The following is a 283,890-nucleotide window of genomic DNA, read 5'->3' as shown; positions in this document are numbered from 1 at the left end:
GACATTGCCCCTCTTCAGAAAGCACAAACGATTAAACCCACCTCATTAGTTAGTGCTACGTTTGTGCCGTTGAAAATAGCGTTTGTGCTGCTTTCCTTCCCGAGATAGAACGGTGATCACGTGGCCATGCACGGTGACTTTGACCTCCAGTGACCCCCTCTGCCGAGTTCAAGCGCTCTGTTACAGTTTAGCTCGTACACTTCACATTTTAAAGACAATCAATATCCATCAACATATCGTGAATTAGATGTGAATAATACTTAGACATGAGGTATGCCAACAAGTTAACCATCTATGACATAAACCTGTGGTTGTAATATATGTGAAATCACCGTGATTGTAAGATCTGTTTTTTATTATCTAAGGCACGTTTTTATTTTCTTTCCCTACCATGACATCCTGTCAGTGTATGTCCTATCGCAACATATGGACTCCTTGTCCCGACATGGGTGCGGGACATTTTGTCTGTGCATATCATATTGTAACGCTTACGGCCGACAGGTACTGTGTAAGAGCCGGCGTACCAGAGCAGGTGACGTCACCGCCCTTCCCTGTGATAGCAGGACTACAGCTACTGGGCTGTGGAGAGATCTCTCTTTAGCTCACGGGGCTAGGTCGCTGCAGAGAGACGCGGAAGTCCCGGGTTCGAGCCCCGGACAGTGTGGGGCCGACCTGATGCGGCAAGGGCGCCCGCCGGAGCCCCCGTTGCGTTACAATATCATGACATGGGCGTGACAGTTTCTGTCATACTGCGATATAGGGTCTTTCATGTCGCGACATGGGGGCGGGGCACTTTTGCCGGGGTATGTCATATCGCGATATACGGGGTTCATGTCGCGACATGGGCGTGACAGTTTCTGTCATATCGCGATATAGGGTCTTTCATGTCGCGACATGGGGGCGGGGCACTTTTGCCGGGGTATGTCATATCGCGATATACGGGCTTCATGTCGCGACATGGGCGTGACAGTTTCTGTCATATCGCGATATACGGGGTTCATGTCGCGACATGGGGGCAGGAGCGTTTTGTCGGGGTATGTCATATCGCGATATATGTATGGATTTCATGATGCGACAGTGGCGCTATGACAGTGATGCGCCAGTCGCAATGGGTATCGTGATGTGATCGTGATGCACGCACTCCTATCGTGACATGCTATCGGAGTCGTGAACGCGCTGTGGATGCCATGACATTCTTTGTCTTCTATTCAGTTTTGACCTTAGTGCGGCTTCTCTTAGATTGATCAGTAATTGGAAAGCAATGGATGTGTTACTGTTACTGTGTATCCAGCGTGCTCATACAGCACACACGGTTCACACAGAACTTCCGCTGTGGCGCTTTACCCAATCAGAGTGTCGATTCTCACTCTTCACCCAATCAGAGTGTCGATTCTCACTCTTCACCCAATCGCGGCCCGAGCTGTTCGGGGGTTTAGCCAATCACGGCTCTGAGAGCTGTTCAAGCCAGCAGCGCCAGGTGGATCGGCTTGTTCACTGTCAATGAGAATCTATTTCTAAAATGCTTTACTTATTTGCAAAATAACTACTTCGGCTTGTTTTTAACGTCTTTATTGATTCACAATGTCCCGTACTTTTCGAAATAAATATTTTTATTTGCAATATAACTGCTTTCTGTATTGAATACATGGTATTTGAACAATTCTAATCGTATATTTAAGGTAGGGGAACACCTTCTGCTTTGTACTTCGAAAATGAATAGAAATGTAAAGTGTATGACCATTATATTATTATGCTCGTGCTTTCAATTTTGTTTTTATTATTAAACTATATCGATCTTGAAACTAATACCTAAACTGTGAATATGGGCTCTCGTGTTGCACCAGTGGTTATTTGGAAACTGGTGTCTCTTCACCAATGAAAGAAGTACACAAGCAATACATTTTCGAAAACATGGTTAAAAATGAAAAGAAAACACCTAACCCAATGAACTAACATAGTAACTCCTCCCTAAATGTAAGACTGTTTATTCGTGTAAAGGCTGCAAAGTCTGGGGTCAACTTATCAAAAGATCACAACTGTAAGATCTGGTGGTCGTGACTTTGCTGTTTTGTACGTCACAGAGTGACGGCACAGCCAGGAATAAAAGGCGCTATATTGAAATGTATTGAAACATCCACCCCACCCGAGCAGACAGACTCGGAAAACAAATTGCTTCCATTGTTTTAATCACGCGATTAAAATGCGATTACCCGAAAAAGCAAGGCGCTGTATCTCAGAAAAGAAAGCAGCACAAACGCTACTTCCAGCGGTACAAACCGACACAAACGCAGCACTAACGAAAGAGGTGGGTTTCATCGTTTGTGCTGTCTTTAGGGGGGCCGACTTCAAGGAGCTCTGTACTGCCATTTGATTTAAAACTACTGTAACTTGCAGTGGGGTGGTGGTGAGGGAAAATTAAAGCTAAATCAGGAGGTACCAGTGAAGACTGAAGGCCTGAGAATAGATATCCCTAATAGAGGTGTAGGGTAAACCCTACCTAAGAACAAAGCTAGGAACACAGCTTCAACCTCAAAAAGACCAATTTATTAATTGGTATCTTCGTCTAGCATTGATTGTTTTTTTCATTTTGAGGTACAGGAGGTGTAGTCTGAGCATGAGATAGTTATGAGAAATTAGAGCCATCCTTGTCTAAAGGACAAGAGATCATTAGCTACCCAAAGTACCATTACGTCTTGCAGGAACTGTTGTCTTGAAAGCCTGCAGTGCCCTTCATGAAATATGCAACAGGTCACTGACAGGTTCTTCAGCATGGGGATAATCTAGGCAGACAGACTCTAGAGGTCTCTTTTCATTTTTAATGGCTGTGAATTCCCCCAATGCTAGGCAAGCCATATGGCTGCAGAAAATCATTCCACCAAGAGCAGCTTCAAGGGCTTGTTTCCAGTCTTAACCCAAATGAAATGTGCAGCTTTGCCTCACTGAAGACCTCTCTACCACACTGATGTGCAAGACATCAAATTTTGGGAAAAAAGACCTTCACATTTCATTTCTGCTACACAGGCATAGTCTGCTAAACAGAAAGTGTTGATGCTTATGGATAACAAGCTGCCCAGATCATTCCATTATTTCCTGTGGCTGTAAGCAGTCCAAGAATAATAATAGGCATCTTAGCGATTTCATTTATTTTAATTCTGCCAGCCTCTTAAATTGTAATTGACGTGGTTTAATCATTTTCATTTCTCATGTAACAGCAAGTAGTCAAGCTGGCCTGTAACGTGAGCTACTGTACATTGCCTAGAAGACCAACAAAAGACGGAACTAAACTTCCCGCTTCACACAATCCAGACAGGGCTGTTAAACCAATCAGTATAAAATATTCTGTTGAATTTAAGGCAATATTGGCAGTAGTATGAAGGGACAGATATTAAAATGCAGCAAAGGGCACAGGGCATTTAACATACCAGTTCTTTTTGTGCCAATTATTATCCTAAAAAGGAAAAATCGTTATCCTATTACATAATGTCTAAGACAATCATGATATTTATACTATCACTGTTTTGTTTTTTTGTCAGAATGCCTATCAATCACTGGGCACACAGACACAGATACAGACACTCGCACTAGGGCCAATTTTCCCAGAAGTCAATTAGCCTACAAGTATGTCTTTGACCTATGGGAGGAAACCGGAGCACCCAGAAACTCAACACAAAATACTGTAGCACCCAGGCCTTGGATTGAATCTGGGAGCCCAGTGCTGTAAGTCTAACCAGTGGGCCACCATGCCACCCATACATTTGAAATATTCTTCTTTTGAAGGAAAGTTTGCTGGCATTTTCAATAAGCTTTTGATCACTAGGCCTTCTTGATCAACAGTCCCACTTTCTGCAGCTGCTGGCAGATGAACTGATCTATTTTATATCAATGATACACACATTTACAATCCTATTATAGGATTCCACGAGTAGCATCAGAATGAATATGCTATACACTTACAGATATGCTTAATTCTGATTTTTTGCTTTCCTTCCATGATGGTGCTCATAATTTATCTGGTGGTAATGTTGCTTGATGAATTTGATTATTTAAAAAAAAAAATCAGAGGTATAATAGAGGTTTCATTCCCACCCTGCTCATCCTTATTCTAGGCTGTGAGCTTTTCACTAATGTCTTTCAATACCTTCAAAAGATCTCAAAGATTCTTGGAGCCAGTGACTGTAACAAGCACTAGCCATGCATCAGTCAGCGGTCTGACAGCCACAGGGCAGAGACACAGACAGTCTGGAAGCACTGCTCTTTAGTAATTGTCTAAATGTTCACTCTAGATCATTTTCAGTTGGACAAAAAGCAGAATGTGGTTCTCATTTCACAAAGAGTGCATGTTGGCACAACAAATATCTACATCACCTTTGTCTTCTTAACAATTGTGCATGAAGCTTTTGTTTTATACCTTCATACACTTAGACATGGTGCCTTTTATACATCCATATTTATATAACATGCACTGTAACAATGAAAATCGCTATCGCTATCGCAAATGTTGACTAACCTTCATCTGTTCAGTTAAGACAATAAAACTGAAGGCCAGGACATACAGTGAAGATTATTTATACGTGGTGACATGTGTATCATATACATGATGAAAAGATGTACAATACATATTCAAAAATGGAAGTCAATATTGCTATTTTCAGTCACAGAAAGAACAGCCTTTTATAAAAGAAAAAAAGACAAAAGGCTCACAAAGGTGAAGTCACTGAACTACAAGGAATTTAAAAACTGTTTAAATCCAGTTTGTTTGACAATAAATCAGAATTATTGCACATGGATAACTGTTCTAGACATACGTGTCAATTGTTTCTTTCAGGGAAGATTGTCCATGCTTGCATTAATTCTCAGAACTGGAGGTCTGATTGAAGAGTCTAAAATAATTCCACTTTCCCCATAGAGAATCTGAATCCTTGTTGTCTCTCTCTAGACAAAATATATCTTGCCACAGATAAATAAAGACTGAGAACAATATAATCATGATCCCTGACAGCATTATAAAATCAAAAAGGCTGTTTATATGCCAAACCTAAATTTTAGCACCATAAAATGTTCTAATTGCAATTACTTTGACATTTACAGTTCCAGCTGCTTCATTGTGCTGTCCTTTAAGACTTGACCCCACTGTGTCTCATTCAGCAAGGCGTGAAATTGGAAACATTGTACATAATTGTGGACCAGCTCTATACCCTGCAGTAGCCACCAGAAAGGTATGAGAGAGATACACAGTTATTCCACCTAAAGGAGCTTCATCCCATACAAGTTAAGGTGCTGCTATAAACTGAGATACAAGTACAGCCTGTTAAGTTCCACTTCACCTCAGAGCCCAGATACAAGTGTAAATTGAATATGATCATGTGGTAGTTCTGAAAAATCCTAACTAGAAGTCCTGAATACTAGGGGGAAAACGCATGTTTAATCCCATTTTTAACACATTTGGCATGTGGTCAGAATACTCAATATGTAACATGTAAATATCTTATGCACGGTGTGACTATGTATGGCTCATGGCTTGTGGTACAGTTCTGTCGAAAAGTTTTATACTATTCTATGCATTTGGAAAAAAGGCATCAATGGTGACAGCTTTTTGGGACATTGTCCAGGAAGTCATTTAGGTGTCTTTCAAAGTGTTAATGCCAGTTGTTGGTCTGCTTCAGTTGCTTCAGTTTGATTGCATGCTGTAACATATGATTTGTTACATGTTTTGTTAATATGATATTAACAAAACATATGATTTGTTAATATCACGTATTATCTAAATTCATTCCAAGTGCAAATTAGCAGGGCAAAGACAGCAAGGGCATTAAAAGTTGGCTAGGGCTGGTGACCACAACCTGAAATGGAGATTTCATGAGTCTGTGTGTAACTTCTCTACAGGCACATTCACACACACACTCCCTCTCTCTTCTCAGTCTCCCACGGTGCCTCTGTTGTCTTCTAACAGCAAGAACATCTGACTTTAAATAAATGTGCTTGTTCATTCAGTGTCAAAGGTCAGGGCTCTTTCTTTCCTCCTCTCTAGCACTGTTCCCAGTAGAAGGAATCTGGACTAGAACTGCACTAGAAGGGTAATTCAATTAATCGGACAGGGTTTAAGAGGGGTAGCAAGGAAAGATTGATTGGTAACAGTCTATGCACTTCAGTTGTCAGGCCATCCCCACCCTTCGATCAAGTCAACGTGATTATTTTAATTAAATTCAGCCCTGCATGTGCTTGGCACCAAAAATCATGAAACCTGAATGCGTGAAGAATTCCTTTCCCGATGAATCAATTTCTGTCATCACATCCTCCTGTTAAGTATTGGTTAATTGATGCATATTCTCTCTGTTGTTTGCAAATGTAAGGTGAAGTGCGGAAAGAGAAACTTTATGAATATCATAATTATTATTTTGTGCAGTTACCATTGTACTGGTATACATGATGCTACAGATCATATTCGAGCTACTGTTGCTGCCTTTAAATCATAGAAATCAAGTTTAAATAATAATGTCTGTTCTAATGTCCAGACCCAAGACGGACGCCGACGTCAATTCTTGCTGCAGTGCTGCATTCTCACTGCAAATTTGTAGTGGTTTATATTGATCCTGAACATGTAAAAAGAAAAAAAAAATCTGATAAACACACTGAAATGGAATGAAATCTGTCTCTCCCTGACAGGACTGGATTTATTCCACTCATTCTGCAGTCAACTTGCTTTTTATTTTTGTCAAGGAGCAAGATCAATTCAGCTCGCTCCATTGCTCAGGCCATTTGTTCAAACAAGAGCTCTTTTTTTCCATGTTAAAACACACACACATAAAAAACAGCCTTTGTCGCATTGTAGTCATATGTTATAATGCAACTGGACATGTTGTTGACGCCAGTTGTTAGCCTTAATGCCATGGAAATCAAATGAAGATGTGTTCGATGATCCTTTTTATTACTCCATTAGTACTGTCTCTTCTGCCATTAAAGCCTTCTTTAGGGGGAAGAACCACAATTAGATCAGAGAAAAATTGTTTGCTATCACAGCTACAACTACATCCACTCTCAATAGCAATAGTGAATAGTTAAGTTATTCCCATTAACCTTTTTGTGTATATTGTGTTTTTTATGCATTTAACATGGGTTTCTTTTCCATAAAGAGCTAGCTGCCCATTCAGAATATAATAGGTACATCCCATGTGTCCTTAAACATGTAAATCATCTTTCAGTTATCCAGCGTTGGAAAGTGTTTCAACCAGAAAGCATTGTGTTGCAAGAATAATTGACAGAAATGTCTTTTCAAGAGTTCTTCTCTTGGCCACTACATTTGACATAGGATTGTTTAATTGTGTTTGGATTAGGGTTGCAAAGACATCCGCCACTATAAGAAGAATCCTCTTCAGTTACACTAGATGTGCTAGACCCTCCCTCAAACAAACTGTGCAGTATGTCCCTTTCTGCTCACGTAATAGGGTCCCAAGTGCAAAATGAGATTGAATGTGAGGTCTTTACTTCAGACTCCAAACATCAAGTGAGTGTATTTTTTTTACACTGGTTCGACACTTCTCTGGACTGTGCAGGTCAGAAGTGATGTGGATCTCAAATCCGTCGCCCACTCACCTAAGCTGTACAGAGAGGCCTGTTTTAAAGAGGAGGTGTCCCCAGCAGAAGTCCTGGAGAGCCCTAGTCCAACAGATTTTATACTGTAGGTGGTCTTTAGATCATCAATTTTTAAAGGCCTAGGACAATTTTGTTATGATCAATTAAACAAACAGTCGATGTGTTCAATTAAATAATTGAGATCATTCTTCCCCTTGCTTAACACGATTTGCTTAATTGATCAATTACTTAAACAAGTATTCCTAATCTTTAAATAACAGTTGATTTAGGATCAGCATTGGAGGATCCTGCTTTGAAATGCAATTGTTTGCTTAACAAAGAATCTTGTGTTTTTTGCTGAAGACACATCTTAACATTAAGATCATGTGACCTGTTTGTGTTGGCTGAGGAATTTGGAGTTTTCATTTGGAAGTTATGGGAATTTACACTTGTCAGACTCTTTTTAATGGAAGTGCTTTTAAACTGAAACCAGGAAGCACGTCTTTACCCAATGGCTTGTGGGAGCTACCCAGCTACAGTATGTTGTCGAAACCAATATCCTGCCTTTTTTCAGCTTGTATCAGTTAGCTACTGACTACTAAAAAGGACATATATCCTATTTTCCTTCCTACTCTTCTAAATGCAAATACCCTCTTTGATTGAGCTATTTCTATGAGTAGTGGAGATTCAAAGTACTTCATATAGACCAGTAAACAGGATCTGCTGTCGTTTTAATGGCAGTATTGACATTCAGATATCCGCCTGGTCCTTCTCAGCTGTCGTGATCCAGTTATTTTTACCCCTCTCTCGTCCCATCTGCTCCCCAGCACAACTGCAGCACTCCAGACTTGAGTTATATAATAAAACCACTATTGTTACATTAGCAAGCAAGTGTACATTAGCAGGAACACACAGGAGCCAGAAATATATTTATATATTTAAAGAACCAATGTGGGGTTTGACAGATGCCCTGTTTTTCTTTTGCAGTTTGTTTTGCAAGACAAGATGCCTTCTAGTCGAATGGAGAGGACTGTCACCTCCCATACTGCTACATGTTCCTAACCAGCAGTGCCGTGAAAAAAACATTCCAAGCCCTCCACAATTTTCACATTCTGTGGGTTTAAAGCTTGCAGTCATGACACTTCAAATGAGCAATTAATATCTGTTATAATCACAACCTGCTCCACATATATATAGTGCAAGATTAAGACTGGCCTTTTCTCCATCTCCATATTTGACAAACTTTTAAAGTAATGCGTGAATGAGTCCCAGCTCTGTAACTGGTTTGTAAGTTGCCCAGGGAGCCCAGGGAGGCAGTGTGCTTTCTGTGTGTGTCTCAGGATCGACACTTGTTGATGCTGAGACAGCTGTTCCAGCACCTGCTGTCTCTCAAAGCCTGTTATTTTAGAGTACATTAGAACCAGTGGCAGTAATTCAATCCATGGAGGCAGCACTTGGCACAAAAAGGGATTATCATACAATAAATAACAATAACCAGAGGCTGTGTCTTAGCAGGAGGAAGTATGTTTAATCCTTCTACTAACACACAAACATAAAGGACTGTACTGTACATAAATCTCCATACACCCCTTGTATATAAACACATAAGATACAATGTTCTATTACTGTAATGATGTTTAGAATTCATGTGAATTTAAATATCTTAATCCTTACTATACAATTCACTATGTCTAGTGCCAACCTGTTAACTGACTTACTGTATAGCAGCTGTGTCGCTCAGTTTGGCTGTTCATGAGCATTTTTTCATAAGAATAACATATACAGTTAGGGATCAGCACGGGAGCACTCTTCAGTAATAATTCCCTATTTGTAGATGTACCTATATATATACAGATATATATGTTGATTATACTATAGATGTTCATTATACAGTAATTGTTCCAACTACATCTTTTACAGCCATAAATAAACTTTATATATAATGTACATACAATATTCATTGTGTAATCATAGTTTACTTTAAATAACTTTTTGTACGGATTACTAAAATGTAATCTAACTATCATGGCCCATGGCTCTTCCTTGTAGCTATTTAATGTAGTGTACTGTGGTAAAATGGTGCATGCAATCGGGTAAGGAAATGTGAAGTAATGCTAAAAACATGGTAGAGATATAGAGACAGCAAAGATCCATCCATTCTCTAACCACTCCATCTCATTGAGGGTCACAGGGGATCCCAGAGCTTATCCTGACAAGCAGTGGGCACATACTAACATACAAACGCCATGCAGACAGGACCCCAGGTCTGGAATTGAACCCAGGGCCTCAGCACTGCCAGAATGCAATGGTAACTGCTGTGCCACCATGCCATCCTTAGAGTGGAGATTTGTTGTGCTAAACCTTCTCTAGAGGTTGCCAGATGTATGCTGTTGAACAGAGAGAGAGAGCGAGATACCTTTCTAACGTCCAACCCGTGCAGCCATGAGAATACTATTATTAGCTTGGAAAATTCAGGCTTATCCATCACTTATGCTTGTCACAGTGGAATATTAGATACTTTGGCAAATTTCCTGTTTTACATATAGAAAAGGGTAGTCTTATGCACTTCCGCAGACTGGATTAGAAAGAATTATGCTGGAAATATTCAATCAAATAATCCTTCGCTTCTATTATAAACAGCATTTCCAAGTATTATACTTTTGTCATGCTTGAAAAATGAATAAATAAAAATAAATAAACCTGTTAGTGAGCCACCAGTCTCCACAAAATTCCTGGAAAGAGAGTAGCAGTTAATTTTGTTTATGGATTTGAATTTGTGCCCTTTACTGTCTGTTATTAAAATGCATTAAACACGCCACAAATTAAAAAGAGATTTGTCCACCCTGTTTCCTATAATTAGTGGCTTGTCATCATCACATCAACGTGTCCCTGGAATGTCCCTCCTGCCAGAGAGCAACATCTGTCAATACTCCACCCTGACAAGAGACTTTTAAATTAATTTGGATTAATTTGAACATAAAATCATTGCATTCCCTCAAAAAAGCCAAGGACATAAGGGAGGGGAATAAGCTGTTTTTTTAATAGATTTTGAAGTCTCCAATTCTTTTCGATATGCCTGCCCAGTTTAGAGTATATCCACTTGTGTGTCTTTTACAACTACGAAGCCTGTGACCTCACACAGGGTAGTGTACAATGTGTTGTTTAGACAGACTCCTCCAACCCAACAGTTTTGTGCAGCTGTTTTTTTTAACCCATCACAGGCAGCACAGCCCCAAACTGGAGGTTCAGCGCTGATTGGAGGAGAGGAGCATCCCTCAACACCTCAAACGTGTAAGAGCTCCCGGGAGTCTGCAGGAATTGCTGAGGAAGCTCCAGTTGACTAATCCCTTCATACCCTGAGCAGCGCCGAGTGGAGAATCCTGGTCCCAGGAACCAGGTGAACAGCTTCACCGGTTGAAGGTTTGGAGTTACTTTCATTTGGCCAATGTAATGAGCAACATGTGAGACCTCTGGGAATAAGCTGATTGAAAATAAAATTTCTCCCTCCATCTGACAGCAGCCATGACCTTTATCCTCTGTAAACTTGAACTATGAATTATTTTATAAACCCATAAGTTCCAACCAAATCCCAATAATTATGTCTTACAGTATCATATCATTATCCCAATTAAACTTCCTGCAGCAGGCAAACATCTTACTGCTCTTGTTCATTTGTATGGAAGTTCAATAATGTGAAACCACCTCACTTCAACATCACCAACACACAGCTCTTGGCTGTGGTTTCCAAGGGCTGTGTAATTAAAACAGCAGCATTTTGCTTTTGGAAACAAAGATGGTAGCTTTTGGCTGGGACAAAGGCATTAAGGTTAATTCCACAGATAGCCAATTCTAACAGAAACCCCAGATAAATCTGAATGATATCTTTGTCTACAACATAGTTATTTATCTACATTTTTTTGTATTCGATAAAGCAGGGGTGTCCAGTCCTGGTCCAGGAGGGCCACTTTCCTGCAGGTTGTCTCTAAATCAACAGCTAATTTGTTTTTTGCTCCAGCTCTTTTATCCAGTTAAGCCTAATAATAAGTGGAAATGAATGAAAGTGAATGAAAGGAATCCAAATCTATAGTTGCCATGGTCCTCAAAGAGTAGGATTGAGTCAAAGTACATGATCTATAACGTGCTTTCTGCAGTTTTAGGTATCTATCATGACTGCAATTTGTCTTTCTGAATCAAATCTTGTTTCAATTGTAGTGAGAACAGAGGGGGTATAATAAAGACACATTAATGCTGAATTGAAATGAAAGACACCTTTTACTAACAACAACTACCATGTCTGTCAAGGACTGTTAATCTATTACTTATTTACAGAGGTAAACAGTATTCATTCATCATCATATTCTTCTTCTAATAGATGAAGTATTGCTCTCCATAAAATCTAATTCAGTTGCCATGGAGCATGCTGTAGTCTCCATGTTGTTGATTGATTACAGTACATACACAACCAGCATGAGTAACCTGTCTACAGTTCTGCTAGTATCCAAAACCATGAGCTTAGACAGAACAAATAACATGCAAAAGCTAACAGTGTGACACACATTCCAGTTCCCAGGGGATGCAGCTCTTTAAACAAAGCCAGGCTAGTTCCAGGAGAAAACTTACTCCACGATTAATTCCAACAGGATGTAAACTGTGTGGTTGCATGGACTGGTATAGTAAAGCATACCGCAAGTTCTGTAAAACTGCAGGAATATAGTATAAATACAGTAGCAAAGGACACAAAATGAGTGCAGGTTAAAGATTCTCAAATGCTTTTACCACCTTCAGATTTGTGAAGTACAGTCATCAGCTTTTTAGTTTTCCTCCTTTCCTGGAGTGTAAATCACAACCTCCTGAAGCTGAAAGGAAATGATTCAAAAGCAAATATATCGTCTTTGGATCACAGCCTTATTTTCAAAGTAGACAATTTCCTGTATTGACACACCTAACAATAATATGGCCACATTACCCACAATTAATTCTATCTAATTTTATTTATAGTACTCAGTATTAGTCAGTTCTGAAGTGTTTAATTAAGAGTTTGGTTTGGTGTGTGTGGGAGACAATGTTGATTTGAAATAAAAGCAAAAAGCATTGCGAGGAAAAAAAGATTTTGATATTGATGACATAGTGTTCGAACAAAGTATTGTGATGTTGGGTACAATACAAAGACCACAGAGATTTTTTATGAGGCTTCCTCACTCTGTTTTGGCTTGTGTGTTATGAATTAATAGCAACAAATGAATTTTGCTCTGGGCAGCACAGTGGTGCAGGGGAGCCAGACCCTATGCTGGCAAGCAATGGGCAAAAGGTGAGATACTTCCTGGATGCAACACCAGCTCATCGAAGGGCATACACAGTGACAAACACAGACATGCACACACGCCAGGGCCAAATCTACTGAGGTCAATGTACCTACCAGGATGTTTTTAGACTGTGGTAAGAAACCAGAGCACCCAGAGGAAACCCATGTGAACACAGGGGGAACATACAAACTCCACACAGACAGCACTCAAGGACTTGAACCCAGGGCCCCAGCATTGCAAAGAGCAATATTAACCACTGTGCCACCATGCTGCCCTGGTTTTACACACATTTTATTCCTGAGCATGCTTGTGTAAAGTTTGTTGTTATTTATAAGATTCATTTTGCACATTGAGAATATTTGTTCCTCTGTTATAGGCATTGCACACAAATTGCTATTTTTTTTAAAAGGCTTTCTGGGTGCTTTCTTAAAATAACTGATAATAATCATTCATATTTTCATTGTGTCACCAAAACAGGAAGTTCACAGAAACTGCAGCATCCAGCAGGGAAATAAGAGAAATGGCCTTAATCCTGTTTTTCCAAAGATTGTTACTTCTGCTGCTGTTATTCAAAAGGGCACACATCTGCTTTGACCTTTTGGGAGGTAGTTTTTACTGTCATTGTAACAAAAAGTTTATTTAAACAAATACTGCCCGCAAATTGTGAATTTATGCATTAATATACTTATTTTTCATCATTGACCTTCAACTTTCTTACACTGAAGATGTGCTTCTAAGTGTCTTGAGAGTGTCTACCTGCATATCTATTTTTTTGTTTAGAAAAGGCAGGAAACATTCATTATAAAAGTATTAGTGATAAATTTTTTTTTACATATGTAATTATTTTATTACATTCTTACCGCCAAAAAGGCTATACAGTCTTCATAGCTCTTTGTTAAATCTGTCCATCTCTCCATTGCTGTTAATGCTTGGGTGTTTTGTTTTAAACTTAATTTTTTCTATTTTAAATTAACACATTCATACCCATTAACAAAAATATGCTCATTGAAAGAAAAAAAATCATTTTTTTCCTGTTGTTTCCAGGCTTTCCTCCTAGAATAGACATCCTTTTCCAATAACATTCCCAGATTTTAGGAATCCTCTCTGGTATTGCAGATGTTTCAACAGTGCATAGTTCAGCTGGACAGTGGAATTCACACAAACAATCACAGTGCACAAGTGAACACGAGCAATCATCAGGTTATCATTCACACCTCTCCAGGTTCTCTGGGAGTGAAATCTATATTGTCTCTGTCAGTGCATTTTTACCCTGGAATGCAAACCGGGGGCGACTTGAACTATGAGAAAATGCTAATTGAACACAAGGTCTATATGAATCCATGACAATTTTGAGCAAACTTTTTGAGCTGCAGACTTTCCACATGGTGGGTTGGTTCAGTTCAATAAAATCTAGAAGCCTAGTAATGAGGAAACTAGTAAAGGTTATTGTTTCAGTGTATCTCCAGCTGTCCTTCTTTTGCTGTAAAGTCAAACATGTTTATAGTAGGATGCATTGTAATTTATGCTCATGAAAATAATGATTCATTTATTTATATTTTTTATAGGCATGCTTTCAAGAAGTTCAGGTGAGTCAGAGAATCAGTCAGGTCAGAAGGTGATAATCTGTGTGAGTTTCTCAGACGGGTGCTGTTGTTCTATGTATTCAATATGCAAAGCAGTTTTTAATAATTTTGGATGAACACGTGTTAGACGTAAGATATAAGCAAAGTAATGTTATTAGTTATTAAAAAAACTAAATCACAATACTACTGCACCAAAATTTTCTGTAATTTTGCATTCTGTTCCTAACTCATTGTCTTGCCATTTTCTTACTCCACCCTTTTCCCTCTTATGCTTCTACATGGAACCTCGGTCAAAATCTTGTGTTTTTCCTTTTGCTTTTCAGCATGACATTCACCTACTTGTTCCTGACCCTCACAGATGGACTGGCTCAACACTGTGCAGAACTCTTTAACTGTTGATATGAAGGGACTTGTAAAACATGAGGGGCTATGATCTCTAATTACCAGAGTTGGTCACAGCTGTTTAAATCCTTTTAATTACAAGTGGCTTTCTATAATGGCATGAAGGCGCCATTTAAAGTTAGTCTAAAGCTTGCCAACTGAAAAATAAAAAATACTCAGGGGTAAGTGCACAGAATGCCAGGGGGTATGTGTTATCTGCATCTAAACTATTGCAAAACATTTTTAGACACAGGTTATTTAATAATATTGATAACAATTAAGTAGAACCACTAGTAAAAGAGTTACTGGTTTGGATCAGGATTGTTTCTCAGTATCTGCCCATAACATGCAGGTCCATTATGTATTATGTGCTTTCCATGTATTTTATCCTAGAGAGAAACCAAACAAAATAGAAACATATACTGTACCAATAAATCAATTACCAGTAAAGTAAATTAGGCAAATTAAATTACTGTTCCTCCAGGCTGTATCATGAAAGCATTATTCCATGACGCAATTTTGTGGCAAATCGGATCTCGTGAGTGGACTTCTGCTGGCCTTCAAGTTTGAGGTGAAGAGATACAGAAGGGGGCACTCCTGAAGAAGGTGTGCGTTTATTATTCGAGTTCCAAAAAGGCACCCGCTTCAACACTTCACACTGCCGGATTTTTGCTCTGTTTGCCTGAACGGATTCAACACGGAATGGGGAGCACATCCAAGCTCTGTAAAAACCCCAATGTGCAAGTGTGGGAAAATCGAAGCGAGGCTACCCTGCTTTGTTGATATCAGGTTTCCTTTGGTTCAGAGCTCAGAGCCTGCTCGGCTGTGAAGTGCAGACAAACAGTGGCGTGTCTAGCTTTTTTAAAAAAACACGAAAATTAAGGAACAGGAGCTGCTCAAGTGTGTGAACTACAGTATGTGTCCTGGGAAAGCAGCTGTGGCCTGTGGAGCAGCCCAGGGTTATTTTGTTCATTTACACTCCATCACATGCTTCTTCTGCAGGACAAAGGCTTTAGATGTGTTCAGACGGCTACTGGGGCAACTGCAGCATATCAGTGAACTACCATCCTAAGTCATACCTACTGACAGCGTACAGGAAATTCTAACCACAGGACGTGGCACTGTGTCATAAAAATAGTACTTAATCTCCCTATTTAGCGGTAAATGGTTTTGTACCATATTCAGGCCTGCATGCAGCTTTTTTTCAGTGCCTTGAAAAACTGTACAGCCACTGTAAACAATACTGCCATTCTAAGATGCTGAAGGAAAGCTGTCAAATAGTAAATTAAATTAATTACCAAGTTATTCATTCATAGATGCTGCCTTAGGACTTCAGGGAGATAACACCAGCCTTCCACCTTTGTGGAAACACAGTAAGCAAGTCACCGTCAATGAAGATGTCAATGGAAAAACATCTCCATTAACCTACAGTGAGGTGTGACTCCTCAGTCATCCTTGTACTATTACTGGCCTACTTCCTGGAGAGAGCTCGCTGCCAGCTGCGTCTGAGCAGCACAGCCGGTGTGGGAAGCTGCCATTGTGGCGTGTCTGGTGAGAATACTGTTCATCCTTCACGTCTACAGCCATTATTCAGACTTCGCAGATTTCCTGTCCGGCTCGTGTGCCACGGTCTGAAGTCCAGGGCCATGTGTACAGACTCACGTGCGCCTGAAAATTTCCATCTGTGCAGAGGGGGAAGCAGCCGACACTCACACACAGGATAAAGAAAGAAGACGGTTCGTAAACTACTGAAACCGCACGGCCCTTATTTTAAAAGGGTTACTTGTGTTACCATGTGTGTGTATGTGTGTGAGTGTGTGCACAACTTCAATATAAGGCCAGTCCTCAAAGCTACAGTTTCGTAACCTCACCCTGCACAGTCATTAGTCCTGTAAATTATTTTTATAGCGGAATGCTTCAGGAATTTAGATGATCCAAATGAAGGTGACCTCATCAATAGTGCATTTCTTCATAAATCAGCCGTGGTTTGCCTGCTCTTGAACAATGTTTTCACAATGTTTTTTTTAGCACTATTGTCCCTAAAGCTGAGTAATTCTGACCTCCTTTAATATGCTGAAAACCATAGATGGGACATTTATTTTTCTTGTTTTCAACTTTTTTGTTCTACGTACCCAATTGGGAATAGCCAATTGTACGTTTCTCACGTTTCAGCTCACAGCTACCAACCCTGTGACCTCACACAGTGTAGAATTGCAGGCGGACCCACCCATCTTTGGGCTATTTGTCTTTTTAACATGTCACGGGCAGCGTAACACCCTTAAAACTGGGTCCAAAGCAGCAAGCAACAAATATGCAATGATACTTTGCAAAGGTGAACAGCAGATAAATGCCCAGCTAAAGCAGACAGACAAAGCAAAAGTCCACAAAATATTTCAGCACTCTCTCACTCACTTTAATGTCTTGGGATAGGGGTAATTTATCATGACACCACAGTAGAAAGGCTATGCACTCCAGAGTGTTGGAGTTACTGTATGTGTCATTGAGCTAACCATGACAATTTAAACCTTGTCATGGGTCTAATGTGTTGGGAAAACCTCTATTAACCTCCAAATGTTGATTAATGATTCTTGGTTCAGGCCAGCTGTCAGAATGACATTATTGGTTGAGGATCAGAAGTACTGCATAGATGAAATGCATCACTTATAGACTGGAATTCTTTGGAAACAGAACCTAAAAAATATGAAGAGCTAATTGGCTGAAAGATCAATTGTTCTTAAAACAGTCAGTTACTTCCCCTCCAATTGCCTAGTTACCATTCAGCTGCATGCGAGCTTATAGTGGAAATTAAATTTAGAGTCTTAAGATGTGCACAGTATCTGCAAATAGGTGGAAAGGAAAGTCTGTATTTAAGTTGACATCATGTTAGAGTATTGTATGTATTAAATTCTATCACTATCCAGTCTGCAATGAACTATATAATAACAAGGTAATATACCTTCACACTGTGTTGTACATTGTTGGTCAATGGATAATAGGTTTTCTTGCATTAGTGTCCAGCAAGTTTGTTTCAATTCATAAATGTTTAAGGATTAGGTGTATTCCTACTGTATATATAACAAAATCCTTTGTATTTAACTTAAGCACTTCCATGCAGCTAAATACTGTATGAAATGGATTTAAAATCATTCAGGGCAGAAATACATGTTGAACCTTGTTTATGCTAGTTTGTCATTGAGAAACAAGGAAACACATGTCAGATTAACATCACCAAGAGCGTATGTTTGTGGAATACAGTATGTTTCATATCTAAAGAACATTCAGATAATTAACACAACATATAATGTTTTAGTCTAAAGTACGGCCAAAAATTTAAATATTAAAAGTTAATTCTAAGTTGTCATTCTAAACTACAGTTACGTAGCTCTGTCAGTCTTTGGTGTTAAGATGGGCAGTTCTGAAAAACCACATGAGATTACATGAGATAACAAGTCTAGCAGTAGCTTCCTTATGAGGATAGTGCAGTTTAAACAGGAAGTGAATGAAGATTAGCTTCCATTCCTTTGAAAAGAGTTCCTTTACAGGGACACGTGCGGTTGGCTCAAATCATTCAAGCGTCCTGTCCATTTTGAGCTGGAAATGATGCAAAAGCTGCAGCCCTTGCTATTTCAAGATTAAAAAACTATAAGGTTAAAGCAACTTGAAGCAGGACAGAGGCAATTTTTCAGCCAAAGAATGATCTTGTAGTTGGCCAACATTGTCAGAGCTAATACTGTATTTCAGAAACATCAAAGACAAGCTCCTGCCAGTGGACCTTGTGAGTTCTGGTATGTTCAGACATTGAATGGTAGTTCTTTATGGGAAAATGTAAAAAATGTGATTTGCTACAGTAGGCCTAAAAAACTGAAACTAATGTTGCAATCTTCTTTCTTACACTTGGACGGATATTTAATGGTTTAAAATGCACATTCTCCACCGACATTGTATGGACTGTTTTTAACAGCAATATATTGCAAAGCTATATATAATAATATCTAAAGAACTGATACCAAACATCCCCAAAAATATATAGAATGTTGCACATATTCTGCAAAATGTAGAATAAAATGTGGAGAGATTCAGGCTACTAGTCATTATTTTCTAAACTAGACTCTTAACTGCTCCTCACACAATGACAGGAGAGGAAATCATTACAATTAGTAAAACCTGGCTTGCACCATTATAGACATTTCCAATAGTTGATTGGACATTAAACAAGTTCCTTTGAAAGGGCTTCATGCTTACCAGACAGCAAAAAATAATTTTGTTTCACCATTTCCCTAATGGTAATGTACAAATCTCATCTCATTTTCTAACCACTCACTCCTGGTGAGGGTCACAGGGGGAACAGGCTGTGGAGAGCAGACCAGACTTCCCTCTCCCCAGCAGCAATCTCCAGCTCCTCCTGAGGGACGCCCACGCCGGTCCAGAGGTACAATCCCACCAGCGTGTCCTGGGTCTGTCCCAGGGTCTCTACCCTTCCAGTGGGTATGTCTGGCAGACGTCTGGGGGGCATCCTCACCAGATGTCAGAACCACCCGGCTCTTCTGGAGCTGCTCACCCTGTCACAGAGAGGAATCCCAGCAACCCTTCATCACTTTCCCTCTGACCATCTACAGTATAGTGAGTGATTTAAAAATCATTGTATTACAGAGACACTTTCATTCACATTTTCTTATTTTGATTGGCCAAAGCATAGCTCCAGCCCCTTTCTCTTTAATTACAATTTCCAATTTGTGTTATACCAAAATAAAGGAAAACAAGCTGAAGCTTATTTTTTTCATCCTTAAAAGCTTAACTCTTGAAAAAGACATTGAATTAAACTGTATCTAGTTCTGCAGAAGCTTAAGCTTTCACTGTGACTGGTTATCTGTTGCCTTTGCAGACTCTATTAAAAAAGTTTGAATCTGATTGATCATATTATCGGATTATATAGTATATCAAGCGACAGTCTTTTTCCCGATGTATTCAACACCAGGATCTTGCAATCCCTTGTCTTTGCCAGACGATGTGAAAGACCAACTGCTTAATCAAGGAATTTGCAGTTAGTTTGGTTACAATGAAGAAGTAGAAAACTGTTAACAGACAAGATTTGCAGTATCACTAATGAAAAAGTCAGCCTGTCATATTTTTCAAAACATCAACAGGCCATTGAAGAGACCAGTGTCATCACAGCGACACCAAGGCCTAATACTGCTCTTCGTGATGCGCACTTCAGTCTCAGGGGACGGTGGTCATTGGCCTGTTCATTTTTTTTTTTTAGATTCTTTCAGGAGAGTTTTACAATGCGCAGTGAGAGAAGGGGGAGAAAACAAAGCACGCAGATGCGCTGACAACTTCACAATGTCCTGCTGCCTTTGAACGGAGATTTTACAGCCTCCTCCATGCTTGCTGTTTCAACACAGTGCCACACACAAAGACGAGCAGGGACCGGCCAGGCGCTGTCAGAGTGAATGGACTCCATGGATACACTGGAACACGGACAAAAGAAACTGCAGTTGTCCCCCTGGGGCAACATTGAGAGAAATAAAGAACCGGGACACAGTGTCGAGCTGTAAATAAGAATGAAACCTTATCTACCCCTTTAAGGTTGTTATATACTATTGTACAATGTATTCTGAGATACCGTAGAATGGTATTTTCAATATCAGTATTATTATGACATTGCTATTTTTTAATATCAACATTTTAATATAAAACTGAGTGTAAATTTATTATTTGCAGTAATAATATTAATAGCAGCATTATTCTATTTTTAATATTTTATTAAACTGACATCATAATTCAAGGAGACCTGAAAAAATAACCGATAAAGTTGGTGGTATAGTCAAGTACACCCATTTCACATGATACTGTGGCAAAACAAGGTGCAGAAATCACAGTTCTTAGCTCAGAAGTACTGTTTATATACTGTGCATGGTTGTTCCCTGTACTTATACTTAAAGTCAATGTTACATTACACTGGGTAAGAGCATGTGCAAAGCACATAACAACACGAGCAAATAATGTGGACAATAAAATGTACTCTTTTGTACCATGGACACTAGAAAAAAACTTTAAAAACACTGAACACTAAAATGTTTGGAGATTGTATAAGAATAGTTCGCAACATGACCATTGTTCCCATGGGCTAAACCTCCAGAGAGGGTTAATTAAATTTCTCGCACAATAACAAAGCTTTGTCACCAAGTATGGTGGTAGTCAACAACATTGATTTAAAGCCCCCTATTGTGAACTGTGTTTGTGACGACCAGACAAGGAAGGAAGCCCAGCCTGCCACTCCAACATTTTTACAAGAAATTCAGTTGATTTTTTTTTCTTTTCCGATTTCGAGCTGCTGATTGAGAAGAAAGGGGGGAATGTTCGTCACCGTGCAGTTTGGGGGTGAGTTGCCACTCAGATGGATGCAGTGTGTGAGGAAAGCGCAGCGATTGCCACTTTCCACTTTCTCCATTTCAGGAATACGGGTCCCGTCGCGTGTCGTATAACAGAACCGTCCGCTTTTCTGAATGCAAAGCAGGCTCACCCGGTGGGTGGCATCCATATCTTGAACAGAGAGACAGGAGTAAAGTGGCCGAGTGAACGATTCCTTTCTTGGTTAATAAGACAAGCATTTACTTTTTCATCTAGAGCTGGAGTGTATATTGCTGGGGAAAAGAATAGATCATTGCAAACTAAGAAAAATATTGCTGAAAGTAAGCAATCAAGGAAGCAATGTAATCATGCTCTACGGTGTTAAAGTGGTAACAGGAAAGGATTGCTGCCAGGTAAATTGTTTTATTATTCCCTTTTCAATAATATATAAAAGCCATTCTGCTGTGCAGAAATCAAGGTACATTAGCCTTTACGTACAGTAAGTACCATTCTTAGAACTCATTCACTGCAGAAAAGGAGATTTCAAATTAAATGCAACAAATACAATTTTTTTTTTACAGCAGACTGTTAATCATACCCTGTACTCTCGTACAGAATTCTTTCCCATTGATATAGCCAAGACCAAGATGTTCAAGTAATGTCAAAGAAAAACACAGAAATGGTTGTTTTGGAAGATTCGGGTCTCATAGTTCATAGTACAAGGGAGTTGTGTTCTTGTGTTGTTTTATAGAATGAGATGGGATTATGTGGTGGAATAGAAATGGAACAGCACAAAGGAATTCATGGAGGACTTTTCAGTCATTGATATTAAAATATGCAACTTGGGAAATGATGATTATCCATCCATTGTGCCACCATGCCAGTAGAAGTAGTAGCAGTTGTAGTAGTAGCAAGGGGAAGACTTCTGATTGATTGATTGATCGATCGATCTGTAGAGGCACATTATCAATTGCAAACAACATCATTAATCAATTAATCACCTCTGGACCTTCAAAGAGATACGGAAACTTTTGTTGTCGTTTTTTTAACCTAGACAATCAAAAGGAAATGTTAAATCCGAATTGCAGAATCATTAACTTCATTCACTGCCTGAAAGAGAAATGCAGCCTGGAACCAGAAGGTATGTTTCATGCACAGTAACTGCTTTTTGGTGTATTTTACTTAAATATATTATATATTGGTTTATAAATGTAAACATCTAGTAGATAAGCATTAGCCAATGAGCACCACTGGTAATATTGGATGTGACTGATTTGATCTCTAAACTGATCAGGTTCATCACACATTCTAAAAATCACAGTCAGAATTATTTTCATTGACTACTGGAGGTGATGTTTACTGTGTGTAACTTCCACAGTTGGAAATTTGGACACCTATTGCTGCTCATATCAAACAAACAATTGTGGTAACGGGCATGATTTATTTGATCAATTTTAAATTTATTCCATGGATGGCACACTGTGCTGATCTGTGTTTGTGTAGCTCTTCATCACCTCTCCATTTGCCCAGGGGCGTGGCCAGCTCCACACACACCCTGTCCCATCTGCTCCTCTCCCTCATGTGGAGTTCACTCTCTCTGGGCGTCAATTATTCAATCAGTCCTAGGGTGTCTCATTTTAACCGTCTTCTTCCTCCTTCATCGGTGGTGTTCTCTCAAAGCCACCTCTTCCTCCGTCACATGCCTTTAGCTGTGTGAGCACACAAAAAGAGAATAGCAGTTCTCCAAATACCATTTATAACTACAGTTACTGAACATTGCAATGTGTGTGAGCCCCTCTGTTCCCACAGAGTGTGTCGACCTCATAGATGAAGCAGGTGAGCTGATGTATTTCAGCGAGAGGGAGAGCTCCCCGGAATTTGCCAGCAGTTTCCTGAAGGAGAGGCACAACTACATCCTAATTAAAGTCACGAGTGAGTCAGCAACATCATTTCCATTGGCAGCAGAGCTCTGTATGAATTAACCAATTAAACCATTGTACCATCAAGAGGGCAAGCCAATCAGATCCAGTTACTGTATGATTCTGTGGCTTTAAAAATGTTTAATTCTTCCGTCATTGTGCTTTGTCTTGTCTTGGTTTTCTGTCTATGACAAATGATTCCTTGTGTGGAATCATTTTTACATCAATCATAGATTAAATCAAATTAGAAATAATCAATTACAATAGATCAAATTTATAAAATAAGCTTCACAAGTTGCCGGATTTGTTTGGATCATCTAGAGTTCTGCTGTTAAACGATCAGTTGCAATTTTATAGTTTTGGAGTGCCACGGTTATTGCTATTTTTATCTCATATTTAAAAGAAAACCCCTTAAAACAGGATTTACATTACTGTTGTTTTTTTTAATGTTGACAAAAACTGATTCTCCTCAGGAGCAGAAGGCAGTGAAGGGAATAAGTATGAGCCTCTTTTGCAGAACACTGGGAAGAGTTACCCTGATCTAGCAGGTAAAACGCCTCTTTGCAAATGTCACTTTGTGCTTAGGACGTTTTCATAATGATCATTGGAATCCTTAGTTTTCCTCACATTCAAAGAGAAAGTACCTGACAGTGGAGAATAACTCCATCTGTTAAGGAAAAAGCACGTTGTACGGTGCCTGTCCCAAGAGTATCTGTACCCTCCTTGACCTTAACACTTGGGTCCATCTCTTTAACCCTCCATCAAAGGTTGAGACACAGGTAACTTCTATTCTATTCCAAATCCATTGTGAGCATTATTGGAACTGGAACGATAATGGCCATTTTTAGTGTCCTTCTAAACATCAGAGAATTACTTTCCTATCCGTTAGCTTTGAGATGGATGAGAAGATTAGCCTGCATTTGAAGCTGTGGGTGGCCCCCTTCTGGTCATTTACTGGACTTTTATAAAAATGCTTGAGTGGCAGAGCAGAGACTGTAGAAATACCCTCTAGGCTTAGTGCTATATGACCATTGATTTTTCATCTCACAACACAGATTCGGTAATGTGCTTTAATGTACAAATGAGAAATTACAGGGTATTGCATTGTAATGGATGCAGAACCTGAAGACGTACTAAGATTAATTGTAAAGAATGTTGTTTTCTGACGTGTTCCCCTCGTCCACTCCTGGTCCAGTGTGTCTGTGGTGGCTGAGGGTACTGTCCACTGTGACGTGCTGTCTGTGCATGAGCCCTGGAGTGGGATTGTTAGAGCTTTAGCGAACACATGTGTGTGAAGGTGGGATAATTAGGAACAGGATTCCTACCTTCAAAGAATCCAGGAAATTTCTGCTGTTGAGTACAGTGTGCCTGTTTTTTTAGAATTTTAACATCTTCTGCTGCTCTTTTAGAGTTTTCTTTTATGAAAAATGTGGCTCATTAGTGATTACAGGCTTCTTTCATGATTAGATCATATATATAAAATGCTGCATTTATGACCATATTATTGTATATTAAAACAAAAAAACAAAGAGTTCTTCATTGGAAAGTTGGTCACTGTTTGCTAATCTAAAAATGTCTGTTCCAATAACTTAGTGTTGTTTTGTTTGCTTTAAAATTTAACCTGCTTGATACATATAGCATGAGGGAGAAGAGCTGTTTGCGTGTTTCAAGTAGAGTGTTTTAAAATTAGATACAGTATTAATCAAAACCGTGAACACCCCTTTATTAATTTACATTCATTAAGCGAAATTCACTCGCCCCCCAGGAGAATTTGTCAAGTAGGTTCATGGGATTGTCTCACAGTCAGGTTCTACTGTGCAGGCCAGTTACTAAGGCAACCATAATACATACACAGTAAATAATTCAATATTTGCACTGAAAGGGAGTAACCAGATCCTAGCAGATGGAGCACCAGGGTACTCTTTATACAAATTGCATCATTGTGTGTGGGAGCTGCCCTCTCAAAAATATGTCTGACATATTTCATCCTAACCCTCGCTGAGCTTCAAGCTGGCTGTGACGTCCAGAATGCAGGATACGAAAAAGCAAGGCCAGTGACAATATCTATTTGTTCGGGGGGCAAACTCTTCTAACATACTGATCCTCATGTTCTTACAGACCTTCTGAAGAAGCTGTCAAATCCTCTCAAAGACAGGGATAAGAGGAGCTCACTCTCGAAGAAAGCACGTCTGCTCAAAGAGACTCCAGCTACCCCACAGAACAAGAGCAAACCCACCCCCAGTCTGAGAAAGAACTCCAGTATCACTTACCGGAATTGACCAGGCCTCTCCTTGACACCAACCCAACTGCAGAACCCAGCCACGCAGAGGGAACATCGGAACCTTAGAATAAAGGAGTGGAAAGGGGTAGGCAGAAGCTAGAGTGTTTAAAAATAATAAATAAACCAGATTATCTTATCCAGAAAGTCTTAAAGCCCTATTGCAACAGTTATTGATAAACGTAGTGTAAAGTAACTTCCTCAATTTCATTAGAGACACCATTTAAAGGGGCATTGGGTATTAAAAACTAACTTTGTACACAGTAATTACATACAGTTAATGTTTTTTTCTTAAATGTGCCTTCGTGAGGCAACTTAAATTAAACAGTGACCACTCATCATTCAACTTCATGCTAGGTGTTTTTTTTATAGTAATGCTAGCTTACAAAGTGACCAGGGCCCTGTGTACTTTATAGCAATAACCGGGCATTGTACTCTTATGAATAACCGAACACTGGCTGACTCTCTGATTTCATCAATATGCATTGTCTTTCATATACAAATGGCCTCCTGACCCTTTTCAGTCCCTAAAAAACAATGCATGAAGTGGAGAGTTATTGCTCACGCTTGTTAGAATTTCCTGGACAGAAACTACATCATAAACGTTCCGTATGTGCTTTCAGCCTCACCCACTCCACCCACCTGCCATTATTTGCTAACAAGAACTTTTTATAACATATTAACTAGTTTCCATTGTTTTCATATGAAATAAAAGAACCTTACAAAATCTGTGTTTCCTGATGGTTAATGTCATATTTATAATGTGTCTTCTGCGATTACCAATCCCCTGCTCTGGCTGCCTAGTCTGTTCTGTGTCACTCCAGTGAACTCTTTCTGTGAAACAAGCTTCTGAAAAGATTTTTGAAATGTTGAAAACAGGATCACCAAATGGGGAATACATCGGTATTATGCCTTTCTATTTCAACGGCAGTAAAACCTCATTTAAACCTAATTTAGATTCCATTTAGCTTGATAGCTGTTTTGATTAGCAATCTAAAATAAGTAATGAAAGCAGGTTTACATGGAACTCCTGTAAGTGGAAAATACAAATGTAAAGAGAAGAACTGACTGGGTCCTGGGCCCTGACTGGGCTCTCCACTCCTGAGCCAATAGCAACAGGCCCCTTGACAACACCCCCAAACTGGCCACTCAGAACTGGGGGATTGTACAAGCATGTTTAGCCATACTGATGCTAAGAAATGCTAAACAACAGTCTACTGTATCTGTGAAGCTGGATGAGAGCTAAGAAGTGCAAATCAAGAAGAGATGGAAGGTGTCTGGTACAAACTGCCTAGCTTTACAAACGCTTTACAGAGACCCATGACAAGGATTTTACTCAAAACCTTGGTTCTTTGGTGCTCTGTGTGTGTGTGTGTGTGTGTGTGTGTGTGTGTGTGTGTGTGTGTGGGAGGGTGAGTGCGCTAATATATGGGAAGATTGAAGTGGAGGTGTGAGCAGGGGGATGTGCAAATTATTTTGATGATGTCTTCAAAAGCCTTACAGTTCTGGAGACAGAACAGCTTGAAAAACTGCTCATAGAAACAGACGAACAGGATTCTCAGAGGGGATGTTGTGAGGAAAGTATGAATCTGAAAGGCATTCTTAATCTCTTTGTAATTTCTCAAGCCATTTTTGGCTGGTCATACAGTACCTTTAACAGCAGACTGGAATGTTACAGTGTCAGACTTCATTTAATTCACTAGATGTTTGATCTTGGTGAATACAATCAATCTCATTGCGCTTACTGTAAGGGTTGCCAAAGTTTCACCTGTGATGTTGCGTTGCTGTGTTTTAAAGTGGTACTGTGGACCTGGAGCTGGGAAACTCCCTTCAGCTGAGCACTTTTGGTGGCTTGATAAGAAGGCCAGACCACATGTTTTGGCATGCACTCTTCCTCCGCACTGACATTCAGTGTCTAAGGCAATGCAAGTGGAAATAGTTGTGGTTTCAGAAATATTTTTAAAGAATGATTTAGCTATAAATAACTACATAACCTCTCCAAGAACATAAGGGACAAAAATAAAATCACCCAGGCCTGGTTCAAGAGTTCATGCGATAAACAGGAAATTTGAGAGGACTTGGCAATACAATCAGCACAAATGCATGCTAATGTTTATCCCACTCCGATTCTTATCCAAGTTCTTGGAGATGAGTGTATTTTTCCTCCTTTGCATTCACATTGTGCAGTCTGCATAAGGATAACTCCTTTCTTTATACCTTTGATTTTAAAACTCTCACCCTGTTCTAAATCGATAAGGAACACTCCCCTTTCCACAGATCAAAAAATTATCTTTTTCATTTATTCAGTTTTTAAGCTTATATCAAAACTTTGAAGACCTGCAAATAGCTAGTTTCAAAGTGACTGTTGAGGTTTGGGTATTTCTGTGGAGGCATCAAATATATGATAACTTGATTACAAAACAAAGAAAAGTTCACTTAGAAAATGCTGCCATTGTAATCTGAGATTGTATCTGCAGTGTTCTGATCATTTGAGCACACTTACTGTAGGCCATAGGGTCACGTCAGCATGGTTTCCCACAGCTGGGAGCACTCCTCTTATGACATGGTGATTTATATTATGTGCCCTTTCGTGTCTTCTGCTCACTCCTCAAGTGACTGAAATTTTCCTCTAATTTGTTTATTGATGTGGGTGATTTGCTGTTTTTTTACAGGATTTCTGCACAGTTACAGTGACAAAGCTGCATTAACAAAGAGATGCAGAAGAAAATCATTTTAAAAGATTGTGACAGAGGGCTTCATCTTAAGACAACCCTGGCAACCATAATCATTGGTTGAAATGACACTTAACTTTAGAACATACAGGGGTCCTTAATTTAATGAAAAGTACTTTATTAGTTTAGTAGAACTAGCATAAAGTACAAGCATTATCCATTACAATAAAGAGACATCCTGCTTAAAAATCCATTCTTGTTTTTAAATTATGCACTATTTTTACATTTTGTGTGATTTTAAACTCTCACTAGGTCTCAAATTAGCAATAAGATCTTCCTGAAAGGACATTAGATCAATTGTTCTTTTTTCTGCTCTGCTTCTCTAATTTGGTTCACATGCAAATTTACTTGGCCATGGGAAACTGTTATCAAGAATAATCATATTCCAGCAGTCAACCCTGCCAAACAAAGAAACAAGATCTGATAGGACTGGATACAAAAAACAAGTTTTGCTTAAGTCAAAACCTGGCTCTCATGTTATTGTGAGTAATTAGCTCTGATTGTTCTTGGCAGAATAGCACCATGGGAAAATTGATACAGTCACTAAAATTCATTTGATGGATCTCAACGTATACACCTATTGTTGGTAAAACAGTTCACCAGAGTAGGAGGTTGATTGTGAATGACCATGTCAGGCTTCTGCTACCACAAGGCTGTTATTTCAAACCATCTACTTGGGAATAGTATGATTTAAAACAATAATTGAATGGTACTGCACATTTATGACACTATGCACTGCACAAGATACCTTATGAACACAGTTCTATTATTGCATATGTTTTAGGTCACAAAGAAAGAAATCACAACAATTAGCAATCAAAACATTTCGATTGTTTGAGAAATTATGAAAGAGAGGAATGCATTCAATTCACCATGAAGTCCAATCAACTATAATTTCTTTAATTACAAGGCAAAAGTGACTTCAGCATCAGTGTGAATGGAAATGTCCAATACCCACAGATTTAACCGGCTAGCTAGTTTTTGGTGGACACTGTTGTCATCACCCCCGTTATAGCAGTCTCTGAAAATGAAAAGCACCAGCTGCTTCCCAAAAAGGGCAAAGAATTTCCCTTAAGAGTACTTAAAGGGTTAATTATCCCTGATCAATTGCATGTTTAATATTCATTAAACTCTCATTGCCTGCATGTAGAGGGAAAATCAATTGCATGCAGTATGTCTCTGGTACTCTGAATAAGATAAAGATCTCATAGTGGCAGTGGCTCCATTATTTAATTCTTAATGATTTCCTGCTCTTGTGAATGGGAGTACAACAACATCCTGAGGTGATGAAATGGGTTCTGCAGTATTTTCTGCTGTGGTAAAGAGTCCCTTTGCTTTTCGCTTTTGTACCTTCTGTTACATCTTTAATAAATGACTCAGTCCCGTACAGCATATGGGGTGGGCTATGCAAATATACAGCTGCTGAATACTGTACTGTACCTTCTTAAGTGCCGTTGCAATGCAATCATATTTGCTGTTGTAACCGACCATTGAAGCAGACATGTAGATGATGAAACCAATCATACTTGTTTACTTTGTGTACAAAATATCTCATTACACAAATATAAATATATTTTGCGCAATCAAAACATGGACTGCCCGGTGGGTTCCCGTGTTCAGTTCCAAACCTCTCCGTGTGGAGTTTATATGTTCATCTTGTGTTTGCATGGGGTTCCTCTGAAGTGTCTGAAGACATTCTTCTGGGAAAATTGGCCAAGATGTCAGTGTGTTTGTATGCCCTGTGATGGACTGGTGTCCTGTCCAGGGTGTACCCTGCCTCGTGCCTGTTGCTTGCTGGGATAGGCTCCGGAATTGGATGAGGAGGTTAGAAAATGAATGGATGGATAATCAAAACACGAGAAAGGTTACAAATGATAGCAGAGAATTGTGCATTCATCTTGTGCATCTGGATACTAATGTGTCAATATCCAAATCTCATCCTGTCATTTCTTGAAAGATCGCAGCGTGCCGTGTTCCACAGTTCCAGATACCCATTTCTGTTTGTGTAAAGACATACTTCTTATTTTCAGTTCTTAATACATCTTCCTTTGATTTTTTCCAGTGACCCAATATCCTCTTTTCATTCCTGAATTGAAAGTCCTTCAGCACTTTTGAGGAGTTTGAATATGTAAATCTAATTCTTTCCCAATCATCTTTGTTTGAGACTAAAGAAATTCTGATCATTTAAAGTGGTTGATTACAAGCAATCCACTGAGAATAGGAGTTTTCTGGTTGGCTGTCTTTGAATTCTTTCCAGGGAATAAATGTAAGTATTATGAGTAAAACAAAAAAACAATATTATAAATCGAATGCATTTTAATTAACTCTGACCATTAAAATGTGACACATCATTTCACAGCTAGCATTGCACTCTTTTTTTATACAATTTCTCATGAATTAAACTGTTAATTGTTGTTGATTGGAGGTAGTTTCTGCTGAAAAACAGATAAGTCTAAACTAACCTGCTAATGTGGAATAAAGTGCTCATTCATCTAACAGTGCTTGGGGAATATTAGTTTAAAGTGCACAGTATGTATGTGAGAAAGTGATCCATGCTTTAGGATGTTTGCATCATCCAAGCAACACAATTAGTACCAGAGAGTAATGGACAAAGGTTGTGGGTTCAATTCCAGGTGGAACCCTGCAGTTATACCAAGTGCAATACAGTGTATTGCAGTTTGGCTGCTCAAGTAAATTTGCTGCTGTGTAAATTAGTCTCCAGATCATCGCTGCAAATGAGAAATCACTCATGATTGACTGATGTGGTCAATAGGAAAAAATGCAAATACTGAAGCTGCCCACTAGCAGAGAAACCAACATTGGCATTGTCCGCAGACAATTCAATTTACACTGGAGGAAAACTAGGTTACTGAAGGATGTGTAAAAGGAAATTGAATTATCTAAATTTTATAAATAAGACATCAAAAATAAATTCATTACATTCATTTACTGCATGACATTTAGAATTTGAACTTGAATTAACACACATGAATATCGTGTTTTAAAAAAGCCTAGATCTTCCATAAATGTAAATTTGTGTTCATAAACCAGGTACTGCAATGATACTGTTAAACATTGTGTTGTAAAATGTGATAAAAAAACAAGTGGGGACACAGCATCATAAGAAACAAGTACAATAAGGACAAATACATTATACTGAGTAGCTGAAATATTCAGTTACAGTGGAAAGAAAAGGCTGTTTCACATCACAAAATAAAGTGCAAGTATTATTAACTTTTTTACCCCAAATGATACCCCAAAGTATGTAATGTCTAGGGGTTTGTATTGAAAATTGAGAAATATTTTCTGATTGCTCAGAAAATAGCTTTCATGCAAAACAAAACCTGCAGATAAAATGGTTAACCTCTGTCTTCGCCTTGTCTGTCAAGAACCTCAAAAGACAATATTCAGAAAACCATTAGAGCAAAAATTAGGTTTCCCTTAGTATTAGGAAAAGGGAAAAGTGAAAATGGCTGCCCCTCTATAATTTGTCTTTCAAAGGCCAGGGACCCTGGCTCCCTCAGGCTGTGCACTGGCGCATGAAACACTAAACCAAGCTCGATCCGTCACAGGTTTCAAAGTCCACACAACAGTTAAGTAAGTAGAAATATGCGATCAGCCATTTACAGGGTAGGACCCTAGGGCACGTATCTTCTTTTCCAAAAAGGTGCTTTCCTCGGTGCTGACACATGGTCTGTATGGAAAATTCAAATGCAGCTTTAACTTTTATGACATTGCAGGGCTATGATATATGATGTAGTTGCGTGCTATTATAAGACAAATCTATTAAAGCTGAATACAGTGTACACATGTTTTGGCGAGGCTATATTTGACATGGTTTTCTTCTTCAATTTAGTCGACGCAAAATGTTGCATAATGTCAGTTGTTCAAAAAAAGACATTGTATATACAGACCGTACTGTCCAGAATAATACAATGGGCGTCTCTGCGACTGAGCTAGTCTTACGGACTGCGATTCAGCTAGTTTTAAATAACAAGTGAGGTATTAAGATAAACTTTAGCTTGAATCAGATTTTTTTTTCTCCAGTTTCTCGAATTGTATTGCTCTGTGCTTCACGCGTTAGTATAAGCCACCGAAAAGGCAGAGCTGTCGTGCGGGTGTCTTTAACCGTGCGGTGAAAGGGAAGTAGACCGGAATAACACCGGAAAGTTACTGTTCGGTAGAGACTGTATTTATTTGTCTACATTTTCACTCTTCAAGATGTCTGCGGCCCAGTTTGAGTCCCTGGAGAGCATTCTGGAAAACCATATCCCGCCTGAGGAGCTTAAAGAAGTCAGACGAATGCTGTTTGGCAAGGAGTTGAAGTAAGAAACCAACTCCTGTTCATAGCTATTTACTGGTGACGATTTCTATACCAACACTACTACAACTACTACAACAAGGTACATGTAGGTCGTTTTAGGGAGTTATTATCAAGATACCGGTGTACACAGTAAGGAAGTGTAGTTACCGAAACTGAGATTTCCGTCCCAAAACTAAATCTGCAGCGCTGAGAAAACATCTTAAAACAGAAGAGATATCTTGACATGTTTCAAAAAGTTATACATATCTACAGCAGTTGAATGTATCGCTTTTTATGTTTTTTTCCAGCACTGTAATCAAAAATATCCCTGTTTACTGTATATACCCACAACCACCCCCCAAAAACCCAAAACAAACATTGAGCAATTTCAAAATAATAAAGATTGAAAAACGCTTTCTCTATCCTGATCATATCCATTTCTTGTGGTTTTCATACCAGCACAACTGTTAAGTAAAATCTTAATCTTACTGAACATTTCCTTGAAGTAGGAATGGTTAACTTCGGAGTGACCCTGTGTCATTACCAAATGTTTTTGTATGTGTTAACTATGCGTTTTACAGAGAATAATCGGAAAGCAACACTTTAAAAACGAAATTAAAGTACAGATCCATAATTCACGTAAAAGAGAATTAAACGCATAAATAGATCATTTGTGAAGCTACGACATCAGGACAGATAACAGTCAAAATCACGCAATTAAATAATTCATCAATTAAATCAGAGGTGGAACGTGTGGAAAAGCGGGAGACAGAGGTACAGGAGCAGGATTTGGGAAGACTGGAGGGTGAGATCGTTAATAAATGCCCACACTGAGTCAGTCATTTACTGGGGACCTTGACCAGTACCGAGACCTGCAGTAAGGCAGGTAACTGTCAACAAGCTGTGATCTTGCAGCAGTGACGAGTCAAAACTGGACCAATACGCTTTTCATCTCATAGCAGTACTATATGCTTTTTTAACATACTTGGTCAATTTAGATAATTTAGATATTTAATTTTATACACTGCTGCCTATGTCATCACATGCGATACATAATGTGCAAATCAGTTTTTCTCAATCTTTAAATCCGTCTTAAATAGTAGCACCATTATACTGTTATAGCATACAGTACCTTATACTGTATAAGACCCAATTTCAGTCTTGGATTAGCAAAACAACAGAGTGTTCTTGAGCGACAAAAATATTCTTTGATAAATTGGCAATACAACTAAGGCATTTTAGTGGTGTTTGCATTGCAGATGATTATTTTTAAAATAAGTGTGGTGTCGCCAAGGATCATGCTAATAGATTTTAACATGCTTAATTTAAAATGTTAATTATGACTGGCATATTATCACAGATCTGGTGGCATGGTGGCACAGTGGTTGGCATTGCTGCCTCACAGCGCTGGAGTCCTGAATCCCAGACCCAGGGGGCTATCTGCATGGAGTCTGTATGTTCTCCCCGTGATCACATGGGTTTCCTCTGGGTGCTCCAGTTTCCTCCCCCAGTCCAGAGACATACTGGAAGGTTAATTGGCTTCTGGGAACACTGGCCCTGGGTGCGAGTGGGTGCCTTTTTTGTCTGTCTGTGTGTCTTGCCAGAATAGGCTCCAGCCCCACCGCTACCTTGAATTGAAGGAAGTGGATAGGAAATGGGTGGATGGATGTGAGCACTAATCTATTTACATTTCATCATCTCCCGTGTCTTTCCTTAATGGTACCCGTGTCATTCTGTTGCAGGAAACTTGAGTTTCCTTCTGATGCCATTGAAGCTGCCAAAGAAAGGGACTTTGAGCTCCAGGGATATGTGTTTGAAGCTGCCCCGGAGCAGTTAAGGAAACCCTTCATCGTCCGCGTGGGCCTTGTCCAAAATAAAATTGTTCACCCCACGGATGCTCCGGTTATAGACCAGGTGGGTTGGCATCAGGCTGGTTTAATGCCAGTGGCCTCTTGGAAACATGCAAGAAGTCACAGGTGCAGCCAGATCCAGTCAGTCCTGGAGATACACAGTGCTGGAGAGATTCTTATTATCTCTTAACCTGTTGTTGAAGACTGATCAAGCAACTGGTTCAAATCGAGAGGTTGAGAGAACAGACAAGAAATACAGAAGCTCTTGTAGCTTTTCATGGTTAATCATTGCTGATCTATCAAGGTATAAGTTGTCACTATTGCTGGGCCAATATAATCCTTCATAAGGGTCGGGTCCAGTCAGAATGAATTACTGTTTCTCCTTACAAGGGAAGTTTTGTTTTTACTTAAAACCCCTGCTTGCAGCTGCCTTTTTACAGGGGGCATTTTGCAAATAAAAGGTCTGAGGTCTGTTTTTTCACCCCACATTTCAGGCAGCACTCCATACAAGTCTGGGCTGTGTGAAAATTTGATCATTTACGGGCTCAAGGACCTCTCCAGTCCAGAATAAATGGATCATAAACGATCCTGTAATGGTCAAAGCAGTGCTGTTCTCTCTATAGAATTACAGGTACCTCCCAGCTAACATATCTGACAATATGGACAAAGGAAAAAACAGTAGGATCAAGTGTGCTTCTTACCTTCTGGAACAAATTATGTCAGAACAAAAAATGGAGCCTGTTTTTCTTACAGTGCATAATGGTCTAAGCTAGTTATTCAACTTGGTATTGATACATTTTTGTTAAGCGTATTTTAGAGAATGTTTATTTTCATTGTGACATCAATATCATTACATAAAGATTATAAGCAGTCCTTGTTATAAGATAAAAGTTTGTTGTTATGGTTTTTGCGATATGTATGACACCAGCAGAGAAATGGAAATCTACATTGATATCAGCAGATGTTTTGAAAAATTATTTTTCTATTCTTTCGTATGTATCAGCTGTGTTGTTGCATCTTGCGCAATGCTATTGAAAATATTGTGCCACGGACTGCAATGTCTTCATTTTCACAAGAACTGGGGATATTTCATCCCCTAGGGTACTGATGAAAATTAGATCTCGAATAGCAAGTGCTGTTTGCTCCTGGCAAAAACAAATATACAGTATAAAAAAACCTTTTTGCGTTCAAATGTACCCTTTGGAAGACATTTTTCATTCACTAAATCTATATTTATGGATGAGATGCATTAATAGGAGAATGTGAAAATGTTTTAAATGCAGTGTTTCACAGCTCATGACAGCCACAGCTTGTTTTCATTGTTTCCTTAACATTGGACTCGGGTTTCTAAGGGTCTGCTATTTCACAGCCAAAGCCAACCATAAATCTTCTGCCACGAATTGATTGAATATGAAAAATAATGTTGTATTTTATTTCTTTCAACAGCATTCACATTCAATTTCTATTTTTTGCCCTTACGTTTTTTTTTTTCTGATAGAAGTAAAATGAACCATGAAACATTAGAAACCCCAAAGGCTCACAGGACTGTTGGCATTGTGCTCTTGATATTCCCCCCACCTCTGTCTGCTGGTTTTATTCATACATGGGCTATTATTATTAACTGTTACTAATTGATGCCTTTAATTTGCATAATAATCTGAAATCTCTAATAATTATTAGGCTGAAAATAACTATCTTATTCTTTTTAACATCCTATGCATAAGATAAAAGTATTTACTGCCTACATTTGTATGTTGCCCTTTTTTGCTCTATGGTGCTACAGTAGGTAGGAATGACAGAACAGCAGCTATTCCTAAAATAGTGGCTTGATACTACTTTCCATTAATCAACTTTAGAATTTGTGTGTTTGAAAGGAATCGCCCTGTTTGTGCTCATCACACATTTGTTTCTAAAACATTGACTCTGATGAGGGGACCACCAGTGAGGTATGGTTATGTGTGGTGTGTATACAGTATATACAGTACATGCGCAAAGTTGTCATGGATTTATTTACTACTGCATACATCAAATTTAAAATAACAAAATAATTTAATGTTCCATTTTTCATATAGAAGCAATAAGTAATGGCACTATTTTGTGTTCTGGAAAGTCAGATTTTAATACAACCCTCTTGTTAAACAAGCTGCTTTATAGGGATAAATGCAAAGCTGAAAGTTGACACGTTCATCGCGCTTGTCTTCCTCTTACCAAACAAGTGATGAACTGTTGAGTGAATGTTGGAAAACTCTGCCATATGTAGAAATAAATGCTGAAAAACATCAGCAGAGGGGAATTGGTGAATGATTAGATGAACTGAACGTGAGGTTTGCAAAGAATGTTACGAGTTCTTGGTAAGAGTCTTTGTTCTCAGAAAGCAGTGGTCCTTTTCTCTGGAACAGATTTTCCAGTTAACAAATTTGTCACATCTTTAATGGCTTGGTTAGTAAACAGTGCATTAATGCATTAATGGATGACCTCACAGCTGGATCTCTATTTTTGTTTCTGGATCTTCCATTCTCACAGCTCATTTTCTAATGGCTACATTACAGTGACCTGCTTCACAGGTACATCAAAAATGATTGTGTTTTTAAAAATAAAGGTGGCAATCTGATCCCTCAATTATGAATTGTAATATGAACATAAAGCACACTTATTACTATTTTATTAATATTTACAGTATTTGCTTACGTGGCAGTACAGTGTTACATGTTTCCTCTGTACAGATTACTGCCCTGCACAGGCGGATCGGTGAGATTGTCGAGGTGGCATCCATGTGTGGGGTCAATATTGTCTGCTTTCAGGAAGCCTGGAGTAAGTAATTTCAACAGATCTGTGTTCTTGTCGCAGAACAGTGAGCAGACGCACACTTTGAGACAGAGGTGGCCGTGGACATTGTATGATGTGGAATTCATTGTGGCTATTTTTCCTTGAGCCCTTTATTCTAGCACAAATGCTTCAAACTATTGATTTCTTTATTTCAATTAAAATCCTGATAATCAGAAATTCCCACAGAGTAGATACAGGCATATTATTCTCCTTTTGTTCTTTGATTCATCTAAATGTATGGCCGAGGTGTTAAGTATGTGGGTGTAAACGGTTTCTTGGTGTGTGGTAACATACAGTAGTTGTTTTATCGCTTACTGAAAATGAGGCTCACAGACCACGTTTGTTTGTGTGTTTCCTTGGCTCCTAAATGACTTTTCACCCTGTTCTCATGAAAGAACGGTCCTTTGATTCAGCACGCTGGGAGCAGTGGGAGACCTCTGTAATCCCACTGCGCAGCTACAGAGAAACAACCCTTGAGAAAGACATGCAAGTTAAAGGACTTCTGGAATCTGGAGTTTGGTGTTTTGTCCTTAAACTGCTCTTAGCTATCTTGAAATTCTCAGGAGGGAGGCTTTAAAAATGATGCAAGCTTTCTTGTTTTGGCACAGAGTCAGAGATTTTTCAAGTGCTCTTTATTGATTGCATGTGTTGAGTGCTTTCCAGTTCCTGTGTGTGTATTGATTAATTGATTGATAGATTGCTTAGATAGCTGGACACATGGAATAGGTTTGTAGCACAGTATTAAGTTGTTAAGGTATTAAAAATGTGATTCGCTGGCAGTGCTCTGGTGATTAGCTTACACCAGTGGTTCCAACCTTTTCAAGTGTGCAGATTCCAAACATTTAGCAAAGTTATTTCTGAACTTCATTATGTGTACATGTCTTAAACGTTGAGGAATTCTTACCCATGACCTCGGGAAATGTTTTGCAAAGTAGAGCAGCACCTTTATGTGAAGGTGTGTACTTACTGAATGAGATGGCTGGTGCTGTTGGTGGACACCAAAGATAGCATGTCAGGTTACAGCAATGACAGTTTAAATTTGATTCTGCATCACATTTTTCTTTCCACTGTGGAGCAGTGAGTATTTTCTTTGTATTAGCCAGCTTAGGAATTCATGTAAAGAATTAAATTTTAAATTACTCAGATGTGGGAGGTGGCACACTGGGGCCCTGGGTTCAATTCTGAACTTGGGGTGCTGTCTGTGTGGAGTTTGCATGTTCTCCCTGTGTTTACCTGGGTTTCCTCCAGTTTCCTTCCAGACACATACTGGCAGGATAATGGGCTTCTAGGAAACATGGCCCTGCAGAGAGTTTTGTTTGGCTTCTGTCTGCTCTGTGATGAACTGGTGTCCCATCCGAGATGTACTCTACCTTGTACCTCTTGCTTGATGGGTATGCTCCGGCTCCCAGATGTTAGAGATGGGCGGATGGATTACCAAGATGTATCTTGCCATTTATTACTGATTACATTGCTAAATGTCTAGTATTGGAAGAAATCGCCTCAATGAGGATATAATTGCCTTTCCATTGGCCCCTGCCCGTGCACCATTGAAGTGACTGTCACAGTTACTGGATAAAAAACCCTGTTTTTCCTGGAATCATTGGACAGGAAATGAATCAGAAGGAAAGGTATGATAATGAGTTTAGCATAGAACATGTGTTTGGTAATATGCTGTACGACTGCTGATTGGCTGGCCGAACCTGGGCATGATTGAGCTCTTTGCCGAAACAAGAGGAGTTTTCACCTAATACCAAGGACCTCGGTGTGGGAACCTCAGACCTGTATGTATAGATTGGGAGATCAATCTATTTGTCAACAGAAAAATGCAGGGAAAATGTAATTATTTTGGAAATAATAATAAAAGTAGGCAGATTACTGTTCCTTTCCTACATTTACCTTAATAACACTGAAAAATATTTTGTTGTTTGTTGGACATCCTGTCAATGAATATTACTAGAAAAATTCCAAACTGGTTATTCATCACTACCAAATGCAGTAATTTATTACTGATACAAAATATACGCCATGTGTTTTATCTGCAGTCGGGTGTTGTTGGAGATGTTGAGGTGGAACTTTTAGCATTTGCAAAGCAATTAAAATCCTTCTGGTGCAGGACATAGAGGTTTGAGGACCATCCAGCAGGTCTTTCTGTCCTTCACCCCAATACAAGAATAAATCTGTTGATCCTCCTTATTGCAGAAATCTGGTCATTTTATTAGCAGATTTTCTCATTTTGTTTGGAGCTTCTGAAATCCCCTTGCAATGTGGACTTGCAGTGTTTGTTTCTGCTCTTGTGCACAGCGATGCCCTTCGCCTTCTGCACACGAGAGAAGGCACCCTGGACAGAATTCGCTGAGTCTGCAGAAGAGGGACACACTACCCGCTTCTGCCAGGAGGTGAGAAGCTAAAATTCATCCCTGGATAAAAAAAAAGAATGGCTGCAATGCACACATACAGTAGAACGTTGTCTGCATTTCGTCCAAATATCACGGGATTCAGTGGAATTAATTTGTGATTATGAGAAGAGTGTTTCTCTTATAAAACATTTTGATCTGATTCTTTGAATTCTCAAATGTAGCCTTCGCTGCTTAATATATTGTATTGGAATAACACTTTCATAGCATTTTGCTTCCATTGAAGATAAACTTTTTCTTTCATAAAATAGAGCGTGTTTTAAATTCTGTTTTGTTCAAGAAAAAATACTTTTTTGATTTGACATATTTTTATTGCCTCTTATTGATTGGCACCTTTATGCTTTTAGAATTACTCTCAGGGTCAAATTCTGCTCCGGAGCAAAAAGTAGTCTGTTTCTGTTTTACGTAGGAATCATGTAATCACAGTTTTAGTAGCAGTGAAATATGTGATTCTGAAACACACTTAATGCACAGGACAAGCATTGTTGTTTCAGCTGGATCTCCAGAATTAATTCGCTGAAAATTAGCGCACAATACGTCCTTCAGCATTTTGTAGTTTTAAAGCATATTTCTAAAAGTTTTAACTGTAAGATATTGTGTTAATCAGAGTGCAGAATGCACCCAAATAGATTCCGGAGTACATACAGTAACACATGGAGTAAATTTTGCATTTACACATCAAGATCTCATGGTTCAGAAGAGTTTAGGCCACCAACAAGCAACAAGGTATTGTTGCATTACTTAAACATATAACTATGGCGCACCACTTTACAGGCAACTGAGTGACATTGAACCATTGTAACAATTGTTTACCTTTTGTCACTTTAACATTAATCCTGAATAATCTAGTTTATGAAGTCTACCAGAATAGTCTACCAGAGTGAAGATGGTCAACAAGTGTCTGACATCAAGCTGTTGACATTGATGTTATACTGCAAAGTGTATCACAAATGGTCTTGGAATTGTAAAGGTATTATATTTAGAGTCCTGCTATAGTATAGTCAATGGCTTTGCCAAGCCAGTTGTTGGAGGCTGTTTTCTGATTTCTTGCAATGTTTCAATTCCTGAGGTCGCTCCTCACAGCTGCCATATTAATGCCATCCTAGTCATATTGAGCACATAAATTGAGTTTCATTGCATCCCATCAGCCACTGCCTAATGCACATTGGAATGCACAGTAAAGAAATGAATATATAAATCTCTAATACAGGCAGGAGCCATAGGTTTGAGGAGAGTGGATTCATCATCCTCATGATTTAACTACTGTACGTGCAATTGTGTTCTGTAGAATAGGGCCCTTTGTGTAAAAAGCTCCCATAACAAAACAGATCCAAATAAAATAAGAACAATTACCTGCATGCAATAACAGTCATTAAGCATAAAAGTGAGCTTTCCATTTAGAACAGAATTATAAAAATCCTAATAGTATCATTGTCCCCTATGTCCTTTAAGAAAATGCTTCCAAACCTAGGTACAAAACAGGAGAGTATATTTAGTGCCTCATTTATGTTTTCATTTATAAAACTTCAGGCTAGGGACTAAAGACTCTGAGGAGCTGTAGGATCAATGGAGCTCACACATGTCATTTGGAGCTAGATCATTCGGGGTCTTAAATGTTGCCTAAAATGGACTAAACCTAAATTTGACTAAACTCCACTGAGAGAATAGAAAGCAGTCTTATTTTGCTAAAGTTGGCATACTGTTTACATAGGATTTTGTTTTGGTTCAAATTTGGGTTGTTGGATTCTGAATATATTACACTAAGATAAAGTAACAAAAAATAAATCTACAGATAAAAACAAGGATCGGTGATATGTACAATTTAAAAGTGATAAACATCGTAGCCAGCTGTTTATATTGGAATTGATAGTGCTTGTTTCTAAAACTAATTTTGAAATACATGTTGCGATCATTTCTTCATTATTCTCACATGTAACTTGCTTAATAGATTGTTTTGGCTTTAACGCTTTCATAGCATTTTGCCTCCGTTTGATTTCATTTTTTAATCTCTATCTTTTCTTTCTCAAAATACAGCATATTTTAAATTCCCTAATTATGTTTGAGAACAATACTTTGTATTTCTGCAGCTGTATACGTCTCTCTTTGCCTTGTCTACGGTCTTTTTTTATTATGGCAAGACACTAGCAGTCTGTTTAAGCAGCCATGCCTACACAAGTTTCATTGTTCAACTATGTATTTTGTAGCTTTTTTTTATATTGGCTCCCATTTTCCCAAATGGGAACATATGGTGGGATAAACCCCAGCAGAGATTGCTTGCTCTTGTGTTTTTAGCTGGCTAAGAAGTACAACATGGTAGTGGTGTCCCCCATTCTGGAGCGAGATGATATTCATGGGAGAACCCTATGGAATACGGCAGTGGTGGTATCCAACTCTGGGAATGTGCTTGGGAAGTCCCGCAAGAACCATATTCCCAGGGTGGGCGATTTCAATGAGGTGGGTCTATTGATTGTTTAAGTAAAAAAAAAATGGTTTTTTTTTGTCTTGTGCTTCCCAACCCAAGCATTCCGATGCAAATCACTCAGAGGAGGAATCCCATTCCATTCTTCCCTAGAAGGACTGCACCTGACAGCTTTTACTTTGTCAGGAAATAAGCACGTACTGTAAGCTATTGCTGTCGAACAACTGACCTTTCTCTTCCAGTGCTGTCAGTGTGCAGAATACCTGCTTCCTAGGCCTCAACGTGCTAGAGACGTTTATTGCATTTCCAGGTAGCAGAAATGCAAGTCTTTTTCTGGGTTACCATGATACCTGTGCACAAGCCAGAATAAATTATTTTTGCAAGTAACCTGAATTGATTTGAGCTGTCGATTAACTCCCGATACAGGACCTTTCAATAAAGCTCCGCTGTTATCTCCCCAGTTTTTCTGTGCCTTTAACCAGGGCCCACATTGGTAACAATTTTTGTCCATTGCATTTTTAGGCATAGATATCTAAAGTTAACAGAAGTGGGTTTTTCATTTTTCAAAAAAGAACAGTGCTATAAGAAAGGGTAAATTATGGCATTTGACAATGACCAAGAAGTGGTGCAGTGAGTTTATTCTTTTAGTTCAGTTGAAATCAGCCGGCTGACCTTTCCTTTTTAAACTTAAGCGTGCAGCCTTAACATCCTGTTTTGATTTTCAAATTAATAAGGGTTCATGGGACTGAATTCCAAGGCTCCAATTCATAGAAATGTACAGAATGGAAAACTGCTGTCTTAGCTTGTGGTGTAATTCTGTGATTCTCACAAAGAAAAACTATCTTAATAATTAGAAATAGAATGTGTTTTCTGACAGCTTAAGAAAAAAAAGCTGTCAATTGAACCAAACAGCTCAATTAAACAAAAATAAATGGGAGTTTTGTTTTAAAAAATCATTGTGAACTCTCCAATTAGTTTGAAGAGACTTAATCAATTAATATGTAATTAATTTCACATATTTGAATTGACAATAGTAGAATCTAACATCACATGTTACATCTTTTTCTACAGAAGTGATTATGGGGGATATTACAAAAAATCAGACTGCTGTCATTAGTTCAATACCTTGCTTACCTCATGATGACATTGAATTAAAGCTGATTAAAGAAAAGTGTCAACTACAAATTCTAAACCCGTTACAGGACTTGACTGTCTCTTGCCCCTTAAGCCTCTGGAGAAAGGTAACCCCTGTTAAATGAGTTATTTGGAATTTCAGATTGACATGTGGGCTGAAGTGCTGATTTAAGCTGATTGAGCCAAAGTACAGTAACATTCATACTGTCTGAAAAGCTGCCCTGCACAGAAAGCGTTACAAAAGTTTTACATGATGAAATTAATTATTAAACAGGGGCCAGAGGAATGTCATAACACTGCTGTAAAGATTCTAACACTTGAGGGATTCACTGATGTCTCATTAGTTGAAGTTTCCCATACACTAAAAGGGCAAAAACAGTCAATTCATTCAAAGTTGGATTTAGTTTTGGTGGGTTTTTTTTTTTATTGGACAGGTTTGCCACTTTCAGTGACATAATCTGCTTTATTCTTTTTTGTGGAGACCAGGAAATTAGATTAAGTTTGGTAAAGGTTATTTTTTCTAGCAATGATATGAATGAACCATCATGTTGTTGGAATTATCAAATTTGCCTCCGAGAAACATCCCAGATGTCATTATTTCATCTTCATGCAAGAAATGTTTATTAAACAAAGATTTTATCTTGTTACAGCATAAATGCCCTCACATAGAGCATTATTCACTTGCCTCTGTCCAAATGTAATCACCTTGTACATGCAGACTATTGCTGTAATAAATATTTCTTCTCTGATTACATTTGCACAGTTCATTTTGACACACGCCAGCGCACGATTAATGTGCTAGTTGTTCTGATGTCCCGTTTCTCTAACTAGACAAAACAGCTGTAATTAATTTCCACAGTCAGTGCTGTCTTTATAAGATCAAGATCCGCCGTTGCACTTTATCAAAAGTACTAAACAGTACAAAACTTTCAGGTTAATCTTGTCTATATTGTTTATCAGAATTACCTACAGTATTGACCAATATGTCAATTGAATTAAGTGACTCACTATTCTGATGTGCTACAGGATTCAGTCTTACTTGACACTGAAGATCTTGAACCTTTTTTGCAGGAGTACATGTTAATAAAACACATTTTCTCTATTAACCCAAAATAACTATAGATTGTTGAGTTACAAGGCTGTTGTGACAGTCTTCTTGAATCAGACCAAATACGCACTGAATGCCAGTGACAAACCTTTTTCATGAGGTTTCGGTGAAGCATTGCGAAAAACATGCATGAGGCAAAGCAATTTTATCCTTTCCTTTTTTCCAAATGTCACCCCTGACTTCAGTTTTTTGTTTGGGCATTATCTGCACCTCCACTCACAAGCAAAGGGTGCCCATTGTGACTCCTGAAAATTCTTTGAAAACATAAGAACAACCCAAGCTATCCATTGTGAAACCTGTTTAGTGAACAGATCTAAACGAAGAATATTAACAACGTTGTTGTTCTATATTTAGATGTTCTTTAATAGCACATCACTCCTTCATTCCAGGGTGATTTACTAAACCCTTGTTTCAGTCCTGACATGTTCAGATGTGTTTCAGATCAAGCTCGTCTTTTTTTTTTCCTGCATGCAGTCCACATATTACATGGAGGGGAACACTGGGCACCGTGTGTTCCAGACCCAGTATGGGAGAATTGCTGTGAACATCTGCTATGGGAGACACCACCCTCTCAACTGGTTCATGTACAGCATGAATGGGGCGGAAATCATCTTCAACCCCTCTGCCACTGTTGGAGAGCTCAGGTACTACTGGTACCGGTATACGGTCCTGTTAACCAATCCTTATTACCTAGTAGTTGTAAGAACGTAAGGTGCACTAGTTCTAATATATCATAGTGTAGTACAGTATATTAAGAACTATGCTATTTGCATTGGTTGAATTGCATCTTGAAGTGCCACTCTATATACATGGGAGCATTTTCTTCTACATCAGGAGATGAAATGTTTCTCAAAACCTTAGAACTAATTCTGCTGCTACCATAATCAATATCATCAAGATGAGTGAGCCAGTTCCAGGGGCAGCACAGGCAGTGGTAGGACACTACCTACTCCAGGCTTCAGATAAAGTGGTGTGATTTGTAGCATCCTTTCTCTGTCCACAGTTCAACCTTTCCATAGTCTCATCTATCCATAAAACTGTTCCAAAACACTCCTGACTCCTCTTTGTACTTCTGAGCAAATTCCAATCTGGCTTGTCTGTTCTGTCCATGGTGTTAATATGATATCTTGCATGTAGGCTTTCTACTGTTTTGGTCTTCTTGTGTCCTCTGGAGATTGCTGGTAGTTTCACTGGCAGTTATTTTTGGGGTTTGCTTTGGCAGCTATAATAATTTTTATCTGTTGTTACATGTTTTTTGGTTTTCATTTTGACTTTTGACTATGCACTCCAAATATGCACTCCAAGCAAGACAGGATGGCAGAATGTTCACATCTCATTACTCACCAGACAAACGCCTTATCGAAGAGAGACACCTGTCAGCCAATTAACAATTTTGATCTTTTAAAATGAAGAGGTTCAATACAATCAATTTTTGAATTGATCTGAGGGGGTAGCACTGAATTGCTTTCATCATCAATTAAATATTTAGGAGTTGTATCAGTTTTTTTTCCATGGGAAATTATTATTATGATGTTTTCATAGTGGAAATGCTAGATTATACACTAGATTCACTGTTAGAATACTTGAGGAGAGCACTGTAATTAATGTTATTGAGCCGTTGCTGGTTGTTGGCCAGTAAAGGCATTTGATGATCCTTACAGGTCAATACAGCACCAGTCTGAGCTTCAGCTTTGTCTGGGGGCCTGCTTGACCGGCAGTCCTCACATGATGACACCCAGTAGGCTGGCTGTGGGCGGACTTGTGTCCGACTGTGTATTCTTGACTTGCAGCAGACTCCAGGGTCTTTATGGGGCCTTGTTAGCACAGTGGCACTCCAGTTGATGCTAACAGTCACTGCAGTTCACTGGAGGGCTGGCAGCTTGAAAAATTGGCAGATGTCTCTCATGACAAGTGTTACTGTATGTTCCAGAGCAACAAACGTGTCCTCATCTCCCCTGTGTTAGCAGAGTAATGATTTGGTAGCAGCTGACAATTCCAAACTGGAATTTCTAAAAAGAATGATAATCAATGGGTCCAAATGTGTGTCTTTTAAAGAAAAATTGCTCTTCGTGAGTGTTGTGTTCTATTTTCAAAGTAAATTGATTTTTTTAAAATAAAAACATAAGGAAACAACCTACAACCATGGCATGTTGCACTTCCCCCAAAGTGTCACATCACGGGTTGCGTCACCTTTTTGTCCCCCCTTGCCTCGTCACCAGCGAGCCCATGTGGCCTGTTGAAGCCCGGAACGCAGCCATCGCCAACCACTGCTTCACCTGCGCCATCAACCGGGTGGGAACGGTACGTACTCTTCGCCCGCGCGTTTCCAGAGACCGTGACGGCGTCAGTTCCACACGGCTGCTGTCTTCGCTTGATACGACTGGCTTTAGTGCGAGAAGGGGTACAGCGGAGAAACTGAAGGAATCCAGGGTTCTGTTGTTGTACAGCGCTCGGACGTGCACGATTTGGCTGTAGTCTGATTCTTGACAACTACTCCACATTAAAGTTAGCCAGAGTTTCTTCAGACTGTTTGTGAGGGTTTACATTCATTAAAACCATTGAAACCAGCAGCTGTATCACCCTGCAGACTCACAACTAGCAACCCACTGAAGCTAAGCGGGTGTGAGCCTGGCTTGTACTGCACTGTACTTTGTGGGAGCCCTCCTGGGAAAGCTGAGGCTGCTGCTGGGAGAGGTGTTAGTGGGGCCAGTAGGGGGCGCTCACCATACAGTCTGTGTGGGTCTTAATACACAAGTATAGTGACCAGGACACCATAGTGGAAAAAAAAGCACTGTCATTCGAATGAGACGTAAGAGGTCCTGACTCTGTGGTTATTATTGTTGTTGTTGTAAAGAGTCAGTATTGTTTCTTACTAATGCATTACAAATTGTATTTAAAGCTGGTTCTTCATGTGGTATTCATGTGAGATACTACATGGGTTATCTTAAGAATACCCTAAGGATCACAAATATGTTGTAGTTCAGTCTGGGAAAACTATAACATTGTTAGGGTTATTTTACTGTACAGTGTCAATATGCCTGTGAGCAAATTGTAGTTAGCTGTAGCTAGTAGCCTACATTTTTATCTTATTAAAGATAATGTAAGCACTTTTTTTTAGCAGTACTATAGTTTGGTGATATAACTATATTGGTCATGTTCTCGGCTACAGTACCAGAAAAATTCAGTCATTTGTTAACAATTGTCCTACTAGCCACTATTGTATAAAATAGTTTATTATTACAAAGAAAATTATGAATGGAAACAAACATCTTACAGACATTTTGCTCATATACTGTTATTTATATAAGGTATGTGTTATATATGCATTAATATATGTTCATTTGTTTGATCACTATATGCTTTATTTTTGCAATAGCTAAATTATTGCAGTCTGACCACAAAGGGTTTTTTACACACAGTTCTGCTGTGAGCTAGTCTTCACAACACAGCTCAAGATTTCCTCTAAAACTGCTGTTTACTCTACAGTACGTGCCTCTTCAGCAGCTGTTACATATCAGCTCTGCTGTTACTTGACATTTTTATGGTTTAAAAAAAAAACACATTTTTTTAATGGGTTGCAGGCATCCTAATGTATTAATGCATAAACCACTCCTTCTCTGTGAAAATCCTACAAGAATTGGGGATAGTTTTGTTGGATTCATATGGATGTTTTGCTCACTTCCCTGCCTCTTTCCCATTCACCCAACATCACTTTGGGATGAGGTGCTCAATTTCTGTGACTGTGCAGTCCATTCCTGCCAAATAAGGCCCAGCTACTATAGTTAAGGTGACATCTAAATGACGTTCCTAGGTTTACGTCACCCAGAAAAGATGTGTAGCTGCAAGGTATTTATTTCAGCAAACCTCAATGTGGAAGTAGGCAACCCAAAAAAGAATAATGTTACTTGTAATGAACCTCCCCTAAGTCAGAAAGTGGATTGTCCTTAGTGCCCTGAGGGTCCCTGCGTTGTGTTGACGTTTCTTTATAAACAGCAGACCTTTGCCCAGAATGCTGGCTACAAGCAGGAACTGGCTAAGTGATTTCATAAAAGCTTAGTTGTGTCCACTACAGGGAATGACGTTAGGAGAGACAAGAGATATCTCTCTTCTCATTTCTTTATATTGGATAGTGCAGGAAACTAAGCTGAACCCTGGGCCCAGACAGATTGACTGAGTTCAAAAGTACACACGACAGCAAGACACATACTGTATGCAGAGATTGGCACGCACACAGACGGGAAGAAAAAAGATTGTTCAAGGCTGCTGACCTTTCAGAAAACAGAAATACAGTTTTATCCTCTGATGTTTCTGTTTCTGCCTCATTACTTTGCCTTAAAATGCAGTCTGCCTCCAAGAAGAATTAAATAAAACATTTTATCATTGCAGCAGCCCCTAAGGTTAAAGCATCAATGGCCTCTATACAGGAACATGATAAGGAGTTTTGTTTAGAATGCATCTTATTCTTGCACCACAAAGGGAGGATGCTTACCTAGATACCAGTCACAAGACAAATCAATAGGAGTTACATTGGTAAAGAGCATCAGAAGTTTAAAAGCAAAACTGGTTCAGAGGCTTAAGGTATAGATAACCCCCAACAACAATCTCATCATCATAACCAAAGGAAATTGGGTTTTTCAAAACAGTTTGATTGATGGGCAATTATTCGGTCATTTTAGCATTTGTTGCTTTTTTAATTAAGGATTGTCATTGATTTTGTTACTTCTGAATGATCTGGAATTAAGCAACTGTGGCTAATTCTCACAGGGGAGAAAGAGGAAGTGTAGACAAACTCCTCTGCCTTTTTAGACACATGACAGGTAACAGAGCCTGAGTCCGCGACTGGAGGCTCAGTGCCAGCTGAAGGATTGCATGTCTACAAGCGCGCAGGAAGTTGCAGCGTCTGCTGTGTCATTGAGAGAATTCTGACCAGCTAATCACACCCTACCCTCAGCAGTACACAACTAAAGTGCTGAATCTTTCCATCAGCCTCAAGTTTTGGTGGAGAGATTGCACAATCCTCATTTCCTCCCCACAGTCACGAGGACTGAAGTGGTCAATCAATCTGACGACCAATTGCAATTCCAAATTCAGAGGTTATATAAAAAGTGGTCCTGTAGTGACCTACTGTATTCTAATTCTATTCTATGAAGAATCTAACATCTTAACAGGAATCATTTTAAGGTGCAAGCAGCAGCATAGTATGTGAACCAAAAACAGATGTTTCTCTATTCTAAAACCCCCCTTTTGATTTCACTACCAGTTACAATACCTCATAGTTTTACTTTCCCTTACTTTCCTTTAGAGTTTTGTGGTTCAACGCTGCCCTCTAAAGGAAAAAATAAGCTTAAGTCTACAGTATATTAAGCACTGACATTGTACGTTTTTTATCAATGGCACATAACAAGATCCCATTTTTTATATTGAAATTCCAGTGAAGTATTAAATAGTTCATTACAGTATTAATGTACCAAAATTAATTCCAAGACCCTTTATTTCTAACATTCTTTGCTTCATGTTTTCATCCAGGAGCATTTTAAGAATGAGTTTACATCTGGAGATGGAAAGAAAGGTAAATAAAATATCAAGCCCGGATCTTAACAGATGAAATGTTGAAAGTGGGAGTTCAGTCTGTTTATGTGTAACCTGCAGTCTGACCTAAATGTATATACGTGTATTTTCAGCAATACACCGTGGCACAGCGGTCAGCATTGTTGACCTGCAGATCTGGGGTTCTTGCTACAATTCTGGACCCAGGGTGCAATCTGTGTGGAGTTCGTATGCTCTCCCCCTATTCTCAAGGGTTTCCTCCCACAGTCCAAAAACATACTGGAAGGTTAATTGGCTTCTGGGAGCATTGGGTCTGCTGTGAGTGTGTGGCCTGCAAAGGACTGGTATCCCGTCCAGGGTGTACCCTGCCTTGAGCCCACTGCTTGCTGGGATAAGCTCCAGCTTCCCTTGATCCTGAACTGGAAGAAGAAATTGGAAAATATATGGATAATTCACTAATTTGTTGACACTTAAATAGATGTTTGTTAGTGGCTTAGAGACGTGGACTCCGGACCTCTATCATAAGTGCAGGATACCGAAGAGGAAAAGATATTTGTCTGCCGTTTAATTATTATGAATAGGAATTTAGCTGGTGCCTTTATTTCAAGGTGACATTTTCAAAACAGTTAACTAGTAACTAAAAAAAAATAATTAAAGTACTGTAAAGTGGAGCTTGAAGTTAAGATTTAACACTATAATGAATACTTCCCAAAACAAAACACAGCAATAGTTACAATAAAATGAAGAGTGATATTGCAGTAAACCTGAAGAGCAAACAGAATTCTAAATCAAATCGAAATCAAAACTAGCTGTTTGCTGTGATCAGAGCACGGCTGGACAGTAGGTTCTGGACAGCACGGCTGGGATTTGCAGAAGCCGGTCAGACTGATTAATAACTCGCGCCTCAGCTATGGATTTGCAGTGTATGAAATAGAAATGACATCAATTCTCTCTGAGCCTCTGCTTGGCCAGCACTTTTGGTGATGGGGCTCATGTTAAGCCTTGGTTATGGGCTTTTCACAGAACATGACTTTGTTTCCATTACATGAACTGGTTCTGTCCAGTCATGGCCTGGGCAGTTAATGCAATCAGTTTATAAGCAGTACCTTCTGGTAAAGAAAGTAGCTTGTTTTGTGTTGCCCTTTGCACAGGCTGAATCAGCCTGCTGCTACTGTATCTGGTTTTGGTCTTTATGTTCTTGTGTTCCTTCAGCTCACTCCGATTTCGGCTACTTCTACGGCTCCAGCTACGTAGCAGCCCCTGATGGCAGCCGCACCCCGGGCCTGTCCCGCACCCATGACGGGCTGCTGGTCGCTGAGCTGGATCTCAACCTCAACAGGCAGATCAGCGATAAGTGGAGCTTCAAGGTAAGACAGCTGTCACCCACGGTCAGAATGATCTCGGCCCAGCAGCACCTCTGTTGTTGCGCAGACATTTACATTGTGATGCAGCAATTTCTGAGAAGAACAGTGTTCGGTTTTTGAGAATAATTTGTTCAATATGGAACAAACAATTTCCACAGTGGATAATAAGGATCTTAGTGCTCAGACATGTTCTGCTGTAGCAGGGCTTCTAAATAGGGGCTCATACTTCTAGAGTCAATGTTAAATATGTAGAATCACCTGCAACAGAAAGTGAACTTTTCATTGCTGTCCTATTCTTGCATTCTCCAGTGCATTTGACATTAATGTCAGTTTTTTCTATTTTAATATGAACAATTGGTTTCCGTTTTAAACCTGGAAATGCTGATATCTAGCTTCATTGTAACTGGCAGACGATTGGGCCTACAGATTCCTTACTCAGGCAGGTCTGTTTTGCTCAGACAGGATACAGTGCTTTTCCCCTCCTGCCTCCAGCCCGTGAAGTGGTGCCTGACTCTGATGTGTGTGTTTCACAGATGACGGGGAGGTACGACATGTATGCAGAGCTGCTGCACAAGGCCGTTCAGCCGGACTTCAAGCCCGACATCGTCAAGGAGTCATGACCGCTTGCTGGCTCCCAGTGCCCACGGCCTTCCTGGAACGATGGACCAGAAGAGACGGCAAGCACACAACTTGTTCATTCACACTGCTCCTGTGAACGCCCAGCAATGTCAGTCTTCCTCTTCTCAACCCTGTTCAATAGCACGTTTCCCAGACTTGAACCTAAAGCAATGAGAAGCCAGGCTTCCGTTTGGCAAAGCCATAATCCTGCACCTTTAATAGGCCTTTTTGTTCAAATGCCTTGTTAAGCTCTGGAAGAAACATCTGTTGAACTGAGAAATAATTCAAACAAAGTTATACTGTCAGGAGATGAAGATACAAATAACATTACAATATTGCAGCAAAAGGCAGCATTGTAGCGTTTAAAAAAAAACAGAATCAGGAGCAGAGGGGCTGAAAAATAAACTATTCAACAGCAGAATTTGACTGTGAAAAGTGTCTGTTAATATGTATTGCATATGTACACATGCATAAAGCAAAGTTTTTTTGACAACTGATTGTGAGATTACTCAACAAACTACAGAACATGACATTTCTAATACAAATATTGTGGCCAGACTAGACAGGCCACCTTTGGAATAATAAGGTATTCTGCATTGAAAGCTAAGCACTCAGTAGAGTTCAGTAAGCATCACTTGCTAAAAGCTGAAAACGTGAGTGCACTTGAAATCTTTCAGATTTCAGTGTTGGCTGTCAACCTGTAATAATGAAATACAATCAAAGGTCCTACACAAAGACGTTCATGTGCAAGATAAAAGTCCACACATATTAAGTCATAGAAATCTAACTGTTTTTAATAAATGTTTAGAATAAAGTGGAATAAAGAAACTAGAAATATTACAGCAATGCTGCTTGGAAAACGTGAAATCTAGGGGAATGTTTTATTTATCATAACAGATATCTGCATGCAAAGTAGTTTTGTATATGCAAACTTGTGTGCACACTGTATTCCAAGAATATCCGTTTCTGACGTTAGCAGAAAAGAGTCTTTGAAACTGAAGATTCATGACTCGATTGAAAATAACAGGGCTGTACTGAATGCAGATACTTACACGTGGTTTCCTTTTCAGTCATTTCCTTCACTGATACAGTTGCAAGGAGATTTTACTTTTAATTTGCACAGTCACTGGTGTGTAATTACATGGATCAAAATATCTTAAAGGAAACCAGCAAGAACCATTTGCATTTTTATCCCAACCCCAAAGAATAAAATACACAAACCCAGACTAATCAAAGGGATCAAACCTCCCTGCGCATTAGTATTAATGACAACAAAAATCCATGTGATTTTAAATATTCTTAGATCCAATGCATATTCCAGTAATATCTTTCTTAGTTTAACTTCCAAAATGATACAATATATTATACATACAATCATATTGGTGAACCAATATCATTTTCAAACAGACCGCACTACTTATTCTTTTCATTACAACAATGCTGAAGTGGTTTACAAAAAATTACAATACCACAGAAAATACTGTACAATTTCTCTAAAGAATTATCACTTTTTGCAATCATTTCCCTTTGTCAAACAAGTTGAAAACTGAGGATGACAAACATAGAAGAAAAAAAACCCTCTAAAATGGTAAACCTCTACTACGTGAAAACTAAAATGTAGAGGGTCTCTTTCCCTAGCAGTCTGCTGTGTGCAGACTGTGGTCCTGTGAAACAGCTGACAGCACTCTGCAGCACAAAGCAGTCCCCACGGCTGCACCTGAACGTGAGGTTCTTGTGTTTTCCTAATAATGTTTTTGAAACAGGTGTGGTGCTTGTGTGTTTCCTGGTATTTGAAGCTGAAGACAGGTGAGGTGTGTACTGTATGTGTTTCCCGATGTTACAGGTTTTGTTGACCTTGGGATGCTATAAGCTCTTCTTTCATTTCACCAGCTCACGGAGGAAAGGAGATTTCTCCCAAACCTGTTTTTCCAGCCCAGTTCACACTGGTACTGTATATTTTGCATTAACACAAGATAAGAATGCAGATACTATCCAACAACAGAACCTGAAGTATAACAATTTCAGGTTAGATAAAAAGAAGGCAAAAACCATGGGCTTGCTTTTGAAGTGCAGTCTGAACTCAAAAAGATTTTACCTCAAAGATTGACAGAAATTGAAATTTACCAAATTAAATAATTAACTGAAGCAGCATATACATAAACGTTAACCCTTTTTCCCCATATAAACAGTCAAGTATAGTACTCCCACAACTGTAGGATAAGCCCTTCTTATATCTTAACTGAGGTCTGGTAAAGCTTTGAGAGTCTGTATCTCAAATGTATTAAATCAGTACGCTTCTAAAATTACCCACCTCCTCTGAAATAACGCCTGCTCAAGAATCAGGAATTATATCAGCCAGGCCTAATGTGTCAAAACACATCATCAAAAAGATGAAAACATATCAGAAATGCAGTTAACCCTAGCTATAATGATAACATATAGTACCTCTAATTTGGATACAGAGGCCCATGAAGGAACATTACAAAAAACTGACAGAATCTTTCAGGTGTAAAAAAAGTTATCAACACCTGTAAACACCTCCAGCTTGTTCTGCTTAGACAAGGTCTTGGACATCCGTCACCACTGCATTATAAGTAAGGTGCAGACAAACTGTTGTTAAATTTTCAAGCTTGACAACCAGTAATATACAAATACAGGATTGGCTTTTTCATCTCAAGAGGTGGGGAAAACTCCTAATGAGCACATCTCTCGTTTCCACTCTAGAGAAAACCTGGGGGTATTTCAAAATGGTACAGAAAACACAATATAAAGGGATCAAGCTTTCTGACCACTATCATTTGCGATTACCAATCATACTGTTGAGAATATCACTGAACCACTTTTGTTGGAACCGCAATACTATTTTTATATTTTCGTCTTTACATGAACCTCACAGAGAAGGTTTCCTACATCTTAAATTGCACTTTGATTTTAAAAAATGTGCCAGACTCTGCTTTTTGTCAATATGTGGAACTCGCCCATATGCACAGAAGGAAAAATCATAACACTGGACGTGTTCAGTCACATTTTCTACATTCTGTCCACAAAAAAAGAAATTCCCTTACTTTGACACCACCTGAAACACGTGGTTTATGAAGGTAGACAAATGACACAGTGATGTGTTTTTTTTGTGCAATCAGCCATTTTTCCATTGGAACAAACAGCCCCATCTCAAGATACCATTCTGCCCAAACTTAAAGATCAAAGCTGCTAAGTTCTGGTGCAATGTCCTCGGCTGTAAACAAACAGCAAAGCTGTCACGGTGAGAGTGTAGTGCTCGTGTGCAGAAATCAGGCATGTCTCCTGGACATCAGCTCTCCTTGTAGACAAACAGAATGTCTTCGTCTGTCCCATAGCTTTTTCGTGCCTCCTCAAAGTTACCTACGCTGGTATAACACACTCCTGCAAAATACACAAGGAATTTTTTGTCACTGAAAGCAAATTTCCTTGGATGCAGTATGTGTTTCAGAATGCATGGAATACATTCCTGCAGTCCTTCAAAACCATGATCTTGCAGAAAGACATTTCTTTTGCTCTATTGCATATTCCAGTTCTTACCACTAATCAAATCAAATCTTCTTTAAGATCACGGGAAATGAATTTTTAAATTAGTTATCTTCCATAAGTATTCCATTCTGGCATCAAAGCAGAGTATGTGTTCACTCACTCTGAAATTTTACAGAGGATTGGATTTATAAACGTTCTGTACTACTTCTAAGGAACACAAGAAAGACAAAGGTCTTGTCATTCAAAATGGCAATGCAATGAAGACCATGACACATCGGAACAACTTTTTTTCCCCCAGAGTTGTTCCTTACTGTGGCACTCTTTTTCCATCTTCCCAAAGGAATCACTTCAACGGGAACTCACTGTCTGAGTAAGCTGGGTTGTTGTAGAAGACAGAGTTGGTGGCAAGGTTGAAGCCACACACCACCACAAAGTGCCCCTGGTAGTCAGGCTTCCTGCAGAAGCACTTCTGGCCCACAGGAAGGAAGCAGCAATACTTGACAGGGGTGGAGCAGAGGTCACAGACCAGGAGCACAGCATTCACCAGCACTATCGCCACGTGCCCTTGAGCCAAGTGATTCTGAATCTCCTGCATCGTCACAGAGCTGTAGAAGATCAAAATCACTCCTGTTACAGGCTAAATCAACTAAAAAAATAAAGGCATTGATATTTTCTTTAAACTGGACAGATGTACTCTAAATCTTGGGAAGCTCTTCTACATTTCATTCCACATGCTCTCTTAACACCTTTACCTAATCTCTTATGGCTTGAATTAGTCCAAATCTCCGCTGTAGTCAGGCGTTCGCCTTTATTAATCTCAGAGAACCTGCAGGACCAGGGGAACATACAGTTTTCTTGCTTTAATCCCATTTCAGAATAAGGTGAAATGTGAGAAGAACATCAGCATTCACTATTCGGACGTTTAATATGTCTCACATTATCATTAACAGAGTTTACTGTAGAAGTCATTTTCAGGCTTGTAGTTGTATTCATAATACTGTGGTTAAATTTCTCGTAGGGAATGGCCATTAAAAGAAAAAACACAAAAAAAAGTTGGAAGCAGGTGGCACAAGCAGACAGAAGAGTGCATGTTGTAAATGTCATTGTTTCTCTGACATTTGCAGGTGTCTTGGAGATGCTAAGTGGACAAATGAAAATTCTATTTTTCTGCTGAAAGCAAGAACACAGCAGATGTAAAAACAGGAAAGCGAGGAGGACATAAAATGATAAAATACCTACCGTTTCTTCACCACCACCCCATTGCTCTCTGCCTTGTTAAAGAGCTCATTCACTCTGTCCTCTTCGGTGTCAAAATGCTTTTTGTAAAACGACTGGGGAAACAGAGGGAAGCTAGTCAATTACGTTCATGTAAGGTTAAGTATTACATGACTGTTTACTTTTCGCGGGTGTGTCAAGGAAAAGGACCATAAAATTAGAGAACTCATGGAACTTTCCAAAGGAATAGAGGTGGTAATCCATCTGTCCTACCAAATACTACTTTGGGCGTGAATAATCTGGCCGTATAAAACTTCTCTCTTAATTCAACTGGCGAAGAAATGTCACTTCTCGCCTGATCCACCTGGGGCTGCTGGCTTAGAATGGCTGCAGTGTGTCTCTCAGGTGGGGGCTGCACTTCTGTAGCAGAGACAGAAGTCCCCTCCTACATGTAGTAAAGTACTTTGATATCCTTTTGTAATGAAAACGTCTATATAAGTGCATTAAATTCTTATTAAAGCACAATTAACAGTTGTGACAATGCCTAATGGCCCACTGCACAGTAAATGAACCAGTTGAGCTATTTGGCCAGAGTGCCTACAGGAAAACTGGATCCACTACCTAACCGAGTTACCTTAGCACGAAATATCCCAACCTACAGAAGTCTTTAGCCCTATAGTTCACACCAGTTGGACTGTCAGGAAAGTGCAGAGTTGGCCAGTACCTGGTTTCTGTAGCCCTTATCTACCCCAAGGGTCTGGGTGCAGAACTGATGTCTGACTCCCAGGTGGCTCATGAGGTAGGCCAGGTCAATAGTCCATACGCTTTCGGTCAGCTTGAGCTCCCAGCAGGCATTCTGAAACTCCTCCTCGCTCACTGGGTGAAGGTACCTACACAGTAACCGTCAGGGGCAATAAAACACAGCACTGCTGCAACCACTTCCTTATGTTCAAATAGCAGTTTGACCCATTGCAAGCTTTTAAAATTGCGTTGTTAGTACACTCACGGTGATTCTGAAAACCACAGCTGCATGCCACAAATTCTCACCAAGAGCCACGTCTATATCTATGTGATGAGCTAGATTTCCAGTTAGGCAACATAAAAAAAACCCCAGTCATCATCAATTAAGAACAATAATCATTTTCATCACCACATTTTATGCTGTAAATGTTACTAAAGTTCCAGTCCATTCTGAATGTAGTCTTCATAAGGCCTTTTGAATATGTAAGTCAAATAAATATTTTAGTACTTCTTCCAACAACACTACCATGCATACAGATGTGTTACTACAGATAGAGAATGACTGAACAATGGAAGAATAAACAGACATACCCAGTGAATCTAGTAAAAACATAAGCAATATTAAAGTCACAGGACTTTATTTGGCCCTTCTAGCAAGTTTGGTCACTACAGGTTAAGTGATCCAAGCATCTCGAAACGCCAGGGTACCACCTTCATAGTTGTGGCCACCATCAGTCAATGTGTCTGGACCATGTGTCCAGCTAGTTTGTTCCACAACCATCTGGGTAAAGAAGTATCTCCTGTTCTCAGTTTTTAAAAGCACCTTCCTGTGGTTTCCATTGTGCCCTTGGGGTTTGTTTTTCACGTTTGGTTCTGAAGAAGTCAACCGGAATGTTGTTTAAATTTCGAATTTGTATATATCCACTCCCATCTCCGTGACTCATCTCTGTCCAGACTAGACAGAGTCTCAGCCCATCACCACACCCTGAAGCGTGGGGACGCGCCTGCTTTCTCTGCTCTGAACTGACTCCACAGCTCTAATGACTTGTTGTAACATGACAACCAAAATTGATATTCTAAACGAACTGTTGCCTTGAAAACTTTTAAGATGTCTCTATAATTAAGACAGAAGAAGCAGTTTACAAAGTCCCCGATTTGGATGGCCATCAAACAACCTTGAGCATGTTTGATCAATCCGAGGCAGAACACAAGCAACGCATTCGAAAAATGGGTTCTTCTTTTGATTGAAGGACACCTTCATAAAGTCACACTGTAATACAGAAAGACATTGACTCTGTCTTACTTACTTCAACACCATCCTGGAACAAGCCAGCCCACAGTCCCAGTGATAGAGCTGCCGAATGGCAGGTACTTTCAGTTGAACAACACCATCTAAACAAATAGAAGTGCCCTGACGTGAATATACTGAGATATGTGTTACATATAAACATAGCGATAAAATAAAAAGTGAAAACATGCAACCCTGTATTGGACAAAGCAGTAAGAAATTGGATGGAGGAAATGTTAAATGCACCTAGCAACTAAACTGCCAAACAAGCACTATGGTCTAAATGGTACCCTCTCTTTTTACAGACCTCAAAAGAGAAACGGTAGGAATATAATAATATTTTTACAATTGTTTCCTTTTATGCAGTAATACATATATAATTAGGGATCGTCAATGATTTCAAATGAGAAACTGTCTAATCCAGTGATTCCCAACCCTGGTACAGGAGAAACACTGCTTTTTTTTTTTCCTTCCAACTGAGCTCTATATCTCCAGTGCTAATTAATGACTTAACAGATCTGCATGCTTTTTTAGCATTTTATTTATCTTGTTTCTTCGTCTCGAATGCCACACATACCCTACTGTAAGGGTACTGTTTCCAACAACTACAGCACACAAACCTTTATGCAGTCTGTTCTCAAATTGCCGTCTTGCTAATCACTGGTTGATAATGAGCAGACACAGGTGGGAGTGAGAGTTGATCAGACATTCCCCAGAATAGGAAGTTTTTTTTTTCTTCTGCAGGAGGGTCCAGTAAGTACTTTTCAGGCAGCACACACGCACGAAACTCAGAATTCGGTACATGCTTGATACCAATTACGAATCCCATTTGGTCTTTTAAGAGCTGAAAGCACATTTCCAAATGCGCCCCGAACACAGAACTGAAATCAACTACCTGCGATAAAATACACGACTGGAGAAAAAAACACGGATATGAGCTACTCTTATCACTGAACTAAGCTGTAAACACGCTGTACGGAGTTGTGTCAATCGGGCTAGCGGGCTCAGTCACAGATGTTAACTGCATTTACGTGACGGGTGAATAAATGTACCTACCACGCTACTGTACGAGCCAGGGTTTATTTACAGTTACAGTTTACAGTGGTTTGTGTAGTATTTTAACTTGTTTTACACGCAGGACAAGAAGTGCATAGCAGGTTGGAGGACATTTGTGTTCAGCAGCGAAGCGAACTTCTGAAACCAATAACACCACTGCTTCTCTTAATTTATGTTCAGATGCCTGACGAGAAATAGTCGTGCACATTAAACACGAAACACCTGTGGTAACAGGGCCCGCAACACCTCGACAGCACGACAGGATCTTTCTTGGAGCCTCGAAATCGTTGAATATGTTAATTTCCAATAAGGGCTGATTTAAAACAAAAACAAAGCAGGACCATCCCAAATTATCCAGTTCGGCAACATAGAGTACTACGCTAACGCTTCATCTTACCTGTCATTCTGTGCTGCTTGTTTTTTATATAATGCTGTTAAGTCCTTTTCACTTTCTGCGCACGATCTGGCGATTTTCAGAGAGGAAACCGTCTCAGCACCACGGCGCTGGGTCTGTTCGCCGGACATGAACATTAGGAGCCACAGTCACGACCCCGGTCCGGGCCGCCTCTCTCCGGCGCTGCAGTGCTGATCTGCTCGGCACCTCTGCCTGCATCTCCGCCGTACGCAATTTCCTCTTGCAAAACGAGGACTTCCACAGACGCCCATTTGAAAACGGCTGCGCCTACAGCGCCCTCTAAACACAGTCAAGGAAGGACGAGAACTAGAATAAATAGGCTGTTCTTATAATATATTGTACTCCAGTGTACTACTCATGACAGTAGATAGTGAGATATTCGGGCGATCACGAGTTATTGGGGAGCAACTTACAGCTGGCTGTTTCTTTTTTTTTAAGTTTTGTTTTTGGGTAGCTGCTTAGAGCTATTCTTAAACTTCACAAAATCAAGTGCATCTTCAACTTGTTTTTCGTTCCTTTTCAGAAAAAGAAAGGGTTTAGAATACACCCAGCTAGGGATCAAGAAGAAGGATTAATGAAATAATAAGAATTTATAAGTTGATGAGAGTTACTGTATATCTTTACAAATGTTTTTCGTAGCACAGTAAAAAAAAGTTGGAGCAACAGAACATGTTTTCCTCCTTGTGTGGTATTTAGTAAAAAGAAAGCCCGTTATACTTATTTTCATTCTTTGCAAAGGAGAAATTTTAGAAGACTTTATGTTAAACTACAAATCCCAACATTCATCATAACGACGGGAAAACCCAAATCGAACCGGAAGTACTTTGGGACTTCCTTTATCGCGTTGCATTGTGGGGTATTGGAAACGAACAAAATCGTAATCCAAGGCGGTCAGGTTTTAAACACGCTGCCGTTCACAATTAAAACCGGGAAACGGTTAAATAAGAGAAGGAATTCAATATTTACTGCGAACAGGTAAGAATGTTATGTTTCATCACAAGTTGTAAGAAATTACCTTTCTTTTAACGAAGGGAATCAAGATTATGAGTTCGTTGGAGGTAGGAAATGAACTTGATTTGAATGGCATGGAAATACTTTACGTTAGAAAACAAATATACCTTCTCCTGAAGTATTTTCTCCCAGACGCAAAACAGAAACTTTTTTTTGCGATTGAGATGTTTCTTTTACCCATAGCCAAAGCTACCCAAGTCTCTTTGGGTTTTGCCATAACACAAAGGCCGTGTCGAAGTAGAGCCCGTTTATTCTCATTTACTGCTTTAAAGAATGTAATGTTTCGAAACATATGCTTCGAAGATTTTTTTTAGTGAACGTTGCTTAACGCACTGGTCTATTATCTATAAAAAGAGTAGCCTAAATATTTTTTAAATCTTGTGAAGTGAACAATATTACGTGTATTTTGTAAAATATATGCTAACAAACTGTCAAAAAAGTTGAAGTACTAGTGAATTTCGCTCTGAGGTCCATCTTGAGAACCGATAGTATATACCAGCTTAAGTCAGATTGCTCATTAGACTCGAACTAAACATGCGTACCTCTGAGTAAATGCATCCAGTATCCAGGTTTTCATTCCTTTGTGAACAGCTAATGGCCTGCTTGGTCCATACAAACCCTTTACAATTGTCTAAATTCAAAATCTAATACTAGTTACTGAATGCATTTTAATCATGTTACCTAATAGCAGGCAATTACAAAAACGTGTGATGTTTATTCGTTAACTTGTGTACAAACTGAGCTGCAGGACAGACTCTGATTGATCGGGCAGGGGGTAGAGATGCTGGCTTTTTCCAAGGTATCCAGATGCATGTTTTTTGTGTGTTCTAGTCTAATATTGCTCACCTGGAATTATTTGCCTCCCTGTCGTGGTGTTTCTGTGTAGAGGTCCCAGTTAAAATGTCCATCGGAGTGCCTATCAAAGTTCTGCATGAGGCCGAGGGTCACATCGTCACCTGTGAAACCAACACGGGCGAAGTGTACCGAGGAAAGCTTATAGAAGCAGAGGACAACATGAACTGCCAGGTAAGCCTGATAAGTGGTTGAGATGAGAAATGCCAGGGGCATTAAGAACAAGCAAACCTTTTAGGCCGGTGTCCCCATATAATTTCACACATGCCGTGCTTTTAATGCATTCTTTGAATTAATCTCATGCAGAGTTGTGCACATGCAAGTGAATTTAAAGCTGCTTTTTTTTTTCTTCCAGATGTCTAATATCACTGTGACGTACAGAGATGGGCGTGTGGCGCAGTTGGAACAGGTCTATATTCGGGGCAGCAAGATAAGATTTCTGATCCTGCCGGACATGTTGAAAAACGCCCCCATGTTGAAGAGTATGAAGAACAAAAACCAGGGCTCTGGAGCTGGAAGAGGGAAAGCTGCCATTCTCAAAGCTCAAGGTATGTTGTACACCAGAGCCCTGGTTTTTCAATTCATAGGACAGTTCTCCAGGTGGTGTATTTCTGTAGAGGACTTCAGTGTGATCAGCAGAACTGCACAGAAATATTGAAGTTATTGTTTTTTATTAAATTTATTCCTTAGCATCCAGTGTACTGATGACTGTCTTGAAATAAAGTAATGCCAGCTAGAAAGTGCTCTTCGATCAACATCGTTACTTGGTTTTACACTTACGTAATGACCTGGGTTAAACCTCCTTAAGTTTGGGTACATGGGTTAAGGCCTTCATTAGAAGACATTCGTATTGGGTCACGTGCCTGCTGATCAGTTACTGATCTGAGGAGCCTGCCATTTCTTGAATGATGGAACTTATTCCAGAGCAGCAGTATTTTTGGTAATCTGTTGATCAGAATTGCCAGTTAGTGCAGTTTGTTTGCATTTATAGGGTGATGAACACGTACTGTATATTGTGTCCACTTTTTTCTTTTTAAGTGGCTGCGAGAGGAAGAGGCCGCGGTGGAATGGGAAGAGGAAATATTTTCCAGAAGAGACGATAACCCTCAATGTGCATTTCATGGCCTTTTCTTACTGTACAGTTTTTTTAAAAGGTTGGGTGATCATTCAGGATGTTGTCTGTTAAAAGGCAAATCATTTTTGATTTTTTTTCTGGCAAGTTTTTTAGGTGCTCAATAAAAATAGGTATAATGTCCGGTGTTTGTCCTTTACTTCCACATTTTAACAAATCAATATTCAGTTAGTGCTGTCTTTAACATTTGATTTACTGCAGTTGAATTTACATGAAAGGGGCAGCTGTTTATGTAATTCAACATATTGATCCTCATAACAGCCTTTAAGTTTGGTCTAAAGATGATTTTCAACTTCTGTCACTTTTGTACTGACTTATAATGAAGTTTGTATTGTAAGAAATGTGTAGGGTTTCCATTCAGTCTTGTCTCAAAAACATATTTCACCTTATGAGCTTCTCCAGAATTGATGCATTGATAAAATAATGTCTAGTGGACAACATATAGTCTGGTTTTGTTTTAATAGTAATTGATATCTTTGGCCATTAATAAAAAACTTAATTGAACATAAGTGCAGCTGTGCCTTTTTTTTTACTCTTCAGGTTTCATACTTTGTCTGTTCCCAGTGATCTGCTGGTGTTTCAGTTTTGTGTAATCTAAATCTGGCAGCTGACACATCTTCCACTCTAGTGTCTCTGAAGCTCCCTCTTAATTCAGCTGAAGCCATTTCTGACTCCCCCACCTGATCTGCTCTGTAGAGGGGCTGTAGGTGCATATCTACCCCTCCTCTCAGGTGGGTGCTGCTCTTTGGCAGTGGGTGAAGTGCACATTCAAACATGCAGAGTGCTTTGAGGTGAGATGTTATAGAAATCCAATACATTAGAATATAGAGACTGATATAGTTTTACCGATGAGGCCAGTACCAGTCATTCAACTATTCAAAGAGTTTCGAAGTACTTTGTTGAGAGATCAGAAGTAGGGTGGTCTCATCTGGAGATAAATGTCCTGGGTTTTATGTGAAGCGTTTGAACAGTGAATAACACTCACGGCTGGACTGCTATATATATGTAACTTTTTAGAAAAAAATATGGCAGCGTTTTATTGTTTGCATGTACAGTTTAGAAAATACACAAACATCGGCACCCAGAAATGAACATCGGGATAAATTTAGATGAGGACGTTTCTGCCCACGAGAGGGCGCCAGAGAGCCACAATTTCAGTGTATGTAGGTGTAATGCGTCGCTAATGCATATTTCTGTAACTTTGAGAGGTAAGCAATGGGTTGCGAGTGAGTCAGATATGAGCATTTAAGTATGATGCAGCGTTCTCACGATTCAGACACATTTTTAAACAGGGATACAGCTTTCTCCTTCCACTCCATTGCTAGCAGCCCATTTGCTTCCATTCACCATTTCTCGCCGGACACAGAAAACGTTAATTGAATATTTTAGTTTCACCAAAAGCATATCTCGTTAACCGTTCGCTTGCCCGCTGCTAAAACCGTATTATCAACAGTATATCGCGGCATGGTATTCCGAAATCGAAGTACTATTAATCGGTCAAAACTGATCAGACTCGTTGTGGGGGGAAATCCCCATCTGAGAACAGTTCGGTAGGTTTACAGCTTGATCCCGCAAAACACTCAGTTGAAGGAGGAGGATTTTATCTGTTTTGGTCGGGATTGGACTATCCCACTTCCATTCCACCTATCAGCGCCCAGTCGTCCGCTCTCCCTGCCAGACAGCCTTATTTGCAGGGAAATCGTGCGATGGTGCTGGGAAAGTAGCGGAATCTGCAACATTTTCTGACGGGGAACATGGAAAGGTAACGCGTCTCCCTGAAATGTGCACAGCTGGGAATTTGGCCAAGAAACGCGTGCGGTTTCGTGTACTGCGTTTGCGAGCGCGGTCTTCCGCTGAATTTGGACGTTTGTGATTTTAACATCTGTCTTGTTAACTACAGCCAACGGGGCATGCAAACTCTCCCTCTGTTATCAGTCGCAAGAATGTGCGATTGTGTTTGAAAGGCAGGCGTTCGTCTCTCAATTTACTTTTCACTTCCTACTTGCCGAGTGTCCAGCCTAGTTGGCATTATGATAAAAGGCGGAGAGAAACATGAGTGCGCGTTATAACTGAATATATATTTTCACAATTCGCTAGTATTAACCGTGATTCATTAGTTCAGAACGAGGGCTCTGGCCTTTAAGAACACTTCATAGTTGAGAATGCGTCCTCGCAGTAAGAGCAGATGATTGCGGTTCAAGAAAGCGTAATCGGCGATGTTAACTATTGACAAAAAATTGCACTCCTATTGCAAACGTCTCGGGCCGCGATCTCGCACACTATTTATTCTCCTGGGTAAGAGGCCTCTGATTTTGAGAGGGGGGGGCAGTCGGCAGGTTTTGCATGATTAACGAGCCCGGCCCGTGTTGTAAGATGTGTCCATACAGGTAACGCCGGTTTTCGCATGAAAGCGAAGGGAGAAATGAAAAGATCTCGGCGATCTTCACCCCACACGGTTGTTTTGGTTGTACTTCACTGTACTACGGCCGCTGGGTCCTAAGACTACACGCGGCTCTCAGCGTCTTGACTGAATCAGGTCAAGGGAAAGTGTTTCTTTTTTGGACTAGATCATCGTCTATTTAGTGCATCGCGCCTGCCAGTAATTACAGTATGTGTGGTTAGTTGTTTCTAAGCGTTTTGTCTAGGTAGCGTTGCCAAGTCGTATGGTCTTAAATACTATAGGTTTAAAGGAAATCAAATTTAAATAGTCTTGACATTTACTCACGTAAATGCATATCTGTGCAAATACCGCTTGTCCTGGATTTTTGTTTCAAGTTTGGTATTACTTTGTATCTTGTATAGCGCTGCAATGTGATTGATCGTTTCCAGTCCCCGGGGGTCACAGTCTGCGGGGTTTCTTACACCTCTTTAAAAAAGATTATCCTCTTTAGATCTGAAAAAGAGAGATAAACTGCCTCAGTTAAGGGAGTAGTTAGTTCAATTACTTAACAGCTCAGACAAAATCCAATTGCTTTTGAAAGTGGGATTTGAGAAACGCTATTGTGATGGTGTTTGCAAAGTGTTTAATCCAGGCTATGTAGCAGTTACTGATATGTCACCCCCAGCTTTGGGCCTGGTTGAAGAAATCAATAATAGCATGGACTCTCGTGTTCTATAGGTGTAATGGTAATTGAATGTCCCATGCCTGGGTGACTGTGTCACAGTTGTTTTGAAGCAATATCTCAGCTGAATCTCCAGCATGCTGTGTGGGTTTCCCTATGGGTTCTTGTCACTGCAGTGTGTAAAGGGATGAACAGTTTTTTCTTGTTTCCACCTCAGCCCCCCACTGTGCAGGAGCAAGACTTTATGAAACAGCCTGTTTTTGATGACAGATTGGAATTGTTACAAGTGCATTGACGGCATCTCTCTCTTGCAGTGAGTTCAGCTGACTTGTCAATGCACATACAGTCCGATACTGTATGTACGAGAAATTCAGAGGCATTAGTGTAGAGTGAGAGTTATGCGTCTGATAATGGTAATAGTATGAGAAATTTTCTTCAATCACAATCTCATTTGATTAGCATTGTAAAAAAAATAAGAGTTGACATTTTTTAATCCTGAAACTACCTCCCTATTACAAGCTGTATTGTTCCATTAGGCTATGAGGCAGTGTGTATTAAATATCCACCTTGCCTTCTCTAGGGATTTGGCCATGAAGAAACTGAAAATTGTGCTGTGAAGTTCTGTGAGATTTCTAGAAGCATATTGCATGATCTTTTCTGCCAGAAGCATTTAAGTAGCATTGCTAAAGAACTTGTACAAACCATACCAGAGAGTTTCTTACAATGCCTGTATCATATGGGCTATGTGTTTACCTAAAATATGTATGAAAGGGTATAAATTAGTGGAAGACAGTGATTGGAAGAATGTGTTTGCTATTTAAACCCTTTAAATCAGTGACTTCAAAAACTGGGATTTTTCAGCAATTGATTACACCTGGTGATTTGACTTCTTATTCAATTAATTAGGTCAATGAAATCATTGAGATTGGAGGTGGTTTGGAAATTAGAGGTCTTTCATGGCTTTAGGACTAGAGCGGCCCTTTCCTTCTGTAAATATTTTAGAATTGTTCCCAGTTCCACCTAAGGATTAACTGGGATATTTACTGTTCTTACTGGAACAAGCTTGATACAGCAATCATTTTTGTTTGTGAACAAGACATGTCTTATGTCGCATTGTTGTAAATCACTGCTCAGATCCTTTAGGGTCACAAGCCAGCAGGGTTTCTAGATCTCTTTAATTCATTGATAGCTTAAGACAGAAAGAAAATGGCTTGATAGTTTCTGTGTTGGTTCCTTACATGTAATCCATTCGCAACCTACCAACCCAGGAGGTCCCTATTACCCTAATAACACCTCAAATCCCCTGTCACCCAGTCATTTTAATTAGACCTGCAAACTGAATCTGGACACTGGGTGTCAGGCTGCTTCTGATGTACCATTCTTTAATACCAGCAGGAGCTATAGATGTGTCTTTATTAAGAGATTCCTTCTTAAGCCAACTCTTGTGCTCTTGGGTGCCTTATCCATTCTAAACATTTCAAAATCCCTTGCAGGCATTTCCAACTCAAATCCCTTGGCTCTAGAATCCATCAGTTTTCTATGTCTCTTAGTTAAGGATCTTAAATTGGTCCAACTAAGATTGAATGGATCAATTTAATGCATTTCCAAAGGTCTTCAGTGGTTTATATTTTAAAGGTATCTAGAAAAACTCCCGGATCTCAGAATTGGGATGCCTTCCCTTCTTAAATACATTTATTTTTCTCCCACTCTGGGGTTTAAAGGCTAGGCTGTGTGAGGGTGTTTTGACAAGCTCCAACATCTGGAGCAAGATGGCTGACACCATACAAACATCTGTTTGTTTCTAGGGCACAGCAGTGATGCTTTAGTTAGGCACTGTTAAATCAGACATGGCTTGTGTTTAAGCATTTAACTCTTTAGTACACACACACAACCATTGGATATTGTTGCTTTTCTCTCACTAATGCTGGTGAAGACCAATGCAAGATATGAATATAGGAAGCCAGAAGTGTAGCTTCAGTGAGTTCATATCTCTGTGGCTTGACAAGACTGGAACAAAGGTAAAAACCTCCACAAGGCAGAAGTATGATGGGGTCGCAGTTCACTTTGGAAGCTGAGCATTTCTGAGCTGTGGAAGGAAAATACAGACACCAGCCTGTACAAAGCAAATTGTCCACTACTGCAGGTCACACTGAGGAGATGGACCAGAGCATTCAAAGCACCCAGAGAAAATCCTATCTAAACTTTATTGATTTTCCTCCCCCCCCCCCCCCCCATCCAACATCCCACCCCCTGTGAAAGCTAAGATTGAATATCCTGCTGTAATGAGTCCATAAACAGATCTAATTATAAGTGTCTCTTAACATGAAGGAGCTTCTTCAGTAAGAAAACAATGCCAGCTGCTTGTAGATGTGTAATTCCTAGAATCAGAATTGCAGGGGCTATTTGTTCAGATGCAAATACATTTTAGAAATCTGCACTTGGCACGTTAGCTTGTTTCACATACCTGGGGAAATGTTTTGTACACAAATTAAGGACAGTTGCTTGGCCTTCTATGGCCTCAGTTTCAATTTGATACATTTATTAATTCAGGCGAATACTGCAGACCAGTGACATGGCTTGTCATTCTATTAGTAGTTGTGTCAGTGGGCGTAACTTATTTCAATTATGTCTGATGGTAATTGGCATGTAAACATTGGCTTCTTGTGGCCTGTGTCATGCTGTGTGACTAATTGTGAAGGCTGCTAGTGGGTTGTGTGTTAGTGTTGTCTGTGATTTCAAAAAGTGTTGATTTTAATTTCATCATATTAGCATAATGGAAGTTTTTTTCCTTTTTATTATTGTAATGCCTTAAAAAGTTAGTTTTATAGCCACCCTCATTTTGAGAACCACCCTATATATACCACCCTATACCTTGTTGAAGTTTTGCAGAACAACTTTCAAAATGTTTACGTCCCATAAACTCCCAACTGATTCACCCAATTTTCAGGAAAAAAATATGAAGTTAAGAAAGTCCCTTTTCATTCTGAGTGTGAACCACGCTTTCTTTGGCTTGCATCTTCGAACTTTTTGCCCTCTTAGTGTGCCAAAATGAGTAAATGAGCTTTCTATTCATTACCACATATACAATAAGAAATATTTTAATGACTATAGAAGCTGGGTTCCACATTCCTTCCAACTGTGTGAGAATCATATTGTTTGATGTGTGCACTATGTTTCAATAAGAAACCTGTTCTTGTGAAGAATCGCCCACATATTTCAGTGCTTATTTAGAATTACTCCCTGACCTTATGTACAGAATTATTATGGTTACAGAAAATTACAATATAGTTTTCCAAGTGCAAAGAGTTGCTGGGCTAACAGGATTAGTATTTGGTACTAATCCACCTATGTTTACTGTCTAGTCAAACATCTTCATGTGAATGTAAGGCATCAACTTCTGTTCAGAAGCCTTAGGCCCAATCAGGAATTGTAATGTTTGTAGGTTAATTGCATCAACTATTTGCTCCAGTGATGTTTTCTATTATTTTAATATCTTTGACAGTTGTTAGTAAAACTTAGTTTGGGTGAGAAAAAACCCAGCTATACATTGATCAAAGTCACATTAAAAAGCTTGATTACAGTTTCTCAAGGTAAACTATACATAAGCAACCAAAATCATGTGTTTTATCAACTAAACAAATTTCACATTTATGAGTCCAATCTAATCGGCTCATCAAGTGTTCTTTGCTATTAGAATGATTTTCTAATCAAGTCCATTTTCCATAAGGCCACCAGCAGTACAATATTTATTGGGGTCAACTCTTAAAGCTAAAATGTAGCACCAAAAACCTTAATTTGCCTTCTGTCCACAAATAATCATAAGCATGTGTAAATTGTCAAGATCTTTGAAAGAGTCATTTATTGATTTGAAAGTTCCTGACTCATTATTGGACATTATACTTATGTTGGGGAGTATTGGTCAGCTCATAAACTGACCATATCACAGCCGCCCACCAAATGGAAGTGTTTGTCATCATATCTCTTATTAAATACCCTTTAATTACTCTTATTAGTCAATAATTGAATTGAAGAACTGGCCTATATTCTGCCTCTTTAAGGCTCCTTCTTTATGTAACTGTGTGTGCTGCATTATTATTCACTTGTAGGAGTGATGCTTTCTTCAAAGTGATTTACATTGGTACCACTTTATATACAGCTGGACATTTTACTGGAGCGATCTGATTGCTCTTGTCAACGGGACAACAGCAGTGTCTCACTTGGGATTCGAACCCACTGCCTTCTAATTACTGTTTCGCAGCCCTAACAGCTATAGCTAACAGCTATAGGTCCCCTACTGCATATGTGTAAATGTGCCTGTTCATTGTGTTTAGATATTCCCCTCAGTCGCCATTTTTAAATTGAAAATAATCGTCTTTATCGGCTGCCAGACCAGCAGCTGTGTCTGAAGCTCATCTTTCCAGCTGGCTCCAGCACGTGCTCACACCATTGGGTTTTCTCTTCCATTACAAATATAAAAGCTGGCTCGAATGACAGCAGGTCTTTCAATCCCCAGGATCTGACTTTAATCCTTGTAACCCCAGTGATCTCCAGAGGCCATCTAGATGATTCTTAAAAAGTTCCCGTGCATAGATTATACAGCAAGAGAAGACACTTCCTTCCAGAGACTGCTGTCTTTCTCCTTCTTTGTACTGGTTTGAATCTGCTTCCCAGTTCACATTTTTGCCTTGGAAGATCTAAATTTGAAGGAACGGTGTGAGACTATCCCTTTAGAAGATCCAGAAGACCTCAACCAAGGCTATAAGATCCTGTTCTTAAATCCTTTCTGTGATTTTGTCAGCTGGGCTTCACCTGCCTCTTTCTGTGTGACTTTCCATCTGACTTTCAGAGGTTTTCTCTTAGGAATAGAAGCGGCCTACTTTTTTTTTTCAAAGGAATGCTAATTTTGTACGTTCGGTTTGTACTTTGATATATTAAATGGATTAAAACAGGAAAAAAATGAGTCACTGAAATTAAAAAGTGAAGGCAAATGCCCTTGGAATACATAAGCAAAAAGTGTTTCTTTCGCTTTTTTGTTTTAGTTTTGAAGGTGGGAGTTGCCAGTTATTTTGAGCTATAAAGCCACCCTGTCTGGAATAGCCAGTAGCTTCAGGACTCGACTAGCCCTGGATAAAGCCTTGTGCCTGAGCACTCTCCTCATTTTAATGATACCACTTGAGGAATCCCAGTTACATGACCCAGGCACGAACCAGCACGTCTTTGGATTTTTTCATATTTGGAATCCCCACTTCTTCATCAGCTCATCATTAGGGCTTTTACCCTGGTCAGACATGGCAGTAATTGGTGTCATCCATGCTTTGTTCTGAAGCATGCATTGGCAGAACTGCCCCCCCTTTTTCCAGACTGGGACATCCACAGTGTCCCTCTCGCACTGACGTGGAGAAAGGATGTATCTGTCGCTGTCAGTGCTGCTGGGTCACAGGCACCATTCAGTTTATACAGGGCAGGTCTAGCTGACTGGTTTCCCAGCTGCCGTTCCTGCTGTGTCAATATAAACATAGAATTGACTCGAACTGGCAACTGTGAGATGAGTCAGCCCACTGAAGCAAGCGCTGTTACTGGTAGTCACATGGGAGTCCCTGTTTAGTTCTGAACCTTTCCCGTGACTTCTCTGTGGACCTGCAACTTTTTTCTAAAAAGCACTACTGAAATACCACTGCAGTCGGATAAAAAGGCTACTGACTTTGACAGAAAAGCCAGCATCATAGAAACTGCAGTTCTCTCTCTCTATATATGACGCATCGGAAAGACCAGCATTTCCATTTCTGCAGGACAACAGAATAGAACTGACAGGCAGCTGCTGGGTTCCAGGTTTGTACGTTAATTGTATCAAACCCACAGGAATTCCAAGCAAAGCTAAGTAGTATAAAAATTCTTCTGTAAATAAAACAAAGAAATTTAGTTGATAGACCTACTGTGCAAGTTAGATCTATCCTAACAATAATCTTAACTCCAATGATCTAATCCAATAAACCTGTCCTAACTAAGTACAGTACTAACAACATAGTAGCAGAAATCTATACCTATCGTTTAATGATTGTATAATCTCTGTCCAAATAGGAAGTATGCAAACCACTTCTGTCATGATAGTCTTTTGTCTGAACTAAAAAAAAACACAAACTGTTCCCGCAGTGGAAAAAGGAAGAGAAGGTTCAAATGAACAGGGCTGTGATCTGGTACTTGCTAACATCGTGACAGAAGAGCGTGTCTCCCTGCCGAGTGTCCAGGGCTGGGGAGACTGTACCAGGCAGACAGCAGACGTACAATGACACCTGGTACAACAGAGAGGCGCCGCAGAGCCAGGACCGCACTCATATTAGTGAGGCTGCAGAAAATACAGCTCGCAGCCCCCAGAACAATCCAGTACAGAGATGTGAGCCGGTTCCCACGCAGAGAGCTGTGGGTGGCAGGGAGAAGAGGTGATGGGCTGACATTCTGCTATTCTGCTGAGGCAGGAGATAGTGCCAGAGCAGTTTCGGTGGCATTAATGAATAGTCGGGGACTGGGAATGGGGGTGTGTGGGTGGGGTTGCTAGCAGCACTCCCAGATAGGATTAGTTCTAGCCCGAGGAACTTACAGTGCCAAATGTATTGGTTTTTTTTCCTGTGCAAAAATCTCCTGTTTGCTTTCACCTACCGTCACAGATGATTCCTTTATTTGTATTCCACAGATGTTAAGAAATGTACCGGTCCTTCAATTTGTTTTACGTGGTATTTTAAATTCTTTATTGGGATTAGAAAAATAATGTAAAAATACACTACTGATGAGTAAATGGCATAAGCAAAATTCCACTTCAATGCCATCAGTATTGTATTGTTAGTTCATACATAGGCATCCTTTAGGACCTGTATCCTTATGGATTCCTACAGAACTTGTAGCAGCAGCTGGGGCTTCCTTAGACACCTCCTATCCCAGTACCGGGACAGTGAAAGTGTTGTCACTTCTAAGGTGAAAGGAGCTGGATCTTCCCTGTGGAATTCCTGAATGATTACTCTGCGATGTTGTACTGGGTTTTTAAGGAGTTTTGGCCCCCATGTTGTAAGGCCTTAATTTAGCAGGATCCGTCAGGACTATTTTTCTGTCCTCGTGTAACTGATTGTCTTTTCTTCTGGCCTTGGAGCAGCTGTGTGCTGTGGTCAGGTAGGCAGCGACCATTCTTGCCTGGCATGACTCCAGTCTTTCGCATTGCACAGGGCTTGAAAGTGTCACATGACAATGCACCCCTTGAATTGAACATTTTTCAGAGATTAAACTGTGACAAAAATGATTTGATTCTTAATTGTGTTACTGCATAGTCACTTCCTACTTTGAATTCACAAAAAATATCTTGCGAATCTCTGCAATTCTTTGGAGAAATTAGTCTAGGGGGTACATTTTTAAACTGCTGACAGTGGAGGACTTAAAACTGCTCAGAGTAGTTTTTATTGTGAAATGTAATGCTACATACTGATTGGTAAAAACCACATTCTTCGTGTTTTTTTTAATCTGTCTGGGTGCAAATTCTCGAAGATTAATACAGCATCTGAAGACAAATCCAGATTAACTTATATCTGCAAGGGTCATTTGTTGTGTGACACCAGATGCTTGATCTTGGAGCTAGCAAGAACTCTCTCAGTTAATAAAGCTCAACTCCTACTGTGTTATTTCTTAGAGTCCATAAGATCTGATGGGAAGGAGTGAATAAAGCTTTAATGAAATGGACAAAGTCCAGCATCCATGCTTTAGGCTGGTTCCCATTCACTAGTGGATGTTTCACATTCCTTCCTTCGATTCCAGTATTTCCATTGGTTCTGTATACTGTTCAAAATTTGTTGAAATACTGTAAATGTAGTTGTACAACACAAATCCTTACTAAATATGACTCACAGACACATTACAGATACACATCCCAATACATTTCTGAAGAAAGTTGCAGACTTGATGAAATGGAAAGAGGCATATATGAAATAAATGGGCATCAGAAGTTAGGATATTAGAGGGTTGCTGTAAATCCTAAACACAGAAGACTCCTATCTCTTCCTTCAGCGCTTAGCTCCTTTTCTCAGCGAGGCTCCTGGTTTACTCCAGCAAGGGCTGATTCCTACTACTTTTGCCCACCCTGTTACCCTAAGGTTAAGGTTTGCATTATGTCAATGTCATTGCAAGGATTTCATTAATCCTTGTGTTTAAAAGGAGTTGAGCTTTAAAACTAAAGGGCCTGACATTTATATTGCTGCATGAGAAAGGATAGTTTACAACTGTTATATTGGAACAGCGAGCTTGAAATGGTATGTGTGCTCGGTCTTCATCTGCCTTTTAAAGTAAAGTAACCTTTTTTTGTTTATAGTAAGCTGTTTGATTAACATCAGCCAAGAAAGTTGTGTCATGCTGGCTTGCAGTTTTGCATTGGCCAAGCTTGAGCTGTGTTCGTACAACTTGCATGGGAATTTGAAGCACACGCAGTTTCCAGCTGTATTTTGGTTTTAGAATTGCTGTACATGAAAATAATCAGAAAAATGACCAGTGCTTTGTTGTCTTGTGTACTATATATAAAATATCTGCATAAAACATAAAACCACAAATGAAATCAAAATGTGTTTGCATGTACAGTCATTATCCAGAAGCAACTGCATGGTCATGCATCAAGAGAAACTCACTGCATTTTCCTCTATCTGTAGGCAGTAGTGTCCCTTTCATGTTAATGAAGCAGCATAGAACATTGCATAGGCTAGATCAAAAATGGTCATTCTCATATTCATTGAAACAGAATCACTACTGTATATGTAAGACCCCTTTCACACGTTGAGAATTTAACATGGGTCAGGGAGTATTCCCCTACCTCCTCCAGCAGTTCTGTCAGCTTTCTCCAATGAACCGCCTTGCAAGGATGATACACACACACAGTAGCAATTGCAGATTTGTTTACTCCTTGTTTCCGGAACACCTTGTTCCTGACAGGTTTTTCCGTGGATTGCTCGACCATCTCCTGTCTTGCTAGGCTACATTTCCCTGCAGAATTCGGCAGTCAACAGCCGATGGTCAGATGCAGATGTTCTGCCATTGTCATTGAGATGATCGACATCTCAGGGAGACGGAACGTATTCGGGAATTTGTCCCTGTTTTTAGGTAGTGTGCGCTCAGCTGATCACAGTCAAGTAGGGAGTATCGTATTCTCAAGGCTTTTCAGTTAAATTGCAGAGCTGAAAAAACATTCTTTCCTCACCGTACCATTACACATTTTGTCACTTGTGTGTTGGGAGAATGAAAATCTAACGGCTACAAATCGGTGTTAATGAAGCAGGCCGTGCCTGACTTAACATAATGTTTCCATGTGTCGACTTTCCCCACGGAAAAGATATTAGAACTGTGCTGACCCTTCTCACTGATCAGCATGCTAGTCTAACCTTCAGCAGCAGTTCCTGAAGAGTCTCAGCTGGACAGTGTATTTATACAGTTTTTACAAGATTAAATATTGCAGCAGGAAATTAGGTTATAAATCATGGATCTGTAGTAGTTTTCCAGAAGGATTATCAGAGTTTTTATCTTGATATAAGTCTGCTGGAAGTGAAATCAGAGATCTCTGTTGTTTCACTTTTGTCTTACACATACAGATTTATGTAGATCCAGATGCCACTTCATTCTGAAACCCACTTTAATTAGATGACAAAAGTATTTCTACTGCTTTGGGAAAAACAGTGATCAGGAATAGTACAAATGGTGTGAAAGCATGTACGTCTTATTCCAAGATTTTTCCTGTTCAAAGAATGCGTTTTCCTTGGGGAAAGACCGCTGGACATGATAACATCAAGCCAGCTGATGTTGCCACACCACACTTGGTTATAACAGTACAGGTGGCAGGTCTTGATTCCCCTGATGCAGCTTTTGATCAACGTGCATCGTGAATACTAGATAGAGGCTGATGTTTGCAGGGACTCACTGGGGTGACAAGGAAAGAAATCAAACCAACTGCTCAGGCCAGTCCCAGTAATGTGTCATATAGCAGAGATTGTGTTCCCCTGGCAGCCTGGACACCTGAGAGACTGATGGACCAGCAGTCTGGAGGGAGCTGGGAAGGCCGCCATGTCATCATGTGTTTCAAGCCAGCCTGCTGCTGAGAAGACGTCTGTGTGCAGGAATGAGACGAGCAGAAGGAGCAGAAAGGCCAAGCAGAAGCAGCAGCAGCAGAAGCAAGCCGACCTCATCTGCAGCATCTCTGTCCTGAGCCTCCGCACAGGCATGGACTCCCTGATCGTGGTGACGGAGTACGAGCCCAGCCCAGCGGACGGGGCAGGGGGGTCGCAGGCTGGGATGGAGTCGGAAGACACGGACAGCAGCTCCCACACGCCCGAACCCGCCGCTCCGCCCGGCGACAGACTCACCGAAGTGGGAACCCCCAAGTCCCTGTCCCCCACCCCTCCCTGCTCCGACACCTGGGAGGCCAGCAGGGCCAGGCTCAACCTGTCCGACAGGAAGCTGTCCCTTCAGGAACGCTCCCAGACGGCCCCATCTCCCGGAAGCTCGCCGGGACACAACGGACGTTACATCTACCCCTCGCTGCCCTACTCCCCGGTCACTTCTCCCCACTCCTCCCCCCGCCTCCCCCGCAGGCCCACCGTGGAGTCTCACAGAGTCTCCATCACCGATCTCCAGGTAGGTCACCATCTCTGGTCCTTGTTGTCTGAAGCCCACAATGCGGTCATCATGGTAACGGCGACTGTCCAGAACCGTACCTGCAGGACTAGGGAGCAGGTGTCTCAGTATTGAACTGTTAAAACTGTGAGGGCTGACTTTGTTCTTCCGTGTTTTTGGACAGTGTTTAACTATCCAAAGATTCTATACTCCACACGGTAGCATTTCTAACTACCATTCAGGCCTTGTAGGTGTTGAAAATTGAAAATGGGAATAAATGTTTTTTTTTGTTTTTGGGCCCACCTGCAACATACTGTGCGTGCTCAGTTGATAAACCGGGCTTGTCCCTGTAAGAGCAGAAGCGGTGATGGCTTTGAAAGAAAGACTTTTTGAAAAGGGAGTCTAATTTTAGCTCCCAAGCACATGTTTTTATTTCTGAGCTGGAGGAGCAGCTCCAGCAAAACACCTTGGTGTCCTTCCTTGATCAAAAGCTCATTCCAGGCTCCAGCTGACACATTGTCGTGCAAGGAATTGTTTTCCCTTCCTCTGCCTGGCTTAAACAGGTTCACGAGCGAGGACTCGAGCACCTGGAGAGCTTTCTGTGTTTCACATCCAAATGTATTAAACTCAGCAGGCTCCCCCTCTCACATTTCCTGTCTTTCTGAATCTGGTCACCAGGCATTCAGTGTGGAGTAATCCAATTGCAATGCCAATTACAGGGCAGGGTGGACAGCGTGGGGAACTACCATCTGCTGATTGCTGTGGGCTAATTTGGCCAAAATTGATTTTACCCTTAAAAGAACCACAGCTACCTAACAGCTTCCTGTAATTGGAAAAGAGAGAAAATCAGTTTCATGGTATCTTGCTTGGAAAAAAATTCCCCAAACTATAGTTTCCATAGCAACCCTATAGCTGCCGAGCAGCAAAGATTGTCTGCAACTAGTCTTGTAGTTATTCATATACAGAATATGATTGGGAACTGATTTACAGGAATGAGACAGTTTCAGGAAAGTAATTGAAGTTGATGAGTAGTCTAATTGAATTGGGTTGTGTGGTGTCTTCATCCCTCAGAAATTAATTTAGGACGCTGTTTAATAAAATGTCAATTGATGAGTTTATCATCAATTAAAGTTCTAGATGCAGTTTAATACTTTTGTTTTCAGTCAGTTCAAGTATTTACAGTACGTGCATTGAGTGCAGGGTATTGATTCCGGGCCCAGTTAGTGCCCACCACACCATGCCAGAATGTCACCTTATAGAACTGTATAGAAACTATATAGAAAATTGCAGCTTTTGAAAACTGCAGCAGTTGAAACTTATGGTTCTCGTAAGACAAAATGACACTAGGAGGTCTGGGACCCACGGCTGAGACTCGAGATAGCACTCCTTTCACTCCTACGAGTTAAAGACACCACAGGTGTGGCCCAGTCATACCCAAAACTGCATATCGAGTGAGAGTAACAGCTCTGTACAGTACAATCATTCTACCACACTGGTTTCACTCATAAATACACATTTAGGTCAACTTAATACAAAAGGTAATACAAAAGTTTAAAAATGGAGCGTTAACTCCTCTATCATTGGTATTCTAGGGTAGCATCGGTGAAAATCATGCCAATCCTGAATCTGCCAGTATAGGCATTATAGGCATACTGTTTGAGCACCCGCAAAAGTGCTGTATTTATTCTTTACATCATTTGTTAGAAACATTGATTGAGAAAAGGACAAGATCCAGATTTCTGTGCTATGAAGCATTAAATATTTGCTATTTTAAAAGAAAATTGTCTTTTATTTCCTATCAATAATGACCCGTTCACAGTGAGTTTCCTCTGACTGTCTGAGAGTGTTTGAAAGGTTAGGCCAGAGGTCTGTTGCCTTCAGCTAGACCTGGTGGTAGCTGTATGTTGACTAGATCAAGTGGTGAAGTGGAGTGGTATGGTAGGTCTGTAGTGAGCTGTTTTAGTACTAGGCTCTGTAATTCATTGAAGTTGACTCTCTGATATCACAGATGACTCTTCTAGTGAGCTTATGGAGTTATCCATTTGGCAGCTGTATTTATTTTTCTCACAATCTCCTTCTGATAATGTCTGTCATGTCAGACTCCCATGTTTACTCAGGATTTTAAATCTTAATAAGCAGGACCTTCCCTGAGTAGAACAGTACATATTTTTGTGATACTAATGGTAAATATTAACATAGTAATAGGTTAATATTATGTAAAAACATTGTGTTTTTTACGGTCTACTTAAGCATGCACCTATTAAAATTTAATAATAAAAAACAATATAAAACATAACCAATAATAATATTTTGTTATTATTTGTTTCTGCTTTTCCACTGAATGTGTTTTTATTGGTCTCTCCAGAAAAGGAAACTTCTTGAAGAAAATGTACTACATCAGGTTTTTGATTCAGGTCTTTTGATGCTTGAGTGCGTGAATTAAAACGCCATTTTCTTGATCAGACGCAGATATAAACACGTTTCCAAAATCTTATAGATTTATGGCATGGTGGGACCAGGTGTGAAAATCCTGTGGTGCCCTATGCTATTACCAGACCAGAGAAGAGATAAAGGATTTGCTTCTTGGAAGACCTGTATTTTACAGTATTGTACATTTGTACTGCATCTGCTTCCTCACTCTCCTTGTAAAAACATCCATAGACTGTAACTGTGGTCTTTTATACTTTTCTTTTAACAGGATTGTGTACAGCTCAACCAGTACAAGCTGAAGGATGAAATTGGAAAGGTATTGTCGAAAATGCTCATTCAATGAGAATCTGCTCAGAGTAGGTAATATTATTCTGATACCTCAGGAGCAGGTTGTATATGTGTGCTATCCATCCATTATTTAACCCATAATTTAACCTTTATCCAATAAAGGGTTACAGGAGAGCCTTATCCCAGCAAGCTTCGGGCACAAGGTAGGATACACCCTGGATAGGATGCCAGTCCTTCACAAGATGCACTCACACCAGGATCTTTAACAAAACATCACTTTATTAGCCCTATACAATTTCTTGCATTAGGAATTTGTCTTTTCGCATACCCCAGCTTGCTCTCCATGAGACACAGACACACAGACAGGGAGAGAGAGAAGCTTGGGGTCAGAGCGCAGGGTCAGCCATTGTACAGCACTCCTGAAGCAGTTGGGGTTAAGGGCCTTGCTCAGGGGCCCAACGGAGTAGGATTTCTCTGCCGGCTGCGGGATTTGAACCAGCAACCTTCCAGCCACAGGCGCACAGGCGCAGATCCTTAGCCACAGAGCCACCACTCTGCCCCTCCGCCTTTAGACAGTGGGAGGAAAGCCACATGAACACATGGAGAACATACACACACATACCACCCCAGGAAGTGAACCCAGGACCCCTAGAATTCAAGGCAGCAATGCTAACCGCTGCAAAACTGTGCTGCCTGTGTAGATACACTTTGCAGTTTTTTTTTTAAAAGTCTTACCTTCAAAGTTTTCAACTCAATTTACTTTTGGCTTCTGTCAAAACTGCTGTGTTATTCCATTAGAGCAAGTCAATGGAATCCTCTTAATACTGCTAAATAGACATTTCACATCTGCATAGTCTACTGTCTGTAGAATTGATTATGAGCAGAACATACTGTAGCTTACCTGCTGTCCAAGCAATCTGGCCTCTCAGCTGGGCCTTGTTTATAGAAGACAAATCATTTTTTGTAGAAGAACAGTAAGAAGATGATTTCAACTAACAGTATATTGACACAGTGGGGATCTTGAAGAGTATACCTTGAACATCATACTTACAAGGAATTTTAACACTGGAATGTAACAAAACAGGCGTTTTCTGTTGCATCTCCTTGTGGCCTGAATCCCTTCCTCACCATAAAACAACTGTAGAGGCAGAACTCAACTCCCTTGAATCCTCTTTCCTGTGCTGGTCTTCTGGTTCAGGCAGTAGGATTTTCCCCATTTCTTCCTTGCTTTCTTCTTCCTCCATTTTCACCAGCTGTAGATTTTTTGCCTTCTTCAGTGTACTATATGTCAAAGCCCACTAAACATTTGCTGGGAAACAAACAAGCTTCTGTGCGCATACACTCACATATACTTATGTAATCCACAAGTGTGTGTATTTCTCAAGCTTACATTGTAATGAGTAGGTAGGTAGGTCAGGTCCCCTTTTCAGGCCATTAAGGCCCATGGGGAATGGGGGGGCAAGGGCCACCATTCTTTTCAACCATCCAGCACTGGAGGTGGAGGTGATGTGGTCAGCATCACACTCCGGCCAGCCTATTACCCCCAGAAGGATTAACCCCCGGTACTCGTTCAGAAAGCAGGCTGAGTGGCCCTGGGTGCTGTCTGGAAGGAATTAGAGCAAGCTCCATCTCTGTCCCCTACCTGGGATTGAACCCAAGACCTTCCAGTCAAGAGCTAGACGCCCTTGTCGTCTGAGCTACCACCGCTCCGGGTTGTAATGAGTGCCACAACCACATCAATAGTTTTACAGATGCTATAGCGGAGGGCCAAAGAGTGCTGCAGTAGGGTTTTCCTGGCGTACTGCAGCAAACCCCTGCAGAGCTAATGAGCCTTTAAGAGCATAGTAAGCAGGCACCCTCCCTCCTGCCCCCGTCATGGGGGATAAGGGTGCCTGTGCTGGAGGCAGAAGACTAAAAGTGGCTAAACTGGCCTGCACTCTTTTTCATGATGGTGGTAATATGATTGTTCCTGATGCCAGAAGCCCAGACCTGAGCCTCTGTGACACCTTCTTCTTGACATTTTCTGCAGGAACCTGCTTGCAGTAACTCACTGTGCTGCGGCTACTTTGGTTACCACACCCATTCTCTTCCCCTTTCCCCTTTCCCCTTTCCCCAGACCAGCTCCCTGTTTGGGGGAAAAAAAAAGGCGGATTGGCTCCACTGAGTCACCCACTGCAAAGGCATCTTAATTAGCCATAAAGGATGCAGGAAACAGCGGCTGGTCACAACTTGACTGTATGTCTGAAGTATCACAGTGATGGCTTAGAACACTCTACTGCTCCACGGTTACGTGGCTAGTTGGCTCTGTTTTACAGAACTGGTTGTGACAGGCTGCTGTAACGCATTTGTGCACTGACACCAATCTCTTGTTTTGACGAGGGCTCCTATGGAGTTGTCAAGCTGGCATACAATGAGGATGACAACACCTACTATGTATGTATCACACTGTATATGTTCATTATCTTGAATGCAGATTGCTCAGTTAAATGCAGTAACACACAGGAAGAAAGATTAAAAACATTTCAATGCTGTTCTGTTTCAAGAGATCTCTCTTTAATCCACTCCTGCCTTTTTTATTTTAAAATTATTTTTAGGGGGCTGCTTAAGTTGTTGTAAAATACTTCCCTTATAGGGAGTTTATATTTAAAAGGAGCTCACATTAATTCATCAGCAATTACTGTAAATAAAACATGTTATGTATAGATGGGTTAGTACAGTAATTAGTAATCTGTAATGGATTAGATTTTTAATATGTATTTACAAATGTATAAGTACAAGATCAGTTTTCATTTTAATTTAGTCTTATACAGTATTAATTGTCAGGTTATACAGATTATACAATGTTAAATGCCATGTATATGGTATTATAGATGTGATTTGAGCCTATTATATATTGTTAGCAATTATAGACTTGAGAAATGATAGGCACCTTTGTCACTCCTTTGCCTATCAGAGAAATACAGTATCTCTAACTGCAATGGAAGGACAAGTCTGCTCTGTGTGGGAGACATGCTATGAAAACTGCAACTGTGGAAAAGCAGAACACAGTGGTTGTATTCCTAGGAATATAGCCTCAGCATAAGCAGCATAATTTATATCTGTCAACTGTCATGTCAATAACCAAAAGAAGCATTTCTTCAGCAAAAGTATATTGTATGCTAGATATTCCTTTGGTCAACGGAATCTCTTGTGATATGGAGATTTTTGGATTGTTATACATATATAGTATTATATAATTCTAGAATTTCTCTGTTTCTCTCTCCGCAAGGCAATGAAAGTGCTGTCTAAGAAGAAGCTGGTGAGACAGGCTGGATTTCCCCGTAAGTGTCCAGTTTACAGCAGATGGACTCTTAGCAGGGAGTCTCAGCCCTTCATCCAAAGGCAGCAAATAAGAACGAAACGCTCAATGAAAGCAATTTCCTCTCTTGGCCCTGGTCCATTGTGCGCGCTCAGTTGTTAAGATCATGATGCTGCTTCTGTTACAGAGCCTTTTGTACAGTGAAGCATGAGCATGACATGGATAGGAGATTATAAGGCCATTTTCCTTTAGACTGTGTTACTCACATAACTTTCCAGTTTGGATTCTTGAAGTACCTATTCAAGTATTACCAGTCACAGCTCAACCGTGTGATCTCTCCGTAAAACAAATTTCCTTTTCATGTTGCAGTGAGTGATCCCTGCTGCCTACCTGTGGCAAAAACACAAAGACGCAAGCTAGAAACCCACAAAGAGATAAAGCATATCTGTTTTTGGTGTGTGTGTGTGTGCGGGGGGTGTTCCTGATGTGGCTCCAGTTCTTCTGGAGATGTGATCTCTGTTATTTTGATGTCTCAGAATGATTGCTGCTACCAACTCCTTTTCTAAAGCTCTCATTTACATGTAAGCTACCGTGCCAACTCCTCCACTCACCCCCTCCACCCGCAGGACGGCCCCCCCCCCGGGGGGCGAAAGTGCCACTGGAGGGCCCCTCTCAGCCCAAAGGCCCGCTGGAGCGAGTCTACCAGGAGATCGCCATCCTGAAGAAGCTGGACCACCCCAACGTGGTCAAGCTGGTAGAGGTGAGACCCTCCAGGGACAGGGGTCGCCGCAGTGTGCTGTGTAAGCGCTGTGCGTGGTCAAGCTCGCATCTCTTCACAGTCATCCTGCCCACACGCAAGTCAGAAAATACTGCTGTGGTCCTGTTTGTGCGTCTCCTAGTCTATAGTGTGTCTATCTTACGATACAGTGGTGTGAGTTTAGGGAGTGTTGGCTTACCAAGTGTCTCATACCTTCTCTGGAATGGCAGAACACCACATTGGTTTTACTTTGAAGCCAAAATAACATCAGGTGGGAAGTATAGAAGTACACAGACGATCAACTACGTCTTCTAATTCATACCTAAACTAGTTCCAATGAAAGTGTGTGTCCAAAGCTCCTGTGCATTGTGAGTGCAGTTGTTTTCTCTGTGAGTAACAGTGACCCTGAGTTTAATTGTACTTTTGTGTATTGTTAACAGAATTGCATTTCAGGGATATTTGTTTAGTTTTCCTCCCAGCCTTGTAAATGACAGTGTGATCCATGAATGAAGGGAGGTAAACAATGAACGTTGATTTTTGCTTTGGTGAGTGTATTGAAAGAGCATGCCTTTTCCTCATGACTCTGTGGATATCTCACTGTTCCCCACTCCTCCTGTCTGTCCGATCCAGGTGTTGGATGACCCCAGTGAGGACCACCTGTACATGGGTAGGTTTCCCAGCATGCCTTGCTTGTGCCTAAGGTGGTGACGCAAAGATGTCACACTTACGCTGTTCTCCAGTCTTCTTCCTTGTTCATCCACGCCTCCACGAATACAGGAAGAACCAAATACACGAGAGCATTGCTAGTTTCTTTCATCAAAGAAGCACACGTCTGGCAGTGTTATATAATTAGAAATGACCTATGTGTTAATGCCTTTGAAAGCTTTTCTTTCAAAAACAATGTTCCAAAGGCTTCAAGAAACCTACATTACTGTAGATGGCATCATATTAAGACAATATCCTTTACAAACCTTGATATTATTTGCGAGCATTAACACTTCATTTCTGATTACTTGAATATACCCTCTGTTTAGGCAGAAACAGTTCCTTTATTCTGTATTTCTCCAAATTGTTTTAAAAAATAAACATACATAGACAAATAGATATTTTCCTGCTGTGAAATGGATGGTAACACTGTTAGATAGTTAACAAATTTTTCAGGGTTGACCCTAATTGATATTTTTCCTTCTTTTTGAACAGTTTTTGAACTAGTTAAACAAGGGTGAGTAAAGCACTATGATTTAAAATAATTAATTCATAAAGTAGAGGATGTAGAATGTTTCCTGACAGATGCCTTAGTGGTAAAAGATCTGCATTTTGTTCAGTTAAATGCATTAATGAGAGTCTCAGGGGGCCTGCATACAAACCCACTGTGTAAGTCTGTGTTCCAGGTGTTACTGCAGTTGCCTATTCTGATAGTTAGGTTTCAGTGGATCAGTAGACTGCATGGTTTGGAGCAATATAACAATCCCATTACACAAGGATATTTAACTATATGCATGGCCTGTTTATTTTCAGAAATTTTTCCTCTGTTGATATCGAGTAGTATTACACATGCAGTGTTAATTTTTGTGTGTTAAAATTATACCAGTCATTAGCTATACAGAGAAACAATGTGACCACAAAAGCTGTCACAAATGAGAGGGGACCATCCAAACGTCTACCTGTTGCAGATCTGAAATCTTCCAGCCATTTCTTTAAACAAAACCAAAGGTATAGGCTGAGTAACGTGTTCCATACTCCCAGCACTCTTTGTGTAAAGAAATGCTGTACTGTACTGTCCTTTCAGTTTTAAGTGCACTTGTCCTTTGTTTCCATTATGTGTTCTCTTGTGCATGTTCCACTGTTGGATTTGAAGATATACTGTTCGGAGACTGTATACAGTATCTATGATTTACCTTTGGTTACCTATGATATGATGCTTTTTATCAGTGCTGTGATGGAAGTCCCAACAGATAAGCCTCTAACTGAAGACCAGGCCCGCTTCTATTTTCAGGATCTGCTGCGAGGAATTGAGTTCTGTGAGTAGAGAGCAAACAGGGCAATTTTCCTGTCCTGTGTTGCACTATGCAATTTCATGAGACAGTAATGTTCCATTGTCATTCCAAGAGCACACTACCCCCCTGTACAGTGCAAAAAGTTGTACTTTACTGGTTTTGAATGAAGGTTCTCATGAGGAATATTGTTGTGTTAATCCAGTATGTTCTGAAATTTACCAACCCATTGATCCCAAACAATCCATTTTATCATTTTATTAATGAAGTGTTCTCCTATTTTATTCTTTATGCACCTTATGTCTAAAAAGTTTTTTTTATGTGTACCAGTACTGATAATAATTATACTCCCTTTCCTTTAGAAGAGTTTTAAACAGTGAAAAAGCCTGGTTTGTGTACTTTTTCAGTGCACTACCAGAAGATAATTCACCGGGACATCAAGCCGTCCAATCTGCTGGTCGGAGAGGACGGGCACATCAAGATCGCTGACTTCGGTGTCAGTAACCAGTTTGAGGGCACTGACGCCCTGCTGACCAGCACAGTGGGCACCCCTGCCTTCCTTGCTCCTGAGACCCTGTCCGAGACACGGAAGAACTTCTCTGGCAAGGTGGCTGGCTCCCCTTCAGGCTGTCCCACCTCACCAGATCGCTGAACGTTGACTTCCCTAAGGGCATGAGCTACATGAATCCTAATAATAATTGCTCGCCTGGAGCAGAGAGCTAGAAGACTGTACTTTTGCAGTGTCCTCATGCGTTTCTTTAATACTCTTTAACGGGACGAGCAGAGGGAATTCCGGAGTGCAGGAGCTTTGCGAGTGCTCACTGCAGACTCAATAAAACAGCTGTCTTTGAAAAAGTAAACGACATCGCCGTTCATTATCAGAGACCCTTTATAACAGATATGAAACTCAGAAACCTTCAGACAGCACCCCAGGAATTGAACCTAGGGCCCCAGCCCTACAAGGCATCAGTAATAACCACTGCACCACCGTGCTGCCTGACAAGCTGGGTTTTTTTTGGAGAAAACAGATTTGCCAAATGACATGTCACCTTGAAAGAGAGCCTTCCTGTCTAAAATATCGCTCAAGATAAGAGAACAGGTCGCATTTGTGCACTTAATCCAATGTTGGCCTCCGATGTCGGTTCTGTAGGAAATGCTAATTAAATAATATAAAATTCAGCTAACGTATATGTTGGATGTCGTGCTTACCGTGACTTCCATATGTTTTACAACAGATGTTTTTTTCTTTCAAGGCCCTAGATGTGTGGGCGATGGGTGTGACTCTATACTGCTTTGTGTTTGGACAGGTAAGGTGAGATGAAAAGCAGTGACACGCATCTAGAGATCACATAATGCCTTAATTTTCATTGACTTTTACTGTAATGTTTTTACAGTGTTTTTTGTTAGTACTTTTTCAGTAATGAACTAAGAAGAGCCAAATGCTTCAACATCAATTCTCAACGGTACTATGTTATTTATAGGCCTTTCTTGAATATCCTGGCTAGTCACATCATAGGTATAGCATGCAGAATTATTTGATGGGCTGAGTTCCAGTGTCTCTGGACTACGTTTAGTTTGTGGTTTATTAGTTTGCCTGTCTGAGTGACTGTTAGTATGATTTCTGTATTTGCCTCTGGGCAGCACCTGCTCTGGTCTGTGTTACTCTTGTCACATGCCGGCACCTTGTCTTGCAGTGTCCATTTATGGATGATCGCATTCTGAGCCTCCATCAGAAAATTAAAAACCAGCCGGTGGAGCTGGCAGAGCAGTGAGTACCCCTGGGATATGTGTGGTACACATCTTCTTGAGAACTTCCTGAGAGACTTGTCTTCTGTCTGTGCCTTTTCCATATAAATGCAGTGTTTCTGCCTCTTTAGAAGGCCAGAATTTAAACATTTTAGAATCTAGAATTTAGACTTAAAGGAGACATGTTAAATTGATTAGTACACAGTTTATTCATTTAAATGTCCTTCTGAATTGATAGCATGTGACAGTTTTCTTCTCCTCCAGTGCTACGGGACCACAGATAGGCTGTTTTAATAAGTATTTTTACCTTTTTGCCAGCTTTAGACCGGATAAAAGAGGTTAAATTGATTAATTTACATGTCAAATCAGTTTATGGAGAAAAATAAAAAAGCCTACACCTTTCAGGAACCATAGTTCAGAAAAAAATGGCTCTGTACTTCAAAGAAATTTGTGTATGAGACGTCTTTATGGAGTTGATTCAGATTCAGTTTAAAATTAGCAATGTGTGCCTTGCAAGGTAATCTCAGTGCAAACACGGAACAGCAAAATGTGACAGGGCTGTCTTCACATTTATAGTGTAGATGTATCCAGAGACTTAAAGGATCTGCTGTTCAAGATGTTGGATAAGAATCCTGAAACAAGAATTACTGTGCCACAGATAAAGGTACAACTTTCTTCAATGTTTTTCTTTTTCTTTTGGTTTTGGTACTGCACATTGTACTACAGGTCTTAACTGTAATCTCTTTTCTGTCATTTTTTTAAAGTTCTGTTACGTAAAGAAAAATACACACTGTAGTTACTTTGAGCATTTGGAGACAAATTAGCTGATCTAGAATTGTGTATATCTGTGATGTGGTTCCCAGAATCAGTCTCTTTGATGTTTGATGTTTATTACTCAAGACAAATATTATAGCTTTATACAGCTATTGTTACAAACATAATAAGGCCACACACATTAGCTCTGCAGGCGCTACAGTATGTAGCTTTAAGAAATTTATCATGAAGGCTAACATCAAAAAAGCTAAGTTATGGAGAGCTGCATTTGCCCACATATGCAAAACATCCTGGCTGATTACAGATCAGATACAGTCATACAGTTGTGATATTCCTCATGAATATCCTCTAAAAGGATTTTGGCCTTAGAGGTCTTGCAGAATCTTTGTTTGAGGAAGTTTGTTTTAAATGTCTTCTAGCACCACATGGTTTAGACTGATCATGAATACCATTGGCATGAAGAGCATAAGCAGGAGAGATTGCAGGTGCCATTACTAGGAGCAGCAGATGGGAGGCATGGCCTGTTTAATCCTCTGTTATAGGTCTTCAGAGGCACAAGGCTGAGCAGAAGCAGACTATAGTGGCACAGAATGTCTCTTCCAGAGGGTGTTGTGATGTCTCTGCTTCTGTGCTAAACCAACACAGGTGCACTCCTGGGTAACGAGGCATGGTGCCGAGCCCCTGCCCTCAGAGGACGAGAACTGCACCCTGATTGAGGTCACCGAGGAGGAGGTGGAGAACTCTGTGAAGCACATTCCCAGCCTAGCCACAGTGGTGAGTATGTGGAGTGCTGACAACCTCATGTTGATTCATAGGAATGAGCCGTCATTGTATACAGCTGCGAACGGCAATTTCAGTTACACACCTTTGTTCACATGCTCCTCTGACACCGCTCCTGATCACTTACTTGTGGGGGTTAATAGTGTCAGTAGTGGTGAAAGACGTGACAGGGCTGGTTTGAATACTTTCACTTGGTGACAGTGTGCCTTTAGTATGACATCAGCGTCAGGGCTCTGCATTGGATTTTGTGGTGGTTAGAAATGTGATCGAATATCTGTCAGCCAGCTCCACATCAAATCCAGGAGCAAATGTTGCCGTTTCTCCCTGAGTTGCCGTTTTGTCAGGGATGACAAGGCTATTTGCCATATTCATGGACACTACTCTGGAAAAGTAGGAGCCAGCAGCATTGCAACATCTGAAAATGCCTGTAGCAGCTCTTACCAATCATGTGTGCCTTCTGTCAGCTTTGTCTATTTTTCGTATTATAAAGAGAATATGTCAGTTTAGTGATCTAGTAAACGTGCTGTGTGTGAGAACATATTCAAGATTGCCAGTGCTTTCGCACCTTTTGTTCCTCATGTTTACATCACGCTGTTTGTTAGCACATCTTCCACTCCCAGGTTGCACCGCGTCTCTTTGTGAGCAGAAAAGAACCGACGCAGAGCTGGGGAGTGGTGGGTAACACTGACGGTGAGGGCTGTTCTTGCTCTCCCTCCTGTAGATCCTGGTGAAAACCATGCTGCGGAAGCGTTCCTTTGGGAATCCCTTTGACTGGAGCAGACGGGAAGAGCGTGGCCTCTCGGCGCCTGGAAACGGACTGATGTGAGTTTGAAGGCGGCCGTGGCTTCAGCTTGGCTTCAGCTGTGTCCTTCCCTTTTCCCAGGAAGTAGATTAGGATTCAGGCTGTTTTGAAGCAGCTGTGATCCAAGATCAGAGCAATTCAGATGGAGCTGCCCCACCTCTTGTCCGTGAAATGTCCTGGGCAGACTGTGACTTTCTTGGAGCAGGCTATGTCTTCTTAGGGAGTTTCAGTGGCTCAGCCTACAACACTGTAAAAATGTGCTTAATTGGAGTGCTAGTTGAGCCCTACAACTGGACATTGCAGGTTTAGCCAGCTGTGGCTGGGATTTCCCTCCTGGTGGCACACAGCAGGCTGAGTGCTGCTGGGAACAGGTGGCCAGGGCATTGGTCAGGGTAGCCCTGGCAATGCCTGGGACTGACTGACCAGACAGTAAGGACAGTCAGATTGTCAATGAGGGCAGCATCAGGGATGACTTTCATGCAGGGCTGTGAGAATCTGAAAGCAGATGCTGTTACAAGAATCAAAGACAGTGCAGGGAAGTATTGCAGTTTAGTTCTTCCAGACTCCGTATCTTTTAAAAACACACTATGCCTTTAGTCTCAAGAGAACCACCCTCTGCTCAGGTTTTGTTTCCTTTTCAGAGAAACAAAAAAAATGCCAACTTGCGACACGAAGTCAAATTAGGCCTTAAACTGTGGGAGAATTTTAAAGGCAGTGAAGATTTTATTTTTGCTTTTATTGGCTTCTCTTATTAAATACAATTCTTACACTTACATGCAAATTTGAAAGGGAAGCCATCTGTGAATGTTCCTGTGTTGCCCAATAGCTGTTCTGCATTAAGCACAACTGGTACCCCCTCTTCAGTGGACAAGTTCAAATATGATACTGGATAAGGTGATGACTGCATCAGTAAGAGTTTAGGTACCGTACTGTGTATATATACTGTACATGAACCTGTACCTGTACAAGCAGCAGGTCCTGAAAGTCAAATTGGAAAGCTGGGTTCTAGACATCCTTCACCTTTCTCTCTAACTAAGGTCATCAGAGGATCTATGCCAGTTCTGTACATCTATCTCATTTTTTTCCCCTCTCCCCTTCCCACCTCTCCAGAAAAAACAAGTCTGGAAATGTGAAAAACTGCAACATGCATAGTAACCAAAGGTAAAGCATTACTTTACTGCAAATGTCTGCCTGTTTAAAAAAAAAAATCCAAGCAGATCTGGCTTTGAACTGTAAAGTGTGATCCAACGTGCAGAAGGCGCACAGAAAAAAGGGTTTTCGTCATTAGTTTACGTCAGGAAGACAGCGCTGGTTCTATTCCTGGGAGCGTGTCGCACACTGCATACCAGGGTGAGAATTAATGTATTTGGAACAAGCTTTCCAAGTTCCATTGACTGAAGCAGTGAGTGTGGAGGTGCACAAGATTCTAATACACAACCTGTTTTTGTTTTTAAGTAGAAGATCTCCCTTTCACCAAGAACAAAGTGAAATGATTGTTTAGCACCGAGGGCAATCTGTTCTCTCATTGCACAGTATCACTTTTTTGAGGGGGCAGTTGATTAACAGTTATATGTTTAATTTAATTCGGGTTTTAGCTACTTCTGCTTGACCTGTTTAAATACAGCAATTCTATTTTTTTGTTTTTTAAGCGAATTTAATACTAAATGGCCAGTAAGTATTGTGTCACAGTATTTTCCACATTAGATGGTACTATTCATTTTTTACATTTACAGCTTAAACCATGCAGTATATGTCAAGAAATAATTGAAATTTTATCAATTAAAGATTATAGAAAACATCTTAAAGGTTTTTACATTTTTTCTTAGTTTTAGAATGTATTTGTCTGTATATTCCCTGTTCCTTAGCATATTTAGACATGTTCATGAAGCAGAATACCAAAACTTGAATTCATAGTCTTTTTAAATTTATAGTTTAGATTCTGGATCTGATCCCTTTCATCATGCAGTACAGTACAGACCATCATTTTGGGAACACACAGCTAAAGCATAACACTTCAGCAGAACGACAGCATGTGATTTTGTAATTGAAGGTGCTTTAATGTTAAAATGTTGCAAAATTAGCTGTGAATTAATTTAATAAATGTTTTGAAGGTTCCTTCTGTTACTTTTGGGTCACACTTCCACTAAAATGAGTGTCTCTTCAGAGGATGTTGAAGCAAACTAACAAATCAAATGTGCATGAGTCTTGATTTTGATGTGCATGAACTAATTTAATGACACAGTGGTATTTTGATACGGCTGACTGAACTCTAATTAGCATGAGAAGAATAATGCTGCGGTGTCCTGCTTTTTAAAACAGCTCTTGCTTATTCTGGAGTGTGCAGCTGTGAATTGTTTTTCCCGAAGGGTATACAGTACAAGTGGAGAATTATTCTACCTCCTTCATGTCTGTAACCTGAATGCATGACAGACTGGCTTGCAGAATTCTAATAAGCAATTTTGCAAAATTATTCTGTTTTAACATATAAAACCTGGTGATCACTGAACATCGTTTAACATCATAATCATAATCATAATAATGCTTCTTTCACAATGCCCTGCAGTGCAACTGCTTCAGTCTGCTCTTTCCTTCAATTAAAACATATTCATGGGAAAGGTTTTGTAAAACAAATCCCTTACCTTTGGTCTTAAAATGAAACTCCAGACTCCTTCTCCTGTCCCATGGGCACGTGTGTGTTAAAAATATGAACTACAGTAAATTATACTTCATTTTTATTCAACTGCTCAGTCCAATATCCTTTAGGGGGTGATAAAATCACACACCTAAGCCTCACAAGCTGTCCTTTAGAATTAAGGGTACTTTCTATGGACCTTTCTGAGCACAAAAGTCAGAAACTGCTCTGTGTTTGATCTGCTTCCACTTTTCATAAATCACTGTCTCTGCTCCTGAAAATCACAAAACTGTGAAAAGGACTTAATCCGGCAATTTTTGTCGGAAGTCCCTGGGATGGGAGAGGCAGTGACAGACTAAACTTTTCTTCTTCTGTCGCCTAGGAAACAGGAGAGCAGCGACAGTGGCAAGAGCTCGGACCTGCCCTATGTTGGGGAAGACGAGGCCCTGTTGTGACTCTCACAGCCCCGACCTGCCCAGTGTGGTTATCTGTGCAGTGTGCCCTTGTGATATGCATGCCTTTAAACACAAGGTATTTCTGCTGGCTCCTGCAGTGTGGCATCCAAACGCGCTGTTTTTTCAGCAGCCCCAGGACAGGAGCCTGCGTTGCAGTTTGGTCCGCAGTGGGATTCTCGTTTAAAAGATTGCTGTTTTTTTGTTTCCATGCTGAAAGGGAAAAACACGCCTGCCCCAAATCTCTCATTGCCATTGGTTTTGTAATATATTTGAAAATAAAATGTTAAGGGGTTTGCTTGCAGTGTACAGTAGCATATCACAAAAGGAAATTATGCATTTTATATGTCAGGTAATGTTGTTCAAGCAGTACTGTTAGTGCTATAGCAACCAGTAAGAAAGTTTTTCATATTGAGTATACAATGCTTTAAATATCGTTTGAAAATCTATAACAGTTTTTGCATAATGTGAATTGCTTGCTTATATAGAGCATTATATTATCTGAGCTCATAAGCTTACAAGCCTGCTGCTATTTGAAAGACTGAAGCCAAGTATGTTGAATAGTTTTAAGTGCTGTTTTGAAGTTAAAGTACAGTATTGAATATTGGACAAATGGAAAATATTGTGCAGGCGGCAGGCATAGGATATATCTGAATAGAACTCACTAATATATAGCTCAATATTATGTCATGATATTCTAAAACCAAATTGAATTCTAGTGTTCTGTGACCTGTATATCATAGTCAATGAAAATTCATACATGGCAGATTGCTGTTTTGCATGAATACACAGTTTAGTTTCACATAGCTATGTGGTACTGTAGTGGGATTTTGGCAATTGATGCAATTGCAAATTACTGCATATAAACAAGATATATCTGTGAAGAATTATCTCCAGAGAAGATCTGGCTGAACGTCTCTTGTGTTATGCACAAATTGGCAGTAATGGATGCCTCCTGGCTTTGATGCTATTTTTGTATGGTAATTTTTTCTATTGCTCTATATAGGCAGAAAGTAGGCTAGTTGCAGATATGACAGATGAACTAGCAAGCTCTGCTTAATTTCCTGTATGTGAACTACAGAAGAGGTTTGAAGTAATGCTTCCACATGCTCTCTGGTTGTAGGAAACCCGTTCACTTACCATGGGAACAGTGGAGTTTGTCCTTGACTGAAATGGATGGAAAAAACAGGATTCATTGTAATACAAATAGCAGAGCAGATAAGTGTTGTCTGAAAGTAAAACCAGTCAATGAAGTACTGTACCTTATAATTCACATGATGCTGTCTTTAGTATATGGTGTGCAGTGGCAGACACTTTCAGTTTGCTAAGTGAACTGACACACAGAACCTCATTTCACTATCAGGTGTTAACCAATGAACTGTGAAGTTCTGTGAACTGTGAACAATGAAGTGTTGTATATTATAGCGATGTGTGTTGTGAATTAAAAAAAACTAAAGTGCTTGACTGGGATCAAGCAGAAGCATGTTTTTGTACGGCTCTGCAGACCCGACAGCTCAAGATGTCTGCTACCTTCTTGTGCGTCGATTGCAGAGCAGCTGCTCCCAGGAAGCCCTTCCCTGCGCTGTGGGTGCATGGCTCTGTTTCAGGGGGAAGTGGGTCAATAGTGGCTGGTGGCAGTGTTACTTGTATTTCTCCATGCATAGCTGACGTATCCATTCAAGTACTGGTGCGTAAAGAAGTAAGAAAAGGTGCTCAGCCCCTGTTTTTTTAATAATTATTCAGCACTAGTTATAAAGCACTGAAAGCCTCTGCGTAAAGTGAATCTGCAGTTGGCAAGAGCCCACTCCAATGTATTTGTGCGACAGCCCGGCTGCCGTGCAAATTCTCGTGGAAACTCGCACACCTTTGTATCCCGACTAGATTCGCCACACACACGTTGTTTCTGCTTCAGGATTTGTGTTACATGAAAGACTACAGACAGAAAAGTTCTGTTGTTTTTTTTCTCTTGTTTCTTTTCTTTTATCAATGAATTGGCTGCATCACTCTGCTCTCCTCCCCACTGAGAGCTGGTGTGTGGGGAGCGTTCTGGTGCATCATCCAGGTGGGTCTGCACACTGGTGGGGGTGGAGGGGATCCCCATTACCTGTAAAGCGCTTTGAGTGGAGTGTCCAGAAAGGCGCTATATAAGTGTAAGCAATTATTATTATTATTATTATCTGCCTCTTGAATCGTTTATTGCTCCTGAAGCAGTTACACCCACCCTGGCCGACCCGCCTTTCTGACTCTCTTCGTCAGGCTGCCCTGGACTGTAGGGACTGCTGACTTTCACATTATTCCAGCTGTATTTTTCTTTTGAACTGTGGCATGGTATAGTGCTCTTCGGCAAGGAGAAGGCCACTGTGTGTAATGGTTGCACAGCTTAAACTAAAACTGCTGGAAGAGATCTGCGGGTCAGTTAGTTACTAGAACTTTAAGAGTTAGATGGGCTGAGTGTCCTCCTGTCACTCCTAACCTTTCTTATATCTGCAGTGGAATTTTTAAAATGGATGCGAGTATGCACGTGGCCATGTTCTTTAACATGTTTTACGGCTTAGGTTTTACGATTAGCTTCTTATATAAGAGAAAACTGTGTTATGTTTTAAGGGGAGGGGTGTGTGAAATTATTTTTGTTAAACTAGTAAGAGAGAGAGAGAGAGAGAGAGAGAGAGAGAGAGAGAGAGAGAGAGAGAGAGAGAGAGAGAGAGAGAGAGAGAGAGAGAGAGAGAGAGAGAGAGAGACAAAGAAAAGTGCTTTTATCGAAGCTACTGAGGGTGTAACTGCTATTCCAGGCTTCAAAGGTTTCTGCTGTGAATGATCTGGGAACGGGAAGACTTTAAAGACATGCCACTTTGCACAGTTGAACAAATATGGTACAGTACTTGGCACATGCAGTGCATTGTATTTAATGGGGTAATGGGACTTAAAAAAAATGAGTCTGTCAGAAATTAGAGCAAAGTTCCCCGTCTGGAACAAGATGCTGAACCATGCCGTGAATAAGGACACCACAGCCGCCTCCAGAAAACTGCTGTGTAAGAGCCTCAAACCACCTTGCTATCAGCAGCCAAATAGCTGAATAGTATTCTCTCATTTGTAGTCATTCTTATGTTAATATGAGACAGGGGTTATTCTGTTTTTAAAAATGGTATGCTCATAATTAACCAAAGAGTATCAGTTACGAGTATTATGTCTTTAATTGTACAGATCTGTATTAGATTGTAAAATTTGAACTTTACAAAAAGTAAAATTCAAGAACTAAATATTTTCAGGGTTTTAAACAGGACATCTTGTGTTTTAACCATTCTCATTTGTAGATGTGGTATTTAGGGGTATCAGTTTCTTTACTATGCATTTCAATTCTGAAATGCCCCAAGGAATGTCAAATCCATTTCAAATGAGTTGGACCTGAAGGCACAAACCCATATAGGGAAAATATGTGAGTAAATGGTAATGTAATTGGTAAACATTAACAATTAATTCAAGACAACCAAGCTTCACTGAAGTCTTGCTGTACAAGGCTTGTTATAGTGTTTAACCAGTAACTGAACACACTTGAAACAACACAGTAATTATCAGACTAAAACAGAAAAAGCCCTTCTAGAAATTCTGTTCACCCAGTTTAGTTCAGTAATTCTTTGTGAGGTAAGAAAAATACACACTTGAGCACTCAGTGTTTTATCATTATAATAATAAAATCATGATTTTCCTTTTACTTTTCCTTTAAAGCACACTGAAACATATTTTAAAAGGCATTATTTAAATATTTTTCACAACCACTAATTTTCCACAACCATTCCTGGGATTTGCAGTATAAAATCTTCTTTTAACAACTTCTGTCTTGTCATTGGACAAAAACATTCATAGACCATACTGCATAATATTAAAACCTGTATACTGGAATGTAGTTTGTTTTATGAATTGGGGGGGGTAATTATTCAACCCACTGAATAATGTGTACTTATAGTAATTAATTCCCATTTTGTTTCAAAAGAGCTAGGACTACAATTGCTGAACCTCGGACCACAGAGTGTGTACCATTTTGTGCAATGAACAATATAGGAACTGCAGTACTGAAAATATTCACCAATAACAATACCCCCTGCATGACCTTATGTAGGCTCTATCTGTAAAAAGCTGACTCGGTCTCTTTGGGAACTGGGTTGAGCCATCCTGTGCTTTAGTATTCTATACATATTATATCTGGTTGATTATTTCAATGCATTAAAGAATTGCATTCAGTGTGCTGTTTTTCGTGTCTTTTATAAAAGCGTTTTAAATTACGATGCCTGGTTGTCAATAAAGGAGTGCCCTTGATGCAGTGCTAATGGCACAACACCCAGCACAAAAGGGAGCCCACACAAACACCACAAACTCAGGGAAATTATCGGTTTATATTGTGGTCATGGGAACACCAGACTATTCCTCGCACTAAAGGGTTTGATTATTTTGATATAATCAAACATTATAATATAGTTAGAATTGTTGTAAATTATGAAAAAGGAAAAAAACAGCACATAACAAATCAAATGTTTAATTTCATGCAGCAGAAACTTGCCTGGGAGTAACTGAGACTTACACTGTAGATCTCAGATCAGGTTCCTTTATACGTTGTGGAATCTGCAAAAACTGGTGGCATTGGGAGATGTCCCTGAAACACTACCTAACAGGTTCCATATGGAATTCATAAAGACACAGCCTTAAAAATGTAAAAGTGAACCAAACTGTGACAAGGTTTCTCCAAAACAGAACATTTTTAGTGTGTTAGTGTACAGTAAAATTTAATTAACCTACATTAATAAATTCATTAATAAATCAGTATATCACAAGGCTAGCTGATCTACCAGACACACTTCATTCACACAACTTACAGTAATGGCCAAACAGGTGGATTAAGTGAGATATGTAGAGTAGTCATCAAACTTCAGTATTAATTGAAGCTCATCTTCTATAGTATAAAGTGCTCCACCAAAACTGTGAATTCTTCTGGAAACCTGAAGACTATCTTTAAGGGATGAGGTCCTCAGCCTAGATAGGAAGAGATTCCTGGTGTTTAGAAGCTTGTAAAATGTATTCCCCCGATTTATTGCACAATATGTATGGAAAAGAAAAAAAAACCTTGCTCTTCAACTCACCCGTTCATAGTCATCTACATACTTGTATTTCTTCAGTCGGTAGAAAGTCTTTTTCTTCATAAAGGTCAAGACAATGCAATCACACAAGACAGTTGCCTTAAAAAGACAGGGTAGAAATATATGAGATCATTGTTTGGGTTCTAATGAATACAATTGACTGCAAACAGGACAGACCTAGAACTAATCCAATAAAGAAACATCATCTAAAAATGCCAGTTATAGACTTGAGTGTTTTAAGAATAATATCGCAATATCACACAGCACATTAAACTAAACAAAACTATTCAGTGATTGTACTTACGACTCCTAAAAGGGCCAGGCCAGAGCCGATGTTAATCATTGTTGGGATGATGTTGAATCTGCCAGCCTACAACAGTAGTGAAAAACAAAATACAGGACAAACATTTACTCTGAGATGATGCAGGTGTGATTGTTGATTTTAACCAGTGTTATACACAGTATACCAAGTCTTGAGTTTACTTTACGGCTATTTTGTGTTTGTTCCTCCCTTTCAACTTGACGCCAGTTTTAAGACTCACCTTTCCAAAAACCATGACATCAAAACGAATACCATAAGCTTTTATCAGTGTTCTTGACTCTTCTTCTCCAGGACCTTTATAATATTTTGCAAATCTGTAAAAGAAAAGTTGTTTTTTTATTAGTAGCATTTTTCTACTAAGCACTGTAAATTAGAGAGGGGCTACCAAGATGTCCATCAAGAACAAATGGTCAAACTGTTTCGAGCAGCATTCCAAGCTTTGCTTTTTAAATGATAAAAAGCTAAGCACTCTTAAGTGAGCAGTATACGTTGCCTTATACGACCTGGTGAACGTACCTGAAATTGTATCCAGGTGCCACATTGTTCTCAGGGTCTTTGTTGTCCAGTCTGCGAAAGCTGTATATGGGCACACACTTGTTCTGCGACTGGTCCAGATCACAGTCCCAATTAATCTGGATACCCATCACTCCACCCTGTCCGGACATTTTACGCACAAGCCATTACCTCCTGTGTTGTGCCAACGTCCCCCACCAGAAACTACTTCTGGCTAGAGACAGGACTTCTTTTACCACAAACACCATTAGCATCATTGTGAAAGTGTCACAACTGAGAACTAGCCCTCAGAAGCAACCTGAACACCACCAAAGGCGCTTTGAAATGACTAAATTATTCATAACAGATCCAGAATATGAAAAAATTTGCATATGTAACACCAGCTATGAAAGAAACCGTGAAACCTCAGTAACACTATTATTTTTAAAACTATAAAACCATTTCACAGCAGATATGCGTCTTATTTATGAAGCATTTTGCTGTATTTGCTTTTAAAGTCAAAGTAAAATTGAATATAACTATTGTATTTCAATGAAGACCCTTGTTCTTTGATTGGAAAGTAAGACATTTGATTTCCTAATTGTTGTTTAATGCCTTTCCCTGGAAAGAAAATGACACACTATTGCTGTTAGCTCTGTTCTGCACATTACTTCATTAAAGCTTAATCCAATGTGATAAATCGGCGACAGCGTCTTCCAACGAAACGTGTCACTAATGAGTTTCAGTTATGATGAAATCAATTTGTTCCACGCGTTAATGGTCTCGTAATTGAATCTCTTTCCCAGGCAGGAAGTCCTTAGGTCCTGTCAGCACAGTCGGAATGCCACTTCCTCTTCGGAAGACTCAACAGAGCCCAGACTGACCTCCACTGCCATTTTCTGGAAGTCTTCTTGAGCTTCACGAACAATGTCGCCCAGTCTGAAGATGGGACAGTTGGGATCAGTGACCCGATTAAATATGCACTGTTTTAGATAGGATGTCTTCACTTGTGGCAGGATGTTTCTTCTATAGAACAGAAGAAAAAATGATGTCATTTCCATGCTTTAAAATATTATATATTTTAGAGGCAATGGCTTGTCATTGATACAAGTAGCTTCCTTTAAAAAAAAACACTTCAGCTTGTTTCATTTCCAGGCAACTTCAAATAATCACACAAAGCAAAAACAAAAGGATTGCAGTTTTAAAAATAGAGGAGAGGTACGTTATAAGGTCATTACTTATTATAAATGATCAGTTAACTGAGCAGCTCTTATTTTGAAAGAGGATTTGTGTAATTTTTTAGTTTAAATAAGATGCCACAAAGTATTGCACTACCAGAGCTGGAAATGGGTCATTTTAGGCTGTTGACTATAACTAGTCAGGGTTTAACATGAATATTTCCCAGTATTAATTTGATAAAATACACAATGACTTACTTGTTGAAGTTAAATTTGGGGAATCTGATGCTGTTCTTTATTAGCACAGTAAAGTTTTCAGCATCTTTCAAAAGTGCTGGCCTATGTAAATAAAAAACATAGGGTTGCATAAATCGCTGTGCAGCGTATCACCCCTGTTACAAATATGAAAATCTTGCAGAAATGTGGCGTGATGTTAACATAGCTCCCTCCTGTGGTAAACACAAGTCAACAAAATTTAAAGCTCTTCTCCCTTTTGAGAATGCGCACCTTGATGTGGCCATGCAAGTCCTATCATATTAAGATTCTCCCCTACACAACAGTTATACTTACAATCCTGCGTTCTCACAATGTTATAGTACATAAACCTAACCAATCATTTTGAGACTTTATCTTAGCATAACAGAACAAACATTTTAAGAGTTTGCATGTTCTAGAGACAAAACACACACTAACACGTTTCAGTCTGCATGGACTAAGCCACCAAAGAGGAAGGAATTTGGGAATGTGAGACTATAATATCTGAAGTATGCAAGACACACTTTATAAAGCACGCTTACCCAGGATACCCGCATCCAGGGGAAAGAGCTGAGGTCACAAGTGCATTCTATCATGCATTTGTGTCACCTGCAACCCACTGAAAGACGTATAGCATTTATACCTGTTATATGTGTATAACGCTTGCCAAAACATCCAAGGCTTTAACTATGGACCCCTAGCCACAGTATCCTTCATTTTGTGCAATGAAAAATATAGAAACTACAGTACAGAAAGGACTCTCTAGAATACAGTACACACTTCATGACCTAAAGAAAAGCTCACACTGCACTGAGATGCAAATGACTATCTCTGTCTACACCTTTAGTAAATACAATGGTCTTGAATGGAGCCAGGAAAATGAGAAAACAAAGAAATGACTTTTATGATAAGATGTTCTCTTTACTTGAATTTTCTCTTCTGCAAATACAGTCAAAAACTCCAGCACTGTACTAAAACACATCTGGTAACCAGGTGGCAGGTGGCATGGGTTCTATAAACTGTTCAGATAGAAGCTCTGTTTTTTTTACCTTACTCACCGAGGTAAATTCAAGTCATTTTCAAGCGGACACCAAGCTCGTACTTCACATGTTCGGACATCCCCCGAAAAATTCACACATTTCCCTGTCTGGACACCTGTTCATGGATGTAATCATGGTTTAGTAATATTTAATGTCGAACAACTGCTTCAGTGTTTTGCGCAGGGACGTATTTAAAACAGGACTCTGCCAAGACTCTGGGCTACAGGAGATGTCCCCCTGTTTCAGACTCTTACCATTGCTGTGCACATCAGTGAATCCCGCAGTGCAGTTGCTGTCTGAGGTGCAGATAGTGGAATTATCTAGAATCTAAACACAAAGACATCATACAATTAACTAATGGCTAGTTCCCATGTCCAAAACACACAATAAGGCTATGACTCCCACCTTTTTATGAGGTACTTAACAGATAAAGTGTACCTGAATGCCTCTACCAAGCTTCGCGGAAACGTTTTCACATGTGTCAAATTTATGACAATGAAAGGCCTTAGTACCAAATGGAATAAACTCTGAAGTTTGGACCACTTATGTCTAGGCACACAAGTACAGGCTCAGAGGTACGTGATGTGATAACTTCCTGTTTTTATTAAAACAATGTTTAGTTTGCACATCTCAAATGAATACATTTGGTGGATTACAGCCTTGGACTTCATCCGTTTATTTTCTAACCTCTTCTTTCACATCAGAATCACAGGGGAGCTGGAGCCTATCCTGGCAAGCAACGGGCACAAGGCAGGGACCATCAAGGATGGTACAGCTGCCCATTGCAAGGCAGATACACAGACATACACACACTCACACCAGGGCCAATATGTCCAGGTGGCAATTAACCTACCAGTATGTCTTTGGACAGTAGGAGTCCAACTTACACAAACGTGCAGAGAACATACAAACTCCACGCAGACAGCACCCCAGGTCCAGAATTAGACCAGGGTTCCAATACCACTGCAAGGCAGCAACGCTAACCACTGTGCCACCAGGGTGTGCCTTGGACTTCAGGGATCTTTTTATCTTTCCTGATGTAGAGGTTCTGGGACATCAGGAAGGGAGACTGCAAGTGGATTTTCCTTTACTAGTTCCAATCTGAGTTGTTTAATTGGAGAGAGACAGCCCCTGTGGGATCACTTTTACCTCCGGGCACAGCCCCTGGGTTTGGTTTGGAGTAATAATCAGGTTCGTCATCACAAAAAAGGACGTCTCTTCCTAAAACCAAAGAGAGAGCAAACAAATGCAAGTTTAGAGGTTTTTTGTTTTAATCTTTTTGCTGCTGCACTTTTTACAAATGTGTTAGAACTCAGAGCTGGTTAATGGACTACATAGCAAAAGGTCGGGAGGAAGCTTAGACCCTAATCTCCCATGCTTCTGCTCGCCTGCATATCTAAGCCTCACACCCAGGACTTTCTCCACATATCTCTCTCGCATCCCTCCCACCACCCTATCTCACCCCTGCAGCCCTCCCACGAGTGAGGGAGCATGGGCAGCCTCATCCTCACTGCTGGGGGAGTCACACCAACTACTCTCCATGCGTTCCGACCCTCTCCTGCTTTCATTAGGATCTAACTTGGAACCTGGAATCCCCATTCCAGCACGCGAGGAGGAAAGCAACCCAGTCAGAGTCTTGGAGGAGTGGTGCCTAGCTGTGCTTGGGCGCCCAGGTACCTGAGGGGGGATGATGTAATCAGCCACATCCCAGACCCTGAGTCCCTGGTGGCTGGCATTGGTCAGGGCGATGCCTTTCACCTTGGTGGTCACCGAGCTGATGATGGAGTCAAACTCCTGATAGCCCTTCTTCCAGACAAACACCCACCTGAGGAGAGAGGGCACAGAGGTCTTCTTGTGCTTCCCACTGTGTGAGGGAACGCTCTCCTGCGCACGGGAATATCAAGGAGAGAGGTAACAAACAAGCCAGGGAAACCCTTAGTCTTTTTCTAGCAGCAACGCTTTTGCTGCTCTAGAAAGCAGTTTAGGTGGAACATCTGGAAGGTGTTCAGATGGGCCATTGGCTGCGTTTATATGAAGTTTATGGTTAATCAGTTTAAAGCAAGTAAGCCAACTAAGTCTGCTACCTCCTTCTTCATCATGTTGAACATCATCATGTTCGTTATAAAATTCACACACCGGCCGAGAAGTTTGAAAGCAAGAGATGGCACTGAAAAACTATATTGACAAATATCTGCTAATACTGCTGCTATAGTACCTTTAGCAGCAGTAGTATCAGCAGTATTAGCAGAACTACTAAGATTGTAGTCATTCTTGTAGTGCAGGTACAAAACTTAAGTGCTTAATCTTTTCCAAACTGTGTTTTGATGTAGTTATAGACAGAATCGACATCATTTTATATTTTACCACATTGCAAAACTTATTGTATTTTCCATGGTAGCTTTTGTCAGTGAATTGTTTGCGATATTATATTTTAAATTTGTTATGCTGCGATTCCATCTGTCATTTCTATTTATTTAAACCTCTGCCTGCTAGTAATTAGAAAAATAAATAACTTATCTACTTAGAGATTTTAAGTACCCAAATTAATATAATATTATGCCACTGTTATATAACATTCATAGAAAAGACACAATTTTCCATATTGGACACCAACTAATACTGTATTTGTAAACATCATTGTTTAATTGGACATTTTTTGTCAATACAGCAAAATCACTTGATTGGTGTATTTAGCAGGATATATGTCATAGAACACCGTCTCTCTCAGAAGACAGGTGGCACTTTGATTTAAATTGCTCTCATGACTAAAGTTTTTTTCCCCCCCCAATGTTGCGCTCATACTTTTGAACGAGTTTAAAAATTAGGATGTAAGCGTTGAAGCCAATTCTTCCTCTCATAATTGAGGTTTCTGCAAAACACAAAATACCCTTTACTCCCCCCTTCAAGAGCGATGTGTCCCATTCCCGTACGCAATGTTACAAAAAATCCCGACATTTTATTTCTTTAAAAGTCCTGACGATGGGAAACAATGGTTCTCAGCGTCCACCTGTTTCATCGGAGGTATAACAAACCACTCAGTGGCAGCAGTTTAAAAACGCAAAAGTAAAAATACTAAGTGCGACTCATTGATTTGTTTGGTAGCTGTTTTTAGGAAGAGGTTTTAAAACTCGCACCTAACAAAACTGAAAACGAAAGCTCGGGCTCATTCCGGAGTTCACATACAGGTAATAAAGTTTCTTTTAAAATAATCTTTGCACTGTTTTGCTTTACCACTCAAAAAGTTAGCAAGCGCCTACTGTAGATCGTTAAGTCGCTACTGTTAACCACTATTGTTAAATGAGGGACCGAGAACATATTGAATTAAGGCAAGGATGTTTGAACTTACCCAATCACATAAGAAAGTATGGCCAGCTGAATGAGTCTGTTTATTAATGAGACTTTCCTACTCCTGATCACCACTATTCTCTGTGTCTCGTATTCAAAGAAACACTGAGTCATGGAGCAACAACTGCTCGACGCCGGCATGTCTTTTGTACCCGCGATGGTACACGGTGCCAAGTGTGATAAAGAACGGGATGGCTTCTTCTTTTTAAAAAATAAAAAGTCGGCGTCTGCTGTATCCTCTCCCACAAGTCATGAGACTCGTCACACATTAACTGATGATCCGGAAACCTTCGCCTCTGCCGTGAATTTGTAACGACCGCTCCTGTGTCTTCTTGTTGTGCACTTTCAGGAGTCACCTGCCGAGCGAGTCTTCCTGTGTCTTGTGACGAGGCGGGGTGAAAATGTTTCTGAGGTTGTAGATTCTGTGATTTACTCCCTGCTCTCACTCTCACTACAGTCTGATTGTCTTACTGCAGTTAACACATTTCACCTCACACTAGGGCTCCGTGTTACACTTCTCTAATTTAGCCAATTTTCTTCCCGTATCGCGTCTTACGTAATAGGATGATTTAAAAATCATATTTGCAATGCAACCGCAATTTGTAGTTACACGTTTTCTTATTGCAAAACGTAAATGTCTCTTTGGATAAAGGTGTCAGCCAAATCAATGACTATTTATGACTTTTACCTAATTATATGACAGAATTGACGCTTGGGTTTCATACCAAATCGTTATTACACTTTACGACTATATCTCATCAGCCCCAAATAATAATAACATTCTTTTATAGGAATGGAATGGAATAATAATTCATATTACATTGTAAATTGGCTGTTTAGTGATATATTGAGCAGAGGTGCAACGTGTTGTTGCAGGAATCAATTCAAAGCACTTGGATGAGAAAGCCTTCCAAATATCTGAGATGTTAACACCAAATAAGGTGCAAAATGACAATAACTGTGCGGGACAAGAGCACCAGAAGGTGCCTGCGACCAGGTCTTCTGTGGTGTGGTGCAGGGCCGATTGTGTTATCAAGGCCAAATCTCAAATCACTAAATCTTTAGGGGCAGTCTGAACAGGAAATAATGTAACATCATTAAAGATTTATACAACCACTGAGGCTATATCAACAGATCCCACAACAGCTCCATATTTTTAATGTGTTGAAAGAAACTAGGTTTACAGTACTAAAAAAGCCTAAAAATGAATCAAAGGCTAGAACTGTAGAAAGCAGACATGGAAATATTATTAATGCATTTACTTTTGTCCTTCTGAATAGGAATTTGAATAAGACTTTGAAATTTAAAACAATATAAAACAATACAATTTGAAGACTTAAATGTTATAGAGATTATACTGAATTTAATTTGGATACTGCTTATAAAAAAGTAGCAGAAAGGAACTTTCTCTAATAGTGATCTAGCCAAATAGCCTTGTCTTGGAGATGAAAAAATGCTGTTTGATAAGGCACCTCTCTGTTAATTTGATTCACGTGCTTTGGTATATTTTGTATGCATGTCTGACTCACTGCAACAAAAACAGGAACACAAGTTTATTGCATTTATTTTTAAATAAACACATTCATCTAAAAATAATAGAAAATTGTACAAAGTTATATACTGTATATACAGTAAATGCTATAAAACAGAAATATTTTGCATAATGGTTACCATGAATAAGTTACTAGCAGGCAGAGGTTTAAATAAATAGAAATGACAGAAGGAATCGCAGCATAACAGATTTAAAATATAATATCGCAAACAATTCACTGACACAAGCTACCATGGAAAATACAATAAGTTTTGCAACATGCTAAAATATAAAATTATGTCGATTCTGTCTATAACTACTGTACATCAAAACACAGTTTGGAAAAGATTAAGCACTTAAGTTTTGTACCTGCAATACAAGAATGACTTCAATCTTAGTAGTTCTGCTAATACTGGTGATACTTCTGCTGCTAAAGGTACTGTAGCAGTGGTATTAGCAGAAATACTAATACAAATGGATAATCTCCTCCACAAAACAGCACTAGAACACTTGTAGTTCCTTTACTGTTCTGAATCGAGGCATTACAAAAACATCTGTACAAAACAGACAAAAGTAACACAAAACAGAACACAGTGTGACATTTCGTTAAGCACAGAAATCGTGCAATGTCTGGACTTGTAAATCCAGACATACTGTAATATGCTAGTTATTAGAAGAGTGCTAAGTTTAATTGTTGGCTAATTTTAACTATTGGTACCGATCCAAGCTGAACTCAACAAGGCAAGGCAAAAGGGAAATAAAATCAAGAAGCAGGTGTTGAAACCTAAACATAGTCAACATGAAAGGCATAAAATGCAAAGCCTGTATAGTCAATTATTTTGCATAAAATAGTTAAAATGACATGTCCAATATGCAGAGTCTAGGGAAGATTATTTTCTGCTCCTTATCACATTGTAATTATTGTGCCAGAGCCAATCCCTGGTGCCCTCCACCAGCTACCATAAGACTACATATGTAAATGCCGCCCAAATTATTTCTGCTTTCATAGTTTTGCTTCACATTACCTTACATGCAAAGGCACCCGATAAACTTGGCATCACCTTTCATTAAGTGCCATTTGAAGAGATAATTACCATATTCTCATAACACAGTCCACTGTAGCGCCCATCCTCGCTGGGGTATTCTTCCCTGATCTTCCACACACTGCAGCTTGGGACAACAGCGAAGGTCCCTGTATGTATTCTTCCGAAACGCCACTCAATGTAGAGGCTATAGGCGCAGTGTCTCAGATGGCCATGGCAGTGGGCCCGGGGGAGCTCCAGCAGGGGCTCTCTGTACAGCAGCACTGACTCCAGAGTGTGTCTGTCGAGGACAAGCCTGGGGAACACTGGTGAGGTGGTGATGCACTGGCCCTTGCTTCGCCGACAGCACAGCTGCTCCTGCAGGGTGGGCATGGGCTGACAGCGCCCACACTGGCACCAGGTTGGGGCGCTTCTCTCCCTGCCCTTGGGTGGCTGTATCTCTTGTATCTCGGTGTCAGCATTGCGGCTGGGGTTCTGCAGCAAATTCACCAACACCCGCGTTCTTCCAATGCTGTGCTCTGACTGCAGAGAAACAATATTCTCAGGTGCATTAAAGAAAAGGTTTGAAAAAGGGTGTTTGTTTAGATAAAAATAATTCTTTTTAATTATAAAAAAGATAATATGTTATCGTTCCACAACATGAAGAACACAGCTCCTATGTGTACTCTCTTCCGTGCCCAAACACCTGATAGGTTTCTGTTTTTTAAATAAGGAATCCAAATGTTGAAGATACACATTGATGCTATAGATCACTCCATCCGCCCCTGCTATTTTATCAATTTTCTTTTACAATCTTAGAGAGATGCATTGGTGACATTGGCTGACTGGGGTGAGAGCCATTTGGTCTCCACGCAGAAGACTGCTGTCTAATCAGATTAACCAACCTGTGGTAACATAAATCAACCCAACAGACATCACCCCCCTCTAGAAAGGAGCTCTGATCCACAGCAGCTATCCTGGAGACTGGATGAGGATGATGAGAATGGATCTCATAGATGAGGGACAATTAAATACTTAAGAAGCTACCTGTATAGTAGATTCCCCCCGACCATTGACACACACAACAATATTCTGACATCTGTTTCCCCTGCTTCATCAGCATACAATGTAAAAAGCTCTAGGCTTGCAATGAATGAAATGAATGACACTTTAGCCAATAATAAAGTTTTTTAAAGACATGTGGCACTAACCTTTCGATGCTGGATGGAGCTAGGTTTAGTCTCTTGTAAGCTCTTTTTCAGTGGCCTTTTTACCACTATTATCTTGTCTTCATCCACAAATGAGATGCACAGTGGAATCTTGAGTGGACAAGAATCAGACACAACAAGAAATCTACCACAGGACACTACCACAGACACAACCCGTTCTTATGCATCCATTTACGTTCAAGTATTTAATAAAATAAATGCAAGTTTTTAAAAAGACCTCCACTGTACCTGATTCAGTTCTTCAACAGTCTCATATTTTTTCTCAGAATAGTTATTTTTCGTGGCCCTTGCACAGCAACGAGGGTACAAATACGTTGTGATGAACCAGTCGATAAATACCGTCGTCTGTATTAAAGGCACAGCATTAATACTGTTAAGATAGGGTCATATTGATTTCTTCTAGCACAGAAACAACATAAGCACTGTTGTTGTATTGGAATTTGGAATAATACTCACCAGTGCATAGTAGGAGAGCGTTGATCCAATGTATATAATGAGCTGTATTATACTGAATCTGCCAGCCTCACATAAGATTGATAGAAAACAAAACAAAATGTTAGGTAACCCCAAGGGCTTCCCAGTGTGCACATTTGTGATAAAGATTAATCTCTGTGCTGCATGAAAGTACAAGACGATTAGCAGGGATCTATATCCAAAAATCAAATAATATGCTAAGTGCAGATTCCCTCTTCAAATAAATTCTCATGAGATTATAATGACAGTAATGAAGTACTGAAAATGTTATAATGGTGCATTCTTCAACAGCTCTTTCAGAAACACCAGGTCTTTTCAAATTGTTTTCATACAGATATGCAGACAGAAGAAGTAGATTTGGATTCTTTTGCAGACTTATAAATGAGCATCCATTAACGTAAACATACATGACATCAGGCTGGAGGTAAAGAGTGGAATTAAATACATACTGAACTTACATAATATTTCCCACTAATACATTATGAGCATGACAAAGAAAAGGTGTACAGTATGCCTGACCTGTGAAATGGGGTGACATTACAGCTTTAATACATTCTGAAGCTTTTGTGTGGGTATATGCAATATGTGTACAATATACTGTACAGTATGTATATAAAATTGTTATTTACCTTCCCAAAAACCATTACATCAAATCTGATACCAAAAGCTTTGAATAGCATGCGCTCCTCAATGCCATTATTCATGTTGTATCTTGCAAACCTTTAAAGAAAGAAATGTGAATTAGTTTTTTATAATCATCTTAAAAGATCAAATGGTCGTTCTATGAAGATAGATCTGTTCACAAATCTATCAGCAGGGTCATTCTGTGTAGATTAATGTTTTCATGAACCTAAGTAGCTCGTGGGACAATATCGTACGCCAGTTTTTCTAATGTTAACCAAATGGATAGTTCAGATCTCACTGGATAGACTGCTACAAATTCTACCATCTATAATAGGTGGACTGACTCAATTCATCAGGGAAAATGAGCTCAGTGAAGCACTTAATACAGGTGTTTGAACAGGGGGACATGAACACAGGACGTTAAAAGGTCCAGACCATTCCTACATGCTGACACCTATGATGTCAAAGAGTTTGGCTTTTATAAGTATCTCTGCATTCAGCAGAAACCTTCTATAAAGAGGTAAAAGAACATTTGAAATTTCCATTTTGGTTGTTGGTTTACAGTATGCCTGCACTCTTTTACTGTGTTATTGTACTGCTTAGGAAACAGAAATGTACAGCACACATTCAAAATAGGTCAGACCTGATGTTGAGTTTTCAGTAATAACGGGACATTTTCCTCATTGCAAAGGTGATTAATTATATGGGATTATACAGCAAATACGTGGGATTTTCCTTTCTAAAGAGTTGTTTTGCTTATTGATACAGAGAAAAGTCAAGACACTTTCAGAATTTGCCGTCATTATTGATGTAGAAATGTGAATGAAATGCATGGGCTCCTCGTTCTTTAGGTCAGTGTCCCCATTTCCAAGTGAACTGCCCAAACCCTCACCTGAAGTTCAGCCCAGGATACAAGGTTTTGTTGCTCTCTTTTTCATCCAGCCTACGGAAGGAGTACTCTGGGAGACACTTGTGAAAGAATCGATCCAGGTTACAGTGCCAGTTAATCTGTATTCCTATCACTCCCCCCTGTAACACACAAGTTGTCCAGACACTCATGGTCCCACCTTTATTTAATGTTTACATAGAATTATCACAATTATCATTATGAGCATCACTTGTTACCACAACTCACAGGAAGTGCCTGAGGGGGTCAGGTGTTTCCAGTGATAAAACAGAAATTCTGTGAATGTACTTCCATTCATTTAAAACATTTCCTAGAGGTTCTCAGAGGTATCATAACTACCTCCATTTCCTTTTCCAGTTCCATATATTATTAGATTACATGCAGATCAATCCAATTTAACTCGCAAGTGTTTCTTGCATTTCTTTCATCTGAACTTGCTGGAACTGGACATGCACCACAGAGAGGTAACAGGCAAGTGGCACAATGAGAAGTGCAAATTTATGTGCATGGGAATATGGATTTTGAGAACCCTCACCTATAAATGATTCTAATAAGAATTATACTAACATGCATATTTCAAATTTCTGTTCCACAAGAGAGTTTCTACATTACTCCTACCAGCAGTAGGAGTGATTTAACATGTCATTTCCCTACATTGAGGGTGAACTGTTGGAGTTGTCTAAGTGGCATCTCTGGTTACAGAAAAGAGAACGAAGAACAAACCTCTACAGCCATTTGTGAGAAGTTCTCTCTAGCTTCATGTACTATGTCTCCTAAGCGAAATATTGGGCAGAGGGGATCCATTCGTCTGCTGAATATACAGCTCTTCAAATATGTGTCATTCATGTGCGGCAAGATGTTCCTCCTGTGGAAGCAGCAAACTTCTATGAGGGGTCTGTCGGATTTGCTTTTTGTGCTGTCATTTGAAATCGCTGTAAGATGAAGCATGGAGGAGCCTTACTTGATGTAGTTAAAGGCAGGAAACCTGATGTTGTTCTTAATGAGGACGGTGAAGTTTTCAGCCGATTCCAAAAGCGCAGGCCTGAAAATGAAAAAAAAAATAGCTTTTACTTATCTCCTCTGTTCATTCATCACAGCTAGGTCATTCCAGTGCTAAGGGTCTAAAGTTTCTTCATTCTTTTCCTTTTCTTCATTCTTGTTTTTTTTATTTGGAATTGAAGGTATCTTTGTTATACGCGCACTTGGTTTGGAAATTACCAGTAAGTTTGCCGTAAGACTCAGGCTTTTGGGCAACAACATCTGTACCTGCTCTGGAGAGACGGAAAGACCACTGCCAAGATGTACTCTAGTGACATTCATCGCCAGAGCGCTCATATTCTGATCTACTGCAGGACCTAACAGGTACTGGAGAAGTAGCACCTCTCCCTCCGATCTCACAGCAACCCTGCAGGCACCTGCTAAACTGCATGTATTGGTTTCCTAAGTACTGTGCATCGTTGCAAATTTACAGACACAGCTCTAAGGCTTGATTGTGACTCTCCAAGACCTGTCCAGTCCTAAACATGCTCAACATACAGGATTAGTTCATTGCTAAAACATGATTTTGTATAAAAGTAGTGTTTGTGTTGTGCTGGTCAGCAATATTGTTAGGGTGTGGCTTGCAAAATAACACCTTTTGTATTCCACATTTTTTAGGAAAAAGACAGCAGAAGCTTATTCTTGTAGTAACTGACTGAATACAAGACTGAATAAGTAGCATGTGATTCTGCCCTCTGTTCTTTATGCGCTTTTGTAAGATGGAAGGAAAGATGACAGTTTATCATTTGACCAGCAAATCTAATACAGTAAAAAAACATTTTGTAACCTAGATACATGAGTTTCTTCCTTACAAATCATTTTCTGAAACCTAAAAGGGAAGTACCCCAAAATGCAAACTGTCCAAAAATATGGAAAAACAGAAGTGAATCAGAACAGAGAGCTGGGTTTAAGACTGACACAGGCAGTACTGAAAAGGAAATAATGTTCTGTCTCCTTGCTACAGCTAAGGGATTGGGGGAGTGTTTCAGAAATTCTTAAAAAATGTAGATGATCTGAAAAATAAAAAAGATACTCTAATCAGAAATCTAGTTTTAACACTCAAAGCGCTTTACACCACCGGTGTGCAGCCCCACATGGATGTGTCCAGGAAAAGTGCTATATAAGTGTAAGCAATAATTATTATTATTATTATTGTGTGACCTTTACCTTTTAAACACACTAGCTTCTATACACCTCCTCACATATATGTTTATATTATATATAGAACATATACTGTGTAAATATATATGTCTGAACAAGCTCTCTAGGTGCAATGTTATTATCCATAGCACATACTTGGGAGGTTTGTTCTTGCTCTCAATGGGACACCAAGCAACTACTTGACAAGTTTTGCGCGTCGTATCATATTTCACACATGATCCTGTCTGGACACCTGTAAACAGCAATCACACATTAAAAATATCAATAAAAATAAGGTATGAAGAATAACAGTAAGCTGCATGTACAAATTAATTCCCACAAATTCTTTTAATTTTATGGAATGTGTTATTATAAAATAATTTGCTATTATAATATATAATACTATATATTTAATATTAACGTATTACTAGAAGTGATTTAAGGTTTCAAAAGTAGAACAGTCTAGTACTGTACATTAATTTAATTTTGTCTTAATTCATAATCAGGGCAAACAACCAGATAATGATAGATGAGCTGAGCATGACATCATTAAACATCATACATTCCGCATTGCTGTGGTGATGACTCAAGCAGACCTCTGTATCTGTGAAAACATTTCTTACGCTTCACATCAGAATGCAGAAAAGAAAGTCTATCATACAGTACCATGGCTATGTTGGTCTGAATATCCCTTTGTACAATCTTGGTCTCGGTAGCATATTTTTCCAGAACCTGGCACCTGGGAAAAATTCAAAAAAGGCATGTCCTATCTATACCATCACTCTGCATTCATTTCTTACTGATCAGTAATACCTGGGAATTTAAATTGCAACATTAAAGTGTTACCCACATTCCAGCACTTTGTTAATTTAACATATTCAAGTTCTGCAAACCACAAGCAATACTTCAGTTAATCATGGAAATCAAAAGACAAACAGTACATGAATATATGTAGTATTTGAAGACAGCGATTTCTTCCTTCTTAAAAAGGAACTGTTACCTCTGCACACTTCCCTTGTCGTTGCTTATTTGTAACAATGGCATTGGTCATCACAAAAAAGGAGCTCTTCCCCTGAAAATACAGGATGTTATTTGCAGCAGGGGATGATTATCAAAATATCACTCTGGTATAGCAGATCTTATTGTTTGTACCTGTGTTTTCAGCCTTACGTTTCAATGAAGCACCGGTCTGCTCATGCAGGAGAACTTGGTTACCTGTGATAGCCCACTGTAATCTGCAGCATCCCATAATATCTCCCCGACATCGGTAATGTTGGTCACTGCCACCCCTTTCACTTTTGCGGTCACAGAACTGACGACCAGATCATATTCCTGGTACTCTTTATTCCAGAAGAGCATTATACTGGAGGGGTGAAAAAGAAACATTACTGCTCATCACCAACCCAAACCCACAATGTTTTGTTTTGAACAAGTGCTGGCTTTTAAGTTCCGTGCTTTTGTCCATGCAAGGATTAAAAACCTCACACAGCACATGTGAGCCGGTACAGTTCCTGCTGTAGACGGTTAATACCCGTGCCTTACTAAAAACCCCCCGTCTCCATCAAATATTCATCTCCTGAACCTCCGTGCCCCTGAAGACTAGGCACTGAATTCAGAAAAAAGAGGGAATTAATCGTTTTAGTTTACAGCAGGATATGTGTATTCGTTTTATATTCCAGTTGAAGAACAACCAACGTGTTTGTGGAAAACGGTTTGATTTGTAAAACACACGAAAAACTACTCACGCTTTTTTTTAACCTCTGCTTCAAATTCGTCTCCACAGCTAGAACCTAATTGCGAAAATGCCTCAACACGGTTTATACAGTACATATACAGTAGTGTAGGTTATAGCGCTTTAAACTCCCTAATAATAAGAAACCACCCAATAATTCAAAACTTTATAAACTGTTCAGTTTATAGGATGAATGCAGTTAAAGAACACAGTTTTACTCGAGCACGTAGGAGTGTTAGTCTCTTGCGCACACTGGAGAGGAGCGAAAAACATACTGTGCTTACCAGATAAATCCTAGGATCAAGCCGTTAATACTCCATTTAAGAGATCCAATTGGAATGCTTTTAATTCTGACCAGTTTATTGGTCTCGTATTCGCAGAAGTTCAGCAGGGAGCAAGGCATGGTAATGCTCTTGACTCGCCTGAAGGCAGCTCTGCTAAGCCCTCTCACTGCAGCTGAACCTGTCCCAAGTCACATGACTGAAGGAGGCGCAGAAGTGTCTCTTCTGTACCAGTCGGTCCGCTGTTCATTGTTGGGACTGTGAGTGTAGTCTGGCGTCATCCAGTGTAACCAGTAACGTTATGCAGATTTTTTTTTTATTCACACAGCATATGAATGTATGTTTAATGGTTTTGAAGTCTGGATTCTGAAAGGAAACCACAAAGCCAACAACAAATCAATTTAAAATTTCACCTTTGGGATCAGTTAGATGTAATACATTGTGTTTTTCATTTGTTTTCCGCAACAAGTGATTAAATTCGCAACAAAACAGACTCGCACTACAGTCCCTCAATATGTTATCTCATTTGGCCCACACGAACCCGGGACAGAACATTTGACTTGTTTTGATACTGGTGCACATTTTTGTCCACTGTTGGTTTGGTTTTTAAAGACTGGACATTTGCTTTACAGTTGCGACGCTGTAGAATCCACAGCGGACGGGACTGAGTGGAAAAGATGCGTTCACACTATGTTCGCTGCAGACAGGCAGGATAGCTGGGCTCGGATCACTGCCCACGCCGAGCCGCACAACGGGCTCTTTCACCAAGAGGCATATTTAGAATTGTCCGATTTCTGCGTCACAGAAAAGAAATGTCAATGGTAATTAAAAATGCTCCTGCCACAGCGCTGCTCTTTATTCCAATTTTAGTACAAAATGCTGTAGCGTTTTAGGATCTTTACGCACCTGCAGAATGCCCCAGTTCACTGGGAAAATTTTAAAAAGATGTCGTAGCAGAATAATTCCCTAAAGAAGACATAAGGACAGATTTGATCGGATTTAATTTAAGTAACCATACAGTTTTGGTTGGATGTGGTTTGGATGGGTAGGATGAGTCGAGAAGGGCACTGAAATCATAACTCCCAATGTATGAATTAACTACTGTAACTGTTCGTCCGTGATTTTGTTCTCATTTTACTATATTATTTCTCTGTCAGCCCGCACTGACACCTGAAAGTGGTTGAAAAAGCCTGTTTCACAATGGACTTGATAAAGCACTCATCTTCTTTCATCTCTCACATTGACATGTCATATAGTTTTAGATCCTGTTTCCTCGAGTACTGTTCTGCCCCGAGCATTTTGTTGTTTCTGCAATACTGGAATTTTCCACTGGATGGCAGTAAAGTCTTACGTTTCTAATTGGATGTTTGGGGGTATTGCAATGATCTGAGACGATGACAAGCAATTGGGTACCTTTAACAAGAGGTGTGCATGCAATATACGTGTAATGACAGCTGAACTGAAGTATTTCACCGGTGATTTTTTGCATGCAGCTGCAAAGTGTTTTTCTAATCTTAGAAATTCCATTGTCCAGGTATGAAAGCTTCTGATTGAAGCCTTTCTTAATAAATTGCTGAAACAGTGAACATAGCTAACTTTGATGTGTTAATTTGCATATGCAAATGTACCAATAATTAAAGGAAATTTAGTGGAACAATAGAACAGAGTACTTGGAAGTAGCCAAGGGCTGCTGCTGTTTTTAAGGTAATATTGGGATGGAGACTGTGGGGAGTGACAGTGATTGAACAGCAGAAAATGTGTGATGTTTTATACACACACACCTACAAAGCGAGTGAAGACAGAGAGTCTGATTTTCCCTGTGGGCACTCCATGGTCAGATCGCTCATCTCTTCGATTTTGAATGGTGTAAGCAGTTTGTCAGCAGATAAACAAAACTATTCATCACCTATTAACGGATTTATATTAGTTTTTGAACTAACTAAGGAAGGTTCATGGAAGAAAATAAATGTGGTTGCAGGAGGGATGGGGTAATTTGGTTCCTCTTGCTCAGTGTAAATACCCTTAGTAATCCCAGAAGTCCTCCTCAGACTCCTCTTGAAGCCTCCGTTGACAAAGCGCTGACAGGTCCAGAGACCTTGAAGTCACTTTCATTTTCCTTTGCCATTCTCAGGGAGGGTCCAAGAGAATACAGATTGTGAAAAGACTTCTCACAAAGGGATATAGGATAAGATCATTATTGGCCATAAACAATTTCTTGTATTAGGAAGTTGTCTTTTCACAGACCCCAGCTTGCTCTCCATGAGACACACAGACAGGGAGAGACAGGGAGAGAAGCTGATTGCTCAGGGGCCCAACAGAATAGGATTCCTCTGCCAGCCACGGGATATGAACCAGCAACCTTCCAGCTACAGGCGCAGATCCTCAGCCAAAGAGCCACCGCTCCACCCCAGCAATATGAAGCAATGTGGTCAATGGCAGTCTGCCTACGTTATTTTTGGCCAATACTGCCCAAACAATAGGCTGCTGTCCGCAGGTGTGCTGAGGAAAGGTCTCAGATGTGCTCTGGAACCAGAAGACATAGGGTCTTTTTGGCACTGAACCAAATATTAAAGTTACATTCACTGAATCAAGTTAGAAGCTCCAATTGTAGTCCATATTTCAGATGTTGAGTATTTTAAAATAAATTGGTCTGCAAAAGGTTTGGGGAATTAAAAGTGTCCCCTGTGCTGAAAAAGTCTGAAAAGTACCTCTCTAGTAATTCGGTTCCTCTTGCTCAGTGTAAATACCCTTAGTAATCCCAGAAGTCCTCCTCAGACTCCTCTTGAAGCCTCCGTTGACAAAGCGCTGACAGGTCCAGAGACCTTGAAGTCACTTTCATTTTCCTTTGCCATTCTCAGGGAGGGTCCAAGAGAATACAGATTGTGAAAAGACTTCTCACAAAGGGATATAGGATAAGATCATTATTGGCCATAAACAAAGTACCTCTCTAGCAAACATAATTCCTATTACTGCTGGACCTGGTTGGGGCTGTTGTCACACAGTTGGCCCTTTCACTGGGACAGTTCTTTCAATGGGTAAACTGTCATAAGGCATATTTTCTCCCATTTGTATCAGAAGACTGGGAAGTTTTGTTTATCAAACCCTCCCCAACAGTAAGGTTCAACAGGGCATGGAAAAGTATGAATAGAAACACATGCGTTGCAAAAGACATGTGGATGGATTCGTAAAACCAGTCAAGATGTTTCAGTGCACAAACCCGCGTGCATCACTCATGCAAGTGATTTAAAAGCAAACAAAGACATTCCTGTAGTTGAAATAGTGGGACAGGGAAGAGGACTCATCACATAGTAGTTTTCCCACAGTGGGAGAACAACTGCAATGTGAGTCTGAGCACAGAGGTTTAGAGAACAGCTGTTATTTGGATTTTTTTCCAATTAGTTCTTGGAATCTTTTTTAGGGAGTCCGATGAATTCTGAATTTAGGCCAAATAAGCTCCTCCTCTGTACTGAGTTTCAACCCATATTACTCTGTTTTAGATCCTGATGTGAAAAATCATGGGTTTATTAACCTGTTTATGTTTCATAAAGCCCTACAGGTACAACTTTGTTATCTTCAGTTATTAACCTAATACAGTAACTCCCTTGCTGTATTCAAACAATCGTTATCTGCAATTATAACAACACAAAGCAGTTGCACTGCAGTTCATCTGATGGAGAAGAGGAAGGAGTTGTTTCAGCAAAGACAAAATATCATTGAACTCCTCTTAGCACTAGCAGGACACCATTCAACAAATCAAATCCTTGTCTCTGCAGAGGAAGCTTTGCATTTAAGTCTAGGCTGAAGGATTGTCCTGCTTCTGCAATAATGTTGCTAACTGAGATATTAACTACCAAAACAAACCTCTATTTGTTCCTAATGACACACATACAGTATCTATTTGTCTGTGCCCTTTTAGAGGTTAGGGGTTGCCAGATGGTGACAATCACTCCAACTGACCATGCTTATTATGATGAGTAATGTAATCACCTTTAAAAGCAGGTGAGAGGACATCCCCTAGTAAAGAAAAAATATGTTGTATATGACACATTGACTTTGAGGAAAGCTGCTGAAAGGAAGATTTGGGGTTCAACACTTAAAAAGCAGGACACGGCAGAGACATTGCTGTTGTACCCCGGAGTAAAACTCTTTACCAAGAATGCTCGAATATCAACAGCTTAAGACATGCATCAACCAATTAAAGTAATAATAATGTCCAAAGAGCGAATTGTATTGCAGAGTATTCAATCTTATGCATTTTCGTGGTGGAAATCACTGAGATGTCTTCTATGAAGAGTCTCTATTGGTGTTTTGTTTTGTAAATGAATGCAATCATGTTTTGTAAAAGTATTTGCATCCTGCTTCAAAAGCATTACGTAGACAACAAAAGTTGGCCTCTTCCAGTTGAACCCATAGTAAAAAAGATATGAAAGAAATTCAAGTACTTTCTTGGATATATAGTATTTTACAATATCTTAACAATGGCCAGGAAATATATTTGCAAATAGAATTAAATCTACTTTCTATTGGTTTCCAATACTCTTGCAGTGTATTTAAATCTTCTAAGTACATTTTGTCATGATATTTTGGCACCGAACTGATGTTTTGGTGTGCTTGTGTGAAAAATGTGTCCCTTGAGTGTCCCTGAGTAAGTGATTACATTTTCATGCAGTGATACCCTGTGAGATTGCTGTTTCTGAAAGCACTAAGGTAAGCTTATTTTTTTTCTGGACTATGGGAATGCTTGTGCCAATCCTTTACAGAGCTTTCCCTCGAAATGCACACTTCCCGATGCTTCCTATGAAAAGGAAGAACCACAAATCAGCATCAAACTGTATATGTTTAACTCCAGTTAATGCCAGACCTCTTCATCAATGACTCAACCATTTCTTGCTTATTTATCCCAATTTGTTTATTTTTAGTCCCTCTCAGGTTTTGAATAGAAAATACAAAAAAAGCTAGGAAAATTAGATATTTACATGGCCAATGTCAGGCGATTATCGGGCCAGCAGGGAACTCGGCTTTCTCCTTAGAGGCGAACGTCAGAGCTCCAGCCCAGACTCGATTCAGACAGCTCCTGCCCAGTCTGACCAGGCCCTGTAAGGAGAGAGAGATGAGCAGTTTGGTTGAGAAGGTCCACATCCTCTTGCAACCCCATGCACCCTTGTTGCTCTGCTGTGGATTGCTGGTGCTGTTGGGGATAGCATGGAACATCTGGAACCTTGGAGTGGTGTCCCACCAGCTGTGCAAGTCGAAAACATATCAGACGGTGGACCTCATCATTTTGTGCATCTCCTCCTCCAACATCTTGCTGGACATCTCTGCATTCGGCTACCTGTTCACCATAGAATTTGACCTGCACTGCATGAAGGAGCTGCACACTGTGGTCCGAACTATATTGTATGTGTTCTTCAGCACCACCTGCTTGAGTTTCTGGTCCATTACGTGGTTGTGCGTTTTCTACTGCGTCAAGATTGTCAACATCCCCATGGCTTTCTTCATCATCGTCAAGAGGAACATCTCGAGTGTCATCAACGCTGCTCTCATACTCAGCGTCCTAGGCTGCCTGATCATGTACGCCCCTTTTTTCTTCTTTGAGCTGCCATCTCATGCAGAAAACACCACAGCTAACGGCACCCTTAACATTGACTGCCCTGACCTAAAGGTGAATTTTTCAAGCCCCATAGACACAGATGCCTATCTCTACATCTTCCTGTGTTTTCTTTGCCCAATACCTCTGGCTATCATGCTGACCACTAGCATTCAGCTCGTGTCTCATCTCTGGAAACACACGAGGTCGATGAAGAAAAACGAGAATAAGTTTCAGAGCAGAGACTCCTACCTGCTCATCGTCAGAATGATACTCTCGCTGGTCTTTGTGTATTTGCTGACGATCTGCATTGCTTTCATCTGCTTCCTCATACAGAAGCAGTCCAGCCAACTGGCAAACCAGATTCTTATTCCGAACATGTCCTTCTTCTGCATGGCTACAGGAATACTTTTGACCACCACCAACAAAAACCTCAAGGAGAAATTCACCACTGTGTGCTGTTGCAAGAAACCTCAGAATGAAACAAGAGTCAGTGAGAGATTGACCTAAATTGCATGATTTCTTTAGGAGTGGGATTCCACTTTTTGTTGTCTTATGTGTAACAAGGATAATGCAATATTATTTTGCCTTCTAGTTTAGGTTGACTGTGGGAAATTGCTTTTAAGGCGGCCTAGTATCTTCTCATCTGCTAAAACTATTAAGAAACAGTCTGTATTAGAGCTACAGTTTCCTGACAGGGATGGTTATGAGGAGAGTTCTCTTCCCTTTACCATGGAATGGACTATTTAGAGTAGCCAATTAACCTTCTAGCTTGTCTTCTGGAGGTGGGAAGACACTGGAGTACTTGGAGGAAACCAATAGCAACACCCATAATGCACATGAAAAGGTACCTCAATACAGAATGAAATTCACAACTTCAGAGCTGTAAGATGACAGACTTAACCACAAACTACCGTGCTACCCCCACAAGATTGACTGGTATACAGTATGGGAATTCTGGAGACATTACTTCTGTATCTGCACATTATTTGGACATACTGTATTTTAAGAAAGATATATATATATATTAAGGCATACAATTTTTAAGATAGATATCAAAATCATGCAGAAAATGATGGCTTTGCATCATTTATCTGTTTAAAAAATGCTGGGGTCTATTGCAAAATGTCTCAAGTTTTCCAGTTTAAAAAAAATATTTTTTAATTTTGCTAAAATTGCTTGACAGCATGGGAGAGAAAAAAACATACATTGCAATGATAAAATGTAATTTTGTTTATTAATTGGTTAACATGTTGTCCTTTTTGGATTCTCTTAAAGGCAGTTTAATTATTACCAAACAGCGCTGAGTTCAACACAGAACATTTTTATAATTATTTAATATAGATTTTACATGTGTGACATGTTCCATGGTTTATTGGTATGAGAGAGGAAATATTTTAAACTGCATAATTCATGAAGTTGACAATTTTATCCAGTCTTCAGTGGGATGCTTACTGTATTACAGTACCAAGTTTTATAACACAAATATTACAGCAAACTCAGACTTTCACAGTGAACTGATAAAGTATGTCTGCATTAGACATTGCCTATTTTATTTTGTAAATTATTTGCATCATTAATTTTGTTGATTTATTTATGTGAACTGCTCTTTAACCAATAAAATTAGGGAATGACTGCACATATAACATACTGTATATTGTGTACAAATACATGTAGTACATCAGAATGCTAGAAAATAATATTAACAGAGATGTCTGCTCACTGTATCATATTGTGTACATATAAGCTGGCTCAATAATGAAGAGCCAAAGAATTGTAGTAGCAAAGCATCCAGTTTATGACGTTCTCAGCTGCTGTGATTAATGTGCCTGGCAGGTGGTGAGTTAATCAATTTAAAGAAATAGGTTTTGGATATGTAACTTTATTTTTTTGCATGATTTTATTTTATTCTTAAAGCCCTAGATTCATGCATTCCTTTGTTTAACTAAATCAAAAATAAAGGAGAGGAATACAGCTTTATAGATCACAAGTTCACAAACAGGAGACAGTTATTAAATCTGTTGTTTGATTATTTTTGTATGTGCAGGTATTTCATCTGCAGGGATCTACCGTATACCATTAGCTTTCAGCAAATATTTTAGGTGCTCAGAAAACCTATTTAAATTAAAAGGCTACTGATTTATTATGATTTTTGAAAGAGGCCAGTCATAAATGTATATTAAAATATTTATAGTGAAGTAAAATGTTACTAAAAAGAAACAAACAGAAATGGTTTAGAACATGTAGATTTAGTAATGATAAAGACTAAACGATACTTAAATTGTGCCAAACGTTGAACTGTACCTTATAAATTGTGAAAATATTTGCATACTATACATGTATCTTTGTGAATATTTAATACTGTAAATAAAAGTAAAGCAATATATTGCGCTTACAATCTGAATCCACAAGATCTGAGAAGTGAAATTATTCATATTGGCCCTTTCACATCAAAGCGTGTAAAAAGAGAACCTTCTAAGAGATTTGTTTTAAAACATCGTTAACTGGCATTAGTTGTCTTTTAGATATATCATCAAACATGGAATACGGCTTTTCCTACAACAATGCATCCATGCTTTCTGTTAAAGAATACTGTTTTGGTCCAAGATTGAGGCAACCTTCATGTAACCACATTAACCTGAAAGGCAACTATATGTGAATTCAGACTAAAGAAAAATAGGAAGGTCTTAAAAGAGCTGAAGATTATCACTTTGAGACGTGAAGATACTGTACAAGCATCTTCCTTACATAGTAAAACCAGAGCTGTGGATAAACTGAGTCTGTGGCCCAGTCACCACGGCTGAAGCCACTGTCCTCCTGTCTTTGGTAAAAGGCTTGGATTCATTTGCAGATAACTTACTTTAATAGATGTTAGTGCAGCATGTCCATAATCACGATTCTTTCCATATCCTAAGTGTAACATAGTGAGGAGAAGTAAGTGTGAATGCAGAAGCAGTCTGGAGTTCATGTGATACAGAACACTTGTGCAGCCTCCCCCACCCTTATCATTGAACCCTCATGCTCACATGCTTACAGCATGATTTCAGTTCAAATGCTGTCCAGTCAGCCCATGTGTACATGGGACTACCCCCCCCCCCCTGCTTTTTTATCTCTGGCTTCATGTCATCCTGCCTCATTCTACAGTAATTTTACTGCAGTAGGATTCCATTATATCCCCCAGTGTACTGAGCCACCATTGGTTTCATTTGCATCTCCTCCTCCACTCATCCAAGATCCCCTGATTAATCTTCAGCTGTGTCCCAGTCCCAGCAGATGCCTTGTGGGAGTGCATTCTGTTGCAGGATAATACCCAATCAGGGAAAGCACAGGCCCCTGTCAGGTTTAAACCAGGCACCCTTCATGAGTTAAGCATGAAAGTCACAACAAGGGGAAATCAAAACTACAGATTTTTTTTTACGGCATTGGCTTTTCTCCATTATTAATGCGTGTCTTTCCACTGGGTTTAATTCCATGATGAATGCACGACTGGAACTTGCAATCTAAAGGTATAAGGAGGTAAAAAAAAAATAGGCAACCATAAATTTGCTCTTTAGGTACATATGCTTTATGAGGGGAACATTGTAGTATGTTTTTTCATGGCACCTTCACCACGCTTTGGATATACAAAGGAAGCACAGTTATAATCATTAATGTAAAATTTCGATATGCAACTCAACCTAACCCAGCACAACTGCAGGTCTGAATCAGGTAAACATTTTCTGGATCCTGGGTTTGAGGAATTCCAGCATGCCATTCTGCTCAAATATCTTGGGCAAGTCCTTGGCATTCATGATGGTCTTGTGGGCTTCGTCAAAGAGCTCTTTCCCAATTGCCTGTTTCACTCGGTCCCGCCACGCACTCAGCTTTGGTCTCTCCGCAAAGATATCAAGGCCAGCACCTACAGGCTACGGAACATGAGAGAACAGACGGATTCCTCTTTAGACAACGCTGAGCACGGAAGAAACATGTGGACTCTTAACATCAACTTAAATAATCCGGCAGCTCTGAAGACACACCAAATCTTTTGATTATTCACCGATTCATCTGTAACAATGACTACAAGATTCAGATGTTTGTGCAATACAATTGACTTAAAAGGAATTACCCTAAAATAAAGACTGCAATATATTAAGTGAAAAGAGAGGCTTTTATACAATTAACATATGATGCATTGGAAGAGCACAAAATTGCTGTAACAGGTTTCCAAATAGTTGTTTTAAAAAGTTCCAAAAAGGTTTTTAAAATCAGTTTTATTCTGAAAAACAAAATCAATGAGAATTATACAGTACATTATTCATAGTATTTCAGACAGTCGGGAATTTCCTGATCCTTACCTGCATCATCTCCACTATGGCCACAAGGTCTGCCAAGGAGATCTGCTCACCAACGATGAAAGGCCTGTCCTGCAGGAACTTCTCCTCAAACAGCTTCAGAGACACGTTGAGATCCTCCAACAAAGAGTCCATCTTTTCTTTGGGAACTTCTTCTCCAGTTATAATGGGAACCATGAGCTGAAACAGCACAGTTAAACATTACTTAACTTGCATCAGATTCATAAATGAGATTTGTGAATGCTCATTTGCCTGGAGTAAGGTTTAGAGACCTTTTTTGCCAATGTTGAAAAAGTACTGTAGTTTGCAGAAAGTGATGAAAAGGCAACCAAATTAACATTTAAAAGTAAAATATATGTACTGATCCAAAAAGAAGCTCAACAAAACATTCAGGTGATCAATATGAAATACCAACATCTGAATGTCTGCTATTTGCTTGACTCATAGTACAGTCTAGTTTTATGCAACTCATTTAAAAGCACCTCAGCATAATTTTACTGGGATGACCTCACAATGCTCCCAAAACGCACCTTGAACCAGAAGTACTTGGACCCTTGCATTCTGATCGCAATGTGCTGCCAGGATAGGTACTCATTGACCCTGGCCCGCTTCTGTAGGTCACAGGGGTACCAGTGGTCTGGCGTGTTGAATTTCTGAGCCAAGTAGGACAGGATCGCAATGCTGCAACACAGGAAAGCAGCAAAAAACAGCTTTTTAAAAAAAAAAAGTGGAACCAATTGACCTCAAATGATCCATTTGACCATCCAAACACCAACAAATCCGCAAACCACCATATAAAAAAAAAGATCAATGCAGCGGTTTTAGATTTTTAGGACACAGAGAAACCAAAAACTACAATTCTTCACATTTCTTCTGTAGAATAATAGGGTGTCGGCAAGTTGTTGTTTTTTTTGCCCGATTCAGAAAGTGAAGGGACATTTCCTCTCTTTCAAATGCAGACTTTTAAAGGATTTTACAGAAACTGTGACTTAGATTTTTTGTGGAACATAAAAATTGTACAGTATATACCACTGGCTCACACTGATGTTTATTTTTTCTCTACGGTGTATGTTATTTAACTTGTTGTTGCTGCTGCCAGTGTTCTGTGTTTTTGTTTTTGGCGTTTCCTTGATGTCTTTGTATTGAAGCACACATGCAAATAAGCATTTCAGTGCACTTGAGCACATGACAATAAACTCTACTCTCTATATGCTATACATGTACTCCAACCTTATGCTGTACATTTATCTATCAAAAATGCAGGATGCTACGAGGTAACCCTCCTTCAGTTCAAAATGAAAAGACTACGAAAAACCTAGTGTCCAACCCCACCAGGCACTAGTAGAGTAAATCTCCCTCCATATTTCTTAATTTTCAATACTCAGTGCCAACTAATCCAGGGTGAAGAAGAGCCAGTGACGCCATCGCGATCTTTGACTATTGAACACTCTTGCTCTCCAGAAGGTTTCAGACCTTTCTGCCAAGGTGAAGGCGTCATCTTTCATGGCTGGAACCTTCCTCAGTGGGTTGATCTTACCGAAATCCTCCTCATACTGTTGGCCTATGAAAAGAGGAAAGATGGTGTGAAGTGGACATAGCTGGGAAAGGAAGTGAAGGAATAAAATAAGATCCAGAACTCGAAGATAAACAGCTTTTAACTGCTAAGGCAAGACACTTTTGAGCTTCAAATCGTGTGAGATCAGCACAGCCTGGTGTTGGGTTTGAGCTCCACCTGGGGTATGTTTTGTGTGTAGTGCAAGTGGTTGTTTTGTCACCATATTGTAACTGAAACCTTTACCAGATATTTTGTGCCTTTTACAAATAAAGACCTACCTAGAAACAATTCCATTTGCAATACCCTGCTCTAGAGGGGATGGCAAGGAGTTCACATGTTCTCCCTAAGTTTGCATCAGGTGGTCCAGTTCCTCCCACCTCCTGATATGGAGTAACTTGGTGCCCCAGTTGTGCCTGTCGTGTGTGCTGTGATGGACTGGTGTCACGACTATAGTCCCCCCTCCTTAAGGGTGCTCCAGCCCTTTCACTAAGACTTTATTCTCTGCACCTGTTCCCTATTCCCAGCCCACCTTAAAAGCCAGGCGCTGACGCTCATCCGGGCTCTGCATCTGATTTCCATATCGTGCGAGTCCGGGACCTGGAAGCGCCTGGTCCCGTTAAGGTTTTAACCTCTGTTCCCGTTCCTGTTCCCCGTCCGCCGGTTCCGACCCGGCCTTCGTGGTTTTAATTCTTTCTTCTGATGGATCTTCTGGTTTTGGACTTACCCTTGTGTTTTGGATATTCCCTAAGGACTACTCTCTCGGATTGTTCGCCTCGGCCACACCTCCCCCGTGCACCAGCGCACCTTGGACACGCCCCCCTGTCTTCAGCCCCGTTTTCCTGCATGACGTTTCCCTAGTGTTTCCCCACTCCGTCGGACTGTGTCGTCCGCATAGGGTCCGGAAAGAACTGTTCGTTACAACTGGAGTGCTACTCAGGGCGTAGTCCCAGCTTGCACATTGTGCTTCCATGATAAGGCTCATGGTAACTCTAAGCCTACCAGAAATATGGCTCTGATAATCACATAGAACTACCGGTGTGGTCATCTGCATTCAATGAGAAAGGGATAAGGTCTCCTTTTTTACTGTTCAGAAAAAATCTTACTGTTAGTCATTTTTTCAAAACTCGATATTTTTCAGATTTTTTTTAATTTAATTAACTTTTAGACTCCCTAAAAGAATTGCGAGAATACACAATGATGATGTTTTATTAGAGCGGGATTTCTCAGTTAATCGGATAACTTTGGTAAACAGGTTGACAAAAGTCAGGACTTTCAGTTTCATTAAAACAGGACGGAACTATATCCTGTTAAGTAACTGTAGCTCCTGGGGGCTAAGAATTCGACTCACAGACCAAATCAATTACCTTAAAAAAAAATGTCCCTTTTCTTCAGGGATCCGGTTGACATTAAAGCTTTGCGGAGATAAGGAAAGTTTAGTTTTTTTTTTATTTAAAAGATACAGTTTCAATCTCGCTAACACAGCTTGTCGTAGCTCAGCGCTGACAGAAACTCGAACTGTGCAGTGAGATTCCTTGATCGGTGCCGAATTTTACCGTGTTGGCGACTCCGATCGCTTCAGTAAAGTCTCAGCGCCCTGCAATGAGTGAAGTGGCGTTTGCACTGAAACAGTTTTTGAATGCATTCATTACTTTTCCCAGCCATACATTATGAAGACCATCAAACGGGGGTTTCATCAAATAACAGGTCATATTTTCTTATGCTGTATATCTTCCCCTTGTAAACGCACTTCTGTATGTACCGTGATCTAAACACTCCCCCCAATCATTCCCAAACATTCCCTAATTGATGCTGTAGACTGCGCTGGCATCCTCACGATAGCGCCCAGAGGAGGCCGATTTTTTTATAAGCCTCCAAGTTCCAAAAAGAGGATGGAGTACAGCGTCCAGCTCGTCGTGTTACTTTTCTCTTGGAATTCCTTCATCGCGTTGTCTGCTGCACAGCAATGGCCTGAATCTCTTGGCCAGCTCGTCATCGTGAGTGAGAATTTTTTTCTCAGCCGCCATCTCTTATTAAATAAAGGATTAAAACGGGGGGGGAAAAAAAACACTTTTCTCTTGGAAAGCGAGCGATATAGCAGTTACCACGACACAGCAGGATTCCTCCCCCCAATCATGTTAACGACCTACAGTCTTGCGCTCATCTGTTGCGAGTGAAGCACTGACCTTGTACCTTTGATCCAGTTGAACTGCAATACCTTTCACACACATATCTGCCTTTTCAAAGGCAATTGAGTTGTACTGGAGAATTGATCTGCAAAAGCAACCGGAGCATTTCACAACTGGGCGAAAGCTGCGCTATTTACTATTCTCTTCAGGACCATAACCCCCCCCCAACATTTCCAGACTCACTTTTTAATAAGCAACAGGAAAAAAAAACATTCTGAAAAGAACGAGTAACAGGTTTATTCTATGCTGAAAAGAGAAGAGAGAAAACACAACGTTTCGGCTGTGAAGCCTTCTTCAGGTTTTCAGCATGGAATAAACCTATAACTTGTTCCTCTTCTGAAAGGTATGGGCATCGTGTGGTGAACACTTGAAAACCGAATATCCTTTTTTGTTTGTTTTGTTTTATACCACCGTTTGCTCGAGTCCTCGAAGTAGTGATTTAAAGAAATTGCTAGTTTTGGCAAAATAGCCTGCACTCGCTGCATGTCAACGTCATTCATTCATAAGACTTGTTCTGCAGCTTCAGCCGTCGTACCGTGTCAAATGCTGGCTTTGCTTTTCACTTCACTAAAGCTAGAATAACGTCTCAACATGCAGCAGATAAAGGGATTGCAATGCTACACTCACCAAGACCGCAACATCGCTTTCGAGCACATTCCAGTCACATTAAGACCCAGACCAGGAAGGAAAAGGGGGGTGCCCAGCTAATTTCCCTTGGCTCCGTTGTTAACGACAGGCGAAATAGCGTCCCAAGCTTTACTATGCGCCACGCCAGTGTTACTATCTAAATCATTCAAACGGACGTGCACTACACTCCTTTTCAAGTCGGTGAAGTGCCTTGGCTTAATGGCCAAGGCAGTTAGTTCTCAAAGTTACAAGCCTTGCAACGTCTGTAGCTATATTACAGCAAGACAGCTACAAATCTCAAAATTGGGGTATAGCAGAATACCAAATTGCTGTTGTTTGAATCCCTTTAGCCCCTTCAGTAACGAAACGTTTTGAAGCACTGGGCTCCAAAGTTCGGCAATACTCAAATTTAAAAAGCTAAAACATACTGATCCACTCACGTTTACCTAGGTTTTTGATTCTCGATTCACGGCGTGTTAATTTGACATTGTAAAGAGGTGTAGATTTAAGAACATACCAGCACCGAAATTACGAACCGAGTACGGAATACTCTGACTTTCGTGCAGTTTTAATAATTACTTTCCCTACAATTGTGAATTCGGTTAAATACTTACTTGCGCGACTATTTGTGTTTAAGACCAACAGCTACCCACTTCTAATTTTTGGATATTAGCGGACTGCAGTCAGTTACAAATGCGAGCTTCAGATATTTGGCGCTGCGGGAAAAGAATCGTATTATTCTGCAAAACTCTTTAGGATATCGACAAGATCAAGCCTAAAATAATTTTAAAAAACCTGTAAACAATGGTTTTCTCACCCTACCTTCTGCCAGCGCAACTTTCTTGAACTCAAAAGGAATGTTGTTTTTCTTCGCGAATATGTAAACCGAGCGACACGGCTGAGAGAAAAGGTCCAGATAGAGTTCGAGTACCATGTTGCCTGTACGAGAGCAGCTGTAACAATGAAGAGCGCTCAATAATCCCACGTCCCGCTTAACCATCTTATCCCCATAAGAGAAAGCGCCTCCCTACCGTCTATGCCAATTATTTATTCACTGCATTCAAGTCTTTGGCTCCATGGATACACTTTCTTAGCTGTTCCCAGCACATTGCAGTTTTGCACATTAGACTTTCAGACATCTGCATACGTTTTGAATCACTGATTAGGGCAATTGCACATCTCCAGATAAAAAGACCTTCGTAAAATGTACAGTACTGTATGTAATGAGTACGACGGCGTGGACGCAAAGTGATTCCAGTTGTTAATCATAAGTTAATTAGTGGGATAATGGACAGGATAAAGGAGGGGAATGCACACTTGGTGATTCTGAGTACCCTTTTGGATTTCAATCCAAACCATAAATACGTGTTTCATATTAGGAGTTAATATAATTGTTTGATCCCAAATACTAAACCTGATATCTGACACAGACTTTACAGGGGAAACAGGTGGTATTGGCAAGCTCAGTGCTACCTTAGAAAATGCAAAACTGCAGTAAATCTGTATGCAGACCAGTGACCAGTTGGTTTACAGGTGTAGTTGTGGTGTATTGATCTGGAAACCTAGGTCTGAGAGGGCAAAATACAAGGAAGGTGCAGAATTAATAACTGTAATCTTATAATAACCCTCCATTTACTAAGGACTGTGACCAAACTACTGCTTGGTCCTCTCAAATTTAAGTAAATGAAATGGTCTTGATCTCTTTTTTTATAACTCTGTTTTCACTCATTAAATACAAAAGTCCCATGAAAACACAGCTGTAATAACGAGACCATAACCAAAGCACAGCTACCCCAATATGCTCTGGTCAATAAATACAATCTGATCTTTCAGATTTAAAAATACCTCAGGGCAATTTGACAAAATAATTCTTTCTTATGGGCCATAGGTGAACAATCCAGCCTTGCATCTTAAACATCTGACATGACTGTGGAAGTATGCATTCAGATAGTGCCATTTCCATGTACTGTTAACAGATTACATCTGGCCTTTCTAAAAGAATGAAAAAGGAAAACTTCTTTAAAAGCATTTTAGTTGAAAGCACTCTGCAATACATGTCTTACAGCATATGGACATTTAAAAACATGGGTACTCTACATTTCTTATAGCTGGTTCTTTTTCTGTGATATTATCAAAGATGAGGACACTCAATGAAGCTTGTTACTTTATTGTAAGTGTATTTGGGGAGAATATACTACTTGCATATCTGCATCTGTTTGGAACTCCATTTGATGCCAGATATAGTTACATAAAATGTCACCTTGCTGTAATTACTATGAAAAAAATTTCTTTTGAATCTCCCTGTGGGTGCCCTTTTTCTCTTCTCTTGACATTCAGTTTGAGGTTCAAGCCTGTCCTGAAAGAATGAAGAAAGGCTTTTCAATTCAACATTTTCTTGACCCTGGCTTTGAAGAACTCCAGCTTGCTCTCGTCCAACATCTGGCCAATGTCTTTGGCTTTCAAGATGGCCGCGTGAGCTTCGTCGAAGAGCTCTTTGCCAATTCCCTCCTTCACTCGGTCACGCCACACGCTCAGTTTCGGCCTCCCCTCGAAGATGTCAAGACCAGCAGCTACTGGCTACAATGCACGAGAAAACTAGGGTAAGATGTCATGTCCCAAGAAGAAAGAAAGCCACAATCTTCAGGGTAATCAGTGTCAGACCGAGTTGTGAAATGTCTGGATTTCTAAACAGATTTTAAAGAGCTTGGACCAATCTCAAGTCGCATCCAACCAAATACTAATGTGACCAAGGAACGCGGCCTTTTCCCAGCATTCCCTTTATGCTCCTCCGCTGACCTTACAGTCAGTTCTTGGCTGGTGGCTGGGATTCTGATGAAGCCAAGCTGTAAAGCTGCTCTGAATTTAAATTACTCAGATGTTTAGTCAAAGGGACTAATTTGGGGACTGACATAGCAGTCGCTATAATGTTTCGTATTGAAGATCTCATGGAACATATTTCCTGTTGAAATACAAGGATTACATTTGAATAAAATAATTATATGACACGTTTTTTTAAATGGGGCACTAATGACCATTTGTTGTGACAGATTTCCACTTCACTAGGTTGCTGCTCCTTTAACAGGTCAGGTAGCCTCCGTACAACAGGTAAGATTATTCTAAACTTTCTGGGAAATGCACAAGTAAGTCAAGGGCCAAACTGCATGTCTTTTCAAGGGCTACGTCCTTCCCATGTAACTGTAACCTTCCCTTAACCTTACCTGCATCATCTCCACTATGGCCACAAGGTCTGCCAAGGAGATCTGCTCGCCAGCGATGAAAGGCCTGTCCTGCAGGAACTTCTCCTCAAACAGCTTCAGAGACATGTTGAGATCCTCCAAAACAAAGTCCATCTTCTCCTTGGGAACTTCTTCCCCAGTTATAATAGGAATCATGAACTGGAAGAGCACAACAATTAAACACATTTTAACATAAGCATGAGACATGCATTAGTTCAATTCTTATATGTTATCTTGTCTAGAGTTCACCATGAGAGGAAACCAAAGCATCTAGTCAATATGGAAAATCTTTAAAAAGAGTCAGACACGTCAATCTGAGAAGATGGAATCCAGGGTCTGAAAAAGAATGTTTTCAGATTTATCAATACTGATTTAAGAATTAATGTCTGACTTCTGTGAAAACAGGTCCTATTCTAAAAACACAGAATTGCTTCACATATTTATCAAAGTAAGATTTGAAGTAATTCAAGGCACTAATTAATGGAGAATGAAATTCATGACCATGTCTCAAGAATGGAAGGAAGCAAAACTGGAAGGTGGTGTTAACATAAGCAGAAGTTAACTATTGTGCATAGACTAATATGGAAAATACCATGAAGACCATGTACACATAAGATCATAATAGAACAAGGTCTCGTCAGGGTTGATGTGCAGAATAGAGGGATAATTTAATCCCCTGCATCACTAACACATCTTTACATCACTTACTGGATTTATATCCCAGGTACACCTCAAGAGTTCCACTCCTATCTTATCTCCACTTCTTCCAGAGAGTGGAAGCAGCCAATCAAGATGAAATTAAACAGATTCAGTAATTTCATTACAAACATCCTACAGACCTTTGAGGTCCAGGGCAGTCCACTCAGCAAAAGGGGAAAGTACAGAGTGGAAAGTAAAGATAAACTTTTTTAATTCTGGAAATCTCCCTTCAAGATCACACCTTAAACCAGAAGACCTTTGATCCATGAGCTCTGACTGCAGTGTGCTGCCAGGACAGGTACTCGTTGACCCTGGCTCTTTTCTTTAGGTCCGATGGGTACCAGTGGTCTGGGGTCTTGAATTTCTCAGCCAGGTACATAAGGATCGCAATGCTGCAGCACAGAAGAGCACAAATGAGTTAAAAAAGAACCACTCCATATTGAAAAGCATGTTATTCGTGCCAAGGATCATGAAACCTGGAGCCTACCCTGGAAACACAAGCCATAAGACGGGACACCTTCGCGTATGGGACGCCAGTCCACGATAAGAAGAACACAGACACACCAAATTTGGAATTATCAGTGAATCTAACCAGCATGTTTGGAAGTTAGGAGGAAACTGAGAAAACTCTGTTCAATACAGGGAACCTCTGTGCACTAGTCTGCAATCAAATTGAGGACCTCATGAGGCAGCCATGCTAATGCCTACACCACCATGCCTGCCTGAGAAAAGATCAATAATTTGTAAACAAGTACTTTAAATACACTTTTACTCAGACGTACAGTAGGAATAACAGCTGGAACTACTAATATAAATGAACAGAAATTCAATTTTTAGTGGAATTCCATTTTTTCTGGTTTTAGTGAAGGGGTAGAATGTTAAAAATGTTAACTTATTTGGCTGATGGTTTTGGCCAAAGACATGTACACTGATACCCATTTATACAGCTCCATTGCACTGGAGCTCTCTGAGTGAAAGGCCTTCCTTTATAGCAGCTGGGCCACCTGGCATTTGAGCCAAAACTTTAGGACTTCAAAGACCTAACCACACCTCCACACTGCTGCTGCAGTATGGAGTGTTTCCTATAATACCTGGGGAAAAAAAAATACATTTTGACCTTCAGGCTAGTGTACGTCTGCAAAAGCAGGCATTTGTGATTGTACAAGGAGGTATTTTATGAACTGCTCAGTGTAACATTGCTCCATAAGGACACATAACTATTGCTGTCTAAACCTTTTAGCAGTTTGGTGTGTGCTCTGTGGCACTTTAAGAAAGAAGAGGCCAGTTGGTTGCTTTCAGCCACCTCTCTTTCATTAAATAATCAGGAAGCCCAACCTGTTGTTCCAATTCATTTCAGAAGGTCAGGCTCACTCATGGGAAAGAGAACAAAGGCGGACTCTTTTGTACCTGATAAGCACTATAGTTAATTGAATGTTTTTGTGTAGACAATACCCATTCTATGGTCTGGTAATATATAAAGGGGTTATCTTAATGGGCACACTATAACATTGCATGGTATTTCTTATTTTTGTGAGGAAACTTTATCTTGTGGTCTTCCGTTGGAACATTTTAGATAATAATTGAAATGAACTCTATGTTTGAATGGATATACGCCCACACCTACTGTATATGGATTATGTCAAGTGGTTCAGAGGATGGTGGAACAATACATCTGTTTATCTTCACCACGGACTGTTAAGATCTGACCAGCTTTAACCTTACATTACATCTTGAAGCTCCAGGTTATTCAGAGGATATCATCCTGCTCCCACACATCTCTGAAGGACTTTCTTTTCCGGTAATGTTTTGGATTTGATGGACTAACACAGACCTGTATGGTAATCTAACTTTAAATGAAGTTTATATTTTGATTGAAAGTGAATGTGCATGTGATCTGACTTATTTAAAGGGTTGTGTTTTTTAGATTTAAGCTTATGTACTTGTTATCCCAATGAATCAGGGGTGTTGAATTCAATTTCTGCATGACTTACTGCAATGCTGGGATAGCACAATTGTAACAATCATAACCAGTGAGATGTTTTATAAGTAACTGTTCCTTTAACGAAATGAATATGGCAAGTAATGAACTGTAAAAGTCGATGAAACACACTGGATACCGTATGTCCAGCTAAACAAATTCAGGTTACTGTTTCATTGATTGCTCTGTTTGCAACAACAACCATGAAACAGTAGACCCTCCGAGAAATGATTCTGACACCCCTGCTGTAAACATACTTCTAACAAACATTACTTTTTATTTAATTTCATATCACTAAACACTGTACCGGTGACTTTTAATCACAGGGAGTCCACAGGGCATGATGGCCCCTTCATAAAAGTACAGTAAAAAAAAAAACCCAGAAGAATAAAATAATTCTGATAAATTAGCCACTACATTGGAAACCCTTGTGTCATACCACAAACACATGACATGAAAACCAGTCCTAGTAGCTATTTTTGTTTCCTTGTTTTCACTTCAGTTTTTTTCTGAGAGCCCTTTGAAACTCAAATCTTTTCTTTAAAATGAAATAATACTTTCACTCATGCTTTCTTACACGAATACCGAGAGGCACATGGCCAGCACTAGCACCTTTGTGTTCCCAAGCTGTAACTGGAAAATGTGATCTTCCTGACCTTTCTGCCAAGGGGAAGTCTTCATCTCTCAAGGCTGGGACTTTCCTCAGTGGATTGATCTTTCCGAAATCCTCCTCATACTGTTGGCCTGAGGGGTGAAATAGTTCAAGGACATTGGGGGGAAAAACATTCCTGCACAGATCTGTCAATTTGTCATAGCGAGAAACTGACACTTTTGTATTCATTAGCTGTTATTGTTCCTTGATTCACATCATTTGTGTGCGTGGACGGGACCAAAATTTACTGATTTGCAACAGTACCTGCATATAGTACCTAACAGGAATGCAATACCTGATTGTACTGATAGCAGGTCTTGGAAAACATACAACACCTTACATGTAAATAATTATACAATGACAGACATGATTTAATCTTCCAAAACCTGGCTCCTCAAGGTTAATTCTCTGTCCGGCTGCAACATCTTTCAATATGCCCAGGTAAAGAGCACCTCACAAACAAGTAAATGAACCTACATCACGGCCTTCTATATATGGAAAGATTCAGGGACACAACAGGTAGTGTCAATTTCTCTGACTCTAGCCTGTAGAAGTTTTGACTCTGATTAGAATAATACCCAGGAACTAGTAAAAAGAGTCACTTGTTCGGTCTTGCCAGTGACATCCTGCAGAAAGGATGAATTCAGTCACGGATAGTTTTTATCTGTATTGTCATCATGTTTCAGTCCATCACAACATTATGAAAATAAGCATGACCCTACATTAAACTGCACACAGATGAAGAACAGCAGTGCTTTTGTGCTAAAATGTATACTGTACAGACAACTCCAGTCAGTCTTGATCCCTTCAAGAGCAGTGGTGCTGCACAGATGTCCAACAAAAGAGGCAAATTTAAAAAAATTAAATCGAAACAGCTCAGGATTTATCCAAACGTCTTCAAGTGCATGGAAATAATTGTTTGTTTTTTTAATTTACAGCTTTCACCAGGGTTAATCAGGACATACAGTAGGTCTTCTGTAGAACCTTATTCTAAAGGTCTGATACCATTTTACAATCATCCATCATTAATCTGTATGGCTTTTATTTTTTTCCAGATCAATGCATTTCAAGGTTCGAATATCACAGTTTCCTTCCACAAAATGTTTTGGAACTGCGGAAATATATCTTAACGCCTGATGGAACTTCCTTGTTGATTCTAGTCTGATTTCTGCTTTTTTGATATTGTTATATGCAAGATTTAATTATGTTTGAGCATTTCGTCAACAGAACTTTTTTCTTGCCTTTAATACAAGCTATATGGACTAAATACCATGCATATGAGCTTTCACTAACATATTAAGGCTATGTTCTGAAAAACATGTTGATGTTTATCGATTACTATATATTATTTATTCTTATATAATAATATAATATATATCCTAACTACAGTATAGATTCAATTTAGTAACAGGATTAGTTTATTAGTAGCGATTAGTTTACAGTTTTCTGTAAAAAAACTAACGAATCTTTAGGTATGCCTACTACTGCTCCTGCTTAATACACGGATCTTCAGTGGTAACCCTACAGTACGTAATTATGCAACTTTTTCCTTTTTAGTCTATGTTTGCATTGGTCCCGAGATCGCACAAGTAAAAGTAAAAATATGAACCTACAATGGTACCCAGGATTTCATCAACCGGACTGTATACTGTATATATCTTTTAAAATCTTGCGACTGAGACATTTCGGCAATTAGAGCATAAACTTGACCTCGACTGCTGGTTTTAAGACGATTGCAACGAGTTGCAAATCAAATATTCGCTCATCCAGACTTTTTTTCCGTACCTTCAAACAGCTTGACGTTCTTGAGCTCAAAAGGGATGTTGTTTTTCTTAGCAAACATGTAAACGGAGCGACACGGCTGAGAGTACAGATCCAGATAGAGTTCGAGAACCATCCTGAAGCTGGAATATCACCGCACTACAGGGAAAAGCTCAAATCTGGTTTCGCTGGTTCTCTGTAAAACCTACATTTTACGACCAACCCATCGTGACACAGCAGCTCCCCTAGTGTGTTCTTACTCTTACTTCTGCTTTTTAAAATTTTAAATATCCTTTCATTTAAAGAAGAACTACATTAAAACGACACTACAACTAAAGTAATGGTGATTTAGGGAGTAATTTCTAATTAGTAACTATACAGTATTTTACCACTACTGGGATTGTATTTGAGATTTGCATTAAAAACAAACAGCTTTAAAACATTTAGAACTGTGGTATATTGCACGCCCACGCTTACGAAACCAGATCAAAAGTTTTTTTTCCCCCTATACACATAAGATACAATGTGTTGTTAGATGCAACTTTAAAATGCAACAAGAATGTAACTTTTTAACGCCCTGTATAAAAGCTCAGCTCGGGTTTTTGTGAAAGAAATGCTAATAACACACACACGAATACGAGCGCTCCTGCATATCGAGTGCATTGAAAAACATTTGCTATCAACTATTAGTATTTGCCTGGCGGCTATTAGTATTTTAATGTAGTTAAAAATGCACGCCTGAATTCGGCGCTTAATACATTGTGAACGCAGTCTAGTGTTTGCTTTGTTAAAATGTAACATTCCTTATTACTCTAAACGCCTTTTAACACACGATAATTACTTCTAACCCTGAAGGACAACAGCCTTGTACACATTTCATGGAAGTTTTCACAATGACTGAAATAACTGGAAAAATGATTGTAGAAACAGATTCAATTCAATCGATGGCCACGTGTTGAAGACAAAGAATGAGCGTCAGTACACAGTATAAATGTACTGAACAGGGCGTTTACAGTGGCTTGAGAGGCTTTCGTGTGTGGCTTGGGTTTGGGCTCTCAAGCATAAATCTAGAAAGCAGTGAGAGAGAAAGGCAGACCCCTGATTTACAAGGTGTTAACTGCAGGTTATGCTGAAGCGCAATGCAAAGCATCGAAACGTGCATATAATTAAGCACCAATACATGAAGGATAATTATACCGTAATTTTAAAAAGCACAAAAACAGACGACATGTTCTCTCATTCGGATCACAGCAGGACAGAAATGAAGCGGTCAGCTGAAACGACCTTTGGTTTGGGAAGGGGCACTGAATGATATAAAGTATGAGGGAAAAGGGACCCCGACTCGGGTTTTAGTGATGATCTGAGTGAGATGGGAGGCTGCGGGAGAAAAATACCTTTCTGTAGTAAAAACTCTTTAGTTAACCATGCTGGGACCTCTCTTTATAGGGTTCATGTAAGAATATTCCTCACTTCTGTTATTCCCTGTGAACTGAATAAAATTGCATTTTACTTTTATGCACCTATAGTACAACCAAAAGTGACCTTCATATCTTGCTTAATGGGCAAACCTTCCAGGCTGCACATTTATTTTATTTGTTAAAAGTGACAATACTGTTGGTGATCAATGGTTGTCCCATGTATAGCTGTAAATAACTTTAAATATCAGGCTTTACAATATGAATGTTTTCATTTATTAAGGACCATACTATCAATAAACAATTATGTGGCTAAAATAACCCATATAAAATGTATCTTAACAATAAGGGTTGTGTAACAGAGCTGCAGTTCCAAGTTCAATCAGATAAGTCTTAACTGTTGCACATTCCCTGAGTCCTGATTTCAAAACAGACTTGCCCGCCAAGACAAACAACCCCCACTTGCCTTTCCCCACAGTGCAAAGTCAAATTACCGGCTAGAGCTGAATTTAAATTCAGGAGTAAATTAATAAATGTACCGTTAATAAATTCACTATTAGGTTTTTTAACTTGAATCCAAATAAACACATACTAGATTTAAAAAAGTGAGCTGGACTGCAGCAAATGAAGTTTTATTAAGTTTTTTTACATATCTAAATCAGCTTTAAAAACAACCATAGTTTAAAACCATTAGTCACCGTTTCTAATACAAATGGTTTTAAACTAATGAAATTACCTTCTAAAAATTAATTCAGAAGTGAGAAAATGTTGGTTTCGCCTAGCAGGTCCACAAAGTGACTCTTTGCAAATCACTGACAGGATGGAACTGCTGATGAAACTTGATACAACCACCCCCCCCCCCCCTTGGCATTTGGTGAGTGATTTTCACAATAACATCACTGTAGCCAAATACCAAAGAAAAAAAGACAACCCATTCCAAGGGCACAAGATGTCAGCTGACATGCTATGTTTTGCACCCCAGAGACCTTCAAAATAACTAATGGCCTCTTTCTCCTATAATGCTCCTTTTTGGTCTTTAAAGTTGGAGAAACGCAAAGCCACATTTTCTAGCTACAATACGGCTTGTATTTCACTTTGACAGGGAACTAAATATAAAGACCACTGAAGGAAAGTTTCTAGTTCAAGTGCACCAGAAAAAGACATTCCCTTTTTACTTGACCTGTACTCCACTTTGATTGTAATAAAGATTTAGTCTTAAGTTACATGACTGGGTAAAAGTGTGAAGCAGTTGCGATGTACAGTAAGTGGCAAATACTCTTATTCAGTACATAAATGAAACATACAGTAGATGAGGAATACGTTTTTAATGCAAACCGTTTCTGTTTATAACCAAAATTAACGGTATTTCCAATTAACAGTTAAACAGAAAACAGCCACCTGATACTGGACGGCAGAGATGGATCCTATATCACAGCACACAGTTCTGTTCCAGGATTTACCAGTTGGGGGATGTTTTACAAATCAATACCAGAAGCTGGTTAAACTGAAATTAATTTAGGAAAAGATAAGTGTATTTACACGGATGAAATGTGAAAATGTTAAGATAGTTACTTATATGGTTAATCTGTGTAAATTGTATAAGACTGATCAGTGCATGATGCTGACAAACAATGGAAAAAATGGAAATGGCTCTTTTCACCTGAATGCTTCCTCCTCTTCCCAAAAACAAAACTTTGAAGTGTTATAGTATTCAGGCATAGTTTGCAGAATTTTGTCCCGAAACAGAATAACTACTGATAGAGCTGGAGGACTTTGGAAGCATCAAGATAACTGAAGAAGCAGGAATAGGAACTTCACAGTAAAATAGTGTTAAAAACAAACGACGTCAAGACAGTGAGCGAAAAAAAATATTTTTATGAGCACTCCAAAACATATGCTCCAGATAAGTACAGGTTTCATTTGAAAGCAATCACAAAAATGTGATATTGAACTTGACAAATTTCCAAATTTAACACAAAATCTGATGGCAACAATAACTGAATAACAAGTAATAAATTATATCCAAGACTTTAACTGTTGATGGTTAACTTCATTCGATGACATTTACCTGTAAAAGCTTTCAATTTTTTTCCATAAAAAAACTTTGTCCATAAGGATAAAAAAAATCACGGCACTGAGAGCAGATAGAAATAAAGTTCGTCTTCTTTCAGTTCACTTAGAAAACCGTCTTCAGCCCAGCAGAGTCTCATGTGTGCTTTGTGGCTCGCTCTTCCTGTTTCAGAATTTGAGAACAATACAGTGAGGCATTGTAAACACGCACATTGTGCACTTCAACTCAGAGGACATCCTTCTCCAGCATTCACACTTCAGTTTTAAGGGAAACATCATGCAAATGTTGAAACATTCAAATCATGTTTGCGTTTTCCTTAACACGCCCTCATCCTGCATGACTGCAGCATTCAGGCTGACGTTCGTGCCCCTTCTTCAGATGAACGTCTTTTGTGCTCAAAAAAATTAATCCCATTCGTAAAGATATACACCTCACTTTCCATTCAGGAAGCGCTGCAGTTTCAGTTGACGAGTCCAGGTGTACTGGGCAAGATACCTCTCAGGACACAGGAATACCTTCAGGTTTGTTTACTGCAGTTATTCTAGAGGCACCTTAGCCTTGAAGTTTCACTTTCCAATGGTTTGGAGCTACTGCAGCAGACTAGCTCTGGAATAGAAGTGTTCTGCAACTCATACAAATTCATGGTTTACCTGAATTCTGGCTAAGGCTTATTTCTTAAAAACAGTAGAGAATAAGGCCAACATTGTGGCAAGTTTTTAGCTTATCTGACCTGACGTTCTCTGGCCAATGAGCTGACACCCAGGAATGCTTGTTTCAAGGTACACCTTTATGATTTCTCTGGGAAATGATCAAATTGTACAACCTAGTCAAATTAACCCTCTACCTCCTGCAACCCCTCAAAACGTTATCAGAACTCACAAATTTTTACTGAAAGGACATTTTTTTTTCTGTTTTTCGTTAATCATCTATGATGCTTTCCCTCCCAGTATTACCTGAATGGCGGTCTCTAACTCCAGCAGTGTCTGCTCATAGCGAGGAACTAGTGCCTTCAGGGCTTCGGGTTTGATGATCTGTTTCTGGATCCCAGGGCTGCCTGCATCCTTCAGCATCTGGAGGAATCTTTTCTCCTGAAGGAACACGCGTGTGGATTTCATGAACAAAAAGCGGTGCATTCAAAACCGACAACATGTAAACATCTTCACGCATTGTGTGGGAGGGGAGTCAACAAGTCGTGTTGTCAAGCCCTGTTGTGAAAAAAACAGCCGGATGAGATCCTGAGACCAATCAACTTCCAAAAAACAAATGAGCCAGTTGAGCTGAATGGCCACCTCTGCTCGGAAAAACTTTATCTTACGCTCTGGTTCTCAAATTTTAAGGTGAACGCTTTGAACCTTCAGTGCCGATTGTGACACTGTAATTCACATTCCGGAGCAATGATTCGTCATAGATCATTTATTCAGTTTGATGATTACACGCCGTCCTGCTCCAGTGGATTTCACCTATGTACTGTTACTAAGCTACACACACTAGTATTACAGAGTATTACCGCAACTCACCTGAACTCCCAGCAGGAATGTAAAAGCCAGTCCAGCCTTCCCTGCCCGGGCTGTCCGCCCCACCCTGGGAGACAATGCACAAACACCAGGCTCACTGATAAACAGCCAATACTGACACAAAGCCTACCCTTATCTTTATTACCGAAAACAGCAAATACAAAGACAACACCCACTCCCCACACACTGAGATGTCAATTTAGAAACATATTTGTGCCTCACAATGTAACCAAGATAGGAAATGATCAAATTCATTACAAAGCTGTCAATTTGTGCCATAGCCATTCCTGGATTCATGCAGAGGTAAAAACGCTTGATATTGCATGACCGTCATAGCCCAACAGTTAATGACATTGTACGGTTTGAAAAAGTTTGCATTAAAAATGTAAGAGTGATTTAGAATGCATTAAAGGCTTGTAATTTTTCAAAAAGCTTTCCAGTGATGGACATTTCACTCACCTGTGCACATAGGTTCTGATAAACTGAGGGGCATCGTAGTTAATGACGCACTTCACTCCAGAGACGTCGATTCCCCGGGCAGTGGCGTCAGTGCTGATTAACCTGTTTGGGTGGAGGAAAGCATTCTCATTTTCTTCAATACTCCCACATGCAGAGTGTGCAGATGCACCTTGTATTCTGTGTGGGTCCTACTCTACTCTATAGTACAGAGATGGGAACACTATACTGCAAAAAAAATCACCATCCTTCGGATTAGGTAAAACTGGGGTCCTGACTCTCTGTAGTCATTAAAAATCCCAGGGAGTTTCTCACAACGAGTAGGGGTTTAACCCAAGTGTCCTATGCCAAACTTTCCCCTTACCTTTACCAGTCAAGGACTCCTAATAATCCCCATCTATGAATTTGCTGCATCGCGCTGTTCTCCTCCCCATTGATAACCGAAGTGTGGTGAGCGTACGGGCGCCCTTTGGCTACCATTACATCATTGATGGTGGTGGAAGGGAGTCCCTATTACCGATATAAAGCGCGTTACGTGGTGTGTCAAGCCACGGATTAATCCACTCGCCAAAATGTTAGCCTCTTGGGGCGAGATGTTGGAATGCTCTTGAGAATCCAGGAGATGGATATCCCTCTCATAGTCTCCTCTTAATCATGAGACTGTTACATGAATGCTATCTAATCCACATGGTATCACGCCTTATACCCCGAGTGTAATGGATGATATTTTATAACAGGCTGATACTGCTCAGGAATGTGCAATGCCCCGCTGGCCAGCATAGATATAAGAGCGACTCACAGCTGGATTTTCTCCTGCTCAAACTCTTTTAGGGTCTTCTTCCTTTCGTTAGGGCTCAGGCGTGAGGAGAACTCGGCCACCTGCACACCACCAAACAAGCGAACCAGCAGATAAAGCCTACGGGAGAGCAACAGAAACTCTCAGTGCAACAAGCCAAGGAAAAGATTCAACGTAACAGAAACAGCGTAATATCTTAAGAAAGATGAAGCACTCGTTATGCACTTAGCATCTAGTTCTTAATACTGTAGCTGTTACCCAGACAGTTATGTTCCCAGTATTGGGGCTTAATGCCTGTTGTAAATGGTTAATCACGTAACTTAATTATTCATTCACATTAAATGCAATTTTTAATTTGATTAATTAATTACATTAATGCCAGTTCAAAGCTATGACTGGGTAAAGCTGTAAATAATGAAAGTTTCACAATAAAATGGTCACAGAGGTATAACTTGGTTCAGCGTACAAACGGCTAGTTTCACTCATGACTGAATACACCACTGACATGAAGGGACATATTTAGTACATCCACCGAACAATTTCTCATTTTAAATTAAAAAAAAATGTGTTTTTAAGTTAAAAAAAGAAAAGAAAAACAAACCACTTCAGACTGATGGCAAGCACTTGATTTTTATTTTTACTTGGTGGCTGTACAGAACTGAAGTTTAAAAGTTTAATTCTAAGAAGTTCGGGATTCTCCTCTGCCTGACAGTTTTTCGTAGTTGGTACTTGGATAAGACAGCAGAGGGAACGAGGTGCCGGCGTGCTGTACACTCTCACCTGTGAGACGCCTCTCTGGAGTTTGTGAAGCACAGGACTGGGCTGAACTTCAGCCGCAGAATGAAATCCAGAATGATCAGAGGCTTGCTGTTGAGAGTGCAGGGCACAAAGTATTCCTGCAGGACAGGTGAGGAAAAAAACTATTAATAAATTACCCATGTGTGCACTGAAAAGGCAAATTTAAAACAACAAACTACCATGGTGTTTCACACTGATTTTTCATAATCAGAATGGAACTTTTTTAATAATGAAAGAAAGTGCAATCTTTTATAGCACCATGGCGTAAACACCACATGATTGGCTTTGAAGATCCAGATTAGTACTATTCCTCATTTTGTGGATATAAATTAACAAGAGATTATAAAGAATAATGCTAATTGATAATAAACTATTGCACAGGATATTCAAAGTGTGAACTGTCCTAATTGTACAAAGTAAGATTTAAATGATTAAAATGCAATTTTAATCAAATAAATTGATTTTCTTCATCCCCAGGGGGTGAAGACAGAAGATGATGTGTAACTGTATTTCAGTAAAGCCTCTATAGACTGGACTCTCGCTCTGTTACTCACAGTGAGGCCCTCGGGGAAGTTGAATTTCTCCTGGGGCTGGGGGGACGCTGGCCGAGGCAGGGAGGAGGAGGCCGACTTGCTGTGCACAGAGGTGAACAGCAGAGGGCGGTAGAGGCCCAGCTGCTGCAGCTTCTCCGGGTTCTGCGTCAGGGTGGCAGAAAACAGCAGCTTCTGCAGAGGCATCTGTGGCTGGGTCAGGCTAACAGGAGGAAACAAGACGAGGGTTTGCATCCTTTTAGACAGAATTTAAAACTGCAGCATATCATTCCCATCAGAATATCATTAAAAAAAACACCATTGAAGGTAAGATAAGATCACTTTCTTGGCCATATACAGTTTCTCGTATAAGAATTTGTCTTTTTCGCATACCCCAGCTTGCTCTCCATGAGACACAGACACAGACAGGGAGAGAAGCTTGGGGTCAGAGCACAGGGTCAGCCATTTATATGGCGCCCATGGAGCAGCTGGGGTGAAGGGCCTTGCTCAGGGGCCCAACGGAGTAGGATTCCTCTACCAGCCATGGGATTTGAACCGGCAACCTTCCAGCCACAGGCGCAGAGCCTTAGCCACAGAGCCACTGAACCGCCCCCAAAATATGAAACGCTTCACGAATTTGCGTGTCTTCTTGCCTTTTTAAGATATGAGCCCAGCTATACAAAAGCAACAATACTTGAAAACCTTTGTTAGTTGCTACAACAAGTCTCAACAGGGTACTTTTGAAATCACATGACTTCAATAATCATAAACACCTTGTTTGGGGTTCTTCAAGCTTCAATCCAGCCTTTTCATATAATGTGGTCAAACAATGTATACAACAAGGGCAGATTCTGCAACACCGGGGCTTCAAAATGTGACTGATGCTATTTTATTATTGCACTGATTGAAAAACGAATGCCATGAGATGACTGGATGGCAGAGCTTACCTCGCTGCTGTGATTGGCCCAGGCTCCGCCCTCCTGAAGAGTGAGCCCAGCTCCGAGCTCCGCCCCCCTTTGTAAGCTGCCTTCACCACATGACTCAGCCAAGCCTGGTGCATGCTGTCAATCATCCGATCTGCCTCATCAATAATCTACACACAAACAACCATCAACAGATGACAGTGTATCCAAACCCAAGACTATACTGTCTTGCCTTTAAATTTTCTTGGATTCTGTTAATAATTCACTGAGAAAACAAATCAGTATTTTGTCAAAATTAAGACATGGCTTTCCAAAACTCTCAATTGTTAAATGCACTCAATCTGTATATCATTAAATGAGACAATGATTCTCCAAACAGCAGCACACAAGGGGGTCATATCATCAGAGTGTATGCAGTCACTCTCATTTTCAATAGGGCTTTAGGGATTACAGGGGTTTAAATTGTTAACCAGACTTACTGATAATCAGCAATTCCAAACATGTTATACACAACAGTTTAACTTTTTAAGAAAAAAAATAAAACCCTTAAGAATAGATCAATAGCTAAACAGCCCAGACAACTGAGTAGACAAGTTGAGCAGAGGCTCTGAAACCAAAATATAACCGGTTTGACATGTTCTGTTGCAAGTCTGGAGTTTCAGAATTATCCTTCTTGTAAATCATCCAAAGAAGTGAAACGCAGAATATTTAAATATCCCCAAAAATAACCAATTCAGCTTTATTTTTTTATAAAACAAAAATTAAAATTAAACTATTGTATGACAGCATATACACTTTGGCACTGCTCTCTAAATGTGTCTCCTTTTAGGTATCCAGACTAAACTATCACACTAGCTCGACAATTCTGTTTATTTGCTCTTAAAAATCTCAGAACTCAAAACACACTGTGACATTTTTATGATTACAGTATTAGTCTGGAGCCAAATTAAGTCAGCAGAGATGTGAAACAGGAAAAGTGCCTGAAGGGAGTTCCAGTGGATGAATAACTAAACAAACACGAGCCCCAGTTACCAGGAAGCGGAGGTGCTGCAGAGTGAAACCGGGTGTTTTATTGATGTGATCAACCAGTCTCCCTGGGGTCGCCACTACAATGTCAGCCAGGCTCCTGCTTCCTGTACCACTGCGTATGAGAAAAGACACCTCAGATTAACTGCCGGTCAATCACACTAGCACGATATGTGGGCACACAAACAATTTTTGCAGACCACAACAGAACACGCTCTCACCTCCGGTTGCAGCTCAGCCAGTCTGCATACAATTCTTAGTTTTTTTTTTGTTGGGTTTGGGAAAATGTAAATCTTCCTTTCTTAAATTCATCCCACATTTTCGTCTTTCGGTTACAAAACTATAACAACAGGAGCATTCTGCTTCAACGACAGGAACCCAAGCTTCCGGTTCCACCATTCACATCAAGATTCCAGATAAACCCATGTTCCTTACTTGTTCTCCAAAAGGGAGGCCTGCTCCAGGGCAAAAGATTTCTGCCCAGCCATCATGACCACTCTCAAGCCGGTGCCTTCAGCATACATGCAGAAAACCTTGCGCACCTGCGCAGGAGAAAATTTAAACACAAAATCAAATACAGTCTCAAAACTGGGGATAGGTCAGGCTTGCTGAGGACACTGTGCATGTGCGATATTATCTGTTCAGTGAGCCTACGTTATATCAATCTGATCTTTTAGGCGAAGGATTTGAAAACAGTTTACAAGCAAAAGGAACCTGAAGAAGTCAGAATTTCAAAATCATGAGATGCAGCTGGTGTTCCTAAAAGAACTACTTTTACCAGTGCAGCAAACCCCTAACCCCACCCAACATTTTCCTATTTCCTTTCTTAGGTTTTTATCTTAAAGATGATCACTATCACTCTTTTTCCAAAAATATTTAGATTCACTGTTATGTTTAGCCGATTTTGGAATTTCCACTACTTATCCCATACCCTCATGTGAGAGAGAATTGGAGAATTGCAGACTCCTCAGACCCACCCACTTTCGAGCCCCTTGTCTTCTAACGCATCCCATGAAGCACAAGCCCCTACCAGAGGTCCACTGGCAGGTGGAGGAGAGGTGTGTCCCTCACTGACAGCATGACAAATCTGCTAGAGACATCCCCGGTCAACCTTTCCCTCCCTACCAACAGCGGAGCTCAACCCATTGTGCACAGCTGACGAGTACCATGACTCAGGCTCGCATCCGTGACCACAAGCCCTCCAGAGCCCCTGAAACCTACAACACCTGCATTTACAGCAGGAAAATCTACACATGACTCAGCATCTTCTTAGGATTATACTACTTCTATCTCAAAGGCATGCCAGAATTTATTAATGATCATTACTATAATGATGTCATAGGGACTCAAAGACCAGAACTAACAATATAGGAGCTTCTAAAACTTTATTAGATGTGTTATGCACTTAAAATATTACTTTGTTCACTGCAAATATAAAATGCTAGTCTTTGCAGTCTACACTGAAAAATAGCATACTTCTTTTGTACTACTTAGTGTCACAGAACCACCATTTTTTGATCATATACTGTACATCCTGTGTACCTGTTGTGCCAACTCCTTGGTGGGCAGGACTGCCAGAGCCCGAACCTCACAGACCACTCTCTTCATCAACATCTGCCAAAAAAAGGGGACGTGGATGATTGAAGAACAACCATAACTGTGGCGAACGTGTAAAAGAGCTGTCAGGTGAAAAGGCTCCTGTGGCTGGCCAGGACTCTAGGCTCTGGACTGGTCATCGGTTTATTCAAGTCAATACAAGTACTGGGCAGCGCCACTAACCATTCATTAACTCACAACAATCAGGTTGTTTCAATGTCATTAAAGAAAATATCACTTAATTAATTCTGTATGTTACCAATTTGGTTTTTGCATGCTCCAGATTTTAAGTAAAGTTAAGAGAGAACAGGTCATTAGCTTATTTCTCCAAATGTGAAGCTGTTTAAAGTTTAAAAATGACATCATCCTTCATTTATTCAGGCATTCCCTTCACAAGTGTGCACAAATATTTACAAAGTATGCAAGCCTGATCAAGGTTTATAAGGTTGCGAGAAATCTGGATTACAACATTTACATGAAAGATGCTGTTAAATTAAGTTTTTACATGGTAAGATGTTATGGGACGATACCTGAACCACTGGGATGACAAATGCCAACGTCTTGCCGCTGCCCGTTGGCGCGGATACACAGATGTCCCGGGGCCTATAGCCCCCTCTGCCAACCAGCAGGCCATGGGGTGCACTCTCCAGAATGGCAGGGATCACTTCGGCTTGCACTGCACACAGCACAGGAAAGCAACAGCCGTGAAACAAGGACGGGCCTCACAACAAGTCCCCCTTTCAAGGCCTTAACGAGACAACTTGGAATTACTGTGTTTAAACCTGTGAGCAATAACCCACAAAACCAGCTTCACTCTGACTGGTAGGCTTTATAAGGTCCGTCCATTTTCCCGAAATGCACAGAAACTCACTCACCTGGAAAGAAGTGCTGGATTCCACAGCTCTCCAGCTTCTTTAGAAGCCTGGGGCAGAGTCCTGGGACATCGACAACCGGTACCAAGTTGCTCTTGATGTCTCTGTGGATCAGGTTAGGCTGAGCCAGCCAATGAGGCAGAACCCTGTAGACCTGAGACATTCATCGAAAAAGAAGGGTTGTTCTCGGACCTTCCTTCACAATGCCCTTCTTCATGTCCAATTACAGTTCTGAAAATCCTTGCTGTTCTTCCCTTTCCACAACATCACATGACTCTGTTCTAACTTTACTTTTGAAAAAGCAGGTTGACTTTCCCAAACCTGTCACTGCCAGTACATAAATAAGAATGTACCTCTCACCCAAACTCTCTGTGAAGCAGAGTTATTACCACTTCCCTATTTCTTTCCTTGAGTATCATTTTCCAATAAATAGTCGGATTTATTACATTGAGTATTTGATCTTGACCGTAATAAAAAAAAAGAACAGGAAAATTTGACTTGCTGTTCCAAAACCAGAGTTAGGCTCTTTAACAATGTAAAGGTTCAATTAAAAGTATTAATGGAGTTGTGGCCAATAAACCAAGACCACTTGAATCTGGCTGTGGCGAGCCATTTGGATTAACAAATTTCACAGAACCACCAACATTATCATGCAAACTCATTTTGAAGACCTCCTAATTACAGGAGAGGAGGAGGACTAAACTCTGAGTATACAATACAGAAAAGTTACCTTCTGCACTGCTTTTTTCTCAAAACCTCCCAAAACTGTGAAGCAAGACTGGGACTGATTTTGGTCTTTACTTTGGACAGGGGTCTCTCTCTGCTCGCTTATCTCCTCCTTCATTTTTCCCACGGTCTCTTCACTATCCCTCTCCTCTTCACTTTCTGGGTCTTTGCCCCTCCCATCTTCAGCAGGCCTCTCTTCCTCTGGTTTTCCTTTCCCCTCTGGTGCCTTTTTCCTCTTTTTGGATTTCAATGGTTTTTCGCTGTTGCCATCTGAAACATTACAGACAGAATTGGGAAAATGCACATAAGATATAAGGCTCGCAAAAGGCCTCACTCCTGCGGGTCTCTGAAAACCACTTTGATGACGTCTCTCCAGCTTCTGTAAGCCCAAGAAAGGATCCGTTCACCCGGCAAGGGTACATGCACAGAAAACAGATGGGTATCCTCACAGTTCATGCAGTACACAAACCTAACTGCAACAGACAAAAAGCTTCAGAAGACTAAGATACCTGAATCAATGGCCTCTGCTTTCCCCTCAATTCCAGGACCAGCTGGCATTGAATTTTTCCTCTTCCTTTTTTTCCCAGGCAAAATTTGAGGGATTTTGTCAGCATCTGCATCAGAACAGTAGCTTGAAAGCTCCGGTGTCTGTCTTGCTCCTGTTCTCTGGCTGTCCTCTGAGTCACTTTGAGAAGATGGAGCTTTACTTGCATTTTTCTTGTTCTTTTTACATACTACATCTGTAGACTCCTGTTCCCCACCAGTCTTTTTCTTCTTGCCCTGGGGGGTGTTGATCTGGACTGGAAGACCAGGCTGTTCCGTCTCTTTCCCCTTGGGCGTTTTCTGTTGCTGCCTTGCTCTGGCCTGCTCTTGCAACTTCGCCAGAAGAGCTTTAGACCTGGACTGGCTGTCATCATCCCGACACTCCTCCTCTTCCCCCAGGTACCTGGAACAGAAACGCCGCCTCTAAAATCCAGACATTTACAGTGTCCCTGGGTAGCTGAAATCCTTGCACCCAGTCGATTAAATACAAAAGTGCATGGAAACTCCCCGATACACAATACAGGAGTCAAACAGTCAACTACATTTTCCCGACACCGGTTGGATGAATTTGGTGTTGAATGAACAAGCTTTATTTTAGCTGCAAATGTTAAAAGTCAGGATTCTTACCTGTTTATGAGAAACAGCGCCATCTCCCAATTTATCTTGCCAGAGAACCTCGTGTTACCTTAAAGGATGTCTGTTGACGGAAATGTCACTCTTCAAGTTGATCATACTTTACATTTTGTAATATCTTGCTTCAATTCCCAACTGATTATAGACAAGAGACCTTTGCAATGCTGTATAAAGTAGGAGATGATCCCGTTAAACCTTGAAACACAGTATATAACTAGATAAATACATCACGTTGAAATACGAATGAAGTACACTAACAAACGTTATATTCAGAAAACAATTCTTAATAACCACATTTCATTACAACATCAATTGCAAAGTCGCCTTAGTTGTAAATATCCATTACCTAAAACACGCTGCCTTCCTAACACATGTTGACGATACTACGTCGCGGTGCGATGACATCACCGACCAACTTGTGGTCAAACCAAAAATGGCCAGGAAAACTGGTTATGAAAAGAAAGAAACTTAAACATGGGAAAATTAATTTAAAAAGAAACATCACACATATACCATATATTAAAACATACGCAACACATTTTTTTTCAGTAGTGATACATGTTCACTCACGTACCGCATGTACAGCCCCCCCCTCTGTAAACATTATTTTGGTACAGCCAAGCGAGTGACGCTATCCAATGAATTCGAACATGAAAAATTTTAAACTGGGAACGGCAGGGTGGTTGGCACTATTGTAATACTGGGTTTTAGATATTACTTTACAGGATTTTAGTTATTGTATAAAATGGCAGGAGAATCGGCAGTTAAAGTTTGTGTGAGGGTTCGTCCGCTAATTCAGAGGTAATTTTTTTGCAGCTATTTTCTCGGCTGTGAATTTGTATTTTTGGTTAGATATCGTATCCCAACCCTCTTGAAATATGGAAACGTTTTTATGATAATCGATAATCAAGATTTTGTTTTTTAATGGGCTTAGCTCTGACAATGCAATGACCTGAGAAATAAGAATGTTTCAAAGCCTGGCGCATATGTTTGACTTATAAAGCATGTAATTCTTTTTATGTTGAATGTCGAGGAACGTTTTCAAATTTTAGTTTGTCTATATGTATTTGGATTAATTTTGGATTTGGAAATGTATTACCCATCAATTGTTTTTGATCGAAATTAAGAATGAAGATCCGGAGATTCCCGAGTTTTTAATGAAAAAAAATTGCGCTTCACGTTTTGTTATCGAACAGGGAAGAAGCTGAGGTGTCAAATGTAGAGTCTGTGCCAATATATTGGAAAACCGATCAACAGACTGTTTACCAGGTTGATGGCCCGAAAACGTTCAACTTTGGTAAGTAGATGTTAAAATCCTTTGCTCCCTGAGGCTTTTTTGAGACCATTTTGCCTCTAGATTGATGTGCCCCTAGAAATTTTGTAGTAACTTTTTAAGTATAGACATTCGAGGCCTGGCGCAGAACTTGAATTGTATGTAGGATGTAGGATGAATGTCTGCTTAAGCATAGTCCTCTATTTGTATTCATTAATACATTCACATGCCAGGTTACCTGCGATCTCTCTACTTATTTGAACGGCTGCTGTAATGCTTGAATCCTATGGGATGCTAAAGCATTTTAGTTGCTATGTATTTCATTTCCTGTTCTGGATGGTTTTTCCTCTTCACATTGCAGACAGAGTCTTTAATGTCAACGAATCAACGTCTCAGGTTTACCATGAAGTTGCCAAGCCTCTCGTCATTTCTGCTATCAAAGGCTACAATGGTAAGGGCATCCCGTGCCCACTCATTTAAGGTGGGCTGTATCTGGACAAGTCGCTGAAAAATGATAAGTGTGTACAGTATTTACTTTCTTGTGACACTAGCTTGAAATATTTAATCGCATCATGAATTAAGTCTGCTTAGTGGCTGACCTGGGTTTGGTACCTATCTTCGCTCCAGTCATTTTGTTCCGTTCTTTTTTCACAGGCACTATCTTTGCCTATGGGCAAACCTCTTCAGGAAAGACTTTCACAATGATGGGCAGTAATGAGTCTCTTGGAGTGATACCTCTGGCAATCCATGACATATTTGAAACCATTGCACAGGTAGGTCAGACACTATGTATTCTAGTAACATTGAGATCTAAAAGGGTTATTTTATGCACCATTTGAGTGAAGCAACAGATAAGACAACTTCTACTATTATACCCTTTTATAATATTTTAATGAAGCCTAGTAAATGTTTATCAACCTCATGTTGTAAACTACAGAGGAACTTTAAAACTATCAGATTGCAGTGGTGCTTCGTAGTCAACAGATTCCGAAGGACCTTTGCAGCATCATCTTTTGATATCTTTGATATTAGAAACAGAATCATCTTTTAATATTTTGTTAATTCTTAATTGTTAATGATTGTTTAGAGATCAAAGTTTTCTGAGGATCAACATTTTGCAGCAAAAAAATAGTTAATTGTAACTGATCCCCAGCTTCTATGGAATTTAAATTTTTTGCTGTTTCAGTCTCAAAACATGGAGTTTCTGCTGCGTGTGTCCTACATGGAAATCTACAACGAGACAGTTACAGACCTGCTGGTTGACAGTACCAAGAGGAAACCTCTGGAAATCCGAGAAGGGATCAATGTGAGTGAACCGATATGAATAACTTGCTTACGTTGTATTTTGTGTGACTGCAAAACATTTCAGCTTCCAGTGACAGAAATCTTGAGGATTAGGGATTTCACAGGTGGCTTTCCAAACTGAGTAAAACACTGTTGTGATCATTAAAGATGGTGCCTGTTTGTTATTGAAGCTAACCTGTGTGTACATCAGATTTACTTTGTCGTACAATTAACAAATATCCATTAATTCTCGCTTTAACTGCAGTGTGATATCTGTTTTTGTTCTTTCTTTCTTCCAAAGTATTTCAATGTCTTACTGTATTTTCGTAAACCTAATTTTTTATTTTTAAAAACCTTTTTCAGAGAACTGTTTATGTAGCAGACCTTACCGAGGAAGTTGTTGTATCAGCTAGTCAAGTCCTGGAATGGATTAAGAAGGGAGAAAGTAAGAATGTATTTTAAAAATACTTGTCTGTTTGTCTAGATTTCACATGATCATTTTTAATTGTATGCTACACGTATTTTAAAGATTGCAAGAGATAGAACTACGATTGTAGGAAAGGAAACATTTTGAGATTTCAGATTTGTTTTTTGGGGGGACTATCCTTATTTCTACAATGTTATTTAGGGACTTGGAGCAAAGTGACTGTAAATCACAAGGCATTATTGTGATAATTAGGTTAATATATTATAGTTTCTCTTTGGTCTGTTTCATCTTGGACAGATTTCCTAACTCGATATGATCCTTAACACAATTAGTAATGCTGACAATTTTCTTACATCTGCATTAATATTGCAAGATGTTCAGATCTAGCTACTCTTGTGTTTTTAAGAAAATCGACATTATGGAGACACCAAAATGAATCAACGAAGTAGCCGGTCGCATACTATTTTCAGAATGGTAAGTCTCACGCTTACTGCTTCTTCAGTGATGGTGCACATTTTGTGTTGTTAATTTGTGTGGTGGGGCATTGCAGTATTTTATGAAATTACTTTAGTTGTTAGAAATTTGCACTGACTTTCGGTGGGAACATTTGTCTTAAATTATATTTTAACTTACATATAACAATATATTTAGAAATTATCTCATTTTGACATTGTGGTCAGTCTGTCCAATCACTGAGACAATGCAGTTTTAATTTGGTCTATGTGGGTGTTTTTTTTTTTTAGATTTTAGAGAGCCGTGAACGGAGCGATCCCTCTAGTGGGGAAATTGCAGATCAGGCAGTCATGGTTTCCCATCTGGTAAGCTGTAAAATACAACTTAAAACAGGTTTAACAGGATTTCAAATGTGGTCTTGTCACTAGATCAGTATTTCCCAAGTGACGGAGAACAACTGGCTCAGCACTGCTAAGTGCAGGCTTGGATTTCCAGCCATGAATGCTGAACTGTAAATGGCACAGTGGTGGGTCAGAATATCCAGTCTGCACTTTCATACTTTCTCCCTGTGTGGAAGAAAGGATCATATCCTTAGCGGAGATGTAAAAAGGCATTTTGCACTTTCAGACTAGGTGGATTCTAAATAAAGCTTCAAGTCTTTTCTAGTAAACTAATTGTAGCTTTCTGTTATTTAAATGATGTACAATAGATCCTTTAAGGGAGTTCATTTAGTGAAGCCTCTGCTTTTGGAGTATTCTTAATGTCAATGAATTTGACATTAGTTGAGCACAATTAGAAAAATCATAGGGGTGAAAGCAGATGAAGTGAATAAGTACCTAATTAACCAGAGCAAATGCAGAAATGTTTAGATCGTATTCTTATTTCTTTCACCATCTGACTTTTCACCAGGGATTTGAGTTCCTGAATCACTCCAGACTTGTGGCATCATGTATTGCTATAGTTTCTCTCTGTGGTTCTGCTTTAACATTGCCTACAGTACATGCTTCAAACTGCATTTCTGCTCTTAGAATCAAAATGTAAATAATTAAACCAACAGAACTGAATTTGATTTTAAAAGTAGCAATGTCTATTAGAAAGTATCCCCATCTATAGGAGATTTAACTCCATTCCCTTGTTGCTAAAAAGCAAAAGCAATTGGAGAGGGAATTCATGCCTCCTCATTCCTTCATGGTTTTAAATAGATGACTATAGTTTGGGTCCTATAAGCACTGGAATCATACAGTACTTTCTCTAAATTGCCTTTTTGTCTTCTCCAGAATTTGGTGGACTTGGCAGGCAGTGAAAGAGCCAGCCAAACAGGGGCTGAAGGTAACAAACATGCGTCTAGCAGCTGTAACATTTCCTTCTGGGCATCTTGCATTTCTGAAATTACACAGAGTAAAGTGAACATTAACCCCATCCCTTTTCAATTTCAGTCCTCAATCACGGGGTTAGTGATAAGCTATTGGACTAGCGGGAGTTCCAAATTGTGCGCTGTATAGATAGTGATCTTCTAATTTATTTTTACCTACTTTCTCTTATGTGTTTTGGTACTGTGTATGTTTTCTTTTGTATATGAGTTATTTGTAATGTACAGTGCTTTATGATTTTTTTTCTTTGAAAGGCACTTCGTCAAATAGTTTAAGTCATACTCAGTCATAATTTTTGAACCCACTTTCTCCAGTACCAAAGATGAGTGGGTCTCCAATATTTGGTTAATCAAATTACAAGTGTTCTTAATCTTTAGAAATGGGTGATTTGAGGGGATCTACTTATTATTAAAGCATCAGATGTTCTCACTACTTAACTCATAGGGTTATATTTTCTGCGAATTAAATATTTCAGTAAAAAGGCATGTCCTGTGTTTTAGGCTTGCGATTGAAAGAAGGGTGCAACATAAATCGCAGCTTATTTACTCTGGGCCAGGTTATCAAAAAACTGACTGATGGGAATGGTGGGTAAGTTGAATTCTGCTTTTTCCAAACACCTTTGCTACCTTTGGGCTTGCTGGAGCCGAAATCTCTTCAGTGGTCTGGAATGCTAATCTGTAATCTGTGCTGCTGTCCCAATGTGAACAAATTAAGACTTCTTTGTTTGACTGCTCAGGCATCCATTATTTTGTTCCCTTCTCATTCTTCCAGGTAAAGAGTGAAATATCTTTCCTTTCTTGTTCCAGGGGTTTTACCAACTACAGGGACAGTAAACTCACCAGGATTCTGCAGAACTCTCTTGGTGGTAATGCCAAGACGGTGATTATTTGCACCATTACTCCAGCCACAGTAGAAGAAACCCTCAGCACTCTTCAGGTAAGAAAGAAATCACTCTTTGTATTGACAGCCTTATGTTCGGCAGCTTCATCGCCAACGCGCTTCTTGGTAACTTCTCAAAATGAACTGCATCTGTGCTTGTTTTTCTGTCCCCCATCTAGTTTGCCAGTACAGCTAAGCATATGAAAAATGATCCACATGTTAACGAGGTGCTGGATGATGGAGCACTGATGAGGAGATACAGAAATGAAATTGTGGATCTGAAAAGACGTCTGGAAGAGGTATGTTATTTTTGTGCGCTGCTAAGATTGCAGCCTTGTTCCATTGTAATCATTATCCTCTTGGCCCAGATTTCATGTGCGCAGCTGTGAAAGTGGTGTGAAAAGAAATCCCTTAGTCTGGGGTGAGTTCAGAGCTTGGAAATACAACTTCAACAGGTAAGTAAGGAGCAAAAGACAGTGAAAATCAGGAGAAGCAGGAAACCCTGAATACAGAGGACTGAGAATAAGTCCTGGTGAGGCAAGATAACCAGCCATATCTCGAAAAACCGCTGTTAAGATCCTTAGATTAAGAAGTTACTATTAAGCAAACAAATGCAATGGGCTAAATAGCGTCAATCATTAATCCACAACTTCCCTAGGTATACTATGGTAAACATTATCATTGTTTCTGCTCAAGGGACCTCCCCAGACCTCAGCATTCTGGTCACCCAGAAAACCCCGGACTGCTATTAATCACTGAACTCTCGGTATGATCTAATCATAATCATTAATATGAAAATCTAAGAGACACCTCGAAGTCACCTAAAGCTGTAACAACATGTTTAACGTATGCCAGAATGGCAGCCAGTTTACTTTAGCGGTGATAAGGGCTATACCTCAGTTATCGATTGTGTGTGTTTTAAGTTGAAAGGTTTAACGATGTCTCCTGGTGAAAATAGTGTCCCTTTGTTGTGTGGTTAGGTTTCTTCTGAGACGCGAATGCAAGCAACCGAGAAGGAAGTCCTGGCCCAGCTGCTGCAGGAAAAAGACCAGCTTCAGAAGGAGCAGGAGGACAGAATTAGGAACTTGACAAAGATCATCATTACCTCTTCCAGTTTTGCCATCAATGATGTAAAGGTGATTGCAGGACAGATTGAAAGAATGGTTGTGTACATTTTACAGTCATGTTTGCAATATTTTGCAGTACAACTTTTCTGCCTGCCTTTTCATTACCTAACTGCTGCATATAAATGGATCTTAATACACATGTAACAGGGAAGCTCCAATGAATATGTGTCCAGACTTTACTCTCAGTAAGGAGTTGTTGCGTACTGCACACTGTACTATCTGCCTTGTTTAATTTGTCAGATCCGGAGCAAGAGGAGGATGACATGGGGTGGAAAACTGCTGCAAGGAAGGCAGTCCGAAGGCTTCCATTTCAGGGACACTGGCTTTCCAGAACACGCCACCAAAAGAAAGAAATCGGACTTATCTGCATTAGTAGAACCAGATGACAGTGAGTTCTGACTTTGACTGAACCGCCCTTGAGCTTAATAGTTGATTTGTAATGAAAAACTGCAGAATGCCCTCCCCTGTGCTAATGTCAGCTCTTTTGCTAAACTTATTTTGTCTCTCAATTTAAGCATTAGACATCGAGGGAGAGGACGTGTGGCAACATAACATTGAAGATTTCCCCTTTGACATGGAGATGAACATGAGCAATGTGTCTGTGCGCAGGAGCAGGGTTGTACAGTCCACGGCTTCCGATGTTTCGGCATCCACTCCAAATAGGTGGGTGAGCTTGGCTTCAGTGCCAGTCTGTTTTTCTGCCGGTATACTGTACTGTCAGCATACCAGAGGGCCTCTGTGTCTGCAAGGCTTGTGGGTTCTGGGCAAGATGGGTCTCTCTAGCCCTGATCATGAAGAGCCCCAACCCAGTTAGTCTCATAGGGCACTGTTTCTAAAAAAAAATGAGTGCATGTAAATTGTTAAACATTTAAGCATATTATTTTGTGTCAATTCTTTTTCTATTTTTCAAAAATAATGTGTGTTCTACATTTTTCATGAACATATTACTGTTTTGGTGCTTTCATTTTTAATATCTTGTAACTAATTTTTAGCATTTTCCCAAATTTTCTCCCCAGCCTCATTTGGTCTTATGAGTTATCGAATTCAGTCCCTACAGTAGTAGCCATGGGCCACAGGGGCTGAAACAGAGGATTACATTCTGTGGTTTCATTTTCAAAGAATTGAAAGAAACTTAATTTCCTCTGAAAGTATGTGTCTTAATGTTGATATATCCTTTTAATCTTTTAGAATGCCTAATTCAAATATTTTCAGCTTGATTTACGTGGTGTTTATTTGCTCTTCGTCTCCTTTGGTGGAGTTCTGAGAGTCGATCTTCCCAAGATGTAGCCCCTGTACACGGTTAGTGGTCTGTTTTTAATCTGGTTTGTGTCTGATAGTTTGTCTTCTCAGATCCAGCTGAGCGAAGTGAAGGAAAGGGTCGCAGGTTTGGAGGAGGAGCTGCAGAAGAAGATCCGGGAGACTTGGGAAGCCGTGGAAAAGCAGAACGCAGCGGAGAAGCGGGTGTCCGAGCTGGAGGAGGCCTTGAAGGCCCAGGACCCCCGGGGTGAAGAGAGCCATGTGGAGGGCTGCCGTGAGGCTCTTTGTAAAATGGCAAGTAGTTACCGAAGGCATCGCCTTCAACAGCCTGTTCCACACTCCCATTCCCAGAGGGGACAACGGAACAACCTGCTCAGGTGTTGAAGCCAAGTCTCTAGATTTGTTCAAGAAAGGGCTGCATGAGATCCTTGGATCAGTTCATTACTAAATATCACAGGGGCTAAATGAAATTTCTTCACTGAAGGAAATTTGAGTTTGCGCTGTGTGGAAATTGCACTGAAGTAGAATTTTCTATTACACCTAAAAGCAGTTTACATATGCCTTATCTTTCTACAGTACGAAAAGGATTTTAGAGACACTATTCAGCTCTGTGAGACTCTGGTGGCTGAGAAGGTAGGCTTTATTGACTTTTTTTTACAGTCTTGTTCTGTTTTTTATTTTAAAGAAGAGATCAAGCCATTCGAAGTGCCGATGACATTGCACAACCATCCTTTTATAATATAATTTTGCAAATACACATCACACACGACAATGTAGCCTATCTGTTTGCTCCATATTTTGTTTTTACTACCAATATCGATCAGGAGGAGCTGAGTGCAAAGCTGAACATGCTGAAGGAGGAGCTGGATGCTTTGTGGAAGGAGAAGGAAGGGCTGCTGCAGGAGAAAGTGCGCCTTCAGCAGGAGATCATTGAGAAGGAAGAGCAGCACGAGTTCAACATTTTAGAGCAGGAGGTCCACAAGCAGTCTGAGGTGACTTTAATAGTTTACTTTGAACAGTACTTGTATGGATATGGACTGCAGTTTCCTTGGGAATAGAACAGACTGCATGTGCAATCGCATTTTAATCTCCCCTACATTGATGTCCCACTAAAACCTGCCTTCAGGAATCTACTAACCTCGGGGGAAAATGTCTTTTATACTTTTTTTGTGTTGATACTGTAATGTCAATTCACACTTGTAAGCATAGTTTAAGACCATCAAATGCTTAGTACTAGGCAAAACGTCATTGCATTAAAAACCTGCGTCCATGTTTTGCCATGAATTGGCAGGTGAGAAAATAATCAAGATCAAACAACTTACTGAAGAACAGGAATCAGAAATGTTGTTTTAAAGTCTTTTTTTGTTTGTTTACATGTCGTATCTGATTTGATGCCGAGCAGCATGCAAGAGTGACCAGGAAATGTTTTGCCTTGTTTTGTATGAAGTCCTGCATGATGAACTGGGCTGTTGATTTAGGAGCGAATCAGGTGGCTGCTTCCTAACCCCTCCTTTGCTTCTGTTTTGCTTATTTAATTGCTCCACAGACTGAGTTAGCGAAAGAAATCACCAACTTAAAGATGGAGCTAGAGAATTCTGGTGTGTGCATCCAAAATCTGAAGGTGAGGAAAAGTGAGAGCTTTTTAATTCTGCCATGTGCAGGATGGTTAACAAAATCCTTGCAATTCCTTATCCTTTGCTGTCAAAGGTCTTCAATATGGTCCATATTATGAAAAAGTGCAATCTTTTTTTTAATGATTGCATGAGACATTGCAGTTTTTTCAAAGCTCAGACCTGAGTTTCGTCAATGTTGGAATTTTGCATGTGATTCGTGACTCAGGGATTATTTATTGTTCCTGATCTCTTTTGATAGAAAGATGCATCTTGGACAATAAAAGGTGAAGCATTTCAAGCAGTTCCTAAAACAGGAACTAATACAGCATCTAATAACATTTTCCAACTTTTTGATGTTTATGCATGGGAGCTATGCAATATATAGACTCCCTTGGATTGAGGGCAGTGATGTTTGGGCAGAGATTAAGATTTGGGGGGACAAACAATAAATTAGCTGTGATTGCTGGTTCTTTTCTAATAAGATCTTTATTTCCTAGGCTGAGTTGGAGGCAAAATCCAATGAACTGCAAAACAAAGAGGAGTGGATTGCAGAACTTGAGAATATGGTAGGTTTACAATATAAACACTAACGCCACTGCCCCTCTGCCACTGAAGCCAATTAACCTCTTTGGCTAAATAGTTGACCGACATGCCGAACCTTTTGCAAGTCCGTGTAATCGTGGTCTTTCTAAGCTGTTGGTTTCTCCCTTCAAGGGCGGCAAGGACTTAATGGAGCAGATCCGGAACCTGAAGCACTCTCTCGGCGATGCGGAGGCAGTGAGCCGCGACACGAAGAAGGAGTGGGCCTTCCTGCGCAGTGAGAACCTGGCGCTGAAGGAGAGGGAGGTAAAGGCCCCGGTGAGGCTGCTGCATGTTGGCTCGCGTGCAGGCAGGCTAAGCGGGCTGCTGATTCCTTTGCGGTCTTTCTTGCACAGAACGACATGGCAGCCAGGTATAAGCAGATGGAGGTGGAGGTGAACCAGCTGCGCAGCCAACTGGAGTCGGAGAAGATGCGCTTTAAAAGGATGGAGACGGACCTGCAGAAAGAGCTCCTGATGGCTTTTGAAGAAAACGCCAAGCTGAACACCCTTCTGGATGGGAAAGTCCCAAAAAGTATATATATGATTTTATATTTTGTATATAATGCTACACAAATGGGTGGGGCAGAGGTTAAGAGATGGATGCTTAACTTAAACTAGGCAATTGTTAAATTTTGCTAGAGTAAAGGCAGTTTAAGTTGATTGCTCTAGAAGTACGTTTGTGCCATGACATGGATCTTTCTTCATTTCAGATCTCATTGAGCGTTTAGATCTGGAGAAAAATGTTGCAGAGCTCAAGAAAGAGCTGGAAAAATCCCAGGAAGGGGAGAGAGCCTTGCAAACGGAAGTTAATTCTCTCTCTGCTCTCAAGAACCTTCCTGACAAGGTGGATGACTTGATGAAACAGGTGATCTGCCGCTTTCACTGTCTTGGTCTTTTAAAGGTGCATATATATAACATCACTTTCTATAACCACTTCATCCAGTTCAGGGTCGTGATGTCCCAGAGCCTATCCCAGAAAGCATTGAGCCAAAGGCGGGATACACCCTGGACTGGATGCCAGTCCATTGCAGGGCACACACAGACACCAACACACACTCTCGCACCAAGGCCTCATAACCTATCTGCACAGCTGAGTTTCCGAGTCTGGATTGTGGGAGAATACCAGTTAGCACTGCAAGGCAGCAATGCTAACAAGTGCACCACTGTAGTGTTTATGTGTATGTATATATTAGTAATATAAAACGTGCTGAAATTCTAGAAGGGTTTCAGAATTGAATGTCGCAGGTCTGTGATGTTGGAACTTTTGTGTTTCTAGGTGTGTGACGTCTCTAATGAGTTATGTGCCACCCGGGTGGAACGGGACGACCTGCTCTCTGCAAAAGTGGAAAGAGATGAGGAAATCCAGAGGCTGACAGAAGCTGTGCAGCAAGTAACCGAAGACCTGAGGGAAACGCAAGCAAAACTAAGTGAGGCAGACCAGAAGATGGCAAATCTGTCCGAACAGCACAGCGCAGTGCAGGCACAGTATGTGGAGGTTGCCGAAGACTGTGAGAAGCTCAAAACTGAATTGGAGAGCTCGTCTACAGAAAAACAGCAATGTCTAAATGGAATGGAAGACCTGAAACTACAGGTTAGTTGAGTTTTGATTTCAAATCCCAAGAGAGAAGTTCAGATGTAGATGTGTTCTTTGTGCCTGTTAACACCTGGAGTTTCTTAAGTGGTACAGCGTGTTGTTTTTTCAAGTTCCGCGCGAGCAACAAAGTTCAATTGCAAAAAAAATGAAATTTTCAGTTTGCAAAGAGTTTTTGCAACTGAAAAGGCTTTTTCTATTATTTTTTTCCTCAAGTGAACGTCCTTTAAACAGGTTTGGCCAATTCAGTTTTCCCGTTTGAAAGTTCACAGTTTTTGCATTTGTCAAACTAGCTTGACTGCTTTTCACATAACATCATGGCCTGTGTACTTGGAACAGAATTTACAGATGACGGATCTTTAATCCTTAATCTTCCCAGGACCAGATCATCATGAATTTCAGTCCTGTACAAACTAAAGGTTAAAATCAGAATGTGCATTTTTCACCAGTAGATGCATCTGCACTATTGTAGTGTCCATCAATAATAGATATGATGTTTAAAATGGTTAATAAAGTCACCCTAAACTCTAAAGGCAATGGAAATCTTCCATGCAAATGGGACCTAGTGAAAACTAATAACTTATCTCCCACTAACAATTCAACTGACCTGGTCTAAAAGTGACTGAGTCCACTTGACCATTCTAATAGAAATACAGATGAAATCTTAACTCATCTGATTTAAATCTTGTAGAATAAAATGCACCTGCTCCATGCCATCTAAGAAACATGAGAATGAGATGCTTTTTTTTTTAAAATCTACATTTCAGGTTTTAAATGTATCGGAAGAGCTGAAGTTGGTGAGCAGCGAGCGGGATTCTCTCCTGTCTGAGAAGGAAGACTCGACTCGGATAACTGAGGCTGACCTGCAGGAGCTGAGGACCCACGTCGCCTCCCTCACTCAGGAGAGAGAGCAGCTGCAGGAAATCCTGGAGTCAGTCCGGGCTGAGAAGAGCCAGCTGAAGGCCGACCTGGAGGAGAAGGTGTGATGTTGCTTTTTATGATGTACTATCTTCACTTCTTACCTTGAAATCAAGCATGTTAATTCTGGGAATACATATACAATATCAGACCACTGAGTCAGAATGTATCACGAATATTGACATTTGGAGTTTACATAGCTTGAATCCACTGAGCCCTTGAGTTTGAAATTGAAGTCGGAGAACTAGAGCTCACTCAGCGCCATGTCAGACAGAGTACCGATATGAATTTGGACCTCCCCTGCCTCAAACCCCATCTCTTCCCCCTTGCGGCAGCAGCTTCTTGGCTCATCACATCCTGGGAGTGGGGTTCTGATTGCCTGGCCCTTAGGGCCAGACTGGTTTTGCCTTAGTCAAGTGGGCTAAAGCCAAATTAACTCCAATTGCTCAACACAAAGGTGGTCAGTAAGAGGGCTTGTCTGAAAACGCATACTGTACATATTTATCACATCACATTATCACATTTTGTCAGCAGGTACATTTTTCTAATATACTTTAAGTAATTTAATTCTGAATTCTGTTTTTAAAAAGGTTCATTTAAATTCATGCACTTCACTTATGAAAAACGTGGTATTTTCCATCTGAAGTATAAATGCTGCAATGCTAATGCCCCAAATGTTTATTTTTTAAACTTATTTAACAATGAAAGGATTTACAGCTAGAACTTACAAATGTTTAATTTTGCAGATAGTGTTTGATCACAAATCTGAAACCTTCTCTTGCCTTCACAGATGGTGGAGACCCAGGAAGAGCTCAGACAGCAGCAGCAGCTCATCTCTGACCTGAAGACCCAGAGGGGGCAGAGAGAAACTCAACTGGAGCAACAGGTTAGGAAACTTCAGAGTCTTGGATTCTTCAGCAACATTAAAAAACAAAGAAGATGGTGATGATGAAATCGGTCACTTCTACCTCCTCAGATAAATGACTTGAGTGAGGAGCTGAAGTTGGTGAGCAGCGAGAGAGACGCGCTCCTGTCTGAGAGGAGAGACTCTGCTCACAGACCAGAGGAAAAACTGGAGGAGATGAGGTCCCACATCACCTCCCTCACTCAGGAGAGAGAGCAACTGCAGGAAATCCTGGAGTCAGTCCGGGCTGAGAAGAGTCAGCTGAAGGCCGAGCTGGAGGAGAAGGTACGAGTTGTGGGTAATTGTGCTATTATGAGGAGCTGAAAATCAAATATCTTGATTTTCCAGATGTTTCAAGAAGCTTCAAATAAATTATATGCTAATAACTTAAGTTCCTTAATACAGTGTTATAATTTCTATCTACTTTGGTGGTTGTAGAAAAAGAATGTTTCTGCACTGCCATCTTTAAATCTATGACACCTGAGGAAAGTAAATTTTTTTTTGCCTTCACAGATGGTGGAGACCCAGGAAGAGCTCAGACAGCAGCAGCAGCTCATCTTTGACCTGAAGACCCAGACGGGGGAGAGAGAAACTCAACTGGAAGACCAGGTTAGTATTGATGTCTTCTAATGCTAAGGCACTTTCAAAACAGCTGGATGCTAAAACTGCTGTTAAGCATTTACGATTTCTTGAAGTAAGTACCTGATGTTTTTTCACCCAGGTGAATGAGTTGAGTGAGAAGCTGAAGTTGGTGAGCAGCGAGAGAGACTCTCTCCTGTCTGAGAGGAGAGACTCTGCTCACAGACCAGAGGCAGAACTGGAGGAGCTGAGGACCCACATCACCTCCCTCACTCAGGAGAGAGAGCAGCTGCAGGAAACCCTGGAGTCAGTCCAGGCTGAGAAGAGTCAGCTGAAGGTAGACTTGGAGGAGAATGTTGAGATGGTGAGTACAAAAACTAGGAGTATTATATAGTCAGACATTAACACTTCCAAATGAGTTTTACTTTGCTTATCTTATTTCCTGTAATTATCCCCTATAAAGGCTGGCACTGTAGTGCAATTATTCTCTATAATCTTCTAAAACATACAAAGCTGCAGTGCACAATAGCTTGAGTAAATATTCTTCAGATTTTGTCATTATCTATAATTATTTCCTGTACCTTAACATTTTTGTGATGTTTAAAGTAAGATGTACTCTCTAAAAGCATCCCATGTTTAAGAGAAAACAATATGGATTTCTGTCATTTTTTCATATTAGGTGATTTATAATTAAAAATACTGGAGTAGAATTACACTTTCTGGTATGTGTCTGACTTAAGCTGCTTGTAGTTCAAAGCGAATAGCGTCTCCTGAAGACGGTAACTATATTTATGTGAGTGTTCTAGTAGCAACATGAATAGGAATCATTATTTACAAAGGATAATAGTCAGCTTTCATTACTGCAGATGATTGAAACTCAAGAAGAACTAAGAGTGGCCCAAGAAAAGATTGGACTGCAAAAGCAAATGGTTGAGGACTTGAGGATGCAGCTGATGCAGAATGAATCTCAGATGGAGAAGAGTGGCGGAGAAAACATTTCATCCGACATGACAGCCTTGCAAGATAAAGTAAGATAGATTTTCTACACCTTTGGATTTGCTGTCTTTAGAAATTAATATGATAAAAAGCAAGCTTGATTTGAAATCTCTTCATAGGTGAATGAGTTGAGTGAGCAGCTGCAGTTGGTGAGCAGCGAGCGGGATTCTCTCCTTTTGGAGAAGAGAGACTCGACTCAGAGAACCGAGGCTGACCTGCAGGAGCTGACGACCCACATCACCTCCCTCACTCAGGAGAGAGAGCAGCTGCAGGAAACCCTGGAGTCAGTCCGGGCTGAGAAGAGTCAGCTGAAGGCCGACCTGGAGGAGAAGGTAGGAGCCTTGAACAGCTTTTCCATTATGAAGATTTCTGTGGGAGTGCTTTTTCAAGCTCACTAATCCTAATGCCTTAACTAAAGAATTAACAGAGCACTTACTTTAAAACGGTTCTGTAATACTATTCGGATCTTGCCTTGATAGTTGTAAGAAGGATGATGATGATTGCCTGACTGTGCCATCTTCGAAGCTTTGCTGCTGAGGAACTGGATTTATTTAGCAATTTTTCTTTATTTGGCCTTCACAGATGGTGGAGACCCAGGAAGAGCTCAGACAGCAGCAGCAGCTCATCTCTGACCTGAAGACCCAGAGTGGGGAGAGAGAAACTCAACTGGAGCAACAGGTAAGGAAACTTCAGAGTCTTGGATTCTTCAGCAACCTTAAAAAAACAAAGAAGACTGTGATCATGTAGTGATGATGAAATCAGTCACTTCTACCTTCTCTTCAGATAAATAACTTGAGTGAGGAACTGAAGTTGGTGAGCAGTGAGAGAGACTCTCTCCTGTCTGAGAGGAGAGACTCTGCTCACAGACCAGAGGAAGAACTGGAGGAGCTGAGGACCCACATCACCTCCCTCACTCAGGAGAGAGTGGAGCTGCAGGAAATCCTGGAGTCAGTGCGGGCTGAGAAGAGCCAGCTGAAGGCCGAGCTGGAGGAGAATATTGAAATGGTGAGGACTTCACCAGTTTGGAAGCTATACTGTACTTGACATATAATGTTCTTTTAAACCTGATCGGCAAAATTGGTTTGAGTCAGTTTCCTTGCATGAATTTCCCATTGCAAATGAGTTAAAGATTTCATTTGGCAAGTTGAAAAAGACCCATTTTGTTGTATTCAGAATGTTGAGGCCCAGAGTGCACTTCACTGTGCCCAAGAAGAGATCAGGCAACAGCAGAAATTCATCTCAGACCTGTGATAAGGGATCTGTTATGTCTCAGCCATTTGGTGCAATGCAGCATTCGACTCATTTGTGATTGTTTTGTGTTTTTGGGACTTAAGACAGAGCAGAGCTCTTCAGATACTCAAATGTCTTAAACATCCTTTTTCAAAACCTCTCTGCAGATGAGGGACGTGAACGAGCAACTGAGGTTGGTGAGCAGTGAGCGGGACTCTCTCCTGTACGAGAGGAGAGACTCTGCTCACAGACCAGAGGCTGAGCTGGAGGAGCTGAGGACCCACATCACCTCCCTCACTCAGGAGAGAGAGCAGCTGCAGGAAACCCTGGAGTCAGTCCGGGCTGAGAAGAGTCAGCTGCAGGCCGAGCTGGAGAATGTCGAGATGGTGAGGGCTTTTGTACCTTTTATGAACGTTGGTTCTTTTTTTCTCTTAAACTGCATTTTATCAGTCCAACATATGAGAATCAGTGAGGTTATTTCATTGTTAACTGGGTGAGAGTATTTTGTAGTCCTTCAATAGTGTTTGATGAAACGCCTTTTCCTATGAGGGAATATAGCCATGTATGACATGCAAGCTCCACTTTTGAATCCTATTAGGTATGTGAAAATAGATCCTACAGGAAATTACTTCTAAAAGTATAGGGTTAACAGTAAGAAATAAACCAACTAACAATCAGATTGGCTTTACAGGCTGTTAAGAACCAAGAGGAGCTGAGACAGCAGCAGCAGCAGCAGCAGCTGATGACTGACCTTAAAACTGAGAGTGCAGAGAGGGAAGCACAGCTGGAACAGCAGGTTCGTTTTTAGTGTTGGAATTTTAAGAAATAAAAGTCAATGAAGAAAAATATTTTTTTTGTAGGAAATACTAACTTGCCCACTCCTACAGATAAAGGAACTGAGTGAAAAGCTGATGCCGGTGTTGACTGAGAGGAATCGAGTAATGGAACACAACTCTTGATTAATGCCTTAAAATGCCATTTTCCTAACCTTCTCTACAGTTGAGAGACTTGAATGAGCAACTCAGACTAGTGAGCAGTGAGAGAGACTCTCTCCTGTCTGAGAGAAGAGACTCTGCTCACAGACCAGAGGCTGAACTGGAGGAGCTGAGGACCCACATCACCTCCCTCACTCAGGAGAGAGAGCAGCTGCAGGAAACCCTGGAGTCAGTCCGGGCTGAGAAGAGCCAGCTGCAGGCCGAGCTGGAGGAGAATATTGATATGGTGAGGACTGCACCAGTTTGGAAGCTATACTGTACTGGTCATATACCGTTCTTTTAAACCTGCTCGGCAAAATTGGTTTGAGTCGGTTTCCTTGCATGAATTTCTCATTGCAAATTAGTTTAAGATTTCATTTGGCAAGTTGAAAAAGATCATTTTATTGTACTCAGAATGTTGAGGCCCAGAGTGCACTTCACTGTGCCCAAGAAGAGATCAGGCAACAGCAGAAATTCATCTCAGACCTGTGATAAGGGATCTGTTATGTCTCAGCCATTTGGTGCAATGCAGCATTCGACTCATTTATGATGGTTTTGTGTTTTTGGAACTTAAGACAGAGTAGAGCTCTTCAGATACTCAAATGTCTTAAACATCCTTTTTCAAAACCTCTCTGCAGATGAGGGACGTGAACGAGCAACTGAGGTTGGTGAGCAGTGAGAGAGACTCTCTCCTGTCTGAGAGAAGAGACTCTGCTCACAGACCAGAGGCTGAGCTGGAGGAGCTGAGGACCCACATCACCTCCCTCACTCAGGAGAGAGAGCAGCTGCAGGAAACCCTGGAGTCAGTGCGGGCTGAGAAGAGTCAGCTGCAGGCCGAGCTGGAGGAGAATGTTGAGATGGTGAGGATTAACATGTTTTTTGGCTTCTCTTGGGACCCCAGTTTATTGCATGTTATAAAATATTGCAAAGTAAGGAAACCTTTAAATCTTTCATTTTAGGATATATTATGTGAATTGAAGATTCAAAAATTCCCATTCATTTTGCATTCTAGTGTTCAACTTATTTTCTTATCCTGTTGCATATGAGGACAGGCATTTTCAACCTCAAACCTAATTTTTACATATGTAATCTGTTTTTATCATTTGAAATTAACAATTTTGTGCTCATCCAATTTGGAATTGCATTTTTAAGACTTCTTTCCGTAACTGTTTGGAAGTGAATAATACATGCAGTTACTATATGCCTATATGCAGAGCAATTCAAAGTTAACACATTGCAAGCATCGCAATGCCTAAGAGTGACCACTGGCTGGAGGAACACTACATCCCCTGCAACTGCAAGTTGTAGAGATCAGATACATGAAGAGCCTTGTAGTCCTGCCCTATCCTGCACAGTCACTTTTGAAACCCAAGTCACAGCTGGTGATGTGACCTAGCAGTATCTGGCCATAAGGCTCAACTTGTGATCCTATCACATACTTTTACTTTAGCCACTCGGGAGTCCATGTGAATGAGGAATTTTCTTGTTAATGTTGACTAATCGGATAATACCTTGTTTTCTTTTCTTAGGCTGTTGAGACCCAAGCAGAGCTGAAAAAGCAGCAGCAACTGACGGCTGACTTCAGGTCCCAGAGTGCAGAGCAGTTAACACAGCTGGAACAGCAGGTTAGTTTGGCATACTCTGATCATTACATTTTTTTTTAGAATAAGCAAGAGGACATAAACTGCAGAGTTACTTACACAATCAATGCCTGACCCTTCTGACAGCTGAAGGAGTTGAATGAGCGGCTGAAGCTGGTGACCAGCGAGCGTGATGCCTTCCTATCGGAGAGAACAGACTCTGCTCAGATGTCCGACGTTGAACTGGAGGAGCTGAGGAGGCACATTGCTTCACTGGCTGAGGAGAGAGACCAGCTGCAGGAAATCCTGGAGTCAGTCCGGGCCGAGAAGCAGCAGCTCAAGGCCGACTTGGAGGAGAATGTTGAGATGGTGAGGGCTTGTGCTTTTTGCGTTTATGTGGTGAACTGAAAAACATCAGGGTGAACAATTGTGTTAAAGAGCTTTGGCCAAATGCAGGTAGGTTCTCTAAATGCAGTTGAGGTTGACTACAGCATGGTGGTTTGTTTTTGATTACTGTATAGAAACATGCCCTTTATTAATCTAAATGGTATATGAAGAACCACTTCAAGCATGCAATATTTGCAAACAAAATATGGATGCCCCTTTACCTTCACTGCTGTGGAACTTTCTGCTTTCACAAGCTTTCGATTTAGAGTGAGTTTTGAAATCCTTTGTCACTGGAAGTCATATATTAGGAAAATATGCATCGAAAGCTTTACTGTCACTTTTAAAATTTCACTTGGTAGAATCACTTACTGTCTTTCACAGTCTGTTGAAACTCAAGAAGAACTCAGACAGCAGCAGCAGCTGATGACGGACCTTAAGATCCAGACTGCAGAGAGGGAAGCACGGCTGCAACAGCAGGTTCGTTTAGACTTCCTTGACATGAGGGGATTGTAAGATGGGAGAAGGAAAATTGTAAAGCTTTTCCCCCCGAATCTGTCTGACCCTCATTTTTTACAGATAACAGAGTTGAGTGAGAAGCTGAAGCTGGTGAGCAGTGAGAGAGACTCATTCCTGTCTGAGAGGAGAGACTCTGCTCACAGACCAGAGGAAGAACTGGAGGAGCTGAGGACCCACATCACCTCCCTCACTCAGGAGAGAGAGCAGCTGCAGGAAATCCTGGAGTCAGTGCGGGCTGAGAAGAGTCAGCTGAAGGCCGAGCTGGAGGAGAAGGTACGAGTTGTGGGTAATTGTGCTATTATGAGGAGCTGAAAATCAAGATTTAACCAACTTAAAATAAGTTATTAGCTTATAATTTAAGTGCCTTACAGTGTTATAATTTCTATCTACTTTGGTGGTTGTAGAAAAAGAATGTTTCTGCACTGCTGTCTTTAAATCTATGACACCTGAGGAAAGTAAAATTCGTTTTGCCTTCACAGATGGTGGAGACCCAGGAAGAGCTCAGACAGCAGCAGCAGCTCATCTCTGACCTGAAGACCCAGAGTGGGGAGAGAGAAACTCAACTGGAACAGCAGGTTAGTTTTGATGTCTTCTACCGCTAAGGCACTTTTAAGGCACAGGTGCTGAAAGACAAAATGGCTGTAAGCTGTTTTGAACTTATTTTGAAGTTAATGCCTGATTAATTTTCAATCAGGTGAATGAGTTGAGTGAGCAGCTGAAGTTGGTGAGCAGTGAGAGCGAGACACTCCTGTCTGAGAGGAGGGATTCGACTCAGAGAACTGAGGCAGAACTGGAGGAGCTGAGGACCCACGTCGCCTCCCTCACTCAGGAGAGAGAGCAGCTGCAGGAAACCCTGGAGTCAGTCCGGGCTGAGAAGAGCCAGCTGCAGGCCGACCTGGAGGAGAAGGTAGGAGCCTTGAACATCTTTTCCATTATGAAGAGGAGGATGTTGAGTTAGTGAGGGCTTTTGAGACTTGTTTTGCTTTCCGTGGAACATCAAATACTTTTAATTGAGAGTGGAGGTCTCCAGCCTTTGAGGGCCAGAGAGTCTTCTGGGTTTCATCCCAGATTTGATCTTTATGGCCTTTTCAAATTTTTTAGTCTAAAAAGTGAAATCTGCTTTAATCAATTGCCAATTAAAAGGTACATAAAGGGGTCTGCCTTCGGGAACTGAATGGGGAACTCCTTGTCTCGACGTTTACTAAAGAGGTCGAGAAGTTTTGTCCAGAATATTATTATAGATTAGGTCACTTGAAATGATAAATTCACTCCACCTTCACACAACTGCTACGACATGGGCCAGTCTTTGTCACTGAACTGAAACATTGTCTCAAAGCGAAACCGACTTTCAGTTAGATTGTTCTTTGTCCAATGTGTGCGAATTTTCTGAAATTCCTCAAATCTATTCAATGAATGAGAGTGGTTTTAAAAGTTACAAAAAACAAAGCTGTTTCTAAGATTTCCCTAAAATTAGTCCTTACCTTGTTCTCAACAGATAAATAAATTGAATGAGGAACTGAAGTTGATGAGCAGTCAGCGTGACACTCTCCTGTCCGAGAGCAGAAACTCAACTCTGAGAACCGAGGCTGAACTGGAGGAGCTGAGGATCCACATCACCTCCCTCACTCAGGAGAGAGAGCAGCTGCAGGAAACCCTGGAGTCAGTCCGGGCTGAGAAGAGCCAACTGCAGGCCGACCTGGAGGAGAATATATCAGTGGTGAGGGTTTGACATTTAGCTTAACTGAATAGCATTGTGATTATTATGGGTTAATGCAAGGAACTTGAATACAAATCTTAACATAGAACTAAAACCCACGTGTTTAAAAATTGTTGTAAAGAAACCTGGTTTCTCTCTACAGGCTGTAGAGACTCAAGCTGAACTTTGCCGTGCTCAGGATGAGCTGAGAACTCAGCAGGAACTGATCTCTGACCTCAAGACTCAGAGAGCAAAGAGAGAAACTCAACTGGACCTCAAGGTGTGCATTTTTCACAGCTTTGCGGATTACTTAATTGATTTGGATAGATCCTTAATTTTTTATGTGGCAGTACACTTAAACAATATTTTTACACCTGCAGGTGAATGAGTTGAGTGAGCAGCTGCAGTTGGTGAACAGCGAGCGGGATTCTCTCCTGTTGGAAAAGAGAGACTCGACTCGGAGAACAGAGGCTGACCTGCAGGAGCTGAGGACCCACATCACCTCCCTCACTCAGGAGAGAGAGCAGCTGCAGGAAACCCTGGAGTCAGTCCGGGCTGAGAAGAGCCAGCTCAACTCACTGGAAGATGCTGTATCCAAAGTATGTTTTCTTCTCTTTTCATTGTATAACAGTTTTATAATATCCAAATATTTCAGTGACCAGTGACCAGTTTAAGGTGAATCATTTCAGCCAGTTCCCAAGAAATGTTGGAGATTTGGATTTGAATATTTATCGAATATTTTCCAGTGCTAGGTTAGGAGCTGGGTGGCTGAAATGATTTAATTCAGGAGTTGGAGTTTTGGGAAAGAAAAAGCTGTTACTATAGACTTTCAACCACCCTGTTTGGAAACTACATTTTCCACACCTTCCAGTTGCAGATAGAATTACACCAAGTCCAGGATGAGCTAAACAAGAAGGAGCAGGAAGCTGAGGAGCTCAAAGGCCTGGTAGCAGATAAAGAAGTCCAGTTAAACTCCATGCAAGAGTCTCTGTCTGCAAAGGCAAGTTGTGTTTTTTAGAATCCCACAGATGAGAATGCTAGGTAACAAACTTAGGAAAATAAGTCTAGACAAAGGCAAAGGCTACTGTCATTCTGCCTTGATAGAAGAAAAACCATAAAGCAAGAAAGCAGCTTTGCAAGTAATGGTTCTAATAAGGATCAATGAAAATGTGGTTAAAACATAACCCAGTTGTTACCAAGCTTAATAAATTATGCATTGGTATCATTACATGAGAAATGTGAAATCTTCTCTTTTTTTTTTGCACAGACATGTAAATATACCCGTATGCTTTCTGGTTCATTTTTTTTTTCCATCGCAAAAACAGCCTCAGGTGTATCATGGAGTTTTTTCTTTTAAACGTGCTGATTTTCTCCCACTGTCGGGTGTGGGCAGGCGGCCGTGTTCCAGCAGCTCGTGCAGGGCCAGGAGCGCGCGCTGGAGGAGAGAGACCGCAGCCTGGCAGAGCTGCAGGGCAAGGTGGCGGCTCTGGCTCAGGAGAGGCAGCAGCTGCAGGGGAGCCTGGAGCACCTCAGGGAGCAGCTGGAGAGCCAGACTGAGAAACACCAGGCTGTGAGTGACCCATGCCTGAGACCTCAAATAAGTGCAATGCTTAAACGGGGAAACTACCATTTAACTGCATCTCATCTTTGGTGTCTAGGGATTATTTTGTGCAGATATCACATGTAAATTGTAATGAATTATTTTTCTTTTTGGAATCAATGAATTATTTTTCTTTTCAGCTGATTGCCGAATTTGAGCTGCAGTCACAACCGTCTGTCAGTGAGGACCAGAGGCAGTCTCAGCGCCTTAAGGAATTAGAAGAACAATATCAGGTGTCTGTTCTATTATGTGACTCTGATGAACAATTTCCTTTACCTATTTCTTTTTCCAATTTGTGTGTCATATTTTGCTCCCAACCTAAGTCTGCTTCTTGCTTTCTTGAAAACAGCCATCTTAAATTTTTGAACATTTAACTAGTGTCAATTATCCATTACATATGGCTGATTAGTAGGAATGAGTTAACAGTCAAAGGTAAAGCAAGACTTTTCTTTGTTGCCAAATGGGAATCGAAAGCACACACGTACAAGGCTGTATAGTTCTTTCTATACCTACGATGTGGGTGTCAGTATTGTCCTGCCAAATTATTGAGTTTACTAATACTCCAAGATATAAGTGAATACGATTTTTGGACAAGCAACTAAATCAAGATTGGTCATTATTGCATCCTCTGGTTTACTTGCTTTCACATGACTGCATTTTAGTTTAAAGAAGCAAGAGTAGCTGTTGCTGACTTGTTTCTCTTTCCCAGGAATGTCTGAAGAGATTTCAGCTGCAGATTGACCAGTTTAAGAGCTGTGCAAAGAACATCAGTGCTCTGCTAAATAAGGACACGACCTCTCAGAGCAAGCTGGTGCGGCAGTTTATCTCCTCCCTGCCTGCAGAGCAGAGCAAATCCATGCTAAAGCTAAATTCCGGCATCAGTAAAATAAATACAGATCTTGTCCTTCGTCTGAGACAACAAGCGGTAAGTTGATATTATTTTTCCTTCAAGCATCCATTTAATTCTGCCTTGCTCTTAAAGGGTCTTGACTTGTAAGGCTAATATTAGACAAAAAGGTATTTTATGTTTCCTTTGCATGAGACAGTGGAGGGAGACTGTGATTATAGAATAATACCTTATTAGTGAAAGACTAACATTGGCAATATAATTAACACTTGATTTAACAGGTTTCATTTTACTAGACTTTGGATTAAATGTACAAAATCTGCTAAAGGGGAATTTTGTCTGTAAAATCAGATAATTAATGGGAAAAATAAATACTGCATGGGTTTAAAATTCAGGAATATCAATGGTGCACTGTAGGAGTGGGCAATTGCTTACAATGAGTGTTTCATATGCTTTAGCAAATTTTCTACAGTGTATTTCTGACCGAAATTAAACTTGTATATTTATGATAAAGGCACAGGAATAACTTTTGTTACAGAAGTCAAAAGATTCCTGAAGCATATAGAGAATTTTTTTTTTTCTGTATAATAGTGTGATTTTGGGCTGAAAGTCATCTGTGATAAAACGGATATTCAGCAATAATTTTAAGTAGGTAGATGTGTAGGCTGCAAAGGAAAAGGTAAAGGTTTATTCAATTCTGAAACGAAAAGAAGAAGGCTCCACAGTCAAAATGTTGTCTTTTTTCTTTTCAGTATAAACGTTTCCTTTCAGGAATAAACCTTTACCTGTTCCTATCCAGCAATAATGGACACCCCTCCCCCTGTTAGTCCATTAGACCAAGGTTTTACAGTAGAAGATTCCATCTCTATTTCAGATGTGGTTTCAAATAAAAAACTGCATTTCAAAGGGCCTTTTTGATTGTAATATTCCTGATACCCATTAAAAAACCCTTTCATTGCCAGTGTGTGTACTCCAGTATTGCTGAATTACACAAAGATCACTTTGAGGCAGCTCTCCAGCACAGCATTGCCAGCTTTGAAGAGCGCAAGCTTCATGACCTGCTGATCCAGAGGATACAGAGGGCCTCAGGCAGCAGCTCCGAACACGTCAGCCAGCAAGCACAGAGGGCGTCGGATCTCCTGGAGGAGAGGCAGAGACAGGTGCAGGTAGGCAGTGGAAGGGTTTGGTTCAGTACTTAAGCCACAACTTGCAATTGCAGTGGGGGGCAGCGTGTTCTGTGGGTCACACATAAGAACTCCAGTTTCTGAAAACCTGGATTTACCACTTAAACAGGTCATTGAACAAAAAACATAAATACCTTATGAGCCTCACAAGGCTAGCTGTGTACTTCTTAGTTACTAATATTGCTTTGCTAATTTTTAAGTTGAAGTATTTGTTGGAGAGGTGTGGAAAGGCTAGATTGCAGGTCTTGAAGATAGACCAGACCTGGACTGATCTTTAGGCGTGGGAAAATCGGTATGCTTGCAATGACCTGCATTGTCTTTACCTCTTACCTTCACACAGACATAATACGTTAATTTTATAACCAAGAAGGGAATGCAGAGACGAACAGTACACCTGCTCTGTTTAAATCGACAGGGGGCATTGTCAAGAAGATAGAATTTCATCCGATAACTTTATAAATTACTTTCATTTTTTTTATGAAGGAAATGACTGAGATTTTGGCAGAGCTGGAAGATGGGTTATCTTGTCACGCTACCAGTCGAGCACAAGAGCATCCGATCCAGGAGGAAATCAACAGGACTCTGAAAGCGCTGTGTGCTGCCCCTACAGCTGGGTTTGTAGAGCTGGAACAGGTCCTGCAGAAGGAGAATACCAGGATGACTGAGAAACTTCAACAAACAACACAGGTCTTAGAGGTAAAGTGATCGTTTTTTATTGGTTTAGTCCTCGGGGAGTCTAAAGGCCTTTTTTCCAGGGCTTTATTCTAAACTTATCCAGATCCACCGAGGCGGAGTGGTGGCTCTGTGGCTAAGGATCTGCGCCTGTGGCTGGAAGGTTGCTGGTTCAAATCCCGCGGCTGGCAGAGGAGTTAAGGGCCTGAGTAAGGCCCTTAACCCCAACTGCTCCAGGGGCGCCGTATAAATGGCTGACCCTGTGCTCTGACCCCCAGCTTCTCTCCCTGTCTGTGTGTCTCATGGAGAGCAAGCTGGGGTATGCGAAAAGACAAATGCAAGAAATTGTATATGGCCAATAAAGTGATCTCTTATCTTACTTGAACAGGTGATACAAGTGAACAAGCACTGTATCAAGGTGATACAAGTGCACAAGCACTATATATTATTATACATATTTATAAAGTGACTTTTGTCTTTGATCTCAAAGAACTTTAGAAAAGGAGAGGCATGGTGGTTAGCACTGCTGCCTCACAGGCCCAACATCCTGTTTATGATTCCACCCTGGAACATCTACTGTATGTGGAGGTTATATGTTCTGCAAGTGTTTGTGTAGGTTTCCTCTCACCTTTGATAGACAGGCAGATTAGATTTGATAGGGACAATTTAGTATAGCTGTTCTTGAGGGGAGTGGTTGGAGATGTGCACTTTGGGTGGGGTTATTCCAGTTACAACCAGTACAAAAAGAGCTTGCAGGCTTCTCTTTATTTGCATAAACACAGTAGGCTGAGTAGCCTTCTCTGATGTGTGGCAGACTGGCTCTCTGACCATCTGTGTAAAGCTCCAAAACAAGACCCCAGATAACCAAATAACCTTCCATTTGCTAATTGTTGTTTTAGCCCTCAAACCCTTTGCTTCTTGCTTGCTTTTCATGATTGAGAAAAGTGTGGCTGCTGTTGACATGTAATTTAGCACCCTGCTGCTTTTTTCAAACAAATCCTTCCGGGGTCTTTGGTTGAGGTGTTTTCTGTGGGAAGTGAGCCTCAGTTCAGATGCAACAAAAAATGATGTTTTTTTTCACTTTTATTTTTGTAGGGCCTAAAAGCAAAATACTATGATATTAAGGAGAGATGCCAAACCGTCATTGATAAGTCAACAGCAGAGCTAAAGGAGCAGAGGGACAGGAGTCAAACTCTGCTGGTGGAATTGGACCATGGGTCTCCCAAAAAAGGGTCCGAAGTGCTGCAGGAGAATCTCCGGCTGCTGGAAAGACCTGAAGGGAGTGAAAAGGAAATAAAGGTACGACTTCTAGAAGACTTTGGTATTGGTTTTTGTGCACTTTTTAGTCTAAAAACCCTTTTGATTTTTAGTTCAAATACTGAATGTTTGCTGTTTACTGTAGCTATGAGTTTAAACTTATATGAAGACTCTGCTTTTTACTCGCCCATGTCATTGCCTTGGTGGGCCTCAATAAGAGTGAGCTATCTTTTTTCCCCCCCATCACGGGGTTTTGGCAGACAATGCAGCTGAAAATAAAGAAGCTGGAGGGATCCCTGGCTGACGCAGAAGCCAAAGCTGCAGATCGGAAGAGAGCCGCAGACGGGATGCAGATGGAGCTGCAGAAGCTCGTGGCCCAGGTGAAGCAGAGAGACGAGTCCATCTCGACCTTGAGACGCAGCTTGAGCGAGCTGGAGGTGTGTCTTCCCAAAGATCGCACGTCGGACAGTAACTCACTTTAGAGCCACTTAAAGTTCAATTCGAGAATTAAGAAAAGGCACCGCTGACCATTCCAGCAGTTGATCATTCTCTCACAGAGTTTTCCACTGTTTTATTGAAATCCTGCATGTGCGGTGACCCATTGGGGCCAGTGGGGTATTGTGTGGAACAGGAGTGTAAATGTGTAATGAGCCAAGTATGATTTATTTTTGCTTTTCAGAAAAGGGCAGAGAAAGGAGCGGCTCCGTATATAGAAGAGCTGGAAAGCCTGAGGAGTAAACTTGTTAAAATGGAGATGGAGAGGACGGGGCTGTTGAAGAAACAAGAGCAAACGTAAGGGCACCCTCCGGACTTCACTGCAGTCGCCCGGCTTGTCCTTATTTCTTTTCTTATCTCCCTCTGGTCTCTGCGCTTCACTGCCCCCACCCTAATGGGCCTTTTCTTGTGTTTGTTGGATTTTGCTTAATTCTTGCCGTTTTCGTACTGTACATTTCCTGTACATTTTTCGTTTTGTGCAGTTCGTGGATTTGAACATTGGTGGCTCTGGCTAGGTTAGTTATATGAAATAATATTACCAGTAATAGGTTTAATAAGCTTGTATAAACTTCACACAGGGATGGCACAGTACTGTAGCTTGCTGGTCAGTGCCATTACCTCACAGAGCTGCATGTTGCGTTCAGTTCTGGCCTGAGGGGTTTTCTGCACGTGATGTTCAGGCTCCTCCCCCTGTTCGAGAGCTTTCCCCAGCTGGCTCAGTTCCCTCCCAGCTTCCAAAGCCCTGCTGGCTAGGTCAATGGGCGTCTCTGGACTGGTGTCATGTCTGCAGCCCAGCTCCACTTTGAACCCTGTGCTACTAGGACAGGCTCTGAGCTTTTGTTACCAACCATTTCAGGAATAAGAATCTTCCCGATAAGATACATGGCTATGGATCCATGATATTAATCACTTGTAAATACCGCTTTTCTAGGGTGGCTGCAATGACAGCAGCCCTGGAGCACCGAGATGAGTCTCTCAGGAAGCTCAAGGAAACTCTTCGGAAATCCCAGCAGGACCAGGAGGCCTCATGTGAGTATTCTGTCAGGGAGAAGAGGCTTGTACAGCTCCAATTACAGAACTACCTTTAAACCCAACCGGGGACAAGTGACAGTTTGAAGCAGTATGTCGAATGGATCGTCAGATGGATTTCATTTCTAACTGGGATTACCAGGCATTGTATATGATACAAGTCAGCATTTCCCGAACTCGTCTCTGCAGCGGCATCTGTGCATGTGAGATGTTAAGAAAAATGGGCAAATTTTCCATTTACTTAGCAAGGCTGGCGTGGATTTTCACAGCTAATACTAAGCTTATGTTCCACTCCTTTCTGGGAATTGAATGTGTATAAAGAGAATCCACCCACACCTCTAACAGGTGGATTTAGTATATGACCATTTCCTGCTTTTATCCCATTTAAATGTCAATGACTTCATGTTGAATTTGTATAGTCAATAGAAATTGCCAGGTTTGAAAGGTTAATGTTTACCATTATCTACTAAACACACATACCAGTTTTGAACTTTTTTTTGGAACTTAGTGCAGGACCGCTGCATATAAGCCTTATAGTTAAAATAATACAAGCGCAAATATAACCATAAAAAGGCAGACCTGGACTTGGTCTGCAGCAGTTTAGGAAGACTTGAGCTGAGTAAAGGCATTAAATGAAGAGCTGAAATGTTACAGAACCTGCATATTCTCTTGAGCTACAATACAGTTCAGAGTTTTTATTGTTTACCATCTTGTGACGGGTGGATAGATAATGGCAAGGTTTTTCTTTTCTAGTTGTCGCTGATGAAAAACCCCATACCAAGGCTCCAGTCACATGTGGTGGGGGAAGTGGGATTGTCCAAAGTACCATGATGCTCATGATCAAGGCTGAGAAAGCCAAGCTAGAAGCAGAAGTCCACCAGCAGAAAAAGAAAATTGGCCAAATGGAAAGGTAAGCTTATGCTAAGAGTCTCCTGGAGTGGAACAAAGGGAAGAGTACATTTGGGTATAAGAAAATATTTGCCAGACAGCAAAGCAGCTCTTGTAAGTCAGGGATTCTCCATTTTGTCCCCAATGTGCACAACGCTAAAGTTGCATTAAACTGCACTCAGGGGACTTTGCGTACAGGACACTGGATATTTGGAGACTAAACTGGTAATGGCTAATTTGTGGTTTCACCAGCAGAGCAGAATAGGTGTTGATTAAGGGCAGATGGAAGGCAGCAGCTCCCAGGATACCACTATTACAGATCATGAGGTTAAGGCACAGGAACCCTGAGGTTTCATACATATGTCCTGTGGGACAGGTGTCCTTAAAATTAGGAGACGTGTTAGTCAAGCTGTCATAAGGTCAGGAAACTATAATTACTCCCTCAAATTAAATACATAGGACAAATATACACAAAACAAGATAGGATTGTTTTAATAACAGACAAGAAAAAGTAAAGACTTTTTATTCCCGTCTCCCAAGGAATTTGAACGATGAAGAGAGGGTAGTTTAACTATGGTGATGTTTCTAACGCTTTCTTAAATTGGACAGTGTGGTGTCCAGTCTGCAGGCTGAGGCGTCCAAATGGAAGGGAAGGGCAAGGAAACTGAAGGAAACGTCGGGGTTGAAAGGTTCTTTGTCCGAGATGGAGACGCTCTGTGATAACCAGCCCAATTTGTCTCCACGCACGCCTACTAAGAGAAGGCAGGTCACCTCCGAAGGCTTCATCCTGGACTCGCCCAAGAGCAAATTCTTTGACTCCCGGTCGGGGTCTTTGTCCGTCGCCTGTCCAAAGCAATTTTTTGACAACTCCACTTTAGGAACAATCCCAGGTTTGTTCATTACATTTAAGACCTATTGATGTATGTCTTTACAACATATTGCGTCCATTGAAGTCTGACATTTGCGTGAATGTTATTTTGTATTTGTTAGAAATTGCAAACCATCCACAGTCGTCCGTGGCAGCTGCCAGCTTGCATGATAATAGTAAACCAGCGAAGGGTAACTGATGTTCGTCCCTAGCTCTGAGCACTTGGGGCGGTGGAATGATTGTAAGGCTTTTAGCATAGTGATGTCTCATTCCACCTACTTGCATGGGGAGTTCACCTGAGCTTTCTTTTAATACACTGATGCCCACTCCTGGTGCTGGCGGCCTGCCAAGTCTTCTGGGTTTCATCCTGGACTTTAAATGACTCTAATCCATTATTTGCTTAATTGGTCTATATTAAGTTGACTCATTGAAGATGTTAACTTTCCTATAAAACCTGGTGGACCGTGATCCTCCGAGTCCCAGAGTGAAGATCCAGTCCCAGAATGAAGTTTTAAATGTATGCTTTCAAGGTTGGGATACGCAGTGTCTCTGCTAAGGATCAGACTAAGCAAGAATAATTTGGTGTGGCCACACATTCTGGTGAAAGGGTCATTTGCTTTGTCTTTAAGTATTTTTGCATCTAGGAGGGAGATTTTCTCCTTATGATCTGGAAGAGCAATGAGGGAGTTAGATATCTGCTATTTAGAAGTAATCAGATGCAATAATTTCTCATTTTAAGCTGGGAGTTAGGTGCATTACGCCCAACCAGCTTGGCGTTACTTGATATATATCTGGTGTGTGCTTTATTAAAACGTATATGGTGCGGAACTACTGTAGTTATTGATCCAACCTCTATCCATTATTGATATTTTTTATTGAATTTCAGTTTTGTGCTAGGACAAGTACCGCCTGTTCGAATCTTACATCACATGCACCAAATCTATTTTCACATCCTATCCTGAAATAAGACCATCAGGCAACCTAGGCTGTTTGGGGGTCTCTAAATATTTGCATTATGGTTGTTTTGTGGGGGTGACAACTTAATTATGTATTGAGCAAGTTCTCTATTATAAAAAATATACTGTACAAAACTCTTCATGAATGGACATTATAATTGTACTTAAAAGTTTTTGTTTCACTTCTGCAGATGTGAACCCAACAGCTGAGCCCAAGAGTGAGGGAGACTGGTGGTCACTAGCTCCTCAGAAGGATGGAGCTGAAAACTGCAAAACACAATAAAAGGCTGAGAAAGATGTTTAGACTTCTAATAAACTTGTACATTTTACTTTTGCTTAAATAGAAACAAACCATCTCTACAACAGATTTTACATGTTTGTATGTGTTATTGTATTAAACCTATATGTGTTTGTATTAAACCTTTTGATTCTATATTCAGTATTTTTTTTTATAGTGGTGAAAAATAGCCATCATCAGAAGGTATTTAAAATGGGGGCTAGTCTTTTTTTCCTCAAAGTCACTGCATGTTTCCTGTAGCAATATAAGGGCAGCTTGCACAGCAAGACCTCTTCAGTTGCGGATGACTTGAAACAAGTGAGCAAGAGCTCACTCGTATCTTGTTTGATCTCACAGCACTTTAGACCCCGTTTGGTAGGATTGCTGTGTTTCCTGCTCTTATCATTAGCCTCCAACCACTTGCCAACCCCTAACCTTGATCATATTCCAACATGAAGGCTCTGGCCCTTCAAACCAAAACTGATTCAGTTTATACGTAGAGTGCCTTGTACCCTGTACAAGTTAAGTGTGAGACACCAACCTATTGTTCTTGTACGGTAAAAAAAAAATGCACAACTTGCAATCAGGTGGGTTTTGGAAAACTTTATTACAGTGCTGAAGCATGTAGACAGTGCAACGTGAGAAGCACACTCATCTTGTTCTGTAATGGGGATTGCTAAACATTTCTTGTTGCAAGTGCTAGAATGTAAAAGTGCAAGGGATATAGAGAGAAAGCTACAGGAAATTCTAATCCTTCAGGCAAAGGTTGAGCTGCTCCATCCCACGTTCTGCGGTTCCATGTCAACAAAGTTAATGTAGATCCTGAATGTGACAGAAACAGTAAGATGGCTATAAATATCTTTAGAATATTACAACAGTAAGTTAAGGTAGTATCAGCATCATTACCAGATAAGTATCTTAAATCAACAAAGTAACTTACATTTCACATTTTATCTCCCACTGATGCAGTGGGATGTTTTGAAAAACCTCCACCATCCTAAAATCAAGCACTTCTCCTCCCCCATAAAGAACCACCCAGCAACAGCTCTAACGTAATATAGTTTGAGAGATTTCCTGTTCTCTTGCATACTTACAGCTCTAGTCACGGCGAGTAAAATAACTAGTACTTATGCTAGGTGCCCTAAATATCCCAACACTGCTATGCTTTCTGAAAGCTTTAGATGTAGTACAGCAGACTGTGTTTGAACCCTGTCCAAGACACTATAGCTATAACAAAGGTTTAGGTAGAGGTTATACATAGAGCCCATGTGCTTGCTCAGAGCTGCAAAAATAGCACTTTTGTTTCACGGCCCGCTGTGGGTGTACTGTACCTGTCTCCAGAGATACCCAGGTGTTTGGTGAGGAGTCCACATAGCAGCTTGGAGTACTGCTTGTTCTGCTGCCCCCCTATCTTCCCAATACTGTGCAAGGAGCACAGAGCACAAGGGTCCGACTTCCCCCCAAACATCATGGTTTGGTCCGCGTTGATGTGCACAGCGATGTACTGCATGATACACGTGAAAGATACAGGTTTAACTCAAACTTTCAAAAAGTGGCAAAGATGGTAAGGCTTCAGAGACTTCTGAAACTGTTTCTGATGCACAGTTTAATTTTATCTGCAAATACTCTGATGACCGGTTTTTCCCAACACTATTTTTATACTAACGGTCCCCATAAGTGAATCCCTTTTACGCACGTCAATAACAAAAGAAGGAACCAACATCAAATATACAATCCACAACGAATAGAAAATATCTTGAACACTCCACAGTAAATGCAATTCTGCCATTTGTCAGCCATAATATTCCCCGCCTTTTGTGAAGTGCTGCTTACATTTAGATCTTAAAGCAAAGGAAACCTAATAAAACGTAGAACAGTCTAGAAAGGGCAGCAGTGAACTAGATTGCCACATAAAATGGTGTCGTCACTACCGCTGAAATAAGTGCAAAACTGAACATAGTCCAACTGACTGAATTGACGCCTGAACGGAGCGGATGCGACCAGTCATGCCTGAGATATGGGGTGTCCGTGCGTGCAGAGGCATTCAGCACACGCGTGATGATCACCCGGATAATTAATGAGCTTCGGCACAACGGAGCTACAAGTAATCACAATCCCCTGTCAAGGGAGCCACTGCTGCCGATTTATTTACCCACATGGGCTCATCGATGACAAGTTTGTTGAAGAACCTATGCAGCGTTTAAATAACGACTCTTTTCCCCACACTCACTCCGTCATTGGCTAACCTACATCTCACTGGAAACAGCAAAGTCATGTCCCGGCCATCCCGTTATCACACAAGACGCTGGTTCCCGGGGAGGGTCGCCGGGACCCCGGGAAAATCAGAACTGCCCCCCGGGACCGGACGTTTTCGGACCCGTTACACCACGGGGGTTTCTGTTGCACGATGCCGCCTACCTGCGCAGGTTTACCCATGGCTTTCGCCAGCTCCTGGGTGGCTTCTGACAACAGGGACGCAGGAATGGCGTCTTTGGAGACATTCGTGCTCACGACGAACATCGGCATCTTTGCTTGCAGTAAAAGCTCCGGCCGAGAAGAATATGTAGCGGATCCCACCTGAAATAAGCAGCAGTGAATGAACTGTCCTGCGTGCACTTGGCCCTAACTCCTTATGGCAGATTTGCCACGCAGGCGCACTTCACACTAGAGGCGGAGTTATTACAACCATCAGTCACTGCAGCACATGCGCTCACCCGATTTGAATGACGTCAACGCGCCAGCATGTTACACTCACGCCCGAAGAAGGCTTCTTAGGATTTTGATGTTTTATTGTATTGTTTAATTGAAAATTTGGAAAAAGAGCATTTATTTATAGTCAATTTATTAGTCATTCTTGGTAAATTTCACATCCATAAATCAAAATTGTCTAATAATACTCCCCTTTTTAGTTCTTTTGAGGTGGAGCTGAAACACTTTAAATTATATTAAAACAATGAGAAATAATAAAGCAAGGAAAACATATGATATATGTAAAAAATACAATTTGATCACATAATTTACTTCATTACCTCTGGCGGCTAAATGTTTTTTTCTGTTTGTATTTTTTCTCTTGTACCTGTTTTTGATCCTCTGGTTGTAGTTGTATTTGTAAATTCTTTATACGTTTAATTTAAAAAAAACGTAAACCTGAAGAAGGCTTCACGGCCGAAACGTCGTGTGTTCTTTCTCCCTTTTTTTCCAGCATGGAATAAACCTATTACTAGTTCCTTTGCCTACCTCCTGTAACAGAGAACGTGTTGTGATCGTTACAGACGCAGTTGTGGCAGAAAGAGGCAGCTTCTTCGATACAAAATAAGAACACTGCAGATTTATGTTAGAGTAGTATGTCTGTGGAAAAGCATAATCATATTAACATAAAAGGGGTATAAGACGAGAAAAGGATCTGTGTCCTTTGTACCAGCCTACTTGTTTCCTAACAGCTATCCTGTTATCCTGTTAGCTGTTAGCTGTTAGCTATCCTATCCTCTTTGCACGGAAGACAGTTCCAAACACATACAATTGTGTAGAAGAAGTGCCTCCTGTTATGTTTTTATACATGTATCCTCTTGTAGTTTTCGATATTCGGGACTAAGATTGAGAAGCTTGTGTCATCGTAAGGGCGATCTTTTACTCCCAGGGATGTATCTGGTCTGTCATCTTTAAACGAATTAAAGAGAAGCAATTTCTGTTTCCAAACTTTTTGAAAGCGAATGGTTTGTAAACCTAAGTCCTGCGTTGTTTCAGCTCCGTGAAGGTGGCGCCCCTACAGACAGCACAAACGATGAAACCCACCTCATTCATTAGTGCTATGTTTGTGCCGGTTTGTGCCGTTGAAAGTAGCGTTTGTGCTGTTTTCGTTCCCGAGATATAGCGCCTTGTTTTTCTGGTGAACGTCTGTCGAGTTCAAGCGCTCTGTTACAGTTCAGCTCGTACCCTTAACATTTAAAAAACAATCAATATCCATCAACATATGAGCCTCTTTAAATGTGAATAATACTTAGACATGAGGCATGCCAACAAGTTAACTATCTATGACATAAACCTGTGGTTGTAATGTATGTAAAACCACCGTGATGGTCAGATTTATGGTTTTTATTTTCTAAGGCACGTTTTCCTTTTCCTTCCCTACCGTGACACGCTGTTGTCAAACGCGTAACTGTGTGATACTATCGGGACAAGACCTCCGCAGCATGTCATGATAGGGACCCCATGTATAAGGCATGTATATCGCGGCAGTGTATATCACGACTGGCGCCTTGCTTCCATGCCACCCTGGCACCACTGTTGCAACAAAGGTCTCAAATCAGGACATGATATACCTAGATAGGACGTATCGCGACATGGGGGCAGCATATTCTGTCAGGGTATGTCCTATCGCAACATATGGACTCCATGTCGTGACATGGGGGCGGGGCGTTTTGTTGGGGGTATGTCATATCGCGATATACGGGGTTTCATGTCGCGACATGGGGGAGGGGCATTTTGGCGGGGGTATGTCATATCGCGATATACGGGGCTTCATGTCGCGACATGGGGGTGGGGCATTTTTGCGGGGTATGTCATATCGCGATATACGGGGCTTCATGTCGCGACATGGGGGCGGGGTATTTTGACGGGGTATGTCATATCGCGATATACGGGGCTTCATGTCGCGACATAAATGTGAGAGTTTTGGTCATATCGCGATATACGGGCTTCATGTCGCGACATGGGCGTGGCCGTTTTAGTCATATCGCGATATAGAGCCTTTCATGTCGCGACATGGGGTGGGACACTTTTGCCAGGGTATGTCATATCGCGATATGTGACCTCCGTGTCACGACATGGGGATGGGCGTTTTGTCGGGGGGGTACGCCATATCGCGATATATGGACTTAATGTATGGACATGCGCCAGTCGCAATGGGTATCGTGATGTGATCGTGATGCGCGCACTCCTATCGTGACATGCTATCGGAGTCGTGAACGCGCTGTGGATGCCATGACATTCTTTGTCTGCTATTCTGTTTTAACCTCAGTGCGGCTTCTCTTAGATTGATCAGTAATTGGAAAGCAATGGATGTGTTACTGTTACTGTGTATCCAGCATGCTCATACAGCACACACGGTTCACACGGAACTCCGCTGTGGCGCTTTACCCAATCAGAGTGTCGATTCTCACTCTTCACCCAATCAGAGTGTCGATTCTCACTCTTCACCCAATCGCGGCCCGAGCTGTTCGGGGGTTTAGCCAATCACGGCTCTGAGACCTGTTCAAGCCAGCAGCGCCAGGTGGATCGGCTTGTTCACTGTCAATGAGAATCTATTTTAAAAATGCTTTACTTATTGCAAAATAACTACATCGGCTTGTTTTTTTAACTTCTTTATCGATTCACAATGTCCCGTACTCTTCGAAATAAATACATTTTTTATTTGCAATATTACTGTCTCCGCTGCTTTCTGTAATGAATACATGGTATTTTAACCATTTTAATCGTATATTTAATGTAGGGGAAACACCTTCTGCTTTGTACTTCAAAAATGAATAGAAATGTAAAGTGTATGATCATTATATTATTATGCTCGTGCTTTCAATTTTGTTTTTTATTTTAAAATTATATCGATTTTGAAACTAATAACTAAAACTGTGAATATGGGCTCTCGTGTTGCACCAGCGGTCATTTGGAAACTGGTGTCTCTTCGTCAATGAAAGAAGTACACAAGCAATACATTTTCGAGCACATGGTTAAAAATTAAAAGAAAACACCTAACCCAATGAACTAACATAGTAACTCCTCCCTAAATGTAAGACTGTTTATTCGTGTAAAGGCTGCAAAGTCTGGGGTCAACTTATCAAAAGATCACAACTGTAAGATCTGCTGGTCGTGACTTTGCTGTTTTGTACGTCACAGAGTGATGTCACAGCCAGGAATAAAAGGCGCTATATTGAAATATATTGAAACATCCACCCCACTCGAGCAGACAGACTCGGAAAACAAATTGCTTCCATTGTTTTCATCACAATCAGGAGTTAAAGTACCGAGTTTGTTGGTAGCACAAACGCTACTTACAGCGACACAAGCCGGCACAAACGATTGCGGTGAGTTTTGTCGTTTGTGCTGTTCGACGGGCGGGTGGGCACCTTCATGGAGCAGGACAAGCAAACATGTCCGGGTCATTACATTGCAGACTGCAGAAGACTCGACTTCACCTGAGGATCTAACACAGGCGCCCATACCTGTGTCTTCAGGGGGCAGGTGTGCCCTCCCGCTGTATTCTACACCAAGGACTGGCCGGGAACACAAAGATAAAAGCACTGTGAGCTCATCGCTTCATGTCTGCGCATAAGACCCCTGTAAATACAAACACACGGATAATGACAGGTTATTAAAGATTTCAGATATATGTTCACTTCTGTTATGTGAAAAAAAAATGTTTCCAATATTGCCGCGGTCCGCAGGTGTGAGACGGTGGACTTTCCAGTGTTGCTTCTCGGATGTGTTATTTACTACCCGCGACAACCTTGTACGTAGTGCCCCTTAAAAAAACACCCTGGATCTTTTTCACGGTAACGAGTGTGCTTTGCATAAAAAAGTGCAACAGTGGTCTTGGTGTTAGTAAAGTTGCAGGTTCAAGCCTTTTTGAGCACTTGGCTCGACTGACGGGTCGATTCTTCACACGTCCCTCGGCGGGCGTGTTTATTTAAGGAGACCGTGAGAAACTGATCACTTCTTCAGATTTTTAAAAAAGCACACCGCTACGAAGTATTAAGACGTGCTCGTTAAAGCCTCTTGGTAAGAACATGCAACTGTTTTCTAGTGTTCGCTTTTTGAGACTACACCCGCAACTCTTCTGATTAGGGTATGTGATATTCGTGACAAATTTAATTTTCCTGCTCACACAAACGCACAGAAGACACTGATATTAAATGCAATATCACCCGGGCAAACAGAGGAACACAACTGCAGAGCTGTTACTTTCGCACCGGTAACAGACGCTTGAACTCGGCAGACTGGGTCACTGGAGGTCAAGGTCACCGTGCATGGTCATGTGATCACTGGGAAAACAAGGCGCTATATCTCGGGAATGAAAGCAGCACAAACGCTACTTTCAACGGCACAAACTTAGCACCAACGAGTGAGCTGGATTTCATCGTTTGTGCTGTCTGTAGGGGGGGCAACTTCACGGAGCTCGTAGGATCAACGCTATTTTCTGGAGGCAACAGCGTTTGCAAAAATCATCCTCCCACATTTAAATACAACCTTCTTATTTAGTTTTGGTCATAACATCTTCAAAAATGTAAAGAAAAAAACATTTGATTGGTAATGCATTTTACAAGATTGGACAGAATAGCTATTAACTTTATTCACTATTAAACAATGCAACAAAACAGTTCTACTGAATTTGTACAAGATACTCCTAAGAATCCCAATTAAGCATTTTATAACACCATGTTAAGGTTACAAGATAACTGCATGCTTTTTAAATATTCAACAGCTGTGGAAATAAATTCAAACGGTATAAAATGTAGAAGCCAAATATAATTTTAAAATTATGCTTTTGAAAAACAATTAGGTCCTAACAACTGGTCTTCATAATTACACTGATGGGCACTATAAAATGCAACAAATGATTTTAAACAAATATTGCATTTTAAATAACTCTCAGAATACAAAACAAATTTCCTCCTTGAAGTAACAGAAGACTAAAACAAAACCGCCAGAAGGAAAATTTACAGGGTCACAGTATTTAATAAAATACAATTATTTATAATTTGCTTTTTCGTGGTACTTTTCTATCATCTCCCTAATGTCCTTTAGCTCATCATCTTGGAGTGTTGCTCTGTAGTCTTGGTCAATCCTTTTGTGATGCTCTTGAATAGCTTTCTGAAAGACAAGTGCACTACTTTGAGGATGACAAAGAAAAGCACACTTTAAGCAAAGATTTATCTGATGCTACTCAGCAATTCTCTCTCTGTGGAAGCTAAACTACAAAGTAAGCATTCTGAGTAATATGCATTTAGTACTGGCCTTAATTCGAACTGCAATTCATTAGTCTGTTATGAAATTTCATATCTTAACTTTTTCAAACATATATTTTACAATTACTTTAGAGCTGTTGAATGATCAAATATGATTTCATTCAGAAGAGTGTAGCAGATAGGTTACTTTCAGCAAAATGTCAGTTTTTCTGGAAACAATGTGATGACCTATCTAAACACGTACCTCCAAAATGGACAAGTGGTTGGTTGCAGTATCAAAAACATCACTAAGGTTTCTGGCAACTGTCCTGGACTGTTCTTTGGTCTCCTGCAATACTAGGTGATACCTGAACAAAAACAGAAAAAAAAACTGAAACAGCAGTCTTCTACAGCTTTGAATTGAATCCCTCAGCAACATGTTACAGTTTAGCCAGTGTTCACATAGTCGAATTAATGTGTATTCACATATGTTTTGAAGAGAGAGTTGTACAGGCAGTTTTTATCCCTTCACAAACATTTCGTTCAATTCAAAATTGCTTACTCATTACCATTGTTACATTTTAAGTCTTTCCAGGAGGGATTATACAGTTGTAGTTGTAGATTATCTACGAGTAACTGAGAAGCACGACACAATTCACCAGATATAACTGATGACTGCAATATTTGGATAACCCTGTGTCACGGCTTACTAGGTAGCATGCTTGCAAGCGAGGTGGTCCTTTGCGTGATCCATGAAACAAGTGTAAGAGCCTGTTCTATGTAACTCACTGCTGCTGGGCCGCTTTCAGTTGTTCCACAGCTTCATCATAACCTTCAGTCACTCTCTTCTCCAGAAGCTTTTTGTTACTTTCCATTGATTCTAGCTCAGAAGCCCACTTCTGCTCTTCACGCTCCATCTCCTAAAGGACACACGGGGCACAGCGTGCAGAATATCAAGGCAACATGCGAGGGCTCCAGGATCATTTGAAAACAAGCAATAGCAAAGAGCAGCCACCCGTGTCTGGATCCAGCCATTCATTTTCTAATTGCTTTATCCGATACAGGGTCATGTGGGAGCCGGAGCCTATCCCGAAAAGCATCAGGAGCAAGGCAGGATGCGGCCTGGACGGGATGACACTCCGTCACTGGGCAGACACCAACAGGCGCACACACTCACGTCAGGGTCAGTTTTCCCAGAAGCCAGTTAACCTACTAGACTGTAGGAGGAAACCCACGTGAACACGGGGAGCACACACAGACTCCACACAAATGGCACCGCAGGTCCAGAATTGAACCCAGGGCTCCAGAACTGCAAGGCAGCAACACTAACCGCTGCGCCACTGTGCCGCCCTCCCTGTCTGGATATTTTAGCAAATTTAGTCTGGTTTAAAAAAAAATCATTGTTAAAAGAAATGGAAGTTAATAGAATAAATGGAAAACAAAATACTTGCCTGCAGTTCCTGTTCCATCTCTCCCTCTAGCTTTCGTATCTGCTCTTTCAGCAGCTTCGTATCATTCATTTTATCCGCTATATTGGAATTCACCTTCAAAAAAGTGCATTTCAGAGCTTTAATTTAGTCTTAAAGGTGTTCAACACTTTCTCAAAATGTGGGCATTTTGCCTTATGGGGCATTTTTTTGTCAAAATTACATCTACTCTTACAGATTCTAAAACATGGAAAGGCTAAGAGTATTATAAGTCAATCTATTACCTGTTCCAGTGTCTCCTGGAGGCTTAATTTCTGATTTGAGAGTGTGCGATTCTCCTCTTCAGTTTCAGAAATCAAATTCATCAAGGGAATCTTAAAATAAAAGAAATAGTCCCATAAAAAAACTGGTCATAGTGGAGATAACCAGCGTTATAAAACACAAACTGCAAAAAGAGTCTTACATGAATCTGAGCTTTATACTGAGCAATATTCGATGGTCCAGCATCAGGGGAAATCCTGATTTCGAAGTCCCGGCCACAGGCGTTTTCAGCAGATGATGGGATCAGCTGTAGCTTTCTGGCAAGTCTGTGATATTCTGCCAGTTCTGTATCCAACTTTGACAAAAAAGGATTACATTTTGAATTTCAGAACAGTGGCATAATCTAAAATATACATTTTCACTGAAGACACCCAATCCAGAACTAATTAAAATCCCCAATTCCAAACTAAACGCTGAAGTATATATTTGCTACACTCCTGGAAACACTTACAGATTCCTTAGCCTTTGCCAGTGCGATTTCCTCATTCCACATATGGTGCTCAGCTTCTTCAAGACTTTTAGTCAGGGTAGCAATCGTCTGCTGCAGTTCATTTCTTTCCAGGTTGATTCTCTCGATATCGGCTTGAGAAAATTTCTGGTTTTCGAGTTTGTGCTGCAGCCTTGATTGCTCCTTTTTTAATGTTCCCACCTGCAACTCTTCAAAAGAAGACACAAAACATGATGATGATACAGGAAGTCACTTTCGTTTTTACATTCTAAAAGAGTGGCAGCCAGTTTAAAGGATGAGAATAGAAACCCACTGGATGAGAAAAAGTGGATGTATTCTAAACATTGTTTTTTTGTTTGATCTAAAAGTCTGTCAGTTTATATATTTAATTATAATACAGATCATGAAAAATACTACCGCTGTATTTACTGAGATTCATTGATCACATAACAATTAAAATACCATGTCTTTAAAATAAACATGAAACAGAAACGGAAAAAAAATTACCTTCTCCCTCTATTTCATTAGACAAAGCAGATATTGACTGCTCCAGGTTGGTTTTAAAGGTCTCAAGGTTACTTAGATAATTCTGAATTTTCTGCAGGTCTGTCTGCGCTTTTATCTTTTCTGCTTGTTTTGCCATTATTCTATCCTGTTGAAAAATTAAAAACAAACAGCTAAATTCGAAGATCAAATAACATGATTTAGTTAAAATCTAGCAATATCACAAACATACGTATTTATTACAGAAGATATGTCCCGTTCATAAAAAGACAGCCATTAACACAGATATCAGTAACAATGTGTCATGTAAAAAAAGATTGACATTTAAAACTAGAATTATATTTAAACAAAATACAAGTTTTCAAAACACTTAAAGATAAGCAAAATTAACAAATGTGTTAATTAAAAGTTTACACCCTGTACTACATTGATAACAGCACTAACCTGGTGAGTTTCCTTTTCGAGTCTTTCAACCTCTTCTGTCAGCACTTTGTGTTTAAAAGACAGTGTTTCCATATGGGCTTCATCAAAATTGTATAGTTTTTCTGGATTAAAAAAGGCACGTTAAGTTCAAGTTCACGTTTATTTGTCATTCCAGCCATATACAAGTATACAGTGGAACGAAATATCATTCCTCCTGGTCGACGGTGTAAAAAACCAGGACACTGACATAGATATTGTAGACAGGACACACATAGTGCGAAGTGCAGATAGTGCCAAATACAAGGTAATACATAGTGCAATATACACAACACACTGGGGGGATTTAAACCCTGTTTCTAGAATTGGAGTGGGTGCAAGTAGATTCCAGGGTGTTGAATTCACAATAAGCATTGTGACTCCTTCTAACTAAGGTTTAGTATACATTACACTTACAAAAAACAGAAATCTGTGAGTTGACTGTCTCTGCAGTCAATGAGGATTAAAACCACATCACTCTTTGGCGACCCTACACATTGCATACTTTAAGAATTTGTTTAAAAAATGCATAAATCATCAACATGAATCCTTAACAGTATTACAGCTTTACTTACTTAATTTACAAAGATACTCTTTATCTTCCTCTTCAAATGTGTCAGCGCCTTGCATGAAACGGTTATAGGCCTTTGAAACATACTCAACAAATATCTGAAAAACACAACCCAATATTTACATCAAATCAGATTTTGTTAACCACTCAAAGGGCATTCTGGTTTGCTTTAAATGCTCTCCTGTTATACCTGGACGTTATGCATATAAAAAAAACTTAAAATGAAAATACTGAGCGCAGCATTTTTTCTCTGAAACATCATGATTAACTTTGGACTTACATTTAATCTAGAAGCAAGACACAAAACCAAATTAATATTAAAGCAATTCAGTTTTATCCTTGTTATTTGAAACGATAACTAGCTTTCAGGCTGCTTTCCCAATTTACTCATTCACATGCATGAAGCATAACACTTGCATAGACTATAAAGAAGTGCAACCATGCTCCTACTAGAATTAAATCACTTTACCTTTGTAAATTCAGCACCATCCTCTATCTCTGTGCCACATTCAGGGAATCCAGAGAACAGCAAATTGTGACTCTTCATGTTATTGCAAAGCTATAATTGAAGAAAAACTGTATTTAGGATATGCTGAAAAAGTTGCAGAGAAAACCAGCTGTGAACGTAATCTTCACCTTTCACGTTTGGAAAGGAATCATTACACAGATTCAAATGGACTTTTGCATTTAAACTAGAGTTACATTGTGGAAGTAATTGTTTTTACTCCCAGAAAGTCCACCTTTTTGCTGACTCACCTTTACAACGTCTATTAACCACATCAGTGCCCCCAGTATTTGTGGCCAAGTGTGTGGTGCTCCAACAGAATACATGGAGCTTTTTGAGATGGCAAAAGGGTACCTAGTAAAAAAAAAAAGGTTTGTACAATTAATACAAAAATTGTGGTTTTAAACCTTCTAACATTTTATATGAGCGTGCTTCTGGTCATTTATATTTCAAAATGTAAAGCATCATACTTGATTTTGACATATACTACTATACCCCAGCTCTCGAAGAATTTTAGGAATCTCTTCCTCAATTTTGGATGTTGGTACGTCGAATGTGGGATCCAAGAAGCTGCAGATGAAGGAGAAGATTCTCAAAAACTCCTTGGTGGAAGGAGACTGGAGGGACTTCATTGTCACAGTGTTGGGAAACCCATTGTCTGACAGAAACTGAAAAAAAGTACAGTTGATTCAGGAACATAGACGCTCAGAAGAAACAGTACTTTTCAAGAATATCCAAATAGTTCTTTTTCGTACCTCACTAAGCTGTTTTATGCACTGCTGGACGTATGCTTTGTCATGAAGAGGACGAGGATCTTTCATTTTCTCTGTGCCTCCAAAAGTCCCAAATGCACTGTTGCGAAACATACCAGCACCACTCGTCCTAAAACACAAAGTATACACTTTCACAAGATGCAGTGAACAGGTGTGAAAATTAAAGCAAAACAACAGGTGTCCAAATTACCTTTTTCCAAAAAAGCTTGTTCTTCGCTCAGAGGTTCCTGACTGGGGCTTTGCAATACTCAACTTTCCTAACCCAGGGCGCTCTTTACTGCATCAGGGGAAACGCACAGAAGAATTAAAAATCTTTAAAACAAAGATGAAAGTGATCCCAAGGCAATATTGTCACTGGTAACATAACCTGCAGTATGTCATCCTTTCAGTTTTGAATTATGTCCTGACTGAGGAACACACTAATTGCAAAACTAGATTCTTGTACAAATGAACCGCCATTGAATATCTGCACTTATATTTATTTCTGTTATTGTATATATTCTTAAAGGTTATGTAGCCAGTTTTGTCAAATTAAGAACAAAGACTAAAGGCTAAAAAAGAGGATTTCCATCCATCTTCCTACTGCTTTATCTAATACAGGGTCTCGGAGGAGACGGCATCTATCCAGGCAAGGAATGGGCACATTGCAGGTTAGACACAGCCAATGATAGTATGACATGGCTATAATGTAATAGTACATTATAGCATACTAGTATAGAGGAAACTGAAGTACCCAGAGAAAAAACAAACAAATATGGGGAGAATACACACTCCACACAGACAGCACCCCAGATCCAGAATTGAACCCAGGGCCCCAGTGCTGTGAGATGGCAATGCTAACCACCGTGCCACCCAAAATTGTTTTATAACACTAGAAAATTTGGTACTTACGGTTGTGGGGTTGCCAGACTCATTCTGGCATTGTCAGCCACCCTCAGTGGCAGCAGTGACTGCCGACTGCTGGACGCACGACTCATCTTCTCACTCCTAGGAATAAAACACGTAACGTATTAACACCCACAGAGGGACAACCCAGCGCAATACAGAGGATCTTAAGAGTCATGAATGTCGTGGATTACCAAACTATTTGGCTAGATGTGGCCACCTCTCTTTATAAACTGTCTTAAGTAAAGGTTACAAATGAGAGAAGGCCATTCTGATCATATCCTGTAACTTGTTTTGGCAGCTAGTAGCTAAGTGACCCAAACATCTTGTCCAGCCCTTTGTTGAAAGAAGCAAGGCTTTTGGTTAGACTCCCACATCCCTTTATGTAGAAATGTGCCTCCTGTTCTCAATTTTCAAAGCATTTGCAATCAGACCCCCCTGTGTTCTTCGCTGTTCAAGACTAATAAGTTTGTCTTCGGTTTAGTCCACCTTATTTCCTGAACAGCATGAACGTCTACGGTATTTTTTTCTATTTCATGTCAATTAAAAAACAAATATAATTATGTTTTAGTTAGACTCATTGGCCTTCCATGAACTGACTTGGACACCAAAGTCGTATCTTCTCAGAGCAGGATATATCATTTTTATATCGCATTGACTACAACTGCACACAATATTCTATGTCTTACTAGTACTTTGTACAGTTACAACGTTCAACTAATGGAAAATAATATTCGACACAGTTTTAACTATATACCCAAACATTGTCTATCTTCTTGACGTCTCACATACCTGTAGGATCTAGTGTTTCCTGGCTTTTATTCGAACTTGAATAGTTAATCAACATAATTATATTCTTAGGTTAGACATATACGGTATATGTTAGACATACATAGCACTTGTATTACGAATTAGCATCGTACCTTTGGGGTTTAATGTTTTAACAGCCGATAAAATCAGATTAGATTCGTCCTTCTAGAATTCGGAATGAATTAAGCAGAATAACAACAATAATAAAAACTATAAAATCCTCTCAAAAATTAAAATCTAGGTGCGTTAGTTTGGTCAAGTAGTATCGCTTTGGAAACACGGTGTTCACTGAAACAATCCAGAAACAGGAAAAGAAAACATCACAGAATGGAACTAAACCGCTAACTTGAAACTAAAGCTCCATTGTAATACATAGCATTGTCACTTTTTATTTTTTTTCTGCCAGCGAAAGCCTACAATTTTGCACTCGTCGATTTCTGCAGCGATTCAAAGACGCTCGGGTGTCCGTTTCTCTACATTTACAATGACATTTACTGCAATTAGAAACACGGCAAACTCGAAGTCCGAAAATGTTGCATGTTCTCGTTTATCGTATCAAACCGCACGTCACCCCTGAATAATTATAAATATAATCTTTATCCATCACTTTACCTTGACCACTTTATAAGTATACACCTCCTGTTGTTTTTTCTAGCCTCACGTCTGAGAATTTAAAAATTCCGCCAACCCACCCCAACGAACTGCACGCAGCTGACGTCTGCGGATGTTGAGCTGCGTAGGATGTGACGTAGAATAGAAGCGCCTGTGAGGCAGGCGCAGTTAATGTCTCCATGTGGTTTCGTTTGCAGTTATGTTTTTAAATGAATAATGGTTACACAAAGCAAAATAAGCAAAAATAAACACGTAGTAGTATAAATACTACTGCAGGTCAAAAGCAAAAACGAACAGTCTGTTAGCATTTTTGTAGATTCCAACTAAGTTCTAACAAATATGCCTCAGAGAGTTGGTCTTGCACCTGCATAAAAGCTGGCAGTTTTAGTCTTCCTGTTGGAATCAAAAACACAACGGAAACATAAGATTTCACATTCTGATACTCTGGTGTTTATTTAAAACGTTGATACAAGCTTTAGCCAACATTCTGAGAAAAATAATGATTCACAGTCTGGATACCTCGTTTTTATATGCTCGCCAAAAAGCAAAATACCAAACAAAAGGAAGTTTTGTGATGTGATTTTACAGTGGTGTTTTGTGAATATCTACAACTATATTCTAAATATAGCATATAATGAGAGTAAGGCAACACATTTAACTTTTAAAAATTCTGATGACCATTTTGCCTATTAAAGGCTATATACCAAAAACCTATTGTTACACCTTTTATTATTTTGTTATTTTTACAGAATATCTTCTCTGCCTTTACAAATCCCCATGCCAGGAATCAGAGCTTGGTTGACCAGATGGATTGCTGGGCTTCAATATTTCCTATGGACTCTAAAGCTTTGATTTTTGTTTTTGTGTGCATTTTCCGAAATTCCTCTGCGATTTCCAGCACAGTCCTGTTTTTCGTCTCTGGCACGCTGAACCATACAAACACCCCAGAGAAGAAGCAAAACCCGAAGAAGATAAGAAAGCAGAAGTAGCCCAAATGATCCTGCAAAAAAAAAAGATTTATCAGAGACTAGTAGGTTTCTTCATAATGTTATGTAACAAGTAAAATACTGCAATAATATGATGGGATATAATCCCAGAGATAAACTCTCATTGTCTGTCGAGATCTTTACTGTGTACTGCAGTATGTATGTAAAAATACAGTAAAAGCTTTAGACATGCAGACGTGCCAAATTTCTTACTAACCATAATTATAATGTGTAAAAGGATGGACCAGAACCTAGGTCTGTAATTGTGTAATATACAGGTATTGTGTATTCCCTCACCACAATCAGGGGGAAGATCATTCCGATGAGAAAGAGACCAATCCAGTTGATAGAACATGCGATGACAAAGGCAGCTGGTTTGTAGGACTGGTTGAAAATCTCTCCAGGCAGGGGAGCTGTTACTCCAGCTGCAGATGTACACAGGATAAGCTTATGGAATTCTGTTTACTCCATTAAAAATTCAAGTTCTTGCATATGTATTTGAACAGTTCTCTTTCCACAATATTTGAAAAGGCGTTGAGTTTTCAGTTTGTTTCAGCATACTTTGGTCAAGAGTGTGATCTATCGCTACCACCTGGATCTAAACACATCAAATTCCAGTATCATACTCTGTCCCAAGAACCCACAAAAAGAGCTGTTAACTTCAGAATGGCACTACATACTGTGGTTCAAGATCCTGAAAGGTGATTCTGAATGACCAATAGTTTATCTTGTGCTCAATCGCAAACCCTAAGGTGCAACCAGACATTAAAAGCAAGGAGACACCTTTTCACAGGAAAGGTGGTGGGTGTTGGAATCAAGCTGTTGAACCACTAAACAACTCTATCATTGACTATTATATGATGAATGTAACAGGCAGTAGCAATGTTTTGGGTTTTTCTGTATTATTTTACAGGAGGCATGACACACGTAAATGTCATAAAAGTCCCTCATTCTGTTTTCCAAATTTAATTGCAATAAGCAACTTCATTCCAGATGTTGAGTTGTAGTGTTTTCTTAATGAGAAATTTTAACATAGAGTTATTGCAGGCAGCATACACACCTGGTCCACTTGAAAAAAAGAAGATGAAAGAAAAAATGAAGACCATGCTGCAATATGGCATCCACGAAATCTGCTCCTAGAAAATAAAAGCAGGAAAAATATTCCAATTTTCCAATACTTGGACATAAAGAAAAAAGAAAACGAACCTGCTCAGAGTAACAAACCAGGGTGCCAACCCTTCAAACTCACTCAGGAAACCACTGATTTTAGACACCGTTCACTGTCTGCTCATTCTGTTCTGCCAGCAGAAGTGTATATTTACATGGAAGATATCGGGTAGCACCCATCATTGGTTATTAGTGGGTCTCAGAAACACACCTCTGCTGCATTTCCCTCACCATACTTCTTTTTCTTCGCAAAACGCTGTCATGTACAGTATGGGGTAACACAGAGGGGCAGAACTATGGAATAAACCAAGAAGAACTAACTCTCCTAAACTCATAATCATGAAGACATTTTCGTTTTCCGACTGTACTTCCATGGTATACATATCTTCTACTGGAGCCTCTGCACAGTTCCTGCTCCATTTCATGCTTGGAGTAGTTTAAAAGCTGTCCATGTCAAACAAATGAAGACTCTTACCTATTCTTATACCTACTCTTATCTATATACCTTTTGCCTCCGGCACCATGAGTTGTCAAACGAGGACGAGAAGATAAGGAGTCAGGATGCATTCTCAAAACCACGTGACCTAACCTGAGCCAGGTTGAGACAGATCCCTTTACCTGCAGAACGAGGGTGACTGTCAGCAGGGCCAGCGCTGCTGCCATGCACAGATAGCCTCTGAACAGCAGGAGTCTCTTCCCTGTGCTTTCAATGATCATTCCCTATGTCAGTGGCAGATAAATGACAGTATTAGTGCATTAGGTCTGCTCATAAAAATATATTATGTGATTTTTGGGAACATTGTTTTGCGTACTACATGGTCTTGGGCTTTTCACCTTTGGAAATTCAATATTCAACCTGAATGGTGAAATCAGCCTTTCCAGTCAGCAGAGGCAGATATACTTACACAGGTCAGGGAGGTGGTTATCTCACACAAGCCAACTCCCAGAGCCACATAACATATCAGTTTATCTGGAATACCTGCAGCGTGAAACACGTCGAATGAGTAAAAGTAGACCTGCCAGGAAAAGAAAGGAGTTTATTATAAACTTCATCAGGATTTGACAAATAATCTTAAAATCAATGCTCAGTATCAGTTTGGCCTTGCTTCAACACGCAGATATGCTGGAGAAGGATGTTGGATATTTGGGAATAAAGCTGAAGTGATTCAGTTCAGTCTCTTTTTCACTAGGAATAACAACACCCGAGAATTATGTGTACTGAAAGGATTATGTAGTATTTAGGTAAAATCTGGTTTAACCTGCTTGGCTGGAGGCCAACCTCTTGGCTACTGGACGAGCAGGCTGGGACCCCCTTGCAGAGTGAGGAGTGACCAAGGGGTAGCTGCAGAGGTGGAGATGGGGTGGAGGTGGGATGGAAAAGACGTGTGGGAGGGAGAGAAGGGGATCACTTACAGTATTTATAGTGTTTTAGAAGAGAAAATAACGTCATGAGTGATTTGATTGCTAATTATGGACTGCTGAGTCTGATTGGACTCGGTTGTTGTCATCCCTCCCAGACCTTCATTACAAACTCCATTAAATATCTAGAACTACCTATTAATTTTTATAACCAGTTTTGATGATTGCTTTCATTATTTTCTGTCCTTTGTTTTTGAAATTACAGACTTTCAAAGAGCCCAGTGTCATGGAGCAAAGCATGTAGCACTGTGAAAAAGATCAAGAAAACTTCAAACTGTAAAAATGAACAAGAGACCAGTTAGCTGGTTTCTAATGGCTAGAAATCAAAGGATCACATCCACACATTTTCTGAAAGATGCCACTGTATCAGCTTCAACAGCATGTCTGGATAGCTTTTTCCAGACTCCCCCCAACCCATTCCACTCTTGGTGTAAAGGTGTGTCTCTTTTTCTCAGCTGTAAATGCACTTCCCAAAAAAACATGCATCAGTCAAGGCCATATGCTCGAATTGATCATTCATTTCAAAATACAGTGTCAAAGAAAGTTTAGATTTAACATTGTTTCTAAAATGGTCAATGCAGAAATATATTATTACAGGTTGATACATACTGCATGTATAAGCAGAAAAAAGAGGACCACCTGAGTAGAGAGCTAAGTTGAAACCGCTTACAGGACACAGCAAAGAAGTGGCATTAAGACCAGCCACTCAACATACTAGGTAGCAAACGGCTGACATTGAGCTGGGCCTCTACTCACCGCATTGATCCCACACAGCTGTAACGTGACAAAGGTGACAATGGTGGTCAGCAGCTGCCAGCGCAACGTCTTCTCGCAGATCAGCTCCACAGGGCTCCTAGATTTCACCCCTTGGATTGCCGCGTGCTCCGCCATCATGTCCGCGATTTCTGAGGCGTAGTCCCCCTTTCCCCATAGGTTGTGTATGGCTTGGGGGAATTAAAATAAACCGGCTTTTGCAATGCAGACGTACATGTGCAGATGGAACGCGTTTTAACATGGCTGCGCTGGAGCTATGGATTTAGAGTGGTGCCGAACTTGTTATCTCAAGACAAGGGGGAGTGGTCCCTGTCCTTTGCTGTTACAGGCTAGAATGCACACACAGAATGATTTAATGAAGTCAATATCCATGCATAATTACTAACTGCAAGGAGTGCACCACATAACTATACAGTATATTAATTGTATAGATGGACAGACAGACAGATGTTTTGATGCATTTACTGTATTACTAAGCCACAAATCTGGAAAGGCCAGCTCAGAGCTACAGTACCTACCTGGGGAAAGAAAGCCTCTGATACATGTTTATTAACTGCGTTATGGGTGGCATGGGGAAGCAATGGTTAGCGCAGCACCCATTGCTTGCTGGGATAGGTTCCAGCTCCACCACAACGCTGAATTTGGGAGAAGTGATTAGAAAACGGATAGATGGTTTATTGCATTATGATCAATGCAATTCAAACAATGGAGGGACCCCAGCTAGCTGTGTCACCTTGAACCTCCGAGGTATGCAACCCAAAAGCTTTTACCAGCTCAGCCTTGCAGGCAGTGGGGGGGGGACCAGCACGATTACCTTCCTCGCACTTCGCCCGGTCTCCCCTGTCGATGAGGAGGTAACGAGGGGACTCCGGGAAGAAGGGGAGTGTGACCAGCTGGAGCAGAGCCGTCAAGCCGCTGAAGGCCAGCAGCACAGGCCAGAGCTCCTCCGTGCCCAGGACCTCCCTGAGAGGAAGGCAGACACAGAACAGTGACCAAGAGGTGTGGCTGTAGGGCGGAGGCAAAGTTAAAAAAGTCACCATGAGTTTGTTACTCTTTTCTCCATCCTGTACTACTATGATACCACGGAAACAAAAACGAAATGAAAAAAATGTCCTCTGTCATAAATAACAGTGGCGGAGTTGCAAACTTACTTCAGCCCAACCAGCTGACCCCAAAATTTCCCGATGGACACAAAGGTGGCCACGGAGACCCCGACAAGCCCACGGAGTTTTTTGGGGGCACACTCAACCATGTACATGGAGTGGATATTCAAGCTGACCCCTGCAGAGTGGAAAACAGGGACCTGTTGGTGATGTAATACAGGTAATGAGGCAGCAGAGGAAGATTCACCCTGCAGCTCACCACTGGTAACACACTGGAGCTCAGCAGGTGTGAGCCTGGTCAGTACCTGGATGGGAGACCTCCTGGGAAAGCTAAGTCTGCTGCTGGAAGAGGAGTAAAGGGGATGAGTAGGCTGCACTCACCCTGCATGGGTCTGTATGGGTCCTAAAGCCCAAGTACATCGATAGGGATCACACGGAACAAGCCTGTTTGAATTTACACAGCCCGAGGCTGTCTGATGTGATACCTGAATTGATCCCATACAGGAACCGGCCCACCATGATCATCTCAAAAGTTTCTGCAGTTCTGCTCACTAACATCAACACAGCGGCAGCAATGGCCACAAAATTATTCAGCAGAAGGCACTTCTTTCTGTAAAAAGGAAACCACATTGAAACCAACTTGCAATAAACAGTAATCACGTAGGACAACGTTACTACAGAAATTCTGCATGAACTGTATTTAGGAGGGATGTGCCTGTGAATGAATCGTGTTTCTGTTCTTCACTAAGGGCAACATTAGTATGTAGCATACAGCAAATAAAATGAGAGGTAATTCATTTCACATTCAAATCCTCACAGTATCCTGGAGACAGAGGCAATTTGGTCTCTGAATGGACTAACTAAAATATACTGAGGTGTGAGAGACAGAGTGGGGGTGTTCTTGTTATGTTGACTACCCATATGACAACATATTGTATCTGTGGAAATTCTTGTCTACAAACATAACTCTCTCAATAAAAGCTTTCATCTTAATTCTATTTTTAAATGTTAGAGATTAAAATGAATTTGGAAATGTTGACCTCTTTTCCTTGGACAATGAAGAATTCTAAGATCCTCTATGTCATAGAACAGATTTTCGCCATGGTGGTATTGAACTTTTTTTGAGTTATATGGCTCAGGAGTTAGCCGGAAGTAGCAACTGAAAGCCAGGGTTCGAATGTATATGTGACACACTTACACATGGCTGCCATTTCTCAGTTGATGGATACATCCGTAGCTTAATTAGCAAGAAAAGACATTTTATCTGCGTGTAATCATTTAAAGCCTAAAGTGCTAATTAAACATTTACTGAGTATTACATATTACAGAAGACAAAACATGACGATCGCCACATTAAAGTTATTACAGAATGGCATTGTAGCTAGAAAAAGCTTTAATGGTTTCATTTCAGACCTCCATCATGTACACATAATGAACATGTGTATATGTGTTCAGGTACAGTATATCCTGAGCTGTTGAGAAAGAAATCACACACTCCTTCATACCTTCCATATTTGACCGAGAGGTTTCCAGCGCAGAGTGACCCCACCAGGCCTCCGATACAGAAGATAGATACCGTGAAGGACCAGATCAAAGTCAGCTTCCATGTTTCCAGTGGGACACCATATCGTCTCTGGCATGTCTCATTTATAAACTGTTTGATGTACTGTATCGAAAGGCTGTTTAGTTAGCTGGCTTCCATATTATTCATTTGAATGCTTAATATTCAGATGCACGTGCTCTTGTTAAAATTATTCCTGGTATTATTGGTTACTTGGCTAAAAACTTTGAAACGACACCAAATCTATTTCCTCAGAGATCAAAATGCATTGTGCGCCTTTCAGAAAGGAACGGAGCTGTTGTAATTATCGTGGTACTCACCATAGATGGAGCATTGAGAACAGATATTTGAAAGCCATATTGAAAATTCCCACCAATTCCAAAAACCAAAGTAGCTGCAATGAGCTTTGGGCTTTCCCACTGCAGTGAAATACAGGAAATGTTTGTAACATGTTGGAAACACTATTAAATCACATATAGCTTTAACAGTATAAGGGCAAATATGCTATAAACAAGTATATCCAGTATATCACCAATATATTACCAGTATATTATTGCATTATATTACTATACATAGATCTGTACATATGTATATAACACATATACTACAATATACACATATGGATATAATTTACACATTTCAAAAATAATTGTAGTAAATTAGCAGATACAGAATGACATTATGAAAATATCATCCAACTATATAAAACAACATATTTTAGGTATATTTTCCATAAGAGAAGAATAAACAAGTCATCAAGTAGTGCCGGCATTCACTCCAGCAATCGAACTACGGTAAATCGTGCCTAACCATGGTACACTATATTTAATGAATTTATAGAATGAAGCCCTGCATTTGACAGACGGTTCTTCTTGTCTTAAACCTGTGAAAATCAAGACATTATTTCCTGAAACGAAATCGCAGCTAAGCATACCAAGTCTCTCAGTGCATTTGCCATTTTCCTCCTGGGCGACTGCTCGTTGTTGTCCGGCACGGTAGTTATTCAGCGTTCTCGTGGAGTTAGGTAAGAGGACAAGTGACTCAGCATGGCACGGTTCAAGTTAAATTTTAGCACAATTAACTTCTCACACTGTCTGCCTGATCACCTATGGAGATCACTAGTGTGAAATCCTATTAACTGCGGCTCTGTTCGGTGTCCTTACAGGGCAGACAGCAGTGCTGGTGCATGAGATGAAGTCAGTGTCTACCACAGATGCTAGCTAGCCTTCAGTTCTGAGGGGGGCAATGACCTTTGGACTATTTGTATTCATTATTTTGATCATACAGATATTGTGATGTCTGAGGACAAAGCTCTCTATTGCCATAGTTTGGAAAAAAAGTCAAAGCAATCCAAACATCAAATGTTTTAAAAAGGAAGCGAATGCTTCTCCCGAAGGCAGTTATTAAAAACATGCATCATAATTCATAAATCTGAATAAATTCAGAATTGTTTCTTATAAACCATTAGCAGGGCAGTGTCACGGAGCTTTACAGACTAGAGTAGCAAAATAGCCTCCTCCAGTTTGTAACCTTTCCTACAGTATGTAAAGTAAGGCTAGACATTAATTAACAGCTGAAATGAATGAACAACTGAAATTCAGAACAGGAGGGCTGCCATGTGAAGAGTGAACATGAGAAGTCAAATTATACTAATAATAATAATCTTGATTTTTATGGTGCCTTCATGAAAAACATCTCAAAGAACTGTAGAAAGGAAATCCAAATAAAAAGGATCATATTTAATTAGCCGAGCATCATATAGAACTTGGCGTTCTAAGGATGCTTGTATGTTTTAGGAAAAAGTATGCAGATTTTGGAAATTGATTGATGACAGCGTTGATCGAAATGTTTTTGTCATTATTTTGAATAATTGATCGGTCATACTGTGGCAGGGGCACTAAATCACCTCATTAGAGAAAGAGTTGATTGGCGCCTGTGATGAGGTGATATGACCTGTGTGCTGACAAGCCATGAAGAAATCAAGAAAGAATATATAAGAAAATAAGTCACCTCTGTGATGCCTTCTTTAGTGATGAATCAATCTCTCGTATAGTCAGACCTGATGAATATTAGCGAGTGTGATGCATTTAGAATGACATGCTCATTGTAGTGTTTAACATGACGGTTGATGGCAAGGCCACAGCAGGATAATCTAGATGTAGAGAACCTGCTTAGAACTACTGTACAGTATGTTGTGTATGTTGATTTGCACTAGTAAAACCTCATATAGAATATTGTGCACAGTTGTGGTCACCATGTTACAAGATACTGCTCCTCTCCAATTAGTCCATAAAAGTGTGAGCAGATACATCGCTGGTCTTAGAGCCAGGATTCGTTTATTTAAACCTTCTGTGTTTTTTTAAAAGTGAAACAAGTCATAGTTCCTAAGCCTTTAAGGGTCTAATTTACCATGCATGGAAACCCCAAATAGAAAAGGTGCCTGACTTTTTTTTTAACCTCAGACATTTCTTTTTATTTAATGCGGCAAATGATTTTTTCTGAAGACAAATTGCCTAAACATGAGTTGCTAAAGAAATATGAAAATCCACACAGGACGACATTGTGACTATGGACTCTGGAAAGAAGAGAGATTCCTGCCATGATCCTGCCCTTTAGGAAACCCACATATTTAATATTGAACCAAATTTAAAAAAATAAATCAAACAAGTTATGTTCATGCAGAGAATGTTGTTTCAAAATAAACACAACACAGCATAGTGCTTAAAACAGACATACAGATAACACAAGATGGTGCTTTCACTTTTTACTGCTCTTTTTACTATTGTTTAAAAACAGGTGCTATTGGATCTTAGTAGCGTATATATCAACAACATGGAAAACACCTGAAATTGCATGATACACCTCCTCAATGGATACCTTTGAGATTCAGCTGAGGAGCATGTGCTGAAATATAGGAAATACCTGATTCTGAAATAAAGCTAAGGAATATGACCATGCCAGCCCTCTGGTAGCAGACCACTGAGGGCTCTGAACTCACAACTGGAAGGTTACGAGTCTTCCCACAATGCCCAGCTGCATAAATGGGCACAGATCTAAATGGCTTTGGACAAATATTTTCGCCAGATAAATTAACAATAATCTTTTCTAGACTCCATTATCAAATATCAGCTTCTGGTGAAAGCACTAACAAGTCACAGTACTTCCCACCCATACACTCTGTCATGTAGACATTTAACATACTCCTGAATTTTTTAATAAAAAAAAAAACTGCTAAAAGTGCTATTGCAGATGTTCTCAGAGTTTTGTGGCAAGGGTAAAATCCTCCTTGTTAATGGGCATTCTCCTATCCTTGAAGTTAAGCTTGTCGAAGTCTTCCATAATCTCAACCATAGTCTTCCCCTTGGTTTCGGGAATGAACCACAGCAGGAATGTTGCACTAAGAATGCAGTAGACCACAAAGATGAGGAAGCAGTACGGGCCCAGGCCTTTCTGTGGACAGAGGAAATATTATGTTAAAATTCTGTTTTCTCCAGGGGACTTGTGAGAGCCGTGCCAAACAAGTCAATGAACAGAAACAGCAGCTGCCTGTTTGTCAACAGTGTTGGAAGGGCTAAATGACAGGGAGGCAAACTTGGTGTTTTAAGAAAGACAAGGTTCTTTGACTGGAAGACACGGTGGAACAAAAGGAAAAATACATTTTCTTACCACTATGTAAGGAAAAAACATCCCAAGAAAGAACAGACTAAGCCAGTTAATATTCCCGCTAACGACATATGCAGACGGTCTCCAGGCCTGCAGGAATAAATCAGCAGGAAGCGTCATCGACACTCCAGCTGCAGGGAAGGAGGAGAAAAAAATAAGGAATTTGGTTTCAGAAGCTGTTTTACAGGCTAACACAGAACAGCGCAGTGCAGTATCTTGGTATATATAAGTGCAGGCCATTGTTACAGGAATGTTAAAGAAGCGTTCTACCTACACTCCATCTCTATTATTTTCAACCATAGAACATTAATACTCACCCAATGAAAGTCGTATTTAGTTAGTATATAATATTATACTATTATATACAAAACACAAGAAAACAAACAACTTTTTCCTAGGTACAGTATAGAGCGAAATGTACAAGTATCACAGTTTTTTATTGTGATAGAGCTCATTTAATTTGATACTCACATGGTCCCAATCCATAGATACAGATAACAGAGAATAGAAGGATTATGTTGAAGTACGGAACCCAGTAGTACTTGTCCTGTAAAGAAAGTATAATCAAATTAAGCTGCTTGACTTTTCTAAAACACCCTTTGCCCCTTCTAAAGCCTTCTAAAGTTAATGTTTTGAAATGATTATTATATTCTCAAGGAAATCCCCCCCCATTTTTTTTCTTAATGTTGAAAGGAGAGTATACAAAATTCGCCATTTATTTCAGTTACCATTCCCATTACCTTCACAGACAGCATCACAGTGAGAATGATCAGGATCAATCCCATGAAGAGGTAGCCAAGCCCCATCAGCTTCTTCCTGCCAGCACGATCTATCAGAAATGACTATGGGCAGGGAATAGAGAAGTTAACACAATTCAAAATCTAAATGTATTCTGCTTAGTCCACAAGAAGTCCCTTCTCTCTCCTTATTTAGTTAAATGCCAGACATACTGTACCGACAGACTAGCTTCCCCCCAGAGTGCTGTACTGACAAGCTGACCGCTGATCGGTTCTTTAAAGTGAGGCAGCTGCTTACACACAGCGATATGGTGACCAGTTCTGTTGTGCCGATGCCGATGGAAAGGTAGCGCATCTTGCTTTCTGGAACCCCAGCTTCCCGAAAGATGTCGAATGCATAGAAGTAAATCTGCAAAAAAATATAAGTCCAGCTGCTTCACTGTTCTGCAACTCAGCTGGGTTTCAAGCTCTGGTTTCAAGCCAGCTCCACTCCCAAAGATTTGAACTTTCAACTAGATTATCTGGGGCATTTTTCTAGCCCTCCCCAGTCCTTTAGGGGATTTAAAGTGACCTCAAAAAGGCATTGAGGCTACTGAGTAAAGCTTTTATCTGTTTAGCAGGAGCCCAGAAGACCTGATTTCTTTTAAATTCCACCTCGCCTTTTTTTTATCCTAGTTAACTTGTCAATTTACAAGATGGGGGTGCTACAGTAATTACCATCCCCCTCACAGGGCTTTTGAAAAGTAAAGGACAGCCATTGCAGTATGAACACTTGAGAAAGGGATGATTTTGGCCTCAGTTACGTTTTCAGACCTCTGGAGGACAGTCTGATGCAGAATCCTGGCTGTCACTCACCGCATTGATTCCACAGAACTGAATGCAGGCACAGGGGAAAACCAAAGTCAGCAACTGCCAGCGCACTGCCCGAGACCGCAGGACGTCCCACACCGTCTTGGCCTTCTCGCCTGCCATCGCCTCCCGTTCCCTGGCCATGTCCTCCAGTTCCAGCTTGACGTCTTCGCCACCCCACAGCTCCTCCAAAGCTGTGTCAAGAGCACACAAGGCGGTATTTTACTACACGCCTTTTGCATCATCTCCATTTTTACCTTGCTTTTTCAAAGACGAAAAATCAATCTACTAAGGTCAGAAAAATCAAAAACAACTGTCTAGACTTCCTGAAAGAAAATAAAAACAATGTACTGCACATTGCAACTTCACCTTCTTCCAATCTCATTCTGACAAAACAGCAGGAAATATATCAATATTAGCCTAAGACATAGAAAATTGTCTTTACCTGGCTTAATAGTTCTACCTCTAAGTATTACCCTGATATAACTTTCATAAAATACTGTGCAGTGGCTTTAGTGATTTCAGTTTTGTTTGGGAAAAATGTAACTTGCACTTTCAAAGTCACAAAACATTGTTGCTTCTTCAGATTGTAATGCCCTGTATTACAGTAATGGGTTTGATACAGTACAACAGATGTTTTATTTCCCCAAAGAACATTAAAGCTGCTATGGGCTTTTGCGGCTTGCACATCATAAGCGCTGAGAGCTCAGATTTTCTCTCTAGCACCTTTACAAGCACGCATGCGTTTTGATGATCCGTATACCAAGTCTACCTTTTTTGCAGCCCTCCTCATCACCCTTGTCCAGGTACAGGTAGCGCGGGGATTCTGGGAAACAGAGCAGGCCGAGAAACTGCACCAGGGCAGGAATGCCGCTCAGTGCCAGCAGATATGGCCACAGGGTATCTGTGCCCATCAGTTCTCTGATGGAAACAAATGTTGCACACATAAGGGCATAAAAAACTGTAATGAAAACAGGACCCTCAGATTATTGCAACTCTACATTTCCCCACCTATTAGGTGTTTATATTGCTTGTTTTTAAAAGATGTGAATTTATCACAACTATCAGTTATACCTATATAACACAAATGAACATAGTGCAGTTAAGTGAACTGAATGCTGCCTTTAGCTCTTTTACATTCCCGTTGTAGAGTCTACACTGTTCTGTCCTGTTCTGACACTGTCTTGCGTTTCTTCTGGACGTTTTATTCCCACTCTAGGCTTAATATGATAAGAGTTTATGATGCACTGCAGGAGAAGAGTCATCGAAATATCCAGTTCGGTTTTGCTCTACGACATTGCCGGTTAATAGATAATGTCTTTCATTTTGCATGTAAGTAATGTATTCATTGAAAAAAGTCGAAGATCTTGTGAGCAGAGAAATATCTAGGGCCAATCTGAGTCATTTCTATGGCCTTGTGACAGAGCTGCAGGAGGCTAGCTGGTTTTGACTGGAATTGGAAGGCAGTCATGAGAAACACGACAACTTTGCCTTCCCCTCTGATAACAAAGAAGCAATCAAAGATATATTTGCACGTGTTGGACTTTGGTAGATTAGTAGAGCCTGGCTTCAGGAGATCTAGACTAAGAGCAACATTCTTTATATTCTGTTTGCTAACACCAGACATCATTTGTCTTTAATAAGTAATGGATTTTATTTCTGTTGAAGAGAGATGACAGGTCTGGTTAAGAAACGTTTTAATTTGAAGACAGTTTTGATATTAATAGAATACTGGTCTTGACTGGATCATGGCCAGCACAAGCCACAGGAGGCAAAGCTAACCCAGAGTGCTGGCTTCACTACCTGTGGACCCAAAGGAAGACTGTATTGAAGGAGGGTTACCTGAGCCCAACAATTTGACCCAAAACTTTCCCCAAACCAATGAAGATCGAGGAGCTAAGTGTGAGAAATCCACGCAGTTTCTTCGGCGAGCTCTCACCCAAGTACATGAGATGGACGCTAAGACCAAGACCTGCAGTTAAAAGACAACAACACGCAGGATAATTTGTTAAACAAATGACTTGCCAAGCACATTATTTGATCATCTTAAAATCTGAGTAAAACAGCTGAAGGCACTTAAAAATGTACTGTAAACAGCCTTAGGTGGAACTAGTCATTGTTAAATACTAAAAAGGTTTGAGGGAAGGAATATTCTGGGCTGGATTTGTGTTTCTTACAGTGTCATATTTGAAAATATTTAAATATAGGTCTCAGAACAGCAATTCAGTTTTTTCTGTGATGTTTGTTCTCCATTGTGTAAATAAATATGATTTGTGGGGTAACTATTACCCCTGACTGCCAGAGAGAAACATATCTGTTTTGTAACACAAGGCTAAATTCAAAAGATGTTCCTGTATAAAGACACCGAGCAAAGAGAAAATGAGTCAACAGCGAAGCCATCTTGACTTACGGAAAGGAAACTGAAGGCTGTCAAAAATGGACATATCTCGATACACACCTGTATTGTATCCATACAGAAATCTTCCCAGTAATATCATCTCAAAGGACTGAGCCATTCTGCTGAATTCCATCAGCACTGCCGCCACAATCGCTACGACATTATTGAACAGCAAACATTTTTTTCTGGGACAATGAAAACAAACACAAGGTCATGTAATGTGTCCAAGTCTTGATTATATAGAAAAAAAAGTTTAAGATAAATGCAATAATTCAAATTCAAAATAATTGGAATATTTACTGCTATGCTGTATTTCAACTGAAACTTTTTTTTGAATTAACTCACATCATCAAATCCCAAATAATTAGAATGTTAATCCAGCTCTGGAATTGTACTGTATATGAAAATGACAAAGGGTATAAAGCCCAGGGCTCCTCCATTCCCCAATTTCTTTGCTGTTCACAACTGAAACCATCAGCTGTGTGCCAGGGGCTGTACAGTATGTTAAACTTCTTAAGTATTAAATACCTTGATTATTAAATCTACAGTATAGTGTGTAGGGATTATTTTTCTTCATTAAAGATGGTATGCACTTCAATACATTCAGCAAATTCCAGGAATACTTAAGGGAAAATCTGAGGAGAACATGTTTTCTGTGTAAACCATTCTTCATGTGTTTACAATATTTCAAAACAGCAGAACTGCAAAATGTGGATACATGTTTTAATAGAATCTGATCTTTTTTTTGATCTTCCTCAGACTGAACAAGCATAAAACTCCCCAAAAGTGATATTTTGTCTAAAATGTGTACACAGAGGGCATTATAAATGGGGGACAATAATCTGTCCTTTTCAAATTATTTTCAATTGGTACATTTCCTTCAACAATGAAAACAAGGAACTGATGAATAGCATATCATCACGGACCTGGGAAGTCATTCCTGAGCATACCTGCCATAGATGACTGGGATTTTACCACTGTTGATTGCTCCCAGCCACCCCCCGAGGCTGAAGATGGACATGATGAAGGACCAGATAAGCTTCACTGTGGACTCATCTGCTGGTTCTCCATAGCGGTCCTTCCATGTCTGGTTCACAAAGTTCTGAATTGTCTTCAAACAGGGATCGGAAGGCAAGTGAGCTTCAATACAGATGATTCAATAGTCCTGACCATGCAACTGCTATTTCAAGTTTGCTGTAGCTAAGAGGAACATTATTTTATGGTTTTGGATGCTCTGATTCTGAATTCAATCAATCCATCCATCGATCAATTACTGCATTTACACAGCATTTTTCACTCATGAATAATCTTCATTAGTGCATGTAATGAGCTACCTACTCTCTGTAAAGTGCTTTGGGATCCTGTGGAATGATAATGGGATTTACAGCCCTACTCTTATAAATATAGCCTTGGGAGCTTTCAGAACCAAGTTCTCATTGTCTGGTGTATCATTATGTACAGCTCATGCATAGTATCTAACACTACAAAAACCAGCACAGGAAGATATATAGCGTTAGTTCTGATGCCAGAAAAGGCAAGTTGAGTGGTGAATCCATTGATAAAAACGATGTCTGTGGTGCTTACCTCTGAGGGTGAGGTCATGACAGACACTTGAATCCCATATTGAAATGACCCCCCAATCCCCAGCACCAGTGTCAACAGCATAAGTCTCCAATACTTAGACTGCGAAAAATGAGAAATAAATAGGCCAGACCACTTAAGATTAAAAATGAACAAGCATCAAATGATAAGTCCACTGTTTCAAAGTGTTCTCTTAATTAAACAGCTGCCACTGGCCTAGATGCTAGGTTTTGGATCTAACATGTTATACTGTAGAAAGTATTGACCAGCTGTGGCGATTTTAATTAAATAGAATTTTAACTGGTGCATTGAGCTGCCTGACTCCATTTGATTAAAACTTCTCCAGTGACCTGGATTCATTAAAAGTAGAACATATATTATAAGATAGCCACTGAAAACATTGTGCACATTCAAAGAAAGACTACAATATATACTGAGCTACAACTGGTGCTGTTTTGAACACTACAGAGCACAAGAGACTATTACCCTTGTCATCTGTGAAATACAAGAGCTTGATTCTGTCTTACACAGGCTGTTACAATTACAATTAAATCCTACCAGCTCTGTCACAACAGTAGTCATTGTCTTTCTTCTCCTGTTCTCTTTCCTCAGGAATGATGTGAGGTGTAACTGCTGTTTACCACTACAAGAGTTAGATTTTTATAGTGTGAAACCAAGGGCAGGTGCGCCAATCATAGGGGAGGACTGTGTATCTCTTTTCTATCCATTTGGACTTCATGGTCTGTTAGGTAACTGTGTACTTTATTTCCTTTTAATTAATTTCCACCTGTTATTAGGTAGAGAACATTAACACCAGACACAGAAAACAACAGGATTGAACATGACTAAACTGGATTAAAACAGTCATTCATGAACTCATTTTAATCCCTCACAGGAAAGAATACTGTCTGGAAAAAACATATCTTGGACTGTTGCCCGTGATTTATGGAATGGAACAGATATATCTGTGCTTTTGTCTGTGACTCGATCTACTTTCAGCATCAAGTTCCTGGGACAGGCAAACTAGATTCGGGTACCATCGATGTTTTCACTTTTGCTTCTGTTTATGTTTGGAGATTTAGGAAATTAGTTATTGCCATATTTTGCTCACTATTTAATCAACTCAACCATATAATCACAGTCTGGTCATATTGACTGCATTTTGGAAGGGTCCTGATGATGCAACGATGTTCCATAAAATGTAAATTTAGGGTTGATGATTGATAATTGCTCATTATTGTGTAAACCTAGGCTGTCAAATCAACAACCTTAAAAGGCTTTGGAGATTAAATAACATGCACAATGGTGTAATAGATTGAAAGGATTTTTGTTGATACAATCACCTATCATCTATCAAGGATGGATTCTGACTTAGAGGCGTTCAGTCACAATCCCACAATCGCACTGCGGGCTCCTCAGCTGAGTACAGGCACCAAATGTTATATTGAGCATTATATCAAGCATACTATTGTAATAGTCTGCATATCACAGCAAATTCCTATGGCTTTACTATGATTACACCATGATAGAGTGATAACTATGCTTATGTTTACTGTAGTTTGTGTAATCTTTCACTTTAATCAAGTATGATTTCACTGTGGTTTATCACAGTAGAATCTCCTCTCTACCTTTGTTTCTTTACAGCTATAGTATATGGGGAATTGAATTACTGTAATACAGTATGTCCTACAGTACTGGTCTCCTAGTGGTCTAACCAAGCATTCAGTCATACTGAAAACCATTTTCATTTGATTAATAGGGTGTTTAGCTTCATGCTCAAGGTTGGGAATTACCAGAATAAAGCCAAGAGACAACAGTAAACCAGTGTTTGCAGCAGAATATATATAGCATTGATTCCATTCAGTTTTATTAAAATGTATACTGTAATATAAACAGCAGCATTATTTAATTATACAAGTGATATTGCTTAAGATTCTTTGGGGAACAGAACAGTATTTTAACCATTAAAGATAAAACGTAAATAAAGTTTTAAAACATATCATACCCATAGTTATATGATTCAGGCACTGAAATAAAGACAGAAAATTAATTTGGATCGCAAGTAAATGAGCATTACTTTATTTAGTTTATACAGTAAGTATATTGCAAAAGATAGATGTTTTTAAATTTTATTATCTGCGCTATAATAACAATTTTCGCCAAGATGAATAAATAAAAAACTCAGCATATTAAAAACATTCTAAAATACTGTGCTATTTTTTCATTAGGTTTGTAAAACAAAAGAACAATGCAATGCAAAAATGATTTCCATCATTTGTTCAAGGCTATTTTAAAAGTACTGTATACAATACATGCAAAACGTAGGTGTTATTGCACTCTGTTCAGTAACAAAACATTTTCTGAGAAATTAACATTACATTTCTAAGAAAATCATACTCTCCAAAAAGTAAAATGTTTCATTGGAATAAGATTTTGATTACTGTATCATACAATTGGAGGACTTGACTATCCAAATCAGGATACATTTAAACAGATGCAATTTAATTAATTACTTTTTACCTTTGGTAGAGAACAGAGTCAGTAATACAGTACAAAAGGATATTGACTAGTACGGGATATATTCCAAGTTTAACCAGAACAGAAAAGCAGCCCTAGCATACAAACTGCATTTGATATACTGCGATGCAGAACATGTTGCATGAAACGTGCATCACATTTCACTTTCATTTTTCAACAATCTTGAAAGCCATTTTTAAAGCATTTGACATTGCTCTGTACAGTAAATGCACTGAGTCTGTAGGTGCAAATAACATTACCTCTAAACTTTTAACTAGTCTGGTAATGCCGGCACACGGAGTAGCACACTGGACGTTTTGGTAATTAATGTACTGTCAGATAGTTTAACACTTTATTTTATTAACGCCTCACAAATGAAAAGTTAGCTCAGGTTATAAGGTCAGGCATGTTGTTCTTGACGTAGAGCCTGAGATTGTAATCCAGTAGAAATAATATCCATCAATCCATTTTCTAACTGCTTCTTCCAATTCAGGGTCACTGGGAAGTAGCAGCTTATCCCAGTAGGCAACGAACACAAGGCAGGAAACCCACTGGATGGGATGAAAGACATACACTGACACACACACCAGGGCCAATTTTCCCAAATGCCAAATAACCTACCAGTACATCTCTGGATTGTGGGAGGAAACTGGATCATCCAGGGTAAACCCATGCAAGCACAGTAAGAACATACAAACAAGCACTGTTTTCCACAGATGTTCACAATAGATTATTACAAAGCAAATTCATGATTATGACCATTTTCACAGCCAAAGTGAATAACACTGCAAATAGAGGAGGCACTTAAGAGCACAGATAAAATAAATGTGCATGTACTTTACATTGACTTTGACCACATTAGAGGTATAGATGTAAGAAGTTGTGGGAAAAGACTAAGAATTATATATTTTTTAATAGAAACATGAGAAACCTCTTCTAGTTATTGTGAGGAGGAAGAAACCCTTCTACAATTAAGGTTTCTAGTGACCGTTTTTTAAAATAGTGGTTGCGGATTAGGGCCCACAACCATCGATGCTGGCTTTTTCTTTCTTGGACAGGAGAAGTGTTCTACAAGTGGCTTAAATAACATCATACTAGTCTTCCTGGCAACTGGTTTTGTCAGCGCTGATCACTCTTCATCAGGAATCAGCTTAGATAAGAGTTGTTTTTTTAATATATTTTTTAAATAATTGCATTGTAAAATGAAAACATCAACATGAGCTAAAGCATTGTATGGGTCGGAATTTGAACACAAATAGGGATTTTATTCAGTGCATTTTTAAAGATTATCGACTTGAGCAAAAAACATATAGATATAGCATGCACATCTATGCCTGTGTTTTAAGATGTTAAAACGTAGTGTTCATTGCACGCCTTCTGAATAACCAACAGGAAATTGAAAAGCTGTCATCTTACAACATTATATTCATTAAACAGATTATGATTGGCCTGAAATTCAAGTGCAATTGTTGTAGAAGTAGCACACTAAGGTTGTACATAAATAAATAGTCTCTATCATAGAGGTAATTATTGGCACTTCCTTTCCATGCCATTACAGGACCTTAAACCTCCTAATAAATTAATGAATTGATCCTTGATTGTTTAATTAACCCAGGCATTTACTGGAGCAAAGACTGGACAATTGATTGGAAGTGACAAAGTTGACCAGTCCTGCCTATAAGATGAGTCAGGGTTGACATCAGCTGGGTTGAAGTCAGTTTAACTCCTGCGTTCCTGGTGCACTAGAGTGAAGTGGATCGGAGGACTTCACCCAGCTGATACTGCTGCTGCTCCGTTCCTTTGAAATTGCGCCTGTTGAACTCTTTTGTGATCTCCAGGGTAGACTTGCCTTTGGTCTCTGGCAGGAACAGGGAAATGAAGAGAGCGGAAAGGAGGCAGACTGAGCAGAAAGGAACAAAGCAGAAGGTGCCCAGCCCGCTCTGGAAGACAGATAGCACACAGACAGACAGTCACAACCAATCATCCCAGAGGTGCTGTGCAACACCGCCCCCATCTGGTTGATTAGAGAGAACTTTGAGAAGCCCAAATTTCACAGTGATGTCATCTCTTTGTTTCTCATGTCATTTTAAAAGAAATCAAAATAAGGAGTGGCCCACACATTTCTAAGAAAATAGAAACTGCAATCACAGTAAAGGCATCTGTTACAGGCCAAACTACAAATAAGTAAATCCAAGCCTGACAACTAGTGTTCAAATAAGCAGACTACAATGACCAGACTAGTTCTGAACAGACGTAACCAGTGCATAGTTATGGTGACCAGAGAGTAGCTTCTACATTACAAGTTACTTACCACAATGAAGGGGAACAGCAGGCCCATGAGGATCAGATTCAGCCACATCAGAGAGCCTGCTATCATGTAGGCTGCAGGACGGGCCGTTTGCTCAAAGATCTCCGTGGGCAAGATCCCTGTGACTCCAGCTGCAGGGGTAAGAAAGAAGGTTAACCAGTCAGTATCGGGGCAAGCTTTCACTGTCACATACTTACAGTTCACATATTACATGAATACATTTTAATACAGTGATACTTTCAGTTAAGTCACAATTCAAACAACAACAAAAAAATCAAAAGACAAACCTGGTCCCATTCCAAAGCTGAGGATGAAGGCAAAAATACACGTCATGCCTAAATAGGGCATCCAGCTCACCTTCTCCTGTTGTCGAAAAGCAGCAAGGACAGAATGTGTGGTTAAAATTAAACTTATGCCCAGTCACGCATAAGTGACAACAGTGTTACCATTGCTACCATCTTCTGGAAGGTTTAGAAAGTAAATAAGGTTGGGCCTGGACAGCACTGGGGTGAGAGGTAAGTGTGAGGTGGAGTTCTTCCCTCTGGACTAGAATGTTAGTAAGAAAACCCCAGTACAGTGACTGTACTGTAGAAGGAGGTACAGAGCCCCAGTACAGTGACTGTACTGTAGGAAGAGTTACAGAGCCCCAGTACAGTGACTGTACTGTAGGAGGAGGTACAGAGCCCCAGTACAGTGACTGTACTGTAGGAAGAGTTATAGAGCCCCACTACAGTGACTGTACTGTAGAAGGAGGTACAGAGCCCCAGTACAGTGACTGTACTGTAGGAAGAGTTACAGAGCCCCAGTACAATGACTGTACTGTAGGAGGAGGTACAGAGCCCCAGTACAGTGACTGTACTGTAGGGGGAGTTACAGAGCCCCAGTACAGTGACTGTACTGTAGGAAGAGTTACAGAGCCCCAGTACAGTGACTGTACTGTAGGAGGAGGTACAGAACCCCAGTACAGTGACGGTACTGTAGGAGGAGTTACAGAGCCCCAGTACAGTGACTGTACTGTAGGGGGAGTTACAGAACCCCAGTACAGTGACTGTACTGTAGGGGGAGTTACAGAACCTCAGTACAGTGACGGTACTGTAGGAAGAGTTACAGAACCCCAGTACACTAATAGTGGCTCATCCCTCGATAATTAATTCAAAATATGTAAATATAACTTGAGTAAAACACACCAAAATATTAGAATAAAATATATAACACACAAACTGAGAAGCCGTACACTGGCTGAGCTTTTAATTGGTACAGTTCTGTAACAGCCAAGAGTTTTTTCTTTTGTTAGAGTCTTCTATTGCCAGCAGTGAGCAGGTACTGCTGCTCCTACCTGGAGTGCGAGTGTCACCATGAACACCACAGCCCAGCACGCCATGAGCAGATACCCGCCCGTGATCAGAACCTTCCTGCCCAGCCGCTCGATCAGCAGATTCTGAGAAAAAAAGAGATTTTCTCAGTCGAAACACTGCCCTGGTCTTGGGCAAGCGAGTGCTGCTTTCCTGTTGATAGAATCCCTAATTACTGGATTATTTATAAATAACCCCCAAAACATGTTTTTTCCAAAACTCTCCTTCGCAGTCACAGGCTCTGTGAACAGTCAAGCAGGCGAACAGACGCTGTGAATGTTAGCGTGCACTCGGTTCCGTGCTTGCTGTCGTAAACATCAAAGTTTAAAACTTTGACACTCTGTATTAAAATATTGGACTGAATAAAATAGGTCTGATTATTCAAAATGACTATAAAAGATTATTTGTAAATGGAAATGTGAAAACTGATTGTCCTACTTTTTATCTGCTGGGCTAAAAACATATTAGTTATTGATTATTATAAAACCATGCCTATCAATTTGGATTCCTTTTCTCCAATTCTTTAAAAAAATACTAACAAGGAGATTATCTTCCACTGGGGTGGCACAGTGGTCCCCTGGTTAGCATTGCTGTCTCGTGGTTCTGGGGCCCTGGGGTGCTATCGGCCTGGAGTTTGTATGTCCCTGTGTTGACTTATTTTTCCTCCGGATGCTCCTGCTCCCTCCCACAATCCAAAACCCTGCTGGTAGGTTAACTGGCTTCTGGGAAAACTGTCCCTGATGTCAGTGTGTGCGTCATGTGTCTGTGACGGACTGGCGTCCCATCCAGGGAGTACCCAGCCTTGCGCCCTCTGCTTGCCAGGGTAGGCTCCAGCTACCCCCATGACCCTGTATCGGACAAAGCACATGGATGGAAGGATTTTCCTACATTAAGCCATTCAGCTAAAGATGAATTTCCAGTGCCAGAACATTACGCAGATTATTCCCTTCACCTGTAATGCATGTTACATTATTCATAAATAAGCAGCACACTTTCAAACACTCACGCATGTTACAGCTGCAATAAACTCACAGGATCCTGTCCCAATGGCTGCATACTGGATTTTTTCAGCTTGGATCCCAGCTTCTTGAAACACATAGGATGCATAGAAATACATCTGTAATTTAAAGAAAAAGAAAATCACACCAAGTATAAAGACTGACAAAAACGTCAAAAAAAAGAAGAAAGACAACTCAAGTGAATAAAAGAAGACAGCTCTGCTTTGCTTTGCCCTCAACAATCTCGGGCTCTTGTAGTAGCTTGTTATAGCTGTTTAAACAGGGGAGAAAGGAATTATCCTCTCATATAACATTAGATATCAATTTTTTCATTCAAGTATTTTCATTAACGTTTAATATGTGCAAGATGAATTTGTAAGTGCAAAGATATTTATGAAAAGGCAGACCGAACATCCCAAAGACTGCGTTTTTTATTTTCTGCATAGAATTAACCTTTACATGTTCTTGCTGTGGAATGTGTCTCACTGCTGCGCTTGTTTCCCTCGTACCGTGAGGGAATCGCTTTCGCATTGGTTGGAAAGCTCTAAGGAGAGGCTAAGGACTTGTGTGTCTGTAGCCAGACAAGCAGGGAGTGTCCAGATGTGCTGTGCTCACGCTGTCATTTCCACAGAGCTGCATGGCGCTGCTGGCAACCACGACTGTGATGAGCTGCCAGCGGACGCCCCTGTCCTGAACCAGCTCCCACGGCCCCTTGGCTCGCTGGCCCATCGCAGCCGCCTTCTCCTGCAGCATCTCGTCCATCTCGCGGCTGAGGTCTCCGCAGCCCCGCAGCCGCCGGAGCGCTGTGGGACAGGGCATCAGAGTCCAGCTGAGCCACATGAAACCGGCAGGTGCAGTGCAGCACCGTGTCCACTAAGTGGCGCCACATTGTCGCATGGTTTGCTGACCATGGAATCTCACCGTTTAGTGCACCACTAAGCCAGTCATTTGAGAAGAGGAAAAAGAAAATCTGCTATCCAGTTTTTAAAACAGGGCAAATAAATAAAAAGAAATAGCAATGGAAAATGTGTTAACTATCCAAAGGTATGCGTAAGAAACAGCAAATACAAAATGAAATTAAAAATGAACTTCTATTGCAACTATTGCAACAGGGTAATAAGGATATATATTTGACTCTGGGAATATTTTGCAAAATGAAGATCTTGACCCACTAAGGAATGACTAAGACTGCCTCCTCACCTTCAGTGCAGGCTTCCTTGTCTCCTTTGTCAATGAGGAGGTAGCGTGGGCTCTCAGGGAACCAGGGCAGTGTGAGGAGCTGTATGAGCCCAGGGATGGCATTGGTGGCCAGAAGAAAAGGCCAATGGCTTTCGCCACCCAAGATCTCCCTGCAGGATTGAACACAAGACAGGGAGCAGTGAGGAATCCACTCTAATTACACCTATTTTTAAGACCTTATCTGGAACACTGCATGCTTCGTTTCTGCCACCAGGAAAAGAGAACACTATTGCTGGAGCAACTTTTCAGAGAAGAGAGATCAGATTAATTCTTGCCTTTAAAAAAATGTAAAACACAGACAAATATAAAGGAACTAAATCTTTTTAGTCTTTACGAAAGCAGACTTTGAGCAGGAACGTCTGGAAGTCTGGAAGCAGCATTTTTCATGGTATATGGTATCTGGACCAAGTTGCCAAGATGTTAAACCACATTGCCTGGAATCTTTCAAGAAATGACTGAAATAAGTGAAGAGCAACTTCCATTCTCACCATTTTGTTTGTTGTTAAGATGGGACAGCTGTAGCAGTGTTAAAATAAGACTGTGAGACATGCCAACTCATAATACATAAGTGGAGTTTTGTGTCTGTGGAAAAGGAACAGGTATCTGAATACTAGTTTGGCCAAGGAACTGAAATACTAAGATTTTTGGTTTATGCTCAAAGCCTACCTGAGTCCTATAACCTGACCCAGAACAATTCCAAAAGCAGTGAAGGATGCTGAGCTCAGCGTCACAGCTCCTCGCAGGTGCTTAGGAGCACTTTCTCCGAAATACATGGGCTGGATATTCATGCTGACACCTGTGTAGGAAAGGATCATCATGAGCTCCTCACCTGAATCTCGGTCTCAAAGAATACAAACAGCAATTCAAAAAGCATTTGGAGTCAAAGTGGAATTGTAATTCTCAGTACCAGGATACACCTGGAATGACAGCACTCCCCCGAGCCATTCTTACTGTATCTGGGTGATGAAAGCACTTGAGTAGTGAGTACCGGATTCTTGCCAGGTTTATGAAGCGTTACGGTTACAGTGCACAAAACTGATTCCTGCAGCTTCGTTTTTCTGGGTGAAGCCAGTCTGGAGCTGCGGTGCCGTTTCAGACTGGAATACGTACCGGCGTTGATGCCAACAAGGATGCGGGCGAGGATGATCATTTCGAACGACCTCGCCGCTCTGCTTGCCAGCGCCAGCGCCGCGCTCACGAACACAAACAGGTTGTTCAGCAGCAGGGACTTCTTCCTAGCGGCGGGAAGAGTGAAAAACGCACAGACTGACAGCGTCTTTCGATGACTACTGCAACTCACCTACAAGAATTAGCCGTTTCATTTTGTGGGGCTGTCAGAGGGACAAAATGTTTGGCAGGATTTTAAATGAAAAAGAAGAGAACCTGAATACAGCTGAACTGCACAACGCCTCTCACAGCCTCTGATGAAAAAGGCAGTATTATTCGCTGCTGCATTTGCTTTTGCTAAATTTAAACGACATACCTACTGAGGGAGGATATATATATTAATGCCTATATTTTCTCAAAGTTAAATAGTGTGGATACAGTATGATTTTTTGTCATTTTAAAGCACCGAAGATGTTTCTTGCTATAGAATTTTTTTATATTAATCTCTAAACAGCTGTCTTACTAAGAAATAAGTGTGGTTACTGTAACAGACCCTGTAACAGTTTTCATGCTTTTTCACTTCTACCATTGAACAAAAAACTGGAAATGTAACTATCTGGTGGTAGTTCTCTATAATGCTGAAGCTACTGTACCTGCCGAAGTGAATGGCCATTGGCCCTGCAAGCAGAGCTCCTACCAGGCCTCCCAGAGAAAACATGGACACGATGAAGGACCAGATGAGAGTGATCTGGTACCCCTCCAGCTGTGTGCCCCACCGCTCCAGAACCGTCTCATTGACAAACCGCTGGACATGCTGCAGGAGAAGTGTGTGGGGGGAGAAGTACACCGCAGACTGATCAAGACGCCAAACAACGGTTCTCACATTGTCCTTAGAGGACACAGACAAATGCACAGGAACTAATAATCCTTTCTACTCTTTAACACAGGGAGGGGCCTTTATGCACATATTAAAAAATCCTGAAAGATCTTGTCCAAATCAAGCTGGAGGACTTCAGGACAAGTAGTGAAAAACAACCCCAAGGACAAAAGCCGAACTGAAAACATGCAAATCCATGTCAGGAAACAGCTGGCATTTTTTGACATAGTGGCCTGACAAGCTGGAAGCACATCATCCAGAGATCAACAGTGTGCTCTATTATCTCTTACGTGGTACTCTGTATTTTTTTAATTATGGTATCTATATCCAGGGCTGCAGGGGAGCCAAAGCCAATCCCATCAAGGCACACACAAACACAGACAAGCACACACTCACACCAGGAGCATTTTTTCCAGAAGCAATTAACCTACCAGTAGTTCTTTGGACTGTGGGAGGAAACTGGAGCGACCAGAGAAAACCCACAAGAACACAAGGAGAACATACAAACTCCACACAGACAGACCCCAGGTCCAGAATTGAACCCAGGGCCCGAGCGCTGTGAGGGAGCAATACTAACCACTGCACCACTGTGCCGGCCTTATTTTATACTTAATAACCTAAAGTGTGACAGCGTAAGGTTTTGCCTAGCATGCTTGCATCCAGCATCAGGAAAGTCACTGGAGGTGAAGTGATGTGTTCTTACTGCGGTGGGTGCATTGATGATGGAAATGTTGTAGCCGTACTGCAAAGTCCCCCCTATAGCTGCAGAGCAGACCGTCAGAATAAGGGTCCAGGCATAAGGCTGCAAAAATGGACAAGGTTTATTAGTGTTTGAACATAACATTTTAAAAATTCTTACGTTTAATATGCTCTACACACACAAAGAAGTACAAGTCCCCAGCTGTGGGTAGGTCAATTGCAAGAAACTCTGACATACAAAAGGGTAAAATGTAGAGAGCACGTTTTCACTGCATAAAGTATTAACCTCAAGCACATATCTTGTACATCTCCTCGTCAGGGCATGATTTTCTTGTTATTATGCCTCGATGAAGGTACAGCTGTCATGTGGGCAACGGGTTATTAACAATATGCAGAAACAGCCAGCACCTTCCCCTGTATTATCCCCTTCCGGTTATTATGTTTTGAAAGTTAAATAATTCTGGTGGAAGGAAAAATCTGGTAGTTGCAGGCAGGCACTTGGCTGATGTCCTGAAAACAGTCTTTTTGCATAAGGGGATATTGAACGGCCTTTTCTGCTCTCAGCTCAGGCTGGTGAACTGCGGCTGAGCCTTGGGCTCAAGGTAAAATTCCCTTCTCCGCGTCAATACCTCCACTTGAACGCATAGGAACACGCAGATACCCAGCTGCGGAGTGTGCCTTTCCCTAGAGACTTGTATACTGTAAATAACACTGCAGGGCAAAGACGGGACTTGCTGTTCCCCAAAATACCCAAAGCACACCACCTCTGACGAGCTAATAAAAATAAAAATCCCTGCCAGTATTTAAAAATAAACATTAGGACATGGTAGCCATTCACGTGTTTCATAAAGGGGTGCCCACACATCTTTTTAGTAACACATTCAACTATTTAACACAAGTCGACTAGCTGGCTAACCTTTTTCTCCGAAGCCTCAAGGTGTTCCAAGTCATTTTCACTTTCGGCCATTTTACGTTAGATCCTTACGAATCTTGGGACCATTAAAAGAAAATCTGAAATATATATGAAGCGAAGCGGGAGATAAATCTATGTACACATCGCCCCTTATTCTATTCTCCTTTTTCTTCCTGGTTATGCAAGTGGGATAATATACCGGTGTCTGGGCGGTACTAGCGCTCCAGCTCCTGCTCTGTGATAGGATGAGGTTGGCCAGTACGCTCTGCGGACTCAGGACGTCAGCCGGTGGGCCTGAGACAAGGTGCCACTGAGGATGTACAGTACATGGGCGCAGAAACATGGTCAGAACGAGCTGCGACGGCACACACATACTGTACATACACGCAGAAATGCAAATTGGTGCAGACAAAGGTCTTAGTATTATGTACCGGGAGCCAGGTTAATATTAACTAATTTAACAAATTTTATGTGTAACCCATGTTACACACATCCACAACATTTATCAGATGCATTCGCTAACAAGTGTCAGGTGTTGTAACGAATTAACTGTGCATGATGCCACTAAGATGCATTGGCCCATCATGTCTGACTGCTGTTGTGTGTGCTCAGACACGATCATTTCTCTTCCTCCAGACAGGGTTTATGATATGCACCTATATGCACTGATAATTATATTCCGTCTTTTTATTTGGAGATAAACAGCGGGTGTACTAAAATATAAAATTCTCCTCAGAAAAATGAAAATAAAATGTGTGGCAAAGTTGTTTATTATTTTTTTTCATGTACACTATCGTACATTTACAGTCTAAACGCTCTTAGGCCAAATTCTTGTAATTCTTGTAACTGCGAGGAAGCAGGTTGTGTCCACCAGCCCCTGTCTTAATGGCAAACTGTTCTTTACCTCATTGGTTGTGTACAGGGGGTGTTAGCTAGACTACAGTTTTAGCCTAAGAAATGTTTCCCTGAATTCCAACAATCAGTACCAGCAACAAACGTAGGTGCCTGACCAACTTTATAGCAATTTAATGATAAACGTAGGAAACCTTTGTAAAAAGCTAACTGATCCGAAAAATAAATTGCCACTTCACAAGCGAAAATCCAAGAAATCAGGTTGTATGCCTGAAGAGCAGATCACGGTAACTACAAAAAATCACCACTGGATGGTAGCATAGGATAGGAGAATCATACTTGACCTTAGCTGATACTGAAATAACAGGAGTGAGGTTACAAACCGAAGAAGGCCCTCAGATCTATTGTGCTCTTTCGGTTGTTAATAGTTTATTGATCTGGAATCTCGCCCAGCGGTTTCTTAAATTATCCGAGCAGCTGTCTTAACATTATTTTTGGGTAGATTCCAGATATTCACAGTGCTGAAGAACATGGAGACAGTTTCAAAAAAGAGGAGGCCTGTCTTGCCCGTTTGGTTGTTAAATAGCTGACTGATCCCAGGATCTCATTCTTGATTGAAGCCAGGGCTTTTGCTTGTTCCATACACCCATAATCCTCTAGGGAAAGAGGTGCCTTCTGTTCTCAGTTTCAAATGCTCTTCCACATAGTTTCCACTTGTGTCCCACTGGTTATTTTCAAGGTTTCAGCACTGGGGTGACTTTGTCAATGCCCTTGAGCATTCTGAATACTTGTGTCATGGCCTCTTGAATCTTTTCTGTTCATGGCTAAAAAGGCACAATTCCTTCAGCCTGTCAGTGTAGGACCATAAGCACTGGAACATATCTGACGCTTGCAATGCATACCCTTTGGGTAAGGATGTCTGAGTCAAGATCTTTGGGTAAAGATCCTAAAGTGTTTTATGTAGCACCTACTGTACATGGATCAAACTTTTGGTACACATTATCTGGGAGCTGCCCCACTATACAGTACATCAGGCAGCGAAGTGAGAAAATGCTTCACCAATTAAGTTACGGGGGAAGTTTAGGTAGGTCAGATTGAAGAAGACAAGGGTGAAATCTTGCCAGGCCGCTGGGTTAACACCATATGATCTTTAATGTCAAGTAGTCAGAACCTTGAAAGATGCCATGTGGTCCACGGCCACCATAATGTGACACTGGTCTGGAAATTCTCCTCTACAGGGAAGAGCACCACCTACTGGTCTACCAGGTCTACTCACAGCAGCACCCCCCAATCTCAGTGCTGAATAGACCCAACCCTTCTGAAACCTAATGGTAACAGTCTACAAGCTGCTAAGCCTTCTGTGAACGAGCATTGCATCGCTGCCTCACAACTGGAGTTTGGGTTCAGTTCCGGACTTGGGGAGCTATCTGCCTCAGTTTGTATGTTCTCGCTGGTTCATGTTTCCTCCTAGAGCCCAAAGACATACTGGTTGGCTAATTGGATTCTGGGAAAATTGGCCGTGGTGTGAGTGTGAGTGTGTCTGTTTGTGTCTGTGTGTGGCCCTGCGATGGACTGGTGTCTTGTCCAGTGTATACCCTGCCTTGCGCACCCTGTTTGTCGAAATAGGCTCCAGCTTTCCCGCAACTGTGAACTGGATAGAAAATGGAGGGATAGTTCAGAATATGAATGCCTGGAAAAGAAAAGGGATTGTTGGAAAACTATTCAACCGGTTTATGACAATATTTCAGCAGTTAGTCTCCAGTGCCCTCTGGCATTTGAGATAACAGCCACATTGATGTACCTAAGATTCATAAACACAGAAGGCACAATCTTGTAGAAACATTCCAAAGAGTCTTTGTACTCTGTGGAATCCTTCTGTGATATAATTACAGAAATAGAGACCTTTCCTCTGGAGTAATTAAGGTTTTGGTTACTGAGAAAAGTGCATGGAACATCTTTAATTGTACTTTATTGTATACAAAGTTGAAAGCCAGCTTTAGAAAATGCTTTCTGTCTGCACTTAAAAAGACAGTACTTTATCATGAGCTAAACAATTTCTTTATTCTCTGCCATTTCCTTCCAAACAAATCTACACTTGTTAAAAATATAATTGACTACATTATATGTTATAAAATGTAAATATGAAAAAACATATTTTGAAGTAGGACTGGTTTACTGCAAGATGAAGCATTTGTTGATGCCCCCCACCATAAAAATCAATCAACAAAAATGTTACATTTCCAGCCCCATTTTGAGACTATAGTAAAACACAGTCTTACAAAATGTAGAGAGACTGTTAATAAAAGCCAGAATGAGGGTTGCATCTTTTAATGAGACTCCTGCTGGAAAGAATTTACCAGCAAAGAGATTTAAAGTCAAAGATATTATTGTCTAGTCATCAGGCTCCCTGAGAAATGCTATCTCTCCCTTTTTGAGCAAACAAGGTTTATATCATAAACATGACAGTGTATGCTCTCTTGTAATTTGCTTAGGCCTTTTTGAACCTATTTTTGTCTGAAACAGTCAGGGCCCAGAGCTTTAGGCCTTCCTTGTTTCTAATCAGTTCCAGTACTTTGAAAGTTCTGCCATCTATTTTGTTTCCTTTATATGTGTTTTGCGAGCAGTTCATTTTTCATTTCCAAATTTTCATCAAATGGGAGATTGTATCAGCATTTGTCTAGAATCAGATGTATGCGTTTGAACACCCGTGCTTTGAAATGTATGAGTGTAATTCACTTCTGAAAGCAATTATTTCATTTTTGCTAATATTGAATGCTCTGGACATAACAGGAAGAATGCAAGCAACCTACTCCTTGTCTGTTTGTTCTGTTGTCTATATCAAGGTCAATTTCAAATTATGGACAGAATCCCTTTCTTCTTTCCACAGTTTTGTACTATTATTGTTGACCTCCAGCAGCATCACTACCTTCTGAACCACAAACAACTAGGAGACCTAGTTTATTTTTAAAATGATTGACTTTGGCCCAAAGCCACAATTCTTAGTCTTAAAGCGATTTTAAACAAAGCAAAACAGAAGCATAAAAAACTCAGATAAAATAAGCATTTCCAGATGTTCCCTCATTAATCCTGGAGATAAGTGACATAAACCATGTCTTTAATCTTTCATATATCCATTGTGGTGTGGCTCTTTTTTATATATTAGGTATACAATAATTGTAAGCTCTTATTGGTTAGGCCATCTAAAGCCATTCATACCTGAAGGTTCAGTTAACAAGAACACTATAAAACGTAAATTTACACCAGCTGGCAGTTATTACTGCTCTATTGTAGCTATTTCTGAGATGGTCATTAACAGAAATGCTTTGATTATTGATTAATCTTTTGCAGTATCTGTAATTACACATATTGAGGATATCCCTTTTGCAAGCCAGCACAACAATATTTCCACCTAAGGGTACTGTAAATTGTGTCACAGCCTATAAACGAATATCTTTACTTACATCTAGATGTGTCTTTCTGTCTAAGTGGATACCTCTACAGCCTTACTGCTAGAGTCAACAAAATCATTTACAGAGTAATGGAAATATGGCTAAAATCTATTTTCTCAGTCAAAGAACTGCAGCGTTTATATAAAAATAGCAAAGTATCAAGAATAACTGACCCCATTACTCATGAGTCTCTGAGAACCAGAACTACTGTATAAGCATAGCATATGAGGAACAATATAAGAAGGTTCATTTCCCTCTTTCCAGACACTCATGTTGCAGAGGTCCAAGGTTACCTATATATTATTCTCCAAGCATACAAAACATGAATGCACAGTAATGGAGATCAAAGATCTTTTCGTAGCTTAAAACAGCCGTATAGATGCTGTTTCATTTTGTACTGACTCTGGTTGAGATAATTAATGTGTCTGCCCCCAGACTGTTCCTTATCTTGTTTCCTCTGTGAAAATGTAAGACAAGGCTCACAGCAAGCAGAAGGGACAGAGTTCCTCTGCAGGACGATGTTATGCTCCATCAGAAATGGAATTGATGGTTGCATGGTTTCGAGAAACTGCGAGACAAGTCCTGCCAAGAGTGAAGACCAAGTTGACACTGAGCAAAATAAGTGTCTTTGGACACAGCAGTTCTCTATTTTTCTTTCATACGAAATTCTTGTTTTTGTTGGCCTGCCAATATCCTCACTTTTCCAAAGAAATTATTTATATCCAAATCCTATATTAATTTTGTGCTTCCCCAGACAAAAAGTGGATTGCTAACATTAATTAAGGAGTCTGTTAACTGCAGCTGTAAGACATGGGGCATAACTTACACTGGCCTGTGCTTTCGGAGCCATGTCTCATTTTCCAGTTCATGCAGAGCAGAAAAATAACAGAATGATGAAAGAAACCTGGAGTGCTCCAAAGTACAAGACAAGTGCTCTGATGTATCATTTCTGATCTCAGAGGAAAGCAAATACCTGTGGAAAACTAAAGGAAATGAAAGTTGATAAATTGTCAAGATTTCCTGATCACTTGCTGAATTGAAAGGAAATATAGCTCATACTGTACCCTTTTCATGAGTTTCATTACTATTCTTTATTTTCCCAAAAATAGCAGGGGTATGACTTAATGAGGATGCTGGTGTATCAGTTTTATAAGGGAAACTACAAACCTCATTTTAATACCCATAAATGTGAAAATGTCCTACTGAACATTTGTAAGACTGCAAAACTATATTCTGTATTAAAAGTGCTATGTTTGGTGTCTTATGCTTTATGTATGTAGCTTTAGACATTTGACATTGTTAGTAAAAAAAACTTTTAATTTAAATCCCTCGTGTTCTCAACTGTCTATAAAAAAGTATAATTACACAAATTACTGTGGAGCATTACAATACATTCGAAATTGAACTCAATAATCCAAATTATTGTCATCCTTTCAGTTTAAACTGCTTTTAATGCTCAAAACCGCAGCTATCCTTAGGGCAAAAAGAGCCAGGAACTCTGTGCCTTTAACAAATCTACATGTTTCAGCTCATTTAAGGAATTAACAGATGTTGGGTTGTACAACTGGGGCAGTGGAAGTTTTCTTATTTTGACTAGGATACAAGGTGATGGTTTTCAATGGTTTATCAGGGTCAGAGAGGTCAAAAGGACTGTGTTTCCCATTGCAGTTTCCTGCCACAGTCCAATAACATACTAGCAGGTTAATTGGTTTCTAGGAAAACTGGCCCTAGTGTGTCTAATGCTAAGTGTCTGGTTGTGCCCAGGACTGGTGTCCTGTCCAGGATGTATCCTGCCTTGCGCCTATTGCTTGCTGGGACAGGCTCCGGCTCTCCCGTTACCTTGAATTCAATGAAGTTGTTAGAAAATGTATTAGTATTAGCAAGTAGAGCAGTGGGAAATGCAGGATGTACTTGCACCCAAATTATTAAGCTGTTGCCCACATCACAAGCTGTTTTACTATGCATTGTTTCCAGACGCATGGAGTGTTTGAATACAAAGCGAACAGTTTGTGTTTGGCATGAACATTATTTTCATTAAGAAGAAATTTGCAGAAAGCCCACAGTATTTAGATGTCAGAGGTCTACGCGAGGCTGAGCCTTCAACGCACTGCGCTATCGATTCGCTCCTGTTGGTGGCGCTACAGCGAGAACCGGAGACACCCGTTTCCACTGACTTTTTAACAACGCATGCGCGGATCGCTTGCTGTAATAGCCGCATGCGCACTGTGGTGCTTTTGTTACAGCCAAGATGGCGTTAAGTAAAACGTTTGGGCAGAAGCCGGTGAAATTTCAACTTGAAGAAGATGGAGAATTTTATATGATTGGTTCAGAGGTATGTATTTTATTACCGGGGTGTTCTTGAATCGGGTTCTGTAATCCTTTTGCTTCTAGCGTTTTTTAAAGCTGTGATATTAGTGTTTAAAGTCAACCTGGGGTACGGTTTCATTGTGTTTTGCTGTCTGGGTTTACTGAATGAACTGGCTTAGTTGGATAAGCGCTATTTCTATTTCTCTTCAATTCAGAATAGAAAATTGAAGTAAAACGATCTTGTTTTAAAAATAACTCACACTATTATGGTAGCATTTGATTAGTGTTGTGAGCAAATGTTCCTAAATTAATTAGAAAGGGCGTATTGGTTCTCGTAAAGTCAACTAGAAACACCATACGGTCACCTAGATGCTGAAGATAATGATAGAATCCACTTTATCTGGCAATGTATTCGTAAATATTTTTCTCCAGCACGTTTTAGTTTACCAGTATCTCGGATGTCATATACGTCAAATTGACAAATGCAGATTTACACGAATTTAAATGTCTTATTAATATAGTCATTTATTGGAAATGGGTTTTCTTGTTTGACTAGAATTTACAAAGATTATAAACTAGATGAGGCCATTCGGTTAACCTGGCGTTTTCGACTGGTAATGGATCCGCGATGATCATTTTTCAGTTTTAAATGCCTGGGTAACCATATAGTTTCCACTTAAATTGTTTGGGCTGATTTTGTCAAAGTACAATTACTTAGATACTTAAAGTAATCTTGTAATCTTTTCTGTTAAAGACAAAATAGTGAAGTTCTTGAACTTGTCAGTGTAAGACATTCCTTAATTCTGAAAATATAGTATGTGGTTGTATGACATGTTATTGGTTGGCTTACATATTAAATTGACAATTCAGAGCTTATTTTAGATGCATGCATTTAAGCCATATGTGCGGACGAAATAGAGGTGTTAGTAACTAGAGGTGTTTGTAAGTATTTAATAATAATAATAATTGCTTACACTTATATAGCGCTTTTCTGGACACTCCACTCAAAGCACTTTACAGGTAATGGGGATCCCCTCCGCCACCACCAATGTGCAGCCCCACCTGGATGATGCGACGGCAGCCATAGTGCGCCAGAACGCTCCCCCCACACCAGCTATCAGTGGGGAGGAGAGCAGAGTAATGAAGCCAGTTTTTAGAGGGGGATTATTAGGAGGCCATGATTGGTAAGGACCAATGGGAAATTTGGCCAGGACGCCAGGGTAACACCCCTACTCTTTTCGAGAAACGCCCTGGGATTTTTAATGACCACAGAGAGTCAGGACCTCGGTTTTACGTCTCATCTGTTTACAGTATAGTGTCCCCGTCACTATAATGGGGCATTAGGACCCACATGGACCGCAGGGTGAGCACCCCCTGCTGGCCCCACTAACACCTCTTCCAGCAGCAACCTTAGTTTTTCCCAGGAGGTCTCCCATCCAGGTACTGACCAGGCTCACACCCGCTTAGCTTCAGTGGGTTGCCAGTGGTGAGTTGCAGGGTGATATGGCTGCTGGTGTATTATTATTATTTATTCTAATTCTAATTATTATTAGAATTATTATTATTATTATTATTATTATTATTCTAATTATAATTATTTATTCATAATTTCCAGTTAATCATAGAAAGTCATGTTCAATGTTAACATCTAACCCGCTGAGAAAAAATCGAATTATTGTATTTCCTCAGGTTCATCTACTTTAAGGCACACTGCTATTTGACTCTTTGGTTTCGTATCCTAGGTAGGAAACTACTTGCGGATGTTCAGAGGCTCACTGTACAAGAGGTACCCTTCACTGTGGCGGAGGCTGGCTTCTGTTGAGGAGAGGAAGAAAATTGTAGCATCATCACACGGTGAGTGTCAAGTCTTTATCACTTTCAAGTTCTTCTGTTGCCCAATAGCAGCATTATTATCAGCGATGATAATTTAGCAATAAGCTCAAGAAGTGTGAGTCGCAATCACTTTAATGATCAGAAAATTTCTCCCCAGAGCTAGTAAATCCGAAAGTTCTACTTTTGGACAGCAGTATCTTCAGTGTTTTCTTTGTGTTAGATCACGGTTACACAACTTTAGCCACCAGTGTGACTCTGCTGAAAGCATCTGAAGTTGAGGAGATCTTGGAAGGAAACGATGAGAAGTACAAGGCAGTCTCCATCAGCACTGAGCCACCTGCCTACCTCAGGTAATGTAACAAAGCACAACTTGGTGATTGCTGCGATTCAGTGGTAAATCCAAAAATGTCATGCAGGTTTAGGAAATAAGATCAACAGAAAATCAGCTCCTAGATCGGAGTGAGTCAGGAGCATCCATACCAGTGTAGCACAAATCATTTCACATTAAGCATGTCCCATCTTGTATCGTTTATCATCTTGCGATTCCATGAAAAATGCATTAAACCTCCTTAGTCTGGATCAATTAAAGTGTGCAGTGCTAAATGAGATTTCGTATATATGCAAATGATGTAATGTTTTGGAATTTTTAATATCATGTTGTTATTTAATGTTATTTTTTATTACCAGAGCTCGAGTTGCTTAACCAGTAAAAGTGCTTTCTTGGAGCGCAGGTTAAGCAGCTGTTACTAAGAGTTCATAGGTGGCAGAGCTGCCGTGCTGCCAGGGGCCTTTCGATGCAACGGTGACGTCTGTGATTTGTTTTTGCGGTGACGTTGGTGAGAACGGCGCCACTCATCGGTGCAGTGCTAGAGCTCACCAGGCACTGGGCACTTGAATGTGTCGGGAGGATCATATCCGTCACGAGCTCCTGAGCTGGAGCAGGAACCGTTCTCAGAGAATCAAGTCTTAAAGCTAATGGGGATTACAGATTCAGCGGGTGCACAATAAAAAAGGGCAATGGCAGATGACTGAATTACACTTAGTGTGTCCAAGTAAGATCGGTTTTTCGTTGTAATCCTCCGCGGACGCTCTAGGTTCTTTTTTCTCGCGTGTTCTGCCCAGGGAGCAGAAGGCGAAGCGGAACAGCCAGTGGGTGCCCACGCTCCCCAACAGCTCCCACCACCTGGACGCTGTGCCCTGCTCCACCACCATCAACCGCAATCGCATGGGCCGGGACAAGAAGAGGACCTTCCCGCTTTGGTGAGTCCGGAGAATCGTACGGAGCTCGGCGGCTTTAAGACCACGGTGTGCAACAAACCTGGATCGTTTTGCTGGAATTTCAGTGCATATTTACAGTCCCGTTTAACAGGAGAGGAGATATTTCTTGAGGTTGTGCTTGAACACATGCTTTTTACAAAAAATATTACGCTAAAGATGTACTGGGACTCTGATGTATGGCAGTGTAAATGTAGTAACTAAACAAATCAAATGTCACAAAAAACATAACAGGATATTAGTATAAAAATAAAACAATTCCGGGTTGAAATAGGTTTCTTGTTAGTATCTCCTCTTTGAAACTTCTAATGTTGAACTGAGCTGTGGGAAGGAATCTTGGTGATGTTGTTCTTTGACATGTATTGTGCCCACCGGGAATTTGCTCCGGTATTGTAGTTGTGATTTCAGCATAAATTGAGGACTAGAGAAAGTGTTTCTTAATGTGTTCATATCCATGTTTGCACCATAATCATGATGTTTTTTTTCTGCTTGTTCCTGAGTGTTTGTGCTTGCATAAACACAGCTGTAGGGTTTATTGTGTCAGTGAACTCTAGAGCCTTCCTGGTTTAGTCAATGCATCTGTAAACAACTAAAGAAGTCGGTTGTTTGTATTTTTTATTTAGAAACAATTAGGAAATGACCAAAAAAACATCTTAAAATACCACAGCCTACGCAGTTTTGTGTACTAGAATGTTTCTGAAAGGATTGTTTTTATTTTTATGAAGCTCATTGTTAATGTGATGTTTTGGAAATTTCGGGTTGGCAAATATTTCTTCCGATTAGCACATAATTTACTGCAGCTGAAGCAATTTCTCCACCAACTCTTAGTTTTGATGACCATGACCCAGCCGTGATCCACGAGAACGCTTCCCAAACTGAAGTTCTGGTTCCAATCCGGCTTGATATGGAGATAGATGGACAAAAACTCCGAGATGCCTTCACGTGGAATATGAATGGTAAGACTGGCCAGTGCTATCCAAGCTTTGTTTTCCAGAGACTCCTTTCTTAGCTACCTTTTTGTGCAAGTATCTTGACAAGTACTTCAACAAAGAGGTTATGCTGCATTGACCCCAGTCTTTAACACACTGGAAGTCTTGTCCATTTTAAAGGAAGTATTCATTGTGCGGGGATTTTGTTCAGTGCCACTTTCGACTTTTTTAAAACTTTTTTACATTTCCTGCAATTTGTCCATCTTCCCAGAAAAGCTCATGACGCCTGAAATGTTTGCTGAGATCCTGTGCGACGACCTGGATTTGAATCCCCTGACATTTGTCCCAGCTATTGCTTCTGCCATCAGGCAACAGATTGAGTCCTACCCTACAGACAGCATCTTAGATGAGCAGACAGACCAAAGAGTCATTATTAAGGTATGGTAACGAGTAAGCACCCCCCAGGAACTGGAAATTTAAGAACTAGCCTGAAGTGGTGCAGGGTGTATGGAGAGATGGATTTGCTTATGGAGCTTAAGAGTTCTAAATTGCTTGTGAAATGTGTAATGAACACATTTTATATAGGCTTAGAATGATTCCTATTACATAATCAATTATATATATATAATAGTTCAGGTGGGTAGCTGCGTCAGCATGCGTAGGCTGCAAAGGAACAAGTAATAGGTTTATTCCATGCTGAAAAAAAGAAGAAAGAGAACACAACGTTTCGGCCGTGGAGCCTTCTTCAGGTGTCTTCTTCAGGTGTCAGGTTTCTTTCCTTCCTTTTTCAGCAGGGAATAAACCTTTATTTGTTCCTTTGCAGCTTATGCGTGCTGACGCAGCTCCCTACTTGAACTACCTAGACGATGAATGGTCACTTATAAGTTGCCTTTTTCTGGTCTGTGCTGCAGCTAAATATCCACGTCGGCAACATCTCGCTGGTGGACCAGTTTGAATGGGACATGTCAGAGAAGGAGAACTCTCCAGAGAAGTTTGCCTTGAAACTTTGCTCTGAGCTAGGGCTGGGAGGGGAGTTCGTCACCACCATTGCCTACAGTATCCGTGGGCAGCTCAGCTGGCACCAGAGGACATACGCCTTCAGGTACCTTTGCACGTTAGGCCACTAACTCGCCCATTGCAGTGCTGAATGGGAGAAACACATTCCATTGAAAGTCATTTCCAGTTTACTACCATTAAGTAGTCCAAGGTCAGTGCGTTCTAGGGTCCTTGAAACAAATGCAGGTTGTTCACCACTTGTCAAAAAGCTGCTGGTGACCTCATAAGCATTTTTTAGGGGGAGGGGTTAAATGAAATGCACAGACTCATTTATCATTCCCTTTCTGTGTTTTAGTGGTTCAGAATATAACATCGAGTTTTATTAGTGTCACTCTACCTACTTCTTGCTTCATTAAGTAGAGAACTAAAAGTATGTCACCCTAAAGGGTTAACGGCTTCTTTTTTCTTTTATCCGAGGCTAAGAGAATATCTTACAACTGATGTCCAGAGGAAAATACAGTCAGTAACACACAAAGAACAGTGGTGGGGGTACACAGGCAAAGACACAACAACCGCAGAGATTTATGACTCACAAAGTGGGTCTCCTGAACAAAGATAAAGGATTGCTTCGACCACACACTTAATTATACTGCATCCTGTTTATGGCACAGATAAACTCACCCCCTTTTCATATCAATTTACACCAAGTGTTTTGCACGTAAAGGAATTCCTTCTAACCACTGGACTACTTTCCAAAAAACAAACAGCCCTTTTGCAGGGTCCTTGTGCAATGATGATTTCTCTGCTCTCTGACTGACCCTCTGATTTGTTTGTGCAGCGTTTTTCTGCTCCATGGCGCCAAGAACCAATTTTCACCCTTCATCTTTTTTTCCCATTTCTGCTGCGCAGTGTCTAAAAGTACTGACAAGGAGGTTGTTATCTTTATTATGGTATACACCATGTATGACGTACTGTGTTTAGGATGATTAATAGAAATAAGAAAATGCTACTGCTGGTTGTTAACCACTGAAGATGGATCCGAGATCAGGATGGATGTATGAGTGTTCTGATGCCAATTCTGAGTTTGTGTTATTGTGTTTTCAGATTTGAAGCGCTCATATCTTTTGTTTGTTTTGGCCTTGATCTACAAGCATGCTGTCACCGATTTTCCAGTGTGATTCCTTACTAAAGGCTGAAGCTTTTGTCAGATGGCCTGATAAATTGATTTTAAGTTCTGTAATGTGCTTCTGGTATCGCTTCTAATTTTACTTCTCCTTGCTGTCATTTCCAATAGGTCTGATATCAGGTCATTATTCTTGTGCATTTCTTGAGCCAAAGCTTAAACCTTCAGAGTTCTCCCTCAACTTCATGCCAAGGAAGCTGAGTACTTTAAATTTTTTAATTTAATTCTGTAGGACTAGTTTCTATATATGAAGATGGTTTGTAAGGGGGGGGAGGTGCAGAAACAGTGCATAAAAATAAGTCAAGTCTGGAAATAAACTCATTGCACAGATTGTATGACATGGTTTTAGTTTAAACAGCAGATGTTTTTGATCAATATCACTTGGCTACTTTTACTTCCTTCTACATAATTTGTCAGGTATCTCATATTCAGATAAACAGAGACAGTTGACCTCCACTTACTAAAGGTGGTTCTGCTATCAGTGAGCAGCTTTTAAAGGCAGCCTAGGGCTGTTGTTTAGTCTGTTTCGATGACCTCTGTCCATATTGGACAGCTGGAGCGAAATCTAAAAAGTGAGTCATATTAAAAGGAATTTAAAACTGTGATGAAATCACAAATTTGGAGATATTACAGTATTATGGTAGACACTAGACAGTTAAAACTCTGGTACAGAATATAGGGCTTGTATTTATTGAGGGGGAAAAAAACTGTTGTGCACTTTATTTTTGTACTCTGTTTCCACAACCAAAGTTGCAACAAGGAAGAGTTGATAAGCCAATTGAATTTACTGTCCTAAAATGTTTAAATTGTTAACATTTAGGTGCTTTCTGTTTGCTGTGCACTTCTTTTAACACTAGTCTGCCTTTTGCACTAGGTTGTTCAAGGAGAGCCCTGTTTTCATGTTCGGGTGTAGTAGCGGTGTTCTCCCAGGTTACCCAGCAGCACGTCTTGATTAACGCTGTGTTGTGTGCAGTGAGAACCCCTTGCCCACGGTGGAGATTGCCATTCGAAACACAGGTGATGCTGACCAGTGGTGCCCCCTACTGGAAACCCTGACAGATGCCGAGATGGAGAAAAAGATAAGGGACCAGGACAGAAATACAAGGTAGCTGCTCCTCTAATACTAAACTGCAATCAGCATAATTCTCACAAGGGATTTTAAGAAGTTTCGTCTTTGTGTATCCAATACGGCTGAGTACCAGCAGGGCCTTCACATTCTTTGTCAAATATGTATGAAGCTACAGTAAGTTTTATCACTGTACCCTGACTTTGGAATAACACTGTTATTGCTGCTGATTAAGTTTCCTTTGGTTTTTAAAATGAAATGGCAAGTCACAAAAAAACAGTTACTGAAAAACAATTTTCTTAATGTTCTGAATTAAAGCACCTTCATATATTTTATGTAAAATTTAATGAAGAATCAGAAAGTTTTTGTTCATGTTCCTAATCCACAGAACACCCTTCTTCAATCTTAATAACCCCTTTTTATCTCTGAAACCAAGTGTTTTCACAAGTGTTGAAGTGGAACAGGAACCTCTGTTACAAAGAACATTTGAAGAGTTTTTGTGATGCCTTACGATTGGTGTACTATTTTTCATTTGTGACAGTTGACATCTAATGGGTGATGTGCACTGAGTGACCAAAAGTAGATAAGGGTTAGTGATATTTTTGGAGGTTAGGACTTTGAAGCTGAAGAACATGAAGTTAAAACAACCTGTGCCGTACGGGCCGCTGCACTGTTTATAGCGATCAGTCAGCGTGCCGGGGTGCTGAATGTTTGCATGTTTTTATTTCAGGCGTATGAGACGTCTTGCCAACACTGCCCCAGCCTGGTAGAGCCTTGCCGACCCACGGCCTTCTTGGATTTACAGCCTGGAAAAACAGAGTCAGTGGGACAGCTGCAAGCCCATCGCCCTGAAATACAAAGACATTCCACTATCTAGGCACTGGGAGCCTGCTCTCTTCTAACCCCTCCCCCAGCTTTTTGTGTAAAGACTGATATCCCTGTTTAATGTTGTCCATGGAACTGATCTATAGAAAAAAAAACATGCCTGTGTGGAAGATATGCTGGTATTGTGCTAATATTGTTTTTTTTTGTATAGGTGCTGATGGCACTTTTAGGAAACCTGATTATTTTGATCTTTTTTTAAAATAAAAATCATGCTTAATACTTGGCTATATTTGTTTCTGCCTTTTTCGCACAAGGTACAAATTGATAGATGTGCTGTTGTAGGGTTACTACTTGTAGGTTTATATTCTTGCATCAAGAAAACGTATAAGAGATGTTTTAACTTACTTTCTGTGACTCGCGTATAATGGAATTTGAGAAAGTGACTGACAATATAATATGATAAACAGGCAAGAGGGGAAATTCAGAGTGTTGGATATAATTTTAAAATTTACAGCTTTAGATTAATTCATCTGTTTAAAAAACTGGTTTATAGATTATTTAATCCTATCCAAAAGCAAATAAAATTACACTAATCATTTCAAAGCTTTATTTTCAAGAGGACAGAATAAAAATTTATGAACAATTTAAAATAGATTGGATCCCAGGAGATCATTAAGACCTGATACCACTCTGCATTAAATGTAAGGCCACACAGTTTAGAAAAAAAACATTTTTCTAGTTTTTAATAACTGTAATAACATTATGTGCATTGAATTACTTTTGAAAGTGGTAATTCTAAAATTAAAAAAAAACATAGAATCTTGATGACCCATGATCTAATTATGGCTCCGATTCATGTTTTTTACCATTGGTTAAACGAAAAAATGGAAAGGCTAGCTGATTGACAGCATTACTAAAGATTATAACCACAGTTTTTTTCAGTAGACTAACCCATTGGTATTTGAAAGTACCTTCATACAGTATGTAAACATCACTATTAAAAAAATCTTAATAGTTTAAGTTTAAAAGTCATGGTTTGAGGAGAAATTCATGAGGCTGAGGGTTGTTTTTGCCGTCAGTATAAGAACTACACAGACACATTAAGCAAATTGCTTGGCTATTGTGTGGATCTGTGATGTTAAAAGTCTTCCTTTTTCGCACGGTTGGGTTCACCAGGGCCACATAAGCATAGCATTGTGTCAGCTTCCCCAGCTATTGTGCTCTAAGCTGTTTGAGTTTGGCAAATGTTTTTGCACACAAAGGCAGCAGTTTAAAAGTGCTGACTCCTCAGCTTATGGAGGATTTCAGAGCATTGGCATATCTGTGCACACACCCCCCCCCCCCACTACAGTAGCTTCTGCTGCTACTGCCAGCATGCAGCTGGAGTATGGAAGCAGTACCTGGAAGATGATCACCTTTGCAACAGTTCAGATTGCTTTGTTTTCTTGCAATATGGATCTCTGTCCACCTTGGAGAGGTGTTCCTAATACTGAATTCTGAAAATGTGATTTAATCAATTTTCCATCTGAAGTGTTTTACAATAAGCATTTAGCTGTACTGTAGTGCTCTAGACTAAAGCATTGAAGGTTAAGATTGGCTTATGTTGTGTTTTCACATTAACTACTCCATATAAAACTCGTTTCCTTCTTAAAGGTTTTCTCAGGGGGTTCTTGGTTTTCTGCCTTAAGGAAGAAACATTCCTTAAGAAAAAAAGGCCAGTCCCCCCCCGTATGGAATCATATCTGACCAGATATTCAGAAGCAGAAGCAATTCCCCTTCACACCATTTATAACACTTATTACAAAATAAATATCTCTGCCCTCATTGCTGCTTTTCAACGTTTCAATGCACGTATTGTTTCATACATACAAAAATAAAAAAAAGATCAGAGCCATTCACAGTGCTCAAAGTGGGCCACTCCTTCAAAATCCGACTCTGGTTTGGTTACCCTGCAGCTGGGTCCAGAAGGGACCATAAAGGCAGCCCCCCCCCCCCCCTTCCAGTTTCAGTATAAGAGGGGAGCCACACCTGCACTTGGCCACCTTTGCGAAACTGTAAACCGGCTGAGTCTCCAAGCATACGAAGTCTGTTCCCATGCTTTTCCCACATGTCCACATACTGCTGCAGTGGCAGTCCTATCGCTGCTGTGCGTTTTGATCCTCAGGATCCTGGGGGGCCTCCTGCCCTGCCCCATGATCCGCATGGGCCCCAGCAGCCTGCGAGGGGTCCCCCACCTGGTCTTCAGGGAGGGGGTTATAATTGGGATCCTCCTCTGGGGCATCAAAAATGGCTTTCCTGCAGATCAGAAACCACAGTTCAGTGACGCTTTCTTCAAGTATGATGTCAAAATTCTGAAGCATGATTCCACACTTCATCCATCACCTGCCAGTTAGGTGGACTTTCAGTGACTTGAGTTCCATCACTTTCAAATGCCACCACCACAGAATGGATACAATCACTTTCTAGAACACTAACTCCGATATGAAGACATTCACTAGCTGCTTTTAGGCTGAGGGACCATTCATTGCATAAAACAAAACTACTGAAGTGTGTAGCTTGTCCTGAGACAAGAGAAAAAGAAAAGTATGAGTTATCTGGATGAAACCAACAGCTTCCTACCCCCCCCCCCCAACACAGAGAGACACTTACAGGAGACCTGGAGTCACCAGAAGTTTTCTCCCTCCTGGCTGGTTTGGGAAGACATCTTCTAAGAAGTAGTAGATGTGTCCAACGCCAATTCCTGAAAAGAACAGACTACTGTTCACTGGTGAATGTGAATTCTTCCTGCATAAAAATATCAGAATAGATATGGAGCAATGCTGCCATTTGTACTTGCTTTACAAATTTGACATCTGACAGATGTCAAAACATCTTTTTCCCCCCCTCCCCAACATTTCCTTCCTAGTCACTTGCCCAGAGCTGCTGGCAAACACTGAAATTCTGATATTGAGCAATATGCGTTTTAGCATACACACACAAAATCTATCATTATCAAATTGGAAAAAATAAACTGCCCCTAATCTGAAAATACACAGCAGCACATCAACTTCTTAAATTATCATCTCTGAATTTCAAATACAGTAAGCAACAGGTGTACTGGCACCACTCTTTAAAGTATGCCTTTACAAACAACCCTATAATCCCTTGCATTAAGTACATAGTCCCCCACTCCCTCTCCAGCTTGTTCCTTGAACTCCAAGCCTGGTGCTTGTCATCAGAGTGCTATAACAAAGGGAAGCCCCGAGGTTAGAGAATGAAGGCAGAGCAGTAATGCAGTGCTGACAGGTCAGCCATCGGAAGACCTAGCGGTTACAGAATTCAGGTGGCTGTGATTTTTTTTTCCTTCAAATCGTCATTTCACTGTTTAGCTAAACCTAGATCCAGAATGGACTTCCCCCTGGGCCAGAATGTAATAGAACATCTGTTTCCTCCCTTCCATCCAACATCAAACGACAAAAGGAAGTATTACATTCATGTGTACTCAATCAGGAAACCACGTCTAATTTACTACATGCCAGCTTTCATATAAAAAAAAACATTTTTGGGCAAAATCCATATAAAAGATTCTTAATCCTTTCAGAACGATGAAAAACTATGAGAAAAATCATAGTCATTCTGGTAACATTTTAAAAATACTCTTAGTTTTCTGGATACGATAGCAACTGCCTAAAAGTATCTTTTAGGGGGGTTTCTGCCATGGAGGTATTCAGCCATAATCCCACAGATTGGAATTGCTTTTCTGGGAAACACAAGACATGGGAGGTTTACATTCAATTTGTAGTCTATTCTGGCAGCTCTGAAACAATCACAAAAACATAATATGCAAGGGTTTTCTCCATTTCAGAGAGCCAGGGAGACTACAAAAGGAAAGCACTTGGGTACTTACAATCACTAAAAGAGAACACATAAAAAATGAAATTACTTTTACCCAGCTGAGGCTCTGTTTTCTTTGAAGAATGGAATATCTAATTCAGAATTTGCCAGCTCCTGCCAAGCAGGATGCAGAATAGAAACTATTCTTCACGTAATTGGATAAATATCCCCTTTAGCACAATTTAATCCCTCCCAGACGGCTCCTTTCTCCAAACAAGAAAGGGAGGACCATGGGAGTGCACAGAATGCTGGGAATGTACCTAGAAGGTCAATGACAATGGAGTTGCCCAGCAACAAGGAAAACCCCATGAGCACCCAGGGTAGAAAGGGGGCCTGGAAGTTGAGCAGGCCAAAGAAGTTCATGCGCACATAGGGGTTCCTACGGCTCCACACATACACTAGCATGATGGTGAAAGCCTGCCCAAGGAAAAACAGGCTAGCAAAAAGGCCAAAGAGCTGATAACCACTGAGTCAAGGATAAGACACTGGCTTGAAATAGACTTCTGCATGTGTGTGGCTGATGATTAAACAAATGATGATAAAGGGGTGGACAAGGTTTTGGGGGTTTGGTCATATACAAAGAAGCATTCTGCATTAATCATTTTAAAAGTAAATAAAATTGCTTTTCCAAACGAACTATCCATTCACACACGTGATTTTCTGTTAACTGATGACATTCTTACATCAAAACTGAATTTCTAAGATAAAAAAAGAAATGTAGATCGGACCGATCTGGTAATGCACAATCCTTGCAAAGCCTTTTTGAGTAATGCTCTTGGCAATGGGAGAATAGATGAAGAATCGGAGATGACAGGTTTCACTTTTTATTCCGAAAAGCCCAACAACATTTGAAAAAGTTTTCAGCGTGAGTTAAGGGAGATAATCATCAGAAAGAGGGGATCATTTTATTTAAGGAGCCAAAAGTAAAATATTTAACGGCTCTTGCCGAGCTGAAATGGCTGGAGCCTTCTGCAGTAGGACCAATTAAAATCCAATACTGTCAGGCCTCCCAGACAGGTCACCTGAGTGCAGGCTGAGCACTATGATCAGGGGTTCGAGCCTGGATCATGCTTCTACCTGACTCTGAACAGGAAACTCCAAGTGTCAGCACACAAGTTGAACCAAGAGTAGGACAGGTTAGGACTCTCTCTGGGCAGGGTGGAGGAGTCCCATACTTCCTCCTTTTCCCCTGTGAGCAGTCGCAGCAATTATGGCTGTTCGCCACGATATTCCAAATCAGGTGGGATAGAACAGATGTAATTCACCATACTGGATTATCTCTTCAACCTTTTTTTTTTATTTTCTGCAAGACGTACATTTAGAAATATACAATATTTAGCTCATTGCTCAGACTCCCTCACCACAGTAGAGATAATGTGCACAGGAGGTCTCCCTTGTGCCTGGTCAACACTTGAGAAAGGATACAGTCATCAGCATGCCCCCGAAGAGGAACATGAAGACAAAGTCTGCAGTCCTGCCACGAAAAGACCCTTCCTCCAGCATGCGACAGTAGCGGTACCTGCTTTGTCAAGGAAGCAAACACTTTCTGTGGCAGGCCTACCAGCTGCAGAAACCAAGAGACAGTTATGCAAATTTCTCGCGATACAAAAAACAGCTACGTGTACTGAAACACAAACTATAAGAAATAAATCGACACACTATATGCTCCTTCAGAGGAATGATCTCAAATGATTCTTACCAAGGACCTCCCCTCCCCATCTACAGCTACTGATTAAAGCTGATAAAGTACTTTTATATTTTCAGGTTATGAAAGCAAAAGGCAAAAGTATAATTTCCTCGGTTTTAACAAAGCTTCAAGTAATTAGAATATTTGTTTGAATATTTACTGCATCCAAATGCAAATTGTGTGCAGCCATCTGGGGGAATAAATGTCTACAGAGGTGTTGCTGGATGCTTTTTTTACATAACAGTGCTGATAAACCAAAATTAAATCTATTAACTTTAGAGGAACTATGCTTATTCATAACCCAGTTTTCTGTATACAGAAAAAATGGTTTTACCACAAAAGGACTGACTTTCCTCTCCATTAATACAAGGCCTAAATAGTATAAACAAGAAAAGGATACAGAAATATCATGTTGAACAAGAAACTGAAGCCAAGAGGACCAAAAAAGAGGAAGTTGGTTATCAGTCTCCATATCTATTAAAAAGAAAGCAAAGCCGTCAGTTTGTAGTGAAATCATGAGTAACCAAGACAACAGGAAAGTTAAAAACAATTGTGATGGTTGAAACTCTTGAAATATTGGGTTCGGGTAATAAGTTTTATTAAATCTCGATAAGTAAGTTTTAATATAAAAACAACAAAATAAAAATAGGGAGGTCATAGGAAAGGTTTTTATTTGCTCTCAATCGCTCTTACACTTTGAACTGTGAACTTATGAGCTCCCCTCTTTTTTGCCTTAACAGCAATAGGACCCCACACTTCAAAAACAGACAAAAGAACACCAAACCAACTTCCCAATTCCAGTCCTACAGATATGTCCCCTTTTCCTAAGCAATGCCTCCATTTCCATCTTTAAAAGATGAACTGAATACATATATTTTTCAAACACAAATAGGAGAACACCACATGAACACCCCAAATTTCATCCCCACACAATTAACTTTCAGATTCTATGTTAGTCTGGGATATTAGCAAGGACTTGCACTGAACTCCCCAACACAATGTTCATCATCTTGCAAAGTTCTTGAACTTCAGATACAACACTGGAGGTTCAGCCTCTTTTTTAAATTAAGGGGAAAGGAATTATTCCCAATCACCCTAGCAGATGAGAAACAGAAAGCAGAGTTTTGACAGAATAGTTATTGGTATGCTTTTCCCAATTGAAGAATGTTAGCTACTGAAAATGAAGACGCATTCAAGATCTCGTGCTTGAAAGCTGTTGATTCCTACCTGGTATCTTTTGAAAATCAGGTCAGGGTTGAAGTATAGCTGAAAGGGGGTGATGAACTCCAGCTGCTAAAATCCAGAGGATTAAACCAGTCAATCGAGTAGTTTTCATGCATGTCATCTGTGCATTTAATTGCAAGCAACCCAGAGTCCCCTACTGTTATCGCTGGACTGTACAGATTCTAGATCTACATTCTCGTCCAACAACATTATTAACCATTAAACCGAGACGATTCTTTTTGACAACAGGTGCTGTTGAACCACAGTTTCCCACGACAGACTTCCGCTGCTGCAATCAAAAAAAGTCCGTCAATAATAAAAGGTTAGTTGGATAAATCTTTGTAACTTTCAAACAGCCTACCACAGTATGCTTCTTTCATGGTCTTGCAAAAATATACACCTAGTATTCTGATCCAGGGGTAACGTTATTAATAACACTTCGAGGATAGTCGATAATTAGAATGGCTGTGTGGTAGCGGAAAAATGCCATCCCTACACGATATCTTTAATTTTACTAATAAAAAGTATTGGGACAGTGAAGCAAGTCACGTGCGTGTAAAAGGTGGCGTTATGGCAAATTTCAAAGCACGCCATGCGAAACCAGCTCATTTTGACTGTTTCTGGCACGATGAACTCAGTTGCTCGCTAACCCAATTTTTCAGGTCATCCATCCTTCAGCAACGGGGATATTACAGCAGCAGCAGTTATGAGACGAGCTCCTAGGCCGGTTCATTGATTTATGGGAGGGTAGTATTAAAATACTGGAGGCGAACAAATCCCAGCCAAATATCATTTCCGTGTACTCCAGGCCCACTTAGCTCTAGACCTGAAGCAAGGAACAGAAATCATGTGTCCAGCCCACTACCCTTCCATCCGGACACGTACTCAATGAAGTATGATTATCCTTCTACGTTACCCCCAGAAAACAGATTATTTTCCGTTTTCCCCCCCATGCAACAAATATGAAACAACAGTTCATTCTGCAGCAACAGCAATAAGATACTTCCCCCAGTGCAACTTCATGTATAACGTGAAATATGACAGCATCCCAGTCCCCTGCGCTCTTACCACCGCGGCCGTGGTCAACACGCAGGCTGTAGTGTAAGCCCTGGTCACAGCGGGGATCTGGAGATACTCCTGCGTGAAGCTGTGAGCCATCGCGAATTTTCTTGTTGTTTTTTTTTTTTAGTCCGTCTTCTACTTGTTCAACAGCCACCAACTGTTACTAGAAGCGGTCCCTTTAAACTACTCTGACACACTGCTGCCAATCAGCGATTTCATCCGAAGCCAGGGGGGTGACAGGAGAGAGAGTGAAACCATCAATGACGAATGGAAATGGCGATGAACTCGCCGAACAGCCAATCCCTTGCTGATAACTGTGTCCCTCAAGAAAGCGGACACGACATGCAGTTAAAGACCTCTGGGCTGGGGGGAGATTTAAACCAATCGGCGATCGAGAACGCTTGATTGACCGGAGCTGTGGCCATTGCGAGCGTAGAAAAGGATGAGCCGTCGTCGGGGAGGCGGGACCGATCAGCTGAGTTCCTCCACGTGGGTGGAAATTTAAGCCAAACATGAAGCGCTTCTCTATTAATACCTGGACCAATGAGGCAACAGGGGCAGTTCGCCCAAAAAGAAATGACGAAATTTCGATCTAATGACGAAAATAATAGATGGTAATTGTAAAGACTATCACGAACCGTCGCTACTCCGAGAGTGTGGCAACAACCTAATAATCGCCTCTCGAGTCTTAAATATTTTGAGCTACGGGGCAGCTGAGCCTGCAGTGATGAGTGAATACACGAACAGAGACACGCTGAAAGATCTGTCTAATGACGGAAATAGATTTTGACGCGGCGTTTGAACTACTGTTGTGACAAATGCTCCCATTTGCTGCCATGCAGCCAGTCAAAAAAAAAAAAATAAATTTTCTCTTTAAGAAAACTTATGCATCAAACCATTTTTGGAAGGAGTATACCAAGCAATCCAGGTTTCTGCGATGCTGGTGGTAGTCCATTACATACAGTACACTGAAATCTGACATAGTGGCTTAGTTTACACTGCATATGAAACTGAATATGTCAACCAAAAATCACTCAAGTCTTGTTCCGAGAGATTCCGCTTTTCTATTCTATTACATAAATACCTTTCTGTACTGGGGGTTTATATGGTGAGGTGAACAGTGTAGTTGGTATAAAAGCTTTATATACCTTCTTTAATTTGAAAATCCTTAAAGCTCATCAGTTGATGTCATTATTATAATGACTAAATGAATGCAATAGTAAGTATGCATATGTGTTTTTCGTGTTTCCTTTTCAGTTTTAATACCAATCCAATAAACTGCGTATAATATAAATTTCTGTTTGGATCTGGATAACCTTTGATTTTTCTTTGACTGGTATGTTTTAGAGTACAGTCTTGTTAATAAAATGCTTAAAATATTTGCTTTGTATCTAGTAGACCTGAAACTGTGTAAATGCCATTAAAACACCAGACATATGGGAAAGAACAACCAATTTAATTTGTACCAAAAATACTGTACCAGAATTTATACAGATGTATTTACACAGTAAATATATTTGGGCTAACACAATCATAAGAATAGTGGATGATTAAGCTAAAGATCAAAGTTACATTTCAGGAGATCTTTAGTTAAAAATAACAGTGAACGAGTGCTGTACAGTGTTTATGTGCTAAGGTGTGAATCTGTAGCCAAGACTACCAGTGCTAGAGAAATTAAATGGTTACAGACTTGATTTTAACTAGTTGTTCTAAGACATTTGAAGGGCTCTTTACCCTACTAAGTGGAATACTGCTATCACAAAGTTTTATAACACAGTACAAAAAAGACATTAGAAAAAATAAATGATCAGTGTCCTGCACTGATAGACCATGCCATTTGTTATCTGCGAAAGAGCAAATGCTTTGGTTCTGAAAGGCCTTTTTTCACAAAGGCAGAAATGTATTACAGATATTCTGAGAACTTGGTTCTGTCTCAGGTGTGAGACATTAGTTTAAGTGCCTTCAGAAAGAATGATCAAACTTTGCATTTGCCTAAAGGCATCCTGTACTTAGGGCACTTTTTAGAAACAGTCTTTGGAAAAGAATTTTCTGAGAATATTCACAGAAATGTGGGTATTCATCACGGATATCAATGAATATGGAATATTGTCAAGGAAATATGGATAATGGATCACACTGATCTATTAAAAAGCTGATGCATTTGAATTATAACTGTATTTGTGGATAGTTCCCAGTGTAAAAGTTGAAAATCTATCATGTTTACAGTCCTAATTAATTTCCTCCTTTACAGTATCAAATTTAATAAGTTTTCCAAGCACAACACCCTGAAGCTCAGTCAGTTTTAGAAAGAGTGTTACACTTGTAGAAAAGACAGATTTTATGCTGCTACATTTCAAGGATCAAGGCAATACAGTATCTCGACTAGGGCTCATCTGATAATATTTCAGGCACAAGGTCTGTTAAAAACCTTACAGTGTATTTCTTCTTCCCATGCAAACACAGATTATCTGTATTGTTTGTGATGTGTGGTTTAGATCTTAGATACAGTTAAATCATTAAAACAGACCCTCCCAACATCCTAATAATAGTTGTACATCACATTCAAACACCGAGTCTACATACAAATGTTAAAAAGGGGAAATCTGTTTTTGGATCAGAATGTGCTGGATCACTCTCATACATAGTTCTAGTCATGTATTATATAATACAGTTATTATGCGTTCTGTGTAAATGGTCCTGGAACAATAAGAACAGTTGAATAAGAAAAGAAAGTGGTGATTTAGAGTTAAGTTTAAATGTGGATTAGGATGCTACAGGGTCAATGCTGAAATCCAGGGTATCTGAAGATAATTGCTGGTTGAGCTACTGACTAGTTCATGAACATTACTGCACTTTCTGAGATAGGACAATATTGAAAAAAGATATGAGATTCCCTTTTCCTGAATATTGGTTGCACAATGATAGATTATAAAAAACGGGAAATACTGTCTTTAAACAAAAACTGCTACATGACCCACTCATTGGGTATTCTAATGCATTTTTTTCCTGAGATGAAATTATACCTTTGAGTTCTGGTCCTTTTGTTGAAAGACTGCAAAAAAAGCACTGCTAAAGGTTTACAGTATCAGTAGAGCATAGCATGGATTTCACAGCAGAAAAAAGTGTTACTTGGTAATCTGAGTTGGAAGAGTGCAAAAAACTCAAAATCCAACTGGGTCTTCTTGCAGTGTGAAGGACTGCAGTTCGTTAATATTTAAAGGAATAAGTTTGGTTTTCCATAGTTTGAAGAATATGTCATTTTGAAAATACTTTACTTATATTGTTACAAGATTGCCTGACTGTAAAAAAACGGGGTTGGAAGACCTTGATAAAAACTGAGAACATGCCCAGGAAAGGATGAGGTCACAAAACTGAGGCTAGAATGTTAAAATTAGCACCAGTACAAAAAACATGAACTGTTACACATCCTTTTGCACAGAAAGTCTCTTGTGTTGTTGCTCCCTTCAGATAGCGGTGTTCTTATCGGTAATTATTGGACGTAGGACAACCAAAGAAATCCATTCCAATCTGACGTGGGTATCCATCCAAGACCTTCACTGTCACAGGATCAAACTTCCAGTACTGCCTTCCTTGCAGAAAATGGGCATAGCCTGAAAAGGAACAGAAAATCAGCAGACAAACTCAAAGACTCACCAGCTGCCCGCAAAGGAACAGTGTGTTATCTCCACATTCCAGTTTTGCTTCTTATCGCATTTCCTAAAACATGTCCTGCCTACGTAGGTGTTGTTCATGCTATGCTGATGTGCCAGATAGCTAAGAACAGAAAACAATTTTCTCAGAAACTCAGATTTTTTTCCTAAGAATTATTTTTTGTTTCTGCATCTTTGGCTGCCCCCCTCCCTGACAGTCTTACCTCTGGCATGGAAACACATCGAGAGCTCAGCTGCCCCCCTGACATTCCTGTTTACTGTGTCCCAGCTTTGAGGAAGAAGTCTGCTTGCGCCTATACTAGGGTTAGCAACTTGCTCTGGCTGTCTCATTTTACGTATAGCACTTCTGACTATATTTAATAGGATTGAATAATTTTCGTATAGATTAAGGTTTATAATTCTAATTGTAAGTTTGCAACAATAGTTCCCGCAAAAGCAGATGAATTAAAAAAATCCTCAGGAGTTTGAACTGAAACATTTTGAAACAGGTCCTCAAGAGCCACTGTGTGCTCTGGATTGCATTTCCCATGAACTCCCGTGTTATTCATTACACAAAATTAAAGCAATTCATTGTGTCATTAAATGGGATAAGCTCTTTCCTCAGGGTGTTTGAAAAGATCTCTAAAAGTGTTTTTTTTTTAGGGATGCAGTTTGGATCGTGAGCTGGACAGCAGGGAGGAGGTCCTACCATAGCTGTCCTGGAAGGCGGCATCAATGCTCGTAGGGACGCCCCTCCAGTCCGCTAAGCTGCGTGGGTAGACCATGTCCACACGGTTGGCTGTGGGGTTGAAGCGCCAGTAGCTGCTGCCCTTGAAGAAGTAGGTCTTCTTGTTCTTGTCTTCTCCCCACATCAGGGCGGCCTGGATGTTAGAGATGGGCAGCCCCAGACTGCTCACTGAGTCTGGGCCAGTGATTGGCTTCTCCCCATCATACACCCAGTAGTTATGACCTGAAGACAGACCACAAACGAAGTCAATCTTTTTTGCGCTCTCTTTCCTGCAAAAGCCTACAGTGACTCGTTTATTCAGTCATAGTTACAGTACGTGTTACATCATTTTTAAAACATGACATTATTTTCATACAGAAGTAAATTGTAAAACTTGACCCCTGCCACTTATTAGTCATTTTTGTGACTTTTTTCAAGAATTACAGTTCCCAGTTTTGGGTCCAAGATATTGGGTCTTAGTGCTAATGATTACTTTGAGCCACAGTAAGTAATGCAAGGGAACTGGGACCTGAAAATATAAACGCTTAGCTCATTTCAAACTGATAATATTTAATTTCAATAAAACTGCACTGTGTAGAATTCACCTCACTGCTATTGTTTTTCCTGATATTACACATGAGTGTGATGCATTTTATTAAAATACGAACTAAAGTTCACTGAACCTTGCAGAAACCTCAACGGCATGTTACATGAAATATTATGTGATGACATCCCTGATAAAATACATGAGGTATTATGTATTCCAGAGTAAAAAAAACTAAAGCAGACCTCTGATCATGTAACAGGTGTTGAGCACTGTGGAATATTACTGTATTTGATTTACTTCTAGATCGTGACTTGCATTTTTGGAAAATATTGAGTCTCTATTATATATCTGAAGAAAATGCAAATGAAATTAATTAAATATGTAAAAATATACTGAACATTGAAATAAACCGCTCTGCATATACAGTATAAATCCATTGCAAAATTAAGTATATGGATTCTGGATAGTGATTATGTGCTTTGGCCTCATTTTGATTGGTTGGTTATGACTTACTCTGATATACGCAAATGAAGATTTTTCGGTGAGCACTAAAGTCCCTCTTTAGTGAGTGAATTTATTGAATACAATTGATAAAGTTATTTTTTTTGCTGAATGTAAAACCTGCTAAGGATGAAGGAAACCCATTGGAAAGGTGGAAACACCTTTCTGTCACTGGATGTTGGAAGCTGGACTACTGTGCCTAACTGTCTGGGGTATTCATAGCCAGTAGTTTATCTCCTAGCCAGATGTAACAGCCACACACAGTACGTTATTGATGGGCTGCGATTGGGGAGACCACAAGTTGCAACACATCATGAAAAACATTCTCATCCAAAAGTTATTGTCTGGGCAGGATTGTCTAGCTGCTACAGGCCTCCACTAGTAGTGACTGGTGGCACCTATCTCACCGCTACAATGATCAAGTCCTGGGACCTCACTTATGGCCCCACATCTGATCTGATCCTGGCATGACAGTATTCCAGCAGGAGAATATCCTCATGCTGCCTGTGTAACCCTAACTTTCTTGTCTTGTGAGATGAGAATGTGATGGTTGTGCCCTACTGGCTAGACTCAAACATCTGTAGAATGAGCTAGGACAATGTGGCATCCAAGGTTCAGAGACCATTAAAACAAGATAGATGGTTCAAAAAACCTGAGCAAAATATCATAGCAGCTGAATCATGGTGCAGAGCAGGGAATTGAGAAATATCTTGCAATTATTGAATTTGACTATATGACTACATTTATATGACTGATACCCAAAGAACTTGCTTCTCTAAAGTGTTATTTTTAAAATCTTAAACATTGTGAAACATAGTTCTCCATCTTGTGGATTTTAAATATACCATTAAATCTACCTTAAGTTAAGCATCATGACCACAGTTTTGAGTCTCTTGAATATAGGAAAATTGTGAAAGAGGTATAATGATTTAGGTAATAATGCTCTGGAATAAAAAAAAACAGTCCTGGCTCAAACTACAGAGATTTTAAGTCTGACTTCATAACACACTATAAGCATCCCCTTCTTTTTGACTACATAAAATATTATGTTTTTTTTTAGAAAACTTCAATCTAGTAATATAATTTGAAGCCATTATGTGGAATTTAGCGTAAGGAAGCTACTTATCTGTAATAAAACTTTGGCCGTCTGACAGGTCAAAATAGTTTTACAACATAAAACAGAGTACTTGTAAGGAACAAAGGATTGGCACACCTGCAGATTCTAACATTTTAATTAGACCACGTTTTTAGATCTTATTGTTTTCTATGATTTACAGTATCCGAATAAACACGAGAAAGTTTGGTTCAAAGCTGTCTGGCATCCTTGAAAAGTTGGGCTTGGGGGGCAGGGCATTTCCTTCTTCACCTGAAGCTTGCCCGATCTTGCACTCTTACAAACAACCTCCAGCTACAAGAAACAGGCCTCTCACTGTCGCCCACCTTGAAAGAACCAAATATTGCCGGAGCCGTCTTCAAAGGCCGCGTCAATGCGGTCTGGAATTCCCCTCCAGTGGCGCGATGCCAAGGCGGGGTACCCCTCCTGCAGCCGGCCGTCCCGGATGCGCCACACGTAGCGCGACTTGAAGAAGAAGAGCTCTCCCCGGATCATGGACACGGCGTCGAAGTCCGTGTCACAGGCGTTCGGCTGGGGAGAGACCAAGGAAGCCCACTCCAATGTCAATCAGGTGAGGGGTGACTGAATAGTCCTGTAGTTGGAGTGTTTTTGATCTTTTTCTTCTAGCGCTTCCTTGTTTCTTCAGTTCTGACTGTTTAATGTCTATTTTAGGTGTGCCTTTTTATTAGCAATAATCTGTCGAAATTGGCATGCTCTTAGGTACTGCTTGAAGATGTCCATAAAAGGACAGAGGATCTCCAGGATAAGGGCTGATCACTGCAAATGCTGTGTGCAAAAGCTGTGCTGTACATCTTTTCATCTAGAAAACAGCTTCCTGGAATTCTGCCTGCTGAGTTTGCATGTTGCGTCTGAAACATATGAGGGAGCAGTTGTCTTCTGTAATTTGTGTCTCAGATTTGCTTTATATTACCTGGACTAAAGATGGATTGGAAGGTGAGATTAAAGCTGACATTTCATATGTTTTGTATTAAACCTACAGCATGAACCTCCCTATAGTTTTTAAAAATTATTTCAAAGTTAGCACATGTAAGAATGCAGGTTCTTGGGAGGAGCCACGACGAATACCGTCAAAGTCAAAGTCAAAGTTTGAGGGGGCGGAGGTACCAGTGTAGGTCAGCAAAAGGGGGGAAAAACAAAAGCTAAAGCAATGTGTCCCCCTTAATCCAGGGCTCTGCATCCACACTGAACACGCCCCATGTAATGCCACACACGCCAATCTCGGGCTTACCTACCTGCACACAATGACTGTGGTCTTAGTGACCCTGGGATGTAAGCACCTGTACTTCTCAAACGCTAATAGTCCTGTCATATGGCCACTCACTGTAGTGACGATGATCTCGTTGGTCATAGTGGTGGTCTGGGGCTCACTGTATTGGCGCGGGCCGTAGAGGTACTGAATGCCCTGCTTGTCATCGTCACTGAGCGCCAGGGGGTAGGAGAAGCTGTAGAAGGGTGACATCACCGCACCAGGCACAAGAGAATGTTGCAGACCCAGGACGTGGCCAAACTCATGGGCAGCCACCTGCAGCAGGTCCGTTCCTGGCAGCAGGCAGAAAGAGGAAGTGTCATGTTTTCGCTGACTTGCCTTACCAGAACTTGACGAGACAGGTATATATTTTTGTGCCCATGCAGAGTGGCTTTAGATGATTGAAGTGAGGGGGAGAAAATTAAAATATATAATTGTTCTGTCAGTGGTAGACAGCTCAGGGCTTTTGCTGTCTGCTTGAGCACCTTGATGTTGTTAGTGCTGATGTTTTAAGATTCTTTTGGGAACACGTTACTTTGAGTTACGTGTATGCTTGTTTTGATTTGGAGTGAGTCACAGTGTAGAAATTTCAAAAAGAAAAGCTTCGTGGCCCACCTAGAGAGACACGGATAATGTTCCTCAGCTTTTCTTTGACAGAAATTCCTCTTTCTTTTGTCTTTGAATGATGATTAGATTGCATTCAGGAAAGGTCATAACACTGGGCTGTATCTCCACACACCTGGGTCATTTTACAGTAGTTAAACCGTGTGAATTTCAACACTGCAGCTACTTTAAGGGTAGGTGCTGCATATGTGTCAGAAACTAACAAGCCCGTGCAATACAGGATGCCTCAATATGATCTTTTGAGAATTAGCTAGTTGAGATTATGTTGGGATCATTTATGTACGAGTGGCCGAGCACAAGAGTTCAAATGCAGACTCGTATCATAGTGAGCTCTAAATTGCAACACATTTGCTTTGCAGAATGTGCTCCTGATATGCATGCTTTCTTGAATGTTGCCAAGACCCCGCACTCACCCATACTGTTGCCGACTGTCCAGGTCTCATCATAGTCAAAATGGATGTCGCCTTCTCTGTGCGTTCGGGGAAAGAAGGCATGGGCCAGGATGCCACCTGGGCCGTCGAAAGGGAGGTTGTCTCCATGCCAGTATCTGGGGGTACAGTCAGTGGACAGGCTGGACGGTTAGAAATCACTGGTAGATATCCATACGCCTGGGCCTTGCTCTTGCCTTTTCCATTTATGAGCACTTTTTCTCAAGCAAGATCTCTTTTTCTTGTCCTAATCTGGAACAAAATGTGTCTTACTTCCATTTAAGTATAATTTTTATATTATTTGAACTCTTTGAATGTGAAGCTCAAGTTCATATCTTGGGTGCAGTTGCAGTTGGAAGAAAAAAGGTAGATCATATACTGTATATAAGCATATCAGAGTACATAACAGTGAATACATATACTAATGAATATTTTATTCATTCATTTCATCTGTTTTAAAACTCCTTACTGAAGCACAAATTTTACTCTTTTTAGTTGTGAAAATATTTTCCATGCCCATATACAGTACACTGCATTGTAATAAACAGTCACTTCGTCCCAATGTAGTTTCATTTGTCTTAAAATTATAAACAATGCACATACGTTGTTTAAATCAAAACTTGAATGTTCAACCTGAACACTGTAATGGGTGGAAGATGTTAAATGTTAACAGAAGCCGCAAAGAAAAATCAAAAACCTACTGTATGGTACTGTTAGTAAGAGTTGGGATACAGTATTAATCCTAAAATCCTCCACATCTTTCAGGTGGTGACATGTTGTGTAGCAGGGCATAATGGCAGTTGTTTGTCATTCAGGTGAATGATGGGTCAAGTAGATCTCCTACTATATGTAAAATGCTTGGGGATCATGAAACACACAGTTAAAATGCAAGGAATTGTTGTATCGTATTGATTTACCAATCATTGTTTCTATTTCTAGATTTGTACCTGAAAGTTTTAATTTAATCCAATAATTTCAGCATCATTTGCCACGTATTACAAAGCTGTGAAAATCCCCTCATTTTCTTAACCTGGTTTTTACACAAACGTTTGGTCTGCAGCTGTGAAATTCCGGTACTTAGCAGTAGCAAGGTACTTAAAAATATCAATAGATCTTGGTAGGAAAAACAGTAATTTCTTACATGGAAACCTGACATAATTGCTTTAAATGCTGTTACGTGTATGTCACCCATTTGCTGTGTAAGCGGCATGGCAGGAAACATTTACAGTGTCTTTTATGTTGTCCTCAAGTTAGTGCCTTTTTGTTCACAGTTTTGCATTAGCAACACATTAAGCACATTTGCAAAATTGGCATTTCCCTTAAAGTGTAGTTATATCAGCAAAAAGCTAGTTGGTGAAATTGCCCAGAAAGCCTCGTTAGGAGTAGGCAGAGATCCAGACCATCATCTGAAATAACGGGGCCGACGCATATAAACAAGCACTGCTGGCCTGTTCCATTTTCAAAGTGACAAATTCCCCAACATACTCACTTTGATGCTGCCACAAGCACCCTTTAGGCATGCATAAACTCATCAGTTTAGCAATTTTTGGCACACACTCACACAAGGTTTTCAAGATAAGAGTATTTTGGAATAAAACAAATCTGAGATCATGCAGAATTCCTTTCAACAGGTTCTTTTTTCCCCACTTAAATACCAGGACTAGTTCCAGACCACATGTGGATCACTAATCCATTTTAAGCAACATCATACTTACTGTACATTATCTCATGAGAAAGAGTGGCCTTTTCAAGCTATTCTTTTGCATTTTTAATGCATGATGGGAAAAGTAGCGGTGACAGAGGGGTTTGTGGGTAAGTCTTCCAGCAGTTTTCTGCAATATCTCTTGACGCAATATGTATTTGCTTGTGAAAGTATTGAACCGGGACAGCGTAGTTAATATGTCTGATGTACCAGATAAATTCATTTTAGAGAAGGAGAGTGTAAAAAATGCTGTGTCAGTCCAGTTTGTTACATCATCTCAAATCTATTTCATTTTATTGTTATAATTCCAGGTTCCCTTAATTTCCTGATATTATTGTTTCGGAAACCTGCGGTACTGCATGCTAATGGGAGACAGATCTAAACTCCATCACATATTACAGTATATACAAATTCAATAAAACAGCCAGGTTGTAATTAATCTAAAATACAAAGAGTTTGAATAAAATGCACTACTTTCATTCTATTTGAATATTTGTTGCACATAGCTGAGTTGTGTTAAGATCTGGTTTAAGGTGAAACATTAGAAAATGAAGGCTCTTTAGTAGGTCAATTCCCTCCTAGCAGATAAAAGTTTTTGAGATATTAACAATACTTCCCAGTTTATTTTCTTAGTATTTATTTCAGTCCTCTAAGAAGTAGCTTCTCGGCCACAGCACCAACAGTTCAAAGTGTTCTGAAACATGCATAAGCTGTTCCAGAGCTGTCACAATCTTAGATAAACATTGCAGATGCCAGAAGTGTGAGGCAGCCTTGGCTTTTGAGCCGAGAAATATTCCTATCCAATCGCTTTACATCTCTGAGTCGCTGTCCAATGAAAACAAACGAGTGTGACATGCACACAGCCAGCACTGGTGTGTGCATTCAACCCTTGGAAGGTTTTTGTTTTTGAACTCTCTGCCAAGGATAATAAACAACTGCATTTTTCTGAAAAGGCACGCCAAACCGTTCTCTCAAGCCACTTGTACACTTCAAGCCATTTCTTCTGCTTGGTACCATTTTGATACCCGCTTCCTCCGACGTGCTGTTCAGCAGCTTTGGGCTGGGACAATGATTTGTTGCACAACACCAATAAGATTTCTCGGGGTTTCACCTTACCTTGTGAAGTCAATGATGATGTCAGCCCTCCCGCTGGCGACCTCTGTAAAGGTCAGTGGGGTGACTTCACTCCACACCCTCAGCGCCTCCTGGAATGCCTGCCGCACCTTTTCTTTGTCCATCTGCCAGGGGAAGCGCATGATCCTGGGCAACACAGGGACAAGATTCATTCCTGCTCTTCAAAGGATAACTGTGTACGGTTAGGCTATAGGAACTGAAATCTCTTTAATCTTGAATGGAGGAGACCACGATTTGCCTTGATATGAGTATTTAAAACTGTGCAGAGTATTTGCATTCAATGCAGAGGTCTAGCAGAGGACGAATAGTGAAACACTGACTCTTAAGACACAAATGGAAATAGAAAGGATGTACATTGAGGACTAAAAACAGGAAGACTCTTCACTAAAAAAGGTTATGGGTATCAGGAAGCCTTTTAAAAAAAGCTGAGGTATTTTAATCAACAACCAAATGAAGCAAATCAGCGAAGTGAGGCAAAAGGCCTTCTCTTGTTTGTGAAATTATTTAGTTTTTGCTCTAACCCACCCGGTTTTGAAATTGCCAGTTGTATTCTTCACAAATTGAGAGGGGGATGAGGAAGTAAGGGGTGATTTCACAGACTTGCCCACCTTAGAGATGCTCTCCACATGCCCCCACAGCCCACAGCAGAGACTGAGCACTGTGCAAGGAGACGCATGTACCTCGTTGAGGTGAGCACCCTAGAGGCTGGAGGAGTTGGCCGCCTTTGGCCCTTGACTAATCCCACGCTACCCTCTGCGGCGATCAGCCACGACTCCTGGGCAACAGAGCTCAGCCTGCACTTAGACAAGCACCTTTTCCAGTCAAGCCACTCAAGGGGCCCCATTCGTATCCTTTCATATGGTCTTACACAAATGCAACCACCATCAGTGTGGCTGCAAGTTTCCTGAAGACAGGAGAATTGAGGTCTTCACCCAGTCTAACCCTGAGACTCTGGCAGATCGAGCGTACTTGATAAATTGCTTTGTCATCCAAGGACTCTTGACAGGTGTAGCAATAATCTTGGTGTTGTGAAACCCAGGCTAACCATCTTTATTTTGCTCTCAGCAGAACCTAATTCCTGTGCCACACAGTTAGGCTGGCAGGACAAAACAGACAACAAAGTAGACTATTGGGGGGATACGAAAGAAAATGGGCCAGTCACGAAATTCAAACAACTTTCCGTGCTGGGCTGTAATACCTGACATATAGCTAAAAGCAACTAGCAAAAAATCCTTTTCAGTAGGGGAAACATTTTTCAACTTTGCAACCCACAGCATGTGTGTCAGAGCAGAAAAAGATATGATATGCCTTCTGTTCTGAATCAGCCTTTTGTTTTTCAGTTGTGCAAAGCGGAGTTACAGTATTTCCTTTGGGCAGTCAGTCTTTATTGGGAGATAACGAAACGCAGATGTACTCTAAGCCACTTAATTTTTTAAAAGTAAATCTCAAGGAAGAAAACCCTTCTTTTTCTGGTTTTTAAACTACACTGAGACTCACTTTAACTAGGGTGATACTGATAAAATACAGAATGTCTGTTTGAATCATTTAAAGAAATTAAAAGAAAAAATCTTCTGTTCAAATGGCCCTCAAATCAGGGTGAGAGCAGGAGAGCCTAAAACCTCCATTCAATTTCAACAAAGTTAACTGTCCCTCAATGGATCAATAATTAATTAAATGATCCAGATGTTAAAGATCACTTAGTTAAGGAGACTTTCTGTGAAACATAATGAAAATGCCTACTTGCCTTGCAATATTTACTTACCATTTATGATAATACATTTTCACTATTGTAATGTTCAGACATAAAAAAGCCATTTTACTGCAGTTTAATGTTGACTTGCACAAAATCAGCAATTATAACAGTCCCCTCCTCCAGATGATTACTAAACGCAGAAACCTGAGATTGTTCATGGCTAAGGGAGATTGGTAGGTCTGAAACTGAAAACAGGTGAAGCTTTTGAGTAGGGCTGAGTAGAAAAAGCCACAACAAATGAAGTGTTTTGAACATCATTCATTCCAGATTTGTCTTGGCCTTTGAAGAACACAAAAGGTGTTCATCTGTAAAGCAGTTCCCAGTTGGCTCTAATTATAATGCATTACTCACAGAGGTTGAAACATTTGTCACTTCTAGTCACTATTGAAACCCTATAATGTGGCTGCTTTTGGGGTCTACCGGTCACACAGCTGTAAATGATTGGTAGAATAGCATGAACACACAATTCTTGCTATGGGCATTTCTCTCTGCATTACCAACCTCTGTTCAGACACCTGTGTGACTTATAAACCTTGACCTCTCTTTCATGCACAGCACAGAATGACTTCAAGCTCTCTGCTGTACAATGCATACTGTTATAAAAGGACCTCATACCAAAATGCCTGACAGTCGTTGTGCAAAAGTAATGCAAAAGAACACTATTCTAGTCTATAATGTGGTATTCTTCCACATTGGAACAGCCTATGAATACATGGACGGATCTGGCTTTATGCATCCTTGGGTACATGGAGTGAAAAGATGTTTGTAATAGAACAGCCAGAAAGATTCCCTTATCTTAGCTGATATTTTCTCCCATTTGGTCCTATTTTCATTATTTGTACCTTATTAATCTCACTTTTATTATTAGGATTTTTAATGGGAGGGATAAAGGACAAGTTCTCACTGTCCTCCTTCTCGTTGTTCTGCACGTCTGCAAGCCCAAACTGGGATGCTGCCCTCACTCACCTGCGCAACCACAGAGCTTTCTAAAGATGCATGCTGGGACAGATTTATGACCACAGACACTCAGGCTCTTGTTAACTTGTGGGTTTCTATCGGAGTGGTTTTCCACAGCTATTCCACTCTGAAGAGCTGTCATTAACAAAAGGAGCTCTAAGACGGAGCTATTATTATTGTCAAAAGGTTATTGTGTCGGACAAAAACCAACCCACACAATAACCTTTTGACAACCTGCAGTCTGTCATCAAATACTACGGTGTAAAGAAGCTACTGATCGCCCTTTACAGTGTATGACTTTGCTACTTTTCACGTAGATATACTTTAGAAATACAGCAAAGTATTAGTTCAGTTGCAGGAATGCAAATGATTAATGTTTCCAAAAACATTATACCTCTCTTATATTACATGAGTTTGTCTATGACTTGATATGGCTGTTTTGTCTTAGTTCTTGTAGTATACAAGTATTTTGACCAATTGATGTCAGAGTATTATGGTTCTGAAATAAATAAAATAAAAATGAGTTTCAGTCTACATAGCTAAGTGCAGGAAGTGTGCCTGAGGCTCCTTTTCTTTTACTGAGAGTGTTTGGATACCCTAATTTACTGCATAAATACTGGTATGTTCTTGGCAGCCACGAGAGTCAGATGGCAACATGTATTTAAATAAATATTGCTCCCTCCTCTAAGTTTCTCCTTTGCATAATTCTGCATTTTCCTTTTTCATACAAAGCCACATTGCATCTATTAAGTTGTTTTTTTACCTTTCCAAGAGCTCAAGAAGAGACCCTTGTGCTCGATTTTTAAACATGAAGCACACCTCCAACATTTAATGCTTATAGTTAAATATCAAAACACTTCCCAAATGATGTAATTATGCTGGTAACATTTTCCACCAAATACCTGCAACTCTTCTTCTCTGTTGATGCATACATTAAAACTGGAGCCATATGGACTTTAATGTTCAATTACTCTAAATTGTGTCCAGCCGTCTGAAGACTTTGCCATCTGTATACAAACTGCACAGAAGTCCCAATACTGCTGTTAAGAGACCTTCTGTGACTTTTAAGAGGTTTTAATTCTCTTTTCTGTACCTGTTAGCTCATTGAAGAACACTGGAGGATGTCAGGCTGATGTTATAAGTAGTAACTGGATGTTCTGCATTTTGTTCCTGAGCACTGCAGTGTATACAGACGAACAAAAGTGCATGTGAAATACAAACCAGAACAACACACACTTGTGACTAAGTGTATCTCGGCACACATTAGCATAGATGTGGCAATGTTGTGCCTCTTAAGGCTTGATATGTACAGTCCTCCCTAAGACTCAGAGCAGATGGTTTATAAAAACCAACCACAAGGTACCAGAGTTTCCACAGGCAAGTGAGAAAGGAATGAGCCATGGTGCTGCTATCATGTAAGATAGCAGACCAGAAGCTCTCGAGCTGAACCCTCACAGAGGTTGCAGTGGAGGAGCTCTCGAGCAGCAAGCTACTGTAGCTCAGAAGCTGCGATCTGTCAAGAGAGGTGGACAGAATACTGATAGAGGGTGGGCGCTCAGGATTGTCACATTCCTTTCAAGGTTGACATCTTTATGACTTCTTGGCACAAGTATAATGAAAACCTTCTTCTTAATGAGCAGTAGCGTGGGTGGTCTAACTTGTGGAATCATTAATCATTTGATGCATACAGTATATCAAAAAGGACCAGCGTGATTAAAGATTTAAGTTTTTTTTGCTTTGCTTCCTATTGTGCAAAAAAAAAAATCCTCCTGCAGCTTTTGTATTAGTACGGGTTTAAGCAGTGAACAAGACTATCCTGACAGCTTTGGAATGCCTGTATAGTGCTCTGCTCACTCTTGCTGTACAAACAGAAACACCAAGGAGAACCACAGTGGGCAATGGTGCATCAGAAGGTGCCTTCCACGGAGCTCTGATGCCAGCGGTTTAAGTCATGATGTGACCTGCCACATCATGTCCATCACGCCCGTCTACTCTCCCAGCACTGTTCTAATGTTATTGTCTTTAGCCAATTATCTGATCTGTCTAAATTTCTCATTAAATCCTTTGTTGCTCTGAACTGCTGACAATGACAATGCTGTCTACGGGTCCACTCACCTGATTAATGTCCTTTCTGCTTGGAAAACTGTGCTCCATGTAATAAATGAAACCCAACTGACTTTCACACTACCTATCTTGAAATTTAAACATTGTGTCTGAGAAGTTACTGTGCTTTAAAGATACGTTGCGTCTCATTTCAAATACATGCCATAATTTTCTTAAAACCCCTCCGTAGACCTCTCTTCTCTGAAGTATTTCATTTATTGTGGCAAAATCTGAAACTGGCAGATGTTTCATGTTCATGCAACATCTAGTGAAAAATAAATAAGGTAACGGAACAGCCTTTTCAATAGCTGTTGTTGCATGAATAAACAGGAGACGTGAAATGTCTGAGACCCAGTGGCTCGGGCCTTTTTAAGTGTGCTTGCTTCAGGATGTGTCTGCTGGCTTCTTACTTGTAAGTCAAGTCCGTCTTCTCCCAGCGGCCCCCAAAAAGCACAAATCGCTTCTGCCGTGGGTGACCGCTGTGTGCTCCTCTATGCGCGGGGTAATCGGGGACACCACAGCGGGGCCTCTTCCAAAACGCCGAGCCGTTGCCAGGCAGGGCCGTGCTGCCCAGGTCTCCCTTGCCGCTGGCTATGTCCTTCAGTGTCTCCTGGGAGTGGTGCAGCCGCCCCCTTTTCTTCATGTTGTAGAAACGGGATTTCTGGAGCCATTCCTAAGACACAAAACGGAGTCAGATGACGGGCGTCCACGGGGCAAACTCTTCTCACAACACACGGGCAGCACTGTGAGGAGAAAAATAAGCGGTCATGTGAGCTGTAACCAGCAAGGAGCAACCCTCCCCTCCAAAATTCTTCTCTAAACATGCAAGGATTGTTTATTCAACAGCGGTGTAAGACAGCAATTCAGCTTCCTTTCCACGGGAATGCTTCAACAGCCCCATGCTTGCAGGATCCACATACCCTCACATTCATTAACACAGTCAATTTCCTTCACAGAATTTGAGGAAATGCTTCAGCTAATTGACTGGGAAGAAAACAAACTGGAAAAGAGGAAAATGCCACTTACTGGCAGTCCTGTGATGCTGATTTTTCACATGTTTATTTATTTTTTCTTATGGCCTCTGTGAACTTTAGGACACTTGTTTTTAAAAGAAAAATGAAAGCTTCTGCTTCTCAACACCAATGGAAAAATTAAAAGCTGCAACTGAGGGATGTTCTTGGTCATAAAAAAGGTCTTGAAAGCCCAATTAATACAGCTGTTTGTTATGTATTACAGATTTCCTTCTGGAATCAGAGCATACGATTCTTCCTACTTGAATCATTCACATTATCTTGTGAATAATGTGCATTCACAAGAAAGAAATCTGTCAGTGTTTTCATAACAGTTTAAAATAAGGATCAATATCAAGGCATCGGATAGGTTTTTTGTACATTTATACATTTTATTTCTATTCCAACTGTGTTGTTCTGCTACAGAGACAGTACTACTGCCCATTGACTGTATATTTTTTTACCACTGTTTTTGTCATTATTGTATTTCTCAGGTTCCAGCTTGAACTGCAACTGCTTTTAGGAAATAACCTTTCTAGCTCAGAGAGCACCTCTGTGGTTGTGATAAAAAACTATTGTTGAAAGCAAGTAGAAATATTACAATACAATATCAATAACACAAGAGTGCTTGGTGTAACACCAGTGTCCTGATAAACGTTCACTTAGGCTTTACAATCTGCCCTGCCTATAGCCTTCTCTTCATTCCACTGGTAACGGAACTTCTCACTTCTCCACCTGATGTGCAGAATGGCTGCCGCACATCACCCAGTTGGGTGGCACACTTCAGTGGTGGACAAAGTGGATTCCTTCCTGTATGTAAAGACTTTGCGGTTCTATGGAATGTGAAGCGTTATATAAATGCAATCCATTATTTCTTACTTTGTTTGACTTCAGAACCTCTTCTATTGATAAGCACAAGCACTGTGACAGCAATGATTGCTGAAAGAATATACAATAAATGCAAACTGTATGTGTATGAATGCCCAAAACCCTCTCTGGCTCAGGTCCCACACTGGGAGTAGCTAAGAAAGTTACAGTTATGAGCTTTGTTTTTCACTGTTTTGACTTGCTTCACTGTTCTATGCCATGAGCCTAATGCTTTAAGGGAGGGAGATGTTTAGATAATCTCTCTTTTAAAAGATACCATGAAACAACATGTTTTATAGCATAATTTGATACCGACTGCTTAGGATAATTTGTTTTCCAAACAGAAGCATACAAGAGCTAGATATAATACCCATGTCTCAGCTGAAACAGAACTTGAAAAACAGAAGCAGCAGATTATAGCAAATTCTCCAAATGGTTGAATTTTGTTGATCCAAAGGTATCTCTTTTTTGTATTATCCCAGAAAGGATTACTGGATTGCAAAGAGACAAGCACAATATCTGATGTGCTTTGTTAATGCCAACCTTTACAACATATGAGGATATGTTTGTAATGTTGTGATTTATATATATGCAGTCATAAAGTCTGTGTTCACTGTATACAGCAGCTTGAATTATTGGCAGACTTTATTGGAATGCTCTATTCCAACAATGTTAGCAAATAATAATAATAATTAAGTTTAAAGATTTAAATATTTTGTTTAATTCTTGTAAAGATTTAAAAAATCTTCAACTGTGTGAGGCTTTCATATAATGCAACATTTGTAGAAATAATGAACAAGTATTTAATAAACTTTGAGGTGACATCAAGGTGTGGAGTAATGATTAGGGCTCTGGACCTCTAAAAAGAGGCTCCGGGCTTCCAATCTCATGGGACTGCACTGCTTGCTGTATCTCTGAGCAAAGCACTTAACACAGAATGCTCCTGCACAGTGCCGCTGGACCACAAATTCATTTGAGTTATGGTTTCCATGTGGTGATGGTCTTGGTAATTCATTTGGATAATGACATCAGCTAAATCAATCACAAAAGTGATTTAATATAGTGGAGACAACCAAAGCACACCAGGAACAATGTAAGATAAAACTGATTTGTGACAGCATCATAATAGCAAAGAGAATAGAATGGCAATGGATTGGACGTGGAGTGGCACATTGGCACAGTGGTTAGTGTTGCTGCCTTGCAGTGCTGGGGCCTGGGGTTCAATTCTTTGGGTGGGGTGTTGTCTGCATGGAGTTTGCATATTCTCCCTGTGTTCACATGAGTTTACTCTGGGAACTCTGGTTTCCTCCCACAGTCCACAGATATAATATACTGTGGACTGGCAGGTTAACTGGCTTCTGGAAAAATGAACCCTGGTGTGAGTGTGTGCATGTTTGTGTCTGTGTGTGCCCTGTGAGGGACTGGTGTCCGTTACTTGCCAGCAGAGACTTCGGCTCTCCCCTGAGACCCTGTACTGGAAAGATGTTTAGAAAATGGGTGGATGGATTGGACATGTTGAAAGAAGAACAGATAATTGATGAACGACGCAAGTAATGAATCAAATTCCAAGATCTCAAGAAATGAAACTAGTGGATCTGCAGATGTAAAATGGTCGAGGGCAGCCAATGGACAGATGGCCATTGAAGATGATTTTGATTATGTAGGAACTTATAATTACTATGTTTATAACTACGCCACATCCTTTACAAATAGAGCAAAGAGGATTTTTGCTTTTTATGACCAGTTTGGTCTACACGAGCGTAAGGAAGACTGGGAGCAATCTCAGATCCTATTAATTCCTCAGATGGCTGTTTTCCGTACAGTAACTCTACAGGAATTGAAGTTGGCTGCTTGTCAATAAACAGAGAGCAGGTTATGACAGAAGTAATAGCAGAGAGCAGAAAAATGCAGCAACGTGTCTAAGACTAGCAGAGAAACGTGGGTTTAATATTGGTACAAGGAAGAATATAGTTTCTTAGCCTGTATATGGATTGTAAGTTTTGACTTTTCTCTCTGTCCCCTCCATTTTCTGGAATCTAGACTTGAGTATGCACATTGTCAAGCTTGTTCTGTATTGCTAAAGAATGTTTATTGTAGTGCTATACATCAGTAGACTATAATGTACGACATTTTATCCAAAGGAATGTGGAAAATGATAGAGCCCAAAAAAGAACAGAAAACATTAAGTTCTCTTTATCAGCCATTAATGGTCTGATAGCTTCGCATGTCTTTTTTCTCAGCTTCCAATGATCCATTTAGCTCAGACAGCACAATTGAAGAGTAATTAGAATGCCTCAGCAGAACAGATTCCCAGCATGTCAAAGGTTAAAAGCACGAGTAACAACTTGACCTTGAGTGAAAAAGCTACCCTGGAGCCAAGAAGCTGAAAATATTTCTGGTACAAAGAGCCAAAAAAACAAAACAAAAAGCAAAACAAATCAAACATTTACGCAATTTGCATAACTTACAAGTTAAACAAGATCTTTCCTCAACTTGCCTACCTCAGTTGAACACAGAACTTTCGAAGTTACAGGAGATCTATGAGTATGATTTCTTGTTTTAAGATAATATTGTTTGAATGTCATCTTAGGGTTCTGTTGGTCAGAGTTACATGGCTATAAAATGTTGCTTAAAAACTGTAATACCAGTAATATTCACATAGTTTTTTAATAGAGTGGAAAACAGAATAATTCAACTTCAAAATCTTACAAATTTACCAGATGATTGCAGAAGTTTTCTCTCCTAAATATTACAGATGGTTTCTGAACTGTTAAACTGTCTTTATTCTGTCCAGATTATATTATCAGAGTAAATCAGACTATACATTGGTTTTCCCCTAGTATTTTACACAGAGATACCTCCCATATAATTTCAGTAAATATTACCTGCTTATTCACCTGCTATTGTGTTCTTTCATTTGGTAGGATGGAGGGTGTGCTTTGATATAACTTTATTTTCTTCTCTGTAAATATGATACATGAGTGCTAAGTGCAGTGAGTTGGGTCTTTTACAGTACTTCACTGTTAAGAGTGGTCCACAGGGAGCATCACATCAGGGATGAACAAACATACCCTCACGTCTGTTAGGATATAGTAGGATGGTGCCACTGCCTAAAGTGTTTGAGACTCATTGACAGGACCATAAGGAAGAACCATATGGTTAAGTGCTTAAGAATGGGTTACAAGGCATTTCCTGGCTCTGGTATTAACATGAGCAAGTTACTAAGCCTACTGAGGTTTGTTCTTCAGTGGAACAGTACCACTGAGGTGTTTCCCACCTCCCAAACACACACAGGTTAGGCTTGACAGATTGCATTAAGCCCTGGTACACAACTCCAGTCCTGGGGGGTCACGTTGTCTGGGGGGTTTTGTTCCACCTCTGCTTTCAATGACCTAATTGAGGTCATCATTATTCTAATTGGGCCAATTTCTAAAGGTGTTCAGCTGTTGAAAGGGCTGCAGTTGTGCGCCTCTCCTCTATGTTGACCCCCCCAGGGTTTATTTCAATGTGGAAGGCGGCAGGGCTCTGCTCTTCATTAGCTGCCCCTGTTCATAGTGGCTTTGCTGTCTCTGTGCCTCTCTGTGCAGCTGAGCTTATGGGACACCACAAGGACAGACGGATGGATTTTCAGGGTTTGACACAGCAGGTGAATGAAACATGGTGGCAAACCTTATCTCTGTAAGGGGGCTTGGGTCCATTTTTTTAATGGATCATTAGTGACAGCTACAGTATGTATTGAGCACCAGTCACTACAGTAATTTTTTCTGCTTTTGTATAAAACACCAAAGGCATAAATTTGAAAAGATTAATTAGCTGATAGCAGTGGATTCTGTATCTACCTCCCATGTCACCACAGGGGAACGGAGAAGAGTTAAAGAGTCTGATTACAGACTCAGCATGACATGGTATTGTACTTTGGATTTGCATGTTCTTACATGAGTCTGCAGTAAAAAATCTTTTATAGGAAACTGAAGAGCAGTGAGATCTCAAGAGATACGTTTCTCCGCAGCTTCTGGAAAATATTTTAAGTGACTGAATTCAACTTGAAATTATGAGCAGGTGAGAATTACAATTAATAGTTTATTGGCTATTCTGAGAAAAAGTGAAAAAAGGCATCTCGTGCAGAGACACATCCAGCTTGTGGTTACTGTGATGGCAAGAATTGAGCATATTAGGAGAATCCAACAGAACAGTAGAGTGTCAAATTAAACATGTCAGCACAAGGTGCCTTTACAAGTATTTCTCTTCTTGGCAGACACTACTTAATTCAGAATAACGTGACATGCACATTTGAAAATGTGCTTCTGCACTAACAGCGAAGGCCTTGTAAGGTCATGCATTGCCAACTATTTTATCATTTCAGACCCATTCTCAGCATACTCGTGTCATCCCTAAATCATTGTGCTATCAGTTTTTGGCAATAGCCCAAAACAGATCAAACAGCTGCAATTTTGCAGAAACTGAATGCTGAATCAAGACACAGAGACACTTATTCACACTATGATTTTATTCACACATTCAGGTCAGGTATTTAATCTCACCTTTTTGTTAATTAAAGTTCATACTAATTGCATTTTATAAAGACGCTAATTTATATGCTGTTTGTCCTGTTTGAGCAATTGTGTTTTGGGGAAGCATGCAATTTATGGTCACAGAAGTTCACACAAGTTTCACTATACGATTATTTTACAGTATTAAACTTGATATGAGTTATGCGAGTAAATAACATCCTTTCTACATAGGACTGAGCAGAATTTCTACAATTTCGGCGAGAACAAAAAATAACATTTGAGTCTGAATAAAAATGAGTGTGCCAAAGTGCTGAACTCTTTCAGAAGATAATAAATATAAAAAATGAAGTGGGGACACCAAGAGCTAGTGAATATATATTGTATATACAGTGTGGGCAAAGGAAACAGAAAACAGCTGTCTAAGAACACTTTGCTGTTCCAACTAAAAGTGTGAACTGATAAGGAAAAAAGAGGATATCTGAGAGCCTCCTAAAATCTCCCTCTTCTTAAGTCACCTGAGGAAAGGTAGAAGTTCAAAGTGGATATTGGTTACAGGGTGTTTCAGTCACGTGAGGTGATCTCTGTTGTGTGAACCACTGTTAGGGGTAAATGAGTTTATCAATCTGCCTTAAGACTGCTGCTTTGGTTGTGCTGTTTACAGGCGAAATATCCTCCTCAAACCCTGGGACTCCTATCTGTGAATCAGTCTGATTGCAATCACCAGCCCTGCTAAATTCTCCTCATTCTTTTTCCACAACATATCTGTTGCTTAAGCCCATCTAGGTTTCAGGATAAATTTAACTTGGAAGCCACCACCTCAAAGCAGGCTGTGAAAGGATCTGTCCTCACCCTTGGCCCATAGTTTTAGTGCGGGTACACAGGCCATCAGCAAGCCTTGCTTTGTTTCGGGGAGACGTCTCTTACATGCAAAGCAAACAATGGGGACAACACTTCCGACATACAATTAATCAGCTGCGGAAGTGATACTGTAGCTATTAAGAACCATTCACCTTCCAGAAGAGGCATGAAGAAAAATGCTATACAGTATACCTGTAGATAGGTTTCTTATGCATCAAATTAGGTCAGTAGAATCTGTGCCTCAGTTACCTATACAGGTATTTAGTTGTCTGAAAATAGTAATTTAACCATGAACTCACAGCACTTGATTTAATTCCCTTAATCCAGAAGATTTAATAATAAGCCCAGAGCCTTGCCTCTTGGCTCTTTGTGAAGGAGAATTTCTTGAAAGGGACATACAGTAGAAGAAATATCGATTGATATACATGGATAAGTACATGATACACTTCAGGGACTACAGTAGCAAATCATCACCCCTTCCCTTAATCAGCCTTTGCGTTGTATGCCAGAGTATGAACTTCTTCTATAGTATTTTCTTTTTGCCCTGATTGTCGATTTCATTGTAGCTCCTCATTTTGTGTAAACTGCAGGTGCACAGGTGACTGAGTAGTGAAAGTTTTGCTTCCACCGAGTCTACTAGAGGTATAAGAGAGACCTTCCAGTAATGGAGAGAAAACCTTCGACTGTGCTGTCTTTGTAACCTTTAAATTGTTCCAGAAGATATCTATGCTTATCTTTTTTTTGTACTCTAAATGTCAGGTTAGAATTTTGCAAAAACATGTATTTGCAGCACAAACGTTACGAATTGCTGCTCTAGGCTCAACAGGACCAAGCATGTGCTTTTTGGAAATCCGTTTGGAGCAGATTTGAGCAACTACAAAGGAAGTGGTGAACATAAATCCATCCAATGCAGAACATCATCACAACTGGCTGGAGCGCTGATGACTCGACCCAGTAATAGTTTTATACTGTCAAATAACAAATCCACTTCATAGCTGCCAATACCCAGAACAGACAAAGATAAACCCATTTTAGCAATACTGTACATACTGTATATGCAACAATCTAATAATTCAATATAGCTATTCAACTGGTTTGTGTATGTGTATCTATACACATGTGGCATACAGTTCATTGCAATGTAACTGGATTTGCACTGGAACCAAATGGGTTGAATTGCCTGCTCTACTTTATCCTCATTCTTGGGTTTTAATGTGATGGAATTATAAGCCTTCCGTGATGTCAAGGCCAACACCAGATTGAACTCCACTTTGTGTTTGTGTTTGTAGTTTAGAACAATTGAAATTATTTACAAATGTGGTGTTCTTACATTTGATACCCACAAATCTGAATGTAAAAATACCTACAGGTATGATAATTGAACCTGAAAGACAGAAAATGGGAGCTATAAAGGCTTTTCAGCAGATCAGCAAACCAATGGGAAGAGTGACAGCCACTTCTGTCACAGCTATCTTGAAGCTGTCTTAACAGCTAGCTTTCTTCATTGCTCTCCATTGGAAAACAGCCTCCCTGTATACCTTACACCAAATACCACAGCTGACTTGTCCCTGCCTGCATGGTCTAAAAAGGATCTCATCTCAAATGAGGAAAAAGCCAAATGCACTGCAGATTTCGGTTTCCACTCAGAACTCTGAACGCCGTGAAAAAAACAAAGTTGCAGGTGTTTGTCCTTTTATGTTTAGAACAGAATAGTCTATAACAACTCCCAGGAGGGTTTTGTGTCTTCTGTTATTTATAATACTGTAGCTTAGTAAGGGACAGGACAAGGCTTGTATCCTCACAGTGACAACAATCTGATAACATTTCTGTTTTTGTTTCTCTTTGGGTTTTGTTGACACTTTAATTTGGAGAGTTGGAGACTATGGGCTTATTTTACCCCTAACATACCCCCTAAACTGAAACTAGATTATTAACTATTCTTCTGCTGAAGTGTCATTTGCAGTACATCACTCTCAGAGAAGGTCTGATCTGTAATTGCTTTTTTATATCAGGAGTGCCTGAAAGTCAGCCAGTAAGCACATTGTGTCCAGGGGTCTTTACAGTGGGCATGACACAATAGGATCAAATCCAGAGAAAATGGCCATCCCTTTAAAATCAGGCTGAGAACCTGTAAAATGATAAAGTCTCACCAGTGGGGGTCTTGTGGTCACAAGTCTATGCCCTTCGGCTCTGCCTTTGACATTTCATTACTTGCAGCTTGAGATGCTACATATAAAACTGGTTTTACAACTGAACCCGAGGTCACATGCTCTTAAAACAGCTGCATGGTTTTGTATTACATGTGTACAATATTGTATCTTCGGAATAGATTTTCTGTTTCTTAGGTTAGTACTCCCATGTAGGTAAACATGTTTATTTTTTCTCTGATGGTGGGAACAATAATGTAATGCACGTAAGTTGAAACGCAGCACGCTGTTGGGAAATATCGGCAATGACCTCAGCCATTGTCGACTCCTCAGTGCTAATTTGAGCCCATGGCTGTCGACATAAAAGGCAGGAGAAGGCGGCGGATCAGTACACTTACTATGCGAAACTGCAGCAGCTAAGGTGCGCGGCGTTTCTTGAGGTCAAGATCGGTGGTAAAAATTCAACTTCAAGAATACTTTCAGAATTTCGCAGTTTCGTTCAAAACGTCGGTTTTGACATCCCGAGAACGTCTTGTAATATAACAAAAATACCATCCACTTGGCTTTCCTCGCTACTTCTGTTACATGTCCCTCAGAGCTATAAGAAAGCACATTTAGCCAAGCACACACAAAATACGAACCCCCGAGGCAGTGAGTGAATGCAGAAGAGATAAATCAAAAACGTCTTCACTGTGCTATTTACTACTTTTTTGCCTAGTTACATATCAAGTTACTAAAGACAGTTATGCTTAGCAGAATTTTATAATCTCACACAAAGCGTCCTAAAATCCATTCTGACTTCAGCATTATTTTTAATATATGATCTTCAATAGGAATAGTAGCATGGGTGTATTTGTCCTGTCCACATTATATGAACGCGCTCTAATGTCGATCTAAAATGATACTTCTACGAGTAATTTTATATAAGCCTTCAAACTCAAATGAACTCCAATGAAGGTTTTTGACTCACAGGTGAACACTACCTTTTTCTTGACAACCTGGAACTACAAGATCGAATGCCGTACGCGAGAATGCGCCTATTCTTACTTGAAAGATTATGTTTCCGTTCAAGACCGTTCTGAAGAAAAGTTCAGTGCCAGGTGTATGAACTCCAGTTGTTAAATAGAAACTGTCTTTATAGTAATTGCGTTTCGCTGGTATGTTGCAGGCTTACTTCTAATCAGCTCTGTACCATCACTTAATTTCTGCTCATCACGGCTTTTTTTCTCGATAGTTGGCCGTCTTCTTGCAACCTGAAAATACTATCCTCCCTCCTGCCCTTTTTTTTTTTAACAATATTTGGATGTGTCTTGCACATACCTGTACCGCCTTCTCGAATACATAAAGCAATCTTAGGATTCAGCCTGGGAACAAAAGACTAACGCTGTAACATTTAACCAAGTCATAAGTAAAAAGCCGCAACAAAAACAGCAATGAACGCGGTCACCGTGCTTCAGAAGCGCTGAGAGGAATACTGTGCTTATTATTAACCGCTTCAGCAACAACAGACTTATGCAAAAGTAACTTGTTTTTGTATCCCGCTGGTGGATAAACACGCAATAAAGATAGCCGACAGCTGCTTGCCATTACGGTATATATCGATGCCTTCTTTTTCTAGTGATGACACTACACAAAACACGCTTTTTCGGATGGTTTTATAACTTTAATGGTTATTTTAGAGGCTAGTGTCAGGTCGCTTGAAAACAAGAAGAAAAGCTAAGGAAATACCCTTTTCTGGGAGCAAATTCGTTCCACGTCGATTCAATAAAAAAACCACTGTCCACAGACAGGAGACCCCCATCTCTGTGAAAATACATCTATACGTGCTGCATACATGTATACATTTTCCAACATATTCATCTCAATGACTTCGATGCGCACTGGATATAACGTGTTGATAAGTCCTCAGATAATGAGAAGCTAACCAGAAACGAAGGAGCAAGAACGTGTTGGGAGAATGGGAAGGAAAACTGCATTTTCACTCACCCCTGCTGCTTTGTACCTGTTGGTGCCTTTCCCCTCGGTAACTGGCAGAGAATGAGCGCAAAGAGGCAAGGCGAGGACGCTCGCTAGGAGCAGAGGGGACAGCATCTTCCTCTCGTCCAGAGTGCAGCGGGGCAGAAGGAGCGAGCAGCCTGCTCAGAAGCTAGTGACTGACGGAGGGATGTCCAGGAGGGGGTTTATAGTCTCTCTGATTCCTTTGTTCTCTTTCTTCAAATTACACTTTTTTTATGGGCTGGAGTGACAGTTTCACCAGCTGCCACGTGACTTTTAACTCCTTGGCGCTGCACGGCTGCGGATTCAGCGCTTTTTCAGAGGAGAAGAAAGAGCGACTTGAATTCCGTGCTTACAGCAACTAAGGGGTGCAGATGATTGTTTTACAACTAGAACTGAAGTACTGGAAGCGATGAAACGAGAAATTAGAACGTATTTGACTTCTAGCCTGTTATTAAGAGGCTGTATATCTTGCCTGTCTATTGTAAAGGTGAAGCAGGAAAAATCGGTGAGATTGTCTTCTGCTCAGCCATGGAAAAAAATCTGATTCAGCTTTTAGAAAATGTCTATTATGATGATTCCCTTCTAGGCATATTAAAGTGTCTTTGGATATACACAAGTGTTCAAATAAAATACAGTGACTAAAGTTTATTTCTCTCTATGGTAAAATATACATGTACACAGTAAAGCATTGTAATCATAGTTAACTACATCACACCATGGTTTTACTGTGGTCAAGTTGTTAAATTTATGGTAAACCACAATGAGTCATACCAGAAGCATTACTATGCATTTTTGCCTTCTATCTACCACAGTAATTGTAGTAAATAATAATATGTACTATACAACGATAAAATAGGGCAGTCACGAGACACAGCAATTTTACAATTTCCAGCCATTCAAATTCATAACAAACTTTGTCAAATTATTAACATTTTTTGGTTTTCTTTACTAAAATGAGCCATTTTATATCAGTGGTATATAAGAGCTACTGCTTTCTTTCATAGTAAAAATACTTAAATTATGAACAATCTACTTAAAAGCACATTGAAGACTTTATAACTTGATTTGTTTGATGATAATGTATAATCTGGAGTTTTCAGTGAGCCAAAGACAATAACATTTGTAATAGGTTTTGTGTTGCTTTTGGCTGAACATATCAGTAACTCTTGACCATGAGACCCCAGAAATGACTTATTCAGGGTCTAGCGCAAACAGATCTTGTTTCCAAAAAGTAAATTCATACTACAGTACTGGTCTCTACAGTGGGAATTTCCGGGTGAATGCGACTGTGATTGTCTCATTTGTGGAGAGTTTGTGTGTCATTGGATGTCAAAAGATTAAATGTATGAGCAGTGAAAAACTCTGAGGTCCTGTGGTGTCTGGTGGCTGACTAACCTAGAGCAATAGAAGGGGTTACATCTCAGACGTATGTTTCATGACAAAGGCAATTCATCTTCATTTGGACAAGAATGGTGTGCCAAAATGTTACATTGTTTTTCATTCTTCATAGCAATTTCCATCTATTTCCATATGCTTTATTTAATTTAAGGTCAAACATGGTCCATTTTTGTTTCTTGTGCAAAGTTTAAGTTACCTCCTCCAACAGAACACTAACTTTAGTAGGGGAAGCTGGGATGGTTACAGATGATTGGGTAAAAGTAAAAACAACTTCAAATTTCTGTCTCCCACAGGAGGGAGATGCATTTCCCTAGGAAATTGAGTCTATAACAACCCAGTGCACAGCAGCTGTCACAAGTGTAAGCAGAGGGTTTTTAGTTAGTCTATAAACATATCCAAAATTACATTTTTTTACGCAAAAAGCTGGCTTTTCAGTTTATCACTTTAAAGCATTAGATGTCTTATTGATATTCTTCCAATTGTTAAATGGATGTTATTAACTAAAGTTTGGGAGGGACAGCAACAACAAATGAATCTCACACAGCTGTTCCTAATCCCATTCATTACCAAATTTACCTCTATGTATTGAACACAATCACCTTCCGTCAAATTCATCTTAAGCATCCCTCCTCTGCCCCATCTCTACCTTACAGCTGCCTGTTGGTTCACTCTTCTCTGAATGGGCCTCAAGCCTCCTTAGCCAAGGACATTAAGACAAACCTATCTCACCTAATAAATCCAAACAGTCACAAAGCATCGCATTCTTGAACGTTGCTGTCCCTAGTGAAATGAAGAATGTGATGGTAAATACATTATTTCTTTAGCTCCATCAAGTGGTGATAGAAGCTGAATAGTTTAACTGAACATTTTAGCAATCTAGTGAACTTCAATAACATAGTTATTGGGGCGTTAAACAGCAGTTTTGCAATATAAGTAAATGGAAATGTAGATAAATATTTCTGCTTTAATGTCCATCCATTACAAATTAAAATAGATTTTTATCTAATAAAAGAGCAGTATCTTTACAAAAACTTAATGTCGAAACCTATTGAGCCATCCCTTTAACTTTAAGATGATTAAGTTGGAACCCTAGTTCTGTCCAATTCGGAAGGCCAGAACAAGTCAAGGAGGTTGTAAAACACTTGAGTTTCCTCTGAGTCATATTAATAAAAATCAAACGAAGGCAAACAAAAACCAGCCATTCAAATAAACTTTAGTATTTTAGTAGTGGCTATTTCTGTATGTTGTGATGACATATAAAAGCACCCTGGAAACGCTGCAGGCAGCTTTTCCTTATCAGCTTTTGAACAAGATTAATCTCCTGGAGTAGCTCGGGCCAGAGTCTCAGCACTAAATGGTTTCCTGCACGTTATTGTCAGGTGCTCGTTTAATTACTGGAGCTGTGAGCATTCCGTGGGGGGCACTACAGCTGGCTCCTGCATCTCTGAAAAAGCCACAACAAAGCAAGCTGATCTGTAGCATAGCTTTCTCCGAAAAAGCATTTAAGAGCAATTTCCAATTGAGAATGACAGTAAAGCACAGAATCAAGTGGTCTTTCTTAATTTCTGGCGGCATTTAAAAGCTAATAGTCCAGCTTTTCAAAAGAAACATTCTGCCTTGTAAGAAAACCACATTAAAGTCATGTATCAGGCAGGATTTTGTTTTATAATTGGGGGGTAGGGGTGCAGGGCAGAGGTTAAGTTATTTTTTCAACTCATCAGCCCGAGAAACACTGTATTTTGGGGTCAGGTGCAAAAAGGAAAATACAAATAATCAGGCAACTTTTCTATTTGTTGGGGTATCACCTGCCATCAGTGAAGCAAAGCTAGATGAACATTACTACTGGAGCTGAGGTTACTCTGGGCTTATCATTTCTGCCTTCAAGTATAAACCTTTAAGTATATGACTGAAGAAGAATGAAGTACAACCATGTAACTATCACAAGATTATGTGTGTAGTCTTACAATCAAGCAATGGGAAAGCACATGTATTTTCCTTCAGATTTATGGTGTTGATCAGATGTCTAAACACTGGGACTTCAGTTAGCTTTAAAGTTAGGGTGGAGTTGTATTGAAATGACTGAGAATAAAAATCAAAGGAACTCTGAAAGAGATTCCTGAATTATTCCTGGAATTCTTTCACAATTGTTGGGCATTGCTAAACATTCCCAGACCTGTCAAACGTGCATTTTTACAAGTTTAAAAATAAACTGCAAAGCTTCCATTTCTTTTCACAAAAACACTTACCTAGACCTGTCAAAATTCCACCAACAGAGATGTCAAAAATAATAATGAAAACGGAGTAGCAATCTTTCTCTGAATGGAATGTGTATGATGCTGCTTTCTTATATTGTCTTGGTTTTAGGACTTCCTTGCTGTTCAAACAGGTGTGTTGCAGTTGATTAACATCTGTTCAGGCTTCCACAGCTGCACAGTCTGAGAGGGGCTGTGGACTCAGGAGGGGAAGACCCACGAGGTGGATTTTCCAAATGAGTCAAAGTTAATAGAATGTGTTAATTGTTCACACAGGGCCACAGGGTGCTGTCTTGACCTAGTTCCAGTGTCATAAGTCCTGCTCAATTTATCATCAAGACTATCTCAAAGACTTCCTACTGAAATGTAATTTCCAAGTTTCACTGTGAAGCGTAATTAGGAGTGATAGTGTTATCATCCCTTGTCGTCTGTCTTTCCAGATCAAACTGCATTGTATGTTGCTCTTGGAAATGCAAGGATTTGCAGGTCAGCTCTATGTGAAGGCAGTGTTGTTTAAGTTTGACTATTAACTACTCCTATCTTTGGCTTTCTTTCAAAGAAAGAGCTTAAAGAGCTTGGACTTGGAACAGTTTTAATTTTGCTGCTTGCTGTGCATGAACTCGAAAGAGGAGGGTCATTTTTTTGTGTGACTTTAACCCTGTCTTGAAAGCTAGCTTTAATCATCCTACAAGAGTAATGAGGACTGAAGATTTGCAATTGACTCTTTCACTCATGATACTCAATGCACTATGAATTTGGAAAGGTCATTGAGTCCAGCATGAGGGGCCTACAAGACAGCAATTTTCACATGCTTCCTATAGCAGTTATAGGACGGGATAGTTTGTACATGTGAGATGCATCTTTGATGTGAAAAGATGGGATTAGGACTAGAGCTATCATCAGAATTTCTATATTTACACATTTCTTGAATAATTTACTGTGAATGAGGTCAACCACAGTTTCTGTAACACTCCTTCCTACTCCTAAAGCAGTAACAGGTTTTAAGCAGTCAAACTCTTTGTTTCCTTTTTTATTAAGCAGCTGAATTTGGTGCCGTTTGGTGGTGGTGCCATTTTTGAGACTCAGACTAAATTTCGATAGCAAAGAGAACAGAAACAAGAGTTTCTTACTAACATGAGAAGTTGTGTTCTTGTTCGTTGAAAATAATCAACAAAACTGTATGGACACCAGGGCTACCTCCAATAGTCTTGAGACCTTTAAGGACCAAAAACCTTGGTTAAACATCTCTTCTGAAGTTTGAAAAACACAGCGAGAAGCTCCAAAAGCTCAGTGTCACTTTTCACCATAGAATTGGTTAGGAAATGTTCATTCAGTATTCCAAGTATCTGTACTTTTTCTCTTATTGTGATGTGACCATCTCTCTTGTAGAAAGGGAATTGTTTGTGAGGATTGTTTGAACATATAATCAGGGTACGTTTTATAATGTAACATAATATAAAAATATAGTTAAATGATGGAAGTTGTTCTTTTCTAGATTTTAGACATTTCTTTGGCTTCAGATATCATATTTCTGTCTTGTTTCTGTGGTGTTTGTGCTTTTCTCTGGGACAGTTAACAGGCAACATTTCCACAAAATAGAAGATGTAAGAGTATCCATTTGATACGAACAGGAAAATCTGGATCTCATTTGTCTGGCCAAAAAAATCTATTTCATGATCTTTATTTGTCAGTGTTAGTGATGATAGTTTTGGATCATGATTGGTGATTGCAGCATGCGATTAATCTCCATTAGTACTGACTATAGTTCATACTGTACTGTGTACTGTAAAATCTAGTTTGTACTGTACATGCAGTTGTCTGCTTCATAGCCAATATTGTATTATTGTTTGACTTAAAGGTTTGGGAAAGTTTGTTGACTTGTCCATTTGCTTCACTGCATGTATTCCTGCAAATATGATCTGTGATGTTTATTGAGAAGAAGGTGCTCACAGTAATAAATAAAATGGCTAACTCTTACTGTGTTGGTGTTCCTTTGAGATAGCATTATCAGAAAGGGGACAGGAAAACAAATTTAACACTTTACTCTACATGGAACTACAGCACCAATGGATCGGTGGTACAATAGAAATGCCATTTGTAATTTCATTTTAGAGTGACGGTGATCATTATAATGAGCTTGCAATTATAATTTGTATCATCACTGGGTTTTTTAAAACAACTATTTGTATAGCTTCTGCTGAAGGATTGTAAGCTCACTAAAGAAGAAGCAGAGACTTCCCCTCAGTTCTCTGACTCAGAACAGTAATTTGTCATTTTGCTGTCTGCTCTAGTTTAGTCACTCCTTCCTCTTGAAGTTAAATGAATAAGGAAGCAATAGGCCTGTAGGTGATTTATGACCAGTCCCAAGAAAGAGCGTCTTCACGGGACAGAAGAGGACATCACTACTGCAGACAACAAGCCTGTCTCCAGCCCTACATTTAACATCCTGGCCTATTTATTGTGCTACTTTACATAGGCTTTGTTTAGGAATGGATAGTTCAAACAAATAACCAACCAATTACATCCTTCTTCATTTTCTGGCTCATATATTTAGCATATATAATTTCCCCTTCAATTACTGGGGTCAGTGACCTTTTCACTATGTCTTATCATTTGCTTTTAGAGTTTGAACTTTTTAAACTCCTGTGCTTCCTGCTTGGACAGAGATGCAAGTCTGAGATTTCAGGTTTAGTCTTTTATGAGGTTCTTTCCTGTCCTCTCCTTTGATGTAGACAGAGCTGTAATAAAATGAAAAATTAAAAATATTTATTTCAAGACGTTTTTTGTTCATTTGTATTTAACACATATATAACACATATATCTATATATCTGTTGCAATTAGATCATTTTCTTTTCCATTTTCAATTTCTTTTCAAGGTTTTGCTTGTTTTAGGGAAACTCAAATACTTTTAGCTTTCATGGGTAACAGACATTATTCACTTCTTAATGTTTTTTCCCTAGTACTCTGACTTAAAAAAAACATCTCTGAGATCATATTTTTGTATTCTTCAAGAAAGCTTTTGTTTCATCTGTATATATAATGGTGGCAGACTAGATTACAAATTTCAGTGCAGAAATAATTCAAGTATTCAAGGTGTTTGACTGGGCTCAGACTGTGACCCTTTGAACAGAAGGCATTGTAGAAAGAAGACTGAACTGTATGCAATATCAAAGAATCTTTCAAACCAGTTCCATATAAATTCCATATTAGCTACCTTTGTAAAAACAGTACGTGAGCCGATAACGGGTTACATTTACAGTGACACAGTTCTGCATTTTGATGAAGAAGGTAAGGTGGATAAAGCTGTAAGATTCCACCTTAGGAACAATATGTTAGGAACAATACTTGTACTATGATAAAATCATTGTGGTATAAATACAAGTTATTATTGTTACTTCATCATATAAAAACATAACAATAGAACACAGCAGTAGAACCCTGGTTTGTGAGAGTGCTTATTCAAAATAAGGACACCTTCAATTAGAAGCTGACTTAAAAAAAGCACATTCCTGCTCTTGCTGTGTTTTGTGCCCATGTCAGCCCCTTTTAATAAAGAGCCCAGATGCTTTCTCAAATGCAAACCAGACTGTAGCCTTGCCCTGCCTTGTGAGCTATGTGACCAAACCCCAGCAGCTTTATAAAAGGGCTTGAGCGGAGAGATGAAAGGACGATCCTGGAGGAAGCAATTATCCCCTGAGACCGTTTTTTTTCTCCTCAAGTGTCAGTAACCCAGCCAGCCAATGACCACAAGAAAGTGTCACGACGGTC

General features: G+C 40.2%; 20 protein-coding genes across 26 annotated transcripts; 7 read left to right on the top strand and 13 right to left on the bottom strand.

Annotated features, from left to right (window-relative positions):
* Positions 1-21,090: 21,090 nt before the first annotated feature.
* c8h22orf15 (chromosome 8 C22orf15 homolog) lies at positions 21,091-26,111 on the top strand. Its single transcript, XM_088935804.1, has 5 exons — positions 21,091-21,217; positions 22,242-22,328; positions 22,997-23,119; positions 23,580-23,654; positions 25,225-26,111. The coding sequence occupies exons 1-5, from the start codon at positions 21,193-21,195 to the stop codon at positions 25,383-25,385; spliced, it is 471 nt and encodes a 156-aa protein (XP_088791930.1). The 5' UTR covers positions 21,091-21,192; the 3' UTR covers positions 25,386-26,111.
* A 5,623-nt stretch (positions 26,112-31,734) lies between these two features.
* Positions 31,735-52,116, top strand: upb1 (ureidopropionase, beta). 2 transcript variants are annotated; one of them, XM_088935734.1, is made up of 11 exons: positions 31,735-31,808; positions 32,338-32,441; positions 34,162-34,333; positions 36,993-37,080; positions 39,397-39,491; positions 41,802-41,963; positions 44,645-44,814; positions 46,390-46,471; positions 49,697-49,739; positions 50,930-51,084; positions 51,615-52,116. In XM_088935734.1, the coding sequence occupies exons 1-11, from the start codon at positions 31,806-31,808 to the stop codon at positions 51,699-51,701; spliced, it is 1,161 nt and encodes a 386-aa protein (XP_088791860.1). In that variant the 5' UTR covers positions 31,735-31,805; the 3' UTR covers positions 51,702-52,116. The 2 variants fall into 2 exon arrangements, with proteins under 2 accessions (XP_088791860.1, XP_088791861.1); XM_088935735.1 differs by having other exon boundaries at positions 31,739-31,783.
* A 453-nt stretch (positions 52,117-52,569) lies between these two features.
* gucd1 (guanylyl cyclase domain containing 1) lies at positions 52,570-60,123 on the bottom strand. Its single transcript, XM_088935736.1, has 6 exons — positions 59,904-60,123; positions 58,470-58,554; positions 57,146-57,311; positions 56,446-56,537; positions 55,570-55,811; positions 52,570-55,101 (listed from the first exon to the last, which is right to left on the bottom strand). The coding sequence occupies exons 1-6, from the start codon at positions 59,908-59,910 to the stop codon at positions 55,010-55,012; spliced, it is 684 nt and encodes a 227-aa protein (XP_088791862.1). The 5' UTR covers positions 59,911-60,123; the 3' UTR covers positions 52,570-55,009.
* Positions 60,124-60,739: 616 nt separating this feature from the next.
* Positions 60,740-63,425, top strand: snrpd3 (small nuclear ribonucleoprotein D3 polypeptide). The gene is made up of 4 exons (XM_088935933.1): positions 60,740-60,896; positions 61,819-61,958; positions 62,140-62,332; positions 62,823-63,425. Exons 2-4 carry the CDS (start codon positions 61,833-61,835, stop codon positions 62,885-62,887), a joined length of 384 nt encoding a protein of 127 aa, XP_088792059.1. The 5' UTR covers positions 60,740-60,896; positions 61,819-61,832; the 3' UTR covers positions 62,888-63,425.
* Positions 63,426-64,547: 1,122 nt separating this feature from the next.
* camkk2 (calcium/calmodulin dependent protein kinase kinase 2) lies at positions 64,548-92,884 on the top strand. The gene is made up of 17 exons (XM_088936111.1): positions 64,548-64,678; positions 75,999-76,625; positions 79,303-79,350; positions 81,702-81,755; positions 82,591-82,642; positions 83,247-83,380; positions 84,008-84,044; positions 84,578-84,599; positions 85,310-85,398; positions 85,779-85,978; positions 86,625-86,678; positions 87,066-87,139; positions 87,694-87,781; positions 88,537-88,665; positions 89,393-89,493; positions 90,584-90,634; positions 92,488-92,884. The coding sequence occupies exons 2-17, from the start codon at positions 76,056-76,058 to the stop codon at positions 92,558-92,560; spliced, it is 1,776 nt and encodes a 591-aa protein (XP_088792237.1). The 5' UTR covers positions 64,548-64,678; positions 75,999-76,055; the 3' UTR covers positions 92,561-92,884.
* A 3,274-nt stretch (positions 92,885-96,158) lies between these two features.
* Positions 96,159-104,645, bottom strand: p2rx4b (purinergic receptor P2X, ligand-gated ion channel, 4b). The gene is made up of 12 exons (XM_088936114.1): positions 104,317-104,645; positions 102,648-102,795; positions 102,120-102,191; positions 101,225-101,297; positions 100,989-101,085; positions 99,934-100,014; positions 99,382-99,523; positions 98,522-98,658; positions 98,226-98,319; positions 97,988-98,053; positions 97,687-97,782; positions 96,159-97,579 (listed from the first exon to the last, which is right to left on the bottom strand). The coding sequence occupies exons 1-12, from the start codon at positions 104,454-104,456 to the stop codon at positions 97,559-97,561; spliced, it is 1,167 nt and encodes a 388-aa protein (XP_088792240.1). The 5' UTR covers positions 104,457-104,645; the 3' UTR covers positions 96,159-97,558.
* A 1,218-nt stretch (positions 104,646-105,863) lies between these two features.
* p2rx7 (purinergic receptor P2X, ligand-gated ion channel, 7) lies at positions 105,864-114,467 on the bottom strand. 2 transcript variants are annotated; one of them, XM_088936112.1, is made up of 13 exons: positions 114,297-114,467; positions 113,496-113,643; positions 113,281-113,352; positions 112,947-113,019; positions 112,437-112,533; positions 111,064-111,144; positions 110,826-110,967; positions 110,088-110,224; positions 109,201-109,291; positions 108,554-108,619; positions 108,326-108,442; positions 108,080-108,187; positions 105,864-107,411 (listed from the first exon to the last, which is right to left on the bottom strand). In XM_088936112.1, exons 1-13 carry the CDS (start codon positions 114,413-114,415, stop codon positions 106,914-106,916), a joined length of 1,749 nt encoding a protein of 582 aa, XP_088792238.1. In that variant the 5' UTR covers positions 114,416-114,467; the 3' UTR covers positions 105,864-106,913. The 2 variants fall into 2 exon arrangements, with proteins under 2 accessions (XP_088792238.1, XP_088792239.1); XM_088936113.1 differs by lacking the exons at positions 113,496-113,643; positions 114,297-114,467 and adding an exon at positions 113,433-113,491.
* Positions 114,468-119,403: 4,936 nt separating this feature from the next.
* On the top strand, positions 119,404-120,390 carry LOC148819166 (taste receptor type 2 member 40-like). The gene has a single exon (XM_088935460.1). It carries the CDS (start codon positions 119,404-119,406, stop codon positions 120,388-120,390), a length of 987 nt encoding a protein of 328 aa, XP_088791586.1.
* A 3,039-nt stretch (positions 120,391-123,429) lies between these two features.
* On the bottom strand, positions 123,430-129,591 carry LOC148819165 (glutathione S-transferase theta-3-like). Its single transcript, XM_088936109.1, has 5 exons — positions 129,402-129,591; positions 125,685-125,772; positions 124,742-124,892; positions 124,215-124,391; positions 123,430-123,785 (listed from the first exon to the last, which is right to left on the bottom strand). The coding sequence occupies exons 1-5, from the start codon at positions 129,577-129,579 to the stop codon at positions 123,585-123,587; spliced, it is 795 nt and encodes a 264-aa protein (XP_088792235.1). The 5' UTR covers positions 129,580-129,591; the 3' UTR covers positions 123,430-123,584.
* Positions 129,592-130,594: 1,003 nt separating this feature from the next.
* LOC148819164 (glutathione S-transferase theta-3-like) lies at positions 130,595-137,106 on the bottom strand. The gene is made up of 5 exons (XM_088936110.1): positions 136,930-137,106; positions 135,149-135,236; positions 132,756-132,906; positions 131,798-131,974; positions 130,595-131,156 (listed from the first exon to the last, which is right to left on the bottom strand). Exons 1-5 carry the CDS (start codon positions 137,039-137,041, stop codon positions 130,959-130,961), a joined length of 726 nt encoding a protein of 241 aa, XP_088792236.1. The 5' UTR covers positions 137,042-137,106; the 3' UTR covers positions 130,595-130,958.
* A 3,072-nt stretch (positions 137,107-140,178) lies between these two features.
* Positions 140,179-150,974, bottom strand: ddx51 (DEAD-box helicase 51). The gene is made up of 16 exons (XM_088935709.1): positions 150,799-150,974; positions 150,138-150,574; positions 149,633-149,898; positions 148,906-149,056; positions 148,561-148,706; positions 147,977-148,048; positions 146,870-146,976; positions 146,441-146,549; positions 145,433-145,578; positions 144,510-144,708; positions 143,938-144,053; positions 143,161-143,277; positions 142,365-142,466; positions 141,909-141,972; positions 141,345-141,479; positions 140,179-140,553 (listed from the first exon to the last, which is right to left on the bottom strand). The coding sequence occupies exons 1-16, from the start codon at positions 150,819-150,821 to the stop codon at positions 140,527-140,529; spliced, it is 2,217 nt and encodes a 738-aa protein (XP_088791835.1). The 5' UTR covers positions 150,822-150,974; the 3' UTR covers positions 140,179-140,526.
* A 575-nt stretch (positions 150,975-151,549) lies between these two features.
* cenpe (centromere protein E) lies at positions 151,550-182,518 on the top strand. Its single transcript, XM_088935459.1, has 59 exons — positions 151,550-151,605; positions 152,001-152,101; positions 152,439-152,528; positions 152,732-152,850; positions 153,264-153,383; positions 153,725-153,806; positions 154,195-154,262; positions 154,532-154,606; positions 155,519-155,570; positions 156,112-156,199; positions 156,418-156,547; positions 156,670-156,789; positions 157,471-157,626; positions 157,858-158,005; positions 158,133-158,280; positions 158,955-159,168; positions 159,451-159,507; positions 159,699-159,866; positions 160,421-160,495; positions 160,985-161,053; positions 161,202-161,333; positions 161,423-161,600; positions 161,779-161,933; positions 162,345-162,659; positions 163,427-163,639; positions 164,368-164,463; positions 164,554-164,696; positions 164,739-164,766; positions 164,995-165,090; positions 165,203-165,424; positions 165,927-166,088; positions 166,176-166,388; positions 166,639-166,734; positions 166,840-167,061; positions 167,454-167,672; positions 167,978-168,082; positions 168,286-168,469; positions 168,945-169,120; positions 169,790-169,885; positions 169,988-170,209; positions 170,609-170,704; positions 170,804-171,016; positions 171,223-171,318; positions 171,438-171,656; positions 172,218-172,460; positions 172,603-172,719; positions 172,820-173,038; positions 173,311-173,439; positions 173,833-174,009; positions 174,749-174,964; positions 175,849-176,052; positions 176,554-176,766; positions 177,838-178,041; positions 178,260-178,436; positions 178,679-178,791; positions 179,426-179,523; positions 180,277-180,433; positions 181,021-181,301; positions 182,427-182,518. The coding sequence occupies exons 1-59, from the start codon at positions 151,550-151,552 to the stop codon at positions 182,516-182,518; spliced, it is 8,673 nt and encodes a 2,890-aa protein (XP_088791585.1).
* A 582-nt stretch (positions 182,519-183,100) lies between these two features.
* mif (macrophage migration inhibitory factor) lies at positions 183,101-185,184 on the bottom strand. The gene is made up of 3 exons (XM_088935708.1): positions 184,931-185,184; positions 183,844-184,016; positions 183,101-183,334 (listed from the first exon to the last, which is right to left on the bottom strand). The coding sequence occupies exons 1-3, from the start codon at positions 185,036-185,038 to the stop codon at positions 183,268-183,270; spliced, it is 348 nt and encodes a 115-aa protein (XP_088791834.1). The 5' UTR covers positions 185,039-185,184; the 3' UTR covers positions 183,101-183,267.
* A 4,645-nt stretch (positions 185,185-189,829) lies between these two features.
* On the bottom strand, positions 189,830-197,850 carry ndc80 (NDC80 kinetochore complex component). The gene is made up of 17 exons (XM_088935788.1): positions 197,765-197,850; positions 196,349-196,444; positions 195,648-195,734; positions 195,440-195,566; positions 195,180-195,352; positions 194,936-195,038; positions 194,649-194,738; positions 194,184-194,277; positions 193,594-193,694; positions 193,153-193,297; positions 192,649-192,854; positions 192,340-192,492; positions 192,161-192,250; positions 191,901-191,993; positions 191,239-191,369; positions 190,715-190,817; positions 189,830-190,375 (listed from the first exon to the last, which is right to left on the bottom strand). Exons 2-17 carry the CDS (start codon positions 196,432-196,434, stop codon positions 190,253-190,255), a joined length of 1,905 nt encoding a protein of 634 aa, XP_088791914.1. The 5' UTR covers positions 196,435-196,444; positions 197,765-197,850; the 3' UTR covers positions 189,830-190,252.
* A 701-nt stretch (positions 197,851-198,551) lies between these two features.
* Positions 198,552-205,732, bottom strand: LOC148819159 (solute carrier family 2, facilitated glucose transporter member 11-like). The gene is made up of 12 exons (XM_088935874.1): positions 205,709-205,732; positions 205,095-205,193; positions 204,719-204,879; positions 203,699-203,823; positions 203,262-203,391; positions 202,925-203,073; positions 202,093-202,280; positions 200,823-200,933; positions 200,536-200,637; positions 199,811-199,886; positions 199,048-199,175; positions 198,552-198,764 (listed from the first exon to the last, which is right to left on the bottom strand). The coding sequence occupies exons 1-12, from the start codon at positions 205,730-205,732 to the stop codon at positions 198,552-198,554; spliced, it is 1,506 nt and encodes a 501-aa protein (XP_088792000.1).
* Positions 205,733-208,029: 2,297 nt separating this feature from the next.
* Positions 208,030-214,584, bottom strand: LOC148819158 (solute carrier family 2, facilitated glucose transporter member 11-like). Its single transcript, XM_088935876.1, has 12 exons — positions 214,561-214,584; positions 214,006-214,104; positions 213,372-213,532; positions 212,482-212,606; positions 211,866-211,995; positions 210,796-210,944; positions 210,030-210,217; positions 209,473-209,583; positions 209,178-209,279; positions 208,909-208,984; positions 208,441-208,568; positions 208,030-208,224 (listed from the first exon to the last, which is right to left on the bottom strand). The coding sequence occupies exons 1-12, from the start codon at positions 214,582-214,584 to the stop codon at positions 208,030-208,032; spliced, it is 1,488 nt and encodes a 495-aa protein (XP_088792002.1).
* Positions 214,585-215,832: 1,248 nt separating this feature from the next.
* On the bottom strand, positions 215,833-226,176 carry LOC148819157 (solute carrier family 2, facilitated glucose transporter member 11-like). 3 transcript variants are annotated; one of them, XM_088935771.1, is made up of 12 exons: positions 226,016-226,176; positions 225,104-225,202; positions 224,177-224,337; positions 223,527-223,651; positions 223,083-223,212; positions 222,378-222,526; positions 221,793-221,980; positions 221,186-221,296; positions 220,164-220,265; positions 219,115-219,190; positions 218,831-218,958; positions 215,833-218,459 (listed from the first exon to the last, which is right to left on the bottom strand). In XM_088935771.1, exons 1-12 carry the CDS (start codon positions 226,064-226,066, stop codon positions 218,262-218,264), a joined length of 1,518 nt encoding a protein of 505 aa, XP_088791897.1. In that variant the 5' UTR covers positions 226,067-226,176; the 3' UTR covers positions 215,833-218,261. The 3 variants fall into 3 exon arrangements, with proteins under 3 accessions (XP_088791897.1, XP_088791899.1, XP_088791898.1); XM_088935773.1 differs by having other exon boundaries at positions 215,833-218,377; XM_088935772.1 differs by having other exon boundaries at positions 216,059-217,070.
* Positions 226,177-232,541: 6,365 nt separating this feature from the next.
* Positions 232,542-241,010, top strand: smarcb1b (SWI/SNF related BAF chromatin remodeling complex subunit B1b). Of its 2 annotated transcripts, none has more exons than XM_088935741.1 (9): positions 232,542-232,645; positions 234,363-234,474; positions 234,695-234,803; positions 235,576-235,713; positions 236,557-236,684; positions 236,929-237,095; positions 237,569-237,759; positions 239,810-239,941; positions 240,633-241,010. In XM_088935741.1, the coding sequence occupies exons 1-9, from the start codon at positions 232,562-232,564 to the stop codon at positions 240,670-240,672; spliced, it is 1,101 nt and encodes a 366-aa protein (XP_088791867.1). In that variant the 5' UTR covers positions 232,542-232,561; the 3' UTR covers positions 240,673-241,010. The 2 variants fall into 2 exon arrangements, with proteins under 2 accessions (XP_088791867.1, XP_088791865.1); XM_088935739.1 differs by having other exon boundaries at positions 234,674-234,803.
* A 310-nt stretch (positions 241,011-241,320) lies between these two features.
* Positions 241,321-248,889, bottom strand: derl3 (derlin 3). The gene is made up of 7 exons (XM_088935306.1): positions 248,580-248,889; positions 247,515-247,580; positions 246,688-246,761; positions 246,026-246,119; positions 244,861-245,056; positions 243,377-243,467; positions 241,321-243,022 (listed from the first exon to the last, which is right to left on the bottom strand). Exons 1-7 carry the CDS (start codon positions 248,667-248,669, stop codon positions 242,863-242,865), a joined length of 771 nt encoding a protein of 256 aa, XP_088791432.1. The 5' UTR covers positions 248,670-248,889; the 3' UTR covers positions 241,321-242,862.
* Positions 248,890-250,011: 1,122 nt separating this feature from the next.
* On the bottom strand, positions 250,012-276,649 carry mmp11b (matrix metallopeptidase 11b). 2 transcript variants are annotated; one of them, XM_088935304.1, is made up of 8 exons: positions 276,460-276,649; positions 265,491-265,753; positions 260,250-260,393; positions 257,417-257,550; positions 256,455-256,672; positions 255,439-255,643; positions 252,933-253,193; positions 250,012-252,184 (listed from the first exon to the last, which is right to left on the bottom strand). In XM_088935304.1, exons 1-8 carry the CDS (start codon positions 276,562-276,564, stop codon positions 252,054-252,056), a joined length of 1,461 nt encoding a protein of 486 aa, XP_088791430.1. In that variant the 5' UTR covers positions 276,565-276,649; the 3' UTR covers positions 250,012-252,053. The 2 variants fall into 2 exon arrangements, with proteins under 2 accessions (XP_088791430.1, XP_088791431.1); XM_088935305.1 differs by having other exon boundaries at positions 265,491-265,823; positions 276,460-276,573.
* Positions 276,650-283,890: the final 7,241 nt, after the last annotated feature.

This window comes from Atractosteus spatula, chromosome 17 (genome assembly GCF_055471065.1).
Source record: "Atractosteus spatula isolate fAtrSpa1 chromosome 17, fAtrSpa1.hap1, whole genome shotgun sequence".
NCBI classification, from domain to species: Eukaryota; Metazoa; Chordata; class Actinopteri; order Semionotiformes; family Lepisosteidae; genus Atractosteus; species Atractosteus spatula.
This window is presented reverse-complemented; position numbering and strand designations above follow the sequence as displayed.

Excerpts from the sequence above, each read along its gene's own strand:
- c8h22orf15 (XM_088935804.1), top strand. The coding sequence starts at position 21,193 with ATGTTCGTCACCGTGCAGTTTGGGG. Across the intron at positions 21,218-22,241 it reads CGTCACCGTGCAGTTTGGGG|ACAATCAAAAGGAAATGTTA; the intron begins GTGAGTTGCCAC and ends TTTTTAACCTAG. Across the intron at positions 23,655-25,224 it reads GAGTTACCCTGATCTAGCAG|ACCTTCTGAAGAAGCTGTCA; the intron begins GTAAAACGCCTC and ends ATGTTCTTACAG.
- upb1 (XM_088935734.1), top strand. Across the intron at positions 37,081-39,396 it reads CTGCTTTCAGGAAGCCTGGA|CGATGCCCTTCGCCTTCTGC; the intron begins GTAAGTAATTTC and ends TCTTGTGCACAG. Across the intron at positions 39,492-41,801 it reads CTACCCGCTTCTGCCAGGAG|CTGGCTAAGAAGTACAACAT; the intron begins GTGAGAAGCTAA and ends TTGTGTTTTTAG.
- gucd1 (XM_088935736.1), bottom strand. Across the intron at positions 56,538-57,145 it reads ATAAGGGCTACAGAAACCAG|TCGTTTTACAAAAAGCATTT; the intron begins GTACTGGCCAAC and ends CTGTTTCCCCAG. Across the intron at positions 55,812-56,445 it reads GGGGTGGTGGTGAAGAAACG|CTCTGTGACGATGCAGGAGA; the intron begins GTAGGTATTTTA and ends GATCTTCTACAG.
- snrpd3 (XM_088935933.1), top strand. The coding sequence starts at position 61,833 with ATGTCCATCGGAGTGCCTATCAAAGTTCTGCATGAGGCCGAGGGTCAC. Across the intron at positions 61,959-62,139 it reads AGGACAACATGAACTGCCAG|ATGTCTAATATCACTGTGAC; the intron begins GTAAGCCTGATA and ends TTTTTCTTCCAG. Across the intron at positions 62,333-62,822 it reads TGCCATTCTCAAAGCTCAAG|TGGCTGCGAGAGGAAGAGGC; the intron begins GTATGTTGTACA and ends TTTCTTTTTAAG.
- camkk2 (XM_088936111.1), top strand. The coding sequence starts at position 76,056 with ATGTCATCATGTGTTTCAAGCCAGCCTGCTGCTGAGAAGACGTCTGTG. Across the intron at positions 84,045-84,577 it reads TGAGGACCACCTGTACATGG|TTTTTGAACTAGTTAAACAA; the intron begins GTAGGTTTCCCA and ends CTTTTTGAACAG. Across the intron at positions 84,600-85,309 it reads TTTGAACTAGTTAAACAAGG|TGCTGTGATGGAAGTCCCAA; the intron begins GTGAGTAAAGCA and ends GCTTTTTATCAG.
- p2rx4b (XM_088936114.1), bottom strand. The coding sequence starts at position 104,456 with ATGCCGGCGTCGAGCAGTTGTTGCTCCATGACTCAGTGTTTCTTTGAA. Across the intron at positions 102,192-102,647 it reads ATTACATCATCCCCCCTCAG|GAAGAGACGTCCTTTTTTGT; the intron begins GTACCTGGGCGC and ends CTTTGGTTTTAG. Across the intron at positions 98,054-98,225 it reads ATGTCATGGTTTTTGGAAAG|GCTGGCAGATTCAACATCAT; the intron begins GTGAGTCTTAAA and ends CTACTGTTGTAG.
- p2rx7 (XM_088936112.1), bottom strand. The coding sequence starts at position 114,415 with ATGCCTTGCTCCCTGCTGAACTTCTGCGAATACGAGACCAATAAACTG. Across the intron at positions 113,644-114,296 it reads TTGATCCTAGGATTTATCTG|TATAATGCTCTTCTGGAATA; the intron begins GTAAGCACAGTA and ends TCACCCCTCCAG. Across the intron at positions 111,145-112,436 it reads AGCAAGAACAAACCTCCCAA|GCCTGCGCTTTTGGAATCGG; the intron begins GTATGTGCTATG and ends TTTCATTTTCAG.
- LOC148819166 (XM_088935460.1), top strand. The coding sequence starts at position 119,404 with ATGAGCAGTTTGGTTGAGAAGGTCCACATCCTCTTGCAACCCCATGCA.
- LOC148819165 (XM_088936109.1), bottom strand. The coding sequence starts at position 129,579 with ATGGTTAAGCGGGACGTGGGATTATTGAGCGCTCTTCATTGTTACAGC. Across the intron at positions 125,773-129,401 it reads GAAAGTTGCGCTGGCAGAAG|GCCAACAGTATGAGGAGGAT; the intron begins GTAGGGTGAGAA and ends CTCTTTTCATAG. Across the intron at positions 123,786-124,214 it reads CCATAGTGGAGATGATGCAG|CCTGTAGGTGCTGGCCTTGA; the intron begins GTAAGGATCAGG and ends CATGTTCCGTAG.
- LOC148819164 (XM_088936110.1), bottom strand. The coding sequence starts at position 137,041 with ATGGTTCTCGAACTCTATCTGGATCTGTACTCTCAGCCGTGTCGCTCC. Across the intron at positions 132,907-135,148 it reads GACTTCCCCTTGGCAGAAAG|CATTGCGATCCTTATGTACC; the intron begins GTCAGGAAGATC and ends TCTGTGCTGCAG. Across the intron at positions 131,157-131,797 it reads CCATAGTGGAGATGATGCAG|CCAGTAGCTGCTGGTCTTGA; the intron begins GTAAGGTTAAGG and ends CGTGCATTGTAG.
- ddx51 (XM_088935709.1), bottom strand. The coding sequence starts at position 150,821 with ATGGCGCTGTTTCTCATAAACAG. Across the intron at positions 149,899-150,137 it reads AGCAGAGGCCATTGATTCAG|ATGGCAACAGCGAAAAACCA; the intron begins GTATCTTAGTCT and ends GTAATGTTTCAG. Across the intron at positions 144,709-145,432 it reads GGGCCAATCACAGCAGCGAG|CCTGACCCAGCCACAGATGC; the intron begins GTAAGCTCTGCC and ends TCCTCCTGTTAG.
- cenpe (XM_088935459.1), top strand. The coding sequence starts at position 151,550 with ATGGCAGGAGAATCGGCAGTTAAAGTTTGTGTGAGGGTTCGTCCGCTA. Across the intron at positions 168,470-168,944 it reads GTCAGTCCGGGCTGAGAAGA|ACTCTCTCCTGTCTGAGAGA; the intron begins GCCAGCTGCAGG and ends GCAGTGAGAGAG. Across the intron at positions 172,461-172,602 it reads TGGAGGAGAATATATCAGTG|GCTGTAGAGACTCAAGCTGA; the intron begins GTGAGGGTTTGA and ends TTCTCTCTACAG.
- mif (XM_088935708.1), bottom strand. The coding sequence starts at position 185,038 with ATGCCGATGTTCGTCGTGAGCACGAATGTCTCCAAAGACGCCATTCCT. Across the intron at positions 184,017-184,930 it reads CCATGGGTAAACCTGCGCAG|TACATCGCTGTGCACATCAA; the intron begins GTAGGCGGCATC and ends TGTATCATGCAG. Across the intron at positions 183,335-183,843 it reads CTGGGTATCTCTGGAGACAG|GATCTACATTAACTTTGTTG; the intron begins GTACAGTACACC and ends TGTCACATTCAG.
- ndc80 (XM_088935788.1), bottom strand. The coding sequence starts at position 196,434 with ATGAGTCGTGCGTCCAGCAGTCGGCAGTCACTGCTGCCACTGAGGGTG. Across the intron at positions 195,735-196,348 it reads AGTCTGGCAACCCCACAACC|TAAAGAGCGCCCTGGGTTAG; the intron begins GTAAGTACCAAA and ends CCCCTGATGCAG. Across the intron at positions 194,278-194,648 it reads ATGGTGCTGAATTTACAAAG|ATATTTGTTGAGTATGTTTC; the intron begins GTAAAGTGATTT and ends TGTGTTTTTCAG.
- LOC148819159 (XM_088935874.1), bottom strand. The coding sequence starts at position 205,732 with ATGGCAAATGCACTGAGAGACTTG. Across the intron at positions 203,074-203,261 it reads GGTCAGCTGGTTGGGCTGAA|GGAGGTCCTGGGCACGGAGG; the intron begins GTAAGTTTGCAA and ends CCTTCCTCTCAG. Across the intron at positions 202,281-202,924 it reads CCGGGCGAAGTGCGAGGAAG|CCATACACAACCTATGGGGA; the intron begins GTAATCGTGCTG and ends AATTCCCCCAAG.
- LOC148819158 (XM_088935876.1), bottom strand. The coding sequence starts at position 214,584 with ATGACTACTGTTGTGACAGAGCTG. Across the intron at positions 211,996-212,481 it reads TCTGTATGGATACAATACAG|GTCTTGGTCTTAGCGTCCAT; the intron begins GTGTGTATCGAG and ends TTTTAACTGCAG. Across the intron at positions 210,945-211,865 it reads GGTCAAATTGTTGGGCTCAG|AGAACTGATGGGCACAGATA; the intron begins GTAACCCTCCTT and ends TGTTTCCATCAG.
- LOC148819157 (XM_088935771.1), bottom strand. The coding sequence starts at position 226,066 with ATGGCCGAAAGTGAAAATGACTTGGAACACCTTGAGGCTTCGGAGAAA. Across the intron at positions 225,203-226,015 it reads TTGAGGCTTCGGAGAAAAAG|CCTTATGCCTGGACCCTTAT; the intron begins GTTAGCCAGCTA and ends CCATTTTTGCAG. Across the intron at positions 221,981-222,377 it reads CAAGGAAGCCTGCACTGAAG|CGCTCCGGCGGCTGCGGGGC; the intron begins GTGAGGAGGCAG and ends CCTGTCCCACAG.
- smarcb1b (XM_088935739.1), top strand. The coding sequence starts at position 232,562 with ATGGCGTTAAGTAAAACGTTTGGGCAGAAGCCGGTGAAATTTCAACTT. Across the intron at positions 237,096-237,568 it reads ACCAAAGAGTCATTATTAAG|CTAAATATCCACGTCGGCAA; the intron begins GTATGGTAACGA and ends TCTGTGCTGCAG. Across the intron at positions 239,942-240,632 it reads GACCAGGACAGAAATACAAG|GCGTATGAGACGTCTTGCCA; the intron begins GTAGCTGCTCCT and ends TTTTTATTTCAG.
- derl3 (XM_088935306.1), bottom strand. The coding sequence starts at position 248,669 with ATGGCTCACAGCTTCACGCAGGAGTATCTCCAGATCCCCGCTGTGACC. Across the intron at positions 243,468-244,860 it reads CATTGTCATTGACCTTCTAG|GAATTGGCGTTGGACACATC; the intron begins GTACATTCCCAG and ends TGTTCTTTTCAG. Across the intron at positions 243,023-243,376 it reads CTGGTGACTCCAGGTCTCCT|GAAAGCCATTTTTGATGCCC; the intron begins GTAAGTGTCTCT and ends TCTGATCTGCAG.
- mmp11b (XM_088935304.1), bottom strand. The coding sequence starts at position 276,564 with ATGCTGTCCCCTCTGCTCCTAGCGAGCGTCCTCGCCTTGCCTCTTTGC. Across the intron at positions 260,394-265,490 it reads AAGACGGACTTGACTTACAA|GATCATGCGCTTCCCCTGGC; the intron begins GTAAGAAGCCAG and ends TGTGTTGCCCAG. Across the intron at positions 257,551-260,249 it reads ATCATCATTGACTTCACAAG|ATACTGGCATGGAGACAACC; the intron begins GTAAGGTGAAAC and ends CTGTACCCCCAG.